The sequence below is a fragment of the Nerophis ophidion genome, linkage group LG23, assembly GCF_033978795.1.
Source record: "Nerophis ophidion isolate RoL-2023_Sa linkage group LG23, RoL_Noph_v1.0, whole genome shotgun sequence".
In the NCBI taxonomy this organism is placed as follows: Eukaryota; Metazoa; Chordata; class Actinopteri; order Syngnathiformes; family Syngnathidae; genus Nerophis; species Nerophis ophidion.
The window spans coordinates 4,498,670-4,766,169 of NC_084633.1; the positions used below are offsets into that span (position 1 = coordinate 4,498,670).

A 267,500-nucleotide genomic window follows, 5' to 3' on the forward strand; every position below is an offset into this window, starting at 1 on the left:
GATATAGAAAATGACTATATGGTGATACGCGAGTATACGTTCTCACGCAGTTGCTTTTAGCTGCTGGCATTACACTACCTCACTCTTTCTTGTCTCTCCTTCTCACAGACAGCAAGCGCACCTTCTTACATACGTCACATACTGTCACGTCATACGTCACATACGTATACGCCCTCGCGGAGTAGAGAGGTAGCAGCATGAGTAATGTTAGCTATGATGCTAGCAGAGCTGTGCGAGTGGTAATACAAGAGAAAGAAGGTGCGAATGAAGGAAAAAAATTAATTCCCCAAAAAAACAGCAGGGGGTCCATCGTCTGGCGGTGGTTTGGCTTCAAGTGGGAATATGTCGAACATACAGCCGTAATTTGTCAAGTGTGGGACAAAAGCGTTGCTATAAAAAGTAGCATTACTGCTATTATGTAGCATCATTTGAAAAGTCACCCACTAGAGAATGAAGTGTGACTACTCCGCATGTCAACATCTCCATTCGGTGCCAAATGCCCACACCATCAAAATGCTGTGGGCTAGGGCTGGGCAATATGGCCTTTTTTTAATATTGCGATATTTTTAGGCCATATTGCAATATACGATATATATTTCTGTATTTTGCCTTAGCCTTAAATGAACACTTGATGCATATAATCACAGCAGTATGATGATTATATGTGTCTACATTAAAACATTTTTGTTCATACTGCATTAATATCTGCTCATTTTAAACTTTCATGCAGAGAAGGAAATCACGATTTAGTCAATTTACCAAAACTGTTTTTATTAAAGTTATTAGCAGGTGACTTTTCAAATGATGCTACATATTAGCAGTATTGCTACTTTTGGTAGCCCCACACTTGACAAATTACGGTTGTTTGTTCAACATATTCCCGCTTGAAGCCAAACCACCGCCAGACGATGGACCCTGTGCTGTTTTTCCTGGGAATTAATTCTTCCTTCATTTTTTACCATATTCGCACTTTCTTTCTCTCGTATTACCACTCGACTGGGATGAGAATCAGCACCTCCGAGTCCGCTAGCATCACAGCTAACGTTAGCCACGCTGCTACCTCTCTGCTGGGCGACTGCGTATACGTATGTGACGTATGACGTGACAGTATGTGACGTGTGTAAGTTTGTGCGCTTGCTGTCTGTGAGGAGACACAAAGAGTGGGAAGGGCCTGTAGTTTAATGCCCGCAGCTAAAAACAACGGCGTGAGAACGTATACTCAAATATTACGATAGTCATTTTCTATATCGCACATAGACAAACCCACGATATATCACGTATATCGATATATCGCCCAGCCCTAGTGTGGGCCACCAGCAAACATTTCCAGATCAACACTGTAATGGGTTTTTTAGTTGTGATTTCCTTCTCTGCATGAAAGTTTAAAATGAGCATATATTAATGCAGTATGAACAAGAATGTTTAATGTAGACACATGGAATCGTCATACTGGTGTGGTTATATGTATCAAGTGTTAATTCAAGGCCAAGGCAAAATATCGAGAGCTATAAATATATTGCGACATTAAAAAAAGGCCATATCTCCCAGCCCTAATTTCATATCACAAATATTGTGACCAAAATGATCACGGTTATAGCAGTATTGTTGAATGTCCTAAATATTACTCGAATCTCATCCACCGTAATAAAAACGATCCTAAATTTTTGTTTAGTACGGTAGCATCGCTAACCCAACAAGGGACCCCTTCCAGTAGCTCAACCCACTCAGCTGATGACTTTATGCAATTCTTTAGTAAGAAAATTGAAGTCATTAGAAAGGAGATTAAAGACAATGCGTCCCAGCTACAACGGGGTTCTATTAACACTGACACGATGGTATATACGGCGGATACTGCCCTCCAAAATAGTTTCTCTCGTTTTGAGGAAATAACATTAGAGGAATTGTTACAACGTGTAAATGGAATAAAACAAACAACATGTTTACTTGACCCTCTTCCTGGGAAACTGATCAAGGAGCTCTTTGTATTATTAGGTCCATCAGTGCTAAATATTATAAACTTATCACTCTCCTCGGGCACTGTTCCCCTAGCATTCAAAAAAGCGGTTATTCATCCTCTTCTTAAAAGACCTAACGTCGATCCTGACCTCATGGTAAACTACCGACCGGTGTCTCACCTTCCCTTTATTTCAAAAATCCTCGTAAACATTGTTGCGGAGCAGTTAAATGAACACTTAGCGTCTAACAATCTATGTGAAACCTTTCAATCCGGTTTCAGGGCAAATCACTCCACGGAGACAGCCCTCGCAAAAATGACTAATGATCTATTGCTAACGATGGATTCTGATGCGTCATCTATGTTGCTGCTCCTCGATCTTAGCGCTGCTTTCGATACTGTCGATCATAATATTTTATTAGAACGTATCAAAACACGAATTGGTATGTCAGACTTAGCCCTGTCTTGGTTTAACTCTTATCTTACTGATAGGATGCAGTGTGTCTCCCATAACAATGTGACCTCGGACTACGTTAAGGTAACGTGTGGAGTTCCCCAGAGTTCAGTCCTTGGCCCTGCACTCTTCAGCATCTACATGCTGCCGCTAGGTGACATCATACGCAAATACGGTGTTAGCTTTCACTGTTATGCTGATGACACCCAACTCTACATGCCCCTAAAGCTGACCAACACGCCGGATTGTAGTCAGCTGGAGGCGTGTCTTAATGAAATTAAACAATGGATGTCCGCTAACTTCTTACAACTCAACGCCAAAAAACGGAAATGCTGATTATCGGTCCTGCTAGACACCGAACTCTATTTAATAATACAACTCTAACATTTGACAACCAAACAATTAAACAAGGCGACACGGTAAAGAATCTGGGTATTATCTTCGACCCAACTCTCTCCTTTGAGGCACACATTAAAAGCGTTACTAAAACGCCCTTCTTTCATCTCCGTAATATCGCTAAAATTCGCTCCATTCTGTCCACTAAAGACGCTGAGATCATTATCCATGCGTTTGTTACGTCTCGTCTCGATTACTGTAACGTATTATTTTCGGGTCTCCCCATGTCTAGCATTAAAAGATTACAGTTGGTACAAAATGCGGCTGCTAGACTTTTGACAAGAACAAGAAAGTTTGATCACATTACGCCTGTACTGGCTCACCTGCACTGGCTTCCTGTGCACTTAAGATGTGACTTTAAGGTTTTACTACTTACGTATAAAATACTACACGGTCTAGCTCCATCCTATCTTGCCGATTGTATTGTACCATATGTCCCGGCAAGAAATCTGCGTTCAAAGGACTCCGGCTTATTAGTGATTCCCAAAGCCCAAAAAAAGTCTGCGGGCTATAGAGCGTTTTCTGTTCGGGCTCCAGTACTCTGGAATGCCCTCCCGGTAACAGTTCGAGAGGCCACCTCAGTAGAAGCATTTAAGTCTCACCTTAAAACTCATTTGTATACTCTAGCCTTTAAATAGACTCCCTTTTTAGACCAGTTGATCTGCCGTTTCTTTTCTTTTTCTTCTATGTCCCACTCTCCCTTGTGGAGGGGGTCCGGTCCGATCCGGTGGCCATGTACTGCTTGCCTGTGTATCGGCTGGGGACATCTCTGCGCTGCTGATCCGCATCCGCTTGGGATGGTTTCCTGCTGGCTCCGCTATGAACGGGACTCTCGCTGCTGTGTTGGATCCGCTTTAGACTGGACTCTCGCGACTGTGTTGGATCCATTATGGATTGAACTTTCACAGTATCATGTTAGACCCGCTCGACATCCATTGCTTTCCTCCTCTCCAAGGTTCTCATAGTCATCATTGTCACCGACGTCCCACTGGGTCATTATTGTCACCGATGTCCCACTGGGTGTGAGTTTTCTTTGCCCTTATGTGGGCCTACCGAGGATGTCGTAGTGGTTTGTGCAGCCCTTTGAGACACCAGTGATTTAGGGCTATATAAGTAAACATTGATTGATTGATTGATTGATTGATTTTGCACACTCTGACAAAGTTTGTTTAATAACAAAAATGTATAGACACACTGTTTGAAAGCCCACTATTTTGCATGTTTTGCTTCACTGGTAGTGTTCTTGCATTCCATTCTGTTCAGCGGACTTTGAACGCACCTTAGTAACACCTCTGTCTGGTGTTCCTCGGAGTAGATCACGCTTTATAAGAGAGCCTAGCTTTTGCTTTTAATGTACACAATTGAATATCTTAGTTGCTCAGACAGCAATGTGTTTTTATAAGTTTAGATTGGGTTATGTGTTTTTTAAATCTGCGTTTAAATTTTTTATTTTTGTGTCTATCACTTCCCTGTTATTTTTTAAATTAAATATCAATAAAAACATGATCCAAACAAAATTTGTGGAACACTCGTCTCAGCCGCAGTTACTCGCTGCTCCTCTTGCCTAAATACCACACTGAATTTGCAGGACAGGGAGACAATCAGGAGCACCAAAACATGCTCGCGAGTTAGCTAACCATCCAGCTAGCTTACATGTTGTCTACTCCATTTGCTCTCCGAGCCACAACCTTGACGGATGTCTACTTTGCTGCTAAGCATATTTGGATGATTATAAATTGAACATTGTTAGTTCCTAACCACTTGTAGTCGTAGTGTTTTCGTTCCATCCCTACTTGATGTATATTTCTTTCAACGCGTACTTTTCTTTCTTTTGCTCATGTGAAAGTTGTGGTTTGAATGAGTCATCCGTTATAAACGTGGAGAAAGGTTCTTTCTTCTCCGTTTTGGACATGTTGAATAGTGCTAAAGTAACTATGTGATGTAAATTGTCGTTAAAGCATCTCTGGAAAACATAATTCTACCATCTAAATTGGTGTTAGAAATCCCACAATTTTGCATTTTTGTCTTCATTCTTAACTGATTGTTTTCTCAAGCCGTGATTTTGATCTGACATCGAAACACACATTAACCTTCTCAGACGCTGTCACAGATAAACACGTATTTCTCCATTCTTCTTTCACCTCAACCTTGTTGTCACTGTCTCAATTTCAACTCACCGCACAGTTGCAGACATATTATCAGCAAGTTTTTTTTTTATTTGGACCACAGCCCAGTTTATATGTTGCATGCCGATATAATTATTGGTAGAAATACCAATAGCGGTTAGGGTTACGCAATATAGACGATAAACAATAATAATTGTAAAAATGTGGCAGATTTTTAATACAATCGTTATATCGTGATAATGCATGTTGTAGCTGACAGAGACAGAAGAACGACGTGTCATCGATGCAACGTAGCGAGCTGGCGGCTAATGTCCATCCACAATGCAAGGGAACCTCTAAGTCAGTAACCCTCTATGGCAGCAAAAAAACTGTTTCTTACAAGTATCATCATTGCAGGATGAGGATGAATGGATGGAGTATAGCCAAACTAAACACCATATGAGGATAAGCAAACCACTATTTTTGTGTTATCCAAAAAACTTTAGTCGTTTTTGGTATTGTTTACAAACTCGGGAAATAAGTTCTTGGACTCAGGAGGGTTTTCACGGCAAAAAACAAAATACTTAAAGCCAATATAGGGAAATGTATTTAATTTATATTGTTACATTGCCGTCCTGTGTTTTTGTTTGATTATATTGATAATAAATTGTGAAAATTCTCATTTAATGATCTTGAAAACTGTAATTATCAGGATTGTATGACCTATAGTGTAACCTAACTCTAACCCTGTCACTATTTGGTATTGGATCGACACCCAAATTTGTAGTATTACCCAAAATTACTATAAAACAGAAGAACAATATGTGCTTATTACTTTTCAAAAGAAGTGTAGATAGAGCTATGTCACATCAAAAAATAACAAATTATTAACAGTAAATGAGCAAGTAGATTAATAACCGCTACAACAACAAAAAAAACACAACCAGAAAAGTATACTCCTTGCATTCAGCAGCCACATTAGGAACCTTTGTAACCCATTTTGAAATTGTTGTATTATCATTTATCCACCAAATAATATATTGTGATATACTGCTGTTATTGTTATCACTGGAGGCTTCAATATAAATAGCTATATATATTTTAGGCCACATCGCGTAATACTGATATGATTCAATCTCACATTTTTTTAGACCAATATCTGTGACATCCTCACAAAAAAGCCAAAGAAAAAGCAAAATACCCTCACATGTATGATATATTTGACAGTGTAAATTGTTCGGCATTATTTACTACACTCTTCCTGATGTGGTAAATAATATTAAACTTGACATATGTGTCATTGCAGTTAGAAGCTGCAATCGTCCTGCCAATGACATAAATGGAGACTTGAAAATGTTTGCCATTCACTTAAATTTGTCGTTGAAATGCAAATCCGTGTAGCACATTCTGTGTTATGTGTTTTATGTTGCACGATTGCACCAAGAAAATTTTGTAGTTTGTGAAACCGTTCTCAAACAATGGCAACAAAACTATTCTGATTCTAATTCTGATTCTGATTCTGATTCTGATAGTTCGGCTCAGCTCAACACAAGGTGCCCTTGGAAAAAAAATATTTATCTGGCTGAGTTCTCCCATAAGGCTCTCACTGAGGTCGACTGCCTCATGCTACTCCAACTGTAGTATGTGGTTCTGGTTAAAATGGTTGGAAGGGCTTCAGCATTATTGTGATTACACTTATATGAAACAGACCTTCTTCAGCATGGAAACATCAGTAGGCATTGAATGTATACTGTACACACGCACAGGTTACAAGCAGTAATAACCGCTGAAACAAAAAAAAACACAACCAGAAAAGTATACTCCTTGCATTCAGCAGCCACATTAGGAACCTTTGTAACCCATTTTGAAATTGTTGTATTATCATTTATCCGCCAAATAATATATTGTGATATACTGCTGTTATTGTTATCACTGGAGGCTTCAATATAAATAGCTATATATATTTTAGGCCACATCGCGTAATACTGATATGATTCAATCTCACATTTTTTTAGACCAATATCTGTGACATCCTCACAAAAAAGCCAAAGAAAAAGCAAAATACCCTCACATGTATGATATATTTGACAGTGTAAATTGTTCGGCATTATTTACTACACTCTTCCTGATGTGGTAAATAATATTAAACTTGACATATGTGTCATTGCAGTTAGAAGCTGCAATCGTCCTGCCAATGACATAAATGGAGACTTGAAAATGTTTGCCATTCACTTAAATTTGTCGTTGAAATGCAAATCCTTGTAGCACATTCTGTGTTATGTGTTTTATGTTGCACGATTGCACCAAGAAAATTTTGTAGTTTGTGAAACCGTTCTCAAACAATGGCAACAAAACTATTCTGATTCTGATTCTGATTCTGATTCTGATTCTGATTCTGATTCTGATTGTGATTCTGATAGTTCGGCTCAGCTCAACACAAGGTGCCCTTGGAAAAAAAATATTTATCCGGCTGAGTTCTCCCATAAGGCTCTCACTGAGGTGGACTGCCTCATGCTACTCCAACTGTAGTATGTGGTTCTGGTTAAAATGGTTGGAAGGGCTTCAGCATTATTGTGATTACACTTATATGAAACAGACCTTCTTCAGCATGGAAACATCAGTAGGCATTGAATGTATACTGTACACACGCACAGGTTACAAAGCAGTACCAGCATGTATTGATTGCCTTTGTTTCTTATCACCTTCATAGTTATGGTTACTATGGAGACTGACAGTTCTCATTCATTTTTACAGGTGATGCCTTCCCCACAGGATCCAATCCCTTCCTGTCAGGTTATCAGGGCCCCTCCCCCTTGAACTCTGAACCTGCGTACAGATCAGCCAATCCTAGTGGTATGCAGATGGCTCAACTCTGGGCATCTCACGCGCACGAAGGTAAATACATACTAACTTCATCAATCTCCACCATAAAAGACACAAAATACTTTTAGTATTCATGAGTGTCCTGACACCGCGCTCCTCCAGTCTTTTACACCCCAGAGGTTTTATTCTTCTCTATTTCATCCCTTTTTCCACTGGGATCATTTTCCAATTGTGGTCGCTTTGCTGGTAGCTGTGCTCCTAGTTCTGTCCTAAATGTGTCTCACTTTCTGTGTCCTCCAGTCAGCCAAGTCTCACTTTCACCTACCTTGTCTCGCTTTTAATGTGTTTTCCTCGCTTGTTCTTTTTTTAAAGCGCTCCTGCCCAACATGCGCTTTATCTCCCTCTCCTGTCCCAGTTTTCAAAATTTCTCTCATCTGACCTAGCTTTTCAACACACATGCATGTATGTGTGTGGCGGTATGGGTGTCTTTGTCTCCTTCTAGGACAGGGATGTCAAAGTCAAATACATCAGAGGGCCAAAAAAACAATTTTGCTACAAGCCGAGGGCCGTAATGGTATAATGTTTACTAAAATATATTAAAATGATCGCACATTGTACTGTATTTTATTTAATGATTACATGAATAATCCAACATTATTGTATGAATCTGTCACTAATTTCAAGTGAAAACATTTTTCAGACGAAAACAAACTTCCTTCAAAGCAGTGGCCTGCGGGCCATAGATAATTTATTCGTGGGCCGGATAACTCGCGGGCCTTGACTTTGACATATGGGACGTCATCCTCTGTCCTCCCCTTTTTGACTTTGTCGAGTGAGTGAGTGAGTGAGTGAGTGAGATTGTTCTTGTATTTCTTCTTGAGACATCCAGAAGGAACAGTACCTTCCATATGATGACCAGTGAAAATGTTAGGACCAAAATCATGGTCCCAAAACCATTGCATCTAACAGAGAATGTCTCATTTGCACCCCAGGTGGTGAAATCTGTCAAAATATGGGTGGTCCCAAAAAGGAGGGATTTTTCAAATTGACTGTGTCGGTTTTAAAAGTGCTCCCCCTTTGGTTAACATATGAAACAACAAGTGTGTGTAAAAATTCAAAGTGCTCCCCCTCAGGCTAACATATGTGATAAGTGTGTGTAAGAAGTTAAATTTATAAAAAAAATATGTATATAGAGACATACTGTAATAACTTTAAGTAAATAATGAAGATAAAAAACCAATAAAAAATGTTTTTTAAATGAACTAAAAGCAGTCTTTTCCTCACAATGTGTCGACTTTTTCCTTATAAAATTGGGAAAAATCTCTTAATCTTTCTGTTTCTGTAATATTGCAATATTGTCTTATAAAATTATCACTCTTTAATGCAAAATGGTGACATTTGTCATATGAAACAACTCTGACTTTTATCACAATATTGGCAATTTTTTTGGTGTTCTTGTAAAATAGTGACATTTTTTGAGTAAAATGATGACTTGTCATAATTTTGCCAAGTGAAATTCCAATTATTATAATATTGCCATCATTTTAAAGTTTTCTTATAAAATTGTGACTTTCGTCGAGTAAAATTATGACTCTTTTCTTTTAAAATTGCTACTGTTATTGAGTAAATTCCAACTCTTATTATAATACTGCCAAAATTTTTAATTTTTCTTGTGAAATTGTGACCTTTTTCTTGTGAAATTCAAACTATTTTTCACAACAAGCTTTTTTATGTTTGCATCGTATGTATATATTAGTAATGTTGTAAATACAAATCTTTATATATATCTAAAAATGGGGGTCTGAAAGAGGTGGACATTTTTTGGAGATCTCTAGAAAGTAACAAATATAAGAGTGGGCGTTCGTGTGTGCGTGCGCGTGCGTGTGTGTGCTTGTGCGTGCGTGCACCTGATACCCTAAATGAAAATTAAGTGGCTAACTTTTTCAGTGTCAAGAATCGCCATATGCATACGGGCTGCAAGGGGCAGAGCGGTCAGCTCTTTTCACCAGCTGCGGGCAATTGTACAACATGTACATAAACTGTTGTAAGACTCCTGAGAGTTAATGTTACCGTACTAAAGTAGAATTATCCAAAAACAGTGATTGATAACTGCCCTTTGATAAATGGAAAGACTAGTGTTAGCTTGTTAGCTAACTTTAACGCTTACACGAAAAGAAGCGAAATTAACATATTTTCCCATTAAGAGACGTCATACCCCACTTTAAGCTTTTATAAACACATTACTGTCCAAACTACTAAGCTGCAGCATTCATATTGGACATAAAGAACGCGCTGTCTTTGCACAAAGTGATCAATATGTAGTCGACAGTTTCAAGTTGAAACAGATGGATGTCCATTCAACAGGAAATGAACTCAAACTGACACCTAATCCGCATTTATTAAAAAACATTTTTAAAATGTTTACAAATCGAAATGGATGAAGATAACATACAAATAAAAATAATATGGTTCCTATAAAAACCAGAACAACATTTGATGTTTTCTCTGCCAAGAAAGTACTGTATATTGTCCATAACCTACTCAGTGGCCTAGTGGTTAGAGTGTCCCCCTGAGATTGGTAGGTTTTGAGTCCAAACCCCGGCCGAGTCATACCAAAGACTATAAAAGTGGGACTCATTATCTCCCTGCTTGGCAGTCAGCATCAAGGGTTGGAATTGGTGGTTATATCACCATAAAATGATTCGCGGGTGCGGCACCGCTGCTGCCCACTGCTGCCCACTGCTCCTCACTTCCAAGGGGGTGATCAAGGGGATGGGTCAAATGCAGAGGACACATTTCACCACACCTAGTGTGTGTCTGTGACAATCATTGGTACTTTAACTTTAACTAATTTCCTACCGCTTGTCCCAACTTAAAAAAATAAATGATAAATGGGTGGTACTTGTATAGCGCTTTTCTACCTTCAAGGTACTCAAAGCGCTTTGACAGTATTTCCACATTTACCCATTCACATACACATTCACACACTGATGGAGGGAGCTGCCATTCAAGGCGCTAACCAGCACCCATCAGGAGCAAGGGTGAAGTGTTTTGCTCAGGACACAACGGACGTGACGAGTTGGTACTAGGTGGGGATTGAACCAGGGACCCTCGAGTTGCACACAGCCACTCTGCCACTGCGCCAGACTTTAGTGTGTGTGCCATCACTTTTTGAGCACATTCGACAATACCATGATAACAATGGTAACTTGGTAACTCTGGTTATTTTGGTCACAACAACTTTATTTAGCCATTTTGTTTATTGTTTTGGTTGTATATATTTAAGTGGTCCCAAGCTTCAGTTTTTTCACTTCAACCAATGTGCAGTAAAGGACATTGTCATGTGAGCATCCACAGAAATTTAATAGATTACCAAACAATGATTATTTGTACCGGGCATCACGGTGGAAGAGGGGTTAGTGCCTCTGCCTCACAATACGAAAGTCCTGCAGTCCTGGGTTCAATCCCAGGCTTGGGATCTTTCTGTGTGGAGTTTGCATGTTCTCCCCGTGAATACTTGGGTTTCCTCCGGGTACTCCGGCTTCCTCCCACTTCCAAAGACATGCACCTGGGGATAGGTTGATTGATACACAAAAAAATTGGCCCAAGTGTGTGAATGTGAGTGTGAATGTTGTCTGTCTATCTGTGTTGGCTCTGTGATGAGGTGGCGACTTGTCCAGGGTGTACACCGCCTTCCGCCCAATTGTAGCTGAGATAGGCGCCAGCGGCCCCTGCTACCCCAAAAGGGAATAAGCGGTAGAAAAATGGATGGATGGATGGATTATTTGTACCTCACAGAAAAAGTGTGAGGTACAAAAACCCTGACTGACTTGATATTCAGGAGACAACAATAATTTTTACCCACCATTTAGCCTATATTAAGGCACCTTGATCTTTTGCCAGTGCAGCTTAAATCCTCCTGCCGATTTATTAAGCCATAGACTCAGATATGAATAGAATCCTTCACAATTTCTTAATGCCTGATGTCTGCCTGTGGGAGCAGTTAAGTTAGAAAAAACTAAGTGTTTCCGGGCAGCTGTTAAGAGGCAGATTTTGGTTATGCTCTAGACACACCAAGGCTTCTCAGGAGCTCTGTATGAAAGCTGCGCAAGATCAATAGTAGTTGTTTGCAATGTTTGAAAGAAGCATGCATTTATCCTGTTTATATTTCTACCTTTTGTGCAGTCCCCCATCCACTGACACCCCCACTGCTCGCCTCTCAATTTCTTACTCGTATACCATAGACAGATTTATTTGTCAGTTCTGCGCTTTAGCGTTTCACGCTGCAATGGCTGCACCGTTTTTCGAGATGCTTGGGCACGGTGTTCTCGGGCTTGTGGGAATTTTTAGTGACACCTTAGGAAATACAAGCGGAGAAATAAAAGACAGCGCTTCTTTTCTATATTAAGGTCAGGTCTCTAAGAGCAACAGCTGACTGTCAGGCAGACTTGTGCCCACTGCTGACCCTATGAATGAAACAACTGAGCGCATGTGAGGTGGAGGTGACCCTCAGAACATTTTCAAAGAAAAGTGTGTGCGGAGTCTGACACGGGATTTGCCAGATCCTGTCATGCTTAAATAGTCCGCTTAGATAAACATTCTCACTCTGACCCACTTTTCTTTCATTTTATTCCTGTGCACAACTTCAATGGATGTAAAACGCAAATAATCCAAATGGGAATTAGTTTTTTCAGAGGAAAAATATCACATTAATATTTAGAGTTATGGATAAACCAATATCATTCCTTTGAACTTTTATGGAAATGTGTGGTAAGATGTATGTGATGGAGACTATCATTAGACTTGGGTCATTAGGGAAAACAACAGCTTGCTGCTCTAATAGGCTACATCGCATTAACTAATTTGCTGTATGTTGCATTGCTTTATGAAAGTAGCAATTAAATGGATTAATTTGCAGTATGTTGATTTCCTCAGATAGATGTAATGTTCTATAATTACTTCAACTAAAATGACTAAGAGGAACTGCTGCTAACTTTCCCATTTCCCATTCTTGAATAACCTTTTTAAGTAATTTCTCATTAAGGAACTCAAATATGAAATACTTCATCAGAAGTTTACTGTATGGTTAATGATTTACTGTATGGTTAATGATTTTAATCCATCCTTACATCCATCCATTCATCCATCCATTTTGGATGGATAATTATTTTAATCTATATTTAAAATAGTACTGTCAAATAATTAATTAAAACAAATCTCATTAACTCTCTGGAGTTTGAATTACTCAAGAGTAATCACAGGTAATTACTTACTTACATATTTGAAATGTGCTTTATAAAAGACCCCAGTATTTGTACACAAATGCAATTTCATTCTCAGAATGTCATCCAGCAACATTTTCAAAAGTTTTAATTGAATATACGTCATTTATTTGCAGGGAACTTGGTAAAAGTTGTATCTGTTTTGGAGTGAAACTTGTTAGCAAGCACACCAGTCAGAAGTCTCCTCACTCATTTATGTACGTATGTACGTATTGCTCTGATCACTGGCCTTTAGCAGTTAAGGTAAAAAAGCTTAAACGGCCAAAGTAAATGGCATAATTTGAAGTGTGTACATAGTTATTAATGCAATGTTTTTTGTGATTATTCAGATGAGGTAACTTGTTCGTTTTGACAGGCCTAATTTAAAACACTTCTTTGCAGTCCAGATAATATGTATTGAGCATACTTTCGTGGAAATATTGTGTGAAATTTGCTCCACAGTCAATTTTATAACTAATTTTTTTAAGTTTGTCTGCAAGATGTTTGTGTGGAGGCTTTCCCAGATTGCAAATGAAACCACGCCCCACCCTTTCCCAAAGTTTTAATTACTGTATTTTTCGGACGATAAGGCACCCTTAAAATCCCTTAATTTTCTCAAAACTCGACATTGCGCCTTATAACCGGTGCGCCTAATATACGGAATCATTTTGGTTGTGCTTACTGACCTCAAAGCTATATTATTTGGTACATAGTGAAATGATAAGGAGGGCAAAGTAGATGTCAGTGACACAGGAGATATATGTTTGTTATATTGGGGACGGCGTGGCGCAGTGGCAGAGTGGCCTTGCGCAACCCGAGGGTCCCTGGTTCAATCCCCCCACCTAGTACCAACCTCGTCACGTCCGTTGTGTCCTGAGCAAGACACTTCACCCTTGCTCTTGATGGGTGCTGGTTAGCACCTTCCATGGCAGCTCCATCCATCATTGTGTGAATGTGTGTGTGAATGGGTAAATGTGGAAGTAGTGTCAAAGCGCTTTGAGTACCTTGAAGGTAGAAAAGCGCTATACAAGTACAACCCATTTATATGTTCCATTGTAAAATATAGAACATGGGTAGGGAACCTATGGCTCTAGAGCCAGATGTGGCTCTTTTGATGACTGCACCTGGCTCTCAGATAAATCTTATCTGACATTGCTTAACACGATAAGTAATGAAAAACTCCGCTGGTAATCACAGTGTTAAAAATAACGTTCAAAATATAAAACATTGTCATGCATTTTAAACCATCCATCCGATATCTACCGCACCTGTTCAAGAAGTCGCATTAATGGTAAGAAGTATTTTATTTATTGTAGCTTAGCTTCAGAATAACAATGTTATTAAAACAAATAAGAGACTTATTATCCTCTAAAAATGTTGGTCTTACTTAAAAATGGACGCATTTAGTTGTATTCAGTGTTAAAAAAAATTATATATATACTGTATATATATATATATATATATATGTAGGTGTGGGAAAATAATCACAAGACTACTTTTTTTCTCACACCTACATATTGCGCTCTACCACGGTATCGAGCACTATTCTCTGGATAATCCAATCAAGACATATATATATATATATATATATATATATATATATATATGTATATATATATATATATATATATATATATATATATATATATATATATATATGTATGTATATGTATGTATGTATGTATGGCTCTCACGGAAATACTTTTAAAATATTTGGCTTGTATGCCTCTCTCAGCCAAAAAGGTTCCCGACCCCTGATATAGAACATTACACACAATGCTCAAAAATCGATCAAAATGTTTTAGTACGACTTTGGTAAGCTATGAAGCCGCAGCGCTTGAGGGATTGTACTGTGCTTTAACATAGTTTTATTATGGTGTGTGTGTGTGTGTATAAGGTAAGACATATTATCTGGCATTCTGAGTACATGCTGTATTTGGGATTCTTTTCTTTTCTTTTCTTTTTTTTTTCTTTTTCATGAAAAAGGGAGGTTTTTGTCACGAAAAAGGGAGTTTTATTGGGTTGGTGCACTAATTGTAAGTGTATCTTGTGTTTTTTATGTTGATTTAATAATAAAAAAAATCATTTTATTTTTTTTCGCGGCCCGGTACCAATCGAGGGGCTGCTGCGCGGTGGTTGGGGACCACTGGTTTACATTATTTACCCAAGGAAAGTTAGTTATTAGAGAGTTCCGGTCTGACTTTTTTCCTGGGACACATTTCCGGCGTTATTGCACTAGTGAGCCACGATGGAGATGCTGCTCCGTTATTGAGTGAAGTCAAGTCAGAATGTCTTTAAAACGGTTAGATCCAGATTTTGAAACGTCTTCCACTCCCGTCCTTGCGCGCTACACTGCTACAACACAGACGACGGTGAAAGACGCTGTCGAAGGTGAGCCAAGTAAATAAGACCGCCCACAAAGCAGTGCAGCCTGAAGCGACTGTCAGAAAGCGGCTTGAAGATGATCTGTAAAACATAATCTATGAAAAATTTTGACCAAAGAACCACCATTACATGTTATGTAGACCACAAAGAGGGGTTTTCACTTTGGAAAAAAAAAAGATAATACGACCACTTTAATGCGCCCTATAATCCGGTGTGCCTTTTGTATGAAAATAGACCTGACTAGACCTGCTCATCGACAGCGCGCCTTATAATCCGGTGCGCCCTATGGTCCAGAAAATACGGTAATTATTTAAAATATTCCACTGTTAAGTATTAATCTTAAAGACAAATATCTTTGCTTTTTTTCCAGTCAGGGTTGAAAATAAACTTGATTAACAGATTCACAGTATTAACTTGGCAATAAAAGCACTGCATCAAAAAATCTGCATGTACCTGCATTTAAGTCACTGTATGTTGCACATCTGTCTTATTATGCCAGGGTTTCCGTGGGCCATTAAAAAGCGTTTAGTCATTAAAAGGATTTTGCGAAAATTAAGGACTTTAATGCCATTTGAAAGCGTTAAATCCGATGTCCAGAGGCATTAAAATGTTTTGATAATTGGGGCGGAGTGGCCCAGTGGGTAGAGTGGCCTTCCAGAAATTTGAGGGTTCCTGGTTCAATTCCAGTTCCTGTCATCCTTGTCACTGCGCCCACTTTGTTGCCAATGCCACTCACACCGGTATAAATGAAGCTTACCACCACCATAATCTATGTAAAGGTTTTACTATAAAGTGCTTTTGAGACATTAGTGAAAAAGCTTTTTATCAGTATCATCCATTTCATAATTTCATAATACAATTGTAGGCCTAGGCTGATAGTCAACGAGTCAGTAATTGGAATGGTAAATGAAAATGAACTTAATAACTTTGTCGTCATTTATAATTGCTATGTCTTAGTATATGGCTTTGAGAGGTCAGCAACTGAGCATGTATATTCAAACGTAGAAATACAAATGTATTAACAAAGAGCCTCTTGTCAGTCATCCACAATCTTTGTTTCAGTACGCACAGGCACACATTTTCTGCGTGTTCTAGTAGTAGCAACACTCAATTTAATGTTGGAGCTGAAACTAATCATTTTCAAAAAACGGTCACTTTTAAAGTACACATTTTAATGTGCCTTACAATAAGAAGGTCCTGGGTTCGATCCCCGGGCTCAGGGTCTTTCTGTGTGGAGTTTACATGTTCTCCGTGACTGAGTGGGTTCCCTCCAGGTACTCCAGCTTCCTCCTACCTCCAAATACATTCAATTGGGGATAGGTTGATTGGTAACACTAAAGTGGCCCTAATGTCTGAATGTGAGTGTGAATGTTGTCTTTCCAACTGTGTTGGCCCTGCGATTAGGTGGCAACTTGTCCAAGGTGTACCTCTCCTTCTGCCTGAATGCAGTGGAGATAAGCTCCAGCCACCTCCGCGACCCCGAGAGGGACAAGCGGTAAAAAATGGATGGATGGAATAATTGTTATTTCAATATTGATAAAAGTAGTTCTGGTTATTATTTTGGCCAAAACGGTACAGCCCTAAGCTATTCTAAACATTAACCCTCTTCAGTGTCTGTATGGCATCAAGGACATGATCATTAAAATAAATGACTGTCATGATCTTCAGTGTGTTGTGTTTGTGTCTCTAGGCTACCCCCTTCATGGGAGCCTGTACTCCAGCCCCTACCTGTCATTGGGACATTTGGACCCTCCAGCCATCTCCCAAAATCACCTCTATGACGCTCATAAAGGTCAGTCGCTACCTCCCCGCCCCCCTTGTGTAAATATGGCTGCCAGTTTTGCATTTTCTTCTTGAAGTAATTATGTTAGTACTTATGTCTGATTTTGTGTATTTTCAGAGAGCTTTTTCCTGCCAGCTGCTATTAGTCAGTCATCCCTCCACCCTCCATCTGCTCCCCCAAGGACAATGTCCAGCTCGACACTGCCCCAAAAGGCAACCCGAGACCGGTCGTACAGGGGAGACAGAGACAGGGACAGGGACAGAGAGCGATCAAGAGAGGAGCTGCGACCGCATGGCATGGTGGACCTCACACTGGACGGCAGGAGTGAGGAAGACCGACGTATGCGTGTTGGGGAGCGAGAGAAAGAGAGTGAAAGGGAGACGGAGCGAGATGGTTGGTCGTTGCCTCCACACCACCATCAACAGAAATCCCACTCTCAGCCCTCCACAGTGGAGCCCAGGTCTAGGCCGTCACCTACGCTGTCCTCCTTCCCCCCAGGTGGGGGCGGAGGCGGAGGCATGGCCCGGCTCCTCGGACAAGAATCGGACAGAGGGAGTCGGGAGGGGGCCCACCATCACTCACAAAACGGAAACTCTAATAACTCAAACTTGCTGACGTCCTCTCAGTCAGAACGACAAAGGAAGAATAACTCCACATCAGCGGGGATGCTCCCCCTCTCCTACACCCTCCCTCCCTCCGTTGCTGCTTTGCCCCACCCCCACACGCCCAGAGAGTCCATGAGAGAGCAAAGAGTCAGCGCACCGACATATGTGCCTTCTGTGGAGGTTTATGACGAGCGGGTCGGGCCGATCCAGATCGCATCGAAGGCCCGTGACAACAAGCACGGCGACAAACACAGAGATCAGGAGAGTGACAAAGAGCTGGAACGGGAAGGCTACAGACTTCCTGAGAGGAGCCTGTTAGAACATCCCCGTCTAGCCCAGTCTGGCGACTCAAGCAATCATCGAGAGGAAGGCTCTGTAATCTGTTCCAACGGTTCTATCGGCAAACAAGGCTTGGAGTCGTCTCACTCGTCCAATCAATCAAGGTTTAGCCCGGAGGCTCGGGACCTGTCCAAGCACTCAAGTCGTTTGGGTCTAGAGCGGGCTGGGGCGGAGCGAAATTGGAATTCCATCAGTCCGTTGGCCAAATATGCTACCAGTCACATGGCCGCCCTCGCTGCCCAACACGGACACACACTCCCTTCCACACAGGGTCAGACGACACACACACACATTTCCCATTCCCCACATCCAACCAATCGACCCACCAGTAATTCTCACTCACACAGACATTCCCCTCAAACACACCCCACCGAACATGGACAGAGCCGCAAGTGTGAGGAAGGAAGTCAGAGGCTCTACCTGGACCCGTCAGCCCTCTACCGACCTGGAGTGTCCAGTGGGGGAGCTGCTGAGGCGGCTTCTGGTCCCCCAGAGATTTCAGCCATGCAGAGTCTCATTAAATACAGTGGGAATTTTGCTGCTGAGGGTACCTCCTCTTGCTCCTCCTCATCGTCGAGGCACACAGCAGACACCCGAGGCCCCTTCGGAGGTTTGGCTAGCATCGGGACGGAAGAGCGGGAAAGAGAACGAGAACGGTTATCTCTAGGATCAAGCGGTACTGGGTCGCTGAGGGTCCCCCCCCAGCTGAAAAGGGAGCAAGACCGGCCCGATAGCGCCCGCTCCTTCGGCAGGGAGGCAGAGGGAGAGGTGCGCCACCCACCAGTTGGCATTGCTGTTGCCGTGGCCCGACAGAGAGACAGCAGCAACAGTAAACCGACCAGCGGACCCTCAGACAATCAGAGACCCCTGATGCCAACGGCTATTAAAGGTAATTTGGCTGTAATAAACTGAACACATATTTATTTTGTGTGCTGCATGTACAGTCCTCTTAAAAACTCAACTGAAACCCCTCAAACGTGTGCTCTTTTTTCATTTGTTTTGGAAGTGAATCACTTCAGAAAATCACAAATGGATTTATATTTTCAAGTGTCTGGCAGGGAAAAGTATGCGCCTTACCGATATATTCCATACTAAACTTTCTTTTACCTTTTACTTTCAAATCACACACTTGACCGCAGCTCCCTCCCAGTGTTACTGCAGGGAGCCCGGATCTATTTCGTGAAATGAACCAGGAGCAAATCATTCCTCATTTTGATTTCTATGAATTATGAATGATTCATTTTACTTTGGCTCCTAGTCAGCTCTGTTTGACTTGAAGGCATTCATGCATATAATGTGATTGGAATGGTTTTTGCCCAGATTGCTAATTTCATTCACTCATCTGATGCATTTTGTTTTTGGGCTCTTTTCGGCATTGCTCCTTCTCCATCCTTCTATCTTTTATCTTCTCCTGTTTTTATCCCTTGCTCTCTTTTCTATCTGTCACAGCTCCAAGTTTTTTTCATCTTCTACCTTTTCTTTTCATTTCCTTCAATGTGTCTCCTTCTGAGAGGTTATTTGGCAAAGCACTCCCTCCTTGTCCCACGTCAGGGCCCCCTTTCTCCCTTTTTGCTCTTTTCTGCAGCTTGTAGGCTTTCTCCAGTTCCCAACAACCCCTCCACCCACTCTGCATTAAACATGGCATTACAGAGTGCAGCTAAAAGCTACAAATAAACATTGGATGACAAAAAGAGCATTGGTTGGTTGCTAAGCAATGATCGGCCTTGAGAGTGATGGACTTTGTTAATGTGTATGTGAAAGACTGAGTTTTTGTGAGGTACCCGAGATGACTCATTGAGTGTTTATTAGCATTTGATTGTGCATGCACGTCAATGCCTGTAAGGGGCTTTGTTTTACCCCTCACTGGGGTAGAGTGATTGCCCGAAGAGCCAGCCTAAAAGAAGCTCTGAACAAACAGCTGAGGATTTACTCTGAAAATACAAACAGAAGGGGGCGTGGATGCAGGGATGAGGAGAGAGGCGAGTTAAGAGGGAGAGATATAGGCGAGGTGGGCAGATGAACAGGGATCAATATGTTGATAGATGTGAAGAAAGAGTTGTGGTGGGTTGTAAAAAAGTGTAGAAGAAGTATTAGAGTAGATAGGGGTGCACAAAGTAGAAAAGGTGGTGGCTAAAGAAAGAGTTGTGGTGGGTTGTAAAAAAGTGTAGAAGAAGTATTAGAGTAGATGGGGGTGCACAAAGTAGAAAAGGTGGTGGCTAATTGCTGGCGTTGCGATGCACACATGAGGATAGAATGTGGGCCAGGCTCCCTGTAACCCTGGTAACGGTAGTGAAATCTTTGCTGCGGAGCATGTCAGGGTTGGTTTAAGTCTCTTGTCCCCTGACAGGCCACACACACACACACACACACACACACACACACACACACACACACACACACACACACACACACACACACACACACACACCGCATTCTACTAAACAGTTCAGCACAGTTGTCAAACCTGTCTCTCTCTTCATCTTGGTGCTGTAGGGACCTTCAGTCGGGTGAAAAGGGTGATGGGTTTGGAGGAAAGTGCAAGGAGATCCTCATGTTTATTTGTTGTTCTTTTGACAGAGTGAGGGGCATTGCCCGTTGGATTACTGTCGCTTTAGCAGCTTGAGTTCAAAGTTTATTGTGCATAGGGCATTCAGGCAGTGGCCACAAAGACCCAGCTCAAAGAGAGAACATTGACAGTATTTTGTAATACAAACCCCGTTTCCATATGAGTTGGGAAATTATGTTAGATGTAAATATAAACGAAATACAATAATTTGCAAATCCTTTTCAACCCATATTCAGTTGAATATGCTACAAAGACAACATATTTGATGTTCAAACTGATAAACATTTTTTTTTTGCAAATAATCATTAACTTTAGAATTTGATGCCAGCAACACGCGACAATGAAGTTGGGAAAGGTTGCAATAAATACTGATAAAGTTGAGGAATGCTCATTAAACACTTATATAGAACATCCCACAGGTGTGCAGGCTAATTGGGAACAGTTGGGTGCCATGATTGGGTATAGAAGCAGCTTCCATGAAATGCTAAGTAATTCACAAACAAGGATGGTTTGAGGGTCACCACTTTGTAAGCAAATTGTTGAACAGTTTTAGAACAACATTTCTCAACAAGCTATTGCAAGGAATTTAGGGATTTTACCATCTACGGTCCGTAAAACCATCAAAAAGTTCAGAGAATCTGGAGAAATCACTGCACGTAAACGATGATATTACGGACTTTTGATCCCTCAGGCGGTACTGCATCAAAAACCGACATTAGTGTGTAAAGGATATCCCCACATGGGCTCATGAACACTTCATAAAGCCACTGTCAGTAACTACAGTTGGTCGCTACATCTGTAAGTGCAAGTTAAAATTCTACTATGCAAAGCCAATTCCATTTACAGTATCAACAATATCCTGAAACGCCGCCGGCTTACCTGGGCCCGAGCTCACCTAAAATGGACTGATGCAAAGTGGAAAGGTGTTCTGTGGTCTGACGAGTCCACATTTCAAATTATATTTGGAAACAGAGGACGTGGTGTCGTCCAGAACAAAGAGGTAAATAACCATTCGGTTTGTTATAGGCGCAAAGTTCAAAAGCCAGCATCTGTGATGGTATGGGGGTGTATTAGTGCCCAAGGCATGGGTAACTTACACATTTGTGAAGGCACCATTAATACTGAATGATCCATACAGGTTTTGGAGCAACATATGTTGTCATCCAAGCAATGTTATCATCGACGCCCCTGCTTATTTCAGCAAAACAAGTGTTACAACAGCGTGGCTTCGTAAAAAAAGAGTGCGGGTACTTTCCTGGCCCGCCTGCAGTCCAGACCTGTCTCCCATCGAAAATGTGTGGCGGATTACGAAGCGTAAAATACAACAGCGGAGACCCCGGACTGTTGAACAACTGAAGTTCTACTTAAAACAAGAATGGGAAAGAATTCCACTTTCAAAGCTTCAACAATTAGTTTACTCAGTTCCCAAACGTTTATTGAGTGTTGTTAAAAGAAAAGATGATGTAACACAGTGGTAAACACACCCTTTCCCAACTACTTTGGCACGTTTTGCAGCCATGAAATTGTAAGTTAATTATTATTTGCAAAAAAAAATAAAGTTTATGAGTTTGAACCTCAAATATATTGTCTTTGTAGTGCATTCAATTGAATATGGGTTGAAAAGGATTTGCAAATCATTGTATCCCGTTTATATTTACATCTAACAAAATTTCCCAACTCGTATGGAAACTGGGTTTGTACATTTATAACATACAAAAGAGCTTTCAACTGAATAGGATCGGTAAGTTCTTTTAAATTGACCAATTAAGCGTATTTGCAATTACTCTACCAGGAATGTTCATCTAAATTGTTTTGGGGGCCACATTTTCAGACAGCTAAGTACCAATAGGCCTACTTTTTGCCTTCAGTATTAGTCTTATTTTGTGTATTCCAGAGAACCAGTAAACGTTTGATTTTGGTATATTTATTTTGTCAGCATTACAAGAGAGGTCCGCTGTTTTTAAGGACCTTCCGCAAAAAAGCTAGTCAAAGATCATGTCTATGACAGGACGAAAGTTTTTAAGAATCGGCTACAAAAATATGAGACTCTTAACAATTTTTTTTTAACTGAAATCGTAGGCCACCCATTAAATAGCCTAAATGATTGAAAAAAGAGAGAACCTTAAATATAGCTAAAAAAAGTTAAAAAATGACGACTGACTGCATCTGAAGTAAATAAGCAACAGCAGCACCTTAGTTGTTTGAATCAAAAATGTGTAATCGCCTCATGATCCAGCATCTCAAGGCACTGAAGGGTTGACTTGAGGAACACCTCAGTGATGTAAATCACAAATTTGGGCCCCAGTGTTCTATGCAAGGTTAAAATGTCAATGCAAGGATCTGCCAATCTGTTTACAGCGGTCCAATTTCCTACTGCACATTATTATCATCGTACAGTTCTACAGAATTGATCTGTGGGATTTTTTTTTGCATCCAGAAAAACGTGAGGTCATAGGTCACAATGTCTGTTTTATCATACTTCTCCAAGCAAACCTTAATGAACTTGCTTTGTGTACAGTCATGGTTTTCATTAACTGTTCCCACAAAGCTATTACCACAAAGCATAGCCTGATGTACGTTGTTCAATTAATGCATTGGTAAATGAAAGTGTTTCCCAGGATGTTTTTTCTAATATATAATGTTACTAAGTACTGTATATATCATAGCTCGACTCCAAAGTGCATGAAATGTGAAATGAGCCTTGACTGCTGGGCAGTATCTATGATAAATGGTGCGCTGGAGCAGAGACAGCAGGAAGCTACAAGATGACTAACACTGTACAGGCTGCCAGGTCGAACATTGCGATGTCTGTAATGATCGTTCAGATTCAGGTCAGCAAAATGACCTGGCGTTGATTAGCCTTTCATGCACATCACCTTGCCCTCTATTTGAGATCCACGTTGGCTTATTATGCACACGTTAAAGTCATGCATTACCAATCATCGTTTAGTGTCTTGCACATGGCTGTTTCCTTAACGTACCAAGTTACATTTAGATATGTGATTGTCTTCTTGACCAGAGATATCTTTAACCGCCCCTACTCCCTTATATGTGACCTGTCTCTTCTTTGTCGTCAACCTAGATGAAGAACGAAGTGAAGAACGTGCTCGTCATCATGAGGACAGGATGCTCGCTGGCCGATTGGAACGTGATGACAAAGTGATCAGGTGTGAAAGACATACAACAGGGGCGGAATGACCCGTCTTTAACACAAACGACGTACAAAAATAGGATTAAAAATGCTAGACAATGTGTGCAGCTATGGACAAACACTTTCAATAATGTTTACTTGCAGAGACCCCAAAGATCTGGCAGATTTTGCGCAATTGCACCCTCCCCTGCTTTCTAGCGGCTTGACACCCAGTATGATGACAACCAGCCTCATGACCCCCAACCTTATGGTGACTGGCGGGGCGGGGCGATGGCATCCTGACCCTTCAACTTTGACCTCTCACCCCTGGCTGCCTCGCCCTGGAGCCCCTTCAGTCTGGCTCTCCAGTTCACCATACAGTATGTGCAAAACACACATTATATGCGTTATTGATTGTAATAATCACCCTTAACTGGTCAAACACAGAACATTTTTACTACCGGTAGTTATTATGTGGGGATTTAGCATAGAATTTTTATATTTTATATAGGAAGGTTTTGATTAGGATTTATACTGCCAATTCCAATACAGATCACCCATTATTTAGATCGGCCGATAAAAATACCGATACTCATCACATAAATGTGTTCATTTTTCAATTTATACATGGTGGAGTTCGAGTGCTGTTGACTGGTTAACAATATCACAATTATTCAACGAGTTCCTTATTCTCTTTTATTACATACAATTAATCAAAACAAATTTAATAATGCACATTCACTAAACAAAATCAAAAACTACTACTATTACTCATTGAAATAATTTTTGCCCTCAAACTCTTGTCACAGGTACTTTGTAAATATTAGTAAAAAACAAATCTTTTGAGAAGATAGAAATTTGACATAATCATTCTAGTATTAATCATATACAGGAATTACTTTTGGAGTTGACGCCACCAATTTATGGATTGATCCGCTTTTTGTAAGTGTCGTGTACTGACTGGCACAATGCTGACACACCAATAGTTGTTATTTTATCCTCTTTCTAGGCTCTTATTATTTTTCTTGTTGATTTCCTGGTATTAGCTGTTTACTTTCTCCTGCCACACTGTTCTATTTACACTTCTAAAAGTTTACTAAGCACTTATTTCTTCTGTTGTCTCTAGCTTGCTTAGTGGTTAGGTTAGCTATTTGCTTGACTGCTTTGGGCTTACTTTCGGCGTGTAACATGTTTAGCTTCGTCCTCCAGCAATAATGCTACACGATAATGCAGTTTATTTGCAGTAATGGGGGTGATTAATATCAACTTAGTCCAGCGGCTCCACACTTTACATGGAAATACACAATTAGCTGCTAGCTTGTCAGTTGGAGGACTAAAAAGAAATACATTATCAGCTAGAGGGCACCGGCGTTTGTGATTGGCATTGAAAGGCATTATTCGGCATTGGCGATCACCTACTTTTTCAACAAAATCAGCCCATACTGATCGATTGGCACATCAGTGACTTTTTAATGCACCTTAGCCACATGGCCAGATGTGAACAGGTGCAAAAGTGGACCTTTCTAATACAGTCTCTGTGTTAAATTGACCACTGTTGCCCTTTTCTGCTGGGATATTTGCCGCCCCTCTTTGACATCTGAGTTATTCAACCTGGTGCTAAAGACAGTCAAACTCACTACAGCACTAGCACACGGTATGCTTGAAAAATTCTACATGTGGCTGCTCAGCCATCTTGGATTGGCGTTGTAAGCGAGGGAGGTGGCAGCTTTTTCTCAAGTGGGTTGGTGCACTAGCAGGAGCCTCCATAGGGTCAAGTACTGCAGACATTCCTGAACTTTGCAGGACGTTCCAGACCTACGCCTCCTCATTCCCAACCCAGAAATAACCGCGTCAACACTTGCACATTTTTATGGAATTGCACGTTAACTGTACACGCAAGCACACATAAGCAGATCCCTGAAGGCCAGCCCTGTTTAGACACTTGAGGAAGGAAACAAAACCAAAATCCTTTTAAAAGCAGCTAAATTCAGTGTTTGGCCGCTGATTAAACTCCCATTATACGCTGAAAGTGGGTATAAATACTGGGTGAATAAACATGCTGTACAAATGTTAGTTTTGAGCTTTGTTAAGAAAACTTGCTTTCCCTTTGCTCCCTCCTGCTCCCTCTCAGGCTTGAGCTCTTCCTCACTTCACCAAACACTTTCCCCAGGCTATCCACCATCTCTGGGCGGCTCCCTACCCCCTTCCTACCAGTTTGTCAGAGACTCGCAGACTGGAAAGCTTGTGGTCATCCCGACAGAACACCTGCCACACTATGGTATAAAATCCTTTCTCATCTTCTGTGTGTGTTTGAGCCTTCTCTATATGTATGCTCATCCTTGTTATTTTTCTCTTTCACTGTGTGCAGGAGGTGATGCACTGGAGCGTGGGGCCCCTGTGTGGCCTGGGGTGTACGGTTCAAGCACCTCCTTACAGCATGCAGCCCAGCTTCAGCTCCTTTCCCAGCAGCAGATGCTCCGACAACAAGAGCTGCTTATGATCCAGCAGCACACGGCACAAGTTCTTGAGCTGCAGAGGAACGCACAGCTTGTTGTAAGTGCTCTTTGGTGACAATTGGCCAATCATATATGTCAGGTGTCCAAAGTGCAACCCAGGGGCCATTTGTGGCCTGCAGCAAAATGTTTACCGGCCCACAGCACATTCTAAAAATATTACTATTCTTTTTTTGGGGGAAAATATTGCATATTCTGTGTGTTTGCCATAAGGTAACAAAGATTTCTTTGACAAAAAGGGCGTTGAACGAACAAACAAAAAACATTAAAAAAAATAAAAATGTATAATCGACGGATAGATTTGAAGTTCATCAAGAAATTTGTTTTGAAAGTAAAAAAAAAAGGGGACTCATTTTGAACACTTTTTTTGAGTGGGGCTTTTTTGGATTCCTGTTCATTTTAGTGTGTTCTTTTTTTTGTTGTTGATAGTTTCATTGCTCAAAAATTAATATTGAATGAAAATTAATTTGATGAATTAATGACATATTGAAGCCTTCAATTATTTTACATCAAATGTAAGGGCTGGATAATTAATCAAATTTTAATTTCAATTTCGAATGAAATGAAAACTATCAAAATGACCCCCACATGCTTTAATCTTTTAAGGTGCAGCCCTCTATGGAAAAAGTTTTGGGAAAAAGTTTGGACAGCTCTGCTATACTTGAATAGAAGAACATGGAGAACAAGAAATGTTTGTGTTGTGAAGATAAAGATGCTTCATGCAGGAGTTTACTGTCATATGCAAAAGCGAAACGGAAAATGGTCCAGAAAAATCTCTTGCATATAAAAAGTTCAGCTGTCTTGGGATTTATAGTACACAAAGCACAATAATATTGAAGTTCTCTTTCAACATGATGAGTAGTGTACTTTTTGTGCTTTTTAGGAACATTTAAAGGCCAGTGAGCACCGGCCAGACACGGATGACAAATCAGACAAGAGAAACTCTGACTCCAAACTCCGTCCTCCCTCCACATCTTCCCCGTCTCGCTCACCCGTCCCGCAGCCTCGCAAGTTTCGCCCTCCGTCTCGCTCACCGACCCCCTCCACGTCCTCCATCACACCGCTACGCTCGCCCTTGACCAACCTCATATCAGAGGAAGGTAGGCAGAGGGTGTCGTCTCACCCGCCCACACCCCTGCCTCACGCGCCTTCACCCCGGTCAGCCTCGCCGCCTCCGTCCTCACCGCGGCGACCTAAACATGCCGAGTCTGCCGAGGGCGGGCAGGCGGAAAGGCGGGAGCGTGGAGATGGACATAAGCCTTCTTATCAAGGCGTCTACCCAGGTGAGTCAGTTTTAAGTTTTAAAGTGGAAGAACTTACGAGCATATAGCCTTCCTTTATCTACCTTTTTCCTATTTGTTGCAGACCTCCCGCCTGGTTACCCTTACCAATCCATTACTGCTCCTTTTGGTGCACCTTACCCCGCTTATCACAACCCAGCACCAACAACAGCAAACACTGAAGTCCTTCCACACTGCCACTCTCACTCTTTGGACTTGCGCACCACTTCGCCATCAAACCGCATCCACTCAAGGCTGCTAGACATCAAACCCCAAAAACTGGTGACAAAGAATGAGTCATTCCTGAAACAGGAACCTATTGAGGAAAAGCATCAAACGGACATGACAACAGAAGCCCTGCCTCCTCTACTGCGTAGCTGCAGCCCTGTTGGAGCCCGTCAGGATAGAGTGAGCGAAGGGGTTTCCTTGAAGCTGCAATCTATACCTCATCAGGTGGCCAGTCCACCACCTCAACAAAACAAGGGTCTGGATGACGCCATGACAAAAGAAACAGGACAAATCAAAACAGAGGCGTGTCAGGAGGCATGTTCTTCTTCACTCATTGGAGCTGAGCCCGACGCTGTGCCACACCCGCGCCTAGATTGTACACAATTCCCATCACCCATCACGGCGGATCTAGAAGAACCCGGCAAGCCAAACACAAGTGTTGTGTGTGAATTTCATCAACCAGCCACCCCAAAGACCTTGCAACACACTCCAAATGTCACAGACGCTCCCGACACGTCCGACTTGCTACTACCACTGGCGAGTAGTTGTGATGATCCCATGGCAGGGATGCTCGCTCTCCTCACAGCCAGCGAGATGGCTCAGGCAAGCTCCCTCTGTCAGACGGCATCAATGCTTAACCCAGGAACTGAAAGCTCTGCAGACTGTAGCACGGCAGGTCCTCTGGAGATGGTGGCGCTCGAGGGCATGGCCCTGCTCAGCCAAATGGCCCAGCGAGAGATGGAGAACATCAGCAAGGAGAAGGGTGAGGAGTATTTCAGAAAGCAGATAAGAGGACAATATTTGTGAAGAAATAAAATGAAAATGAATACTCTATTTGCGGCCCTTATTAAATTAGGGATTGATTGAACTACCATTACTGCTCTTCCTTATCTTCAGTTTTTTTCCATTCAGATATGGCGATGGAGGGTCTGAACTGTCTTCTGGAGGCGAGCAGGCAGATTTTACTGGAGGCAATAGAGAAACAATCCCACATTGATCTGCCCCGAACTCTCGATCCCAACAAGAAGTACAGCTGGAGGCAGAGGAAGGAGGAACCGGTGAGCAGAAGAGAAATACGCGTGCTAGGAAAAAAAACCAATGTGGAACGTTGCAACTTAAAGGGATGATAAAATGTGTCTTTTTTTTAACTTATAAATGTTATTACAATGTTAGACACTCATCAAGCTCTCAGCCAGAGGTCTCTGACAAATAAAATACAGGTACTTTCATATAATCTTTGCATGCACATAATAACAACAATATGCCACATGCAGTGATATTAATGCTGTTAAAAGCAGTTTTTTATGCAGGGTCTGACTCAATCGGTGAGGGTGCAGGTGTACATAATGTCGTATCCGGGTGAATTAATATAATGTTTACAAAGCTTATTTTTTCACCATGTGCAGGTATATGTATATAACTGCACATTTAAAAAAACACATTATGATACTTTTGGAGAGGGTGGGTTGTGGTTTCATTTGAAATCGGAGAATGATTCCAAAATCGAACATCTGGCATAGAGGCTGAAAAAACATGTTATGAAAGCGACTCTGGAGCAAAATTTACACCAAAGCATGTCTAATAGTATTATCTAGACCAGTAATTCTCAAACTGTGGTACGTGGCCTCCATTTAATGTTGAGCCAAATAATCCCTTGATTAAAGTACACTGTTTTATTTTCCTATGTTACTGTTCAAACTGTAATGTTACAGTGGTCAAAAATTGTATTAAACTTTTGCCTTTTTTTTAACAAACACTTAGGCCTACTATGCTAGTGAATTTTAATGTTAGTCCTTAAGGTGGTACTTGGAGAATAATGTTTTTCCTGAGGTGATACTTAGTGAAAAAAGTTTGAGAACCACTGATCTAGGCCATAAGTTAAAGTTTTAAAATCATCCTAGCCCCCCACCTTGATGCTTTAAACCAGGGGTGTCAAACGTACGGCCCGCGGGCCAGATCAGGCCCGCGATCAGGTTTGATCCGGCCCGCGGGTTGGCTAAGTATAAAAATGAGCCGACATTTTTGAATGAAAGAAACCGCTCTGCTTAATGTGGCCACTAGATGTCGCAATAGCAATTCTGTCTTTGTAGATGATGATATAAAAGTTAGAGTACCAATGATTGTCACACACACACTAGGTGTAGTGAAATTTGTCCTCTGCATTTGACCCATCCTCTTTTTCACCCCCTGGGAGGTGAGGGGAGCAGTGGGCAGCAGGGGTGCCGCACCCGGGAATGATTTTTGGTGATTTGACCCCCAATTCCAACCCCTTGATGCTGAGTGCCAAGCAGGGAGGTAATGGCTCCCATTTTTTTTTAGTCTTTGGTATGACTCGGCCGGGGTTTGAACTCACAACCTACTGATCCAAGGGCAGACACTCTACACATGTAAAAAAAAAAAAAAAACACGTTAGAACACCAGATAAAAAAAAATAGCAAACTACATCAATAACATCTTGTAATTAGATTTTGATATTATTTTTGTATTATGATAAGATTGAAAATTAACACCAATTAGTTGACTGATGAACATTGTCACATAATTTATTCAGAAAGTATGAATAACGACAAATAAAGATAGAATAATTCTATCCGCAACATGTACTGTAAGTGTAAAAAAACATTATTTGTACATTTTCAGAATGTGCTTTTTATATTTTTAAACAAAGAAAACAATCGGAAGTAGTCTTTATTTTTAAGTTATCGTGCCGTGATATTACCAGTCCGGCCCACTTTGGTGTAGATTTTGCTCCATGAGGCCCCCGTTCTACAATGAGTTTGACACCCCCTGCTCTAAACGTATTTTTGACTCCTTTCCCTGCAGCTTTATCGCAAAATGTCTATGGACGAGTTGGACGCGGTGGAGGTGGAATACCGCTTTTGCCTGGCTGAGCTGCAGAAAACGTACAAGGAGAAGCAGAGGGAGATGAGCAAGCTGCAGCGGCGCAGAGACAAACAGTGCGTGTGCACACACACACACACTCACTTACACACTAACACTGCCACATCACTATGCACATCTGTAACCCTCTTGTTATGCCAGTGAGCGGCAGGATGATGAGAGAAGAAGTCTAACTCGGCGAGGCAGAGGTCGACCCAGAAAGAGGAAACACTTGGCCACACCCCCTAAACTAGACAGCAGGCTTGGAAAGTAAGTGTGTCCCACTTAGATGGAAATCTATAAATCACAATTTGGCAGATTTCATGAAGTACTTATATTCTCTTGTGTCAGGGTGGGTAGGATAGTGCAATACTCAGAGGACTCTGAAACTGGGGAAGGACACAGAAAGAAGTTCCGCTTGTCGAGAGAGGACGAGGAGACGGAGATAGGAAGTTCAGCGGTGAAGGTGAAAAAGAAGAAAAAGAAGAAGAGCTGGAGCGACCAAGAGCCATCCAGCAGTCATGCTTTCGAGGTAAACACTCATAAAATGTATTATTATTTTCCCCAGCTGGTTTCTTCCTCTGCTCTGATTGATCGTGTGCGTCTTTGCCGTTCTAAGGGACTGAAGGTGAAACGCGGCCATGTGTGCGAGCAGGAGCAGCTGGCCTCGGACCTCAACAGAGCGCTCTCGCTGTCGCAGCTCGACTCTCTCCGTGCATCTCGCAAACTCACTTCTGGCTACAAAGGAGCGCGGCCCAGGGGACAGTCCACAGACAGCCAGGGCAAGGAGCGAGCCATCCACTCTTCATCGTCTAAAGGCAAACACAAGGCGGCGATGAAGGCCTCAGAGGCCGTGCGGAAGGTGAAAGGTCTCAAGAAGAGCGCTTTGTTCTCCCCTGTGAGATCAGAGATCAGCAGCTGCTCTAACAGTAAGTCTTTCTTTTTAGAATGTTGCACTAATGTCGATTCACAACACCTTTTGTCATTCAAGTAGCAAACAAATATGAATGATGCACAGTACAATGTGAAATGCTCAAATCAAAGGCCTTGTTCACGCTGCAGGTCAATTCCGATTTTTTGGCCAATATGTGACCTGTATCAGGTTTTTTCATGTCCTTGTGAACAATGCTATTCTGAATTTTTCACATCCCACTCAGGCCTCTTTCGTATGTGGAAATAAATCGGATAGAGATGCGATACTTCTCAATGTGAACGCTCCCACGCTCAGGTCGCATTTATCTGACCAGAACGTCGTCGAAAAGCGAAAAGAGTTATAATTATTCTCCAAAATACACGATTACAAAATTAATAGTTGACAGCGGAGAAGAAAACAGGTGAAAATAAAAGGTTCTAGGAAGTCACGTAAAGGTTTTACCACTCCTGTGTCCGACCCGCTCTTCAAGCAGACATCGAAGCAAAATATCCCGTAAAACTGTGCGAAACAAAATACTTACTTTTTTCTTAATCTTCTACTCCCAATAATTCAGCTCAAAACATTTTGACTTTAATTGCACAAAATCCTTGAAAATGCCACAAATGCGCCAATACTGAGAATGATGAGAGTGGAAGCCATATTTACTTCAACATACAAGTTTAGTTGGTTCTATAGCGTCACTCTTAACTCAAAACTTAAAATAATTGAAATTGGTGCTTGTGCCACACTCCCAAATAAACCGCACAATTTTAAGGGATGATTACTTTCTTTAATTTAATAATTATATTGTACTTCTCAGCACTGTCCTTCACACTCACTCATTTATTCCCCTTGGTTAGAAAAAAAATTCTCGATCTCTTGCTTCACGGTGGCAGAGGGGTTAGTGCGTCTGCCTCACAATACGAAGGTCCTACAGTCCTGGGTTCAAATCCGGGCTCGGGATCTTTCTGTGTGGAGTTTGCATGTTCTCCCCGTGAATGCGTGGGTTCCCTACGGGTACTCCGGCTTCCTCCCACTTCCAAAGACATGCACCTGGGGATAGCTTGATTGGCAACACTAAATCGGCCCTAGTGTGTGAATGTGAGTGTGAATGTTGTCTGTCTATCTGTGTTGGCCCTGCGATGAGGTGGCAACTTGTCCAGGGTGTACCCCGCCTTCCGCCCGATTGTAGCTGAGATAGGCGCTAGCGCCCTCCGCGACCCCAAAAGGGAATAAGCGGTAGAAAATGGATGGATGGATCTCTTGCTATAAGCTAATGTTAGCAAGTCTTACGCAGTTCACTTTGGCTTTCGCTAAGCCAACTATTAGTAAGGACATTTATACGTCAAATGTTTGCTTTAAACTTAAAGCACAGCAATTAGCCAAGAGTCAGCTCCACCATTGTACTCACATTTGGCCAAGGTTTGCACTTTTTTTTGTTTGAGATTCTATCATTGCCATTAAAAATTATTCTAAATGCTAAATTCCATCATGTTGACTTTACAGAATGTTGTAGCTGTGGATTCCTCACAGTTTTGTTTAATGTTAAGTCAAGTGTGAATCTTGCGTGTTTTTTGATAAATCATTAACATCCCTTTTTTTGCACCAGACTCTGACTCAGAGGGTCACAATTCTGCAAGAGGGGGCTGGCCCTCTCTGTCAGGGACACGTCCCCACGGCAACCTGACCCAGAAGAGACCCACTGTGTTGTCGCCAACCTCTGTGCCGCCCAGTGCCAAGTCCCAGAAGAAGAAGAAGAAACACAAGCACTTATCCCTGCTGCTGGAAGAAGCGGGCCTCAGCTCCTCCGACGACTCATTTGATCAAGGTTACTGACCCAGTCTTAGAAGTCAGACAATACCTCGTTTTTTAGCCATGTCACAGATTGTGTCTTTGTTTGCCTTTTGCTAAGGCAGCTGTTTTCTGACTGTGCTTTACCTTGACCATCCCTACCTCTACTCTCTTTTGCTGCTGGCTTACCTGCAACGTTGCCTATACTCTGTTTCTTTGTTTTAAGGAAAAAAAAAAGTTTACAAATTTCTATGGTGTTTTTTTATTGCCTGGATTGCAAAGCATTTTTGTAGAGTTTGTACATTTGAAAAATTGTTACTTGTGCGAGATTTTCTTTTTCATAAAGTTGTATTACAGTTTGGTACCTACAAAGCTTTATTAAAGGTTTGGATTTGATTAGTACAGAAAGCGAAAACGCTGTGGTCTTTGTGTCAGCTCCATTTGTCTTGTCTGCCTCTGTCCAGCTGCATCTTCACGTCCTTTTTAGAGCCCTGTTTGTTCAATATCCCTTTGCATGAAAAATACTCCATTTTAGCTTGAAAATTGTTGCAAAAAGGGTGCAATTTGTTACTTTAATGTCTATTATACTAATCTACTCTTCACCACCAATTAGACATTGGGGATATTTGGACAAAAGAGCTTGTCTGTTTATACTAAACCTTCCAATAACACTTTGTCATTTACTTTGCTCTGTCAAACACTTTGTTCTGTGGGCGAGCTTTCTCCCTCACCCCTGCACCAACCTGTCCTACCCATGACTGTCTCTCTGCCCGTTTCATGTGCTTGTGCTGCTGCTGCGACATTACAGAAGCTTGGCAAGGACTTGCTTAGCCTTAAGCCTGTAACGCTTCCTCAGCCACCGCTAGTCTACGCTGTGGCTAAAGCGTTGCTTAAGGTAGACGTGCTAAGGCCCGGCTTCGCTATGGCTAGGCTTCACTCCCGCCGCCGCCCTGCCCTGCCCTGCCCCGCCCTGCCTGAGGCCACACCCCTGTCACCTGCTCTGTAAGTAGGAACGTGCCCCTCCTTTTTATTTTTTTCCGCTAACATGGACCATGCTGCATTTGAAATCCATTAACAGAATTGAACATTTCTTCTGATTATTTCTATTTATGATTTTTCTTTTTAATGCACTTTTTACCTTGAGAGCTATGGATACACCTTTGATGCCCATTTTTGGCTGGGATGAAGGATGTTGCCATGGTTACTCAAATTTCCTATTAAAAATGAAAGCAAAGGGGCCTCACAGGGATGTCCTCTCAGTGCCTGCCTTGTCCTTTGTCCGCCTGCTGTCGTTAACACACACTGGACTTACAGTACCGCGATCGCACCGCATAAAGTTAAAATGTTTCTCCTTCTTCATACAGCTAATTTAATTATAATTGAGCATTACGTTTAATAATTTTTATCACCCACTGACTGACCAAATTACATGATATATTTCCTTGCATTGGACCTTGGTGCTCTTTGTACTGTGCCTCCACCGTCAGTGTTAACACTCTAACCCCTGAGGAGACCCTCCTATTCATCTGTTGAACCTAACTGCTAACAGCCGGCACCACATTGCTAACCAGAAATATGCATCAATGTTTTTATGTATGTCTGCTTTTATTGTTTTCTGCTGTCAAAGGAAGGAGTGGATTATTATGTGTTTTATATTCCCTGAAGGGATTTTCAATTATGGACAATGATATATGTCAGAGGTCACATGGTATTTGCAACTGTGTGGGTGTAACTCTAGTGTGCTTCATGGCTGTGTAGTGTAATATAGTGTTTAGAATTTGGAATACACATCAAAAAAAGGCTTTAGGATAGTGTTGCTCTCTTTACACTGTGTGTTCAAATAGCTTGTGTGTCGTTTCAAACAGATTCAGCTTTTGGCTATGGATTCCTATCTTATAAGTAGTGTCATATTTATTTCCCCCCAACCCTTTTATCTCTTGTGTGCACTGTGAATTGATAGAATCGGACCCAAACTGTCATGTCACTGAAGTAAATGTTGTTGTTTTTTCCTAAAACAGAAACTTCAGAAGATGATTACGACGATAAAGAGGAGTCTGATTCGATAGACTGTGAGGAGAGCGGCCTGGGTCTGTTGGCCAGGTTCGCGGCCAGCGCCCTCCCCGTCAGGTCCGCCCCCTTGACCCTTCTTCCTGATGGCAAACATCGCAGCCGGCAAAGCACTCTGGGTAAAACACTTTGTTTTTGTTGACCCAGTCGAAATGAAAAGGGCTCCTTGCTGTTCCTCATTATGTCAACAATTTGCCTGAAGGTTCCTCTGATTGTGCTTTTTTGCGGTTGAGCAGGTTTATCCGCCTGAGTGTTTTTTTTTTTTTACATCACTGTGGTTTGAGAGTGTTCTTCAGTATTCATTCATTTCTAATTGTCACATTGCGGTGAATGCATTAATTCACTCTTGAAATATAAATAAGTTTTAATCAATAGTCCTATTTATAGGGAAGCAAACACAAGCATGACCGGTCACAACAATAAATCCAATGCAAGACCTAAGTAAAACTATTTTTTTTTAACAAAAATCATGATGCTCTAACTCAGGGATGTCAAACTCATTTTAGATCGGGGGCCACATGGAGAAAAATGTACTCCAAAGTGGGCCGGACTGGTAAAATCACAGCACGACAACTTAAAAATAAAGACAATTTCAGATTGTTTTCTTCGTTTAAAAACTGTACAAATCATATTTTTTTATTTTTTTTTGCGGTTAATAGTATATATACTTTTATTTGTTGTTATTTATATTTTCTGAATAAATGATGTGATAATGTTCATCAGACAATTCATTGGTGTTCATTTTCAATCTATCAAGTTAAAAAAATGTATATCAAAATCAAATTACAGTATGTTATTTATGTAGTTTGATCATTTTCCCCGACTGATGTACTAACATGTGGTTTATTTTGTACATACATGTAGCATCATCTACAAAGATACAAAGAATGTATTTCGCGACATCCTATGGACACATTCAGAACAGCTGTATCTTTCATTCAAAAATTTCAGGTAAATTTTTATACTTAGCAAACACATCCCGCGAGTCGGATAAAACCTGTTCACGGCCTGATCCGGCCCTCGGGCCGTCCTGTTGACACCCTTGCTTTAACTACAACCACAACATATCTGTGAATATTCTCTCTCCTCCAGGTTATTGTATTCATAGAGCATTGAATCGATTGTAACTGGACTGTTCTGATTGTGGTAGAAGACATTTGGCCTCTCGTTCGAGCAAGCTTCATTGCTTCTTGCTCAAAGACGAGGTAGGACTGCTCTTGTCTGAGGGGATGGCGCAGGACAACCAGATTTTGTCTGTGGCTCCATTTTGGTCTTTATTATTACTTTTGTAACACGTTAGGAGTTTATAGAGCTGCAGCCTAGTGGGTATTGTAATACAGTCGCCACATCGCAGTTTGAAGTTTGCGACTTGAAAAGGGGACTGTATGTGTCTTATTTGATGTCTAGAAGGCGTTTTTAATGTTGCAAAACATATTTAGAAAGTCTTAAACAGATTTAGTATGCTCTAGCTATGAAAATATTCATTTTAAAACTAATTGGAAAACCTATTTACAACAGCCAGGCCCTGAACAAATTAACAGCTATAAACCAGGGTTTACTCGATTAATCTTGGCGACCAGCAGTAAATTTGGCTGTGGGAGCATAAAATACACAAATGCAGTTCAAGCACATTTATAATTAGATATTAAGAAATGTTATTTTACAGTTATGTAAAAATCTGTACTTACTATAAATGATCATGTACGAACAATAAAGAAAAGGACTAAATTGACAACTCCATTTCAGGTCAATCCAATATGATTAATATTCATGTGCTTGTATTCCAGATAGTATCCAAAATTTATATGAAAAGGTTAAAAAAATGGTTAATAGGTCCAACGGGAAAAAAAAGTGGTTGATACATAGCAGCGAAGCAAATTCAAAACTGCTATGCAGCTTTGGCTTTAATTAAAAAAGTAAACAAAACACAATACAAAGGAATTATCTATGAAAAAATGTTCTCTAGACTTAATAATTTATATGAGAAAAATTAGGCTGCAATATCAACTATAATAGTACAATTGTTATTTATATGGGCTTTTGAATAGATTCTAAACCCAACACAATTATTACAAATTACCTGTTGATGCAAATTTAGCAGAGACAAAGTATAATTGTATCCAACAGGCATTTTAATCAAAGTAGAGGAAGCAAACGCTTGCAGAGCATTACGCCCATGTTGATGATGAGCTACTGAAGTGACCTGTCGCCATAAACATGTGCCCCCTGAATGGTTGTAACCCTAAACAACTGCATAGTGTTCCTCCATACCATCTACACCACAGGTGTCAAATTCAATGCCCGGGGGCCAGATGTGGCCCGCCAATTAATTTTATTTGGCCCACCAAAGCCTGCAAATGTGTATCAATAAAGCACTAACTTTTCTTACTAGATGTGTTCTTTCTTTAAAAATATATGTTAACTTATATATTGTCTAAAAATATATGATCAAACCATTTTTAAAATAGAAATAAATATTAATGATTTCTAAGCAAGTCAACCATCAGACTGTGCAATGTAAAAATAGCAATAGATTTCATGGTAAAATAGCGAAATTTACTGTGGTTTTTACAACAATTTTGGGACTCATTACTTCCCTGCTTGGCACTCAGCATAAGGGTTGGAATTGGGGGTTAAATCACCAAAAATGATTCCCGGGCGCGGCCACCGCTGCTGCCCACTGTTCTCCTCACCTCCCAGGGGGTGACCAAGGGTGATGGGTCAAATGCAGATAATAATTTTGCCACAACTAGTGTGCGTGTGACTATCATTGGTACTTCAACTTTAACTTTAACTTAAATGGAAAAAAAAAATGTAATTTTTTTTTTAACTGTAATAAACTGTGGTGCCGTTTTGGCATTTATAGTAATACACCAAAAAATCTACAGTTGTTGATTTGCGGCAAAAAAATTAACAAACTGGCAGCTCAGGTGTCAAAATGTTACTGTAAAATTGCATTTTTTTTATTTACAGTAAAATACAAATGTACATTTTTCAGTAAAATTCTGGCAACTGAGCTGCTTTTTTTTTTACCATAAAAACAGCAGTACTGTTTTTCCATTTACAGTAATATAATCTAAATTACCATATATTTTTTTTACATTTTAGTTGGGAAAAAAATCGACTCATAAAATGCATTAAAAAATTCTGTAATAATAGTATTCACCGTTAGAAACGACCCTTTTGGGCCAAACATTACTGCGATGTGGCCTTCAGTGAAAACGACTTTGACACCTCTGATCTACACGAAAGGAGATTAAAAACACATAAGTCCCATAAAACTGAGCATCATTATCTTTGTAAAGGCAAAATGTATGTAATGTTGTGGCCACTTGGTGGATGTTTACGAGAGCACCCTTGTTTTTATGCAAGTGTGCATAGTTTGCTATATCTGAAATAAGAAGCCCCTGTCTTCTTCCGTCAGGTTCATCCGAATGCGAGTGGTCCGACTCCGGCTCCGACTTGCGCTTGAGAAAGTTCCCCTCTCTGCTGCACGGCAAACGCTCTGCGCCAGAACTCCCGCTGTTGCCCCCGGCGACCCGCCGTCTTGACCAGAGCAGCCCGACCAAGCGAGATGACGCGCTGCCCATCAAGCGCAAGCATCTTCCTACCAAACCGTGCCCCTCGCTCCAGTCGCCGCGGCGCTTCAGCTTCGACCTGGCGACCGCTTCCGGCTTCGGGGGCTTCAGCGAGGACGAGGCCTGGAACCGGCGACGCAGTGAGAGGATCTTCCTCCACGATGCCACCGCCTCGGCCAACCAGATGTCGGTGTCAAACTCAGCTTCCGCCAGTCAGAACTCCGCCCAGCCTCTCATCTCGAAGCCCGCTTCTCGACCCAAACAGTCTCCGCCCATCAGAGAGGGAAAAGATGCAGTGAAAGTATGTCAATTATTCAGTCCTTCCCCACACTTTTTTGTCTAGTGTGTGTGGCACAGTGCCAGCAGGGTTTTGCAGCACTTCAGTCATAGCAACACTCCCCTGCTGTTTTAAATGTTGCTGACAAGAAAGGACAAGTGCACTCTCTGTGTGCAAGTCACACGGTTAAATCAGGGAACATCCGAAACCATGGCTTGCGAGGCAAGTGCGGCCCGCCGTTGTGTAAATTTTGCCCTGCTATAGACATCATGTGTAATCCTAATTATCTGACCAAATAATTGCTGCAAATTTGTGGACATTGTGATTAATTCAGGTTAATGCCCATGAATTGTACATTGAAGTGCTCTCAGCACAGCATTTTTTTTAATATATGTATATATGACCCAATGCAAGCAAACTTTCCTACTCATGGCGCACAAAAAGTCAACACACATGGTCACACATAACACAACCAGCTCACTGAACTTTGTGGATACTATAAAAAAAATGCAATGCATGATGGGAAAATCGCAAAACACTTCCTCCACGCTTATCCATGTCTGGCGCATTTTAACTGCTTGATATTTCCGATTGATTACAAAACTTTAAGAATGTCGTCATGGAAGTTAACAAGGTAGGAGTCAAATTTGGACATACTCTTAATATATGTGTACGTATATATATATATATATATATATATATATATATATATATATATATATATATATATATTTTTTTTTTTTTTTTTTTTTTTCTTCCATGCAGTCAGTTTTCGGCCCCTGGCCAAATTTTTTCAACCCAATGCGGCCCCCAGTTCAAAAAGTTTGAGCACCCCTGAGATAAATGGATCACGTTGTCATCATTGTAACCGTGTGTTTATCCTCATTTGTATGAAGCAGAAAAAGAGGGCCAAGGACTCCTCGTCGTCCTCTTTGCCTGTGAGCCCGGCCTCTTTGGGCAGTCCGATGAGAGACGTCGCCGTGGCTCTAAGCCTCAGCCCGGCGCGGAAGAGCCAACCCAAAGCCAAGACCAAAGCCCGGGAGGTCAGTTGGATAACGGATTAGCAGTGTAAACAAATGGCTATTCTGGAAAAAATCAGGCATTTTTCATGTGCACAACCATAATCACCGACTGCCCACTAAATCTCAATTACACACTCCAGTCTTAGTGATTGTTGTTTTTTTTCCTCACACATTTTTGGTCCCAATATTCACACATCCAACCAAAGACAACAATACGCCCGATGATTTTATTCTTCTAAGATTGTCTTAAAAAGGGTCGTCTTGTAGTCTGAGGTGTGTTAAGAGAGAATTTGCTCGATATTCGGCTCCAAAACAGGTCGGAGCTGACCATCTTAAATTTGAAACCCGTTTCATATTTACGAGTCATTGCTCTGTGAATTGTGATGTGGCACCGAAAATAGCCAATCAGGAAGCTAAAAAAAGCATAACAGCTACTTTATTGAGAATGTACTCACCTCTCACTCGCTCACTAAATCATAAAGTCCATAATTTTTCCAGTGTTTTATTTTTTCAGTTAGGGATTTTCTTTCAAAACGAATCCCACTGTCACCATCATGCCCTCCTTTACTTGTCTGTTTTTGCAGTTGTTGCTATGGTGATTAGTGATTATGAAGCTTCTTCTTTGATTTTGTTAATTCACTAGCGGTGGGTGATACTGCGAATTTTGGTATCGATTAGATACCAGGTAAATACAGGTCTAGTATCACCGAAACTGACGGACACTTTTTGATTTGAAATGTCATGGTCCTTGAATAATTTTGTGAATTTGCCTCTATTTAGTTGATTATGAGATCTCAGGGAAAAAATGTTCAGCAAATACAAATATTTTTATAACTGCATACAATTCAAAATAATGTAATTGTATATAAATGATCCCTTCTCAATAAAACTACACCAAACTGTTTTGAGAAAAAAGTAACACAAATATTACTTTGAAATTGTAATGAAACAACACTAAAATGACAAATTTTATGTGCAGATATTTGTGAAAAATAATATTGATTGCACTGACAGTCGCATAAACTCTGACAAAAAAAGGAGTAATTTGCTGAATAAAAGAAACAAAGGTACAACAAAAGTATCAATCCCATCACGCTAGTATCAATTTGATACCAGTACCAACCTTGTTATTGATACTATTCATATTAATATCCATACGCCCACCCCTTTAGACCATGTTTGTTCATGTAAGATTTCAGACTTGGAGGACCTGAGGCTGTCTCTGTGGTAGAACGGAATCGTCAAGTTTGTGCTGTGCTGTGTTGAAATTAAAGTAGCACACCACATACATAAAGATCAAAGCTGCTCAATACCTGATATTTTCAGCTTTATGTGTGGGGTTTGTAACTGTTAAAAAACTCTCAAATGTCTGTACCAGCCTTTACCAGAATGGTGTGAAGGAAAACCATCCGAAAAGTCTAATAACTCTCTGCAAAGTTAGTGTTTCAGTCGGATACACTCACAAGATGATATTTTTGTTGTATATAGTTGTAGTTTGCACTGGTCAAACCAACGCGTTCAAAGAATAAAAAGGATTAGAAGCTGACAAAGAGGACTTTGCGTGCCTTTTGCAGCCGTCCAGGGGTGCCGTGAGTCGGCTGATGGAGAGCATGGCGGCAGATGAAGACTTTGAGCCCAATCAGGACAGCAGCTTCAGCGAAGACGAGCTCCTTCCACAACGCCGTAACAGCCTGTCAGAGAAGTCCTCAGCGCCAGGTCAGTGTTTACACATCTGGTCCAAGAACACGCACAGGTGTGTGTTCATGTGTCCTATTTGTTGTTTGATGTGTGCAGCTCCAGTGCAGTGTGTGTTGGACAAGGACTCTCTGGTGGATGGACTCAGGGTTCTGATCCCAATGGACGACCAACTTTTATACGCAGGACACGTCAACACAGTGCACTCACCTGATATGTGAGTACCGGTATATATTTTTAAATGACTACATTTTGACAGACAGCGGGCCCCTTTAGAAGTCAAATATAATATTCTTGTATCAGTGTGTGAATGCTCTAAGGATATGTTTTTCTATACCATTTATCACCCATTTAAGCCATTCCACCATCAAAATGTTCAGCTCATTCAAGCCACACAGGCTGTCAATCCACATTTTTCTGGGAATATTTTCCTTTTGAAAAAAAAGTTCCACAATTCCCACATTTCTCAACCAATTCAAACCATTCCACTCATCCTGGACATTCAAACAATTTCTCCCTAAATTTCCAGTTTTGTATTATTTTCCATAACCCTGATTCACAATTAAAAAGTGTTACTACTTCCAAATTTCTCGCTCGATCCAAACCATTCCAACACCAACCCATGCAGCTCATTCAGAACATTAATATTATTTATCACCTTACAAAAATTACCACTGTTCTCGAAATGATGCGTTCCCAGAAAAGTATTCCCACATTTCTCAACCACTTCAGCATGCTACCTTTTAATTCATTTATTTATTATTTTTAGTTTTAACAATTTCAACTTACATTTAACATTCCAAGATTCATACTATGTTTCAGTACAACTTCCGCTTTTCAGTATTTCAGTACATTCATTCCTTATTTTGCCCGGGTGTTGATTCAATTTAAACTCTTCAACGTTTAAACCATTTCCACATTGATTCTACTAATTTCAACATTTATTCAACATCTCACCAGTATTTCAGTTCAGCTTCAGTATTTGTGCATTTGCGTGAAATTTCTACAGAAATTGCTTCATCTAGTTCAGTGGTGTCCAAATGGTTATCTTCCCAAGAGCACCTGCATCGCTGCCTAGTGCAACTCAAGGTTTGTTGGCCCACAACATGCTGTTGGAAACAAATGGGTAAAGAGAAAAAACAAGAAAATGAGCGAAAATACATAATTTAATTAGAAAAAAGCTGAAAATTTGAAAAGGGTAAGTAAGCGGGAGATATGTAAAAAAAAAAATGCTACTAACAGACATTATATATCAAAACTTAGTTCCAGCTTTGTATTATAAGTGACAAGTAAGTGTATATTAAAAAAAAAACCTGAGCTGCTGTCGGCAAATGACCCCCGACCGCACTTTGGACACCCCTGAATTAAATACCAACATGCACTTTGTCAACTATAACACAAATCTAACACTGAGTTTTGTCTTTGAAAACAGACACGTTTTTAAACTTTTTTTTTTAACAAAATCAAAATGGAACACGCATCGTTTACGCGGCCCGTGGTCGAAAAGTTTGGACACCCCTGATCTAGTTATTGGATGATATTTTTCTTGGGAGTTTGTCAAAGATACGTTGTGTGAGCATTAAGAGGGCTTCCTGGTGATTTTTGTTTGTTGTGCTCCTACAGAACAAGTCTAGTTGTTTCCTCTCTTTTGTCTGCACTAAACCCATTTAATTTACATGCATTTACACATTTAATGGCCACCTAAATAACTGGAGGAAAGTCAAGAATATTTGACAAACCATAAAAAAACTCCCATTAGGCTGTTCAAATCCAATATTACTAAATTAGGATCAAACCTGACTATCAAAGTCCCTTTAAAGCAGGATTATCATTCATGTGAGTGCATGAAATTATTTTTTAAAACCATCTCAAATCAGATCTAAGTGTGTGTAATAAGTGATGCATGTGGTTTGTGTGAAAGCTTTACAATTTGTTGAGTGTTTTTTCTGGTATTTCAGTGAAACCTCTAGTAAAATGAATGTATGCTAAATTTAGAAGAAAAAAAAACTTTTTTGCAGCAGTTTTGTTGAAGAGAAGTTACAGTTAACAAGTAAGATTCAAACAAATGATGCAAGATTGTGTCCGCGAAAGAAATCAACGAATGAAAAGTGGATTTGGCTGTCACATTTTGCATGCTGCGCTCTAACCCTCCCATAATTCCTTGCTGCAGATACAGCGTGGTGGTGGAAGGCGAGAGGGGAAACCGGCCACACATCTACTGCTTGGAGCAACTGCTGCAGGAGGCTGTGAGTAAACTGCGTGTCACTCATGTAAGAATGGCGGGGGTTAAATGCACCGCATCGCTCTCTCTCTCCTATTTCTGGTGACACTTGAGAGAGGAGCCGCTCGGAGCTGAAAGTGAAACATGAAACATGCATGAAACAAAGTAGGTCATACGTCATGTGGCGGTCACATGCACAAAGCCTCCCCTGAGATCTCACTGTCTTTTTCTCTGCAGTCTTGATAAAATAACTAAAAAGATATCAGATGATGTTTTATGGTCTGGCCTCGCCCAATTTACAAAATACTTAGCGTATGCTAGCCGTGCTCATGATATGCTGACATTCAACTGTCCTTTTATTCTTCTGTATGTTCAGATCATCGACGTGAAGCCTCCTTCGGTGCGCTATCTCCCCGAGGGCACCCGCATCGCTGCCTACTGGAGTCAGCAGTACCGCTGCCTTTATCCTGGCACGGTTGTCAACGGTACAAGAGAACACACACACACAGAGCTTAGATGCCATGAGTCATAGTCAGTTTACAATTTAATTGTAGCTGGCAGCACAAATGTAAAAAGTCTCAATTAGGTCCCTTCATTCAGCAGAGTGTTGTTCTCAGACATGCAATGAATTAATAGTCAATCCTTGTTTATCACGGTTAATTGGGATCAAACATGAAACAAATCTTTGGCGAAATAGGAATATTATTAATAAATCAAATATTTTCATAGTTGGAGCATAAAAAAATGTTTACTTTCTCTTCCTCAATATTCTTTTTATTCATGAAATAAAACCCATATGGTCACCTTAACACTCGTTTCACCCAATACATTGGCGTTCTATTGTAGATTACAGTACTCACCGGTAGCCCGGAGGATCCACCAAGCGTCATTGCTATGGCCGTCACCCGGCCACTACAACACAGCCATGACGTGGAAATACTTTGTCACATCCTGGGTAATTCCTCCAAGTTAGAACTGAGATTCCATGTGCTGAAACCACGGGCGTGTGTTGTTCTGCAGAAACTTGGTCAACTTCACAGTCACAGATTTGCTGTTAGCACTAATTGCATATGTGCGTTTTCATTCCACATCGCTGTTTTTGGTGTTGAAGACAAAGTGCATTAGAGGTGGCCTGACAGCTTCTGTTAGCTGGTAGCAGTCTTGTTAGCCTTAAGAATCCAATGTTACGGCCAGCTCTTGTCTTTTGAGACGGCTCGTGTCAAAGTCTAACCAATGTGGAGATGTGTTATTGATGAGGCAGGAGTTGGAGGATGAAGTGCACTAAAAGGTTGTTCTGACAAAAATTGGTCAATTTAAGATTGTCACAGTGAAGATACAATAGTGCCAGGATTAGCCGTTGTGTTGTTGTTAGCAGTGTTCACCCTTAACCCAAAAACGGAGGTCCCGCTTGGTAAATATTTGTTGATCGCCGCAAATACTAATAGAAATCAAGACATATACTGCACTGTAACAAGTAAAAGACATGTGAATTGTCCGCAAAAACACGGAAATATGCTTTTTAAAACGTTAATTTTTGCGTGAAGATATTACTTCCAATTTTTTTTTTAAATATAAAAAAATTGGATTATAACAACATTTGTTGAAACCTCAGTCGCAGGTAGTCGCAGTTATTTTTACCTAAACTCCGCACTGAGTTGCATGATAAGGGGCGCCGAAACAAGCTCGCTACTTAGCATAATCGAACTCGCTTACTTGCTGTCGCCTGTTTTCTCGCTCTGAGCCACAATATTGTTGGCTTTGTACTTTGCTGCTAAACATATTTGGATGATTACAATCCAAACACTGTGAGTTCCAAGCCAGTTGTAGTTTTAGAGTATTTATTAGTAGCCAGCGAGAAGGTATATTTTTGACGAGATGGGTCGTAAACAGAGGTCACTTTGAGTTCTTCGCATGCATGATATAGAATTTTACATTACATTTTCAATGACATTAATGTTAGTAAATTTAGCTACAAAAAAAATTCGGTGGTGCATTACATGAGACATGTAGGTGTCAAAACGACAGCCAAAAGAGGTTGGTATATAATATTAAGTCTACAGGTAAAATGTAGTGAAGAAATGCACCTAATTTCAGGAAATGTAGTCTTGATTTTCAAAATTTTCTTTTTGGGGGTTTGCGTGGCAGCACTTTGTGCTGATAGAAATTTTCCTCTCTTTTTTCAGTTTTCCTCTTTTTTTCTCAAAGGATGCTCACATGCTTGCATATTGTTTAATCCATAAATACAACTTAATTTAGCATCTAATTTAGGACAAAAACATATAGAATATGATAAAAAACATAAAAGAATTAAAGAACAAAAATCTGCAATGTTGTGGTTAAAAGGGAACTGTGAATGTTGTCTGTCTATCTGTGTTGGACCTGCGATGATGTGGTGACTTGTCCTGGGTGTACCCCACCTACCGCCCGAATGTAGCTGAGATAGGGTCCAGCGACCACGAAAAAGACAAGCAGTAGAAAATAGATGGATAGATGTACTTTTTTGGGGAATTTCGCCTATTGTTTACAATCATTATGAAAGACACGAGGAGGGATGGATTTTTTTTTTAATGCATTCCAAATATTGAATAAATCCAGCACCCCCCGCTACCCCAAAAGGGACAAGCTGTAGAAAATGGGTGAATGGATAGATCAAAAGTCTGCTTACAGTGAGGTCTATGACAGCTGGGCAAGTCTAAATCAAAAGTTTTATATACATGATGTAAGTATATATGTAATGTAGTAACAGGCACCTTTCTAATAAAATTGAATATGTACGTATTTTGACCTTTTTACGCATACGCGTCACATTAGTATAAAAAGCGCATCGCGTTTGCTTTTTTTTCCTTCATCACTGATTATTACTCACTGCAGACTTCATGAAAGCCAACAAAGATGATAACACATCACTTACTGTACAATGTCTGCTGTCTGCTGGGCTGTCCATACATTCTCATTTAGATAAAGAATGTTTAATAATCCTCACAAAGAACCTGGGTGGAGGGGGCGGTGGTTCGGGACAGAGCGTCGTTTCGTTTCATTCTGGCCATTTTGTGGTCCTAAATTGCTGTCAAAGTGTACCAATTCGTCTGAATACCTACTCAGACTTCATCTGTCCAGGTGAGATGCATGATTAATGATCTAGAAGAAACTTACAGGAAGCGAAGACGCAGCAGACCACTCGATGTAGATAAAGAGACACACAGAAGTTATCACAGCACCGCCATTATTAGTTTGTCTGTGTTAGCGCTCATAAAAACAGTATCACTAATACATGGTTAATATTCAAGTCACGAAATGTAAATTAAGTATTGTTGCCGCTTTTTGAATGTTTTTGGAGTTTTATTTCCGTTTATTTGATATTTAAAATGCTTTTATTTTTTAATCCATCTGTCGTCATGTCTTTCATAATGATTGTAAACACAAGGCAAAAAAGTGTAGTTCCCCTTTAAGGCTGAGTATCATGGCCAGAGTCTTTTGCAGGGACTCACTTGCAGTAGACTCATTTGCTCAAGCCACATTGTTGTTTATATTTCAGGGAGCTACACACCTTATTAGCTCCACTCAGTCTGCTTTGGATTTTGCATTTATCCCCCCTTTTTTTTTCTTCGTTGTTTTAAAATTCCAGTTTAAAACGACATTTATTGTTTTAACCAAGCATTACAGGGCATGCTTCTGAGTCTAATACAGAACGGAAACTTCTTGTGAATTTCATTTTAAATGGGTCTATGAGCATGTATCAGTAAAAACAATATCATTCACAATGTATCTGAACAAATCACATCAAGGTTTTTCAACAGCTAATTTGCAATTCCCCAAACAGGAAGTTCAGACATCGATGAGAATGACGACCTCATTACAGTGGAGTTTGATGATGGCGACACAGGGCGCATTCCACTCTCCCACATCCGACTTCTGCCTCCAGATTACAAGATCCACTGTGAGCATTACACACACACGCGCACGCACACACTGTTCCATTTTCTTTGCTTCCTCATTCGAACAAAGAGCAGAAACAAGAAAAAATAAATGCCCACAGTTGACAAAGAGGATATTTGCAGACACAATTGTACTTTTGGGGGTTTTGCTTGACGTTTGTCACAGTACTTTGCAGTATTACACCCTGTGTTCTTTTTTCAAAATATATTTGGCAATAAATATATTCTTACAACACATCTTACCCTTTTGTCCACACAAAAACTATTTTAATTCACAATCAATTTGAATTTATTTTAGTTTTGTAGAAAAAGTGTGATGTTAATAAGTAATTCCACTTCTTTAACACTTGTCAGACTTCTGAAAGTTGGGGGTTATAGCGCCACCTGTTGCCTTGGCATGAGCTGCAAATACATTTTAGAGGACGACACAAACATGCGGACAAAGCCTTAATATTACAGATATTAAAGCCTATTTTTTTGTACACTGTATTTACTCGTGATAGGTAAATGACGCCTCGGTGAGTGTATAGCTAACTCACTAGCTGTATTGACTTAGTTGCTGTTTCATAATGGTAATCTGCCATCTACTGGATAAAAAAGTCACAACACTTGACCTGCATATAAAATTACAAGTGAGAAAATGTAATTGTTTGAGTTGTTGTTGTTGTTGTTTTTAGAAGCAGAAGCTCGATCATAATGTCCTGTTGATTTCACTACTAGAGTCATGTTTGTTGGCTGTGTGCCCCTGAGCAGGCGCTGAACCCTCACCTGCGCTGCTGGTGGCCAGCTGCTCTAGAAGAAGAGTGCGCAAATGCAGCAAGGAGGGCAAAGAGGCGGGACCAAAGACGGATGAAAGCGCTCCAAAGGCAAAAGGAAAACCTGGTCGCAAACCCAAACCCAAACCAGGTGAGATGACTTTGTCTGATGGATATGAACACAAAATAGTTGTCGCTGTTACCTGCTGTTACTTATTTGTACATAAGCCTAAGTAAATTTCCTCTCTATTTGGAACAACAGCAAATTCTTTAACACAATGCAGTATTTCCTACTGGAGGTCAAATATGAATAGCTTCAAATAAATCTGTCACTTGGCGTAATAACTGCAGCCATCACTTTTCCCTTTATTTGCCACTCTGCCCTTTTCCCAGTATTTCCACGGGAACTGTAAACCATCATTGCTTTTCAAAAAATGCATAACATCGTAAAAAAAGAGATGGATTTCGCATTATTTGGCTGAGCGCTTATGACGCATGAGCAATGTTTCTCCCTTTTATTGCCTTCATTATCCGTTTAAGACCAATGCAAGCATCATTTGCATTCAGGAATAAAGCAAAGCTCTAAAAGGAGCTAAAGTAGAACATGCCTATGTCATCTTTTATCAACAAAATATGTAAGGTCTCAGAGGAAATCTAATCATGCTTGATCAATACTGTCATCCTTTGTATTTGTTTGAAACATATTTTGGTTGTTGTTACTCTGGATCTAATTATGACAAGATGCAAGACTAAGCAGTTTTTCAAAATTGCTGGTTTGTTTCACCGCTAAAGTCCGCTGAAGCTGCACAATGAAAGTTGGAGACTATCCTGTGTTAAACCAGTGTGGGTTTCTGCTGGTGTTTTTTTTAAATGGAAAATACATTAGTGGAGACCCAACAGAGTATGGTTACATAGCAGGAAACACTGCATTAATAGTCGTCTGGGTGTTTTTTTGCGTCACATTTTGTGTGTAACCATACTTTTTAATATGTGCCAAATAGAATATCTTCCTTTAATGTAGCCTGTAATTATTTTTTTTTTCAGTTCAGTGCAATTCAAAAGGCAAATTATCAGTTTAAGTTAAGCATAATTTAATAGTAGTTCATTTGTAGTCTTCTATTGTTTTCATGTTGTTGATGTCCATTGCCCATCTTTTTTTCTTATTCCAAAGAAAAAAATGTCACACTTTATAATAATTAAAAACTAAAGCATTAGTAAATACTGAATTAGTCATTAATATCTGACATGAATACTCATTAAATATGCGGTTTATGACCATGTTATTTTGTTCTTGATTTTCAGCATTAATACAATGTGAAAAATATTTTTAAAATTTCTCACATATCTCATCCGATTCAAACCATTCCAATAATCAATTGCCAGCATGCTAGCATTAGCATGCTATTTTTATTATCTATTTTTACAGGTATACACTTAGTCTTGTATGTTGGTACTTGAGGCAGGCTAACCTCACGATAGCTTTTATTTTGGTGCTTGATGCATGTTTACAGTCATCAAGCTAACCTACACCTCAGAGTCCCGTATTTCCGTACTTGACACACGCTAATGTTTGCTAGATTTTTTCAATCAAATTTTACAGGAATACACCAGAATCATTTATTTTGGTACTTGACACATGTTCACTGTTAGCATATTTGTTTTTTTAATGTCTAATTTTACTGGTATGCACCTCAGAATCATTAATTTTGGTACTTAGCATTTCAGTTCTGCTTCGGCTTTTTATCATCTCAATTTCTACTGAAATGTGTTTTTCTAATTAACATTTTATAGATGCATTTTTACACTTCATAAATGATTGAGTCAGCATTTCTACATTATTATCTAATTTACAATGCTTTGTTAGATTATTAAAAAGGTTATGTAAACATTTATTCTCTTTACATGCTTATTTATACATGTAGTTACACAGTTTAAACTGCATACTAATGAGAATTCATGCAAGAAACATGCTTTATTAATGCTTGATGATGTGTCTCTATTATAAAGTGTTACTGGGAATAATTATCAGAAAATATGGTTTGTATCATTGTGTCTTTCCTATATTATATCACATATGCAGTATACTTTTCATTATAAATCAATCATTTGCAATGCGATATCATTCTGACTGTTGCTAGGCAGAAGTCTTGGCCGACAAGCTGTTTGTAAGAGACTCACAGCAAGGAAGTGACTACAAATATTGGAGACATGAATGAACACATTTTGATTCTGATTCTTGGGGTGATGATTTAATTCAACACAATTCTTGATTCACACCAATCTCGCAATATGTTATTTGGTATAAAAAAAAAGACAATAATACCTTTTCAAAGCAAGTTACAGGTTACAAAAGCCCCTCTTGGCTGCTGACGTATACAAACAGTGATTAAGCACCTCCATCCATCCATTTTCTACTGCTTATTCCCTTTGGCATCGCGGGGGGCGCTGGAGCCTATCTCAGCTAGAATCGGGCGGAAAGCGGGGTACACCCTGGACAAGTCGCACCGTCATCGCTGGGCCAACACAGATAGACAGACAACATTCACACTCACATTCACACACAAGGTACCATTTAGTGTTGCCAATCAACCTATCCCCAGGTGCATGTTTTTGGAGGTGGGAGGAAGCCGGAGTACCCAGAGGGAACCCACGCATTCATGGGGAGAACATGCAAACTCCACACAGAAAGATCCCGTGCCCGGGGTTGAACCCAGGACTACTCAGGACCTTCGTATTGTGAGGCAGACGCACTAACCCCTCTTCCACCGTGAAAACCCTGTTAGAACTAAATTGATATAAAATATATATTTTTAAATGAATACATGTATTCATTGTTGTTAGTAGTGGTGTTGAGTGAAATCATCATCCCTCATAAGGATTGGGAGACAATTTTATTCGGACAATTAAATCGCTACTCTCCATTAAATATAAAGTACATGGTACAGGTAGTGCCATTAGTGTTAAACTTTTATTTTTTTCTCTCTTCAGAAACCTCCTTAAACTCTGATATCAAAGACAAAATAGAGTCACCGTCTTCCAGCCAGCCTCCAGACAAAGCCCAGGATGCCAGCAAACAATCACAAGAGAGGACGTCCTCTGTCCAGAAGGCTGCCCAGGAGAAACCTCGGCCTGCATCACGGCCTGCAGTGGTGACCCATGCAAAACTCAAGACCTCCATCACGTCCCCTTCAAGCAGCCCCACCCTTCCTGCACCTTTACCCAGAAAGCCCAGCTCTGCTCCCGCAACTAAAGCTCAAGCTAAGCTCTCTTCTTCTATCTATCCTTCCACCTATGGAAAGGTTCTGACCGTGGACCTGTACAGCGAGCCCAATCTAACATCATATAACGGCCAGCGTAGGGACCGAGACATCAGACCCATGTCCAGACCCAGTATGGCTCCATCATCTAGTACACCAAAGCCTAGTGGGTCCTCAACTCCAAGGCCCGCCTCTACTCTAGCATCCAAAACCAAGTCTGACCATCACAGCATCTCCAGACCCATCGGTTCTGTCCTCCTCCCCAGTCCAGTGCCAAGGACTTCTCTGACTTCAAGACCTTCATCAGCGTCCACAAGTCCCTCAGGACACAAAAGGAAGATGTCCTCGAACCAGCTGTCCACCATCTCCAGGCTCAAGTCCACTTCCAGGCAGGGGGACATGGTGGTAAAACGGAAGCCCGTGTCTGCAGAGCCCCTTGTGAAGCTCGACCACGAGGGCGTGACCTCGCCGAAAACCAAGAAAACTAAGGCTCTGATGTTGCTGGAAAGCCGAGGAGTGCATCGCGATCACAGCCCTGTAACTTGTGCCGATCCGAAAATGCTGAAGGCCAAACCCAGACATCCGGAGCGGGAGAAAGAGTCCAACTATGGTGCACAAATGCTGGCTATAGAGATAGCTGAGAGTCGCGGTAGAGGACAGGAAATTAGGGAGGAGAAAAAGGAGGCTAAAAGAGAAGAGGACATGAGACAGGAGAGGAAGATGAAGGAGGAGTCTCAAAGTAGCAGCAGCAGCAGCAGCTCCGAGTCCGAGGAGGAAAGTGGCAAAGAAAAGATGACTCAAAAGAAGAAATGTACCTCCAGTTGCTCCTCCTCCTCTTCGTCCTGCTCTGGATCATCCTCCTCCTCATCATCCTCCTCCTCGTCCTCATCTTCGTCCTCCTCGTCAACGGACGACTCCTCCTGCAGCTCCGACGAAGAGCGGACCCCCACCCCTCCTCCAGTCCCCGTTTCTCCCACGCCTGCAGCCGAGGACAAGGTGAAAGAGGAGATGCAAGAAGACGACGTGAAGGAGGAGGTGGATATCAAAGAGGAGGAGGTGGAGGAAGAAGAAGAGGAGGAGTCATCTCCCGTTTCACGCTCCCCCTCACCATCTCCGACTGCTGCCGCTCCGGTTAAGCCGGCCAAACCTGCCACCGGTAAGGGCTCGGGGCAAAGGGGGCGTCCTCCTAAACCGAAGCCTAGTGGAGGAGAAGGCAAAGTGGGCAGGCCCAAGCGCCGAGAGGGGGTCCACCTCCCCACCACCAAGGAGTTGGCCAAACGACAGAGGCTTCCCAGTGTGGAGAACAGACCCAAGATTTCTGCTTTCCTTCCAGCCAGGCAGCTCTGGAAGTGGTTTGGGAAACCCACTCAGGTGAGCGCTCATGGTGTCTTTTGAGAAACATTATTATTCATAATTATTTCCTCATTCCACTCTGATCATCTCTCCTTCAGAGACGGGGAATGAAGGGCAAGGCCAAGAAGCTCTTCTACAAGGCCATCGTGCGCGGCCGGGAGATGATCCGCATCGGCGACTGCGCTGTCTTCCTGTCCGCTGGAAGGCCCAACCTGCCCTTCATTGGACGCATCCAGAGCATGTGGGAGTCCTGGGGCAGCAACATGGTGGTCAGGGTCAACTGGTTCTACCATCCAGAGGAGACCAACCCTGGCAAGAAACTCACAGACAAGAAGGTAGCGAGCTAAAGCAGGTCATACTACAAAGTAGGGTATGCGATACAGACGATATTAGGGGTGTCCCGATCAATAGTGAAATCAGCTATTTGTCTGATATCGTTTACTTGTGCAAAGCTGGACAGCCATTAACATCTAAACGTCCTCTAATAAGCACACATGGTTGGTCTTTTCTTGTGTTTTATTGAAAGGATTTACAAAGGGTAAACATTATAAGCCAGACCTGGGCAAATTAAGGCTGGAGTGCCACTTGCGGCCCGTGAAGCTTTTCAATCTGACCCGCCGGACATTCCTAAATCATTTTGTTTAGATGTTCAAGATGTAAAGTGTAGCTGCCATTATGATGTGCTCTCATCTTTTCTAATGACCCCAAGTCTTCAACTATACTAAGTCTTTACATGCTTGGAATCTGCATCCTATACTAGTTACTATGCTCATCTAATTAGTTACTATGCTCATCTAATTAGTTACTATGCTCATCTAATTAGTTACCATGCTCATCTAATTAGTTACTATGCTCATCTAATTAGTTACAATGCTCATGTAATTAGTTACTATGCTCATCTAATTAGTTACAATGCTCATGTAATTAGTTACTATGGTCATGTAATTAGATACTATGGTCTTAGAATTAGTTACTATGGTAATGTAAGTCACAGCAGCTCAGACGAGGCACCAAGCAGTGTGGATGGGTGGTGTTTCCACAGAGTCTGAAATGTGGGTGTCAGGGACAGACGTGGAAGGAGATGTTTACAACAAAGTTCTACAGCTTAGTGGTATTTCACATATATCAGATTCTAGTTGGGTTTTTTGTTTTTTACCCTTGGCGTTCATATTTTGCTGTTTGATGCATTTTTGTTGATTGTAAAATATGTGGATGGAGAGAGGGTGTGTGACGTTCATATGTTGTCAATATTCAGTGTTTTATCCTTCATAGTTAACATTGTAACATTCTTTATTTTCATGTACATTCCGGGTGTCTCATTCAGTAGAAAAGTGTGAAATTCCATTGTATTTTTAAAGGCCGTCTGTCAAAACGTTTTTAGCATTCAGACATTATTGTGAGGTTTTGTATTAGTGTTCCTAAAAATAATACTGGCCCACAGACACATTTTGTTCTGTAAATTTGGCCCCCAGAGTCAAAATAATTGCCCAGGCCTGTTATAAGCTATAGGCAACTAGAGGCTACTGTAGTGCGAGTTTCCTTAATTGAACAATATTGCAGTCTAAAACAACATTTGTTACTACCAGTGGAGGGCGGGCCGTGCGCTTCCCAACGAGGCCTTCATTGACGTCTGACTTAAAAAAATGGAGAAATACTATACACAAACACATTTGCGCACTACTGCGAGAGTCACCTCAATAGTGTACAAAACAGGAACATTTTCGGCGCATCAAGCAAACCCTTTCACTAGACAGCTTAGCCAGCTTCCAGGGTCCGCGGACCTTGTCTCACAAGATGTACTTTCTCTTTAAATATTCTTCTTGAAAATGGCCTTGCAAAATGTATCTCCCACCTAATCAACATTTTGCTCTCCTTCATTGCGGGTTAAAAAAAGTACCAGTGATTTCTTTGCTGGCTCCGGTGCCACTTCCCGCTTTCACAGATAACAACTTGTGATTGGATACTCACTTGGGAGTGATAGGTGAGTGTCCAATCACAGTTCTGTTTGACAAAAGGCTACCTAGATGGGCTATTGTCAAAAATGTGTGATCTGACTGGCTATCGCAACTGTTAATCATCTAAATGTCCTGTGTTCGTTTACGCTGCACAACCGCCGCTAATGTTGATTCAGAAGGCCTCCAGCAGAATTCATCCAGCGCTGGCAACAAGCTCACTGAATTCTGATTGGATAAAAGCTCTAACATAAAAAAATAGCAACAATGAAGCCTAATATGACATGAAGAGATTATGATGAATACTTTTTTATATTTATGGAAAGTAAATTAAAAATAAATTAACTTTTATTTATTTAAGATCATGATTAAAAAAAGAAACAAATAACAAATATTTATAGTTGCATATTTACTGGCAGGTACAATGTCTTCAAGGCAGAAGAGTATTAAAAAGTATCCAGTAACAAACGTATCCGAATCTTTCAACTTCCGGCGTCATCCCCTTAATCTAATGAATTATTGTGACCACTCGATGTTGCCAAAACACAAATTAACATTCTACTTCCAAAACATAAGCTCAGTGTTTTTCATACCTACCCTTATTCTCTGTGAAATTTCACTCGATCCAATCCTTTTTTTAATATTACACACTACAAAACTTTTTTGTTATTTGTGGGTGTACTGTACCCCTCAGTGTCACCTCAGTTATTTTTGTACTATTGACTTTATTTTTGCTGTATTGTTACATCGCCATCTTGACTTTTTGTCTGACAATTGTAAGAACCAGTATCAGCATTGGTATGACCAATACTGCCCCTGCAACTACTTAGTATTCTATCAATACCCACATTTGTAGTATCACCTAAAACTAATGTAAAGTATCAAACAGCAGAGGAATGAGTGCTTATAACATTTTTCACATAAGTGTAAATAGAACCACGTTAAAACAGAAAGTAAACAGCTATTAACTAGATTTATAATAGTTTTGAGAAAATATTACAACTGAAAACAGCCAAATAAGGACACTTTGCACCCCATTTTGAAATAGTTCTATTATTTATATACCACGTAATATATTGTGCTATATATTTTTGTCACAGGAGGCTGCAATATATATCATAATATAGATTTTTAGTCATATCGCCCATCCCTACTGTGAATGTATGACGAGATTGGACAACATTGCTCTGACCTAAAACATTTTTAATTTTTTTTGTAGCGTGTGTGCACGTCAATCTTTTTTCTAACTGTGAAATTTCTTCTTCTGCAGAATTGGGATCAAATATGTGGACAGTCCATACCTGCTGCTCTGCACTCTTCTATACAAAGAAAAGACTTCATGGAGGTGAGAAATTTAGTTTTACATATATGTAAATATTATTTTTGTTAGGGAATACCAAAAAAAAAAAAAAAAAGGGAATACCCCTCCTCTCTGAGCTGCCACCTTATCGTGGTAGAGGAGTTTGCGTGTCCCAATGATCCTAGGAGCAATGTTGTCCGGGGGCTTTATGCCCCCTGGTAGGGTCTCCCAAGGAAAACAGGTTCTAGGTGAGGGATCAGACAAAGAGCAGCTCGAAGACCTCTATGAAGAAGACAAAACATGGACCCAGATTTCCCTCGCCCGGACGCGGGTCACCGGGGCCCCCTTCTGGAGCCAGGCCCGGAGGTGGGGCACGATGGCGAGCGCCTGGTGGCCGGGCCTGTTCCCATGGGGTCCGGCCGGGCACAGCCCGAAGAGGCAACTTGGGTCACCCCTCCAATGGGCTCACCACCCATAGCAGGGGCCATAGAGGTCGGGTGCAATGTGAGCTGGGCGGCAGCCGAAGGCAGGGCACTTGGCGGTCCGATCCTCGGCTACAGAAGCTAGCTCTTGGGACGTGGAACGTCACCTCACTGGGGGGGAAAGAGCCTGAGCTAGTGCGCGAAGTGGAGAAGTTCCGGCTGGATATAGTCGGACTCACTTCGACGCACAGCAAGGGCTCTGGAACCACTTCTCTCGAGAGGGACTGGACCCTGTTCCACTCTGGCGTTGCCGACAGTGAGAGGCGACGGGCTGGGGTGGCAATTCTGGTTGCCCCCCGGCTTAAAGCCTGCACGTTGGAGTTCAACCCAGTGGACGAAAGGGTAGCCTCCCTCCGCCTTCGGGTGGGGGGACGGGTCCTGACTGTTGTTTGTGCTTACGCACCAAACAGCAGTTCAGAGTACCCACCCTTTTTGGGTACACTCGAGGGAGTACTGGAAAGTGCTCCCCCGGGTGATTCCCTTGTCCTACTGGGGGACTTCAACGCTCATGTTGGCAACGACAGTGAAACCTGGAGAGGCGTGATTGGGAAGAATGGCCGCCCGGATCTGAACCCGAGTGGTGTTTTGTTATTGGACTTTTGTGCTCGTCACAGTTTGTCCATTACAAACACCATGTTCAAACATAAGGGTGTCCATATGTGCACTTGGCACCAGGACACCCTAGGCCGCAGTTCCATGATCGACTTTGTAGTTGTGTCATCGGATTTGCGGCCTTATGTTTTGGACACTCGGGTGAAGAGAGGGGCGGCGCTTTCTACCGATCATCACCTGGTGGTGAGTTGGCTACGATGGTGGGGGAGGATGCCGGACAGACCTGGCAGGCCCAAACGTATTGTGAGGGTCTGCTGGGAACGTCTGGCAGAGTCTCCTGTCAGAGAAAGTTTCAATTCCCACCTCCGGAAGAACTTCGAACATGTCACGAGGGAGGTGCTGGACATTGAGTCCGAGTGGAGCATGTTCCGCACCTCTATTGTCGAGGCGGCTGATCGGAGCTGTGGCCGCAAGGTAGTTGGTGCCTGTCGAGGCGGCAATCTTAAAACCCCTTGGTGGACACCAGCGGTGAGGGATGCCGTCAAGCTGAAGAAGAAGTCCTTCCGGGTCCTTTTGGCTCATAGGACTCCGGAGGCAGTGGACAGGTACCGACAGGCCAAGCAGTGTGCGGCTTCAGCGGTCGCTGTGGCAAAAACTCGGACATGGGAGGAGTTCGGGGAAGCCATGGAAACCGACTTCCGGACGGCTTCGAAGCGATTCTGGACCACCGTCCGCCGCCTTAGGAAGAGGAAGCAGTGCACTATCCACACCGTGTATGGTGCGGATGGTGTTCTGCTGACCTCAAATGCGGATGTTGTGGATAGGTGGAAGGAATACTTCGAAGACCTCCTCAATCCCACCAGCACGTCTTCCTATGAGGAAGCAGTGCCTGGGGAATCTGTGGTGGACTTTCCTATTTCTGGAGCTGAGGTAGTTAAAAAGCTCCTCGGTGGCAAGGCCCCGGGGGTGGACGAGATCCGCCCGGAGTTCCTTAAGGCTCTGGATGCTGTGGGGCTGTCTTGGTTGACAAGACTCTGCAGCATCGCGTGGACATCGGGGGCGGTACCTCTGGATTGGCAGACCGGGGTGGTGGTTCCTCTATGCCGGATAGTCGAACCTCGGATTCAGGAGGAACAGTGTGGTTTTTGTCCTGGTCGTGGAACTGTGGACGAAAACCAGGGGCGGTTTAGCTCGGTTGGTAGAGTGGCCATGCCAGCAACTTGAGGGTTGCAGGTTCGATTCCCGCTTCCGCCATCCTATTCACTGCCATTGTGTCCTTGGGCAAGACACTTTACCCACCTGCTTCCAGGGCCACCCACACTGGTTTGAATGTAACTTAGATATTGGGTTTCACTATGTAAAGCGCTTTGAGTCACTTGAGAAAAAATGCGCTATATAAATATAATTCACTTCACTTATACTCTCCGCAGGGTTCTTGAGGGTGCATGGGAGTTTGCCCAACCAGTCTACCTGTGCTTTGTGGACTTGGAGAAGTCATTCGACCGTGTCCCTCGGGAAGTCCTGTGGGGAGTGCTCAGAGAGTATGGGGTATCGGACTGTCTTATTGTGGCGGTCCGCTCCCTGTACGATCAGTGCCAGAGCTTGGTCCGCATTGCCGGCAGTAAGTCGAACACATTTCCAGTGAGGGTTGGACTCCGCCAAGGCTGTCCTTTGTCACCGATTCTGTTCATAACTTTAAAGGACAGAATTTCTAGGGTCAGTCAAGGCGTTGAAAGGGTTCCGGGTTGGTGACCGCAGGATTAGGTCTCTGCTTTTTGCAGATGATGTGGTCCTGATGGCTTCATCTGACCGGGATCTTCAGCTCTCGCTGGATCGGTTTGCAGCCGAGTGTGAAGCGACCGGAATGAGAATCAGCACCTCCAAGTCCAAGTCCATGGTTCTCGACCGGAAAAGGGTGGAATGCCATCTCCGGGTTGGGGAGGAGACACTGCCCCAAGTGGAGGAGTTCAAGTACCTAGGAGTCTTGTTCACGAGTGAGGGAAGCGTGGATCGTGAGATCGACAGGCGGATCGGTGCGGCGTCTTCAGTAATGCGAACGTTGTACCGATCCCTTGTGGTGAAGAAGGAGCTGAGCCGGAAGGCAAAGCTCTCAATTTACCGGTCGATCTACGTTCCCATCCTCACCTATGGTCATGAGCTTTGGGTCATGACCGAAAGGATAAGATCATGGGTACAAGCGGCCGAAATGAGTTTCCTCCGCCGTGTGGCGGGGCTCTCCCTTAGAGATAGGGTGAGAAGCTCTGCCATCCGGGAGGAACTCAAAGTAAAGCCGCTGCTCCTTCACATCGAGAGGAGCCAGATGAGGTGGTTCGGGCATCTGGTCAGGATGCCACCCGAACGCCTCCCTAGGGAGGTGTTTAGGGCAGGTCCAACCGGTAGGAGGCCACGGGGAAGACCCAGGACACGTTGGGAAGACTATGTCTCCCGGCTGGCCTGGGAACGCCTCGGGATCCCCCGGGAAGAGCTAGCTGAAGTGGCTGGGGAAAGGGAAGTCTGGGTTTCCCTGCTTAGGTTGTTGCCCCCGCGACCCGACCTCGGATAAGCGGAAGAAGATGGATGGATGGATGGATGGAATACCCAGAGGTATCTTGTCTGATTTGCATAATTGGCCATGTTAATTTTTCAGACTCATTGGGAGTGACAAAAGGTGGGCAATAAAACCAATATATTTGGAAATATAAATAAATATTCTCTTCGTCGCTTCTTTTGAAGTCTATTGAGAATAGCGATACATGTTCTCATAAGAATATCCAGAAAAAGTGGCTAGATTTGTTGCAAGTCGCTTTTTTAGTGAAGTGAAGTGATTTATATTTATATAGCACTTTTTCTCTAGTGACTCAAAGCGCTTTACATAGTGAAAATCAATATCTAAGTTACATTTAAACCAGTGTGGGTGGCACTGGGAGCAGGTGGGTAAATTGTCTTGCCCAAGGACACAACGGTAGTGACTAGGATGGCGGGAGCGGGGATCGAACCTCCAACCCTCAAGTTGCTGGCACGGCCACTCTACCAACCGAGCTATACCGCCCCAATTATTTTAGAATAAGAGCGTCTAGAAGAGTCTGAATCCTTGATGACAAAGTAGCAAAGTTGGCAAAACTAATCCTTCCTGCTAAATCTTCTTACTCTCTGGCAGACCAAGTGTGTTAAAAAGTGACCTTGTTATGCTTGCCTCCACCTATGGTAAAGAATAGTAACCACAAACTGCATTCACCGAATGAACGAGGGCGTACCTGTAGTGCCAAGTCTATTTGTGTCAGGCTGCCACAGAGAAATTAGTTTGTGCGAGCGCAAACAGATTATGCACAAAATTTGACGGTTGAATTCAATGCCTGCCCTTAAGTCACGTCTCGCACTTGGAGAAAGAGTAAGACACATCGCTAAACAGTTTCCCCTTGAGCTAAAAAGACGCACGCATGCACAGTCTGCGCTTCAGCGCAAGATTAATCTGAGCATGATCCTAAACAGAGTCCGCGCAGGAGCTTTAAACAGAGTTCACACACAAGCTCATGTGTGTGAACTTAGATAGTTCACTCAAAATTGATGGTTGAATTCAATGCTTGTCCCTAAGTGCCAGAGAAAGAGTAAGACACATCGCAAGCCACACTGGTTTCACTTGTGTCAAAAGATGCATGCATGCACAGAGTCCGCGCATGAGCGCAAAAAAAGTCAGCGCAGGAGTCCAAACACAGTGAGCGCCAGCGGAGTTTGTGCATGAGCGCTAGCAGTTTGCACACGAGTGCAAACATAGTACGTGCAAAATTTGACGGTTAAATTTAATGCCTGCCCCTTAGTTCTAAAAGGAGGGAACGTCGCATGCTTAGAGAAAGAGTAAAACACATCGTGAGCCAAAAAGTTTTCACGCGAGCCAAAAAGATGCATGCATGCACCAAGTCCGCGCATGAGCGCAGACCGAGTCCATGGCCGTGCAAAATAAGCATGGTTTTTATGCGCGAGAAATTTGGTTCTGTTTTGATGTCATACTATCAATATCTTTGATCAAGTAACAGTTAAATAGGAATATGGCATGCTTCAATGGCTGCATGGGCACCTTTGTGTCTATGTTCAGGCCTCAAACTTTTACTTGTCAAGGCAAGTGTTGCCTTAAAGGAGGGCTAAGCAAGTTGGAAGGGCACAAGGCAAACATTATTTTATTTTGAGGCAGGGAATCCAAAGCATGCATGTGTATGTATATGTATATGTATTTATGTATATTTATTTGTATATATGTATATATCTGTATATATGTTTATATACAGTATCCATTCATCCATTTTCTACCGATTATTCCCATTGGGGTCACGGGGGGCGCTGGTGCCTATCTCAGCTACAAGCTACAAGTCGCTACCTCATCGCAGGGCTATATAAACAGTATATATGTGTATGTATGTATGTATGTATTTATATATATATATATATATATATATATATATGTGAGTGTGTGTGTGTACATATATACATGTATGTATATATGTATTTATATGTATGTATATATATATATGTATGTATATAAACTGTAGATATATAAACACATATACAAGTATATGATATACAACTAATCAAACGTCAATAAATTGAAATAGACTATCATATAGTGTATGACATCCATCCATTTTCTACCGCTTATTCCCTTTGGGATCGCGGGGAGCGCTGGTGCCTATCTCAGCTACAATCGGGCGGAAGGCGGTGTACACCCTGGACAAGTCGCCACCTCATCGCAGGGCCAACACATATAGACGGACAACAATCACACTCACATTCACACACTAGGGCCAATTTAGTGTTGCCAATCAACCTATAGTGTATGACCTACCTTGAAGTAAACTTTAGTTAAGTTGTGTATAAATTAATATATAAAACGCCATGCAATATTCATTCCATTATTGCTTACATCATCGACTTATGTTCATCGTTTTCGAAAAAGTAAAAAAAATCCTCGTGTGCTACACACGGCATTTTGAGAGCTGCTTGACCTAAATTCACCAAACACCCGGACGTCCTTACAGACCCTGATATAACTAGTGTATCTCTCAGAAAATCTTGGAACTACTCGGCTGTTCTCGTTGTCGGTAAACCTTTGACACTCGCTTCCAAAAGGGCTGCGCCTGTGTTGTTTATACCCATTAAAGACCTACTGAAACCCACTGCTACCGACCACGCAGTCTGGTAGTTTATATATCAATGATGAAATATTAACATTGCAACACATGCCAATACGGCCTTTTTAGTTTACTAAATTGCAATTTTAAATTTCTCGCGGAGTTTCCTGTTGAAAACAACGCGGAATGATGATGCTTATGATGCACGTGTTTGTGACATTATTGGTTGAAGGGGACATATTAGCCAGCACCACTCACAGCTAAAAGTTGTCTCTTTTCAATGCGCAATTACACAGTATTTTGGACAACTGTGTTGCTGAATCTTTTGCAATTTTTTCAATTAATAATGGAGAAGTCAAAGTAGAAAGATGGAGGTGGGAAGCTTTAGCCTTTAGCCACACAAACACACGGTGTTTCCTTGTTTAAAATTCCTGGAGGTGAAGCTTTACTATGGATCAGAGCGGTCAAGCGAACATGGTTCCCGACCACTTGTCAACCGGCAGGTTTCGGTGAGAAAATTGTGGTAAAAAGTCGCCTCTTACCGGAGATCTGCAGAGCATGTACCGTCCATGCAGATGCCGTGACTTCCCTCAGACACTGGCGTCAAGACACCCGTGGACACACCCCTTCCGACTATCAGGTACTATTTAACTCACTAAAACACTAGCAACACAATAGAAAGATAAGGGATTTCCCAGAATTATCCTAGTAAATGTGTTTAAAAACACCTGTATCGCTCCCAATGCAATCGTCTTTTTTTTAAAGTTTTATTTTTTTTTTCTAATCCTTCACTATCAATATCGTCATCCACGAATTTTTCGTCCTTGCTCAAATTAATGGAGAAATTGTCGCTTTCTCGGTCCGAATAGCTCTTGATGCTGGAGCCTCACGTTATAAACAATGTGAGGATGTGAGGAGCCCTCACACCGGTGACATCATCGTCTGCTACTTCCGGTAAGGGCAGGGCTTTCTTATTAGCGACCAAAAGTTGCGAACTTTATCGTGGATGTTCTCTACTAAATCCTTTCAGCAAAAATATGGCAATATCGCGAAATGATCAAGTATGACACATAGAATGGGCCTGCTATCCCCGTTTCAATAAGAAAATCTCATTTCAGTAGGCCTTTAACATTAATTATGCCAGTCTGTAACATTTGTAAAGAAAAGGAGTCACCTTGGGGTGTTTTTATCAATTTATTCAACGAAACAATTACGTTACAATTGTCCATTGAAGTAAAAAGTCAAGGGCGGTCACGGCATGTTCTTGCAGTCGATGCTGGTCAATTTTTTCAGGGGTGGTTAAATCCGAACCCTTCATGTTTGTACCCACTTCTTCTATTACTGAACAATTTGCATTGACATTTAGTAATGATCTGTGTGTGTGTTTGTGCGTGCGTGTGTGTAGCGCGCCTTGTACCAGTCGTCCCACAGCGACGAGAACGACGTGCAAACCGTCAGTCACAAATGTCTGGTGGTGGGCGTGGAGGAATACGAGCAGATGACCCACACGCGCCGCTACGCTGAGAGCGAGGACCTGTACTACCTGGCCGGCACCTACGAGCCCACCACCGGCATGATCTTCAACACGGATGGCGTCCCCCTCATCTGCTAAGAAAAACAAACCCCACAAAGGAGCAACCAAAATGTGAGACGACTAGCAGTCAAAATCCACTTCCTTCAAGGTTCATTAGCGAGGAGACGCTCTTCTAGGGGATAGTAGTACATAGTAGTACATGGAACATTTGCACACACACACATTGGACTGCTATGTAAATACACGTGAACAGAAAGCTATATAGAGGCAAATATGAGTGTTTTATTTTCATGTCATAGATACGTCCGAGTACAGTCGAGAAGCTTTAACGAAATGTGAACGGACGACACAGGCGGCGAGAGACTATTGTGATGTTCCGATGTTGCCGTGGTGATGATGTTACAAGTGCCGTCGGGGTCATTTCATTCGGTGTACATTTATCTTCTAGAGAACAGCAGGAGCGACAGACACAAAACAAAGGAAGCGATGCACAGGACGACAAACAAAACAGTAGACTCCCTCCAATTTTCTGTCCAACAGAAAGCACTTAAAAACCTAAATATATATATAAATATATATTATATATACAACACTTTGATTTAACCCCTCAGCTCCCCTTGACAATCTATACTCAGGCAGGTTCAACTGTCTGCAACTCCCTCAGACACTCAGGCTGAACAGAGAGAGGAAGTCGTCTTGTACTTTTTGAAGCACTTGTACGTTCTTAAAGGAACAAATCCACTCTGAGATTGTTGTGTACGACAACAATTCTATCACTAAAATTGAGTAATCCAGGAAAAGTTATGCATAGATATAAACTCAGAGTGTATTTTTCCTATTTCCCCCCCAGGTTGTGAACACATCATCATCCCGTCCTGCGCCATTTTTCATGCATCCATCATGTGGCTCAGTGTAGTCTCTCACACAAGAGTGCCCTTTGAATGACTTTCACAGGGGAGGGGGAAGGGTCTTCTATATCTTCCTGGAGTTGTTATGATAGCCCCCCCTCCCCGAGCTACAAATACGTCCCTATTTTCAGGCTTTTTAGTCACTCCACCTCCGTTGACTTGTGCCTATTTTGACCGTTTCTAGGTTTCAACTGTTGAATGTTGCGCTGACGGCGCCTTATAAGTTGTTGTTTTTTGCCAAATCTTGATGCTCCTCCCACCATTTTGGCCTGCATTCTAGTATAGTGTGACTCTCACACTGAAAATGATCTTGTTGATATTCAATAGGTTTTTTTAAATATGTTCTGCTTTGCTTTTTGGTCACATTTGATCGCCTCTAATCTCCTCTAAAGTCACGGGTACAGTCGAGATTTGTGTAAAAGTAGAATTGATCATATGCTGCTAGTTTGTGTGAGTATTTTCGGTCTGACAAGGTACAATGAGACTCAAACGCACACTTTGTAGTGAAGGTCACACTAAATGAAAAACCTAACAAGTGCCCGCTAAGAATGTTTTATTTACCCCCGTTTCCTGCTGAAGCACTTTTTTTACACACCATTTGTAAGCTGTCAAGCTGTGTTTCCATCCAAAGCCCAGCCTTACAGGGTCCAACATGTCCTCATCTTATTTGCTGTCACATGCTATTATTTTCATTATTATTATTATCAACCTTTTGTTTTCCTTTGCTGTGACATATCTTTTTTTTTTTTTTTTTACATCTTTGTATACATTTTTGCATGTCTTATTTTTCTTGCTTCCCCCCTCTCTGAACAATCGTCCACGCCTGCTGACAGGCACTGGGAGCTAGCTGCTAGAGAGAGAAAGAGCGAGCGAGCATAGGAGAGAATGGGAGAGAGAGAGAGAGAGAGGTGGACTGGAGGCTGGTTCTTCGTCTGCTGTTCCTTCAGTATAGTAATCGTCCTGTTGCAAAAGATTATTTTGAAAATGGATAGAAAAAAAAAATCTAAGTTTTGTAAATGATTCTTCACTGTCTGGTGGAGAGAGAGTAAAGATTATCAGAATATACTTTGTACACATGTCTAATCTTGTAAAAAACAACAACAAATAATGGTAAAGAATATGTTTTAAATCAGAAACCAGATATATTCTGTTAGACTATACTGTATGTGTTTTGTTTTTTTTACAGACAACAACCACGTTACCAATGTTTCTTTTTAATGGTTTTAGTAACTCAGTATTTTATAGGTAATAAATGATGGAACTGTACTAGTACTAAGTTTCAATGTGTTTTGATTTTTTTATCTTACCAAAGTGCAAACAAAGACAAGTCAGCATCTTCTCAAGGCACAGTAATAGAGGAATAAAAGTTAGGTACACTTTACAGTAGCCCGTGTACAGCTTTTATAGCAGTATAGTATCTATAGTATAGTATCTATAGTCAATTATTGTCTAAATCAGGGGTCCCCAAACTACGGCCCGCCAACGTCCAAAATCTGACCCACGGAAAGTCCCAAGTTAAAATTGTATTTTATTTATTTGAATTATTATTTTTTTAAATCTGTACCTTCTAATCCATTTCTTACCACTTGTTACTCTCCGTGTCTCCTTGTCGCTCAGGCTAAGTATATTGTCTAAAAATTTATTTTCCCATCGATAACGTGACATCATCACGATCTGATTATATATATATGTATATATATATATATATATATACACACATACACATACATACATACATACATATATATATATATACACACACACTTTTTTTTACATATACACATGTATATATATATACGTGTGTGTGTGTGTATATATATATATATATATATACACACATTAATATATATATATACACATATATATATACACACACGTGTGTATATATATATATATATATATACATGTGTGTATATACATATACATACATATATATGTACATGTATACACGTGTGTGTATATATATACATCATATATGATATATATATATCATATATTTGATATATATATTATACATGATGTGTATATATATCATATATATATATGATATATATTTCATATATATATATGTATATATATTATATATATATATATAATATATATATATATATACACATAAATATATGTGTATATACAGTGGGGCAAAAAAGTATTTAGTCAGCCACCGATTGTGCAAGTTCTCCCACTTAAAATGATGACAGAGGTCTGTAATTTTCATCATAGGTACACTTCAACTGTGAGAGACAGAATGTGAAAAAAAAAATCCAGAAATTCGCATTGTATGAATTTTTAATAATTTATCTGTAAATTATGGTGGACAATAAGTGTTTGGTCACCCATTCAAAGCTCTCACTGATGGAAGGAGGTTTTGGCTCAAAATCTCATGATACATGGCCCCATTCATTCTTTCCTTAACACGCATCAATGGTTCTGTCCCCTTGGCAGAAAAACAGCCCCAAAGCATGATGTTTCCACCCCCATGCTTCACAGTATGTTTGGTGTTCTTGGAATGCAACTCAGTAGTCTTCCTCCACACACGACGAGTTGAGTTTGTACTAAAATGGATACTGTACAGACCTCTGTCATCATTTTAAGTGGGAGAACTTGCACAATCGGTGTCTGACTAAATGTTTTTTGCCCTACTGTATATATATATATATATACATACATACATACATACACACACACACACATAGTCCCAAGTCAAAAAGTTTGGGGACCCCCGGTTTGAATGCATGGATTGACTCATTTTCAGTGGCTAGTGGCTCTACAAACTGTACACCATTGCTATTTAGTGTCCTCCTCGAATTCCAATCAAAACGAAGAAGACATTTTTTAAGAATATTCCTAAAAAAAAACACAATAGCAGATTATTGCATTGAAATTTTAACTTTGCAAGCAAACCTAGAACACAAGTCCAAACTTGTGATTTCAATAACTGAAGTGTTCAGTTGGTTTATTTATTTCAAACATGCATAAGATACAATGTAATGCATCACATATTTCCAGTTGTTTCAATACAGCACTTCCAAAAAGGAGTCGGAAGAAGCAGAGCTTATTTAATTCTACCCCTTTTCATATCTTAGCAATTTGATCTAATTTCCTTGTTCTCTTGAGGCGTTCCTCAAGGCTCACCTTTAAGTCCTCTCCTTTTTGACAGCGACACTTTTCTTTTGTTTTTAAGTTACGTAATTAAGATTTTGTTGTAGCTTGTTTACTTCAGATGCAGTCATCTCAGTAGTCAACTTCTTAAATGATCAGAATCAACTTTATTGGCCAAATATGTTTAACACACAAGGAGTTTGACTCGATGTACTCTGTACTGTACAATAAAAGCAATACATTAAGTAAAACATCAACAAGTGCGCTAATAGCTATAATATGTGCAAGGCTAATAAAAAGGGAACAGAGCAACATGTTGATGAAGTGAACACGAGTTTAGTACATTTACTGTCACAAATGACTTCCAGGGTTATTTTACAGCAACAGGTCTGACACTGACTGTTCAGAGTGATAGCCTGGGAGAATAAATTGTTCTTGTGGCGGGTTGTTTGACGTGCAGTGATTTGTAACACCTGCCGGAGGGGAGAAGTTTGATACAGATGGAATTTATGGCTCTTTAAAGGGAGCCGGATTTTGAGGAGGCGTTCCTTTGAAAGAGCCGTTCAAAAGACATGCTCGTTCTTACATGTTCTTTAAGAAACTCGTTTTCATTAAAGAAATGTACTCATGGCAGTAATAAGATAAACGTTTGGTCAACAATTTAAAATGTACACACGGAATATTTTTTTAAATAATGACAAAAAGAAAATCGTATTTGGCTTTTCCTAAACATTCCACAAGATGGCGCCCTTTCTCCATCTTTGACAGTACTGTGTCCGCTTTCCCTTGATTGTCGTCACCCTCGCTGCAGTGCCCCCAAAAGCTAAGTTTCTATTGACTTTAGTTTATTTTGTTTACTTTCCCAATTGCTAATATGTATTTCAGATCCAAAGTACAGTGACTGAAAGGTTCCAGTAGTGAAACTCTTCTCCTATGTTAACTGCCGGCATGAGTGCGTGCGCATTTCACGTGAGCCTTCTGTGGACGACAAGCTCGGTGATGTCATTTATCCTCCAATAAATAAAGCTGAGCTTGATTCTGATTCTGAGAGGGCAGCGTGGGCAACTCGTGGGCAAAGAACGGTTCCCAAACGAACAATTTACAACTGCGACTCGGTTCTCATCGTTCGCTTCAAAGAGTCGTTCAAAAGACTCGACTCGTTCGCGAACGTCACATTCTTCAAAACCTGTCATTATGACGAACTAATAGACCAACATCATATGTCGACTGTGGAGGACGCTGGTACATATAAGAATACTGTGGTGATGCTGTAGAGCAGGGGTCACCAACCTTTTTGAATCCAAGAGCTACTTCTTGGGTACTGATTAATGCAAAGGGCTACCAGTTGGATTTGGATAAATTGCCAGAAATAGCCAATTTGCTCAATTTACCTTTAATGAATAGATCTATATATATATTTAAATAATGGGTATTTCTGTGTCATTCTTTCGTACATTTTTTTCTTTTACGGAAGGTTTTTTGTAGAGAATAAATGATGAAAAAAACACTAAATTGAACAGTTTAAAAAAGGAGAATACACGAAAAAAATGAAAATTAAATTTTTAAACATATTTTATCTTCAATTACGACTTTAAAATTCAACAGAAAAAAATGAATAGGAAAAACTAGCTAATTCGAATCTTTAAAAAAAATAAAATCATTTATGGAACACCATTAGTAATTTTTCCTGATTAAGATTAATTTTACAATTTTTGTGACATGTTTTAAATAGGTTAAAAACCTATTTGCTTTTTGTTAGATTATATAACAAATTGGACCAAGCTATATTTCTAACAAAGACAAATCATTATTTATTCTAGATTTTCCAGAACAAAAATTTTAAAAGAAATTCAAAAGACTTTGAAATAAGATTTAAATTTGATTCTACGGATTTTCTAGATTTGCCAGAATAATTTTTTTGACTTTTAATCATAATAAGTCTGAAGAAATATTTCACAAATATTCTTCGTCGAAAAAACAGAAGCTAAAATTAAGAATTAAATTAAAATGTATGTATTCTTTACAATAAAAAAGAATACTTGAACATTGATTTAAATTGTCAGGAAAGAAGAGGAAGGAATTTAAAATGCAAAAAGGTATGTGTTTAAAAATCCTAAAATAATTTTTAAGGTTGTATTTTTTCTCTAAAATTGTCTTTCTGAAAGTCATAAGAAGCAAAGTAAAAAAAAATAAATGAATTTATTCAAACAAGTGAAGACCAAGTCTTTAAAATATTTTCTTGGATTTTCAAATTGTATTTGAGTTTTGTCGCTCTTAGAATTAAAAATGTCGAGCAAAGCCAGACTAGCTTGCTAGTAAATAAACAAAATTAAAAAAATAGAGGCAGCTCACTGGTAAGTGCTGCTATTTGAGCTATTTTAACAACAGGCCAGCGGGCGACTCATCTGGTCCTTACGGGCTACCTGGTGCCCACGGGCGCCACGTTGATGACCCCTGCTATAGAGCAATATTAAAAAGCCACAAAGAGAATATAGCTTTCTGGACAAGTGGCCCCCTTAAATAATTTAGTTTACTATCCCTGTTGTACACTGACTACTCTATTACGTCATTATTTTGTTGGTTTTCTTAATGACAGACAAATGTAAGTTTCAACAGAAATATAATATCAAGTGACACAAAAGGGCCAAATATATAGTTGGGTGACTATGACTTATGGGGGTATTTTAAAAGATGTCAGTGGATGATGGCAAAATGTAAGCATTTGCTGATCCTCAGTCTGCGTATTTGTCCTTTTTGGACACTAACCACACCAGTTGTATTTATGAAACCCATGACAAAACAATGTCAATTTTCAGTGAATGTATGGCACACTCACTGGCTGTATTGACACTGTGTCATTTTGACGGGTTACAAAAAGTTATGACATTTGACCTGCAAATAAAACCAATAGTTGGCAAAAATAATTGTATTTTCTTTAAACCAACAGGAATATTAAACATGCAGCTCTGGTCAATGATCCAGATAGAAAATATCACTCAATCATCAATCAATGTTTATTTATATAGCCCTAAATCACAAGTGTCTCAGAGGGCTGCACAAGCCACAACGACATCCTCTGTTCAGATCCCACATCAGGGCAAGGAAAAACTCAATGAGAAACCTGCCTCTAGGGCAGTGGTTCTTAACCTTGTTGGAGGTTCCGAACCCCACCAGTTTCATACGCTCATTCCTGAACCCTTCTTTTGTGAAAAATAAAAAAAAACATTTTCAAATTCAAGCCAAAGTTAGATGGGGTTTTTTTTTCATGGTGTACAAAATGAACTGTGCATGAACATCACCTTGTTCAAAGAACAAAACCAACAGTGCATGAACTCACAACAAATTAAACACCTGCAAATCAGTGTGACTTCTGCTGTTGCCGTATCCACAATACGCCAATATGGAGAAGTTTTTATTTACACGATGAGTCCATACTTGACAACCCTCCCGATTTTTACGGGAGAATCCTGAATTTCAGTGCCCCTCCCGAAATTCCCCCGGGGCAACCATTCTCCTTTAGCGTCCTCTACAACCTGTCGTCACATCCGATTTTCCTCCATACAAACGGCGTGTCGGCGTATTCAAGCCATACTTGGTCAACAGCCATACAGGTCACACTGAGGGTGGCCATTTAAACAACTTTTACACTGTTGCAAATACGCACCACACTGTGAACCCACACCAAACAAGAATGGCAAACACATTTCGGGAGAACATCCTCATCGCAACACAACAGAACAAATACCCAGGATCCCTTGCAGCACTAACTCTTCCGGGATCTACAACATACACCCCTGCTACCACCAAACCCCGCCCACCTCCACCACGCCCCCTTCCCCCCCTTCCCATCTCCCGAATTCAGAGGTTTCAAGGTTGGCAAGTATGGATGAGTCGGGTGTGTCTTGACTGGCTCCGCCGAACCCCTGATGCCGACTCACCGAACCCCCAGGGTTCGATCGAACCCAGGTTAAGAACCACTGCTCTAGGGCGACCGGTGCAAGGGACGTCAAGTGGGTCTATCACAGGGGTCTCAAACTCAATTTGCCTGGGGGCCACTGGATGCAGAGCCTGGGTGAGGCTGGGCTGCAAGAAAAGATTTCTTAAAAAAAATATTTTTAAATGTCTTTATTTTCATTTTCAACACAAAATAAAATCAAAATATAAATGAACAAAATGAGACTTGAGAAATGTGAGGCAATGCAAATTAAATAATAAAAAAAACAAATAACGGTTTGAATTGGTCCAGTTTATCAGGGAGTTTTATTACTGATGAACAGATGTCGTGGTGTGACTGCAGCCAGGCACGTAAGAAAACCCTTGTCTCCATGGCACGTCTCTGTCGCTTTCACTAATTTTCCGCTTTTCCACTAACACAGGGGTAGGCAACCCAAAACGTTGAAAGAGCCATTTTGTACCCAAATAACACAACGCTCTCAAGCGCCATTCATATAAAACTCACGGGCCGCACTAACATTGTACTTTCATATTAAAGTGGGGGCCGCAAAATAACATCTCGCGGGCCGCAATTGGCCTGCGGGCCGCTTGTCTGAGACCCCTGGTCTATCATAATATTGTGAAAGTCCAGTCCATAGTGGATCTAAAATAATAGTGAGTGGGGCCAGCAGGAGACATCCTGAGTGGAGACAGGTCAGCAATAGGACAACAAAATTCTGGCGCTGGAATCCAAAAATTCCCAGACTTTTTAATTTTTCCTTTGCAGCATTTAACACATGCGCTTTCTGCTAAAACGCAGTTTGGCGCTTTGCCGTGAAAGGACACAGCAGCTCTATTAGTCACATGTGTTTTTCATAAAGGCCTACTGAAATGAGATTTTCTTATTTAAACGGGGATAGCAGGTCCATTCTATGTGTCATACTTGATCATTTTGCGATATTGCCATATTTTTGCTAAAAGGATTTAGTAGAGAACATCGACAATAAAGTTTGCAACTTTAGGTCGCTAATAAAAAAGCCTTGCCTGTACCGGAAGTAGCGGACGATGTGCGCGTGACGTCACGGGTTGTAGAGCTCCTCACATCCTCTCATTGTTTACAATCATAGCCAGCAGCAGCGAGAGCTATACGGGCCGAGAAAGCGACAATTTCCCCGTTAATTTGAGCGAGGGTGAAAGATTTGTGGATAAGGAAATTTAGAGTGAAGGCCTAGAAAAAAAAGAAAGAAAAAAAGGCGAGGGCAGTGAGAGCGATTCAGATGTTTTTAGACACATTTACTGGGATAATTCTGGGAAATCCCTTATCTGCCTATTGTGTTGCTAGTGTTTTAGTGAGTTAAATAGTACCTGATAGTCGGAGGGGTGTGGCCACGAGTGTGTTGACGCCAGTCTCTGAGAGAAGTCACGGCAACTGCAGGAGGACGCTGGCTCCGCTGATCTCCGGTAAGAGGCGACTCATTTCCACAATTTTCTCACCAAAAACTGCCGGTTGACATGTGGTCGGGATCCATGTTCGCTTGACCGCTCTGATCCATAGAAAGCTTCACCTCCGGGAATTTTAAACAAGGAAACACAAACACTGGCTGTGTTTTTGTGGCTAAAAGCTTCCCACCTCCATCTTTCTACTTTGACTTCTCCATTATTAATTGAACAAATTTCAAAAGATTCAGCAACACAGATGTCCAAAATACTGTGTAATTGCGCGATGAAAAGAGATGACTTTTAGCCGTAAGTGGCGCTGGGCTAATATGTCCCGTCCAACCAATAACGTCACAAACACGCGTCATCATTCCGCAACATTTTCAACAGGAAACTCCGCGAGAAATTTAAAATTGCAATTTAGTAAACTAAATTGGCCATATTGGCATGTGTTGCAATGTTAATATTTCATCATTGATATATAAACTATCAGACTGCGTGGTCGGTAGTAGTGGGTTTCAGTAGGCCTTTAAAGTGACACACGCATTGAGGGACACGGTATCACTCCTTGTGTCTCATGATGCATCGATGACTCCGTATCACTTGACCCATTCCTACTGTACATCGAAATAAGGACAACATTCAACATTGATTGGCAACACTAAATGGTCCCTAGTGTGTGAATGTGAGTGTGAATGTTGTCTATCTGTGTTGGCCCTGTGATGAGGTGGCAACTTGTCCAGGGTGTACGCCGCCTTCCGCCTGAATGCAGCTGCGATAGACTCCAGTACCCCCCGCGACCGTAAAAGGGACAACTGGTAGAAAATGGATGCATGGATGGATTCAACATTTTCTTTAGCATGAACACTATTTTGGTTGTTTGGGCCCATAACCCTGAAGGGGGGTTGAGTGTTCAAGCCACTTATAAAAATCCAACCTTAGCAATATCAAAACGCCACGAAGAAAGTCCGACATCGTCTGAAGATGTTTCTACTCAATACAGAACGGGCTGCGTTTAGGTTATCGTTTTGTTTCCCTCACTTGTCCGTTTGGAGCGGACGGCCCCTTTAATCACCAGTAGACTCCATTTTGGCAGCCTTGTAATGAAACTGCTGCTTGTGATAAAATGGAGGGAAGTTCAGCTTCCTACTGTTGAGATGCACTGTTGACCGCAGGAGGCACCTTCTTCACCGCTGACCGGTCATGCTGTGCGTGTGCGTGCGTGTGTGTGTGTGTGTGTGTCTTTTTTTGAATTCCACAGTGTCTGTTGGTAATGAAGTATTTGCTGACCTGTGTGTGTGTGTGTGTGTGTGTGTGTGTGTGTGTGTGTGTGTGTGTGTGTGTGTGTGTGTGTGTGTGTGTGTGTGTGTGTGTGTGTGTGTGTGTGTGTGTGTGTGTGTGTGTGTGTGTGTGTGTGTGTGTGTGTGTGTGTGTGTGGTTTGATACAGTTCCTGTTTAGTGGAGAGAGCCTCAGTCAGGGTTTCGGCCTCCTCAGTGTCTCCCAAAGGAACAACATCAGCATGACATCAGCACTTGCTCAAATTATCCTCTCTCTCTTTCTAACACACACACACATGCACATTCTTGTATTTGTTACCTTCTTGAGGCCTCCGAAAAATGCCTACCTCTCTAGGACCACCCTTTCTAGATGGATGTAAAGATTTTGTATTTGCAACAGTATTAAGGGACAGCTTGGCGAAGTCGGTAGAGTGGCTTTGCCAGCAATCTGAGGGTTACTGGTTCAATCCCCACCTTCTACCATCCTAGTCACGTCCGTTGTGTCCTTGGGCAAGACACTTCACCCTTGCTCCTAATGGTTTCTGGTGCGCGCCTTGCATGGCAGCTCTCACCGTCAGTGTGAATGGGTGTGTGAATGAGTGAATGTGGAAATACTGTCGGAGCGCTTTGGGCTCCTTAAAAAGGGGTAGAAAAGCGCTATACAAGTACAACCCATTTACCAATATTATTATATACATACCATGCAAATATAAAAAAGCTTGTTGTGAAAAATGAGTTGGAATTTCACAAGAAAAAGGTTACAATTTCACAAGAAAAACTTTGAATTTTGCCAGTATAATAGTAAAAGTCGTAATTTTACTCGACGCAAGTCAAGATTTTACAAGGAAAAACAGAACATTTGTGCAATATCATGACAACAGTTGGGATTTTACTCAATAACAGACGCAATTTTACAGGAAAAGCTAAAGATTTTGGCAATTTTAATGTAAAGAGTCGCAATTTTACTCGAAAAAAGTCCCAATTTTATAAGAAAACTTTAACTTTTTGGCAATATTATACAGTAATAATAATCGGAATTTTACTATGCAAAATGATGGCAAAAGTCATAATTTTACTCAAAAAAATGACACCATTTTACAAGGACAACAACAAAATTGCCAATATTGTGATAAGTCAGAATTTTATGTCAAATGTCACCATTTTGCCTTAAAAAGCAGTCATTTTATGTAAAAAAAAAGTCGTAATTTTACATAAAAAATACATGATTTTGCATAAAAAAGTCATAATTTTACATAAAATATTACAGATATAGAAAGAGTATGAGAAATTCTTCCGCCCTGCAATGAGGTGGTGACTTGTTCAGGGTGTAAACCCGCCTTCCGCCCGATTGTAGCTGAGATAGGCACCAGCGCCCCCCGCAACCCCAAAGGGAATAAGCGGCAGAAATGGATGGATGGATGGAGAAATTCTTCCCAATTTTATAAGAAAAAAGTCGACACATTGTGAGAAAAAGACTGCTTTTAGTTATATATTTTTTTTAAATTGGTTTTTAATCTTCATTATTTACTTCAAGTTATTACAGTATGTCTCCATATACATTTTTTTATTTATTTTCTTTTATTAATTTTGGCCAAAGGAGGCACATTTCAACTTCTTGCACACACTTATTACATATGTTGGCCAGAGGGGACGCACTTCATATTTTAGGACCCACGTGTTATTACATATGTTGACCAGAGGGGGAACACTTTTAACACCGACACACAGTCAATTTGAAAAATCCCTCCTTTTGGGGACCACTCTAATTTTGATAGATTTCACCACCAGGGGGTGCAAATGAGACATTCTCTGTTAGATGCAATGGTTTTCCGTATTGGGACCATGATTTATGTCCTAACTTGTTCACACCTCCTCATATGGAAGCTACTTTTCCTTGTTGATGTCTCAAGAAGGGTAGAAATAAAAGAACACGCACGCACACACACACACACACTCCAGTGGGTGTGTCTGCAAGAAGGATTCTGATTGGCTAACGTGACCTGAACAGTGGCCTTCAATTGGCTGAGGCGCCGTTGCAGTTTCCTTTATGAGAAGTGTGTAAGTGTGTTTCTTTTTTCCCTCTCAATGCTGTTTTCTGCACTACTTCTGTGCTTGTGCGCGCTCCCAGGAGACATGTATCTGAGTGAGGGGGCGTTGAAAAGAAGCAGCGCTAACAAGAAGTGTTGACAAAGCTTTATACCTTCTCTGACTTTCACAAAGTCAGAGCTGCGCTCGTCCTTCAAACTGTTCTGTCGAAGCGCAAAGAGAGAGGGGGATGAAGGTGATAGATTCTCGCCTGTCAAGACACTTTGACTTGTCATTCCTCCCTTTTCTCTTTTACAGACTGACATTGGCGAGTTTAGAAAAGGAAGAAACCCCTAGTTAGCAAGCAAGTTGGAAGAGATTAGTGTGAAAAACTAACAGGTGCTAATTAGCTAGCCAGCATTCCTCTTTGCAATGCCACATAATGCCTCATGAAGCATTTTTGCATTTTCTTCTACTAAATATATAATGCTTTCTCTTATATATATATATATATATATATATATATATATATATATATATATATATATATATATATATATATATATTAGGGCTGGGCAACGATTAAAATTTTTAATCAAAGTTAATCGCACTAGTTTTCTGATTAATCGCGATTAACTGCATTGTATACGCAAAGCCCAATCATGAATTCAAAAGTAGTGTGTAGTGCACCTTTATTGGAATATTCTCCCACATGAACAAAAGCACCAAAACATTTTTTGTGCAAACACAATTTAAATCAGTCCTTGTTAAACAGTAGCAGTTAAATACCATATTTTATGAAAATCAACTCAAAAAATGTGAATACAAACATTTAAGCTTATTACTACCACTGCCAGGGTATTTAAGTTATCCTGTTTGTTATGGAAAATAAATATAATCTACATACAAATCTCTGAGCCACAATCATAACATCTGAACAGGCAATTTCTGAGGTAACAGCAGAAACATTTTTTTTTATCAGGGATCTTATGTTTAAAAAAACTATATTATAGGTAGTGGGCTGTTTTAGGGAATTTTTGATCAAATTATCCGTAGTAGCAATATTAATAATGTTGTGTTTATTCTGCATAGTGCACTTAAAATAATTATGACCATATCTAGGAATTGATATGATGGGAATTTTCCGATTGTTTGCTTGGTGCTTTGATAAACTGAACGCATCATATACATGGTACTATATTGTGACGTTATGAGCCAGGGAATAAAAGAACTACCCTACCCAGCATGCAACAGGAGTGACGAGCATGCGCGGTAGCCCGGTATAGGTTGTGTCGCCATGACGGCATCGTGTATGTTGTGATATGCACTCTCTGAAAGCAAACGTTAAGAACTCAGCCAACACTCCTCGTCTGCATTATTGATAAATAGACAGACAACACATATACTCCGCTGCTTCACAGGCCGCTGGATGTAGCCGGCAAAGTATTCCCATTCCGATCTAGCAAGCACGCGTCATTCAGTCCAAAACGGCCTGATCTATCCACATCCAGAATTGTCTGGCGGTCGTAAGTGATCCCGGAGTGACCACGCTGTAAGCCAGCCATGAAATTTGCAGAATTGTCCGGTATTTTTGCCAAATGTTCCATCTTTACCAAGAGCCCCTCGACGCCGGGCGACGCCATCTTGTTAAGAAAAGGCGTTAACAAAATAAAAGCATGTAAACAACATACGCAAATGTGCGATAAAATAATTGTCGGCGTTAATAGATTGATCAGTTAACTCATAATTAACACACTAATTTGCCCACCCCTAATATATATATATAGATATATATATATCTATGTCTATATATATATATATATATATATATATATATATATATATATATATATAGAGAGAGAGAGAGAGAGAGAGAGTACTTTATTTATTCCTTCAGGAGAGTTCCTTAAGGAGAATTTAAATTCCAGCAGCAGTGTACAGAGATGAGATCAATTTAAAAAGTAAAGTAAATAATCGGGGTATAAATGGAAACAAATAGAGAAATATTACAATAAAAATAAAAAGCAACAATGGGACTAAAAATATAACAGTAAAATAAGAATATAACAATGAAACTAGGTAGTAGTGACCATGTTATGAAAAAAATTAATATATATATATGTGTAAATGTATATATATATATATACATATATATATATACATATATATGTATGTATCTGTGTATATATATTTGTATGTATATATATGTATATATATTTGTGAATATATAAATAAATAAATGATAAATGGGTTGTACTTGTATAGTGCTTTTCTACCTTGAAGGTACTCAAAGCGCTTTGACACTACTTCCACATTTACCCATTCACACACACATTCACACACTGATGGAGGGAGCTGCCATGCAAGGCGCCAACCAGAACCCATCAGGAGCAAGGGTGAAGTGTCTTGCTCAGGACACAACGGACGTGACGAGGTTGGTACTAGGTGGGATTTGAACCCGGGACCCTCGGGTTGCGCACGGCCACTCTCCCACTGCGCCACGCCGTCCCTATATATGTGTATATATGTATTAATATATGTGTATATATATGTATGTATACATATATGTATATATACATATGTATACATGTGTATATATGTATTTACATATGTATATATATGTATATACATGTATATATGTGTATATGTATATAAATGTATATATGTGTATATATATTTATATGTATATGTGTACATATATGTATATGTGTATATGTATATATGTATGTATACATATATGTATATATACATACGTATACATGTGTATATATGTATATACATATGTATATATATATGTACTGTATATACATGTATATGTGTGTATATGTATATACATGTATATATGTATATAAATGTATATGTGTATATGTTAAGGGTGTAACGGTACGTGTATTTGTATTGAACCGTTTCGGTACGGGGGTTTCGGTTCGGTACGAGGGTGTATCGAACGAGTTTGTAAACTAAAGTCTTAGCAAGCTGCTTTGCAGCGGCCTCTGAGCAGTGAGCACCCGGCATTTTCCCGCCCACACAACCATCTGATTGGTTACATACAAAGCCTATCAGCAGTGCATAATCAGAGCGATGTAACAGCCAATCAGCAGTGCGTATTCAGAGCGATGTAACAGCCAATCAGCAGTGCGTATTCACAGCGATGTAACAGCCAATCAGCAGTGCGTATTCAGAGCGCATGCTGTCTGTGCTCCGGCGTCGAGAAGAGCAGATATGTGTTTAGCAGGTGAGCAGTTGACATCGTACACTCCCCAAATTATAAAAGACACTTCCCAGTCCCAACTATTACAAACATCACTATGAGCCCGTTAACCTTCTAGAAACTTAAACTGCAGCTCAGCTCGCTCATCGTTGAGGTGAAGGCTAATTAGCTTTTAGCGTTACGTTAGCTCATTTTGCTGTGTGTGTGTGTGTGTGCGTGCGCGTGTGTTTGTGTGAGTGTGCATGTGTGTGTGTGTGTGTATAATAAAAGTCAACTACAGGCTTCCCAAATGCTGTAATAAATTAAGCATGATGAGTTGACTTGAAACTGTTTAATGTTGCACTTTTTATATGTTGAAGAAAGGTTTTGTCATTTTATTTAATCAAAGCAACAACTTGAGGCAGTTTAATGTGGATTAACGTGGGTAGAATTATTGTAGTGTCCCCAATGTTAAAAGGATAAAGCCATTGTTTACAAATTTGCTAAATAAATAACCAAAACATTTATATTTTGTTGTTTTCTTACTGTACTGAAAATGAACCGAACCGTGACCTCTAAACCGAGGTACGTACCAAACCGAAATTTTTGTGTACCGTTACACCCCTAGTATATGTATATATGTATATGTATATATGTGTATAGAAATGTATATATGTATAGAAATATGTATATATATATGCATATATGTATATATGTATAGAAATGTATATATATCTGCATATATGTATATAAATGTATCTATGTATATATATGTATATATGTATCTATGTGTATATATGTATATATATGTATACATATATGTATATATGTATGTATATATATAGTGTGTGTGTATGTATATATATATATATATATATATATATATATATATATATATATATTTCCAAGCCTGAAAGGCTGCCCTCTTTTTCGCTGTCATCCTACATATTACCGTGTCGTTCTCGTCAAACCAGTCCTGGTGAACATGCTTCTGGAAACCAATTGTATTGCTACAGGCTTCAAGAATAACAGTTTTGAGAGTAAGCCAGTGCTCCTCTTTGATGTCTGGGTACTGGTCTTTGCAGATCTTACTTTTGAGTTTGGTATCTAGCGTCTTCTGTTTAGCAAGATTCTTTAGACAGGCGACGTTCAATTTACGCCTACAAAACCTGCGTGTGAGATTCGGTCTGCCGGCGATGTTTATGTTCATTATAGATTGGGTTAGCCGGTGGTCCAAACAACAATCATCTGCACGAGTCACAATCACGTAGTCAATCACATGCCAATGTTTCAAACCGTGATGCATCCAAGATGTTTTAATTTTCTTGTTCTGTGGAAACAGGGTGTTGGTAATAATAATCCCTAGCTCTTTGCACTTTGTCAGAAGCATCAAGCCATTTGGATTCATGTTGCCAGTCCACATTTCACGATTTCTTCCGACTCGTGCATTGAAATATCCAAGCAACACTAATTTGTGTTCCTTGGGGACTCTTGCAAATAGACAGTCTAAATCTTTCACAAGATCTTCGGCATCCAGTGTAGGAGCGTAAGCACGGATGACGGTCGTGGTCTAGAACAAACATGAGACATTTGTTAACGGCCACTGGGGAAACCGACATACTTTCCAGAAGGTTGTTCCTGATGGCAAAACCAACTCTATGAAATATTTTCTCCTGGCTGCCCATGCCTTTCCAAAAGAAAATGTATCCCTCATCTGCTCTTCTTGTTTCTGCAAGAGCAGCCTTGTCAATGATGTGTTGTACCAATTTGTATGTAATGATGGCAGTACGTCGTTCTGGTCTTTTACTGTCCTTATTATCCTAATGTTCCAAGTTCCAAAGATTAAGTGTTTATGTTTCAGTTTTCGACCACATTAAAGGTGATTCTGCTGACTGCGGTAAGCCAGCCTGAATTTTGTGAGATGGCTATGTTTTGGACACATTTTCTACCCCCCTCACAAGCTACGTGGGGTAAGCTGAGTGATTACTTAAAGGCCTACTGAAACCGACTACTACCGACCACGCAGTCTGATAGTTTATATATCAATGATGAAATATTAACATTGCAAAACATGCCAATACGGCCAGTTTAGTTTACTAAATTGCAATTTTAAATTTCCGGCGAAGTGTCCTGTTGAAAACGTCGCAGAATGATGACGCTTATGTTGACGCGTGCTTGTAAAGTTATTGGTTGTAGCGGACATTTTATCCCAGAACCACTCACGGCTAAAAGTCGTCCGATTTGATCGCATAATTACACACTATTCTGGACATCTGTGTTGCTGAATCTTTTGCAATTCGTTCAATTAATAATAGATACTACAAAGAAGAATGCATTTGGTGGAAAGCGGTGGATTTCGGCCGGCTGTAGCAACACAAACACAGCCGGTGTTTGTTTGTTGTGAAGCTTTAATATGGAACGGAGCGGTCAAGCGAACATGTTTCTCTACCACATGTCAACCGGCAGGTTTCGGTGAGAAAATTGTGGTGATAAGTCGGCTCTTACCGGAGACATGAACGGAGCTTGCGTCCTCCTGCAGCTGTCAAAGAGGCAGCTGCGACTTTCTTGGCTCCTCCATGGCTTCCATCAGAGACACTGGCGGTCACCACAACCCTCCGACTTTCAGGTATGACTTTATAATCTCACTAAAACACTAGTAACACAATAATCAGACAAGGGATTTTCCAGAATTATCCTAGTAAATGTGTCTAATAACATCTGAATCGCCCCCACTGCCCTGGTCTTTTTCTTCTTCTTCTTCTAGTCCTTCACTCTCACTATCTTCATCCACAAATCTTGCATCCTCGCTCCAATTAATGGGGAAATTTTCGCTTTCTCGGTCAGAATAGCTCTTGCTGCTGGTGACTATGATTATAAACAATGTGAGGATGTGAGGAGCCCTCACACCGGTGACATCACGCACACATCAGCTTCTACTTCCGGTACAGGCAAGGCTTTTTTATTCGCGACCAAAAGTTGCGAACTTCATCGTCCATGTTCTCTACTAAATCCTTTCACCAAAAATATGTCAATATTGCGAAATGATCAAGTATGACACATAGAATGGACCTGCTATCCCCGTTCAAATAAGAAAATCTCATTTCAGTAGGCCTTTAAGAAGGCTGCTTAGTTGTGAATATAGCTGCCGAAATGCTCAACTATCTCTAAACCAAATTATATATTTACTGTCCAACATGCCAATTTGCTATAAGATTTCACACCCGCCGCAACTTCTTGATGACTGCAGGACTTAATAATAATAATAATAGGATACAGCCCGTGCATGAATCTTTTAAAATGGGGAGACTCCTGCAAGACAGCCACCACACAGTGCTTGGAAAAAAATATGACTCATAACCAATGGCAAAGAAAGCTGAGACTTTTGGGGATCTCCATTTTGCTGGAACCCTCGTCTGCCTTCACAGCCAATAGAGTTGCTGCCCATCTACTGCCTCTTCCGCCGTTGGGGGTTTTGAACCAGAACTAAAGCCTGTTGGCTCCTGAACTGCCAGTTTCCAGAACTGGCGCAAGCTGGGCTGTATCCCCAGCCATGGAGGCTAAAGGGTGTACTAAAACTTGCCCAAGGTGAACACCCAGGCTTGTGGAGGGAAGGAGATGCCTAACTTCTTGACCTGCACCAAGCAAGGTCCTGCCACTGCCCTAATATATACATATATATACATATGTATATATGTATACACAATATATACATATACTATACAAACGAGATATATATATATGTATATATATATATATATATATATATATATATATATATATATATATATATATATATTCACATACATATATACATATGTATATAATTATACAGTGTATATATACTGTATATCTGATATATTAATACATATACAGAATATTTATGTTAGGTCAAGAAAAAACACAGACTATTTCATTCCTACAAGCCTGTTTTGCAGGTTTCTCTGCTCTTCAGGGGCAGAACTCCAGCTTATTAGTGATTCCCAAAGCCCCAAAAAAGTCTGTGGGTTTTAGAGTGTTTTCTATTCGGGCTCCTGTACTCTGGAATGCCCTCCCGGTAACAGTTAGAGATGCTACGTCAGTAGAAGCATTTAAGTCCCATCTTAAAACTCATTTGTATGCTCTAGCCTTTAAACAGACGCCCCTATAAGACCAGTTGATCTGCCAATTTTTTCTGCTCTGCCCCCCCTCTCCCTTGTGGAAGGGGTGGTAGGGCATGGGTCAAATGCTGGCTGTCCAGAGTCCGGACTCGGGGTGGACCACTTGCCTGTGGATCGGTTGGTGACATCGCTGCTGACCTGTCTCCGCTAGGGATGGTCTCCTGCTAGTCCAACTATGGACTGGACTTTCACTGTTATGTTAAGTCCACTATGGACTGGACTTTCACAATATAATGCTACACCCACTCGACGTCCATTGCACCGGTCTCGCCTAGAGGGTGGGTCACCCACATCTGCGGTCCTCTCCAATGTTTCTCATTGTCATTCCACTGGGTTGAGCTTTTTCTTGCCCTGATGTGGGTTTTGAACCAAGGATGCAGTTGTGGCTTGTGCAGTTCTTTGAGACACTTGTGATTTAGGGCTATATGAATAAACATTGATTGACTGTGTAACTGTATAATGGATAAACCACAGAAACCTCGACTATATACAGAATATTCACATAGACATATATAAATATACATAAGAAAATGATTTCTATTAGCGTGAGTTAGCAGCATCAATTATTCATGTTGACACATTAACAAATGAAACATCCTGTGTATCCATGTTTATTAGTCTGTAACACTTCAAACAAATAAGTGTTCATACGACTGTAGCTTTTAACGCCACAGTGGATGTTCTCTGCAAATGCATAGTCACCTCATTTATACAGTATGTACGTATACGGATGCATCTGATGCAGTTTGTTGCATATGCAATATGATGTTCTGAACAGTGACAATAAAGTTGACTTCCATCCAAGTAAAAGTTATCCCTGGCCAGTCAGACTCTCTTCCATCGTCTCCGTGTCCTCCTCCTCTTCCATATCCGCCGCCGTGCACATTTCTGCGGGCTTTTCGGCGTCCTGTTGCGCTCTCAGCACACTGGCCGTGGCCAAGTTGTAGATGTCACTTGAGGATTTGATCATGCGGATGAGCATGAGGCCCCGGTGCAGGCGCAGTCCTCCTTTCTGGCTGCGGGACGTATAAAGTTTCCCCAAAGATGTGTAGAAGATCCTCATTGCCTGGCTGCTCACCTCCATATCTACTAATATACAACAAAGAATGTTTTAATACATATGTTTCTATATCATATGAGTATATTTTCTGCGATGAGGTGGCGACTTGTCCAGGGTGTACACCACCTTCCGCCTGATTATAGTTGATAGGCACCAGCGCCCCCCGCGACCCCAAAAGGAATAAGCGGTAAAAAATGGATGGATGGATGAGTATGGTTCCAATCATGCCCCTCTGTGCATACTGATAAGGGAATTTAGTGCTTAGTTTAGTTTGTAAGTGTATTTAAAGGCCTACTGAAACCCACTACTACCCACCACGCAGTCTGATAGTTTATATATCAATGATGAAATATTAATATTGTAACACATGCCAATACGGCCTTTTTAGTTTACTAAATTGCAATTTTAAATTTCCCGCGAAGTGTCGTGTTGAAAACGTCGCGTAATGATGACGCGTGCGTTTGACGTCTCGGGTTGTAGCGGACATTATTTTCCAGCCTGATCCATGCTATAAGTAGTCTGCTTTAATCACATAATTACACAGTATTCTGGACATCTGTGTTGCTGAATCTTTTGCAATTTGTTCAATTAATAATGGAGAAGTCAAAGTAGAAAGATGGAGGTGGGAAGCTTTTAGCCTTTAGCCACAAAAACACAGCCGGTGTCTCCTTGTTTAAAATTCCCGAAGATGAAGCTTTACTATGGATCAGAGCGGTCAAGCAAACATGTATCCCGACTACATGTCAACCGGCAGTTTTCGGTGAGAAAATTGTGGTAATAAGTCGCCTCTTACCGGAGACATCAGCGGAGCTTCCGTCCTACTGCAGCTGCCGTGACTTCCCTCAGAGACTCTGGCGTCAACACACCCGTGGCCACCCTCCTCCGACTTTCAGGTACTATTTCATCTCACCAAAACACTAGCAACACAATAGCAGATAAGGGATTTTCCAGAATTATCCTAGTAAATGTTTCTAAAAACATCTGAATCGCTCCCACTGCAGTCACCTTTTTTTTTTCTTCTAGTCCTTCACTCTAAATTTCCTCATCCACGAATCTTTCATCCTCGCTCATATTGATGGGGAAATTGTCACTTTCTCGGTCCGAATAGCTCTAGCTGCTGCTGACTATATTTGTAAACAATGTGAGGATGTGAGGGGCCCTACAACCTGTGACGTCACGCACACATCGTCTGCTACTTCCGGTACAGGCAAGGCTTTTTTATGAGCGACCAAAAGTTGCGAACTTTATCGTCGATGTTCTCTACTAAATCCTTTCAGCACAAATATGGCAATATCGCGAAATGATCAAGTATGACTCATAGAATGGACCTGCTATCCCCGTTTAAATAAGAACATCTAATTTCAGTAGGCCTTTAATGCGCAAAGTTCCCTCATTTAGTAATATCCCATCTGCATGTTTATCACATTTTTGATGTTGTGCCTTTGATGTGCTTATCTGGTGATGTCATAACCCTCCTGCCATTTATTTTATAACAATTACATCTTACCAGTCTCCTTATTGTCTATATTTCCCACACACAAAAAAAGTATAAATAGTAAATAGTTCACTTTGGAGACCTGCTGCAGATATGGGTATGGCCTGGTGCGAGATTTACACTATAAAAAATATAAACAGTAGATATTTTTTTAATCAAAAACAAAAATATTTTTGCGTCATCAGGATGCTATTTTTTGTATTTCAATGCTAATGCTATCATGCTAACGACTTTTATGGTGGCGAGCTACTCGTGTTTGCAGTGTGCTTTAAATATGTCACATTTTTAAATACTCTCTTCAACATACCTTAATTGGCTTGATGAGCTGTTTGGTTAATTTGTGAATTATACAGTAAGATTTAAAGTGATTTGCTTGTTATGAAACCGTTCTTTCACATTGCAGACTTGTCAAATCGTGTCAGTGACGTCACAGAAAGTATATCGCTCACGCCTGTGACGTCACACAGGCACCCGTTTACGTGTCCGGTGTCAAAACAGTTAATGTCTTTAAAAGTCACCAAAATACTTTAATGTAGGCATCCCTGTGCGTTTTATGTTGTGTTTCGTAAAGATTATTACTGATTAGTTCTCGTTTACCTTGGATGAGGTAAATTGTGACAGAATCATGATGGCTTTCGATTTATCCACTGGTCAAACATGCAAAAATACTAAATTTCCTGAATACGCTGTTGTACAAAAAATATTACATGATTTTGTAAACTTTATTATGAACGTTGTGTCAGCAGTCATCGCCATGGAAACACTTGAGAAGAAAGTCTTCTTCAGCTCTGTACTGCCATCCTCAGGTCAAGACTGGCCATTGCAAAACACAGCACATTTAAGGTGCGTCGCCGTTAACACTTGAAGTTCGATACTCTGGACAGAAAAACAAAAAATAGTTGCTAGTTAAGTGCGTTTCAGTTAGAATGCACGCGTGTATTTTTGCTAACAGACCAAATAATGCTTAGTAAAGTATTTAAAGTAGGCTGACCATATTCTGAAATCACAAAATGAGGACACATATGCATCTGAGGATGTATCTTACAATCATTTAAATAAAGCCTTTTTTCTCCTCTGTTGACAGCAGTGTTGGCGATAGGGATTTTCAAAATGGGGTCCCACAGTAAATTTTTGTAAGTTTTGAAAACAAATGATAAACATATGCATTGTCTTGTTATATCTCACATTCTATGTTGTGTTTTGGAATAAGGTTTTGATACACGTTACTTAAAGGCCTTCTGAAACCCACTACTACCCACCACGCAGTCTGATAGTTTATATATCAATGATGAAACATTAACATTGCAACACATGCCAATAGGGCCTTTTTAGTTTACTAAATTCCATCCATTTTCTACCGCTTATTCCCTTTCGGGGTCGCGGGGGGCGCTGGCGCCTATCTCAGCTACAATCGGGCGGAAGGCCGGGTACACCCTGGACAAGTCGCCACCTCATCGCAGAGCCAACACAGATGGACAGACGACATTCACACTCACATTCACACACTAGGGCCAATTTAGTGTTGCCAATCAACCTATCCCCAGGTGCATGTCTTTGGAATTTCCCGGGAGTTTTTTCTTGAAAACGTCGCGTAATGATGACGTGTACGCGTGACGTCTCGGGCTGTTAGGAAATATGAGCGCTGCGCACACACACAGCTAAAAGTCATCTGCTTTAACGGCATAATTAAACAGTATTTTGGAGATCTGAGTTGTTGAATCTTTTGCAATTTGTTCAATTAATATTGGAGAAGTCACAGTAGAAAGATGGAGTTGGGAAGCTTAAGCCTTTAGCCACACAAACACACGGTGATTCCGTGTTTAAAATTCGCGGAGGTGAAACTTTACTATGGACCAGAGCGCGGTCAAGTGAACATGGATCCCGACCGAATGTCAACCAGCAGGTTTCGGTGAGAAAATTGTGGTAAAAAGTCGCTTCTTACTGGATATCAGCTGAGCTTGCCCCGTCCATAAAGCTGCCGTCGACTTTGCTGAGACATTAGCGTCAAGACACCCGTGGACAAACCCCTCCGACTATCAGGTACTGTTAAACTCACTAAAACACTAGCAACACAATAGAAAGATAAGGGATTTCCCAGAATTATCCTGGTAAATGTGTCTAAAAACATCTGAATGCATCCCAATGCAATCGCGTTTTTAAAAAAAACTTTTTTAATTTTTTTTTTTTTTTTCTAGTCGGTCGCTATCAATATCCTCAAACACGAATCTTTCATCCTCGTTCAAATTAATGGGGAAATTGTCGTTCTCTCGGTCCGAATAGCTGTTTTTGTTGGAGGCTCCCATTAAAAACAATGTGAATATGTGAGGAGCCATCAACATGTGACGTCATCGTCTGCGACTTCCGGTAAAGGCAAGGCTTTTCTCTTAGCACCTAAAGTTGCGAAATTTATCGTGGATGTTCTCTATTAAATCCTTTCAGCAAAAATATAGCAATATCGCGAGATGATCAAGTATGACACATAGAATGGACCTGATATCCCCGTTTAAATAAGAAAATCTAATTTCAGTAGGCCTTTAATTCAATTAAAAAAAAAATTATATAAAAAAAGACAAAACGCATATGTAAATGTATTCAGTTACAAACATTCATTCAGTTTCTTCTTTCCTTCATGGATCTAAACTTTACCGCTGCTGGTAGTTTGTTCTATGTTTTTATTCAATAAGTTGTAGGTGTATTTATTTCAGTATGCAAGGTTAAAAAGTGAAACAAGTGTTTTGCTTCGGTCATGAAATGATGATAATGGTGTGCCAGGGCAGACATGTATTTTATATTTACCGCTTCAATCTCTGGAGTCTTCCTCAACTTCAGATCTATTCCTCATTTCAAAATGTTTTAGTTTTTTTCATGTTGTTTTTTTGTTTGTTTGTTTTGTGCTCTTTTTTGTCAAACAAAACAGTTTTTTATGGCAAACACACAAAATATGCAAAATCTTCCGCCAAAAGTATTTTTCAAAGTGGAATATTTGATGTGACGTAATCAGGGTTGAGTTGGGGGCATTGGGTAGGGTGTAGCGGGTAAGCGTAACAGTGTTAAAGTTTTTTATACGGCCACCCTTAGTGTGACCTGTATGGCTGTTGACCAAGAATGCCTTGATTAACACTCAATTAACTACCTCTGTCTCTCGCTCTTTTATCTCTGCCCCTCCCTCACGAATGTTGCTGCGTGCCCACACCTCCCAATTTGTTTTGATTTGAACTCCTCTTAACCCTGTCGGTACATTGAAAATACATGCAACCCTGACAAAAAACGCCGGACATTTGAGGCATTTGAGAAACCCCGCCCGGACACCCCGGACAGTCCCGCAAAAGAGGACATGTCCGGGGAAAAGAGGACGTATGGTCAGTCTAATTTAAAGTAACTTGGACTGTGACGTAATCATTCCACGACATAACCCACGTGACCAAAACTCTTGACTTCCTGGTTTGCTAAACATACAAATAAAACGCCAGGTATGTTTGATATTACTATACAATTATGTAGCGCTCTCTGCCTCCTTAAGTCAATATGAACTGTAAAACACTGTACCCACATACTGCAGCAAACGGGATCAATGTCACTCCTGAGCTAAATTATATCTAATATAGCAGTCCAGTGAACGCATCTCATCATCCATTCCTCCATCCATTCATCCATTTTTCTACCCCTTGTCCAATTTGGGTTCGCGGGGGGTCGCTGGGGCCTATCTCGGCTGCATTCAGGCGGTAGGCGGTGTAAACCCTGGACAAGTCGCCACCTCATCACAGGGCCCATCTCATCATTCTCCCATAAATTGGCCTATCCCCGAAAATACTCAAAAGGGGTCCCCAAAAACTGAATAAAAAACACAACACAATCTCCATAAAAAAACTTTAATATTTTATATATATATATATATATATATATATATATATATATATATATATCCATCTTCTTCCGCTTATCCGAGGTCGGGTCACGGGGGCAGCAGCCTAAGCAGGGAAGCCCAGACTTGCCTCTCCCCAGCTACTTTGTCCAGCTCTTCCCGGGGGATCCCCAGGCGTTCCCAGGCCAGCCAGTAGGCATAGTCTTCCCAACATGTCCAGGGTCTTCCCCGTGGCCTCCTACCGGTTGGACGTGCCTTAAACACCTCCCTAGGGTGGCGTTCGGGTGGCATCCGGACCAGATGCCCGAATAACCTCATCTGGCTCCTCTCGATGTGGAGGAGCAGCGTCTTTACTTTGAGTTCTTCCCGGATGGCAGAGCTTCTCACCCTATCTCTAAGGGAGAGCCCCGCCACCCGGCAGAGGAAACTCATTTCGGCCGCTTGTACCCGTGATCTTATCTTTTCGGTCATAACCCAAAGCTCATGACCATTGGTGAGGATGGGAACGTAGATCGACCGGTAAATTGAGAGCTTTGCCTTTTGGCTCAGCTCCTTCTTCACCACAACTGATCGATACAGCCTCCGCATTACTGAAGATGCCGCACCGATCCGCCTGTCGATCTCACAAACCACTAGTCTTCCCTCACTCGTGAACAAGACTCCTAGGTACTTGAACTCCTCCACTTGGGGCACTCCACCCTTTTCCGGGCGAGAACCATGGACTCGGACTTGGAGATGCTGATTCTCATCCCAGTCGCTTCACACTCGGCTGGGAATCGATCCAGTGAGAGCTGGAGATCCTGGCCAGATGAAGCCATAAGGACCACATCACCTGCAAAAATCAGAGACCTAATCCTGCGGTCACCAAACCGGATCCCCTCAACGCCCTGACTGCGCCTAGAAACTCTGTCCATAAAAGTTATGAACAGAGTCGGTGACAAACGGCAGCCTTGGTGGAGTCCAACCCTCGCTGGAAACATGTCCGACTTAATGCTGGCAATGCAGACCAAGCTCTGGCACTGATCATACAGGGAGCGGATCGTCACAATTTGCCCGGTCTGTCAGGCATCCTCCCCCACCATCCCAGCCAGGTAGGGATGATGTATGTGTATGTATATATATATATATATATATATATATATATGTATATATATATATATATATATATTTTAGGGGTGTGGGAAAAAAATCGATTCGAATTTGAATCGCGATTCTCACTTTGTGCGTTTCAGAATCGATTCTCATGTTTAAAAAAAATGGATGCTTTTTTTTTTTTTTAAATCAATCCAACAAAACAATACTCAGCAATACCATAACAATGCAATCCAATTCCAAAACCAAACCTGACCCAGCAACACTCAACACTGCAATAAACAGAGCAATTGAGGAGACTCATTAACTTGACAACACACTGTGTCCAATGTTTTCACAAAAATAAAATAGGTCATAGTTTTGGTTCGTTTAATAGTTAAAACAAATTTAAATTATTGCAATCAGTTGATAAAACATTGTGCTTTAAAATTATAAAAGCTTTTTAAAAAAATATATACTACTCTGTTAGCATGCCAGCAGACTGGGGTAGATCCTGCTGAAATCCTATGTATTAAATGAATACAGAATCGTTTTGAATCGGAAAAATATCGTTTTGAATCGAGAATCGCGTTGAATCGAAAAAAATTGATTTATAATCGAACCACAACCCCAAGTTTCGATATTGAATCGATCGAATCGTGGGACACCCAAAGATTCGCAGCCCTAATATTTATTATATAAATATACATATATATATATACATATATATATATATACATATATACACACACACACACACATATATATATATATATATATATATATATATATATATATATATATATATATACACATAGGGCTTCACGGGGGGAGAGGGGTTAGTGCGTCTGCCTCACAATACGGAGGTCGTGCAGTCCTCTGGGTTCAATCCCAGGCTCGGGATCTTTCTGTGTGGAGTTTGCATGTTCTCCCCGTGAATGCGTGGGTTCCCTCCGGGTACTCCGGCTTCCTCCCACTTCCAAAGACATGCACCTGGGGATAGGTTGATTGGCAACACTAAATTGGCCCTAGTGTGTGAATGTGAGTGTGAATGTTGTCTGTCTATCTGTGTTGGCCCTGTGATGAGGTGGCGACTTTTCCAGGGTGTACCCCGCCTTTCGCCCGATTGTAGCTGAGATAGGTGCCAGCTACCCAAAAAGGGAATAAGCGGTAGAAAATGGATGGATGGATGGATATATATATATATATATATATATATATGTGTGTGTGTGTGTGTGTGTGTCTGTATATATCCATACATCCATCCATTTCCTACCGCTTATTCCCTAGGGGGTCGCTGGAGCCTATTTCAGCTACAATCGGGTGGAATGCGGGTGATGAGGTTGCGACTTGTCCAGGGTGTACACCGCCTTCCGCCTAAATGCAGCTGAGATAGGTTACAGCACCCCATTTGACCCCAAAAGGGACAAGCTGTAGAAAATGGATGGATGGATGGAAATGTGTGTGTGCGCGTGCGTGCGGGCATGTGTGTGTGTAATGGCTTCTACGGTCCTTCATTATGTATAAACTGCACTTATGTCCTACTGCCCCACGACAATATTTCGAAAATCAATCAAACCCAGCAGAAGTCTCGATCATCTTTATAATGACACAGAAATGCAACAAACAAAGTCAATCATGAATTATATTTCCTTCCAGCAATGGTTATACATTCATTCTTCCATCAGTGAATAAGACATACTTTTTGGCACTATAGTAGTTTTCAAACTCCAAATAAACAAGCAAAACAAGAGCATTTGAATTTGTGTACCACTCAGCACCGAATTTCACTTCCATTAACAGCCGCGAGAGGGAGCCAAAGAGGACACGCTACATTACAATACAAAGAACACTGATTAATTATTACAACTTAATAATGAAGCAATAATATCATGAACATATTTACTTCAAAATGCAACAGTTGAGCACACAAATAGGACAATTAAACCGACAGACGTCGCGTTTTTGGGGAGTAAATTGTCACTTTGTAACTTGTACTGTTCAGACTTGAACAGGTTTTTTTTTTTTAGAGTCATATATTAAACTGCGGCCTTGTACTATCATGAATAGCACTTTGACGGTACTTTTCATCCCACATTGTGTGTCTCAAGAAACACTCAAAATAATTCAACCCTTATTGCAAAATTGATGTATGTGCAACGTTCCTAAACTTGTAGTAATTTGCAGTAACCCAAACCAAAACAAAACAGATTAACACTTCAGGTTGAATCATTTCAAATGCGACCGTATGTTCTCTTTCCACTTTGTATTTAGGGCACGTCTTAATCTTGCAGCCATACTCATAAATTTGACTTATTTTAATTGCAGCTGCTTACACACAGAATAATTTCACAGTGAAAAACTCCTGAAGAGTTCAAGGAAAAGTTCACCACATCCCAACATTTGAGGAGTAGAGGGATATGCTCCATTATTTCCTTAAAAACGCTGCATCCTGCTGTGAGTGTTACTTGTTTTTTTGGTTGTTTTTTTTTTACTGTATTTTACCACATTCAAAAGTTGGTCATGTTAGCGTTGAGTGTGGAGAAGCCTGCTCCTGGAGGAGCGGTGAAGCTGTACGCTGCGTATGCCACAGCAGAGCCAACCATCAAGCCTGTCATGTAGGACACGGTCATCACGTTCCCTGCGGAAAGAAGCCATGAAAAACTGACTTTAATTTCTGCGATTATTCAACTTTTAAATTAATAACAAAAAAAATCACATTAGAGGTGTCCCGAGTCAACTTTTTCACTCCCAGTAACGAAACCGGAGCCTTGCTTACCGATATTATTGATGTCAGCAGTAATTATGGCACATACCTCTACTATTTTGTAACATGCACTGTTAGAAAAGGTTTGCTTAAGTGAAATTATTCAGGGAACAATATATAGATAGATAAGATAGTACTTTCTTTCCTTCAGGAGAGTTGCCTCAGGAAAATAAAATGGTAGGTAAGAAAAATGGTGCGGAATTTCCAAGTGGGAATTTTTAATTGGAACACCCCACCAGGTGGGGTTTTCGACTGAAAAATCGGAGCATTGAGCATTCTGTTGGATTCAAAGATGGCTGCTTTAGATGTAAACAATAGGCGCTTCAGTTATTAGCACGTCGGGTTAGTTTTTCACGGTGGCAGAGGGGTTGGTGCGTCTGTCTCACAATACAATGGTCCTGAGTAGTCAAGGTTCAATCCCGGGCTTGGGATCTTTCTGTGTGGAGTTTGCATGTTCTCCTCGTGAAGGCGTGGGTTCCCTTCGGGTTCTCCGGCTTCCTCCCACTTCCAAAGACATGCACCTGGGGATAGGTTGATTGGCAACACTAAATTGGCCCTAGTGTGTGAATGTGATGTCTGTCTATCTGTGTTGGCCCTGTGATGAGGTGGTTACTTGTCCAGGGTGTACGCCGCCTTCCGCCCGATTGTAGCTGAGATAGGCACCAGCGCCCCCCGCTAACCCAAAGGGAATAAGCGGTAGAAAATGAATGGATGGATGGATGGATGGATGGGTTAGTTTTTGTTGCACTGAATCGGCCATATACGATGTATTGTTGGACGTTACTTGTTGTTTAGATTTTTTTTTTTTTCATGTGGTATGTACATTCTACATCGCTAGCAATAGCATCTGTGTTTCCTTGCCATCCATCGTGTTTGAAGTTTGCAGAAGGAGTGCATATTTTCCCGTAAAGTGTTTATGCTCAGACAAATCAAGTGCAAAAATAGCTCTCGTTGGTGTGGCCATTTTGATTTCCGGCATCATAACTGGAGCGCTCACAACTCTGTTGTGACGTCATTCCCAGCTCCGACTTCCAAATTCCGAGGTAAATGGAATGCACCAAAACACTGACCTTATGACAGATTTCTGCTTTTGAAGTGGAACGTTGATTTTTTTTTGTGTGGTAATAATTTATTAAAATTAAGTGCATGATGCAGGAAGTTGAATTATGCGGACACGTTTGTTACTGGATACTTTCCAATAGGCTTTTGCCTTGGAGACCTTGTATGTGTAAGTAATATGCAACCAAATGTTAAGTTAAGTTAAAAAGTCAAAGTACCAATGATTGTCACACACACACTAAGTGTGGCGAAATTATTCTCTGCATTTGTTGTGAACCTTGTTCACCCCCTGGGAGGTGAGGGGAGCAGAGAGCATCAGCGGTGCCGCGCCCGGGAATCATTTTTGGTGATTTAACCCCCAATTCCAACCCTTAATGGTGAGTTCCAAGCAGGGAGGTAATGGGTCCCATTTTTATAGTCTTTGGTATGACTCAGCCGGGATTTTAACTCACGACCTACCGATCTCAGGGCGGACACTCTAACCACCAGGCCACTGAGTAGGTACTAGGCCACTGAGTTGACTTGTTTATATTGACTATTGCGGCGTCTTAGACTGCAATGGATTGAACTTTCACAGTATCATGTTAGACCCGCTCGACATCCATTGCTTTCCTCCTCTCCAAGGTTCTCATAGTCATCATTGTCACCGACGTCCCACTGGGTGTGAGTTTTCCTTGCCCTTATGTGGGCCTACCGAGGATGTCGTAGTGGTTTGTGCAGCCCTTTGAGACACTAGGGATTTAGGGCTATATAAGTAAACATTGATTGATTGATTGAATATTGTTCAATCCAGGGCGTTTAGTATGTATGTCTAGTTTATGTGTTATTGTGTGCTTAGCTGTTGCGTAGCTGCTAGCTCCTATTACCTCCATGTGCCTTACCATGTTTTGAAAAGGATTTGACAAAAAATTACTGGAGGACATTTAGATGCAGGCCGATATCATCCGATACTTGGTTTGTTATCGGACCGATACTCGATATTAGTTTTGACTGGAACACCCCAAACAAATATGTATAAAAAACAACGTTTTACCTGCCAGCTCCCTCTGTTCGGGCGCCACTTTGCCAGCAGCTTGTATCATGGGCACGGAACCAAAGTAGCCGTTGGTAACGCCCATGAATAAGGAGAAGAGACATGGCCAGGCAGGGTGGGCCAGGGTGGGTCTGCGCGCAGGGTACACGCACATGATAAAGAGAGGGATGAAGACTACTCTAAGGCAGGAGAAGAAGAGCAGACGACCTCCGGACCAGTCGTATGGCAGCGCAGCCAGGATCTGAGCAACAAGCAAGAGCATATTTTATTATTAGTCAATCATCTGGTTGTGGTCTTTTATTGAGTGTAACAGCTAAAATGGACGCCACAGCAAAAAATGGCATAAGGCATCTGTGCGCTTTGTAGGCACCTGAACATGCAAAAGGGTTTCCTTGGTTTGTTAGTGCATGCTGATTTTAGAAATAATGCACACTTCACTGTACGTTGCTGAATAAACATGTTGTAATTCCATGAGTGTTTGGTTTCAGCAGCGGAGAGTTTTTGGAACTCTACACCAGTGGTTCTCAACCTTTTTTCAGTGATGTACCCACTGTGAACATTTTTTTAATTCAAGTACCCCCTAATCAGAGCAAAGCATTTTTGGTTGAAAAAAAGAGATAAAGAAGTAAAATACAGCACTATGTCATCATTTTCTGATATATTAAATTGTATAACAGTGCAAAGTATTGCTCATTTGTAGTGGTCTTTCTTGAACTATTTGGAAAAAAAGATATAAAAATAACTAAACACTAGTTGAAAAGTAAACAAGTGATTCAATTATAAAAAAAGATTTCCAGACATAAAAGTAATCAACTTAAAGTGTCCTCTTTGGGGATTGTAATAGAGATCCATCTGGATTCATGAACTTAATTTTAAACATTACTTCACAAAAAAAGAAATCTTTAACATCAATATTTATGGAACATGTGTTGCGATCTCAGATCTTCACGTTTATTTTTCCATCTTTGTTTCATTCTCTTCTGACCCACTTACTTCCTGTTTAGTCCGTTACCATGGTTTTACATTGATTTCACCTGCTCCTCGTTTTCTACACACACCTGGTTCTCCTTGATTTCTCCCTATATAAGCTTTCCTCTTTTCTTTGTTCAGTCTGGGTCCATAAATTTGCCTTCTAGCAACAGTATTGACTGACTTCATGTAAGTATATTCTTGCTAGCTTTTCACGCTAAACCTTTGTTTTATTCCAGCTCTCACGCTGATGAATTGTTTTTCCTTTTTTGTGTGCCTTTGTGCCAGTCATAGTTTTTATGTTTTCTATTCCTAGCTTTTATGCTAGCCCCCTTGGTTTATTTTGTCTGTTAGCTCCAGTATTTTTGTTCGTAGCCTGCTTTTGTTAAGTTTAATAAATCATTTAAACTTACTACTGCTGTGTTCTTGTCGACGCATCCACGGAGAGACAAACATTACTATGCCAATCAGTCATTACAACATGTCCACAAAACAATTTAGCTGTCAACACTGAATATTGCATTGTTGCATTTCTTTTCACAGTTTATGAACCTACATTCATATTTTGTTGAAGTATTTTTCAATAAATATATTTATAAAGGATTTTTGAATTGTTGCTATTTTTAGATTATTAAAAAAAAAAATCTCACGTACCCCTTGGCATACCTTCAATTCAGGGGTAGGGAACTTATGGCTCTAGAGCCAGATGTGGCTCTTTTGATGACTGCATCTGGCTCCTAGCTGACATTGCTTGAATGAATAATTCCGCTGGTAATCACAATGTTAAAAATAAAATTCAAAATATAAACTAAAGACGCCGAGATCATTATCCATGCGTTTGTTACGTCTCGCCTCGATTACTGTAACGTATTATTTTCGGGTCTCCCCATGTCTAGCATTAAAAGATTACAGTTGGTACAAAATGCGGCTGCTAGACTTTTGACAAGAACAAGAAAGTTTGATCACATTACGCCTGTACTGGCTCACCTGCACTGGCTTCCTGTGCACTTAAGATGTGACTTTAAGGTTTTACTACTTCCGTATAAAATACTACACGGTCTAGCTCCATCCTATCTTGCCGATTGTATTGTACCATATGTCCCGGCAAGAAATCTGCGTTCAAAGGACTCCGGCTTATTAGTGATTCTCAAAGCCCAAAAAAAGTCTGCGGGCTATAGAGCGTTTTCCGTTCGGGCTCCAGTACTCTGGAATGCCCTCCCTGTAACAGTTCGAGATGCCACCTAAGTAGAAGCATTTAAGTCTCACCTTAAAACTCATTTGTATACTCTAGCTTTTAAATAAACTCCCTTTTTAGACCAGTTGATCTGCCGTTTCTTTTCTTTTTCTCCTATGTCCCACTCTCCCTTGTGGAGGGGGTCCGGTCCGATCCAGTGGCCATGTACTGCTTGCCTGTGTATCGGCTGGGGACATCTCTGTGCTGCTGATCCGCCTCCGCTTGGGATGTTTTCCTGCTGGCTCCGCTGTGAACGGGACTCTTGCTTCTGTGTTGGATCCAGTTTGAACTGGACTCTCGCGACTGTGTTGGATCCATTATGGATTGAACTTTCACAGTATCATGTTAGACCCGCTCGACATCCATTGCTTTCCTCCTCTCCAAGGTTCTCATAGTCATCATTATCACCGACGTCCCACTGGGTGTGAGTTTTCCTTGCCCTTATGTGGGCCTACCGAGGATGTCGTAGTGATTTGTGTTGTGGTTTGTGCAGCCCTTTGAGACACTAGTGATTTAGGGCTATATAAGTAAACATTGATTGATTGATTGATATAAAACATTCTCATGCATTTTAATCCATTCATTTAAATTTTTACTGCATACCTTTGGTAAGTGCCGGAGTGAGAAGAGGTTTTAAAATAATTAGCGCATGCTTACTTCTACCGCATGCCTTTGGTAAGCGCAGGAGTGAGAAGAGCTTTTAAATTAATTAGCGCCCCGGCGGCGATTCAAGGAAATATGGTAGATTGAACAAAACAAGATCAATTCAAATACAAAAATAAATAGGCTCCACAACACTTTGGTCCACTGGTTATTGTGTTAGGTGCTCTATAAACAAAGTTAGATTGGATAAAATAGGATACATTCAAGGCAAGGCTCCTCTCACCTTGCCAACAAAGTCTGCCATGTTGAATGTGGCCATGATGAGGATGGGGAGCCACTCCCCCAATGTGGGGTTTCTCATCTCAGACTCCAAGCCAGGAAACAAGCACAGAGTGATGCTGTAGGTCACTGCTATGGACAGCATGTAGGTCCAGATGACACGTGACACCACATAACGGTGCACAATCATGTCTGTTTGGAGAAGACATACATGAACAAAGTGTGAGTGGAACTAGAAAGATACAAAAAATTAATTTTTTTTAAAAGTGATAGCATACCTCTCACACCGGGCCAAGATCTCTTGATTTTGGCTTTTGGAGCATCAAAACGTACATATGTTCCACCCACATAGTCCTCGCCGCCCTCTTCTGCCGAGGGAGGCCCACTGCCACCATTCCCCTGAGGAAATGTCAAAGCAACATAATAATTTGTGCAAATAGATAAATATGATCAGGTTCTTGAGCGTGACAGAAAATAACCGAGAACTGCAGCAATAAAGAAACCATATCCATGAATATATTATCTTACAAAGGTCTTTTTCTTCATTAAAATGTTGGCTGCATCACCTTATTATATCATATTGAGGATGACTACGAGTGACGGCAGGTGGATATTTCATAACGTTATACACCCCCCCCACAAACACACAAACACATTAGTTGATTAAAGGGGTCTAGTGTGCCAGAAGGAAGCACTCTTCCTGATTATAACCATAATGTGAAGGGCTGCATTGGTTTCCCCTGGCAACCAACACAAAGCGGTTCGTGAATCATCCCTCCAAAGCAACACACACCAAAACCACACACACACATTCAGTAGTGGGACGTCCCTCTCACACAAGAGGACAAACGCACGATAAAAAGAGAACAGCCTTAGGTAATGTGTGGCACACACACACACACACACACACACGCACACACACACACACACACACACACACACACACACACAACTTGACCATCAATGTACCCGTACTTGCTTCATATAGCGACGTGCTAGCTAGAAAGTACAAAATAAATGCACCGATTTGAAAGCAATTCCTCCTCCAAGGTGTGTATAGAAAGTCTTCCATGAGAAATGGAAGATTGGTACAACTGCAGAACGATGTACTTTTGTCCATATCCTGTACATACTAGGATGACAGGGGATGCAAAACAATAACAGTGCAATACGTTTTCATAACATGGTCACTACTGCCTAGTTTCTCTTGTTATATTCTTATTTTACTGTTATATTTTTAATCCCATTGTTGCTTTTTACTTTTATTCTTATTGTAATATTTCTCTATTTTGTTTCCATTTAAACCCCTATTATTTACTTTTTACTTTTTTAAATTGATCTCAACTCTGTACACTGCTGCTGGAATTTTAATTTTCCCGAAGGAACTCTCCTGAAGGAATCAAAAAAGTACTATCTATCTATCTATCTATCTATCTATCTATCTATTGGAACCCTCCATTTACAAAGCCCTCTTTGTAGGACTTTTCGATATACCTCAAACAGGATAAAATAATGTTTTGGTGTACGATTTTAGTCGTCCTGTACAAACGTTTCATTCATCCATTGTATGCCCAGTCATTTCTTCCCCAGCAGCACATCCTTTTTGGGCGGGCTGATCACTCGCCGGTGCTCATTCAGTCAGCACAGTAGGTCTGTCGTTCGCTACTGTGTTACTTTGCGTGCTTTTTTAATGTTGTTTTTTTTTTACCCCTTTTACAATTTCTTTCTAGTTTTGAAACATTCAAGAAATATCCACAGCGTTTCCCTCCTCCCTTCCGCTGCACACCATGAAGATTAACCAACAAGGTAGACTGGATTTGTATTCCTAATCATTGTAGCAACCTGGCTGTTGGACTTATATAGTTCTGTGATTTCAAACTGTGAGTGCACCACAAGGCTAGTGACAGTGTGTGCGTGTGTCCCCAGGGCATCTACAAATGAGGACAGTTCCGAGTGTTGTCCCAATACTAATATTTTGGTACCGGTACCAAAATGTATTTCGGTACTTTGATACTTTTCTAAACAACGGGGACCACAAAAAATTGCATTATTTGCTTTATTTGAACAAAAAATCTTATGGTACATTAAACATATGTTTGTTATTGCAATTTTGTCCTTGAATAAAATAGTGAACGTACAAGACAACTTGTCTTTTAGTAGTAAGTAAGCAAACAAAGTCGTAGAAATTTAAAGGCCTACTGAAACCCACTACAACCGACCACGCAGTCTGATAGTTTATATATCAATGATGAAATATTAACATTGCAACACATGCCAATACGGCCTTTTTAGTTTACTAAATTGTAATTTTAAATTTCCCGCGAGTTTCTTGTTGAAAACGTTGCGGAATGATGACGCATACGGGTGACGTCACAGACTGTAAAGAAATATTAGCGCTGCACGACACACAGCTAAAAGTCGTCTCTATTCATGGTGTAATTACACAGTATTTTGGACATCTGTGTTGCTGAATCTTTTGCAATTTGTTAATTTAATAATGGAGACTATAAAGAAAAATGCTGTTGGTGGAAAGCGGTGGATTGCAGCTGTCTTTAGCACCGAGATACAGCCGGTGTTTCTTTGTTTGTTGTGAAGCAGCGAACATGTTTTCTCTGCGTCAACCAGCACATTTTTGGATGGGGAAATTGTGATATATATCTTACCGAAGACATCAGTGGATTATTCGTCGTCCCGCAGCAGCTGTGAGCTTCTCGGCTTCTCTCTGAGACAATGTGTGTTCACCGCAGCCATACGACCTCGAGGTATGTCTTTAAAATCTTTACTTTACAATCTTTAAAATCTCACTAAAACACTATTAAAACAATAAGCAGATAAGGGATCTTCCAGAATTATCCTAGTAAATGTGTCTAATTACATCTGAAATGCTCACGCTGCCGTCGCCCGGAGCCGTTGCTTTTTTTTTCCCTTTTCTATTCCTTTACTATCAATATCCTAATTCACAAATATTTCATCCTCGCTCAAATTAATGGGGAAATTGTCGCTTTCTCGGTCCGAATTGCTCTTACTGCTGGTGGCTCCCATTATAAACAATGTGAATATGTGTGGAGCCCTGCAACTCGTGACGTCACGCACACATACTTCCGGTAAAGGCAGGGCTTTTCTATTAGCGACCAAAAGTTGCGAACTTTATCGTCGATGTTCTCTACTAAATCCTTTCAGCAAAAATATGGCAATATCACAAAATGATCAAATATGACACATAGAATGGACCTGCTATTCCAGTTTAAATAAGAAAATCTCATTTCAGTAGGCCTTTAATTATTAATCTACTTGTTCATTTATTGTTGATATCTGCTTACTTTCTCTTTATTTTGTTCTATCTACACATCTGTTAAAATGTAATAGTCACTTATTCTTCTGTTGTTTGGATGCTTTACATTAGTTTTGAGTGATACCACATATTTAGGTATCAATCCGATACCAAGTAGATACAGGATCATACATTGGTCATATTCGAAGTCCTCACGTGTCTAGGGACATATTTCCTGAGTTTATAAACATAAAATACATTTTTAAAAAACAAAGATTTTGTGATGCTAAAAAATAGACGTAATCATAGTAGTATCGACTAGATACGCTTCTGTACTTGGTATCATTACAGTGGACGTTAGGTGTAGATCCACCAATGGCATTTGTTTACATTTTGACGCTGATGTAGTGTGTAGTGAAGCATATTTAGTTATTCCTCGCCCTGCAGGGATGATACTTGTAAGAAACGTACTTTATTTGTTACCATGAAGGCGAGGATTAGTGATTTAGAAGTAGCTAAAACACTGCCGACTGCGTCTGGTCTTTAGCCGCTAGCTTGCTTGCTGTCTTAAATCACCTCTTCCTGAAGGTGTTTCAGTGTTATAGCTTCACCTTTGTCGGTAGTTTTTAAGCCATACACACACATATATATATATATATATATAGATATATATATATATATATATATATATATATATATATATACACACACATATATATATATACACATATATATATTGGGGCTGCAACTAACGATTAATTTGATAATCGATTAATCTGTAGATTATTACTTCGATTAATCGATTAATAATCGGATAAAAGAGACAAACTACATTTCTAATGCTTTACCATTCAGCTATCCTTGGATGTCTTAAAGATAGATTTCGGGCCCCAATGACATATTTTTTTGCGAATCTGTCTCAGTAAACAATGAGATAAAATATTTACTCTTGCCGCTGGAGCTTTCATAGTTACCAATGGACCTGGGTGGGATTTGAACCCAGACCCCTTTGATTTGTAGATAGCTGCTTGAACTACTCAGCTACCCTTGTACTTCATACAGACAAATTTCGGGCCCCAATGACATATATAATTGTGAACCTGTCTTGGTAATCTATGATATAAAATACTACCTCATCCGGCTGGAGCTTTCCTAGTTATGGATGGTCATGACTGGGATTTGAACCCTGTACCTTTTGATTGGGAGGTAGCTGCTTCCACTACTTAGCTATCCTTGGCCCACTGAAAGTGAGATTTCAGGCCCCAATAACATATTTAATTCCGAACCGTTCACGGTAAACTATGATATAAAACTGTGACTGGAGATTTCCAAGTTACCGATGGATGGACCTGACCGATGAACTCCCTTCCCTTTGATTGGAAGATAGCTGCTTTAACCACTCGGCTTGAGAACCGGTTACACTAAACCACAAGGATAGTGAAACAAAACACTTACTCTTTACCAGAGGTGGGTAGTAACGCGCTACATTTACTCCGTTACATTTACTTGAGTAACTTTTGGGATAAATTTTACTTCTATGAGTAGTTTTTATGCAACATACTTTACTTTATCTTGAGTATATTTATAGAGAAGAAACGCTACTTTTCCTCCGTTCCATTTATCTACATTCAGCTCGTTACTCGCTACTTTTTTTAATCGATCTATTAATGTTTGTTTTGGTTAATGACAGAGCTTCAAAGTCGAATCCACGCATGCCTGCGTTTCACCAATCACATGCAGTCACTGGTGACGTTGGACCAATCAAACAGAGCCAGGCGGTCACATGACCCAACTTAAACAAGTTGAAAAACGTATTGGGGTGTTACCATTTAGTGGTCAATTGTACGGAATATGTACTGTACTGTGCAATCTAATAATAAAAGTTTCAATCAATCAATCAATCAAAAGTGTAAAGGAAAAAAGACACTTTTTATTTCAACGGTACTTCCCGTCAAAAGCCTAAAGACTGATCGCACAGTTCCTGTCTTCACAATAAAAGTGCCGCTCCATCGCGCCTGCGCTAACAAAATAAGAGTCTCCGAAAGCCAGCACTAACAAGCCAGCAAGCTACGGAGTTTGCTGCCAATGTATTTCTTGTAAAGTGTATAAAAACAAATATGGAAGCTGGACAGATGAGATGCCAAAAACCAACGACTTTCATGTGGTATTAGACAGAAAAGAGGAACTTTTTTTCTCCTCCATTTGAAAACGTGGACGTCTGATTCCAATCAATGCAAGTCATCAGAATCAGGTAATACACCAACTTATATTCTTGTCTTCATGAAATATAGGAATCTATATGTTAAACATGCATGTATATTCATTAAAACACCTTCAACATGTGAACAAAAACGGCAAAATAAATAAATATAAATTATATCCTGTATATATAAATGTATGTATATATATATATATATATATATATATATATATATATATATATATATATATATATAAATGTATGTATGTATGTATGTATATATATATATATATATATATATATATATATAATATGTGTGTGTATAAATGATTTGTGTGTTTAAATATGATATGTGTGTGTATAAATGATATGTGTGTGTATGTATATATGAGGTAGATCACCTCGACTTGGTCATTTACTAAGTAATTGATAAACGTTGAAAAACTTATTGGGGTGTTACAATTTAGTGGTCAATTGTACGGAATATGTACTGTACTGTACAATCTACTAATACAAGTTTTAATCAATCAATCAATCAATCAATCAAATCAATGAATGCCTACTGAGGCTATGGTGGCTGAATGTGCCATTTTTTAAAATCTTATATTAATGTACTATTATTTAATATATATTATTGTTTTAGTTGCTTAAGAGATATTCCTGGCTCTGAATTTGCTCATTGCTATTTTTATGTTTTTGTGCATTATTTGTTGCCGTAATCAGGTTACTCATCAGTTACTCAGTACTTGAGTAGTTTTTTCACAACATACTTTTTACTTTTACTCAAGTAAATATTTGGGTGACTACTCCTTACTTTTACTTGAGTAATAAATCTCTAAAGTAACAGTACTCTTACTTGAGTACAATTTATGGCTACCCTACCCACCTCTGATAATGCGTCCGTTCTCCCTTTTTTGTCTACACACTGTCTGCTTGCAAGTACTCCGTGATTGTGCGCTGGCGAACATGCTCGTCTGCTCGTATAGTACCGAATATGATTCATTAGTGCCGCGGTACTATACCAATACCGGCATACCGTACAACCTTAAAAACTTTAACTACTCCTGTGAACTTTTTTACGATCCATCACCTTTTATCTTTGTTTGATATACAGTACTGGTTTGCCCAGGAGTGTCCAAACTTCAGCAGGCGGGCTAAGTGCAACCCGCCGGCATCTTCAGTTTGGCCCCCGCAAGATAACATGAATTGATTAGGCAACCTGGCCTGCTGGGTGTTTTCAAAATCATTTTAAATATCTGGCGATCTGATTGCTGCATATTTGCCGCCATTTCGTAGACAACATGTGTAAATCAGGTCGATAACCATGAATTATGTTTTGATATAATTCAAGGGGTGGCATGGATTGGTTGGCAAGGCGGCTGTGCCGCAAACTTGAGGGTTCCAGGTTTCGATCCCTGCTTCCACCATTCACAGTAAGTCACTGCTGATGTGTCCTTGGGCAAGACATTTTACCCACTGGCTCCCATTACCCCCCACTCAGATTTTAAAGTGTAGTTAATTGGTTTCACTAAATAAAGCGCTTTGATTCGGAAGAAAAAAGCACTATACATATAATTCACTTCATTAGACAGTACATTGAGCACAACATTTACTTATATGACCCAAACTAAATATTCCCTACGAATGGCGCAAAAAAAAAAAAATGCAACCAACACAAAAAGTCAACAGATATGGTCATCCATAACACAACCTGCTCACTGAACTTTGTGTATATTTAAAAAAATGTCCCTGCACCAAACTTTTTCAAGCTATTACAATGCAGGATGAAAAAAATGCAAAACACTCTCCAGCGCATTTTAGCTGCTTGATATATCTGATTGATTACAAAACTTTAAGGCTGTCTTCATGGAAGTTGGACTTTCGCATACTCTTAAATATCCAATTATATCCATTAAACTAAAATAATATGTACACATCGACTCCTGGCCATTTTGATTGATTGATTGATACTTTTATTAGTAGATTGCACAGTTCAGTACATATTCCGTACAATTGACCACTAAATGGTAACACCCGAATAAGTTTTCCAACTTGTTTAAGTCGGGGTCCACGTTAATCAATTCATGGTAAATTTCTTTAGCCCAATGCGGCCCCCTAGTCAAAATCTTTGTACACCCCGGTATAGTGCTTTATATTTTGCTCAAACTTTTATTAAAATATGGACTTATGTCAGGTCTGGAACCAATTATTCACGGTTGCATTGTTTCTTATGGAGATTGGAGATTTGCTTCAATATATTTTCTATTAACGAACCAATTAAGTTCATTATTCGAGGATTCACTGTATTTAAGAAATGTGTGCAGAAGGCTACAGACAACTTACAAATTTCACGTCCTCCGCAGTGACGTCGTGGTGGACCATGTACCCGCCTCCGTTGCCGCGGGGGTCGTGCCCCTTGTCTTGACCTTTGCCCTGAGCGTGGCTGGTGTAGTGGCGGATGAACCGGGAGCGCCGCACGAGCAGGTGGAGCAGGAAGCACAGCATTTCCATCCCGATGGAGATGAGGAAGAAGATGAGCGTGTTCCTGCGCTCGTCTGGGATCAGCAGCTTGGTGAAGATGCGGGACAAGGAGATAATGACGCCTGCCGTGCCTGGAAGTGTGGTGAAGGTAAAGGAGGAGGATGAGGAGGAGCTTGTATGTGAATGCAGCAGACATTATTTTTGTACTTACTCTCTCCAGTCATCACACCCTGTGTGTACCTCTTGGGAAGCATCCCCATGTAACCATAAAAACTGGACTGCTGCACTGGAAGTACAACAGCGTAACAATTAGTGATGTGCGGATCAATACTGAAATATCGATACCACCTATACCAGACCTATATGCTCTAATATCAATCATCAAATCAAAATATTAATACTTTTGATACTTTAGTTCAGGGGTGTTCCAACTTTTTTTTTGAAAAATCTAAATATGCGACGGCCATATTAATATACTTTTATTTAAAAAAATGCTAAAACAGATATGTCAACTATGTATTATAGGTGACTAAGGTATATACCTTAGTCACCTTAGTTAAATATATACAAAGTATATTGTTAGTAGTAGTTGGAACATTTCAGCTTTTTATCATTGCATACAAATTTTTTGTTCCTTTTTCTCATCTAAAATATAATAAAAATAATACAATTGTATCATCAAAAATTCTGCAGGTTCGAAAATATTACTGCTCAGTTACACATTTAACAGAGTGTAAGTGTTAATTAAGGTTGTTGTAATTTTTGAATGTATTCATAAGTGAGTATTTTATTTTTTATTGAATCAGCTAAACTTTGGTTATGTTATGTTTTAAGTATATATATATATATATATATATATATATATATACACACACACACACATATATATATATATATATATATATATATATATATATATATATATATATATATATATATACACAGTGGGGCAAAAAGTATTTAGTCAGCCACCGATTGTGCAAGTTCTCCCACTTAAAATGATGACAGAGGTCTGTAATTTTCATCATAGGTACACTTCAACTGTGAGAAACAGAATGTGAAAAAAAAATCCAGGAATTCACATTGTAAGAATTTTTAAGAATTTATTTGTAAATTATGGTGGAAAATAAGTATTTGGTCAACCATTCAAAGCTCTCACTGATGGAAGAAGGTTTTGTCTCAAAATCTCACGATACATGGCCCCATTCATTCTTTCCTTAACACTGATCAGTCGCCCTGTCCCCTTAGCAGAAAAACAGCCCCAAAGCATGATGTTTCCACCCCCATGCTTCACAGTAGGTGTGGTGTTCTTGGGATGCAACTATGTATTCTTCTTCCTCCAAACATCACAAGTTGAGTTTATACCAAAATGGATACATGGATGATACCGCAGAGGATTGGGAGAATGTCATGTGGTCAGATGAAACCAAAACTATGAATGAACTCATGTGGAGTTATGTACTTAACAAAACAATGGTGAGATAACTCAACACATGTTTTATATTCTAGTTTCTTCAAAATAGCCACCCTTTTCTCTGATTACTCTTTCGCACACTCTTGGCATTCTCTCGATGAGCTTTGAGAGGTAGTCACCTAAAATGGTTTTCATTTCACATGCGTCATAGTTTTGATGCCTTCAGTGACAATCTACAATGTAAATAGTCTTGAAAAAAAAGAAAATGCATTGAAATGAGAAGGTGTGTCCAAACTTTTGGCCCGTACTGTATATATCCTAGTTTAGTAGTAAGATGGATGGAATAATGATTGGATGAAGGGTAGATAATCTTATTGGACAGAATGACAGACAGATGTACAGAGGATGGATGGATACCAGGCGAACGGGCGGCGAGCTGGATGAGTTACCTATCTAGAAATATTTCTTACCTGTGCATCCAAAGGCGACGATTCCCACTGAGACCAGGTTGATGATGTAAGCCTGACTGGTGGTGAACTTGGCCAACCACACATCAAATATGCTGACAAACACCAGTGGCCCCAATGCTAAAATGTAGCCTGCACACACATGTACACGAGACATACAGTAGATTACACATACATTATGCATGCATTATATATAATGTACATTATACATACATGAGACATACATTAGACATACATTATTTTTGTAACTCATGACCAAGCCAGTCTTGGCATGTTTTTACAAGCAAATGCAGCTTTGTCAGAACATTTGATGGATGGAATCCGGTGACGCGGGGGAGGGAGGTGAGGCAGAGCCTAATCACAAAATAAATATTTGTCCATTTAACAGTGTTATAAATGTATTTTCTCCATAATTAGTTAATTGATTAAGTAAAAATTGTTGAATTAGCACATTTCCTTATTAAAAAAAACACAGGGCAGAAACCTGAGATGAAGCTAAATGTGTACTCTTTCATAAGCAGTTTAGTGATGGTTAAAACGATACCAAAGCATCAATGCATCATAAAAAAAGGAGTGATACTGCGTCCGTCGATGTGTGTGTCACGTTAAGAAAAAAACACACGGTCGATACAGCTGCTGTCTCATTTGACTATGAAGCGGCAAACTGTGTGGAAGTCCTTTCGGCTAAAAAGTGACCAGCTCGTATTACTAAATGAAGTTGGAAGAGTGGCGTGTCGCGTTTGACATCCATCTATTGTTACCATCATCAAATGGAATTAAGAAAAGGAAAACAAATCATAGTCTGCGATCATTTTCTTTATAGCACCAAATAAATTGAATGTTATTCTCGCCCTATTTACTATTTGGCTCAGTGACACGAGTTTCGCGTTTCATATTCCTTTTTATGGGGCTATTTGGCAAAAAAACCCTAAAACAATTACATTTGCTAACCATCCATCCATTTACTACCGCTTGTCGCGGGGAGTGCTGCAGCCTATCTCGAACTGCATTCTGGCGGAAGGCAGGGTACACCCTTGACACGTCGCCACCTCATCACAGGGCCAACACACATAGACAGACAACATTCACACTCACATTCACACACTAGGGCCAATTTTTGTGTTGCCAATCAACCTATCCCCAGGTGCATGTTTTTGGCGATGGAAGGAAGCCGGAGTACCCGGAGGGAACCCACGCAAACTCCACACAGAAAGATCCCGAGCCCGGGATTAAACTCAGGACTACTCAGGACCTTCGTATTGTGAGGCATATGCACCAACCTCTGTACCACCGTGCTGCCCTAACTATTCATTTTATTTGCAGATCAATGTAGAGACTTTTTTAAATCCAGCTAGTGAGTGTGCCATACACTCGCTGAGGTGTCATTTACCCATCACTTGGATGACATGTAGGGATGGCTACCTTTCAGATTCGAACCGATACTGTACTAATTCCCAGTACCTGCAAATCAATACATTTCGTTAATTTTTTTGTGTTAATAAATGTTATTTGTTTGATAATTTAAAACATTTTTTTCAACGTAACATTTAAAATTAAACTTATAATGATGACTAACTGTGCTGTCCAGTGTTCATAGCTAGGAAAAAATATTAACTAGAATTTGCGCAATTCCGGCAGTTGTGAATGTCACCGCGACACTCGTGAGTTGAACTGAAATGGTAACTGTTAGCATGCATCAGGTACCAAGTGTAACGACTCAAAGAAGTAATTCTGCGAAAATGGCAAAAAAGTTAGTGTACTAATGCTAGCATGCTAAAGTTAACATGCGAACAGTTAGCATGTGTCACATACCAAGTTACATGACTTTGGGGTAAACGGTTATAAAATTATCGATAAAAGTTAGCACGCTCTTAGTTAGCATGTGTCACATACCAAGTTATAGGACTCTGGGTAAACGGTTGAAAAATTAGCTTAACGAGTTAGCATGCTAACATTTAGCACAGGGGTCACCAACACGGTGCCCGCGGGCACCAAGTAGCTCATAAGGACCAGATGAGTCGCCCACTGGCCTGTTCTAAAAATAGCTCAAATAGCAGCACTTACCAGTGAGCTGCCTCTATTTTTAAAATTTTATTTATTTACTAGCAAGCTGGTCTCGCTGTGCTCGACATTTTTAAGTCTAAGAGAAACAAAACTCAAATAGAATTTGAAAATCCAAGAAAATATTTTAAAGACTTCATTTATTTTTTTACTTTGCTTCTTGTAACTTTCAGAAAGACAATTTTAGAGAAAAAATACACCCTTAAAAAGGATTTTAGGATTTTTAAACACATATATATTTTTAACTTTTTAAATTCCTTCCTCTTCTTTCCTGACAATTTAAATCAATGTTCAAGTTTTTTTTTTATTGTAAAGAATAACAAATACATATTAATTTAATTCTTCATTTTAGTTTCGGTTTTTTCGACGAAGAATATTTGTGAAATATTTCTTCAAACTTATTATGATTAAAATTCTAAACAATTATTCTGGCAAATCTAGAAAATCTGTAGAATCAAATTTAAATCTTATTTCAAAGTCTTTCGAATTTCTTTTAAAATTTTTGTTCTGGAAAATCTAGAGGAAATAATGATTTGTCTTTGTTGGAAATATAGCTTGGTCCAATTTGTTGTATATTGTAACAAAGTGTACATCACATTTTTAACCCATTTAAAACATGTCATCAAAATTCTAAAAATGAATCTTGATCATTAAAAATTACTAATGATGTTCCATAAATTATTTATTTATTTTTTTCAAAAGATTCGAATTAGCTAGTTTTTCTCTTCATTTTTTTTCGGTTGAATTTTGAATTTAAAAGAGTCGAAATTGAAGATAAACTATGTTTCCAAATTTTATTTTCATTTTTTTCGTGTTTTCTCCTCTTTCAAACGGTTCAATTAAGTGGTTTTTTTCCATCATTTATTCTGTACAAAAAACCTTCCGTAAAAGGAAAAAAAATGTACGACAGAATGACAGACAGAAATACCCATTTTTTAATATATACATAGATTTATTTATTAAAGGTAAATTGAGCAAATTGGCTATTTCTGGCAATTTATTTAAGTGTGTATCAAACTGGTAGCCCTTCGCATTAATCATTACCCAAGAAGTAGCTCTTGGTTTCAAAAAGGTTGGTGACCCCTGATTTAACATGTGCCACATACCAAATTATAAATATTGTACTTATTGCTTTTTGATTGTAACATGTATCTTTGTTGTAGTTTTTATTAACAAATTTGGAGGTGTTGAAATCGCCATGTAAAATTGCTCGTGCTAATTTAGTAGCATGTATACGGCAGATTCAACTGAGCTTGCGCATTTTGGCAAAGTAGACCCTTACTTTATATGTTGATGTGTTTTAGCAGGCATACTTGCTTTGAATGCCTGATACTTGCTGCTAAACTGCAGAGAAATGTACGGCGAGGCACACAGTTCCATGGCTCACCATGAGGGCGGCGTAGGTGAGCTGGCAGGTGCTTGCTGCTGCTGTCTTTCTACAGAGACACTTCGGCAACGAAAATATAATAAAAAGAACCTTTTCAAATATACAAGTAAAACGTGATATAGGAAATACATAACCTTCTCTTCTTTAAGTCCATTCTATGTGTCATACTTGATAATTTCGCAATATTGCCATATTTTTGCTGAAAGGATTTAGTAGAGAACATCGACGATAAAGTTCGCAACTTTTGGTCTCTAATAGAAAAGCCCTGTCTTTACCGGAAGTATGTCCGCGTGACGTCATGAGTTGCAGGGCTCCACACATATTCACATTGTTTATAATGGGAGCCACCAGCAGTAAGCGCAATTCGGACCGAGAAAGCGACCATTCCCCAATTAATTTGAGCGAGGATGAAAGATTTGTGAATTAGGATATTGATAGTGAAGAACTAGGGAAAAAAAAAAAAAAAAAAAAAAAAAAGCGACGGCTCCGGGCGGCGGCAGTGTGAGCGTTTCAGATGTAATTAGACACATTTACTAGGATTATTCTGTAAGATCCCTTATCTGCTTATTGTTTTAATAGTGTTTTAGTGAGATTTTAAAGATTGTACAGACATACCCCGAGGTCAGATGGCTGCGGTGAACACGCAGTGTCTCAGAGAGAAGCCGAGGAGCCAAACTCACAGCTGCCTTTTTTGACAGATGTTGCAGGACGACGAATAATCCACTGATGTCTCCAGTAAGATATATATCACAATTTCCCCATCCAAAAACATGCTGGTTGACGTAGAGAAAACATGTTCACTTGACCGCTCTGCTTCACAACAAACAAAGAAACACCGGCGGTGTCTCGGTGCTAAAGACAGCTGCAATCCACCGCTTTCCACCAACAGCATTGTTCTATTATTAAATGAACAAATTGCAAAAGATTCAGCACCACAGATGTCCAAAATACTGTGTAATTATGCCATTAAAGCAGACGACTTTTAGCCGCTAGTGGTGCAGCACTAATATTTCCTGACAGTCCGTGACGTCAGGCGTATGCGTCATCATTCTGCGACGTTTTCAACAAGAAACTCGCAGGAAATTTAAAATGGCAATTTAGTAAACTAAAAAAGGCCGTATTGGCATGTTGCAATGTTAATATTTCATCATTGATATATAAACTATCAGACTGCGTGGTCGGTAGTAGTGGGTTTCAGTAGGCTTTTAAAGTTAAAAGTACCAATGATTGTCACACACACAAGGTGTGGTGAGATTATCCTCTGCATATGACCCATCACCCTCACCCCGTGGGATGTGAAGGGAGCAGTGAGCAGCAGCGGTGGTCACGCCCGGGAATAATTTTTGGTGACTTAACCCCCCAATTTCAACCCTTTGATGTTGAGTGCCAAGCAGGGTGGTAATATTTGGTACGACTCGGCGGGGATTGTTAAATAACAACCTACCGATCTCAGGGCGGACACTCTAACCACTAGGCCACTGAGCAGATAGATACTGTAGCTTCAGGTCCAGATGTCAAACAAAGATCATCCAGAGAGTGGATTTTTTTTTTGCCCCCAGGATAAATGGAAACGTAAAGGGTAGCAGCGGTTGGATTTTAGGAGGAAGTGTAAACTCATTAATGACATCTGGTAAGAACCCCCACTGGTAGGAGTAGAGATCCAATTTAGCAAAGTGACAACGCTGTGTTGTCTGCATTTGTACAAACAAACTGGGTGTTTGTCAAAACTAGCCGGCCCCAAGGCAAGAACAACAAAGTGTAAGTGTCTTCGTGTAAACGTTTTTTAAGGACAGTTGTGTTACGCTTGTGTGGCATTGTAATGCCGGATTCGGTCCTCCGTGGATGCGTCAGCAAGAACACAGCAAAAAGGTAAGAACTAAGGGATTTATTAAACAAAAGGAGCTATGAACAAAAATACTGATACAAATAGAAAAGGCAAATAAAAGCGCTAGCATGGAAAGCTAGGACAAACAAACCGAAGCACAAGGGCACCAAAAGGAAATACAAAACAACTAGCGTGAAAGCTAGGAATAAAAATAAAGCTTAGCGTGAGAGCTAGCGAAAACGAGAGTGAGAGACAAGTCGTAAACAGATGTATGTGAACAAAACTAAGATCCGACAATCAGTGAACAGAAAACGCTGGCTTATAAACAGGTGGTGATTAGTAAAGACAGGTGTGCTGGAAAAGAGAGTAGCAGCTGAAACTAATGAGTGACCATGGAAACGAACGAAACAGGAACTGATATAAAAATGGAACAAAAATAACAATACGGTGATGATCCGACCATCGGATCACAACAGTATCCCCCCCCAAAAGAGACAGATACCAGATGTCCAAAAAAAAAATACAACAAAGAATGCAAAGAAAAACTAGAACCCCCTCCCCACAACAAGAAAATCCGCAGAAGAAGGGAGGGCGGAGGGTCACCAGGTCGCGTGTCCCCGAATCCACCGAGGAATAGCAATGTGGCGGCGGCGGATGGAACGCCGCTGCCGAAAAAGTTTTGGCGGCCGACCTTGAAAAGGCCACATCAGTGGCCGCCTTGCAGGATGAGGTGCACGGCGAGGCGGACGACCTCGCAGAGGCCACACCTGTGGCAGACGTGGAGGAGGCTTGGCAGCAGCAGACGAAGGTGCGGGGGCTGCAGCCGAAGCAGGTGCAGAGGCCGGCGGAGGAGCAGGCGCAGGCTTCAGCCGAGGAGCAGGCGCAGAGGCCGGCGGAGGAGCAGGCGCAGGCTTCAGCCGAGGAGCAGGCGCAGGCTTCAGCCGAGGAGCAGGCGCTGGCTTCAGCCGAGGAGCAGGCGCTGGCTTCAGCCGAGGAGCAGGCGCTGGCTTCAGCCGAGGAGCAGGCGCTGGCTTCAGCCGAGGAGCAGGCGCTGGCTTCAGCCGAGGAGCAGGCGCTGGCTTCAGCCGAGGAGCAGGCGCTGGCTTCAGCCGAGGAGGAGGCGTTGGCTTCAGCCGAGGAGGAGGCGTTGGCTGTAGCCGAGGTGCAGGTGCTGCAGCCGAAGAAGGCGGCGTCGTGGAGTATGGCGTAGTCGTCGCCGTCGTGGAGGTCGGCGTAGTCGTCGCCGTCGTGGAAGAAGGCGTAGTAGTCGGCGTCGTGGAAGAAGGCGTAGTAGTCGGCGTGGAAACCGCAGTTGTCGACGCAGGTGTTGGAGTGGGTTCCAACTTAAGAGCTGGTGCGAACTCCAGCTTTGGAGCTGGTGCTGGAGTGGGCTCCAGCTCTGGAGCTGGTGATAGAGTGTGCTCCAGCTTTGGAGCTAATGCTGGACTGGGTTCCAGCTTTAAGGCTGGTGCTGGAGTGGGTTCCAGCTTAGGAACAGGTGCTGGTGCGAGGACCAGGAAAGAGTCGATTGCTGGCGTGAGAACCAGACTAGGATTCGGTGCTGGTGTGTGAACCAGGCGAGAGACCGAAGCTGGTGTGGGAACAAGGTTAGGAACCTCTTCTGGTGTGAAAACCAGGCGAGAGTCTACTTTTGGTGTAAAAACCAGGTTAGGGACAGTGCCGAACATCGGTGGTGGAGGACGTGCTGGAGGTAATGACCTCGCAAGTCTGAACACCGGTGGAGGAGGTCTACTTGGTCGTTGTGATTTGACCGGGGGAAACACAGGTGGAGGAGGTCTACAAGGCCGTTGAGACTTGGCCGGGGGAAAAACAGGTGGAGGAGGTCTACAAGGCCGTTGAGACTTGGCCGGGGGAAACACAGGTGGAGGAGGTCTACGAGGAAGAGCTAAGCGGAATACAGGTGGCGGCGGCCTAGGAGGAGCTAGCGGTTTAACGGGCCGAAAAACAGGTAAGGGTGGCCTCATAGGAGGTTGCGGTTTGACAGTTTTAAGAAATGGTAGCGTCTGCGCTACCTCCGCAACACAGCTATAGGCCATAGCCCCCCCCTCCAGACGGGAATCCCAGACCCGTTCCCTGTGGTCAGGGACTGACCATAAGGGAGGGTGGTGGGAGGTTTGGAGGCGGGCAGACTCCTCCCCTCTATATTGTCCAGAGTGTCCCTTTGAAAAGGGAGAAAAAACCTTGGACTTGGGCTGGGAATGAGGTTTTACAGGTGGAGTTGAAAAAGCAGATGGTTGGGATTTACCAGAATAATAAAAAGCAAAAATGTCCTGGAAATTCTGTATTTTATTATTAATGTTATTGTCATTTGAAAATGGATGAGAAAGAGAATCTTCCAAAAAAAATTCCTCATTGATGATGTCATCAACGGAGGACGGGTTTGCGTTACCGGGAGGCGTCGACGAAATGACGTCATCTGCGCGGGACACAAGTTGAGAATTTGCCCAGTCGGTAAAACTGTTAGCAAAGTGTGTTATTGGGTCCCCAAACAATGGTGTAGGGGTTTTGTATGCGGACTGTAGGTTGCTGTGTTTATGAGGAGGGAGGCATGGAGTGGGAAAGTCACTGTCACGGGACGAAGCCATCGTTCGCGGCTTCCGCCTACGCGGACGAGCGCGAGCGCTGCGGGAGGGAAACTCACCGGACCGGGAAACATCGATGGGGATCAGGGTTCCATCCGGACCCCACATGATACTTTCATCCGGGTTGCATCGGAGAGTCTCTGCCTCCATCGCCCGAAACATAATCCATGTACCTTCATCGAAGGCGTCCTCGTGGTTGCCAGACGCGAAGGAACCATTCTTTGGTCGGATCTTACTGTTACGCTTGTGTGGCATTGTAATGCCGGATTCGGTCCTCCGTGGATGCGTCAGCAAGAACACAGCAAAAAGGTAAGAACTAAGGGATTTATTAAACAAAAGGAGCTATGAACAAAAATACTGATACAAATAGAAAAGGCAAATAAAAGCGCTAGCATGGAAAGCTAGGACAAACAAACCGAAGCACAAGGGCACCAAAAGGAAATACAAAACAACTAGCGTGAAAGCTAGGAATAAAAATAAAGCTTAGCGTGAGAGCTAGCGAAAACGAGAGTGAGAGACAAGTCGTAAACAGATGTATGTGAACAAAACTAAGATCCGACAATCAGTGAACAGAAAACGCTGGCTTATAAACAGGTGGTGATTAGTAAAGACAGGTGTGCTGGAAAAGAGAGTAGCAGCTGAAACTAATGAGTGACCATGGAAACGAACGAAACAGGAACTGATATAAAAATGGAACAAAAATAACAATACGGTGATGATCCGACCATCGGATCACAACAAGTTGTCCGAGAAGAGAAAAAGATTTTCATTTGGCTAACATCTCCACTAGGTTTCCTGCAGTACCTGGAATTGTGAGGACTCGCTCGATCAAATAAAAGCCTTTTGGTCAAACGCTTCCTCACCAGCGTCATATTTGGTCCATTCACACCACCAAGTCGTCCTCAGGATGACAAGACCAGCAATATACAACATGGGAAAGAAGAGTTGTGTCCATGCCGGGTTCTGTGCAACTCACCCACAGTGATTCTGGTGTGCATGCTGAGTCTCTCCACCAGCACGTTGTTCAGGATGACAGCAAGCAGAGCTACCAGGATGTACGTCAGACTCATGTCGAACACGATGGACGTCCCTGGAAGATGCAGCATTTACACCCATGGTAGACATCACATTTAGGTGCACATTTATACCTTTAAACTTGTGGTGAAGGTAGTCCACGTCTGTGATGAAGCTGTTGTAGGGCAACAGGAAACCAACCCCCGCCAATAGCATGGCGAAGTAGATGCCATGGTAACGGTCGTCAGGGAGCGGCTCCTCAAAGTCTGAGCGGGAAGGTAGGAAATGAAAAGCATATGAAATCACAGGCAGGCAATAGATCTTCAAAAATGTCCCATATCATATACACAATGTCATAGATTCTACACCAAAAAATCTGGTTATTATTCCGCCGCAAAGGTTTCCCAGAGGCCACAGTTTTTATCCGATCATGAGCTCCCCCCAAAATTGGAAAAAAATATCCCAGATCACCCAGAATTATCGGGTCACTTTTCCCTTTTGAAAATTAATAGGCCATTTTTCGAACTTGCACAATTCCCGCATTTCTCAACTGATTTGAACTGTTCCACCATCCACACACTCCACTCACCTTGGAAAATATAACTACAATGTTTCAAGTTGAAAAAAATTGCAAAAATTCCCATAATACCCAATTTTCCAAAGCCCTATTTTCACCTCTTGCTGTGAAGATTCTTCAGACTGCATTTTTCAACCGTTTTGGACCATTTCACCGACAAAACATTCTTTTTAGTTTGGACAACATCCCGCTTTTTTTGTACAAATTCCCGCTTTACCCGAAATTCCAAGAATTCCAAATTACCCATTCCCAATTCAAACTGTTACTACGTCAACATTTTTTTAACCTGTTCCAAAAATTCTAACACCAACCCATTCATATCATCTAGGACACTTGAGCTAGAATTAATATTTTATAAAATTCCCGGTTTTCCCGAAACTCAAGGAATTCCAAAATACCCATTCTCAATTCAAACTGTTACTACATCAACATTTTTCAACCTGTTCCAAAAATTCTAACACCAACCCATTCATTTAATCTACGACAACTGTGCTAGAATGAATATTTTCAAAAATTCCCGGGTTTTCCCAAAATTCCCAAATTTACAGAAAATTCCCGTTCAAATGAATGGACATGTTCATAGTTCCACAATGCCCTAAACTCTCTAAATATTGCCCGATTTTCCGGCAATTATCTTCCCGTTGAGAATGAATGTGAACTATTCAATCTACTGTACTGCATATCGCACATTTCTGATCCTATTTGTACCATTCCTCCATGCACACACTCCACTCTCCATGGACATTCAAGCCATCATGTCTCCCATTTCCGAAAATTCCCTGATTACCCGGAATTACCAGGAATCTTCCCCCATTGAAAATGAATGGGCAATATACAAACCTCTCCATATCCCACATTGCTCAACCGATTCAAACCTTTCCAAAAATCCACACATTTCACACACCCTGTACATTCAAGCAATTCAGTTTTGCTTACGCATAACGGCGGTTCGGCGGCTTGCGCATTTACACGCAATTCCAACCGGAATTGCAAATTTTAGTTATTAATATAATAACTCATCTGCTAATGCTGGATACTTCATACAGTAGTTGCATATGCACACATGTTGTCAACATTACGTAATAATCATTAAATGTAAACAATCATCGCAGGATGAGCAGGGATCTTCTCCAAGACTGTCAGCTTGAACGTAAACATGATTAACACAAAAATCCATCACCATACAGAACCCCGCTGTGATTTTTTTTTTCTTTTACTATATATAAATGTTCCCCTCTGGCAGTCATGTTTAGAAGAGCCAGAGTGTTACGGTTGATTGCGTCTTTTGGCTCGGAATTCTGACTTCTCCCTGGCAGGCTGGTGTGAGTGGGGACGCTCTATTCCATCCGTGATTGACAGTTGAGAGGTGGGGGGGCAGAGAACAAGGCTAATAGAGGTTATCTGATTAGTGCAGACTCTGCAAGCTGAATAATGTTATGGTAACAAGGTTGTTGACACACACTGACACACAATGACAGTGTAGTAGAAATGACAACGGAAAGGGATCGCATTAATTTTTCACCCATATGGGTGTGACTTCCCTGGATTAATTACTGGCCTTTTCTCTCCTCCCTCGTAAGTATTAATAAAACATATTTTTTATATGAAGGCACATACAACAATTTACACTGTATTTTTTGTTTCGCGTTGACAGTATTACACTGTAAATGTATATTCCACAACAAGTAATTTATTTCACATTAAAATACTGCACTCATAGTAATATCACAATAAACTATTGTAAATCCAAATTCATCTGTCTTTTAAAGGGACACTGCACTTTTTTGGAATCATGCCTGTTCCGTTTTCTCCACGGAAAGAGCAACCAAGTGTGCACAGATTATTACTCAAGATTTTAATTTCCCCTTTGAAGGGGTTCCAGAGACTACGTTACACATTCTTGTACCGTAAGTGGCGGTATGCTGTTAAACTGAGAGTAATTAAAAATAGTATTACAATTGTGAAGTTACAGCATTTAGTTGTAATTTTATTGTAATTAACTGTAAATCACAGCGCCGGAGTTACAGTAAATTGCTGTAAAGATATTTCACAGCCGATTACTGGAAACGTTACTGTAAAACTAATGCAATTATTGGCTGGTAAATTGCTGTGAATTTACAGTTGAGACCACAGGCTTAAACAGGTCTGAGGTGTTTATAAAACAGTTGTAATTACAAAGCAACTACTGATATATTTTGGCATTAAAGTTAAAAAAATATATATCAGGTTTCTTACGGCCACAGCCACTAAGAATACTATTGAATTGAATAATAATTATTAAAACATTTTTCGTAAGTAATCACTGTATGATTATTATATTCAATAAATAATCAGTCCCTTCCGAAATTTATGATTTACGCAAATTATGTACGACCTTCAAATTCCAGGAATTTACCCACACATTTTGGCCGATCAGCATCATTTTTAGCAGTTGAATTTGACTGTAAAATAAGTCCAATTTGGCTTTCTTTTTTTTTGCAGAAAAGTCAATTCTCATCCCAAATAAAAATTTGCTTTGGTACAAAACCAGCATCCTCAAACACAAAATGGCTGCCAGCAAGACACAAAATTGCTCTTTGTAGTGGTGGTCGTGACCCCAAAAAACAGGAAACAGCGGGCAATGTGCAGGTAAAATGCAAACAGTGCATGGAGGAAAAACATGCACTGAAAAAACAGAAGATCTGTGCATGAAAAAAAAGTTGACAGGGAGCTGACAACAAACAAAACTAGTTTACGCAAAAATGCCACAAACCGATAAAGTTTCACTGAACACCAGGGGCCGTATTTATCAAGCTTCTTAGAATTACTCCTAAGAAGTCTGCTAAGAGTTGACTTATGAGTAAAGAAATTTTTCGCTGAAAGCTGCACTTAAAAGTTAGTTATCAAGCGTCTTACTCACACTTTCAGCGAAGTGTAGGACTGAATCTTAAGTGTCACACTCAGAGCTAAATTACGACATTACTATGTGCCGTAAACGGAATTTTAGGTGACGTCATTTCTATGTCCATAGAAATGACCAATCACGGAAGGGAATCCCTTGTCTAAGAATAAAGAAATATCTTAGAAATATTTAAGTGGACAATGGGAGTGTATATTTTGACAATAAACTACAAAATAATACAAAACAAACAAACAAACAATGTTGGTAATTAATCAAAAATAAATGTTTCCTTTTCTTTCCAATTTATTAATTAGGCAACTAATTTGAAACTGGTGTGGGTGGCTCTATATACAGTGAGGCAAAAAAGTATTTAGTCAGCCACCGATTGTGCAAGTTCTTCCACTTAAAATGATGACAGAGGTCTGTAATTTTCATCATAGGTACACTTCAACTGTGAGAGACAGAATGTGGAAAAAAAATCCAGGAATTCACATTGTAGGAATTTTAAAGAATTTATTTGTAAATTATGGTGGAAAATAAGTATTTGGTCACTTCAAACAAGGAAGCACTCTGGCTCTCACAGACCTGTAACTTCTTCTTTAAGAAGCTCTTCTGTCCTCCACTCGTTACCTGTATTAATGGAACCTTTTTGAACTCGTTATCTGTATAAAAGACACCTGTCCGCAGCCTCAAACAGTCAGACTCCAAACTCCACTATGGCCAAGACCAAAGAGCTGTCAAAGGACACCAGGAAAAGAATTGTGGACCTGCACCAGACTGGGAAGAGTGAATCTACAATAGGCAAGCAGCTTGGTGTGAAAAAAATTAACTGTGGGAGCAATTATCAGAAAATGGAAGACATACAAGACCACTGATAATCTCCCTCGATCTGGGGCTCCACGCAAGATCTCGTCCCGTGGGGTCAAAAAGATCATGAGAACGGTGAGCAAAATTCCCAGAAGCACACAGGAGGACCTGGTGAATGACCTGCAGAGAGCTGGGACCAAAGTAACAAAGGTTACCAGCAGTAACACACTATGCCAACAGGGAATCAAATCCTGGAGTGACAGACATGTCCCCCTGCTTAAGCCAGTGCATGTCCCGGCTTGTCTGAAGTTTGCCAGAGAGCACATGGATGATACAGCAGAGGATTGGGAGAATGTCATGTGGTCAGATGAAACCAAAATAGAACTTTTTGATGTAAACTCAACTGTTTGGAGGAAGAAGAATACTGAGTTGTATCCAAAGAACACCATAACTACTGTGAAGCATGGGGGTGGAAACATCATGCTTTGGGGCTGTTTTTCTGCTAAGGGGACAGGACGATTGATCCGTGTTAAGGAAAGAATGAATGGGGCCATGTATTGGGAGATTTTGAGCCAAAACCTCCTATCAGTGAGAGCTTTGAATGGTTGACCAAATACCTTTTTTCCACCATAATTTACAAATAAATTCGTTAAAATTTTTTCAATGTGAATTCCTAGATTTTTTTTCACATTCTGTCTCTCACAGTTGAAGTGTACCTATGACGAAAATTACAGACCTCTGTCAACTTGCACAATCGGTGGCTGACTAAATACTTTTTTGCCCCACTGTATACTCCAAGATTTTGCAGTCTGCATCGAACACTACTTGCGTGTTGATGCTGTGGTACGGCTTCCTATTTACACTTGGAGCGATGATCCTTACATGTGTACCATCGATTGCCCCGACCACTCCGGGGAAGCCAGCTACCTGCATGAATGCAGTTGGCTTCTGCTGAATTATCCGGGGTGTAGTTGGAAATTCAATGAAATGCCTGACGATGTGAGGAGCAGTAAGGGCCATTATTGTTTCCAAAAGAATTCTGCTTACTGATGGTTGTGATGGCCCTAAATCATCACTGTTACACTGTTGCATTTTCCCAGTGGCGAGATATCCAAGCATTGTGATGACCTTTAGTTCTGCTGTGAAAGCTCAGCTGCCTGATGTTGCTGATGAGATGACACCCCTTATTAAATCTCTAACAAAAATAATACCTGCTCTGTCTAAACGATACCGTTTGATCAGCTGCTCGTCATCAAACAAAGCCAGGACATCCTTCCGCTCCCTGATCATTCGCGCACGTCTCTCTCGCCTCAGTGCCATTCCCCGCTGGCAACTCCTAACCACTTAGGACACCTCTGAAGGTCGCTTAAATATCATGCAGCGTAGGAGTGATTCTAAGACTTAAGAAAGTTGATAAATAGCTTTTATTCTTAAGTTTGAGAGTGGGACTAAATTTAGCAAATTCTCAGGACTCAAGTGTAAAATGGCACTCTAAGGCGCTTGATAAATACGGCCCCAGGACCCCAAACATTTGGAATGATCCCACAACCAACAAAGAAAAGAGACTTCCTACACCAGGTGACACAATCAACGCAAACAAGCTGCACCTGAGGAGCGAAGTGCTCCTAAAGACAATAAAGCTGTGGTAAACAGAATACAAACACAACAGGAAGTGGAACCAAAATAAGAGTGTAAAACAGGAAGTGAATCCAAAAACGCAGGAAACACACCCGAAACTAAAACAAACAATGGCCTAGTGGAATAGGTCATAAAAGTTTGTACACAGAGACATTGTTCTCACCAAGCTACTTCTCTTTGTTTTTAATTTTCTGCTGGATTTACTCTCTTTTTTATGCTGGGCTGCCACATATATATTTTAAATTGCTATATCTAGTCTATTTATACCTGCATTGTCCTTTCCATCCTTACACTTTCCATCATTGTAACTGAGCTACTGTGTTGAACAATTTCCCTTGTGGATCATTAAACTTTGTCTAAGTCTAAGTCTAGTTTGGAGCGATTGAAAAGTTTGTAAATCTCACAAATGGAGGGTCACTGTACTTTATGTTCACTACCAATGTTTCTTAACCACTCAGTGCCCTAGTGCAGTGGTTCTCAAATGGGGGTACGCGTACCCCTGGGGGTACTTGAGGGTATGCCAAGAGGTACGAGAGATTTTTTTATAAATAGCAACAATTCAAAAATCCTCTATAAATATATTTATTGAATAATACTTCAACAAAATATAAATGCAAGTTTATAAACTGTGAAAAGAAATGCAACAATGCAATATTCAGTGTTGACAGCTAGATTTTTTGTGGACATGTTCCATAAATATTGATGTTAAAGATTTAATTTTTTGTGAAGAAATGTTTAGAATGAAGTTGATAAATCCAGATGGATCTCTATTACAATCCCCAAAGAGGGCACTTTAAGTTGATGATTACTGTATTTCCTTGAATTGCTGCAAGGCATACAGTATGCGCCTGCCTTGAAACTCGCTCTGCAAAATAATTAGCGCATGCTTAGTATTACCGCCGGGTCAAACTCGTGACGTCACAAGTGACACTTCCACTGTCATCATTTTCAAAGTGGAGGAGGCTGATTTCAATACCGGGAATTTGAAATCGCATAAAGGGAAGAGCTATTCAGTAGGATTTAAGGTCAAAGCTACATCACACTCAAATTTTTACCGCATGCCTTTGGTAAGCGCAAGAGTGAGAAGAGGTTTTAAAATAATTAGCGCATGCTTACTTTTACCGCATGCCTTTGGTAAGCGCAGGAGTGAGAAGAGGTTTTAAATTAATTAGCGCCCCGGCGGCAATTCAAGGAAATATGGTACTTCTATGTGTAGAAATCTTTATTTATAATTGAATCACTTGTTTATTTTTCAACAAGTTTTTAGTTATTTTTATATATTTTTTTCCAAATAGTTCAAGAAAGACCACTACAAATGAGCAATATTTTGCACTGTTATACAATTTAATTAATCAGAAACTGATGACATAGTGCTGTATTTTACTTCTTTATCTCCTTTTTTTTTAACCAAAAATGCTTTGCTCTGATTTGGGGGTACTTGAATTAAAAAAATGTTCACAGGGGGTACATCACTGAAAAAAGGTTGAGAACCACTGGCCTAGTGGTTAGAGTGTTCGCCCTGAGATCGGTAGGTTGTGAGTTCAAACACCGGCCGAGTCATACCAAAGACTATACAAATGGAGCCCATTGCCTCCCTGCTTGGCACTCAGCATCAAGGTTTGGATTTAGGGGTTAAATCACCATATATGACTCCGGGGCGCGGCACCGCGGTTGCCCACTCCTCCCCTCACTTCCCAGAGGGTGATCAAGGGGATGGGTCAAATGCAGAGGACAAATTTCACCACACCTAGGGTGTGTGTGACAATCATTGGTACTTTAACTTAAACTGCTGTACCACTAAACAAGGAGTTTAGTACAGGAGCACCATTTTGGGGGGGTTACTTGACGTTTTCTTTCTCCGGTGTGTTTTGTTTACAAATGTGATGCTCATGTTGCTAGAAAGTATTCTGGTTTGATTGCTTGTTTTTTTTTGGTTTGATTTCTTACTATAGATCTGAGAGTGTGTACGCAGTCACAAAGTAGCTCACCAGTCTCCGACAGCGCCAGGACGCCTCTCTCCGGCACGTCTTTGCTGATCTCCTCCTCCTCCAGCTGGTAGGAGTCAAAACTGTAGCTCTGCACCACGCCGCTCTCCCGTCCCTCCCTCCATCCTTCTCTGCCCGCATCCCTCCATCCGCCTCTTATTCCGTCCCTCCACACGTCCCTCTCCTCAGGCGTCTGCGCCGGGGTGGGCCTGCGGCGCTCTGGCCCCACCGAGTCCATCTCTGCAGCCGAGTCCAACGCTCGCTAGACACCAGTGGGAGCATGCATTTTGCACATAATCCCAGAGTCACACCCTTTTCCAGTCGGGGGTGATGGAGGCAGATATTTGGGAGAGCTTTAGATGATGGAGGAACTGCAAGGGGAAGGGAGGGGAACAGAATAAAAGAATAACAATACAATATCAGACAAGTCAAGGTTAGACGGCTCGTGGAAGTGTGTGTGTGTGTGTGTGTGTGTGTGTGTGTGTGTGTGTGTGTGTGGGTGTGTGTGTGTGTGTGTGTGTGTGTGTGTGTGTGTGTGTGTGTGTGTGTGTGTGTGTGTGTGTGTGAGAGAAGAATATTAACTGGGAAAATGACAAAATATGCATGAGTGTGTGGCAGGCCAACTGAAGGGAATGTGAGCCAAAATGTCGCTCTGCAAGGCATTGAAGCAACAAAAGGGAAACACAAATAGTCATATAAATTGAACATCCGGCTAAAATAATCTGAAAAGGGATGTGATGTTTTTGCACCTTTTTATGGAAGCGTGCACATATAGGCAACCTGGAGACCAGGGGTGGGCATTACGTCGATCGCGAGCTAACGGTCGATCGCGGAGGGCGTGTCAGTCAATCCCAAGCCAGGCATTAAAAAAATAGACATAAAAATGAGCAATCATCAATTTTCACCAAGACTTCACTTTCGTCAGTTGTTTGACATTTTCGGCACACGAGGATCTTGTGAGATGACGCTAGCTGCTGCGAGCTCATTATTAAGAAAAAAATCACTGACAGGACGGAGAGAAACACTTTTTATTTCAACAGACTCTTGGGCCGTACCTGCTGTCAAAACTCTAAAGACAGACTGCACAGTTCCTGTCTTCACCATAAAAGACCTGCTTCATCCTGCCTGTGCCAACAAAATAAGAGTCTCCGAAAGCTAGCGTGCACAAGCTAGCAAGCTACAGAGTTTGATGCCAATGTATTTCTTATAAAGTTGTTGCACCTTTCCTACTTCCGGCGCCTAGACCTTAGTCAAGGAGCGCAGGGGAAACACTTCTCCAGGGCTGATGGATTCTCAGGGAAACACCCTTCACTTTACCCGGAAGTGAGTCTTCACAATTCCGGACTCCAGGGCAAAATGACGAGTCCAGCGATTAGTTGCAAATCGTGGCTTTTTATTTACGTCTTGCACACAGTCAAAATCCCACACAAAAACACTAGCCACTCCCCCGCCCTCAGCGACCGCTCTCTCTCCTCTCTCACCCACACACTCACTGACGTCACTCACCTGCTGTCACATATTAAAGGGCCACACACACATATGCAACTCTCATGACAAAGTGTTTAAAAACGAGTATGCAAGTTGGACAAATGAGATGCCAAATCCAACCACTTTCATGTGGTATTGGACAGAAAGGAGCACTTTTTTTCTCCTCCATTTGAAAATGCGGACGTTATCATCACCACTGTCTGATTCCAATCAATGTAAGTCATCATAATCAGGTAATACACCAACTTATATTCTTGTCTTCATGAAAGAAAGGAGTCTATGTGTGTTTAACATGCTTGTATTATCATCAAACACCATTAACTTGTTAACAAAAATGTCTCTTTCATAAATAAATAAATATAAATTATAAATATGAACGAGGTAGATCTCCTTGACTTGGTCAATTGAAAAGTAGCTCGCCTGCAGAAAAAGTGTGAGCACCCCTGCTCTAGACATTTAAACCATGAACACAGTTAAAAGTGTACACCCCAGCAGCTGTACTTCAAAAGAAGCCTTTCATTGGCTCCATTCAAAAGTATTAACACGACACATACTCCTCTTTGTCATGCACGTCAACAACCAGCAAATAGTAAAGTCTGCACCTTGACATCAGTGCTAGTCCACTAAATTCACTGTTAGTATTCTTTGTATGCCTATGCAAAGCTCTTGCACACTTTCAATAATAATAATATTGTCCTAAATTAGATCAAAAAGCCACAAATTAAAACGTAAGCGATATATTTTGCACCAGACCAAAATTCTGCTTGAAGAACCAGCATCCACTGCAGTTGTGTTTTGCAGAACTCTGATAAAAGATATATATACACACTAGGAACGCTCTGCTTTTTTAAGGAACCTCCAAGATCCAGGGTCCTCTACAGCAGGGGTCACCAACACGGTGCCCATGGGCACCAGCTAGCCCGCAAGGACCAGATGAGTAGCCCGCTGCCCTGTTCTAAAAATAGCTCAAATAGCAGCACTTACCAGTGAGCTGCCTCTATTTTTTAAAATTTGATTTATTTACTAGCAAGCTGGTCTCGCTTTGCTCGACATTTTTAATTCTAAGAGAGACAAAAATCAAATAGAATTTGAAAATCCAAGAAAATATTTTAAAGACTTGGTCTTCACTTGTTTAAATAGATGTGTTTATTTTTTTACTTTACTTCTTATAACTTTCAGAAAGACAATTTTAGAGAAAAAATACAACCTTGAAAATGATTTTAGGATTTTTTAAAACATTAACCTTTTTACCCGTTAAATTCCTTCCTCTTCTTTCCTGACAATTTAAATCAATGTTCAAGTAATTTTTTATTTATTTATTGTAAAGAATAAAAAATATGCATTTTAGCTTCTGTTTTTTCGACCAAGAATAATTGTGAAATATATCTTCAAATTTATTATGATTGAAATTCAAAAAAATTAGTCTGGCCAATCTAGAAAATCTTTAGAATCAAATTTAAATCTTATTTCAAAGTCTTTTGAATTTCTTTTAAAAATTTTGTTCTGGAAAAATCTAGAAGAAATAATGATTTGTCTTTGTTAGAAATATAGCTTGGTCCAATTTGTTATATATTCTAACAAAATGCAGATTGGATTTTAACATATTTAAAACATGTCATCAAAATACTAAAATTAATCTTAATCAGGAAAAATTACTAATGATCCATAAATATTTTTTTGAATTTTTTCAAGCTAGTTTTTCTCTTCTTTTTTTCGGTTGAATTTTGAATTTTAAAGAATCGAAATTGAAGATAAACCATGTTTCAAAATTTAATTTTCATTTTTTTCCTGTTTTCTCCTCTTATAAACCGTTCAATTAAGTGTTTTTTTCATCATTTATTCTCTACAAAAAACCTTCCGTAAAAGGAAGAAAAATGTACGATGGAATGACAGACAGAAATACCCATTTTTTTATATATACCGGTATATAGATTTATTTATTAAAGGTAAATTGAGCAAATTTGCTATTTCTGGCAATTTTTTTTAAGTGTGTATCAAACTGGTAGCCCTTCGCATTAATCAGTACCCAAGAAGTAGCTCTTGGTTTCAAAATGTTGGTGACCCCTGCTCTACAGTATATCAGTCATTCCCAACCACTGTGCTGCGGAATATTATCAGATTTCACTTGATTGGTAGGAAAATTACAATTTATTTACGACAAATAATGTATCTTTACGCTGGTATACCGGCCGTGCTTGATTTACGACACTGTAATGGTACGGCGTTTCATGTTATGGCGTTTCATATTATGGTGTTTCATGTAACAGTGTTTGACATTACGGCATTCCGGGCTACGACGTTTCGTGTTATGACGTTTCTTGTTATGACGTTTCTTGTTATGACGTTTTGTGTTATGATGTTTCATGTTACGGCGTTTCGTGTTATGGCATTTCGTGTTATGGTGTATAGTGCTCAGGTGTTTCATGCACCACGTTTCATGTCACGCTGTATCGTGTTATGCCTTATAGTGTTACAGAGATTCATGTTACAACTTTGGACGTTACAGCATTTCGTGTTACGGCATTTCGTGTTTACGGCATTTCATGTTATGGAATTTCGTGTTATAGCGTATCATGCTCAAGCGTTTCATGCATCCCGTTTCATGTTGTATTGTTTTATGCCTTATAATGTTACGGAGTTTAATGTTAAGCTATGTCATGTTACATAGTTTCACATCACAACGTTTAGTGTTAAAGCGTTTTGCGTTACGGTGTTTTGTCTTACAGCGTTTCGAGTTATGGCGTTTCATGTACCGATGTATCGTGTTATGCCTTATAGCAGGGGTCGCCAAGCCGAAGATCACGAAATTGTATCTGAGGAGAAAAAAAAGTATTATTATGACATTAGTGACACCCCCACTTGAAGAGTGGCTAACAGACCCGCCAACGGGCACACATTTTAACCCCTTAACACACCCGCACACCTCTGCCACTCTCTCGTCACCTTCTCATCCTGCTGCTCTCGACACCGTGGTCACACCCTCTGAGCACGGCTGAAAACTTCACCCACTTGTCTCACATACTGTACATGCATGGCATGATGTGCACAAAAAACATCGAGCTGCAACAATGCATTAAGGCTGACTATTGCAATGCATCTGACATATTCCCGCATCCTCCTGCATGTGAGGACTTGCATTTTGAGGACGAACACTAGAAAGGTGCCCACACTTTCTGGGCAGCAATCATTGTCTTGCTGAAATAAGCAAGGGTGTCCATGAAAACATTGGTTGGATGGCAACATATATTGCTCAAAAACCTGTACGTACCTTTCAGCATTAATGGTGACTTCATAGATGCTGGCTTTTGAACTTTGTGCCTAAAACAATCCGGATGATTATTTTCCTCTATGTTCCAGAGGACACGACGTCCACAGTTTCCAAACCAATTTGAAATGTGGACCACACAACACTTTTCCACTTTTCATCAGTCCATCTTACGTTTGTAGATGAGCTTGGGCCCAGCGAAGCCAGCGTCGTTTCTGGGTGTTGTACATAAATGGCTTTCGCTTTGTATAGTAGAGTTTTAACTTGCACTTACAGATTTAGCGATGAACTGTAGTTACTGACAGTGTTTTTTTTTTTAGTGTTCCTGAGCCCATGTGGTGATATCCTTTACACGCCGATGTCACTTTTTGATGCAGTACCGCATGTGGGATCGAAAGTATGTAAAATCATCGCTTATGTGAAGTGATTTCGCCAGATTGTCTAAATTTTTTGATGATATAACGGACCAAAACTGGTGAAATCCCTAAATTCCTTGCAATAGCTCATTGAAAAATATTGTTCTTAAACTGTTGAACAATTTGCTCATGCATTTGTTCACAAAGTGGTGACCCTCACCCCATCCTTGTTTGTGAATGACTGACCATTTCATGGAAGCTGCTTTTAACCCAATCTTGGCACCCACCTGTTCCCAATTAATCCATTCACCTGTGGGATGTTCCAAATAAGTGTTTGATGAGCATTCCTCAACTTTCTCAGTCTTTTTGCCACTTGTGTCAGCTTTTTTGAAACATGTTGCAGGCATCAAATTCCAAAATGAGCTAAAATTTGCAAAAAATAACATTTTCCAGCAAATACAATGATTTGCAAATCATTCTATTCTGTTTTTATTTATGATGTACATAAAGTGCCAACTTAACTGGTTTTGGGTTTTGTAAGTCCTACAATTATAAAGGCTAAGCCTAATCGGCTCAATAAAGGTTGGGAATCACTGCTCTGTAAGACAGGAACAGCAATTCAAGCTTTCATTATTATTGACTATTTCAAGTGCATTAAAGTGCCTGTTTTGTTGCGATCTGCGCTTCGTGTCGGTGGGGTGACCCCAGGATGCAATGACATAGAGGCAGTTGATGTGAATAAAGACAAATGAGGTGCTCAAAAGTAACGGCACAATATACAAAAAGACAAAAACTACATAGGTGCTTAATAATTCACTAAGAATATGGAGGAAAAAAAGTCCAAGTAGTACCGAAATTCAAAAATACAAAAAAATAAAGCTGTGCAGGATTCAGAAAAAAAAAACCCTCCCGTTTTTCTCAGGAGAAAGCAACAACTAGAAAACAGCAGTGTCTGCAGAAAAAGAAGCGATGACCTGATAACCAACTTCTTCCTTCTTCTTCCTCGTTTTGTTTTATGGAGGTTGTAAACTGGGAATTGAAAGTGAATGTAGGCTTAAAGGGGAACTGCACTTTTTGGGGAATTTGGGGATTTTTTTTTTTTTTAAAAGATTTTGAAGATGATAAAACAACACCTGAAAGATGACTGCAAGTATATATATAATGTAGTAACAGACACGTTCATATCAATATGTACTATGTTCAAAATTTACCGTATTTTGATAATTTTCTGAAAGGATTTCTTTCATGTATTTTCTGACTTCTGGCAACAACTTGTGTTCCTACTTCCGGAAAGAAAGTGAAGTGAAGTGAATTATATTTATATAGCGCTTTTTCTCTGGTGACTCAAAGCGCTTTACATAGTGAAACCCAATACCTAATTTTTACATTTAAACTCGTGTGGGTGCAATGGGAGCAGGTGGGTAAACTGTCGTGCCCAAGGACACAACGGCAGTGACTAGGATGGCGGAAGCGGGGATCAAACCTGCAATCCTCTAGTTGCTGGCACGGTTGCTCTACCAACCGAGCTATACAGCCAGGCGTGTGTGTGTTCTAATCACGACAAACTTGGTAAAAGACAATGAAGACGACTATTTTTTTTCCAAATGAGGACTTACAACCTTATACTTTTGAAGCAAAATATACCGCTGCTTATGGAAGTGAGCACAAAGGAAGAATGAGACGTTGGAGCAGACGGAAGCCGGCAGAGGGGGATAAAAGCGATTTTGACGCTATAATTATGGAACTTGAAGCCACGCTATTTCTTCATAGATGGATTGCTTACCCAAAATCAACCAGAAAAGTCCTACTGAAACAGACGAACAACTTTCCATCGAGTGAGTCATTTTAATACTGATCATGATTCCCGCACCACATCATGCTTGTTAGTACAACTACAGTACATAGGCTGTCTGGCTAGCTCAGCTGTGTACAAACAAAACACGAAATGTGGGCTAATACTTTACAGATACTATAATATGATTGGCCTTCACGGTGGCAGAGGGGTTAGTGCGTCTGCCTCACAATACGAAGGTCCTGCAGTCCTGGGTTCAAATCCAGGCTCGGGATCTTTCTGTGTGGAGTTTGCATGTTCTCCCCGTGAATGCGTGGGTTCCCTCCGGGTACTCCGGCTTCCTCCCACTTCCAAAGACATGCACCTGGGGATAGGTTGATTGGCAACACTAAATTGGCCCTAGTGTGTGAATGTGAGTGTGAATGTTGTCTGTCTATCCGTGTTGGCCCTGCGATGAGGTGGCGACTTGTCCAGGGTGTACCCCGCCTTCCGCCCGATTGTAGCTGAGATAGGCGCCAGCGCCCCCCGCAACCCCGAAAGGGAATAAGCGGTAGAAAATGGATGGATGGATGGATAATATGATTGTTCATATTTTTCAGTCAGTACAGATTTTTGTCTTATCGCAGTATTGTGCATTACAAACTCATTTATTCACAGCTTATTTCTTGCCTTAGTTAGCTTTTACGGCTAACACCGTAGCAAGCCAATGTGTTACTACGCTAGAAAAATAGTTCCTCAGTGTTGGCTCTTATAGCAACAATTTTGCTGCAGTTTTTTTTTATTATACAGGTTACGGAATGTAAATGAATTATTGTTGATGTTTTTTGAATGCAATTTAAAGTGATTTAGTGGTAGAATTGATTGCTCCCAATAGCTGCATTGCAGGCCATCTAGAACGAGTCAATTTTTACATGATAGAAAGCAACAACAAAAAAAGTAATTTTGTCTTCTTGTCTCTCATGATTGTGAATGATAGGTAAAATTCCAAAAATGTGCAGTTCCCCTTTAATGGGTCACAAACTAAATTTTGAAATTATACATTGATTCAAATTCCTATTAATATACAGTATACACCTGCATATCAACATATATCAATACTAATAATTATCATAACCAACAATAAATATTCTATATTCTATTAATGATCTTGATTTCCTTCAAGAACTCAAACAGATATTTTGTAACTGTGTGATCTGATGTTTTACTTAAAAAAATACTTGAGTCCAAACGTTTATTCATTGTCTTCTATTGTTTTCTTTATTCTTTTTCTTTCTCTATCATGTTTAATGCAATGAAACATGACAATTTCTACTGGATTACTACATTTGTCACATTTCCCAGTCTTGTCTTAGCCTATTGAGAACAGTGTTTTATATAACCTAGTATGTCCTCACCTCAAATGAGTGATGATTGTTTCCTCCTTTCTTCATCTACGACCCCGACGTCCCGAGCCAACTTGAGGATTGATAGTAAAATATACTCTTTTCTTATCTTCATGACTCCACCGGTCTCGCTACATCCTCATAATTTTTTTCCTAATTAATGAATTGAGTTCTGATTTACTAACTTGACAATGGACGGTTATGCTTACAATCGTTATTGCTTGCTTGGCATATTTGTCTGCTAATTCATTTACCATCACTCCTACATGAGCTGGGACGCAAACACATTTGACATATGTTCCCATGTTATGAATATTTAACGGCATTTCTAAAATATCATACATCAAATAATTTCTTCCACTCGCGTCACCTGTTTTTATAATTTTAACAGCAGATAATGAGTCTGTCCATGTTATTACTCTTAATGGTTTAACTTGTTCCACTCACTGCAGTGCCATTTTAATTGCCATGAGTTCAGCGGAAAAGACAGAAAGATGGTCAGTTATTCCTGCTTTCCCAGGTCCTGGTTGTTTAGAACCATCCATATAAATCTTTACGTATTGTGAGAATGACATATTTTTAAATGCCCTTTCTTAATCCATAGTCATGTTTAAAGCAGCTAGAATGTTGGGTCAAATGTTGTGCGTCTTATATTGCTTTTATCTTATTTCCGCTAGTAAACTCTTTGTTTTGTTTTAAGGGCCCTTGTTTGTCGGCTCACTGTTTTAGGCTAGTTTCTTATCTGTTTTGAAGAAGCAGCTGTGCTACTTTCCGGGCGAGAAGGGCTGTTTGCGCTCTACACAAGCTGACTCTTTTTGTTTGGATTTAGACCTCTTCTTGCTGATGCTATTGTCACATTGTAAGGGCTGGTCTCCTAAAACTTTAGAAAAACTTGGACAAGTTTCTGTCTCTGTATCCTTAAAATCTATCTGCATATATCTTAGCTAATTATCCAAAATCACCCTTGTGCATTTTGATCTTTTCATACAATGTAGTGTCAGTGTCTTGGCTTGGTAACATTCAGGCAAATGAATGACAGACGGACTGATCGAAAGATTTGAAAAAAACATTTTTTTTACTTGCGCTTGCATGTTTTCAACAGAATGATCTCTCATACTTTTGGTCTGTTTCTACGTTTGAATAACAATATTTTCGGTTGGGTGATTATCTCTTTGCCCCTGTGACTGTACAAAGTATGGCAATGATATTTAGAGTCTTCTCAGCTCAGGAGACAATTTACCATCTTCAACCTTGAGTGCACACACCGGGGTGGTTCTCATGGGCCCTGAACGAATCCTTAATGCTTTATTCCGAACAACATCAAACTTTTTAAACTAGGTCTTCGCTGCTGACCCATAAGCTACGTATCCATAATCAATGACTGATCCTATCATGCTAATATACAATCTTTTCATAGACTCAAAGTCTGCTCCCCATTTCTTGCTACTGAAGTGAATAAATCAACTCATGTTCTACCTATGGTGAATGTTTATATTCACCTTGGAGAAAGCAAACCACCAAGTTTAAGTAAATAGTGGTATTTCAGTTTGAGCATATAATATGATAAGGCCCCTTAGTTTGGCATTCGCAGGTGCATTGGATCACTTCTTGTAGGAAACAGGCCCTAATTGGGACTTTGTAATGCAAAAGTGATAACCACATCCTTGAGAAAAGACTACCTGTGTCGCTCAACGCCAACATTTGAGTTATGACTTAAAGCAGATGTTTTCCAGTCACTACACACGAACATCTCCTTACATGTTCAGGTTGTGCTGTCCTGACTTAAGCACACACACAGACAAAGAAAGAAGGCATAAAAGACTGGTGGCTTGGCTTCTCCAGTTAGGAGTGCCTCATATTCTTGACCTGACCTCCTCGCTTGTAATAAAGCATATTTTGGTTCAGTAAAGCGTCTCCGACGTCTCTGTTGGTCCAGCCACACCGCCGTGTCACCCCTTCTGTCCGGACGAGGATAACAAGACCAGAAATACACTTCACTACTCAAACATCGAATCACCTTAGTAACTTTATCACACTTATTAACTATTTTCAATATGCATTTGCCATGTCAGCCTTGTGTCAAACCACATCCCTAAAAATGTCATACATTTGATATTTTCTAGCTCTTCACCAGACATTGTTAACGTGTACCTATCATATATTTTCTTATTGGAAAAAATAATAATTTTGGCTTTTCCAGCTAAGAATGTAATTCCCCATATGCCAGCCTATGTGTCTACACTGTTGATGGCCTTTCGTAAACTTTGTACTGCATGTTCAATATTCTGCCTCTTTTCCAAAACGCACCGTCATCAGCAAGTAATGATTTTCATATTCTGTAATCCACTCCATCATACATATCATTTGTCATAATACCAAATAAAATGGGACTAATCACACTTCCTTGAGGAACCCTATGGTCCACAATCATGCTTGTATTTCCCTGTTACTGAAGAACTTCTTGATCCACTCATACATCCTTCCTTTGATTCCAAACTTTCGTATTTTAATTATTACACGGTCTCTCCATAAAATATCATAAGCTTCTTCCATGTCAAAAAACACAGCTGCTACATTTTCTTTACAAATTTGGGTATAAATCCGATACCAAGTCGTTACTTTTCAGAGGCGGTATAGTACCGTATACGATTCATTAGTATCACGGTACTTTACTAGTACCGGTATACCTTACAACCCTACAAGGGACTGCAGATGGAAATGAGCTATTTAGCTATGATCTGGTGCAGAACATATCAGTCTTTGTGCATTGTCCCTTCAACTAAAGACTAAATGAAACTAAAATAAGAGCGTCTAACAGGAAGTAAACCCCAAAACACCCAAAAACTTAACAAGACATGACCTCAAATTGACAGGTCCTGACATGTTTAATTAACTAGCTAACTTTTGAACGTGCTGCAAGCATTATCTCACGCCCTCTTCCTGCTTCGAGCGTGTAAGCTACGCACAACCTAAGATACACACAATTCATCCATCTATTTCCTACCACTTGTCGTTCTCCAGGGCGCGGTGGGTGTTGTAGCCCATCCCAGCTGCCATGAATGCAAATAGTTTTTGTTTTAAAACTAAATTTTGAGCCAGTGACATTACCAATATTTTAACCAATTTATGTATAATTTCATTGCATTTCAAGATTTCTTACAAATACAAACATCTTGTTGAAGGGGCTAAGTTTTCAAAATGTTATAAGCATTATATCCTGCTCTTTTTTGGCTTTGAGCATGTAAACTACGCTCCCTTCTAACAAACACATACATTAGTTATGTACAAATTATTATATGCGGTCGGCAAATAGTGATATGATTTGGCAAAGTTAAGTTATGCAGGAAGAAATGCATCTGAAAAGTAAAATAATAAATGACAGGCCCTTCAAATTTGACTGGAAATAGATTCCTAGCCTCTTCCTTCAATGATACAAAGTAAAAATTCTGCAGACATTCACAAAGACCCCTGGACGTGCAGTGTAAGTACTGGGCTTGTAAACACAGGTACTACATTTAAATCCCGGTTGGACAAGAAATATATGACCTAAATATAAGTTTATGTTTTAAAGGGGACCTATTATGAAACCCCAACTTTTCTTAACTTTTGCTACCTGTTTTTATAAATGTGGGATTTGTCTAAGTCTCGAAAATGTGAAATCCAACCATGGAGGCAATGGCGGAGCTATTTATGAAACAATCTTGCCTTCTTTTATACTTTACTTCCTCCAAAACAGCTCTAAGGAATTTGTTCATTTTGTGACATTTTTACCAAGTGTGATGTCAGCAAATATCCCATACATGGTAGAGATTTACCTGAAAAACTTTACGCTAGTTCGCCATTGTAGTCCGACGCTGTAGCCAATAGGTTCCTTATTTTTCACTATCCTCTTGTTGTGGGTCAGACTTGCTCCTACGTGCACAGGCCTCTTCTGATGTTGTCATTTCAAATACAAATGAGCATATTCTAACTTATATCTGTCAATAGACTCCACTTGGGAGCACTAAAAACTAAAACGTCTTTGACGGGGTGAAGACCCAGTCGAAGTGGACGCACAGAAATAAGACCGCCTACAAAACGGAGCAAGCTGAAGAGATGTCAGAAAGCGGCTTGAAAATGGTCAACAGAAAACCACAAAGTGTTTTATGTCCCCTCTAAATTTTCTGTTTTGCACAAAAAAAATATCCATGAACAATGTATTTCCCAACAATTAGTTTTAGCAAAAAAAACTTGCATCAATTAAATCCAACTTTGATTAAACAATTATTTAAATTCTTTCATATGAATAAAAAAAGTGTAAGATGTTTACAGATGCATTACATTGTAAATTGACGCCTTCTGCAGAAATTTTGGAATTCCACCAAGTTATCAAAAAATTAAGCAGACTTTTAGGGATAGTTTTGTCTTTGCATCAGTAATAGCTTGTAGAATGATTTTATTGGAGTGGAAATCATAGTTTTTCCCCCTGGCCTCCCTATACCTTAAAGTCCTACTGAAACCCACTACAACCGACCACGCAGTCTGATAGTTTAAATATCAATCATAAAATCTTTACATTGCAACACATGCCAATATGGCCGGTTTAGTTGACAAAATTGCAATTTTAAATTTCGCTCCGAAGTATCCTGCTGAAACGTCGCGGTATGATGAAATTTACATTCCTGGAAGATGACGGTGATGCTTTACTATGGAACAGAGCGGTCAAACGAACACGGTTGGATTGGACCACACACACAAAGTACAGTGTGTTATGCAGCGATCATTTCGAAAGATCGTGTTTCGAAGAGGGTCCCTTGCGAAGGGCAGAGATGGGCATCGCCACCACCCGTCGACTGGTGCTGAAGAAAAGTGCGGGGCCGACCTTCGGATTGTACAGGTACAACCATATAATCTCACTAAAACACTAGTAACACAATAAGCAGATAAGGAATTTTCCAGAATTATCCTAGTAAATGTGTCTAATAACATCTGAATCGCTCCCACTGTATAGTTTTTTTTTTCTAGTCCTTCACTCTCACTTTCCTCATCCACAAATCTTTCATCCTCGCTCAAATTTATGGGGAAATCATCTCTTTCTCGGTTCGAATCGCTCTCGCTGCTGGCGGCCATGATTGTAAACAATGTGTGGATGTGAGGAACTCCACAACCCGTCACGTCACGCGCATATTGTCTGCTACTTCCGGTACAGGCAAGACTTTTTTATCCACATCAAAAGTTGCGAACTTTATCGTCGATGTTCTCTACTAAATCCTTTCAGCAAAAATATGGCGATATCACGAAATAATCAAGTATGACATATATAATGGACCTGCTATCCCCGTTTAAATAAGAAAATATCATTTCAGTAGGCCTTTAAGGGCCTCATGTTTTTCTTAAATTTAGAGAAAATGTAATATAATCTGAGGGTTACACCAAAACTATTTGATTTGACCTGGGGCTGTATGATTAGTTACTTAGCTAAATTAAAGACACTATAGGATACACACACACTAGGTGTGGTGAGATCATCCTCTGCATTTGACCCATCACTTTCACCCCATGGGAGGTGAGGGGAGCACTGAGCAGCAGCGGTGGCCACGCCCAGGAATCATTTTAGGTGATATAACCCCCAATTCAAACCCTTGATGCTTAGTGCCAAGGAGGAAGGTAATGGTCCCATTTTTATAGTCTTTGGTATGACTCGGCCAGGGTTTGAACTCACGACTTACCGATCTAAGGGCGGACACGATCATTGGTACTTAAAAATAAATGTGACACTCACTGTTGAAAATGAATTTTTTCACTTATCTCAACTCTTCTTTCTTTGTTGTTGTTGTTTTTATTCAGTGACACTTCTCTGTATGTTTGTGTTTTTGTTTTCGTTGTTATCTTTTTTTTCCCTTTTAGTCAGTTATTGTGATTCTCTATCTGCTTGTGGTGAAGAGGAAGGCAGTACATTGCTACCCACTGTGCCTGAAACGTAGGACGTGGGGTGGAAGGGAGTGGTATTATTTTGCCTTTATTATTTTTCTGTATTTTTTTTTTTTTGTAATTTTTTTTTTACGGGTGGCAGAGGGGGGAACATTTTTTATTTTCTCAGCACCTATTATGATTTCCCTATCAAATGAATAAATAAATATTATAAAAAATAATATTAATTTAAAAAGTGTGACATTTTGAGGGAAAGGGGAGGCTCAAACTAAATTCTTCTTAGGGCCCCAATTCAACCCTGACTAATAACGTTAGCTAGCATTGAATGTATATTCTATCATAACAACAACATTACTGCAACTGTTTATTCCTTCTCTGGGACTGTACGTGTGTACCAGACACCATCCCACGGACCAAGGCGTAGTTTTCATTAAATATAACTAGTAACTATAAAGATATATGTTCTGTTAAAGCACTAATAGCTAACCGGTGGTGTTCTTGTTCTATTTTTTGGTTTGCGCGGTCATATTATTTAGGTTAAAAAGCTCATGTTGAGCGGGGTGTCATTCAGTTACCGACCTGGTGAGGGCGCGCAATGTTTTTTTTCGCGTCAATGAAAAGGCTGTGGTGACATTTAATTGTAGTGCAATCAAGGCTTGTTTTTATTTAATGTTGCATATGCAGCAGGTGTTTCTGACGCTTTTTTTGCGCAACCACTAAAATAAATACATCCTGTGCATGCATTTATACATTCAACGGTGTCATATTTTGCTATTTTTACACACAAAAAACCAAACATTTACAACAAGAAATCAAATGCCGACGTCTGGATAGAGTCTGCTCTTTTTCCGACAAAAACGACGAATCTGCTTTCTCCCTGTCTTCAATTAGTCTCCCCTCAGTCCAATATGCATTCATGTTTATGAAAAACAAATTGAAAACGACAACAACAACAACAGGTTACCTTCGATCCCCCCTCTCTGTCCGCTGCTTCTCCGCGGACCTGCTGACTCCTCAGTCGGTCTCCATCCAGACAAACCGTCGCTCCTCCTGACGCAGCATCCAGCAGCTGTGAGAGAGAGAGAGAGAGAGAGAGAGAGAGAGAGAGAGAGAGAGAGAGAGAGAGAGAGAGAGAGAGAGAGAGATAGAGAGAGAGAGAGAGAGCGAGAGCGAGAGCGAGAGCGAGAGATTGGATTTGCAAACAAACAAAACATGGTTTTTAAGCTGCTGATTTTTTTGCTATTTTTCTGATCATAACAAAGTTTCCCCAATGGATCATTCACAATTGTTAGAGCAGAAAGAAGAAATGAATAACCCTATTACAATATAACAACACTTGTTGGAATGGCATCAAAGACAATGTTAAATTGTTTGGGAGTCCCAGGGACCTTAAAATGGTTGACAAATTCTTGGTAATTAAAAAGTTTACCTTCCTTATAGAAAAGCTGACTCGTCAAAATAATACCATTCTTAAATCAATTGTTGAGGAAAAGTGATTTATTTTTGTAACATATATCTCTATTGTTCCAAATGAAGTATTTCGTAGGTGAGAAATTGCGCTGATAGAGAAGAGACCATGCCAGAAGGGCTTGTTTATGGAAGTTTGAAAGAGGGACAGGAATCATATCAATGTTGTAGTTATTCAATAACAAAAATGTTAGGCCTCCAAGATTAGAAAATACATAATGAGAAATAAAGTTGCAAATTGAGGTGGGATCTTTCAAATAGTGTCTTATTCAATCAATCTTGAAGGTGTTTAGTGTAGTGAAATCGAGAAAATTTAGACCACCCTGACTGTAACTGTTTAGTAAAACAGATTTCTTAGTATAATAAATTGTGTTTTTCCAAATAAAGTCAAAAGTATTTTGTCAATAGTTTTACAATTGTTTTTTGTTTACATCTAAACAAATAGCTTCATATGTAAGCCTAGACCAGGGGTCGGCAACCCAAAACGTTGAAAGAGCCATATTGGCCAAAAAAATAATAATAATAATAATTAAAAAAAAGCCGTATATAAGTGTTATAATGAAGGCAGCACATGATGTGTCTATATTAGCTATAATAGCCTACTATCAAAATTACTATGCGTCGCAGGGTGTAGCAGATCTTCGTTGAGAGAAATGTTGAAATTCAATATTTATTCTACACATTTTTACCACATTAGAAAACATTAGTAAATCAGAGGCTACTCAGAAGGTGAGATAACTCTTCGAAAAATGACTGGCTTTTAATGGCCAAAGGTATAGATTTGTGTGTCCAAGTTAAAAAAAAACGGCAGGCTGTGTTCTTTTAATATATTTATTACAGTCTTTGGCAAGTTAGGTAATATTTGCTGTGTTCTGGAACAACATAGCACACAAACAACTATCAGAAATGCAGCCAATATTACATACAGATAATGTGTCATGAAACATGCAAAATTTAATTATATACAGAGGATAAAAGTAAAGGATATTAAATAAGCTCAAATATACCCACAAACGAGGTGTAATTAAGTTGAAGTTAAAGTACCAATGATTGTCACACACACTCTAGGTGTGGCGAAATCATTCTCTGCATTTGACCCATCACCCTTGATTGATAATGATGCAATATGTAAATACAGCTAGCCCAAATAGCATGTTATCATTGATTAACTTGCAGTCATGCACTGACCAAATGTTCCTGATTAGCACTCCAACAATTCAATAACATCAACAAAGCTCACCTTTGTGCATTCACACACAGGATAAAACTTTTGGTGGACAAAATGAGACAAAGAAGGAGTGGAGGATTTTACATGTAAACAAACTGTTGCATCACAGTCCAAAATATGGTGAGTTCGAGGACCGCTGCAATTAGTAGGACAAAACGATGTTCACCAAATACTGTCATCAGTGAAGCATACACACAAACATATCAAACAGAGGGCTTTCTAACGATTGGGAAAGTTTGTGTCATGTTTGTCCTCAAACACAAAACATACTAATACAAAAAAACAAAAATTCTGCCATCTTTTTCCATTTTCAATCCTTTTTAAAAAATGCGCCAGGGAGCCACTAGAGTGGTACTAGAGATACATTCTGCTTTGGAGAGTAATGTTTAGCCTTTAAAGGATACATCCTTCTGCAGCCTTTGGTTGAATATTTTCTTGTTTTTTTCTACATTTCGAGTAAAGTTTAAACCGATCTAGAACTCTGATATTAAGTAATAATTATTCCTTTGTAATTAATACTCTCCTTAATTGGAATTTTACATATAGACAGCATTTCACATCTTTTCACAGCCATTAGTTCACACTTATTCACATTTAAACGGAGTCCAGAATCCAAAGAGTATATACGATTCACATCCAAGGCATGAGGAATTTGAGAAGAGTCCTTCAAAAAGAGTGTTGTGTCGTCAGCCTGTTTGCTGATAGTTATTTCTCTGTCTAATATGGAGATCCCTTTTAAATGACTTGTTTTTATATGAACAGATAACAAATGGGTGGGTAACAAAAATAGATATGGAGAAATAGGACAACCTTGCCGTACCCCACGTTTTAATTCGATCCTTGGAGATGTACCAGTTTTTAACTTTATTGAGCTATTACCATTGCAGTACAAAGTCTTAATTGTTTTGCAGAAAAAATTGCCAAAGCCAAATTTGTCAAGTGTCATGAAGATTATTTCATGTTCAATTGAATCAAAGTCTTTTTAGAAGTCCAAAAAAGGTAGGTCATTATTAATGACCTCTGGGTAATCCAGTATGTCAAGTACAAGTCTGATAATATTCAAGGTGTCTCCCACTCATAAATCCTGAATGTCTCTCGTCAATGATATTATTCAGAACCATTTTTAAACGTTTAGCAAAAAAAAATCTTACGGTAAATAATCTTATAGTCATTGTTTAGAAGGCTAATTGGACGCCAATTATTAATGACTAGTAAATCTTTGTATGGTTTGGGTATAAGGGTAATGAGGCCTTGTGTCAAAGTTGGAGGAAGGACACTTTTATCAATACTTTCACAGAATACTTCTAGTAAGAAGGGGGCTTGCTCCTCTGAAAATATTTTTTAGAATTCAGATGTAATACCATCCACTCCTGGAGATGTGTTATATTTTAAGCTATTAATGGTTTCCACTACCTCCTTGAGACAGATTGGACGGTCACAGAATTCTTGGTCAGCTGTGCTGATTGATATAGTATCAGTTAAGGCATCCTGGACTTGCAATTTTCTTTTACGACGGAGCTTCTGTGATGTAACGTTTTATGAGTGGTGGGCTGTGCTTTTCCCACCTAGGACTTCAGTGTTGTCCAACGTCAATGATTACCTCTCAAAATACCATAATTGATGTCACCACAGTTAAGGCATCCTGGACTTGCAATTTTCTTTTACGACGGAGCTTCTGTGATGTGACGTTCTGTGAGTGGCGGGCGGTGCGTTTCCCAGCTAGGCCTTCATTACCCAAACCTCTCAAAATACCATCATTAATGTCACCACATGACCACTGCTGGAGAAATACTATACAGGAACACATTTAAGCACTACTGTGCATTGAATCACTACCAACAGTGTACAAAACGGGTTATTTTCTGGCACATTTAAAAATCAATACCCCTCATCAGCAATTAAAATATATCTTATGTGGTACTGTCAAAGTAAAAATTGCAAAAATCTTTTTAAACGTGAAAAAATAAAGAAATAAAATATCCAATCTCACAATTTGTAGAACCCATTCGAGCTTCCGGGGTTGGCTGACAGCGTCTTGCTGAATTAGATTCTTACCTTGCGCAACTCAAAACTAACGTTGGAACAACATGCTTTTTGACGACGATTAATCCATGTCGGGTTCTGAAGTTAATTTGACCATTTCATTTTGATCATTTTCCAACCAATATTTTACAACACAAATACAACATTGAAACACCATGCTTTTTGACAACGTTTGTTCAATGTCAGGCGGTGACGGTGATTTGACCATTGTCATTTCCCAACCAACAACGCGGATCCTGTGAGGCTTGTGCGGCATAGCGATGCCGGATTTGTTCCGCCGAAGATGCTTCGGGCAAAAACACAGCGTAAGGTAAGAAATAAGTATTTATTAAAGTAATAAAACAGGCTAGAACAAAACACTGGTGCTAATAGAAAGGCAAACAAATGGTGCTAGCATGGAACGTAGGAATATGAATAGAAAAACTAAATTTGGCACAAAGGCACAAAAAGGGAAACAAAATGACTAGCATGAAAGCTAGGAATGAAATAAACTGCAGCGTGAGAGCTAGAGAGTAATAGAATGAAACACAAGACATCAACTGTTGCATGAGAGCAAATTAGAGTCCGAGAATGAGTGAACAGAAAAGGCTGGCTTATATAGGAAGGTGTTTAGTAAAACAGGTGTGCGGGAACCGAGAGTTGCAGGTGGAACTAATATGTAACCATGGTGACGACTAAACAGGAACTAAGCAGTCAAACGACAGAGAGTGATACAAAAAGGAATCAAAACTACAAAATTGACCAATCCAAGCAGCAGATCGCAACAAATCCAACATTAAACACCAACGTTGTCTCAATTTGCAAATACAACTATTTTGCAACGTTGTTTCAAAGTCCCTTTTAAAGGACATGTATGTATAATCAACGTTGTATCTATGTCTTGTGCCTGGTGGGTGTGCTCAATTTCTAACACAAACAAATGAAATACAGAAATAAATACTCAATAAAGTTCTCGAGAACAAATGGTTGTTTATGCTGTAAGTTATTTTTATTAGCTTTTATGTGTTCTCGCCAAGTAGTATCAACTTTAAGTTCTTTGTAAATGTTGTTTGTATAGAAATTGAACAATTTTGGCCGCAGTGTGGATCCCTGCGGTACGCTACAAGATATATTTGGAGCTGTAGACATATATTCGCCGAGCTTCACGTATCGCTTCCTGTTGTTTTGGTTGCTTTCTTCCCAGCTCAAGACCAACCCTCTGATGCGATACTGTAATAATTTATTGATTGAGATATTATAAATAATTGTGTCAAATGCAATGTATGAAATGGATGGATGGATGCATTTATAAAGTCCATAAACACTGCAGCGTCATACTGTGTATCACATTTTGCATTAGTCATTGCCTCTGTTATTTGTATAAATGCCATCGATGTTGAGATATTAGCTCTTCCGTATTGGTTCCACTTTTTATTAGAATTTGTCCAATCTAATGATAAACAATTAAAAAAATATAAATAAAAAATAGATAAATGATTCAATTATATGCTAATAAAATAAACTTTATTGTCGATAATAAAAATACATTATAGGTATGTTCTATATACCTGGAAGACGGTCAAGCACCCACAAAAAAATATATATATATATATTAAATTAAATTAACTTAAATTAAATATAAGTTGTTTAATGCTTGCTTCTTTGACTGTGAGCATTATTGAGCAATATCAAATAAGAAATGGATGGTGAGATGAAACAAAGGTGAAGAAAAAAAGGAGCAGCAGTACTTTATAGTCAACCAGGTGAAGAAGACGAAGATGAAAGGGAAGAGAACAGGTGCAGATGTAGAGAAATGAGTGATTAGGACAGAGGCAGATGGAGGAGGAGTGGGCGAGAATACCGGTTTTGCAGATTTAAGGATGAAAGATTGAAGAAGATGGAGAGAATGAAAGAGGGATGGGTATATGTCGGTTTGGCAGTTTTATCTTGTGGGATATTTCATCTTATGTTGTTTGACCTTTGTCCAGTTTGTGGTTGTTTTGTTGTATTTTTTTTTATGGTAAAATGAGAGGTTACTGTGTTTCCAGAAAGAAATGGACTGTAGCGATAACAGATCTTTGTCGCATCTGTTGGTTCCGGGCTTTTAAGTCCAACATTCTTAATGCCAAGCATTAGGAATGTTGTACATACTTGATATGCTGACACATCATGTCATAAAATAGCAAATTCCTTTCTTTCTTTTTGCTTCATCAGGTCACAACAAACTTTGTCAGGATGGCGGTGCTTTCCAAGCTGTACACTGACTACTCTAAATGATATCTATTTCTATAGTGTTGTCCCTTGACGAGATATTAAATGGTTGCTGAAAAGTTAATGCTATTATTCAAATATATGCTCCACACTTCCTGAGGTCCCCCATGTGGTGTTCTAATTGCTTTCCCTTTCATATATCACTCTAGGGACGGTTATCTTTGTGTGTGTGTGTGTGTGTGTCTGTGTGTGTGTGTGTGTGTGTGTGTGTGTGTCTTACACCCCGCAACACATGCTTGGACACACACACATGTAAGAAAGTGCAGCTCAGGGAATCAATGCTCATGTCCTCCCTCCCTCCCTCGCTCTCATTATCCTTGTCTCCATCTTGCCGCCGTTGTTTATTAAAGGTTGCTAAGCAACAAGCAGCTCCATTACAAAATTCAATTACGCAGTACTGCTTGCGTGCGTCTGTGTGCACTGTCGTCGTCTGACATCAGCTGCAGTATTTCACAGCAAAGCAAAAGACCTTTTCAGTGTGGCAACCACAACGCTCATGTGTGTTTTTTAAGCTGTCTGCCATACAATATGCTTAATAACTCATGCAATACTTATAAAACGCCAATAGGTGACAATATTGCTTCGTAAGCACTTTCCATTAGTCCTGTACTTCAGTTTTGGTTCGAAATCCAATACGTAATCAGACGTAACTGCGTGGGTTCCTTCCGGGTACACCGGTTTCCTACCACTGACAAAAACATGCACCTGAGGATAGGTTGATTGGCAACACTAAATTGGCCTTAGTGTGTGAATGTGAGTGTGAATATTGTCTGTCTATCTGTGTTGGCCCTGTGATGAGATGGCGACTTGTCCAGACTGTACACCGCCTTCCACCATTGTAGCTGAGATAGGCTCCAGCTCCCCCTGTGACCCCAAAGGGGGTAAGCGGTACAAAATGGATGGATGGATATGTATATATATATATATATATATATATATATATATATATATATATATATATATACACATATATATATATATATATATATATATATATATATATATATATATATATATATATATATATATATATATATATATATATATGGTAATAACATGTTTTAGTCTTGACTATATCTCAGAAAGGGGTACAAAGAAAAGACACTCACAAGGCAAAGGCACAAACTTGGCGCAGGGAACAAAGTTAACACTTTAACGTAAACTATGAACATAAAACAAACAACACTTACTGTGGCCAGAAAAGAGCAGCATGAAAAAATTCCATGAGCAGAGCAGAAACAGAGTAATGTTGCCAGGACGACTGACTAAAAAAACAGGCTTGAATATTAGTCTCTTGATTGGAACAGGTGCGTGCATAAGGCAGGTGAAACTAATGAGTAGTCATGGAAACTAAAACAAACAAGGGTGCACAAAAAACAGGAACTAATAGAGTCCAAAACTAGCAGAAAATAACAACACATAATCCAGACCACAGAACATGACATATGTACTGTGTATATATATATATATATATATATATATATGTATGTATATATATATATAAACATATACATATACACATACATATATATATGTACATATATATATTTTTTTATATTTTATATATATTTTTTTATTTATATACAGTATATGTAAATATTTGTACAATGAGTAATATATATATATAAATATATAAATATATATATATGTATATATATATATATATATATATATATATATATATGTATATATATATATATATATATATATATATATATATATATATATATATGTACATATATATATTAGGGGTGTGGGAAAAAATCGATTCGAATACGAATCGAATACGTTGTGCGATTCAGAATCGATTCTAAATTTTTTTAAATCGATTTCTTTTTTTATCAATTCAACAAACCACTACACAGCAATACCATAACAATGCAATCCAATTCCAAAACCAAACCTGACCCAGCAACACTCAGAACTGCAATAAACAGAGAGGAGACACAAACATGACACAAAACAAACCAAAAGTAGTGAAACAAAAATGAATATAATCAACAACAGTATCAATATTAGTTATAATTTCAGCATAGCAGTGATTAAAAATCCCTCATTTACATTATCATTAGACATTTATAAAAATAAAAAAAAGAACAATAGTGTCACAGTGGTTTACACTTGCATCTCATCTCATAAGCTTGACAACACATTGTGTCCAATGTTTTCACAAAGAAAAAATAAGTCATATTTGTGGTTTGTTTAATAGTTTAAAAAAAATTACATTATTGCAATCAGTTGATAAAACATGGACCTTTACAATTAAAAAAGCTTAAAAAAAAAAAATCTACTACTCTGTTAGCATGTCAGCAGACTGGAGTAGATCCTGCTGAAATCCTATGTATTGAATGAATACAGAATCGTTTTGAATCGAAAAAATATCGTTTTTGAATCGAGAATCGCGTTGAATCGAAAAAATCGATATATTATCGAATCGCGACCCCGTATTGAATCGAATCGTGGGACACCCAAAGATTCTTAGCCCTAATATATATATAATATATATATATATATATATATATATATATATATATATATATATATATATATATAATATTTATTAGGGGTGGGCAAATTAATGCGTTAATTATGAGTTAACTCATCAATCTATTAACGCCGACAATTATTTTATCGCACATTTGCGTATGTTGTTTACATGCTTTTATTTTGTTAACGCCTTCTCTTATAAAGATGGCGTCGCCCAGCGTCGCGGGGCTCTTGGTAAAGATGGAACATTTGGCAAAAATACCGGACAATTCTGCAAATTTCATGGCTGGCTTACAGCGTGGTAACTCCGGGATCACTTACGACCGCCAGACAATTCTGGATGTGGATAGATCGGGCCGTTTTGGACTGAATGACGCGTGCTTGTTAGACCGGGTAGCTAGCATGGGAATACTTTGCCGGCTACATCCAGCGGCCTGTGAAGCAGCGGAGTATATGTGTTGTCTGTCTATTTATCAATAATGCAGACGAGGAGTGTTGGCTTAGTTCTTAACTTTTACTTTCAGAGCGTGCATATCACAACATACAAGATGCCGTCATGGCGACACAACCTATACCGGGCTACCGCGCATGCTCGTCACTCCTGTTGCATGCTGGGTAGGGTAGTTCTTTTATTCCCTGGCTCATAACATCACAATATAGTACCATGTATATGCGTTCAGTTTATCAAAGCACCAAGCAAACAATCGGAAAATTCCCATCATATCAATTCCTAGATATGGTCATAATTATTTTAAGTGCACTACGCAGAATAAACGCAACATTATTAATATTGCTACTACGGATAATTTGATCAAAAATTCCCTAAAACAGCCCACTACCTATAATATAGGTTTTTTAAACATAAGATCCCTGATAAAAAAAAATGTTTCTGCTGTTACCTCAGAAATTGCCTGTTCAGATGTTATGATTGTGGCTCAGAGATTTGTATGTAGATTATATTTGGTTTCCATAACAAACAGGATAACTTAAATACCCTGGCAGTGGTAGTAATAAGCTTAAATGTTTGTATTTACATTTTTTGAGTTGATTTTAATAAAATATGCTATTTAACTGCTACTGTTGAACAAGGACTGATTTAAATTGTGTTTGCACAACAAATGTTTTGGCGCTTTTGTTCATGTGGGGGAATATTCCAATAAAGGTGCACTACACACTACTTTTGAATTCATTATTGGGCTTTGCGTATACAATGCAGTTAATCGCGATTAATCAGAGAAATAGTGCGATTAACTTCGATTAAAATTTTTAATTGTTGCCCAGCCCTAATATATATATATATATATATATATATATATATATATATATATATATATATATATATATATATATATATATATATATTGTACAAATTGCCCCTCTGGGGGAAACCATAACTGCAATGTGGCCCTTAATGAAAAGCAGTTTGACACCCCTGCTCTAAACTGTCTTTACCTCTGGAGAACGAGGAGTAGCTTTGTATGCAAAACACAAAGCAAGAGAAAGCAAGAGGAGACAGGAAGCCCTGCTTACTGCTTAGCAACTGCGACTCAATACATTACCGCCTTTGTCAGCTGTAACGATCTGTCACTTACTTTCTGATAGTTTTTCGTGTTTTGTACTTTGTTTCCTGTTCAGTGCTCTTATTTTGTCATACTTCCTGTTTACTCCGCTGAGCACTGTTTTTGTCACACTCGCCGTTGATTGGCAGCGGTCCTCAGCTGCGGTCAATCAACATAGGTCTATTTATGTTTCACTCGAGCACTCCTCAGTGCTCGAAGTTAAACCTATGTTGGGAACATCTCCATGCAAGACTGCTTTCTGTTTATATCTTTTACTTTGATGAAATTAAAATCATCTTACCTGCTTTCTGCTCTCCTGGATTTTTGCATACTTGAGGTCACACAACTGCAGCCATGCGACATCCCAACAGTAACTTCGAGCCAGAAAATTGTGACCTCGCGAGAATCCCTGTCGGCAATCCTCAGCCGACGTTCTGGACCGCACAATTCCTGGAGGACTTGAAGGCCAGGTTTGTGCGGTCCCAGCCTACAGACGCGGACCCTCTCCCCGCGGCAACGCCACCGGCTTCGGCTCTCCGACCGGCGCGTCCCCCGCCGCCATCTTTCCTCTCGGCTCAACGGCTGGCTACGGCTCTCCGACCAGCACGTCCGCCACTTCCTGCATGCCTCGCGGCTCCCGCGGCAACGCTACCGGCTACGGCTCTCCGACCGGCGCGTCCTCCGCCGCCATCCTTCCTCTCGGCAACGCTGCCGGCTACGGCTCACCGACCGGCGCGCCCGCCTCCTCCTTCACGTCTCGCGGCTCCTGCGGCTCCGTCGCCGACTGCGGCTCTCCGACCGGCACGTCCGCCGCCGCCATCCTTCCCGTCGTCTGCTGAGCTGCTTCTCCCTGCTCCTACGCAGCTTCCAGCGGCTGCTCCCCGGCTGCTCTTTTTGCCAGCTCCCGCTCTCTTTTTTGATTCGCCGAGAGCTCCAGTGGAGCCCACAGTGAGGTCGCTTTTGTCCTCCTGCTGGGACTCGGCACGGGACGTGTCTTCGTCCCTCCTCCTGGTCCCCTCCCGCCCGTCCCTGGTTTTCGCACCGGGGGACTCCGACGAGCAGGCACGTTTTCCCGCATGTGTGAACGGTGTCTGGCAGCCACCTAGTGGAGGGGGGCCCACTATACACTGCGGTGCAGCCAGGCACACACCGCTGTCATCCCCGCCAGCGTCTCCTTCCACGGAGACATCTACGTCCCTGGCGGGCTTTCGCCTAGCCCCAACGCCGGCTCCACGCCGAGCCCCAACGCCGGCTCCACGCCGAGCCCCAACGCCGGCTCCACGCCGAGCCCCAACGCCGGCTCCACGCCGAGCCCCAACGCCGGCTCCACGCCGAGCCCCAACGCCGGCTCCACGCCGAGCCCCAACGCCGGCCTCACGCCGAGCCCCAACGCCGCCAAGAGCAGCACCACGCCGGGCTTCGTCACCGCCGGCATGGCATCCGCTATTCCTCGGCCAGCATTTGCTGCTCCTCGCCCGGCGTCATCTGCCGCTTTCACGCCGCCGATGACATCTGCAACAATCACGCCTCCGATGACGCCTGCCGCTTCAACACCGCCGATGACGTCTGTTGCTTCCACGCCGCCGATGACGTCTGCCGCTTTCACGCCGCCGATGACGTCTGCCGCGTTCACGCCGCCGATGACGTCTGCCGCTTTCACGCCGCCGATGACGTCTGCCGCTTTCACGCCGCCGATGACGTCTGCCGCTTTCACGCCGCCGATGACGTCTGCCGCTTTCACGCCGCCGATGACGTCTGCCGCTTTCACGCCGCCGATGACGTCTGCCGCGTTCACGCCGCCGATGACGTCTGCCGCTTTCACGCCGCCGATGACGTCTGCCGCTTCCACGCCGCCGATGACGTCTGCCGCTTCCACGCCGCCGATGACGTCTGCCGCTTCCACGCCGCCGATGACGTCTGCCGCTTCCACGCCGCCGATGACGTCTGCCGCTTCCACGCCGCCGATGACGTCTGCCGCTTCCACGCCGCCGATGACGTCTGCCGCTTCCACGCCGCCGATGACGTCTGCCGCTTCCACGCCGCCGATGACGTCTGCCGCTTCCACGCCGCCGATGACGTCTGCCGCTTCCACGCCGCCGATGACGTCTGCCGCTTCCACGCCGGCACCAACATCGGCTCCTCAGCCGCCTCCTGCAGAGGTATCTGTTTTGGCTGCAGCCCCCGCCGCTTTGTCTGATGTCTCCGGGCCTGCTTCAGCGCGCCCGCCTCCACGTCAGCCGCGGATGTGGCCGTGCCCTGGGCGTCCTCCTCGCGGGATGCACTCGTCTCTTTTTCGGCCAATGATGTGGCTGTTCCGTGGCCGCCCGCCCCGCCAGTTCCAGCGGCGCTCTACGCGCCGTCGCCACCTGACTTTCCCTCGCTGGCTGCGGGGACACGAGGTTTGGCGACCTTCCACCAAATCCTCCTTCCATCCTCCCTTACTTTGTGGACATTTTTTTCCATTTTTCTTTTCCAGGGAACATCTGGTATCTGTTCCTTGAGGGGGAGGTCCTGTAACGATCTGTCACTTACTTTCTGATAGTTTTTCGTGTTTTGTACTTTGTTTCCTGTTCAGTGCTCTTATTTTGTCATACTTCCTGTTTACTCCGCTGAGCACTGTTTTTGTCACACTCGCCGTTGATTGGCAGCGGTCCTCAGCTGCGGTCAATCAACATAGGTCTATTTATGTTTCACTCGAGCACTCCTCAGTGCTCGAAGTTAAACCTATGTTGGGAACATCTCCATGCAAGACTGCTTTCTGTTTATATCTTTTACTTTGATGAAATTAAAATCATCTTACCTGCTTTCTGCTCTCCTGGATTTTTGCATACTTGAGGTCACACAACTGCAGCCATGCGACATCCCAACATCAGCAGCCAAAAGGGGAGCATTCATAAACTGTTTTGACATGGTTCTATTATCATTTAATTATATATATACACACATATATATATATATATATATATACACACATATATATATATATGTATATATATATATATACATATATATATATATATATATATATATATAGTGAAGAAAATAAGTATTTGGACACCCTGCTATTTTGCAAGTTCTCCCCCTTAGAAATGATGGAGGGGTCTGAAATTTTCACGGTTATCTCTCACTGTATGAGAGATAACCTAAAAAGAAAAATCCAGAAATCACAATCTATGATTTTTAACAATTTATTTGTGTGATACAGCTGAAAATAAGTATTTGAACACCAACATTAATATTTGGTACAGTAGCCTTTGTTCGCAATTACAGAGGTCAAACGTTTCCTGTAGTTCTTCACCAGGTTTGCACAGACTGCAGGAGGGATTTTGGCCCACTCCTACACACAGATCTTCTCTAGATCAGTCAGGTTTCTGGGCTGTCATTGAGTAAAACAGACTTTCAGCTTCCTCCAAAGATTTTCAATTGGATTTAGGTCCGGAGACTGCTTAGGCCACTCCCGAACCTTGATATGGTTCTTACGAAGACACTTCTTGGTTTTCCTGGCTGTGTGCTTTGGGTCATTGTCATGTTGGAGGATCCAGCCACGACTCATCTTCAATTATCTGACTGAGGGAAGGAGGTTTTTGGCCAAAATCTCACAATACATGGCTGCAGTCATCCTCTCCTTAATACAGTACAGTCGTCCTGTCCTAGGAGCAGAAAAACACCCCCCAAAGCATGATGTTACAACCCCCATGCTTCACAGTAGGGATGATGTTCTTGTGATGGTACGCATCATTCTTCCTCTAAACACGCATAGTGGAATTACGACCAAAAAGGTCAATTTTGGTCTCATCTGTCCACAAAACTTTCTCCCATGACTCCTCTGGATATTCCAAATGGTCATTGGCAAACTTAAGACGGGCCTTAACATGTGCTGGTTTAAGCAGGGGAACCTTCCGTGCAATGCATGATTTCAAACCATGACGTCTTAGCGTATTACCAACAGTGACCATTCAAACAGTGGTCCCAGCTCTTTTCAGGTCATTGACCAAGTCCTGCCGTGTAGTCCTGGGCTGGTTTCTCACCTTTCTTAGCATCATTGAGACCCCACAAGGTGATATCTTGCATGGGGCTCCATTCTGATTGAAATTGACCGTCATGTTTAGCTTCTTCCATTTTCTAATGATTGCTCCAACAGTGGACCTTTTTTCACCAAGCTGCTTGGTAATTTCTCCACAGCCCTTTCCATCCTTGTGGAGTTGTACAATTTTGTCTCTGGTGTCTTTGGACAGCTCTTTGCTCTTAGCCATGCTGAATGTTTGGGTCTTACTGATTGTATTGGTTGGACAGGTGTCATTATGCAGCTATATATATATATATATATATATATATATATATATATATATATATATATATATATATATATATATATATATATATATATATATAGACTACTTCATTTCTACAGAACTGTTTATGAGGGGTTCCCTCAATTGTTTGTTTTGGACTCTTCCGGTTCTTAGTTTGCACTTCCTTATTTATCTTGTTACCATAGTTTCAGATTTTTTTCCACCTGCTGTTGTTTTTGACGCGCACCTGTGGTTTCTGATTGCTGCCCCTATTTAAGCCTGCCTTCTCGCTTTGTTCTATCTTGATCCTTTGTTTGCGGTAAGCAACACTCACGTTGGCATTTCCTAAATCTTGTCTCTATGCTAAGGAGCTCCTTAGCTTGCCGTGCGCTCGGCACGTCATTTTTGGACTCTGTTTTCCGTGCTAAGTTTTAGCTTAGCTTTCTGTACTTAGCACGCATTTTCTTTTGTTTGTTTTTGTACCAGTGTTATCCTTTTTTTATATTAAACCAAGCTCTTACCTGCTATTCCTGTCCCTTCTGGTCCATTTGCATCTTGGGGTGCACAAAACGCGCATCCAACATGCGCCAACAACGTGACACTATCACAGTATGGATTTTAGGCCATTTAAACAATGTGTTAAAAGATTATTCATTAGTGCCAGCTACTATATAGTCTGTTATTTGAGAAACTCTTGACACGTAAAGACACGATACAAACTCACTCAGCACTCAGCATCAAGGGGTTGGAATTGGGGGTAAAATCACCAAAAATTATTCTTGAGCGCGGCCATCGCTGCTGCTCAGTGCTCCCCTCACCTCCCAGGAGGTGAACATGGGGACTGGTCAAATGCAGAGGATAATTTCACCACACTTAGTGTGTGTGTGACTATCGTTGGGACTTTAACTTCCTCAGGCTTTTTTCAAAGAGAAAAACATAGATTAAAAATATAGCTTAAAAAGTTAGCATGCTAACATAGGCATGTTGCAAACAGCTAACATGTGTCAAGTACCAGATTATATAACTCTGAGGTTTACGGCTTCAAAATAAGCTAAAAAAAAAAAAAAGGTAACATGTTAATGTTAGCATGTTAAACATTATACATGTAGACATTAACAGCCTACTTGTGTGACGTTCACAGGTGTTGTCACAGATTGCGTACACAATTATGTTATTGTTCCAATATTTTGCATTGCCTTTTGAAATGTGTTCTGAAATTAGAACTATTGGGACGTCAACCATCATCATCATCATGAAATGTTCAACTTTGTAGACCCCATCATGTTGTGTGTTGGCAAGACTCACACACGTGCAAGTGTGTAGCCTCAATTAGTCAAGCTGCCACTTGCACACATTCCATTGTAAGTGGGATTTAGTGGACGAGGCCATTATCGCGATTCGGAGTCAGATGGTCCACACAGAGCTCCCCCGCCCCCAACCCCTTCCATATCTTGATGTCACTCCTATATTTCCTCAGGGTCAGTGACCGCCTCACAGCAGCGGGTGCCCCTGGTGTTCTGCACAGCTCTAATGAGATTGTTGTAGCAACAGGAGATGACACTATTAAGAAAACATCTCCTGCTGCATGGCTGACATGTTCCACACTGACAAAATAAAAGAAAATGCAATGAAGATGAAGATGGATGTTTAAAGGTCAGACATATTCAAGAGCCCCCTCCTCTTCGGGCTCTTCCCATTCCTCCATGGACCCATCTTCCATCCCTGTCACCTCTTCTCTCAAATGTCCGAATGCTTCTCTCCACCTCAATCAGCTTCAAAGAGCTGTCTCTGTGGCAGACCTCCAGGGCACCTGCCTCTTCGAGCGGAATCAAATCAACCATTTCAAACTGCTTTTCTATGTGTGTGTGTGTGTGTGTGTGTGTGTGTGTGTGTGTGTGTGTATGGACTGCTGTGAAGTGCATTAAGTCCCAAGGCAAAGCTACAGCAAGCAAGCCAAACAAAAGCAATGAACAAGCGAGTGACTCTGGATAAAGTGATGATGTTACTGCTAACCAATATTACTAATAGTTATTATATTACCGTTGTATTGGAAATATTGTAATAAAATCGTTAAACAAAACTGTCTTCTTTAGATTTATTCGAGAATGTTGAGCATGTCAAAAGGCACAGGTCACATTCATGGCAAAGTATGTATGGAGTGCGCAATAGGAAGAGAGATGCTTTATTTTTTATACGCTGAATACAGGGTGGGAGAGGGAGAGTAGGCTCAGTTTGGAGGGGGTTGAGAGCATATGGCTCAACAGAGTGGAAAGTGCCCACACTGGGAACAATGGTGCATTGATAAATGAGCAACGTTAAAGGAAAATAATTACTTTCAGTGTGTCAATGCAGGCAAGGTCACACACAGCCCAGAATGTGCTTTCCGCACAGCACTGTTACAATTTACACAAAGGTACATAAATGTAACAACAGTCAACACTATGAACTCTACTATTTATACATCTTCATTTTCTATTATTATCATAACATTAGTATATTTTGAGCACAGGAAGTGAACAAATTATTAGTAATTGTTGTGATATGGACAATTTTGTGTGTAACATGTTTGTGTGTAACATGTTTAGCCTTGTCCTCCAGTGATAAAGGTACATGGCAATGATACTTAAGATACATTTGTACTATACATGCATTGTATATGCCATAATGAAGGTGATCTTTATCAGTTTGGAGAATGGCTACTCACTGTGTATGGCGACACATAATTAGCTGCTCGCTTGTCAGCTGTGTGACAAAAAAAATAGAGTGTCAGTCGGAAGAGATTGCCGTTTGTGATCGCCATTAATCGACAAATGTGATCTTACTTTTTCATGAAACTGATAGTGATCGATCCGCACATTGCTACTAAAAACTGTAGCTTCCTCTTAAGTTATTATTCACTATTGTTTTTGTTAACATTATTTCACACAATGTGTTTTTAAAGGTTTTACTTCTAATAATTGATGCATACATTGTTTGTATTTAATATTAATAAGATATTTATATTTATTATATTTGTAGGACAAAAATAAAAAATATAAAATAAATACACTTAATTTAGGTGATTCAGGTAATTTCCTCAGTAGTTACCAGATATTTAAAAAAAACTAGAAAACAACATTTATTTTGGAGGTTTGAATTTAATAGACATTATCTTTTTAATAGATATTTTGTATGCAGTGCTGTCTTATGTGAGACCTTTTCACGTTTTGTGTGTTTACGACACTATTTACTCAACTTTTTGATCTTTTTTTTTTAAAAAGACCATCAAAAGTACATGTAGCCCAAAGTGTAAGAAAGGAGAGGCACTGTGCAGTCAAATTGTCAAGATAAAGTAGATTTACTTAAGCAGGACACCTATAAGTCTTCCATCTAATTAAAGTATGCTGTCAAATCACTCTAATGAATGCAATAGGTTGCAGCACAGCCTTGGATAAAGGCCAAGACTACTACTATGCACAGTGTGTGTGTATCTGTAGTGTGCGTGCGTGCTGTAGTATTGCTACCCTTCTTGAGACGTCAACGAGGAAAAGTACCTTCCATCGGAGGACCGGTGAACAAGTTAGGACCGATATCATGATGCCATTACAGAAAACCATTACATCTAATAGAGAGCCAAATACAAGAGTCTGTGAACATTGCTCCAAAGTCGGGATATTTTGTTGATGTAATGTGCATACAAAAGTAAACATTGACAGGTGAAAAGGCAGCAATATATGATAAAACAAGATGGCAGCTAAAGAAGGACTTGCCTATTCATCCCCGAAAAAACCTGCCAGGTGAACAGCTGATTTTATGACTTCCGATGCTGATGAAAGACAACCCGCGTCCCATATGTGACCGTAGGATGAACAAATACACCACGGTACTAAGACTATAGAGGCCATTAACAGTTAGCTTCTACGGCTGGGTTGCCCAAAGTGGGGCACAGGGGCCATCTGTGGTCTGTGACTCTTTTATTATCGGCCTCAAGCACATAAAAAACATTTTGGATCTCATTTGCACCCCTGGTGGTGAAAAATATCAAAATTAGGGTGGTCCTAAAAAGGAGGGATTTTTCAAATTGACTTTGTGTCAGTTTTAAAAGTGCTCCCACTCTGGTCAACAAATGAAATACCAAGTGTGTGTGAGCATTTTAAGTGCTCCACCTCTGGCCAACATATGTAATAACAAGTGTGTGTAAGAAATTGAAATATGCCCCCTTTAGCCAAAATTAATAAGAAAAATAAAAGAAAATAATATGTATATAGAGACATACTGTAATAATCAATCTTGAAGTTAATAATGATGATTAAAAAACAATTACAAACATCCATCCATCCATCTATTTTCTACCGCTTATTCCCTTTGTGGTCGCGGGGGACGCTGGTGCCTATCTCAGCTACAATCGGGCGGAAGGCGGCGTACACCCTGGACAAGTTGCCACCTCATCAAATAATTAAAACTTACCTTTTTTATATTTGCATAGTATGTATATATTATTATTGTTGTAAATACAATTTTTTATATATCTAGAAAGGGTGGTCCTAAAGGGGTAGGCATATTCCGAAGGTCTCAAGAAGGTAAAAATACAAGACTGTGTGTGTGTGTGCCCATGTATGTCTGTCAATCCTTACTTAATGGGGACATCACTATGTTTACACGGTCACCTTAAGGGGACCTCTGACAGCATGGGGACAAAAAAACAGGTCCCCTAAAGGTAAACCTTTTTAAATGAGAGTCAGATCCATTCTGAACCATGTTAACTCTTTTTACCCAGGGTCCCCCAGTAAGAATGATCAGCACATTACTTCATCAATCCAGAGATTTAAAAACGTGTATGAGCTAACTGGGCCGTGGCCATTTTGCCTATTTTTTTGTATGCCTCCACAACCTGTAGAAAGTGTGGTCCCCACAAGTGATGGTCAAAAATTATGTCCCCATTCCAAATGATAACCAGTATGTGTGTGTGTGTGTGTATGTGTGTGTGTGTGTGTGTGTGTGTGTGTGTGTGTGTGTGTGTGTGTGTGTGTGTGTGTGTGTGTGTGTGTGTGTGTGTGTGTGTGTGTGTATTGATCTACACTTTGTCTTCCATCCCTTCCACTCACACACAGTAACCAGAATTGGATTTGTTCTATATCTGCAGATACAATAGTGCTGCAGGCTGCTGTGATGTTCACCGATTCACTACTTTCACACACAAAAAAATACTCTTTTAGTTTCTGGAAATCTCAATTTTAAAGTACAGCAGTTTGACTCAATCTCCAGATCACAAGAGAGAAAACCAAAAGGAAAAATATTGGATTGAACGAAAAAGCTGAAAATAGCCATTGCCACTTTATATTGCATGGAAAATGTCAGCGAATCCTAATTGATTAATTGTATTTTAAAGTAATCAGTTCAAACATGAAACATACTATGCATCTAAAATCACATACTGTATGTTACATTCAATACAGGGGTGTCCAAAGTGCGGCCCGCAGGCCATTTGCGGCCCGCAGCTAATCGTTTACCGGCCCACCACATTCTGCAAAATTTGCTAAATTGATAGTATTGCAAAAATTTTAAAAAACAATATAAAAAAGTGGAATGAGGTGAAATCCAATGAGAAAAAGTGGCAATGTTGACACAAAGCTGACATGCAGGCTTTTTTTTTTGCCCTTTTGTCTTTATTTTCTTTTTTTTCCATTGCTCCAAAAAAAAAGGACAAAAAAATCTATGTTATAATGAATTATTACTTAAAAATTATCACTTTAAAATGTTTTATGTGGAAAAAATATTGCATATGTTGTGTGATTGCAATACAAAAACATCAAAGTTTTTACAAAAGAGCATGAAACAAACAAAATAATAGTTCAAACTTAAAATCGACAGATATATCGGAAGTTGATCTTGAAATTTAAGTGTTAAAAGTAAAAAAAACTAATAAAAATGTATCACTTTATGAGTGGGGAACCTTTCTGATCTCAAATATATTTAGTAGGATTTTATCTATCTATCTATCCATCTATCTATCTATCTATCTATCTATCTATCTATCCATCTATCTATCTATCTATCTATCTATCTATCTATCTATCTATCTATCTATCTATCTATCTATCTATCTATCTATCTATCCATCCATCCATCCATCCATCCATCCATCCATCCATCCATCCATCCATCCATCCATCCATCCATCCATCCATCCATCCATCCATCCATCCATCCATCCATCCATCCATCCATCCATCCATCCATCCATCCATCCATCCATCCATCCATCCATCCATCCATCCATCCATCCATCCATCCATCCATCCATCCATCCATCCATCCATCCATCCATCCATCCATCCATCCATCCATCCATCCATCCATCCATCCATCCATCCATCCATCCATCCATCCATCCATCCATCCATCCATCCATCCATCCATCCATCCATCCATCCATCTATCTATCTATCTATCTATCTATCTATCTATCTATCTATCTATCTATCTATCTATCTATCTATCTATCTATCTATCTATCTATCTATCTATCTATCCATCTAAATACTGCATATTTTAGTTTTACTATAAAAAACAAAGTTGTCTTTGACAGAAAAGGCTTAAAGACCTACTGAAATGAGATTTTCTTATTTAAACGGGGATAGCAAGTCCATTCTATGTGTCATACTTGATCATTTTGCGATATTACCATATTTTTGCTGAAAGGATTTAATAGAGAACATCCACGATAACGTTCGCAACTTTCGGTGCTAAGACAAAAGCCCTGCCTCTACCGGAAGTCGCAGACGATGACGTCACATGTTTTATGGCTCCTCACATATTCACATTGATTTTAATGGGAGCCTCCAACAAAAAGTGCTATTCGGACCGAGAAAACTACAATTTCCCCATTAATTTGAGCGAGGATGAAAGATTTGTGTTTAAAGATATTGATAGCGACGGACTAGGAAAAAAAAAAAAAAACGCGATTGCATTGGGACGGATTCCGATGTTTTTAGACACATTTAGTAGGATAATTCTGGGAAATCCCTTATTTTTCTATTGTGTTGCTAGTGTTTTAGTGAGTTAAATAGTACCTGATAGTCGTAGGTGTACGTTCACGGGTGTCTTGACGCGCAGTGTCTCAGGGGAATCGACGGCAGCTATGGACGGGGCAAGCTCAGCATTTCTCCGGTAAGAAGCGACTTTTTAACCACAGTTTTCTCACCAAAACCTGCTGATTGACATTCCGTCGTGTTTCATGTTCGCTTGACCGTGCTCTGATCCATAGTAAAGTTTCACCTCCAGGAATTTTAAACAAGGACTCACCGTGTGTTTGTGTGGCTAAAGGCTAAAGCTTCCCAACTCCATCTTGCTACTTTGACTTCTCCAATATTAATTGAACAAATTGCAAAAGATTCAGCAACACAGTTCTCCAAAATACTGTGTAATTATGCCGTTAAAACAGACGACATTTAGCTGTGTGTGTGCGTAACGCTCATACTTCCTAAAAACCCGTGACGTCTTGCGTACATGTCATCATTACACGACGTTTTCAAGACAAAACTCCTGGGAAATTTAAAATTGCAATTTAGTAAACTAAAAAGGCAGTATTGGCATGTGTTGCAATATTAATATTTCATCATTGATATATAAACTATCAGACTGCGTGGTGGGTAGGAGTGGGTTTCAGTAGGCCTTTAAAACCTTATTTGTTTTACTTTATATCAACCTCAAGTTGATATAGAGATTTACTGTAAGTATTAAATAAATAAATAAAATAATAATGACTTATTTTTAACATTTTAGTGACTAAGACCCTCTATGCTCCTCAGGAGCCCCAAGGATTTTTAAAAAAAACCATATATTTTGTTATGGTTTGAAAATGAAAAATATCAAAATGGCCCCCGCACACTTAAATTTTTCCGTGTGCCGCCCTCTGTGGAAAACGTTTGGACACCCCTGGATGGAAATTGCCTTATATTGCTGCCCTCTAGTGTACAGACTATAAAACTACACTCAATCCCATAATGCTCCGCGGCGTGTTCCTTGCTTCACTTCACGCCACCGGTCAAGATGGCGGACAGACCAGGTAATGTGTCGTGCCCTCTACATAAATACTCACTTTTGTATCATTTATCGGTGCTTTAATAATGATAGACGTGTGGTATGTACACATTTGGTGTCTTTAATCTGTTTAATTGATCGTGAATTAGCTACTTTTGACTTACTTCATCCAAAGGCCTACGAGTCACGTCAAGGACTTTGCTTGTCATTGCTTATTTTGTTGCAGTATAATATTACCGCTTTAAATAAAACGTTGTGCAAAATAATTAAATTTCAGACATAGGTATTGTTTTGATATCTTGCTATTGCATGTTTTACATTAAGGAAATTGCCTGCTAGTGGCTAGCTTGCTAGCTTGTATTTTTACACTCTCATTAACGAATTATACATTTAGGCTTTAATGTAGCTTGTGCACTTCTTACACTGTATTTAACTTGATTTAGTGTAGTAGAATGCAACAGGCTAATGTTAGGACTACTAAAAATAGATATTAAATGTCGCTGTTAAACTCACCTGTAACTGAAAAATCAATCAAAGTGTATTTATATAGCCCTAAAGCACAAGTGTCTCAAAGGGCTGCAGTAGCCACATAGACATCACGGTAAGGGAAAAACTCAACCCAATGGGCTACAATGAGAAACCTTGGAGGGGACTGCAGATGTAAAAAAAAAAAAAAAAAATCAATTTCTTGATCATTGATTTATTTAAGGCCTACTGAAATGAGATTTTTCTTAATCAAACAGGGACAGCAGGTCCATTCTATGTGTCATACTTGATCATTTCGCGATATTGCCATATGTTTGCTGAAAGGATTTAGTAGAGAACATCGACAATAAAGTTTGCAACTTTTGGTCGCTAATAAAAAAGCCTTGCCTTTACCGGAAGTAGCAGACGATGTGCGCGTGACATCACTGGTTGTAGGGCTCCTCAAATCCTCACATTGTTTAAAAGTTGAGCCACCAGCAGTAAGAACTATTCGGATCGAGAAAGCGACGATTTCCCCATTAATTTGAGCGAGGATGAAAGATTTGTGGATGAGGAAAGTTAGAGTGAAGCACACAAAAAAAAGGCGGCGGCAGTGGGAGCGTTTCAGATGTAATTAGACACATTTACTAGGATAATTCTGGAAAATCCCTTATGTGATTATTGTGTTAATAGCATTTTAGTGAGATTATGAAGTCATACCTGAAAGTCGGAGGGCCGCGGTGAACGCCCGTGTCTCTGAGAGGAGCCAAGATCACAGCTGCCTTTTTGAGCTGCAGGATGAGGTCGCTTAATCCACTCAAGTTTCCGTTAAGAGCCGACTTAATATCACAATTTTCCCATCCAAAAACTTGCTGGTTGACGTAGAGAAACATGTTCGCTTGATCGCTCTGTGTAAAAGCTTCACAACAAACAAAGAAACACCGGCTGTGTTTCGGTTGCTAAAGGCAGCTTCAATCCACCGCTTTCCACCAACAGCATTATTATTTGACGTCTCCATTATTATTTGAACAAATTACAAAAGATTCAGCAGCACAGCTGTCCAAAATACTGTGTAATTGCGCGATGAAAAGAGACGACTTTAAGCCGTAAGTGGTGCTGGGCTAATATGTCCGTTACAACCCTAGACGTCACAAACACGCGTCATCATTCCGCGATGTTTTCAACAAGAAACTCCGCGGGAAATTTAAAATTGTAATTTATTGAACTAAACCGGCCGTATTGGCATGTGTTGCAATGTTAATATTTCATCATTGATATATAAATTATCAGACTGCGTGGTCGGTAGTAGTGGGTTTCAGTAGGCCTTTAAATGTCGCTGTTAAACTCACCTGTAACTGAAAAATCAATGAACCAAAGTTTATTCATATAGCCCTAAAGCACAAGTGTCTCAAAGGGCTGCACTAGCCACAAAGACATCCTTGGTTCAGATCCCACATCAAGGTGAGGGAAAAACTCAACCCAATGGGCTACAATGAGAAACCTTGGAGGGGACTGCAGATGGATGGATGGATGGATGAAATGAGATTTTCTCATTTAAACGGGGATAGCAGGTCCATTCTATGTGTCCTACTTGATCATTTCGCGATGTTGCCATATTTTTGCTGAAAGGATTTAGTAGAGAACATCGACGATAAAGGTCGCAACTTTCGGTCGCTAATAAAAAAAGCCTTGCCTGTACCGGAAGTAGCAGACAATGTGCGTGTGACGTCACCGGTGTGAGGGCTCCTCACATTATTTATAGTCATAGCCACCAGCAGCGAGAGTGATTCCGACCGAGAAAGCGACGGTTTCCCCATTAATTTGAGCGAGGATGAAAGATTTGTGGATGAGGAAAGTTAGTGAAGCACTAGAAAAAGAAAAGGCGATTGCTCCAGACGGCTCCAGGCGGCAGCAGTTGGAGCGATTCAAATGATATTTGACACATTTACTAGGATAATTCTAGAAAATCCCTTATCTGCTTATTGTGTTAATAGTGTTTTAGTGAGATTATAAAGTCATACCTGAAAGTCGGAGGGCTGCGGAGAAGCCAATGGAGGAGCCAAGATCACAGCTGCCTTTTTGACAGCTGCAGGAGGAGGTCGCACAATCCGCTGAAGTCTCCGGTAAGAGCCGACCTAATATCACAATTGGTTGACATGTGGTAGAGAAACATGTTCGCTTGACCGCTCTGTGTTAAAGCTTCACAACAAACAAACACCGGCTGTGTTTCGGTGCTAAAGGCAGCTGCAATCCACTGCTTTCCACCAACAGCATTCTTTTTTATAGTCTCCATTATTAATTGAACACATTGCATAATATTCAGCAACACAGATGTCCAAATTACTGTGTAGTTATGCGATTAAAAGAGACGACTTTTAGCCGTAAGTGGTGCTGGGCTAATATGTCCACTACAACCCGAGACGTCACAAACACGCGTCATCATTCCACGACGTTTTCAGCAAGAATCTCCGCTGGAAATTTAAAATTGTAATTTAGTAAACTAAACCGGCCGTATTGGCATGTGTTGCAATGTTAAGATTTCATCATTGATATATAAACTATCAGACTGCGTGGTCCGTAGTAGTGGGTTTCAGTAGGCCTTTAATCATGTTAAGATTTGAGATTTGTGTTGATATGCATCATTTAATTGATTATGCAATGGGTTCTACCTCCTAACAGTTGCTGTTGCTGAGAAGCGTCTGATGGAAGTGAAACTGGGCGAGTTGGGAAGCTGGCTGGGATCACGAGACTTTACTCCCAATGGAATCATCAGCGCCATTCGCAGGGGTGAGGAATCCCTGTTGTAATATTTGGCGTATTGTTTTGTGCTTAATATGTCCATTGTTTGCTATGTCATCAGGCCGTGACAGATACTACAACAAGTACTTTCATGTGAAGAAGGGAGGCATTGGTGGCATTTCCATGATGCTCGCTGCCTATGTGACCATCAGCTATATTTGGGAATATGATCACATCAGTAAGAAATCCTCCCTCTTGATCTTACAGGATAGTATTAGGCCCTTTTCCACCTCTGGTTCCTGTGATCTGTAGGTTCCCTTCAGAAGTGAGTGATGTGTGTTTCCACCGCATTTTACAGTTCAGGGTAGTTTATACAAATCAGGCTGATACCATATAAATAAACAGTCAATATTAGATCAAAGTTCTTTAACTAAAAAGTAAGTAAATGAAATAAAAATCAATTATATACGAAACAATATGATTTATAAAATAAGTCTACTGAATTGTTCATAAAAAGTCAGACTTTAGTCCGCAATGTCCAACAGTCAGAAAGTTGTCCTTTCGGTAAATGATTGATTTGTGAGGGTCAAGTGGTTCCTTGTAGTCCATTTCACCTTTAAATATTATATGAATAATAAATGTCAGTGTTTATCTCAAGCTGACAACACACATCAGCATCAGCGTTAGCATTCTGTTCACTTGGGTTAAGGCTAGTAACTGCACTAAAGGAGTGTCACTTGACTACTTATACCAGGGGTGTCCAAACTTTTTCCACTAAGGGCCGCACATGGAAAAATTAAAGCATGCGGGGGCGATTTTGATATTTTTCATTTTCAAATAACAAAATATATGGATTTTTAAAATTTATTTTACCTTTAAGGGTCCCGGGGAACATAAAGGGTCTCAGTTATTAAAATGTTAAAATTAAGTCAAATTTTTATTTTTTATTTAATGCTTACAGTAAATCTCTATATCAACTTTAAAAGAAATAATGTTTTATGGCTTTTCTGTCAAAAACATCTTTTTTTAATAGTAAAACTGAAATATGCAGTATTTAGTAATTAGAGCCCTAAAAGATCAATAATGCAGGACACCATTGATTTTCATTCTTTAATATTTTGGAGTAATCACAGTGAAAAGATAAATAAAATACCACTAAATGTATTTGGGATCCAAAAGGTGCCCCACTCAAAGTGATACATTTTTATTGTTTTTTTTTTTTTATACTTTCAACACTAAAGATATATCTGTCGATTTTATGTTTTAATTATGTTTGTTTATGCTCTTTAGTCAAAATTTTGTTTTTATATGGCAACTGCACAATATATCAATCAATCAATGATTATTTATATAGCCCTAAATCACTAGTGTCTCAAAGGGCTGCACAAACCACAACGACATCCTCGGTAGATGCAATATTACCACATAAAACATTTTAAAGTGACATTTTTTAACAAATTAGAGCTTTGAAAATAATTCATTACAACATGGATTTTTTTTGTCTTTTTTTTTTTTGAGCAATGGCACAAAAAAAAAAAAATTGATTGAAACTTGTAATTAGATCGCACAGTACAGTACATATTCCGTACAAATGACCACTAAATGGTAACACCCGAATAAGTTTTCCAACTTGTTTAAGTCGGGGTCCACGTAAATCAATCAATGGTAAAGATGTTTTTTACATGGTAAAATAAAGACAAACGAAAAAAAAACAGCCTGCATGGCAGCTTTGTGTCAACATTGGAACTTTTTCTTGTTAGATTTCACCTCATTCCAATACTTTTGTCTTTATTTTTGCAATAGCATTTCCAGAATGTGTGGCGGGCCGGTAAACAATTAGCTGCGCTCCCCAAATGGCCCCCGGGCCGCACTATGGACATCCCTGACTTATACGATATGTATTAAAGTAAATAGTTATATTTGATTTATTTACCTTTGTTCCACTTGTGTGCACTGCCTTTTTTTTTTACGTTTATCCAATGAAGTCTGTAGTAAGCATGAGGTCGCTGCTTCGATCCTGGCTTCATACCCTTCTGTAAATGTTTAAGAGTCCGTCCACTTCTCGTGACAAAATGTTTGTCAAAAGTAAAACAAACTCCATATAGTTGAAAGACTACGGTTGAGTAAAAACACTAATTCCACTGATTAGCATTTTTAGCACACAGATGCTCCACAAACGTTCCTGCATTTTGAAAGCTCCTTTTCTTATTTCTCTCGAGTGTCAAGTTTGTTGTAATAGAAATGAAGAAATAAAAAAGTCGCCGCATATTTTTCAATGGCGGTCGTGAGTTTGAAAATAAACTTTAAGAACGACTCCAATTGTGTTCAATCAATCAGCGTTCGACAGCACAGCCCGCCCCCATAAAGGTTCCTGGTTGTTGGAAAAGTCCCACCAAGGAACTCCGAAAAGAACTAAATGTATCTGTGTAGTTTTTTATGGAAACGGGATCTTAAGTTTTCTAAAAAAATTCCTGCGGTGGAAAAGGGCCTATTGTTTTAGTGCGTGACTTGAAGTGTTTTTCATGTCAACATGCTTTGCTTGTCTTCCCTTCTAGAACATGATCGTTGGAGGAAGTACCACTAACCAACAGCCATCCGACCCTACGGATGGACTCTTTAGCTCCTCCAACTCTTTCCTTTCTCAGCTTGAGTTCAATCTGTGACCAATAAACTATAACAGTTATTGTGACATTTGTGTTGTGTGGTAATTAGTACAAATCTGTCTCATTTTAGAATGGAACATTTATTTACACACTAGGAGAATGTCCGGACATCATGGCATCAGTTGTGGTGTTTGAACTATACACTTTGTATCATGATTAGTTTAGGCAGTGAGCTACTTCCAGAGTTTAAACTGTTCACAAAATGTGGATCAAGGCTAATGCAAATACAGCTAATAGAAGAAAATATCATCTCAGCGCCATACTAAAGATGTCCAATCATCTGAGAAAAAGTGATATCTGCGTATAAATTTGGTAGAAAATTCCACTGGGATATCCCACGTGATGAGTGACCATAACATCTTGAGCACAATGTCTGAAGGCCAAGACAGAAGTGTCTCCGCGTGTATGAAGATGGCACACGTGGCTTTTGTCAGTCTTTCACTTGGGACTTCAGCCTCACTTGCAGGTCTTCTTCACTGCAGCTCAAAGGTCACTGTCCACTCAGGAACGCAAGATGGCCTTTATTGCACTTGTTGGCATAGTGGCCCTTTTCTCCACACTGCAAACACACAGAGAAATCAAATAGACCAGTGTCTGTTTTTTTTTATAATTGTACTATATGAAACCACAGGGAGAAGCGTAGAAGGTCATTAGATGAGTCACCTTATAGCAGGTGACCTGGTCCAGCGGCCGTGGACCTCTGCCAGAAATTTGATTGTTGTGTTGATTCCCACCCATGGAGAAGTGGTTATGTGAACGGTGGCCTTGGCTGGCAAACTGAGCTGAAGAAAGTGACGAGCGGCCCATGGATAACCCCATCTACAGGAAGAGAGCAGGAAGCAAATATTTCACATGAGCGTTGTGGATATTGGACTTTGAAGTGAAACTTCATAAATACCCTAATTTGACATTTTAAAATTGGGTGGAGTCTACCCTTAAATGTGGGCGTCCACCGTCAATTCTGGTTTGCATATTCTCCCATCAACTTAAGTACTTCTGCTTTTACGAGCCTCTGAGCCTGGAGTAAGTCCAGCGCCATGGAAGGTGAGCCATTATATTACAGGTGAAGTTTGGATGCAGAGTGTACACCACACATTAAAACGATAAAAGGAACTTGCAGAAAACTCAAATCTATTCAGATCGCTTCAATTGAGACACCTGAAAACATCCATCGATATGAGGATAAGTAGACCATAATGCCACTGAATTAACAATCATAAATATAATTGTACGTCGTTGTTTTGTTTGTGTGTGGCGACAGCGAACTGCTGTTTGGGACAATCCTGGTACTAACGGATGTTCAGTGCGTGCAATTTCATCTGGACTGTGTGACTATTTAATAGAAAACACATTCATAATGTAGCCTCCTCCATCAAATGATTTTTTTGACATCCATTTTGGGGTCACTGGAGCCTATCTCAGCTGCATTCGGGCGGAAGGTGGTTTACACCCTGGACAAGTCGCCACCTCATCACAGGGTCAACACAGATAGACAACATTCACACACTAGGGTCAATTTAGTGTTGCCAATCAACCTATCCCCAGGTGCATATATTTGGAGGTGGGAGGAAGCCGGAGTACCCGTAGAGCAGTAATGTCAAAATGTCAGCTGTCACTCTCCGACTAGCGCACACACACACAAACACACAGTTGTCCTTGCAAGCCACTTTTTACAAGCTCTTATCATGACAAGTGACATCAGGATGCTTATAATAAGAGGTGAATAACGTTTCATCTACGGAAGCCTGGAAGATGCGTGGCTCAGTCGTTAGAGCAGCTGTGCCGGCAACCTGAAAGTTCCCGGTTTAATCCCCGCTAGTCACTGTCGTGTCCTTGGGCTAGATACTTTACCCACCTGCTCCCAGTGCCACCTACACTGGTTTAAATGTAACATAGATATTGGGTTTCACTAGAGCTTTGAGTCACTTGAGAAAAGTGCTATATAAATATAATTCACTTCACTATGTATTGCTATGTACATGCACTTTCTCCAGACTTTAATCCCATTGACAAGAGTTCCCAAGTAGAGGCCCGTAACTCTGTACCCAAGAACCTCAATAATCTGAGGGCAGAAGAGCAAGATGTCATGCCTCCGCAGACAAAATGTTGGACTAAATTTAGTCAAACGGTTGTCTCTATCAGAGGCACACAGGCATGGAACACACGAGCAGCTCCTATTAGAAACTGTGCCAGCTACCCAACCTTCAAAAAACCCCACTAAATCAGTGGTTAAAAAAAAAACCTATACCCATGTGTAATATGCACACTTAGTTGTTGTATGTAGGGCTGGGCGATATACCGAAACACTCGATATATCGCGGGTTTGTCTCTCTGCGATATAGAAAATGACTAAATCGTGATATTCGAGTGTACGTTCTCACACAGTTGCTTTTAGCTGCGGGCATTAAACTGCATGCATTCCTTCCTCTTTCTTGTTTCTCCTTCCAACAGACACTTAAAACAAGCGCACCTTCTTACATATGTCACGCATGCAACGTCACACGCCCTCCCCGAGCAGAGAGATAGCGGCATGGGTAACATTAGCTGTGATGCTAAAGGTGTGTTGCGAGTGGTAATACGAGAGAGAGAAGGTGCAAATCTGGTAACAAAAAGAGGAAGAATTCATTCCCAAGAAACACAGCACAGGGTTCATCGTCTGGCGGTGGTTTGGCTTCAAGCGGGAACATGTTGGAACATTTATACGGCAGAAGCGTTGCTACCAAAAGTAGCAGCACTGCAAATTTGTAGCATCATTTTAAAAGTCACCCGCTAGAGGATGAAGAGTGTTTGAAACTGCATGTCAACATCTCCGTTCGGTGCTACACCCACAAAACGTCGAAGCAACAATTTACACATCAACACCGTAGGACATATACTATTTGATATGCAGATCATTTTTATGTGACACCTATTGAAATATATTTTGTGACATCATGCACAACTGCACTTCATTTGTTTTTAACCATTGTAGTGGCGTTCTGTACAAAAAGTGCACTTTAATTTAGTGTTTTTTTGATATGTCATCTTAGTGAAATCATGCACAGAAAATGCACTCATAGCTTGTTTTAAAATGTCTCTGACAATCTTGCACTTTCTGTTTTGAAATGACATGAATGTTTGTGCCACTGCCTAATAACTGTTTATTAAAATACAGCTTTGGTCAATTGACTGAGTTGGGATTTCCCTCTCTGCATGAAAGTTTAAAATGAGCATATATCAATGCAGTATGAAGAAGAATGTTTTAATGTAGACACATAGAGTCATCATACTGCTGTGAATATATGTATCAAGAGTTCATTCAAGGCTAAGGCAAAATATCGAGATATATATCGTGTATCGCGATATGGCCTAAAAATATCGAGATATTTAAAAAAGCCGTATCCCCCAGCCCTAGTTGTATGTTGACTTGTTTTTATTGTTAATATTTATTGTAAGTTATCTTTTAATGTATTTATGATGTTGTCTGTAAATGTACGTCTGTTTTAATGGTGCCTGCCTTAGGAGAACAGATTCGATTTAGCTATTGTAGTTAATTCTAGTGTATTCACTGCGAGGCTTTTGCTCATGTGTTGATCAATATGCATTGTCCTAATAAGTTATTCAATTCAATAATTTGATTAATGCTTGACAAGTTATCGAATTACTGCCATTTTTTGTTGTGGTATATTCACCACTTTTGCTTCCTGAAATAAATCAAGATGAGGAAATCCCCCTGACATGCTTCTATATAAATGCCTTACGGTCATGATGTAATATTACTACAGCGTGAATTTTTTCCACAAATCCCAAACTTGTTTTAACCATTTGTGTGTGATCAGAATACCAATATCCCTTTCATCTTGTGTTTGTGTTTGAGCAGGTCTCACCTTTGACTGACTCTGAATTTGTTGCTGCAGAGGAGGCTGCTCAGTCATTGGTAATTCAAAACGAGGGCTGAAGAGAAACAAGATGACATTACAGCCTAAAAAACTGCATTTTAACATCCAGGGTATACATTCTTATGCTGAAAGCAAACAAGAACATACTGCATAAATTTGCAAGATTTTCCCTCTGGACAGAAGCCAACCAGGTAGTTAACGCAAATCACTCTTCTTGTGTGTCTGTGTCTGCAGTCAGGGCCTGAAACAGAAAGGATTAAAAAAAAGTAATTGCATTAATATGTTCATTGCTGAAGAGCATTTCCTTAATTACACAAAAGTTTGGTCTTGTCGGGGATCAGGCAGTCCATTGGACAGTAAGAATGCAGCAGAAATGCAGTAATACTTTGAAAAATACACAGGACAACGTGTGTATGTGTAGTTTAAGAATTATGGCCAGCACTAGCATTGAAGTTGAAAGACAACATTCTGAAGAAACAACAACTTCATTCAATTTATCGGATATAGCATGTACTAAAAACCTCTACGGACACTTTTTGTTCAAATTATATTTGAGTTTGTGGATGAAAACTTTCTGTTCCGGAAACAATCCTTTACTTGTCCTTGTGTTGGCCCACATTATTGTACACTAACGCTAATCCAACTGCACTTTGATATATACAATAATTAAAATAAGTTTTTTAAATTAAAAAAAATAAAATAAAATTGGGGGCACCACTTGCTATTTGCTAAACCCCTGGTGTGAAGCACTGGTGTCCAAGAGTGATCAACAAATAAGAGGGTATTAAACGTTTAAAAGTAGGAGTGTAATGATTCGTTTTAACATTGATTTGATTCAGAATTTGTGTTTGCCAATATGATTCAGGGATGTTTTTTGTTTTTTTTGACTGAAACAATTCAGTGAGTTGAAATCAATTCAGTAACGTCTTAGCAAAAACAAAACAAAAAACAACCACTGTGACTGTGAAATTAATAATTAGATACTGGACACTGCAGGTGAAGTTTCTTATAATCCTGTTATTTCTTGAAAGGGAAAACCACAGTGAACAACATTTTAACAGGAGAAATTTCTGCTAAATAGTTAAATCCGCCATGTCCATTTTCCATGCTGTCTTTGCCGATGAAGTACAGCATCCCAGGTGTGCGGGAAGCAAATATGCCCCCTCATCCCTGTTGATGGTGTTGGCCCCTACTTCCTAATTTCCATAGCCTCCTTGATCCATCTTTACTATTTCCATCTTTCTGAAAAAATAAATTTTCCTTGGCTACGAGTTGCTGTGTTGTAACTTAATGTTGTCGCGTTCCAGAAGTCGGTGCGTCACGGTAACTTGCGCCTCTGTCACTCCAGTTTTGTCGGTCGTGTTTTTTGTGGCTTAAAAGTTGTGATGCCGCTTTATATTATTGTTTTGTCATTTGTCTTTGCTGTGGTCTGGGCAATCGTGCTGTAGCTGAAAGTTTGTGTTGTTATTATTGATATTGTCTTGTGGCGTTTGCATTTGTTATGACCTTTCTCCACCACCGTAGCTATCCGCCACTTTTGTTATGATGACGCCACAGACAGGCACAGACTTAACATTTAAAGTCCTTATTATTAAAAGCACTAAACTTCATATAAAGTCAGCCATTCCTAAATCCAATGTTTTCCTTTTTCTAATAATCAATCGATTCCCTTTTAAAACTAACTTCGATCCATACCTAACTTCCGAAATGCAAACTTGCCAAGCACAGATCGATGTAGTTGAATATAAATCGATATATCGTTGCACCTTGTTAATTTGAAAGAAAAGTCTCATAGTATTCAATGCACCAAATATGTTTACTGCATAATGTGTTTTTTGCTGACAAGCAAAATGAAGAACTTTTTAGAGGAAAACAGATTTGTGCACCAAAAAATATAACAAAACTGAACCCAAAACCGAAGTAGGGTTACTTGTAGATGTCAAAGAGCCTACCGTGTTTGCAGAAGCCTCTGTCATACCAGGGACAGTCCTTGATCTTCGACTCAGGATCAATGTGCAGGAAGGGACATTCCTTGTTGCTACACTCACCTACGGGACACAAAACAGATAATATAAAATCAAACATCAAAAAAGTACTCTTTTGCAACTATGTCCAGGTTTTGCAAACGCACCAAATTTAGAGTAGAAGTAGCATTCAGGCATCTTAGTCATGTCATATTCGTGAAGGAACTCGCACTGGTCTCCTTTCTTGCAAAGACCTCTGAGCCAATGTTTGCACACCACTGTCTTCTCTCCACTGATATGCCGAAAAGGACACATCCCACCTGCAAATGAAGTGTAAACAAAAACAAAGGATATTTGCATGTGGTGAATATCTGTCTTCAGAAAACCAGGGAAGTTCGCGAACGACACTACGGTGGTCGGACTCATCTCAAAGGGGGACTAGGCAGCCTACAGAGAGGAGGTCTGGAAGGTAGCAGACTGGTGTTCAGATAAGTACCTTGCTCTGAACACCAAAAAAAACAAAGAGATCATCGTCGACTTTAGGAAACACAGCACTAACCTAGTCCCCCTCTACATTGAGGGTGAGTGTGTGGAGAGGGGCCACACCTTCCAGTCTCTTGGCATCCTTATCTCTGACAACATCTCTTGGTCAGATAACCCTACTATCATCACACAGAAGCCTCAGCAGCGGCTGCACTTACTGAGAGTCCTCAAGAAGTAGAACCTGGACTCCAACCTGCTGCTGACCTTCTACCGCTCATCCATTGAGAGCCTGCTGACATACTGCATCACAGCATGGAATGGCAGCTGCACCGCTGCAGACAGGAAGAGGCTCCAGAGAGTGGTAAAGGCAGCACAGCGGATCATCGGCTGCCCTCCCTGATAGACATTTACACCTCCCGCTGCCTCAGCAGAGCTACCAAATTTATCAAGGACAGCTCCCACCCTGGCTTTGACCTGTTTGACCTGCTGCCCTCAGGAAGGCGTTACAGCAGGGGTGTCAAACGTACGGTACAGGTTTTATCCTGCTGTACATGATGGTACATATGTACAAAATAAATCACGTTACTCCATCAATCGAGGAAAATCATCAAACTACATACATGGCATACTGTAATTTGATTTTGATATTTTTTTATCTTGATAGATTGAAAATGAACACCATTCAGTTGACGGATGAACATTATCACATCATTCATTCAGAAAATATAAATAACGAAAAATAAAGATAAAATACTATTAACCGCAACATGTAAGTGTAAAAAAACAACAACATTATGATTTGTACATTTTCAGAATGTGCTTCTTCTATTTTTAAACACAGAAAACAATCTGAAAGTGTCTTTATTTTTAAGTTATCGTGCAGGGATTTTACCAGTCCGGCCCACTTGGGAGTACATTTTTCTCCATGGGGCCCCCGATCTAAAATGAGTTTGACACCCCTGCTCTACAGCGTCATCAGGTTTAAGACAAAAAGACTCAATAACATTTTTTTTCCCTAAAGCCATAACCACGGTGAACTCCCATAGGCACTGATTTTATAGTTTATAACAGGGGTGTCAAACTAATTTTAGTTCAGGGGCCGAATAGAGGGAAACCTATTACCAAGTGGGCCGGAATGGTAAAATCCTGTCATGATAACTTAAAAATAAAGTTAACTCTGTGTTGTTTTCTTCGATTTACTTTGGCCAAAAATAGAACAAGCACATTCTGAAAACGTACAAATCCAGGATAATACTCTGGACAAACACTTCAAGTTTGTTGAAAATTCTGAGGAAGTTGGTGCAGCTACAAAAAAACGAGCTTAGACTTTGTCTCAGTATATATACAAAGCTAGGATTAAACTTTAAATCACAGTCTTTCACGGATTTAACAAAAACACATGTAAACTCTTCTAGGTATTTTTTGTCATATCCACGTCTCAATCCAGTGCTAACTCAACTAACCGTAAGAAACGGAGGTAAAAAGTATTCTAAATGGTTAAGTTTTCTCGTTTTTGACAGAGACATTATGGGGGAGTAAAAAATAATGATGTGTTTGAAGTAGAAGAAATAAAAGCAGGGATTTTTTTTTATTTTAATTTCGGTCGCGGGACGAAAAAGCCGCCACGCTTCACTTTGTATTTCTTGCTAGTACTAACAGAAATGTTATTGTGACATCCAGTGGACACATTTAGAACAGCAGTTTCTTTCTTTCAATATGCTCTAAAGGCCTACTGAAATGAGATGTTCTTATCTAAACGGGGATAGCAGGTCCATTCTATGTGTCATACTTGATCATTTTGCGATATTGCCATATTTTTGCTGAAAGGATTTAGTAGAGAACATCCACGATAGAGTTTGCAACTTTCGGTGCTAACAGAAAAGCCCTGCCTCTACCGGAAGTCGCAGACGATGACGTCACATGTTGATGGCTCCTCCCATATTCACATTGATTTTAATGGGAGCCTCCAACAAAAAGTGCTATTCGGACCGAGAAAACCACAATTTCCCCATTAATTTGAGCGAGGATGAAAGATTCGTGTTTGAGGATATTGATAACGACGGACTAGAAAAAAAAAATAATAATAAAAACAAGTTAAAAAAAATAACGCGATTGCATTGGGACGGATTCTGATGTTTTTAGACACATTTACTAGGATGACTCTGGGAAATCCCTTATCTTTCTATTGTGTTGCTAGTGTTTTAGTGAATTAAATAGTACCTGATAGTCGGAGCTGTGTCTCCATGGGTGTCTTGACACCAGTGTCTCAGGGGAGTCGACGGCAGCTATGGACGGCACAAGCTCAGCTTTTCTCCAGTAAGAAGCGACTTTTTACCACAATTTTCTCACCAAACCCTGCTGGTTGACATTCCGTCGTGATTCATGTTCGCTTGACCGCGCTCTGATCCATAGTAAAGTTTCACCTTCAGGAATTTTAAACAAGGAATCACCGTGTGTTTGTGTGGCTAAAGGCTAAAGCTTCCCAACTCCATCTTTCTACTGTGACTTCTCCAATATTAATTGAACAAATTGCAAAAGATTCAGCAACACAGATCTCCAAAATAATGTGTAATTATGCTGTTAAAGCAGACGACTTTTAGCTGTGTGTGTGCGCAGCGCTCATACTTCCTAAAAACCTGTGACGTCTTGCGAACACGTCATCATTACACGACGTTTCCAAGACGAAACTCCCGGGAAATTTAAAATTGTAATTTAGTAAACTAAAAAGGCTGTATTGGCATGTGTTCATCATTGATGTATAAACTATCGGACTGCGGTGTGGGTAGTAGGGGGTTTCAGTAGGCCTTTAATACTTTGCAAACTTATCACGCGGGCCGGATAAATCCTGTTCGCGGGCCTGACCCGGCCCACGGGATGTACGTTTGACACCCCTGGTTTAGAAGCTCTCTGTGTGCAATTTTTAATTTTCACCCACAGTCTGAATTATTTTGTATATATGTATATAATATAATATTTAAACAACACATTCAGAACATTCGTTCTCAGGACTGAACTATGCACCTTACCTCCTTTTGCACTATTTTTCTTTTTCTTTCCTTCCTATGTTTTGCATATTTGTAGACCCTCGATCGCACTGACACTGGGGTTGCTTTTAATCGCATTGTACCTGTGCATAGTGACAATAAAAGGCATTCTATTCTATTCTAAATGTGACTCGTGGTGTGTTTGTGTTTACCTTTCAGGCACTCTTCTCTCATGAAGAACTCGCACACAGCGGAGCCGGATTCTGAGGGGGAATCATAGTTCAAGTCTTCATACAAAACAGAAGCAGCAGTCTTCTTGGGGTCTGCACGTAGTTGGCGCCCCCATCGTCACCTGCTGCTAGGTAGCAGTTAGCATGAGAGCACTTACTGTCCATGCCGGGGAACGGCAGAGGCTGAGCCCCCAGCTGCTGCTCCACGGCAATCTCCAGGTCAAACTTGATATGGTCCACGTTAGCCAGTAAGTCCTGCATGTTTGCTTCTGTCCTGTGCCGCTAGCGAACTAAATGCTAAGCTAGCTAACTACTATTGAGCTAATTAGTCGGTCATTTCTTCAACAGCCACCGACCAAAGCTAGCCAGGCTAGCCCTTAGGCTAAAGACACCACGTAAATAACAGTAAAACGACTTTTGTGTTATGTGAAACAAAACAGCCGGAATGGTTTAGAAGTTAGTTTTTTTTTGTCACGGAACGTTTCTCTACGCTGTTGCTAGTTGAGACACACGAGAGGCGCGCACAATAACCTTTGACCGAAGCGACGTAATTTCCGTTTCCTCGGAGGGAGCGTTTCCCTTGAAGTTGATGTCTGGTTCAAACACTGATGACATCTGTTAAACAGACAAGAAGCAAGGAATCATGCAGAGACAGAGTTAAATTTTGCTCGAGGAGACACATTATTGGGCTGTACTCTAGTTAAAGATCCGAACCACGCTCTAGAGCAGTGGTTCTCAACCTTTTTTCAGTGATGTACCCCCTGTGAACATTTTTTTCATTCAAGTACCCCCTAATCAGAGCAAAGCATTTTTGGTTGAAAAAAAGAGATAAAGAAGTAAAATACAGCACCGTGTCTTCAGTTTCTTATTTCTTAAATTGTCCAACAGTGCAAAATATTGCTCATTTGTAGTGGTCTTTCTTGAACTATTTGGAAAAAAAAGATATAAAAATAACTAAAAGCTTGTTGAAAAATAAACCAGTGATTCAATTATAAATAAAAAAAATCTACACATAGAAGTAATCATTAACTTAAAGTGCCCTCTTTAGGGATTGTAATAGAGATCCTTCTGGATTCATGAACTTAATTCTAAACATTTCTTCACAAAAAAAGAAATCTTTAACATCAATATTTATGGCAGATGTCCACAAAAAATCTAGCTGTCAACACTGAATATTGTATTGTTGCATTTACAATATTTTCACAGTTTATGAACTCACAGTCATATTTTGTTAAAGTATTATTCAATAAATAAAGGATTTTTGAATTGTTATTTTTTTAATATTTTTAAATAAAATCTCACGTACCCTTTGGCATACCTTCAAGTACCCCCAGGGGTATGCGTACCCCCATTTGAGAACCACTGCTCTATAGTCCAGCCCACATGCTCCAGCATTTATTTGGGAGGTCCCTGGTTACATCACTGAAGCAGCCCCAGTCAGACACAATATATGATTATTCAGAAATGCAAATGTGCTGACACTCGTGATATCGCCCTGTCTCTGCTTTGTCTGCACGTCACGGTACTCGATGCTCGGCCTTTGCCGTCAGCAGACTGAGTCTGGACACAACACTGATACGAGACGACTCGCAATCTTTTGGATTGCCAGCTGTCCCTTTGCACAGATAGAAAAGTACAACTTCAGCGCATTTAATAATAACTATAACATGCAGCCTTTAAGCATAAGAGTTGTGTGATAACTTACATAATCATCCTAACAGTTGATAGTTTGTAAACAAACGCAACATACATTTGTTTTGGCAGAGGTCGGATGGATGGGATGGATGGATGGCTGAAAGATAATTGCATGGAGATGTCCCCATTTACTGTAGGAGAGATTGAATATGGTATATTTATGAAAGATAACAACATAGAAATGATTAGTAATATTACGATGTTGCAAGAAAAATATTTTGTTCGTGAAAGTCGATTTCTGAAAGTAAAACCCAAATTTTCCCATCGGATTTCAAATTATTCATAAAATATTGGAAAAACGGTTAAAAAATAAAAAGTAAACTAATTATTGTCTTCATTGGAGTAATTGAAGATGTTTTAGATAAGCCCATTTTTTTGTATTTTTTATTCTGTTTTTTATTTTTTGTTGTTTTTAAAAAATGCCAATTTTAATTGTGCATTCCACAACTGAAAGTGTCTTAGCTATATTTTTTTTATTTTAATTATGATTTGATTTTACATTTACATTTAAATTCTAATTATCTTTATGATTATCTTGTAGTTATCTGTAAAGCATTTTAAATTATGCGTTATGCATTGTGCTATATAAATAAACTTGCTTTGCTTTTCCTTATATGGCAACAAATCAAATTAAAGTATAAAATTATTTTTTTTAATATAGCACATTTTCCTCGACACCTTTTGTGCATTAATGTTATTTTCCATTCATAGTCCTTCCTCAGTGAGACCCATTAAAATTAGTCGAATACTATTTACCCAAAATAATTCCACACTACACAAAATGCAGAGAATAAAACCAACAATGAGTATCAGAAACACATGTCACAAATAATTACATTTATGGATTTGGTGAAATTTAAAACTGCAAATGCAATAAACTGTAATATTTTAAAGCTACAAAGAACCTGCTCTTTCCAAATATACAAACATAAGACAGAGATGGAAAATATAATTTGTGTTTTTGGTATTCTACTTCCTGTTCTATAGTAATTGCTGATAATTATGGAGAAACGCCAAATTGGATTTCATTGTTTTTGACTGTGCAGCACGGTGGTATAGGGGTTTGTGCATCTGCCTCACAATACGAAGGTCCTGAGCAGTCCTGGATTCCATCCCGGGCTCGGAATCTTTCTGTGTGGAGTTTGCATATTCTCCCCGTGACTGCGTGGGTTCCCTCCGGGGTACTCCGGCTTCCTCCCACCTCCAAAAACATGCACCTGGGGATAAGTTGATTGGCAACACTAAATTGGCCCTAGTGTGTGAATGTGAGTGTGAATGTTGTCTGTCTATCTGTGTTGGCCCTGCGATGAGGTGGCGACTTGTCAAGGATGTACCCCGCCTTCCGCCCAAATGCAGCTGAGATAGGCGCCAGCGACCCCCCGCCACCCCAAAAGGGACAAGCGGTAGAAAATGGATGGATGGATGTTCTTGACTGTAACAGAGAAAACAATATTTGCTATTCTATTACAGTAAAAAACACCTGCTTACTTATTGAATAATTACCATTTATCTTCATTAGTTTAGTTTTTTTCCCTCCATTTTTATCATTCCAGTTGCTTCTGCTGCTACAATTACGGATTTCACAAAGCAAGTTAGTTTTAGTTGAAAACATTTTTGTTTGAAAAAAAATGCCAAGCACTGTAACTTTTTTTATATCTTAGTTTTCAACAATATGTGAAAGGCTCATGCAAATAAATGCAACACAGAAGGTAGCGGCAATGGAGTAGAGATACACAGGAGATGTATTTACTGTTGTAAGAATCGTTTCTCACCTGACTGAGTAAAATAAAGGTCAATATACGGAATTTAAAACATATTTGTGGATTTTAAACCCCAGTCAGTGACACAAATTCAACTGAAAAAGTGTACATTCTAAAGACTGGTGCACCAATTGTTAGTAATTACTGTTCACAAGCTAGTGTCCTCCCGCTCCCAATAAAATATCTTTGGGCAAAGGGAATTCTGCAGTGAAATTTACACACATAGGCAACTGGTCTTTATCCAATCATATTGATTTTATTGGCAAATAAGCTGTATTTGAAATACATCCCACATATACCCTGTGTCAAATGTACTGTACTGTATGACACTTCATCAAGAAAAGGATTGTCATATTTTACAGTGTAGATTTGGACATTTCACTGAAACTTAAAGCTTAAATGTGGACAAAGCTGCAGTAGAGGAAAGCACAAAAAAAAACATGAAAGCTTGCTTTGACTGAAAAATCAATCAAGGTGATAACCGTCTTATTTGAAGGGGTTGAACCGCATCACAAATGAATGATGGAGGTCATCATTACATGTAACTTTTGCGATAATTATTTGTCCCACCATCCATATCTGGATACTATAGTCTTCTACAGCTCAGGGAGGCCAGGCATTGGAAAATGACTTGCGAAAGCCTCCACTTCTGTCTTGATCTCTGCTACACGCTGCTGGAACTTCTCTTCCTTGGCCAAGGCCTGGATGAATTCCTTCAGAGGAGCTTTGGGATCCAGACTTCTCTGCACCTCCAAGGTCAACTCAATGCCTGGTGGATATAAAGAAAAATCCTTATTTTTTTTCCCTCAAACCCACCTTGTAGTGGTTTGTTGTGCAGAATGCTACCTCTGTGAATAAACTCTGCCACCTTCCTAAAGTCATCTTCCACCAAGCCTCTGGAGGTCAGAGCTGGAGAGCCAAATCTCAGTCCACTGGGGCGCAAAGCACTCTTGTCCCCTGAAAAAAAAGACATTGGTATAGTTTGCATTACTGCTCATACAGTGTAACCAAAAAAACAATACCTGGGCAGGTGTTTTTATTGCAAGCAATGGCACAGGCTTCCAGAACCTTCTCTGCTCGTCCTCCGTCAGTTCCTTTGCTGCGCAGGTCCAACAAGATCAAATGATTGTCAGAACCACCTTAATGGACAAATATGAAAAGTAAGGATGATTAGTGAAGATTAGGGATGGGAATTGAAAACCGGTTCTTGTTCAGAACCGGGTTCCAGTGTATAAAATCCTCGGAATCACTTGCCATTTTTTCAAACGGCTCTCTTATCGATTCTTTCGGGTGGTGGTGATGTCATGCGACATGCGTAGTGACGTCAGATGGCAAAATGGCAGAGTCCGGGCACAACAAACGCTTTAAAGTTGACTACATTTTACAAAAGAAGCAAGCAACAGCACTACTTGTAATAATTATAAGGCTGCTAGTTCATAAAGAGGACATGCGAGCAATATGCTGAAACATTTGAACACACATGCGATTATTAAAAATGAAATAGTCTGTCTATCTGTGTTGGCCCTGCGATGAGGTGGCGACTTGTCCAGGGTGTACCCTGCCTTCCGCCCGATTGTAGCTGAGATAGGCGCCAGCGCCCCCCGCGACCCCGAAAGCGAATAAGCGGTAGAAAATGGATGGATGGATAGAATACTTTTTGAATGGCTCCGATGTCATCCCAGCAGCACTAACGCTAGCAAGTCATCTGAATACAAGAAGTACTAACTAACACTTCCTATCATGTTAGAGCTGTTATTTGTTAAATTCAAATGAATGTCTTCTGATTTAAATGAACATGACGAGTGGCAGATTGTGACTGCACTTTCACACCTGCCTATGAGCGTTGTTTTATCAATTGAGGACTATGTAAGTTGAGTTTTGGCCACCATTCGTGGTCGGAACTTTGATTGTTCCTCATGTATATCGTTTGTGGACGCTTCACTAGCTGTACGTTCTTAAGGGTAACTCTTTGCTGTTCTCCAGCATTTTGCTATGTTTTGTAACCTGATCAGTTTAGTTTCGTTTGGCATAGCCTTCTCTATGCACAGCCTTTCCCAGCGGCTATCGCCTTTTGCTTTTTAGTCAATATATTTATACCTGCACGCTGCCTCCTCGGCAATGATCGCTGTCATGCAACCCATGCGTCACAAATAAATCACGATATGTATCGTTATCGCAGGAGGCTGAAATTTATATTGTTATACAGATTTTAGGCCATATCGCTCATCCTTACTATTACGCATTCTCAGAATTACTAGTGTTAGAAAAGGGGCACATTCATCCTTACCAGTGACAATCTTGTAGCCATGCTCAATTAAAGCGTTGGACATAGCTTTGCAGTTGACAAGAACCTGCAACTGGTAAGCTTTGAACTCGGGTGTCATGGCTTGTTTGAGAGCGACAGTGACACCTGAGGACATAAAAAGCAGAGGAAAAAAACTGAAGCATTTGGCATTGAACAGAAAGAAACACTGTATGTCAGATTATGAGGAGGACCTGCAATGGCGTGATTGTGTGGCCCGCCTTGAAGCCCTGGAAACACCGCTTGATTGATTAAAGACTCAAGATTGTACATGGTCTCCTTGCCCTTAGCGTCCACACTCCGCACACCTGGGGGAGAGCAGAGAGAGGATTATAACGAATGCTTGACCGCTACACTGAGCGAATTTACCTTTCTTGAAGAATATCAGTCCGGCTCGGCAGCCACGCAGCGTCTTGTGGGTTGTCGTGGAAACGATGTCACAGCAGTCAAAGGGCGAAGGCACGACTCCGGCAGCCACCAGTCCACTGATGTGCGCCATGTCTCCCATCAGAAACGCGCCATTCTCATTGGCAATCTGCCTCATGCGGGCGTAGTCAATGTTGCGGGAATAGCAGCTGGTTCCTGTCCAAATTAGAAATACTTTTTTCATCTTTATATTCCTAAATAACACATATGACACTAAAATGGCCAACCATCCAGACAACAATAGGATATGTGATTTCTTGTAGTCGACAGTGAATTAGACTTAATTCAATGTGATTTTCCTTGAATTTACACCTGATATTAGCAAGAGAACCATAGTGCGTGCATGTGCTACATCAGGGGTGTCCAAAGAGTGGCCTGGGAGCCATTTGCATCCCAAAACTCGAGTTATGTTAGCCCGCAGCATATTTTTGAAATAAAACAACAAAAAAACAAGAACAATGCAAGGAAAGAGCAAAAAGACATATTTTTTTGAGAAAAGGCTAAAATGTTAATATCAGATATCAGCAAAAAAACTAGTATCGGATTGCATCGTCTTGCATCTAAAATGTCCAATATAAACGCTCTGATACAAGCATTCTTGCAACGTGTTCAACAGCCAATTAACATCCAGATGTCCTCCCATAAGCCCACAAGTTGGGTCTTGTATTTTAGTGAAGTCATTTACAAAAGGTAAACAATGTAGGCTATAGGCTACTAAGGAGCTAGCAGCTCTACAACAGCTAAGCACACAAGCTAAACATATGTAGTCAGTGTCCTTAATTAAAAAATATTGCAGTCTAAAATGCCATATTTTTCAATACAAACCAGTATCAAATGATATTAAATTACAGATAAAAAGTCTCCACAGGCATGTGATTTGAACTTAATGAAAAAACTGAAAAAAAGCCAGGGGTCTAGGGGTCCCTGGTGGGGGGATAAGGGGGGCAGTTTGCATTTTCCTTTTAGTTTCTGCTTTAGTGGATTCTGCCTTGGATTTTATAGCCAATTTTTGTCTCTTTGACTCCCTCTCCACTTCTAACTGCTCCAAATGCAAAATTTTACAAAGTGTACAAATAATGTTTATTTTATTAGCTAACTTCCTTTATCTGTATAGTTTTTTGTGATTTATAGCATGAAATAACAAATATCTAGCAGTCATGTTTTTTATGTTTCAAAAGGATTCAACTATTTAATGTCAAAATATAAACAGTAGAAATAATGAACAAAATGTCAGCTACTGTCTTGTTGTAAAACACCAATTAAAATTAAATGTAGCATTTAGACAGGCTATACTGTACCAAAAGTCATCAAATGTCTGCCACAATCATGTGTGTTCTACTTTTCTTAAATGTGTATTCCACGTCTTCCACGTCAGGAAGACATGTTGGGCATTATTTTATCCAGACACATACATTTGTCCAAATATGGTCAAGTAAACACATTGCGGGTTTCCTGGACATCTCCTACTTCGCTAAAACCAAACTATAAAAAGGAGAATCCCTCTGCCATCTTCCACTAGTTTCTTTAATATGTAAATTGCCGGCTTGAATATTCCCTCTTTTCTTCTCAGACTCTCTCGTCGTCATTTGGGATGTGCGCGTCTGTTGTGATTTCCCTTCCTGGTTCCATGACCCACCCTATTTTGCCTCTGATTGGCCTGTCCCTAATGTTTTGCCCTAATCTTAACCAATCGTGACTCATCATAGTAAACCAATTATCCGATCATAGATTTTCTTATACATAAAAAAAAAATCAACCAATCATTATTGATATTTCCCATATATTTTGTCCACTGCCCGTGGAGTTGCTTTGCTATGTAGCTTCAAGTTTTAAGTTAGTAATTTTTAATGGAAAACCGTTGTTTTTGTTACTACTCATCCGTACTCCATCCATCCATCTATTTTCTGACGCTTATTCCCTTTGGGGTCGCTGGAGGGTATCTCAGCTACAATCGGGCGGAAGGCGGGGTACACCCTGGACAAGTTGCAACCTCATCGCAGTCATCCGTACTCATCACGGGAAAACCAGAGATGTAGGCAGGTATGGCAAAGAAACCGATCAAGATTTAACACACATTGTTGGTCGAAAAAAACGAATACAAAAAGGAAACATTTTTCATATTTTTACAGAGATAAAAAAGACGTATTTCCGACTATAGACGGAAAAATCACATGCCTGTCTCCAAGACAGAAGTGTATTGGAAAGTATTCTGCATCAAACGTGTTGGCATCATTCAACTTAAGGCATCATGAGCTTAACCTAATAAATTGTTGTGGCCACTTGGTGTCATCTAAAAAATAATTACTACTCCACTTCAACTTAAAGACAGCATAAGTCCATTTCAGACTGGTAATATGTAAAAAGTGTGTGTTTTTCATCACTACAGTTGTGCCAGGTTTTCTAACATTCAACAGTATGAAAAATATGTATAATTTGTGCCGATATTGTAACTGAGCAATACTAGGATCTGCTAATACTCAAGGCTCCAATATATAACTTATAATGTCACCCATAACACAAAGCTGAAATAAAACTCTGTCTTTAAGTGTATATAATTTCTGTTTTTGCAGAAAAAAAATACCAAAATGATGGGAAAAGTTTGGACACTCGTGTGCTAAATGACCTGCAATGATGAGTTTGGGGTGGAAGAGGCGTGCGTTTTCTTGCAGTCGGTCGTAGTCGATGTAACCAGTTTCTGGATTCACCTGAAAGTAAAACAGTATTTGAAGGAATTATAATGATGTATGGGAACAGAATCATGCAAGCGTGTGGTCACCTTATATGGCATGGACTCAAAGAAGATGGATGTTGCAGAAATTTTCTTTTTCTCTGTCATGAAGCCGTGTGTTAAATGACCTCCATCCGGCAGGTCCAGGCCCATGATTCGACCATGAGGCTCCACGATGGCAGTGTAGATTGCAAAGTTGGCCGGAGAACCTGCATTAAGAACAAAAAGGTGTGTTTCTCTAACTCCATTTGAGATGAAAAACCATATTGGTTACCGGAATAAGGCTGCACGTTCACGCCCCATTTCTCAGAGTCCAGACCATAGGCCTCTAGCGCCCTTTTCTGGCAGAGCCTCTCCAGCTCATCAACGTGCTCAGTACCGCCATAGTACCTACATTTGGAGACCATTCAGAATACCACACATTTTTTTAATTAATAGAAAATCATCCTGATCTGATGCAGACCTCCATTATGATTTGTTTACTATTCCACAAGCTTTGTTCATTTATATACCTCTGACCAGGATATCCTTCGGAGTACTTGTTGTTCATACAAGAACCAAGAGCCTCGAGAACAGCTCTGCTGGTGAAGTTCTCTGAAGCTATCAGTTCCAGTCCAAATGTCTGCCTGAGCTTCTCTTTTTTGATAATGGAGAACACCTGACACACACAATAACAACCTGACAGATTATGTGGCAATTTTATGGCCAATACAGTAATATATAGTATAATAATATAAAGAACATAATGTCATGGCTGTCTTGAGTTTCCACAATTTCTACAACTCTTTTTTTTTGCGATTGAGTGATTGGAGCACATACTTGTTGGCCACAAAAAACGCCTTATTGCAGTGAAACTTGTCAAGGGACATGTAACTAAATACTAACATTGCTGTATGTATACTTTTGACCCAGCAGATTTGGTCACATTTTCAGGAGACTCATGATACATTCATAAAAGAACCAGACTTCATGAATGTTTTTTTGTGACAAACAAGTATGTGTGCCAATCACTCTATCACAAAAAAATAACAGTTTTAGATATTATTGGAAACTCGAGACAGCCATGACATTATGTTCTGTACAAGTGTATGTAAACTTTTGACCACGACAGTCATACATATACATATATATACTGTATATATATATATATATATATATATATATATATATATATATATATATATATATATATACATACATACATACATGTGTGTATATACATATATATATATATATATATATACACACACATACACACGTATATAGAAATATGCATACAGTCGTCCCTCTCCACATCGAGCTTAAAATATTGCAGCTTCACCATTTTGCCATATTTTTTTATAGTAATGATCTTTTTTTATACAAAATGTTTGACCTAAAATAAGCATTTTCAATCAAAGATGACTAAATGAATTAAAGTTATAAATACTACAATACGATTGGCCATCATAGGAGACGAAAGAAATCAGAACACACCGTTCAGTATCATGACCACTGATTGGTTCAGCCTCCGGATACATTACTACATTGGATTAAAAGAGTGTAAAAGTGCTTAAAGGCTGTCAATTCATGTCTAGAGGGCTCTCATAATGTTGAAAATGTAATTAGAAGGTCATAAACAGCTTTTCTATGTTTTAGCTATGAAAATATTAAATTTGATGCCTACTTTGCTGAAATCTCTTTAGCGTGGTCATCCATCCATCCATCCATTTTCTACCGCTTATTCCCTTTTGGGGTCGCGGGGGGCGCTGGCGCCTATCTCAGCTACAATCGGGCGGAAGGCGGGGTACACCCTGGACAAGTCGCCACCTCATCGCACGTGGTCATGTACGCAACCAATTAATAGTGATAAACGAGGGACGACTGTGGTCATGGTCTGGTGTTGCAAGAGTGCTGCAGTTTGTTAAGAGAAAGAGGAATTTCAACATGTACGATGACATTCTACAGCAGGGCATGATGCCCTCGACAACAATGGTGCTCAGAAAAAATATTGACACTTTGGACATGTTCATTGTGAGGATGAGCACTCACTTGTGTTGTTTGCTATTGTTTGCAGGGAAAAACATTTATACAAAAAAAACTTTCCTTCCAACTGCCAGCATCACTTAAGCTAAAAAGAGATACTGTATATTTTTACATTTTGTGTTCATGTTTAATTGTTTGATTCATCATCTCTCCTATTGTTCTGTCTTGTCATTTTGTCAAAAATTAACTTCTGTTTTGTAACAGACAATAAAGGTTATCTATCTATTTAATTTGACTGAATTTTGCTATTGCTGAGGATAGTAAATCTGTACAGCTTTCAAAATTATAGATTGGCTACACTTAAGTTATTTACAAGTAAGTTGCACTTCTATTATCCCTTGAGAAAATATAAAATGGCTGTTGAAATGTTTGTTGTGAGATACTGTAGTGTACAGCAACACAAATAGATAAAACTAACCTCAGAATCATTGACAGCCAGCGGCTCCAACATCATCTTGTTGTGAGACTCCCATGTTTCCTTGGTGACATGTTGTCCATTTGTTAAAGACATGGCTTTTGAAGACCTAAACAAGAAAATAACTGTTACATTTTTTATTTTTGAGATTGATCCATTACATGTGTTTAGAATCGGGCGATATAAATTATACAGTATGTGATAGGCGATAACAACGATGTACCGTAATTTGCGGACTGCTGTATAAGCCGTTACTTTGAACCTGCGCTTTATACGAAGCTGTTGCTACTTCATGGATTTTTCCGCGTTCTTAAACTTCTCAGTGGCCTAGTGGTTAGAGCAGGGGTCACCAACGCGGTGCCCGCGGGCACCAGGTCGCCCGCAAGGACCAGATGAGTCGCCCGCTGGCCTGTTCTAAAAATAGCTCTAATAGCAGCACTTACCACCTTCTATTTTTTAAATCGTATTTACTTACTAGCAAGCTGGTCTCACTTTGCTCGACATTTTTATTCTAAGAGAGACAAAACTCAAAGAGAATTTGAAAATCCCAAAAAATATTTTAAAGACTTGGTCTTCACTGGTTTAAATAAATTCATTTATTTTTTTTACTTTGCTTCTCATAACTTTCAGAAAAATAATTTTAGAGAAAAAATACAACCTTAAAAAGTATTTAAAAATGTTTAAACACGTATACCTTTTTTTTTTATTGTAAACAATTATAAGTATATTTTTTAATGTAATTGTTCATTTTAGTTTATACAAACTTATTATAATTAAAATTCCCCAAAAAATTTCTGGCAAATCTAGAAAATCTGTAGATTCAAATTTAAATCTTATTTCAAAGTCTTTTGAATTTCTTTTAAAAATTTTGTTCGGGAAAATCTGGAAGAAATAATGATTTGTCTTTGTTAGAAATATAGCTTGGTCCAATTTGTTATGTATTATAACAAAGTGCAGATTTGATTTTAACCTATTTAAAACATGTCATCAAAATTCTAAAATAATCTTGATCAGGAAAAATTACTAATGATGTTCCATAAATTATTTTATCTTTTTCAAAAAGATTCGAATTAGCTAGTTTTTCTATTCATTTTTCTCGGTTGGATTTTGAATTTTAAAGAGTCGAAATTGAAGATAAACTATGTTTCCAAATTTTATTTTCATTTTTTTCGTCTATTCTCCTCTTTTAAACCGTTCAATTAAGTGTTTTTTTCATTATTTATTCTTTACAAAAAACCTTCCGTAAAAGGAAAAAAAATGTACGACGGAATGACAGACAGAAATACCCATTTTTTTATATACCGGTATATAGATTTTTTTATTAAAGGTAAATTGAGCAAATTGGCTATTTCTGGCAATTTATTTAAGTGTGTATCAACCTGGTAGCCCTTCGCATTAATCAGTACCCAAGAAATAGCACTTGGTTTCAAAAGGTTGGTGACCCCTGGGTTATAGTGTCTGCCCTGAGATCGGTAGGTTGGGAGTTCAAACTGGCCGAGTCATACCAAAGAGTATAAAAATGGGACCCATTACCTCCCTTCTTGGCACTGAGCATCAAGAGGTTGGAATTGGGGGTTAAATCACCACAAATGATTCCCGGGCGCGGCACCGCTGCTGCCCACTGCTCTCCTCACCTCCCAGGGTGTGAACAAGGTAATGGGTCAAATGCATAGGACAAATTTCGCCACACTTAGTGTGTGTGTGTGACAATCATTGGTACTTTAACATGCTGCCAATAAATTCAGCCTTGTCACATCAGACCAAAGAAATTGCAGAAAGGTTCAGGGTGGACCAACGAAATTGTTCACAATAAATCCGATGCATTCACATAATCATTCAGTCAGCCATTTAGCGCATTATGGACTGTACTTCATCATGGAGAAGAAAAAACAAAATGCACACAAAGCAGCCCCGAAGACAATTGAGCCATCGAAAAGGGAATTGAACGGAAATTCCCCACTAAATACAGGCCCCAAAAGTGTTACAGGCATGGTCTTTTGTTAAATTTGTGAATGAACGCAAGCGCCTGTGCAAACTTATATACAGACTTGTGCGGCCAATCCATCCATCCATTTTCTACCGCTTATTCCCTTTTGGGGTCGCGGGGGGCGCTGGCGCCTATCTCAGCTACAATCGGGCGGAAGGCGGGGTACACCCTGGACAAGTCGCCACCTCATCGCAGGGCCAACACAGATAGACAGGCAACAATCACACTCACATTCACACAATAGGGCCAATTTAGTGTTGCCAATCAACCTATCCCTAGGTGCATGTCTTTGGAAGTGGGAGGAAGCCGGAGTACCCGGAGGGAACCCACGCATTCACGGGGAGGACATGCAAACTCCGCACAGAAAGATCCCGAGCCTGGATTTGAACCCAGGACTGCAGGACCTTCGTATTGTGAGGCAGACGTACTAACCCCTCTTCCACCGTGAAGCCCCTTGTGCAGCCAAAATATGATAAAAAAAAATAATAAGTGGGAGTGCGCTCTATAGTCCAGAAATGACTGTAAATCTGTCATTCAACAGAGATTTGAATGGCAATACTGCATCTTGATGATGAAATCCTACCGCAATCCACAAATTTAAAGAGACAAACTGCCACAAGCTGCAAAGTCGCATTAATATAACTGGAGGAGTTGGAGAAAACTGCACTGTAACAGACACTTTTTGGACTTAATTCATACTTAAGCCACCCGACTATCAGCAGAAAACGATACAGATTGCGCGAGGCAACTATCACAACCAATTAGTTTGACAACATCAAACATTAATTGTGTCATTTCAGCAAAACACTAAATGTAATGCACTGTTTACAGTCAATGGCATGACACTGTTGGAAAGGAACCTTTAAAATTGGAATACATTCCCTGCATCAGAAGTATGTGCCCCTTACGGTGCAGAATGCTGGAAAATGTCAGTAAGTGACATTTGCCAACTGTCAGTTTTCCACACGGAGTCCAAGAAGAATCCGTCTGTTTTTTTAACGCAATATCGAATGAAGATTTATTGGCAGGATGTCAGCAAAACAGCACGGATGGCACTGAGACAAATTGGCACTGGAGCTGGATTTGGGGATGTTTTGAGAAGATAGCCAGACAGCATCATAAGAGTGGCCCTTTACTGGAAACCAGAAGGTAAAAGGAAAAGAGTGTGACACGAGAACACCTGGCATCCCACAGTATAGAAGGAAAAGATTTCAACGAACCTGACAAAAACCGATCCAGAAAACAGCCTAGAATCGACCACAGTGGAGAGTGTTGCCCTACATGGCAGGAGGCGAAATGGACACTAAGTACAGATGTGACGTTCTCAAGCGAGCAGTTTTTTGAGCATCTCTTTTAAGTGAACGATGAGAACCGATTCGCATCATATTAATACAAATTGCCCAGGGTTGTGCACGCTAGCCGACTGGACTAGAAAATAGGTTGGGGTCAAAAGAAAAGCGTTTGATTCCTTTTTGTGGTTCTTTGTTCTGCTGTGGATATGTAAAGTACCTCACGCGTAATCACCAGGTAAGGTAGTACAATTTTGCATTCGCATTTTTACCTTGTCCAAATTTCTATTTAGGTGAGGGGACATTTTAAATAGCAATCTAAGGGTCAATGCTTATAGGATTGGATATTGGATATGGCACAACCTTATGGAATGTTTACAATGGCAACAAAGGCCAAATTAAAATATTATTAATGTTTCACTATAATTCACACTAATAGATTATAAATTGTTTGTAATTATCCATCCATCCATTTTCTACCGCTTATTCCCTTTGTGGTCACGGGGGGCGCTGGTGTCTATCTCAGCTACAATCGGGCAAGTCGCCATTCCTGACTACCTTTAAAGAGCCATAAATCCCATCTCTAGCAGTAAATAAGTATTATTGTTTTTGCAAAATGCAGTAATATATATGCAAAAAGGATTTTAGGCCATATTCAATCAATCAATCAGTTATATTGCCCACCTCGATATGTTGATAATCCTCTTAAGTTCCTTCTTTATGCATACCAGCAAACTGATTCACATATTCCACATTCCTAAAAAAAAATATTAAGGCTCGATCTCCTGAGGTCTTGTCACATTGTGCATGTGAAAATGTTCAAATCAAGAGACATCAGTTTGTCAATTTGCTATGAACTGATCATTACTGGTTAAGAGGTGCTGAAAAAAATTGATTAACACCCGAATCCTGATTTTCATTTATTCTGACTCAAAATTGATTTGTACACTTCCGAAAAATCCTTAAAAGAATTTTAGAAATACATTTTTAGGCCATCCCCAGCTTGCCTTCTACACATACAGTATGTCATATGTCAAGGGACTTTTGTAACCTGTAACCATTTGTTTTGAAAAAGTTTTATTATAATTTCTATACCTATGCGACAATAGGTTTGAATCGAAAATCGTGTTGAATAGATAATCGATTCTGAATCAAATCATCACCACAAGCACTAAAATCAAATTGTGATTGAGTTTCAGGATACACATCCCTAAAAATACAGTGATATTCTAAGAGAATGTCCATTCATCCATCCATCCGTTTTCTACCGCTTATTCCCTTTCGGGGTCGCGGGGGGCGCTGGCGCCTATCTCAGCTACAATCGGGCGGAAGGCAGGGTACACCCTGGACAAGTCGCTACCTCATCGCAGGTCCATTCTTGTTTGTTAAACCAAGGGTGTACAGTGGGGCAAAAAAGTATTTAGTCAGCCACCGATTGTGCAAGTTCTCCCCCTTAAAATGATTACAGAGGTCTGTAATTTTCATCATAGATACACTTCAACTGTGAGAGACAGAATGTGAAAAAAAAATCTTGGAATTTCCATTGTAGGAATTTTAAAGAATTTATTTGTAAATTATGGTGGAAAATAAGTATTTGGTCAATAACAAAAATTAAACTCAATACTTTGTAATATAACCTTTGTTGGCAATAACAGAGGTCAAACAGTTACTATAACTCTTCACCAGGTTTGCACACACATTCTTCTATGCAGATCTTCTCGAGAGAAGTGATGTTTTGGGCCTGTCGCCGAGCAACACGGATTTTCAACTCCCTCCACAGATTTTCTACGGGGTTGAGGTCTGGAGACTGGCTAGGCCACTCCAGGACTTTCCAATGCTTCTTACAGAGCCACTCCTTCGTTGCCTGGGCGGTGTGTTTGGGATCATTGTCATGCTGGAAGACCCAGCCACGTTTCATCTTCAAAGCTCTCACTGATGGAAGGAGGTTTTGGCTCAAAATCTCAAGATACATGGCCCCATTCATTCTTTCCTTAACACGGATCAGTCGTCCTGTCCCCTTAGCAGAAAAACAGCCCCAAAGCATGATTTTTCCACCCCCATGCTTCACAGTAGGTGTGGTGTTCTTGGGATGCAACTCAGTATTTTTCTTCCTCCAAACACGACGAGATGAGTTTCAACCAAAAAGTTCTATTTTGGTTTCATCTGACCACATGGCATTCTCCCAATCCTCTGCTGTATCATCCATGTGCTCTCTGGCAAACTTCAGACGGGCCTGGACATGCACTGGCTTCCAGGGGGACACGTCTGGCACTGCAGGATTTGATTCCCTGTCGGCGTAGTGTGTTACTGATGGTAACCTTTGTTACTTTGGTCCAAGCTCTCTACAGGTCATTCACCACGTCCCCCCGTGTGGTTCTGGGATTTTTGCTCACCGTTCTCATGATCATTTTGACCCCACGGGATGAGATCTTGCATGGAGTCCCAGATCGAGGGAGATTATCAGTGGTCTTGTATGTCTTCCATTTTCTGATAATTGCTCCCACAGTTGATTTTTTCACACCAAGCTGCTTGCCTATTGTAGATTCACTCTTCCCAGTCTGGTGCAGGTCTACAATTCTTTTCCTGGTGTCCTTTGACAGCTCTTTGGTCTTGGCCATAGTGGAGTTTGGAGTCTGACTGTTTGAGGCTGTGGACAGGTGTCTTTTATACAGATGACGAGTTCAAACAGGTTCCATTGATACAGGTAACGAGTGGAGGACAGAAGAGCTTCTTAAAGAAGAAGTTACAGGTCTGTGAGAGCCAGAGATCTTCCTTGTTTGAAGTGACCAAATACTTATTTTCCACCATGATTTACAAATAAATTCTTTAAAATTCATACAATGTGAATTCCTGGATTTTTTTTTTCACATTCTGTCTTTCACAGTTGAAAATTACAGACCTCTGTCATCATTTTAAGTGGGAGAACTTGCACAATCGGTGGCTGACTAAATACTTTTATTGCCCCACTGTAACTATGTTTGATCCATCCATCCCTTTCCTACCTTTCGGGGTTGCTGGAAACATTTTACCTCGTACATTTAAAATCAGCAGAAATCCTGTTGAAATTGTGATTTACTTTGGGGCTTCCCCAAATAAACTTTGGACATTTACGTGCACAAAGCAAATGGGCGAGCAAACATAACACATATTTAACAGTGTTGCGTAATCAATCTGGACTCACGGTCACATTCCTAAAAGAGAAAAATTCCATTCTGTGTTCGACTGACCTAAACAAATGTCTTCTCGTCAAAAACCTTTAGTGAAAAGTAGCAGTGTTTTGATTAAATTGTAGAATGTAATAAAACGTGGTATTCTGTTCATTTTAGCAAGTTGATTTAACAAACTTTCGGTTTTGGAACAGTGCTAGTACAATACTGCCTTAAGACATGTGGTTCATATGCAAAAAAAAAAAAAAATGTACTCTGTATTTTCCAGTAAGTTTTGACAGGATTGCAATAAAAAGTTGGACTTTTAAAAATTGTTCTGCTACTACAATGTTTTACATTGTTTTGTTTTATAACTCACCCGCGGTGCAGGAAGAGAAGCTGCAGTCCTTTTCTAAAACTTGACCGTAAACACGAGGAAGGGGGAGTGACAAAGGATGAAGTCCGCCAAAGTTTCAACCAATCAGATGAAACGATACTTGTCTTCTTCGTTTACTATTTCATCAGCTTGTATATTAGAGCGCTCCTGTTTGGCAGGAAAAGGGCCTACTTCTGCATAACTGCAGTATATTGCACAATACAAACATAATTTTCGACAGCAGTGTAAATACCCAATAGATAAATATGTCACAACAGTTGAATACAATGTATAATGTTCAGTTTTGATTGACATTGTCAGAGAATGAGAGATATTAATTCAACAAAATGTTTAATATAGTGGGGGCTTAATGGTGGAAGAGGGGTTAGTGCGTCTGCCTCACAATCAAAGGTCCTGACTAGTCAGGGTTCAATCCTAAGCTCGGGATCCTTCTGTGTGGAGTTTGCATGTCCTCCCCCGGAATGCGTGGGCTCCCTCCAGGTACTCCGGCTTCCTAGTTCTCACTAAATAGTCCCTAGTGTGTGAATGTGAGTGTGAATGTTGTCTGTCTATCTGTGTTGGCCCTGGCGACTTGTCCAGGGTGTATCCTGCTTTCCGCCCATTTGTAGCTGAGATAGGCACCAACGCCCCCCACGACCCCAAAGGGAATAAGTGGTAGAAATGTATGGATGGGGGGTTTAATATAGTGGTAGTTTGCTGTGGGTTGAAATGCACTCCCTCTAACATTTAATTTTATACTGTGTTTCTATTTTTGTAGGTTAAACTTTTTTAATTATAATGGACAAGGTAGCAACTTGTCCAGGGTGTACCCCGCCTTCCGCCTGACTGTAGCTGAGATAGGCACCAGCGCCCCTCGAGAAAAGGGATGGATGGATGGTTGTTATATATACATTCTTTACTCTTATCAACTCAATATGTTTAATTTAAAACATATATTACTACAGTTTTTAATTGAGTAGTCTATATGGGTTTGATATTATTAAACTTTAGTAGTGGTTTAAAACTGCACTAGTCCAAGAAGCTAAATAGGGTCAGTGTTACAACATAACAGTAATAATGAACATATTTCTACATAAATGCTAAATTCCAAAAGCTATCACAAGGGGTATCCATCCATCCGTCCATTTTCTACCGCTTATTCCCTTCGGAGTCACGGGGGGCGCTGGAGCCTATCTCAGCTACATTCGTGCGGAAGGTGGAGTACACCCTGGACAAGTCGCCACCTCATCGCAGGGCTATCACATGGGGTACTACCTATTTATCATATTCACAATTATTGTATTTATGTGAGTCTTAAGTTTGTAGGTTCTTGCTGATTCTTCCCACATTCCACAAACATGCATGTTAAATGTTAAATGTGTTATACTGTTGTAACGCGTTTCTACCTACTCAAAGCGCTTTCACACCATTTCCACATTCACCCATTCACACACTAATGGCGGGAGCTCACATGCAAGGCCCTAACCACGACCCTTTAGGAGCAACTGTGAATGACACAATGGGCGTGACGAGGATGACGGAAGCTGGGATCGAACCTGGAACCCTCAAGTTGCTGGCACAGCCATCCCCATTGGGAATTTGGGTTACATGAACACCCTAAATTGTCCATATAGGTTTGTCCTGTAATTTTACTGGTGATCAGCCCAAAGTGTACTCCATGTCTTGCCAAAAGTCAACTAGAATAGGGTAAAAATCATCTATATGGATGGTATTCATGCAAATCTTTTTTTAATTGTATTTATAATTTTTTTTATCTTGCTATTAGCATTACTCATTTATATGTTTTTAGTCAGGACAAGACAAAGGCACTCTCTGGAAACTTGGTTTCTCAATAACAAACAAGCAAAGTAAAATACCCAGTTGTTGTATTGACTTCATGTCCGCTTAATCCAAATGAATGTATTAATAAAATGTTTCTTCAGGTTTATCATATTATTCAGAAACCTTTTCACGACTGTTATATACAGTGTAAGACCAAAAAAGAAACATAGTGCCAAAGCTTATAAAGCAGAGAAGACATTGTACAATAACTATGTCAGCATTAACATTGTGTACAATATAATAGTCTCATTCCAATTTGTATGCAAATATTGTGTTATTCCGAGCTGCAGCTTTACTTCCTAGAACCAATGCAAAGATTATTCCATGCCAAAAAAAACACTGTCTGTCCAGTCAAACACTCTTTATAGCACATCTTTTAAAAAATAGTGAATTTTTATATTGCATAAGTCCATAGAGGTGGGAAAATGGTTCCGATAAATACTCTATCATTTTAGCGAGAGGGAGTTTAATCCCTTAGCTGCCGCCGCTGCTGCTTCTTTCGCTTCTTTCGCTGCAAGAAGAAAATAAACAAACAATTAGGAGGGATTACAATTTTGTATTTCGGTTCACATCCACTATAAGCAACAAACCTTTTTTCTCCTCTTCTTTCTTTTTCGCCGCATCCTCTCTCTGTTTCCTGATAATGGCGAGGCGGGCGAGATCAGCTTTGGCCTGGTCTGTTTTTCCCGCTAAATGCATCTTCATGTAGCGCTCTTTTGCTTTCAGCTTCTCAATCTCCTCTCTGTGTGCACACAGGTGTGTGATTTAAGTCAGGGGTTCTTAACATTTTTTACCTCCATTCCCAACTTTTCCACCTCTTAGGGGTCAAAGGCCTACTCAGTTCCTCCTGATTTATTAAGACGGAATTAGTAACCTTACTCTTGATTTTAATCCTATTCAATAATTATATCTAACCTACTTACCGTTCAACAGAATAAACCTGGTCAAATGATTTAAAAGCAAGTATTGATCACAAATATTATTATGAAGGCTTAAGTCAGGTTGATTATGAAAATTAGTATTAATCAAACATAAAGCAAAAGACGGGACTCCTGAAAACTGATTAAATAAATCAACCCAAAAAATATTCAGTGCTAAATTAATACATTCTAACTAAATTAATAATGAATAATAATGTTAATGTTTCTTAAATAGTCTGTCAATAAAATGTAAGTACAAATGAAAATACAGCTCCACCATTTTAGTCAATACTTTTTGCGCTTAAGAAACTTCTCTACGACTTTAACTCTAATGAGGGGTGGAAAAGTGTACTACAACTGAGTACCGCTGCAGCCCATATTGAACACGGCTGAGAAACAGACACATATTTCTTAGCAGCCCTCTTGGGAGCCCTACGGTTAAGAAACCCTGGTCTAAGTAAATATTTGTTTTTTTCCTACTAAAAAAAACCCACTTAACATAGTTCAAGTACTTTGCTGTATTATGACTTAAGCTAATTTACAGCACAAGGCAGGGGATCCACATTACTTGATATCCTTATCTTTGTTTTGCTGAATCACATGCTAAAACCAATGCAATGTAGGTGAAACTAAAAGATGTCATTATGGAGACTCATTTGAACTGGTGTGTGTGGGAAACACACGGCACATACCTCTCTCTCCTCGACAACTGCTTGGGCTCATCTAGTTCGATGTGCGTCACTTTCTTGGACTTCTGAGCGACTCTGTTGGGGTTGTCAATTTCTATCAAGCCCTCCACGCCTGTCTTCTTTCTCTGTAAACAGAAGCTGAGATCAAAATGAAAATACCAAAACTTTTGCAATCCATGGTCATGTCAGTCATCAACAGTGTTGGGGCCATGACTTTAAAAAAGTTAATTAGTTATTGTTACCGGTTACTTTTCAAAAAAAGTAGTGGCATTTGTGACATCAATACTTCTAATCACATGAATTTAAAGTGCATAACGTAAGATATGTGACTTTGAGTGTACACCTATAAGAGGCGGGGCATGTTGATTGACATGTGATGTCAGTGTTCACTGGGTGTTACCTCTACTTAATAAAGCAATCGAAAGCGTATCAGTGGCCGAATCTCTTCTTGATCACAATAATAAAGCATTACATTTCACTGCACGTTACCGAAACGCAGTTGTAACTTGGCCTGTCTTCGAATAAAAATTTTCATAGGCGTTTGTTGGATTTTGTCCTTTGTCAATGATCAGTTGAATCTTTTGCGTTTTTTGTATTGAAATAGAAGTAGACAGATGATAGATCACTAGATGTATGTAGAGTCACAGGGATGTGCTCCAGCATTTAAAGGGGAATGCACCTTTTTTGGAATGATGCCTATCTTTCATAATCATTATGAGAGACATGACAATGGATTATATTTTTTATTTATTTGCATGTTAAATAAATGCGATCAAATGTTCCTTTACAATGTAGCCTATAAAGCCCTCAAAAAACATCTAAACACCTCTATTAGGGTTTAATATATGATGTAAGTATGTAGTAACCGGCACATTTATAATAATATTTAACATTTAGTTATTTTGATCATTTTAAGCATATGCAGCGCATTCATTTCAAAAACATATTGCAAGCGTGTTTTTTCTTCTTCTTTTGTGATTACTGCTCACTGCAGACTTTATGAGAGCCAACAAACATAATAAAACATCACTTCATGTTCAAGGTCTAATGTCATTAGACTGCTAGGATGCTCATATAAATCCACTTAAATGAAGAATGTCTCATAATCCTCACGAAAGAAACAGGGCGAAGGGGGTTGGGGGACCAAACGTCTTTTTGTGTCTTTTTCTCCAGTTCCAGGGCCTAAATGGCTGTCAAAGAGTACAAACTTGTCGGATTACCTTCTCAGACTTCTCCTGTCCAGTTGAAATGCATGATTTATGATTTACAATAAACTTGCAGGGACCAAGGGAACGAGAAAGCAGCCGACCAATCGATGATGTAAACATACGGACACACTGTAGTGATCATGGCACGACTATGAATAGTTTGTCTGTGTTAACGTTCATAATATCACCAGTACTTGGTTAATATTCAAGTCACAAAATGTAAACGGAGTAGTGTTGGCGCTTTTTGAATGGTTATTTTTTTAATTTTAAGGGTGAAATAAAAGACCTCATTGCCTCCGCAGTAAGCAGACATTTATTTACGTTTATTTGATAGTTAGAATGCATTAAAAAAATCCATCCGTCGTTATGTCTTTCATGACAATAGAAAAAAAATTCCAAAAAAGTACAGTTCCCCTTTAAACGTGAATACTCCAATGTTTATTAAAAGGTACTTAAGACTAACAGTCTTTCACTACAGTAAACAACACAAAGATTTAATTTGTGACTTTTTCCACCACAAAAAAGGGGTTCAACAAAAAAGTTTGTGGAGTCCTCAGCTCTGGCGCTGCGCCAAAAAACACCCAACAAGTAAAAGTCTAAAGGAACTTTCTGTATTTTCCTCAACAAAGGAGCAACACTTTCGGGGTGAGGCTGTGCGTCTTGGCACTCGTGATGGCCGGTTATAATTACTGGGGCCGACGGCAGTATTTCAGCCAGCCAGAGGCCTGACATCGTAGCTTCTATAACATTCCCCATACGGAAACATTCTCCCAAGACCATTACCAAAATATTTTAGTGTGCAGACAAACAGTTTTTATATAGTAAAAGAAGTGGGAGGCCATAACGCGCCAGCTGGTTTTAGTGACATTACGTCACACCAGGGAGCAGAAAACGCTCTGAGGAAGTCTAAAGTGAAAAATGAAACAAAGATTATTGTTATAATATGACATGATAATATAATAAGACATGTTTGTCCTTGTAACACACCCTAGTGACCGCTGGGGCCCCAGCAGATTTTAATTCGGTTCCCTCCCATAGTGATCTGACTGCGAGGTTGATAGCCGAATCAGACTACTCCGAACAGAATCGTCAAATCTTCAACTATTCGAAGACAGCCATTTTTGTAAAGTTTGAAGTAATTATTACCCGAAAACAGTAACTGTTACTGTGCAATGCCTTTGTTTTTGACACTGGTCATCAATAAGTACAGGGTAGAATTCTGTGTGAAGTTGAACAACACCTGAGAGCTTTCATTGTCACTGTCATCTGAACCTGAGGCTTGTAATTTCTCATCTGGTGTTTCCGTCTGAGCTGCACCCCCATTTTCTTCTTCATCCTGAAACACACATCAGCCACACTACAAAGTCCAAGACAACTTCATGGTGTACAATACAGTTAATACAGTAAATATATAACAAATTCAATAAAAAGCACTGTTGTATACAGAGGCATTTCATTATGGAATACTCTTCAGTTAACCCTTGTGTAATGTTCATATTATTGTTACTCAGCCAGCGTTTGTGGGTCTGATGGACCCGTTGCATGTTGTGGCTTTTAATGCCTCACAATCAAACCATTTTATGTTAAAATACTGAACATATGTTTACCTTATCCCAATAAACATCTGTTCAGTATTTTAACATAAAAGTTTTTCCTGTGTGTGTGTTTAGTATTTCCTGTTTTTTGTTCCTGTCAGCGCTCTTATTTTGTCTGTTTCCTGTTTTTTCCCCCAGTGCGCTGTTTTCCCTCAGTTGCGGCTGATTGGCACCTGGCCACACCTGGTGTCAATCAGCCCTGTTTTTGTCCTCCAGTCAGTTGCTGGATTATTGTCATGTCGATGTCGCTCTTGTCGTTGCTACCTGTCGTGTCGTATCTTTGCAACGTAGCGGTAAGCTATATTTCGTTAGATGTTTGTAGCTTACTGTTTTTTGTTCCCTGCTTCCAATTTGTCTTTATACAACACGTAACGACTTCTGGTTCTGTTTATGCTAGCCTCCATGCTAAACCCAATTAGTTTTTGCTATCTCTCTTTGTTTGTTATCCAACTCATGCGCACTTTTTGTTGTACCCCTTTGGTTTGTTCTTGTTCTATTATTTTAATTAAATAATGTTTTCCTGTTCAATGCCTGCCTCCATTTCTGCATTTTGGGGTTCATCACAAATGCTCTCTGACAAAAGTTAAGTTTCTGCATCCCACAGGGATTCTTCTTTTGTAATTCTACACCTGCGGTTCCCACACAAGGTTGCAACATTGTTCGTCAAAACTGTCTGCTCTCATTTTCTCGCACATTTGACCCACTGATCTGTGTACCTACACTCTGTCCTCCTCCTGTCTAGGCCTGATGTGTGTCATTAAATATGTATTCTGATATGTTCTTCACAAAAAAATAGTCAAAGTCAGTGAGTCTCAGTTTCAAAATTAATCAATTGTATCATTTTTATTTTAATAAAAAATTACAACAGTTCCCACAGACCTGAACACCACACTGGGGTTTTCAATACTACGACTATTCCTTGGGGGAAAAAAGCATTTAAGAAACATTTAAGGTCCCTTTTTAGACTTAAGAGTTAATCTTTCATGTTATCAGTTTAAAAACTTTTTTTTTCTCTTTCCCTTTTCCCTTTCTTTTATTGTAACTGTTTGTGCATATGTTCTGTAACTGGATCTGTGTACTGTTATTTATTTATTTTTTGAATTTTCGTATTCTTTTCCTTTTTCCTTTATTTTATTGTAACTGGATCTGCGCATGTTCTGTAACTGTTTATGTGTACTGTTATTTTATTTGATAAATTTAAGACATTTATTTTTATTTTACCTTTCTTTTATTTGTAATTGGATTTGTGTACGTTTTGTAACTGGATCTGTGTGATTTTATTTTACTTCAAACTTTTGAAAAGGACCCCAGGAAGACTATAGCCTGGTGTTTGTGCGTCGGCTAATGAGGATCCCCAAAAAACAATAAACAAGATATCATTACGGTCATATCAGGTATTTAGATCTATCCATCCATCCATCTTCTTCCGCTTATCCGAGGTCCGGTCGCAGGGGCAGCAGCCTAAGCAGGGAAGCCCAGACTTCCCTTTCCCCAGCCACTTCGTCCAGCTCAGCCACTTCGTCCAGCTCTTCCCGGGGGATCCTGAGGCGTTCCCAGGCCAGCTGGGAGACATAGTCTTTCCAACGTGTCCAGGGTCTTCCCCGTGGCCTCCTACCGGTTGGACGTACCCTAAACACCTCCTTAGGGAGGCGTTCGGGTGGTATCCTGACCACCCGAACCACTTCATCTGGCTTCTCTCGATGTGGAGGAGCAGCGTCTTTACTTTGAGCTCCTCTTGGATGGCAGAGCTTCTCACCCTATCTCTAAGGGAGAGCCCCGCCACCCGGCGGAGGAAACTCATTTCGGCCGCTGGTACCCGTGATCTTGTCCTTTCGGTCATGACCCAGTATTTAGATCTCAATATGTTAAATGGAATATTTGGGTATGGTAACTAGCTACCTATGATTTATCATTGAAGTTTATTACTATTCACACTTTTGGCAAGCCACTCTTCAAATTAAATATCGACCTTTTTTCTCTCCTTCTCTGCCTTCATCTGGGCGTCGATCTCCTCAGGACTAGTGTAAGTCCGCATGCGACCCTTGTGGCCACCTTTCTTACCTGCAACCAAGATGACAGGCATGTGTACCAACCATGTTTACTATTTACTAAATTCTAAGCAATAAAAGACATATATCCAAAGCAAATTTGTAGCTACAGATTATATCGGTGTATAATTGTATTTACCACCTAGCAAACCAAAACCAAAGTTGATTCCAATCCGCATTTTTTTTCTCAGGCATGATCGTACCTTATTTAGAGAAGCTAACATGACAACAACATGTGAATTCACCAACCAATTTAAATTATCTATATTTTTTCTTACCTCCTTTGGGCATTTTGAGACACGACGACTTTATTGCAAATGTCTTGCAAAGAATAAAAATGATACCAATGACATTAAGGCCGGGGTGACAGCTGTCTAAACTAAGAGATGAGCAACACAATACAGCAGCGAGTTTAGCCCGAGCATTTGCCTGTACAAAAATCCACAATGTAGAAAATGTTCAGTCTTTTCTCACTATACGTTCCTCATAATACTTGTTTACCACAATTACACACTTTTTAATCTACATACTATACGCTGTACAAGCTTAAAGCGTAGTATGTTAATTATGTAATACATTCTCCTAATTGTTCAACGTAATGCAATATCACTTCAAACCAACTGCTAATACAATATCCACAAACCAACAAAGATTTGTGCTTGCAAATATATCAATACGGATTATTTAAAATATGGCGTAAGCAACAACAAAATAAACATTTGACAAGGTGACGTCATGTGAAAGTCGATGCCCCAATGGACCCCTGTGAGGTCATATTTAGTGGCCCGGGACTGAACGCGAATCCGACGAAAACATAGCCTGCTTTTGTTGTTCTCTTCACGACAAATTACAGGAAAATGCCGAAAGTTAAGAGAAGCCGAAAGCCACCACCAGATGGCTGGGAACTTATCGAGCCAACTTTGGATGAGCTGGATCAGAAAATGAGAGAAGGTAGGCCGAAAGAAGTTAATTTAATCAGGCTGTATGTGTGGTCGTCGCGCCTCAGCCGCTGCGCGTTTATAACATTAAAATAATTCGCGTAGCGGCCACTCTTTGCTTTATTGTATTCGATTATATTTAATTGTATATTGGTGGGTTTTTACAATGATAACATTTTGTTGTACAAAACACAATTTGATACGTTTGATTGATACTTGTATTAGTAGATTGAACAATACAGTACATATTCTGTACAATTGACCACAAATGGTAACACCCGAATAAGTTTTTCAACTTGTTTAAGTCGGGGTCCACGTAAATCAATCAATGGTAAACGGTCACGTCTATTATCTACATTCAATCAATCAATCAATGTTTATTTATATAGCCCTAAATCTTTAGTGTCTCAAAGGGCTGCACAAACCACAACGATATCCTCAGTAGAGCCCACATAAGGGCAAGGAAAACTCACCCCAGTGTGGAGTCGGTGACAAGGACAATGATGACTATGAAAAACCTTGGAGAGGACCGCATATGTGGGCAACCACCCCACCCCCCTAGGGGTCCGAAAGCAATGGATGTCGAGCGGGTCTAACATGATACTGTGAAAGTTCAATCCATATTGGATCCAACACAACCGTGAGAGTCCAGTCCAAAGTGGATCCGAGACAGTAGCCAGAGTCCCGTCCATAGTGGAGCCAACAGGAAACCATCCCAAGCGGAGGCGGATCAGCAGCGCAGAGATGTCCTTAGCCGATACACAGGCAAGCGGTCCATCCTGGGTCCCGACTCTGGACAGCCAGTACTTCATCCATGGCCACCGGACCGGACCCCCTCCACAAGGGAGAGTGGGACAGAGGAGAAAAAGAAAAGAAACGGCAGATCAACTGGTCTAAAAAGGGGGTCTATATAAAGGCTAGAGCAGGGGTAGGGAACCTGTGGCTCTTTTGATGACTGCATCTGGCTCTCAGATAAATCTTAGCTGACATTGCTTAACACGATAAGTAATGAATAATTCCGCTGGTAATCACGATGTTAAAAATAATGTTCAAAATATAAAACATTCTCATGCATTTTAATCCATCCATCCATTTCAACCGCACCTGTTCAAAAAATAACAATGTTATTAAAAATAATTAGAGACATATTATACTCTAAAAAATGTGGTTTTACTTAAAAAATGCACGCATTTATTTGTATTCAATGTTAAAAAATATTATATAGCTCTCACGGAAATACATTTTAAAATATTTGGCTTTCATGGCTCGCTCATCAAAAAGGTTCCCGACCGCTGGGCTAGAGTATACAAATGAGTTTTAGGGTGAGACTTAAAGGCCTACTGAAAAGAGATTTTCTTATTTAAACGGGGATAGCAGTTCCATTCTATGTGTCATACTTGATCATTTCGCGATATTGCCATATTTTTGCTGAAAGGATTTACTAGAGAACATCGACGATAAAGTTCGCAACTTTTGGTCGCTAATAAAAAAGCCTTGCCTTTACCGGAAGTCGCAGACGATGATGTCGCCCGTGTGAGGGCTCCTCACATCCTCACATTGTTTATAATGGGAGCCTCCAACAAAAAGAGCTATTCAGACCGAGAAAACTACAATTACCCCATTAATTTGAGCGAGGATGAACGATTCGTGGCTAAGGATATTGATAGCGAAGGACTAGAAGAAGAAAAAGGCGATTGCATTGTGAGCGATTGAGAAGTTTTTAGACACATTTACTAGGATAATTCTGGGAAATCCCTTATCTTTCTATTGTGTTGCTAGTGTTTTAGTGAGATTATATAGTACCTGATAGTCGGAGGGGTGTGTCCACGGGTGTTTTGACCCCAGTCTCTGAGGAAATAAGTCACGGCAGCAGCAGCACGACAGAAGTTCCGCTGATCTCCGGTAAGAGGCAGCATTTTACCACAATTTTCTCACCGAAACCTGCCGGTTGACAATCGGTCGGGATCCATGTTGGCTTGACCGCTCTGATCCATAGTAAAGTTTCACCTCTGGGAATTTTAAACTAGGAAACACAGTTTGTTTGTGTGGCTAAAGGCTAAAGCTTCCCACCTCCATCTTTCTACCTTGACTTCTCCATTATTAATTGAACAAATTGCAAAAGATTCAGCAACACAGATGTCCAAAAAACTGTGTAATTGCGCGATGAAAACAGACGACTTTTAGCCGCTAGTGGTGTTGCGCTACTATGTCCCCTCCAACTCGAGACGTCACGCGGACACGTCATCATTCCGTGACGTTTTCAACAACAAACTCCGCGGGAAATTTAAAATTGTAATTTAGTAAACTAAACCGGACGTATTGGCATGTGTTGCAATGTTAATATTTCATCATTGATATATAAACTATCAGACTGCGTGGTCGGTCGGTAGTAGTGGGTTTCAGTAGGCCTTTAAATGCTTCTACTGAGGTGGCATCTCGAACTGTTACCGGGAGGGCATTCCTCAAGTTTAGTCGCGTTGAAGTGTTGTCCTTCAGATGTGAACTTTTTCTGCGGCTTGTATCATCCTTGACAATGACCTTGTGATTTATGTTTCTGATTAACAACAAAGTGATTTTACAGGTTTTTTGTTATTCTATTTTCAGCTGAAACTGACCCTCATGAGGGAAAGCGGAAGGTGGAAGCTCTCTGGCCAATTTTCAGGCTGCACCATCAACGGAGCAGATATATTTACGACCTCTTCTTTAAAAGAAAAGCCATCAGCAGAGGTAAAAACATCACTATTTATCCGACTAATTGTCTACTTTTTCCTAAATTACCAGCCTTAAACATTTTATTTCCCCGTCAGGCTTAGTTTAAATTCAAATTACAGCCTTTGTTTTGTTCCTTACGTTTCTGCATGCAACAATGCCATTTTTTAATTTTTAAAATACAAACAAAAAGGACATTTAAAGAACAAAGGTTTTTTTTTGGTGTTGAAGAGCAATGACTACATCTAAAACAAACAACAAAATTAAAAATCCCCATCAAACACGAACAGACGAACAGACCCAAACTGATGTTTTTTCGTATGTTGACACTGAAAGTTTTTATTTTAGAATTAAAAGTGGGACTAATTCATTCGATATATGTGCCTGTGATTCTACATAGAAATTATTTCTGACCAAACACAAAGCATAAGTCAGTCCCACTTATACTTAAATCTATACGCTCTTATCAACACAAACTAAAAAACGGACAAAAATGTATATTTTTTCAAATTCTGACAGTAGAGCCGAATTTAGCGATTTAAAGACAGGACCGCGGACTGGACTGTAGGAAAATGTATTGTAACATAGAGTTGTATGGCGTGTGTGATCAAATCCTTTTTGCCTGCACTTTTGTGTGATATGTGCATCGAGATTTATGTAAATTTCAGTTGTGCAATGTTTAAAATAATTTCTGTGTAGGGTTCCAAAGAGATTTTAGCCAGACACAAATGTAGGCCTGGGCAATATATAGAATTTATCGACAAAATAGAATTTTTTTGTTGCAGATGATTTAAAAAAAAAAAAATTCTCATCTTTCTCTGGTATACTGTTTTCCCCCAAGAGCTTTGGTATTTTTCCACCGTTCTCCCCATTTCCTTAGGGGAGATTCACACACCTAGCATGGCTGACGCTAACGAGTGCGAAACGTTTTTTATAAAGAAAAGTGTTGTCTGTAGTTAGGTTTTGTAGCAACAAGCGTGGACGCTGCAAAGTTTGAAAAAAAACGCAGCCGCACCAAAAACCATCTGAAACTGAAGCTTCTAGTCGAGTGCGGGAAATGCAACTCTTAACAAGGCGAACAAGACCGCAACAACAAACAAACAAAATCCAGCTAGAAAACAGCTCATTGTGGTTGCATTATTTACACAAGGTACCATGTGTGATGAGAAATAAGCTCAATGCACAGAGCGATCACTAAAGCAGTTGCTTTGCACACCACCGAGATGGGGGCACATACCATGAAATAGCCTTCATTTATCCACCTACTGATAACCCAAGTCTTTTTCAATGTTTTACTGATTGATTTGCATACAATGTACAAAACCGCATTTTTATATACAGAAGTATTGTATTTATAACATAAGTTTTACATTTGGTATTTAGTAATCTCCATGTTTAGAGAATATTACTGGTATTTATTTGCATGCAACGTAGAATGCAACATTTTTGTTAACAAAAGTTTTTTATTCAAGACAGAAGTATTGCCTACCAGAGGAAATTCTTAATTTAGTTCTTTGAAAATTATTCCATAAAAAGTAAAATGCATATCTCTTCTTTAAAGAATAACATTATATTGTACATAATATAATTTTGCTAAGATTGAGATGTATTGTTTCAGTGTCATTTCAAACCATTAGTTTTTGATCAAATAAAAGAAAAAATAGTTTTCATTAATCTCCGTCATTTGTATAATTTGGTTTCTTTAAAAGGTGGGGGCTAAATCGTGAATCAAAAATTTTGTGATAAAATCAGAGATTTTATTTTAAGGCCATAAAGCCCAGACCTAGTAATTCTTCCCTCTTTTACTTTGGTATCTAAAACTTCCGGTGTCAGAATATTGAGAACACAGCCATTTTGATCAGTTTTTCCATTTGTTTACTTCAGATTAAAATTGTAGTTACATGAAATATAGAATGAAGATCAAACTGTTTTGCAGATGTTATTGCTCTTTGACACCAAAATGCTAATTTTTTTTTGTATGTGTATTTGGAAATAGAACTCCAACCAGAATTTTTTTGTCTTACAATTTTCATTCACAAAACTAAAATTGAATGACCACAAAATGCATTGACCAAAGCAGATGCCTAGCAATTTTCTCTCTTTCTGTATGCGTCTTGGCAGAGCTGTATGAGTATTGCATTAAGGAAGGGTACGCGGACAAGAACCTGATAGCCAAGTGGAAGAAACAGGGCTACGAGAACTTGTGCTGCTTGCGTTGCATCCAAACCAGAGACACCAACTTTGGAACCAACTGCATTTGCAGAGTCCCAAAGAGCAAGCTGGAAGTTGTAAGTTTTTAATGGAAGTCACAATTTCCACATCCTTAGATCCACACTGCATTTACAAACATTTTGATTTGCAACTGTAAGCCTTTACTCACTTTTGTGTGTGTCTCTCTGTAGGGAAGGATCATCGAATGCACACACTGTGGATGCAGAGGATGTTCTGGATAATTGCTTATTTCATGCTGAACACCACCTCTTGCTCACACAACTGCTTCAGAAACATTTTTATTTTTCAGCATCATTCCCAGCATTCTTTACAGGGCTCTGTATTCTCTACCAGAATAGGCCAAGAATGGCCTTACTGTATTCAATGTTATTACTCTATTCTGTGTTTTTAATGTCCTAGTAAAACCATTTCTTTTCTGAATCTCTAAGAAGGAAGTTGTCTAAATTAAACAAGGTGCGGAAAATAATTTTCAGTTCGCTTTTTTTGTTTTATTCAAAGTTGGCTAGTAACTTAAAAACATTTAGTTTTTAAAACATTTTGTTGCATTAGTTTCAATAAAAAAAATTTAATTGACTTTCTGTCTTTTACTTTCCAAGTCACTATCGTACTGCACTGGGAGGCAGGAGAGACAGCATTACTCACCATGATGAGCAATTGATAAACTAATAGGTTTTTTAACAGTTTTTTCTGCATGATTACAAACGTTTTTTAACATTTCTTCAGTAATAATACCCAAAATTACATGAAGTTACCGCTATAAGCTTTTCTAGCTGCTTAGTGTGCAAATGAACCTACCAGTCTCGTGTACTGCGCCTCGTCCTGAGTACACTGGATGAATGCAGGGTAGAATTTCCAGTATTTCCTTTTTTTAATGCACAAACAAACTAAAGACAATTTCAATGCCATTTTTAAAAGTCTATATTTTTGCTGAAACATTTTTTACACCATGACTTTCTATACTGTGGAATTTACAGCCTGTCTTATATATTCAATGTGTGACATCATTCTTTTCTAATCAGACCATAAATACAGAACAGTCTTTTTGAGATGCTATAGTACTCTTGAGTCATCATGAAAAGGGGTCAAGAAAAGGGGAGCTAAGCTGGTGTATGTTGCAACTTGCCATGGGTGTGAATCTTTGGGCATGATTTGATTCAGAATCGATTCACCATTCAAATCAGTACATTTTTTAAAATAGCATCGGGTGCCAGTTCTGATTAACTACATTCCTCCATAAAATAGACATACCACTCTGATAGATTTTCATAATACTTTAACAAAATGCTATCCAAACATTAAAGTTAAATACAAAAAAGGCAGCAAGAGAAGTATCCCACATTTCTCTAATGTAAATCTGTACAGCAGATATTGCATCTAAATCAACAAAATGATTTGCCTGTGTGGCAAGATAGGGAAAAAAAAGTTTTTTTTTTTAACTCTATTTCATCATTTGTTTTTTTGACACCTAATGCAAACATTTTTTAGCAACAAGTCTGATGCAATATTGTTTTAATGAACTTCTGGCTGCAGTCATGTTTTTCTAAACTCCCTGTTGTTTATCATGAACATGTCACACTCGCCTTTTCTGCAGCCACTGGAGGAAATGAGCGGTTTTCTGCAATGATCATGTATTATTCATCAAAAGCTTGCACATTCGTCATCGCGCAGAGAGAAAAAAAGCAAGTGACACAAGCACTGCAGTCTGTTGGAGCACTTCATGTTTAATGATGATCTGTCAGTTTTGTCGTTCCAGTATCACAGTGAGCTTTATTATGAACAATATGACTCAAAATTAACTCCAAACACAAGTGCAAAAAGTTGGAATAATTTAATGAGAAAAATAAAAATTACCTAAAAGCACAGAGTAAAAAAGAAAAAAAGTACAACACAATGTGATGTAGACAAAACTGCCAACTCACAAGGACATCGACCATGTGCACAAACAAATATGCAACTTAAGGACACCAAGTGTTTGCATGTTACGCAAACTGTGGTATGGCTTAATCAGATTACATTCACTTTTTTTTTTGCATTAGAGGGACACTTGGTAAAAAGTCTTTAATAGAGTCTCATGCAGCAAAAAGAGGGGTCAAGTAAAGTAAAATTCCTCCAAACTGAAATGTGACAAACACATTTTGACCTTCCACCTCATGCACAGTTACATACCTGGGTACTGAACTACAGCAATGTCACAGAGTCAGCAACAAAAAAAGTATTTGAAAGAAAGAATGTTTACACACACTCCGCCCTTCCTCACCTAGACAAACTTCCGCGTTTTGTCCGCATCGACCCTTTCATTTATGACAAAACAGCATTACCTACATAATAATTCACCCCGGCACAAGACGGTCTCATGCTGACGCCACAACACTCGCACCTTTAAGACAACAGTGAAGTTCAACACAATAAGGTTAAATAGCTTTAAAGACTTCAAAGTCACAGACCACAAAAACGCACATGAACTAATCTTATCAGCAGGTTTACCATTGCTGCTGCAGGCCCAAACGTCCTATATTTCTCATGACATGCAATATTATGTGAAGATGACAGCATCAAATTCAACGAGGCTCAAAAGTTTCAGGGAATGTTTACTCCATGCACTAAAGAGCCAAATCTAGTCCAGGGTGGGGGGATATAAACTGATATCCATGTGTTCCTGCAGGAATGTGGATTAAATAACCCATTTGCACAAGAACAAGGAAGAAAATAAGACTGTGTGGTTGACATAACTTGCAAATGCAAGTTGGTCTTAGACTTTCAACAGTGTCGGATTACTATTATAGAAATCAGGGGCCCAAATCTAACAAAAAAATGACCGCATTAATCATGCATCAACGCAGATTAATCACCCAATTTATTTTGACAGCACATGCACCTTTACCTAACAGCAGATGGTTACCTGAAAGGTTGTAATACGGTCAATGCATACGATGTATGACTGAGGATACTGCGATTGTTGTGCCGTGTGACAAATTTTGCTTCAAACAGTTACCAAGTTTTGAGCAAATAATTCTTGTATATTAAGTAAATCGTAAAAAAAAAGTTAATGTATGACATTCTGACAATAAAATTGCATTTGTGTCAAAACATTAGGGTATTTTTTTAAAGGTAATTTAAATTATGCAAGCAATTAATTTACCATGCTTTTCGCAAATTAAAAGTGATTAATCTGAATTAAAAAATGAATCATTTCACAGTGGTAATAAAAATATATAAATATACGGTGCATAAACATGGTACGTGTCTGGGATCCTGCAATGTAACTAAGATTTACCTTTGCTATGCTTTTTTTTGTTAGTGTCCACATGCTTGGGGGCCCTCTGTCTTTGACATTCACAAGTACGTCTCTTTGTTCCATACTAGCAAATGAGAGCAGAAATAAAACACTAAGGCAGATATGCGATAGATAACAGGATAAAACCAGTGTCGTTAAATTAAAATGACTGTATGAAAAGCAGTCTGTTAAAAAACAAAAGGGTGCGTGTGTGTGTAGGCTCCCTGGTAAAATATTAGATTTTGTATAAAACGCTGGTGGTGTAGTTAAAACTAAAAGAAGGTGCTGCCACGCTATGTCCGTCAACAGCGTGCAGGTAGTGCTGAGTGATTAACTGGCTGAGGTAGAGCACTATCCGGCTGTCGTCCTCCCCCAGCCCTAGCTGCTCCTGTAGGAAGCCGCGGCGTCTGCCCTCCACGCCGTTCGCCCCTTCGGTGGCGTTAACCGGCAGATGCAGGTGGTGGGTGAAGGTGAACAGGAAGGCCTTGGCCGCTAAATGGCACAGTGTGCTCTGCAGATGAAGAAAGTAGGTGGAGCCGCGGCGGACGTAGGTGCGGTGGTCAGCTATGTTGGCGAGGAATTTGCCGCGATAAGGCGGACAGCGCAGGGTCTTCTGGTCGGTGTCCAGGATGGCGATGTAGCGACTGTAGCGGGACAGTGAGTAAAGCATGCTGGAACCCACAGGGGAGGCCACTCTGAGAGAAGGGAAGAGACTTGTTCAGTCATAGCTAGGATAGGATAGACTATTTATCCCGCAATGGCGAGATTCTGTGGTTGCGGTGCAGATTTTTCGCACAGTAACAAAAGTAAAATGTAATTAAAAAAAACAATAAAACGCTAAAACTACACTTTTTATGTTGAAAAAAACTAAAAAGTGTGAATATTGTAGTAGCAGGTGTATTTAAATCATGCAGTAACTAGCGGTGTCCCGATCCGATATTGATGCGATATCAGCAACAACAAATAAAATATTGGATGATATCGGATTGCATGTCAAATCTCCGATATATGTCCTTAAATAACCACACACAAGGTTGGTCTTTTCTTGTATTTTAGTAAAGTCATTTACAAAAAGGTACATATGGTAGGTTATAGAGTTCTCAACCTTTTTTCAGTGATGTATCCCCTGTGAACATTATTTTAATTCAACTACCCCCTAATCAGAGCAAAGCATTTTTGGTTGAAAAAAAGAAATGAAGAAGTAAAATACAGCACTATGTAATCAGTTTCTGATTCATTAAATTGTATAACAGTGCAAAATATTGCTCATTTGTAGTGATTTTTCTTGAACTATTTGGAAAAAAAGATAGAAAAATAACTAAAAACTTGTTGAAAAATAAAGAAGTGATTCAATTATAAATAAAGATTTCTACATATGGAAGTAATCATCAACTTAAAGTGCCCTCTTTGGGGATTGTAATAGAGATCCATCTGGATTCATGTACTTAATTCTAAACATTTTCTTCAAAAAAAGAAATCTTTAACATCAATATTTATGGAACATGTCCACAAAAAATATAGCTGTCAACACTGAATATTGCATTGTTGCATTTCTTTTCACAGTTTATGAACTTACATTCATATTTTGTTGAAGTATTATTCAATAAATATATTTATAAAAGGATTTTTGAATTGTTGCTATTTTTAGAATATTTTTAAAAAATCTCACGTACCCCTTGGCATACCTTCAAGTACCCCCAGGGGTACACGTACCCCCATTTGAGAACCACTGTTATAGAGTACAAGGAGCTGGCAGCTATACAACAGCTAAACACACAAGCAATACGTACAAAATATTACACACCACACCTGTTGATATATACAAACCCCGTTTCCATATGAGTTGGGAAATTGTGTTAGATGTAAATATAAACGGAATACAATGATTTGCAAATCCATTTTAACCCATATTCAATTGAATGCACTACAAAGACAAGATATTTGATGTTCAAACTCAAACTTTTTTTTTTTTGCAAATAATAATTAACTTAGAATTTCGTGGCTGCAACATGTGCCAAAGTAGTTGAGAAAAGACATGTTCACCACTGTGTTTCATCACTTTTCTTTTAACAACACTCAATAAACGTTTGGGAACTGAGGAAAAAAATTGTAGAAGCTTTGAAAGTGGAATTCTTTCCCGTTCTTGTTTTATGTAGAGCTTAAGTCGTTCAACAGTCCGGGGTCTCCGCTGTCGTATTATACGCCTCATAATGCGCCACACATTTTCGATGGGAGACCGGTCTGGACTGCAGGCGGGCCAGAAAAAGTACCCACACTCTTTTTTTACGAAACCACGATGTTGTAACACTTGTCTTGCTGAAATAAGCAGAGGCGTCCATGATAACGTTGCTTGGATGACAAAATATGTTGTTCCAAAACCTGTATGGACCTTTCAGCATTAATGGTGCCTTCACAGATGTGTGAGTAACCCATGCCTTGGGCACTAATACACCCCCATACCATCACAGATGCTGGCTTTTGAACTTTGCGCCTATAACAATCCGAATGGTTATTTTCCTCTTTGTTCTGGAGGACACCACGTCCTCTGTTTCCAGATAAAATTTGAAATGTGGACTGGTCAGACCACAGAACACCTTTCCACTTTGCATCAATCCATCTTAGATAAGCTCAGGCCCAGCCAAGCCGGTGGCGTTTCAGGATATTGTTGATAAATGGGTTTGGCTTTGTATAGTAGAGTTTTAACTTGCACTTACAGATGAAGCGACCAACTGTAGTAACTGACAGTGGTTTTATGAAGTGTTCCTGAGCCCATGTGGTGATATCCTTTACACACTGATGTCAGGTTTTTGATGCAGTTCCGCCTGAGGGATCAAAAGTCCGTAATATCATCGCTTGCGTGCAGTGATTTCTCCAGATTCTCTGAACTTTTTGATGATTTTACGGACCGCAGATGGTAAAATCCCTAAATCCCTTGCAATAGCTCGTTGAGAAATGTTGTTCTAAAACATTTCGACAATTTGCTTACAAAGTGCTGACCCTCACCCCATCCTTGTTCGTGAATTACTTACCATTTCATGTAAGCTGCTTTTATACCCAATCATGGCACCCAACTGTTCCCAATTGGCCTGCAATTGGGAACAGTTAAGTGTTTGATGAGCATTCCTCAACTTTATCAGTATTTATTGCCACCTTTCCCAACTTCTTTGTCACATGTTGCTGGCATCAAATTCTAAAATTAATGATTATTTGCAACAACAAAAAAAGTTTATCAGTTTGAACATCAAATATGTTCTCTTTGTAGCATATACAACTGAATATGGGTTGAAAATGATTTGCAAATCATTGTATTCCGTTTATATTTACATCTAACAGTTTCCCAACTCATATGGAAACGGGGTTTGTACAAGTATCAAATAAATTATAGTTGCAGATTACTTAAACATACAAAATCTTCAAGGCAGAAGCCTATTAGAAAGTATCCAGTAACACACATGTCCACCTCATTCAACTTCCTGCTTCATGCCCTTAATTTAATGAATTATTCCTCCCACTCGGGGTCAACAAAACACAAATTAACTTAAAAGTCCAATATACAAACATAAATCTGGCAAAAGGTTAGTGTTTTTCCCACTAACCATTGTTCTTTGAGTAATTTCAATTGGTTTTACTTTTTGTAACATTCTACACGATTGGTGCAAATTAATATTGGTATCGGCCACCACTCAAGGCTCCAAAATCGGAATTGTATGAAAAGTGAAAAAGTGGTATCGAGACACCGCTACTAAAGCTATCACATTCGTCTTAAATTAGTATTTTTTCCACTGGATTGTTTTTGCTGCAACACAGTCATATTTCCTCACATCATCCATAAATGTTTACGTTTCACTTACCCTATTCTTTGTTCTTTTAATGTATTATCATTTACATGAATGCACCACTTTATTATTATTTTTCAATACATTTTGATCACAATGTGTTTAAAATAAATGAAAACCATTTTGGTATTTATTTAGTCAATAATAATGTCAAAAGTGAAATATCAGCATCTTTAAAGGCCTACTGAAATTCACTACTACTTACCACGCAGTCTTATAGTTTATATATCAATGATGAAATATTAACATTGCAACACATGCCAATACGGCCTTTTTAGTTTACTAAATTAAAATTTTTAATTTCTCGGGAGTTTCGTCTTCGAAACGTCGTGTAATGATGAGATGTACGCAAGATGTCACGGGTTTTAGGCATAATTATACAGTTTTTGGACATCTGTGTTGCTGAATCTTTTGCAATTTGTTCAAATAATATTGGAGAAGTCACAGTAGAAAGATGGAGTTGGGAAGCTTTAGCCTTTAGCCACACAAACACACGGTGATTCCTTGTTTAAAATTCCTGGAGGTGAAACTTTCCTATGGATCACAGCGCGGTCAAGAGAACATGGATCCCGACCACATGTCAACCAGCAGGTTTCGGTGAGAAAATTGTGGTTAAAAAGTCAGTTCTTACCGGAGAAAAGCTGAGCTTGTGCCGCCCATAGCTGCCGTCGACTCCCCTGAGATACCGCGCGTCAAGACACCCGTGGACGTACACCCTTTAGACTATCAGGTAATATTAAACTCACTAAAACACTAGCAACACAATAGAAAGATAAGGGATTTCCCAAAATTAACCTAGTAAATGTGTCTAAAAACATCGGAATCCGTCCCAATGCAATCGCGTTTCTTTCCTTTTTTTTTATAGTCCGTCGCTATCAATATCCTCAAACACGAATCTTTCATCCTCGCTCGAATTAATGGGGAAAATGTCGTTTTCGCGGTTCGAATAGCACTTTTTGTTGGAGGTTCCCATTAAAAACAATGTGAATATGTGAGGAGCCATCAAACATGTGACGTCATCGTCTGCGACTTCTGGTAGAGGCAGGGCATTTCTCTTAGCACCGAAAGTTGCGAACTTTATCGTGGATGTTCTCTAAATCCTTTCAGCAAAAATATGGCAATATCGCAAAATGATCAAGTATGACACATAGAATGGACCTGCTATCCCCGTTTAAATAAGAAAATCTCATTTCAGTAGGCCTTTAACCTTCACGTTTTAGTGCATCCAAGTCTACTTCATCTACACATTTTATTTAGGTTTTCTTAGATGTAAATGCAAGATGGATGTTACCTTTGCAATCCAATAAGTTTCCATCGATGCAGGTCCGTAAGGGTGAAAGGGCAGCACAGCCAGGTTTGGATTCTCTCTCCACACTTCCCAGGAGAAGGTACAAACACGGCCAGAGCGGAAACCAGCCGGCGGACTCTCGCCTCGTCCACTCCGAGCACCACCAGGGTCCTGCCACTCAGCAGACACCACAGAGCTTGCACAGCAAAAGGGTACTGGCGCACGAATCTCAAGGCCCCTTGCCCGGCCTTCTTCTTTTGACGCAGGCTCAGCACCCCGCCGCTGCCCACGGGTGAGGCCGTCCAATCCGAACCGGTCGACGCACTCATGGTACAATCAGACCCATCCTCAGCTGACGTACGGGACGCTGAATCTCCCAGGAGTCCTGCAGTATGGTTCTCAGCGCTAGGAGATCCCACAGCATAGTCATTTTGGAGTGGAAGCAAGGCCTGGGGCTCCTGGTTGACCACAAGGGTTTGAGGATTTTTCAGGTGGGCGCTGAGGCAGGGCACAACATCAGGGGGGCTATCGAGAAAACCTTCATGCGCCATACAGCATGCAGCGTCTATCGGAACCAACAACTCAGAATCCATCTTGCATCCCTCCAAAGCCTTGCGTTTCCCTTCCCCATCGTTGTGATCCTCCTCAATTGCAGCTTCCACCCATCCATTGCTGCTCTCCCGATCTATATCACTTTTATTTTCACAGTCTGGGGTCAAGTCAAACTCAGGATCCAGAACTTCTAGCAGGCTGCTCCGGTTTCCTTTAGCTTTCTCTGAGCTATCTTGGGTTTTTAGAGTCTGGTCAGTATGGCTTGTTTGAGGTTTTGGAAGTTCTGGTCCTACGACAATAGGCGGTGGATTTACGAGTGCCGAGGTATCCACAGCATGGTTCATAGCACAGAATGGTCTTATAGTTGACTGTCCATCCTGACTCTCAAAATTGTCTTCAGAGGGTTCCTCCTCAAACAGAAAGTTGATCTCTCTCTGCTTCCTCCTCATAGCTCGATCCAAGCGACGTGTGTGCAGATAGCACAGGTCACCTCGGAAACTCCTCTCCGTCTCTTTCAGGAGCTCCACGGTGGCCTCGAAGAAGGTGTCATCACAAAGCTCTTGGAGGGTTTTGAGGCGCTTGTCGAAACACTTGGCAGACTTGGCTTTGATCAGTTGGGGCGTGTAGGACGGCCTGCGTTTCACAGGCTCATTTTCGTCTTTATCGCCCATTTCCCCTTCATGACCGTTATGTCCACAAACATCCTCCTCTCTAATCTCCTCTCCGTCGGTGGAACTGAAACGGTTTGCTAAAGTGCCCAAGAGCTCCTCGCACTCGCTCATACACTTCTGACAAGCGACAGCGTGAGGGTCCCGGCGTGGACGGTGTGGGTACGAGCTAATCTGCCTCAAAAGGTCTCTGTGTTCGTACATGCTCTTTTCAACGTTGGCAAGTTCATTGGCCTTTTCCACAGCATGAGCTGAATACATGCACTGGGGCCCCGCCTCTCTCTGAAGGCCTTCCTCCCTCTGCAGCACAGCGTGAGTGTACCTAGGAGGGAAAAACATTGTTGCCAATTAGAGAAGGGCAATATGGCTTAAAATCAATATTGCAATACATTGGTGTATTGCAGCCTCTAACAATATTATTTGATGTATAAATGATGACAGAATAATTTCAAAACTGGTACAAAGTCCCCTAATTTGGCTGCTCCTAACATATTTCATCATTTCCAGATTGTGATGACTCTTCTTCGGCATTGTAATGCCGGTGTGGTTTTCCCGTGGATGCGTCGAAGCAGAACACAGCATAGGTAAGATAAAGGGTATTTAATAACAAAAGTCTATGAACAAAAATACTGGTGTAAAGAGAAAGAGTAAACAAAACATTTAGCATGAAAGCTAGACAATAAAGTGGCTTGGCGTGAGAGCTAGCGAGAAAATACATACGAATGATGAGAGTCGTCACTGATGCGCGTGGGCAAATTAGGATCCGAGAATGAGTGAACAGAAAAGGTGAGCTTAAATAGGAGGGTGATAATTATTAGCAGGTGTGCGGGGCGAGACAGAGAATGAAAAAAACAAACACGTGAAGATCTGAGCAGCAGATCGCAACAGTATTCCCCCCCAACAAAAGACAGATACCAGATGTCTTAAAAAACAAACAAAAACTTGAACCCCCTCCCCAAAACCAGAAAAGTTCACAAACGAAGGGAGGGCGGAGGGAGGCCACGGTGGAGGGTCGCCAGATCGCATGTCCCCGAATCCACCGAGGACACATCATGTGGCGGCGGCGGGTGGAACGCTGCTGCCGAAAAAGTTTTGGCGGGCGACCTCGAAAAGGCCACATTAGTGGCCGCATCGCAGGATGAGGTGCCCGGCGAGGCGGACGACCCGGGCACGGCCACATCCGTGGCCGACATGGAGGAGGGAGTGTCTGGCGAGGAGGATGACCTCGCAGAGGCCACGCCCGTGATCGACGTGGTGGACGACGCCTCAGCACCGAAATCCCAGCAGGCTTGGAAGCAGCAGACGAGGGTGCGGGGACTGCAGCCAAAGCAGGCCCGAGTGCAGCTGGCGAGGATGATGCGGGTGCTGCAGCCGCAGGAGTCGTCGGAGGCGGCCTGGGAGCCGCAGGAGTCGTCGGAGGCGGCCTGGGAGCCGCAGGAGTCGTCGGAGGCGGCCTGGGAGCCGCAGGAGTCGTCGGAGGCGGCCTGGGAGCCGCAGGAGTCGTCGGAGGCGGCCTGGGAGCCGCAGGAGTCGTCGGAGGCGGCCTGGGAGCCGCAGGAGTCGTCGGAGGCGGCCTGGGAGCCGCAGGAGTCGTCGGAGGCGGCCTGGGAGCCGCAGGAGTCGTCGGAGGCGGCCTGGGAGCCGCAGGAGTCGTCGGAGGCGGCCTGGGAGCCGCAGGAGTCGTCGGAGGCGGCCTGGGAGCCGCAGGAGTCGTCGGAGGCGGCCTGGGAGCCGCAGGAGTCGTCGGAGGCGGCCTGGGAGCCGCAGGAGTCATCAGCGTAGAAGCAAACGGCGACGTCGTAGAGGCAGGCGTATTAGTCGTCGGCAGTGCTTGGCGGCGTGGAGCTGGTACCGGCGCTTGGCGGCGTGGAGCTGGTACCGGCGCTTGGCGGCGTGGAGCTGGTACTGGAGTAGGCTCCAGCCCTGTCGACACAGTTGTAGGCTCCAGCCCTGTTGTCGACGTTGGTGTGGGCTCCAGCCCCGTCGTCGACACTGGTGCTGGAGTAGGCTCCAGCTCTGGAGCTGGTACTGGAGTGGGCTCCAGCTTTGGAGCTGTTGCTGGAGTGAGATCCAGGCTAAAGTCTGTAACTGGTATGAGAACCAGTTCTGGGTCGGAGGCTGGTGTGAGAACCAGGTGGGAGTCTAGTGCTGGTTTGAGAACCAGGCTAGAGTTCAAAACTGGTGTGAGAACCAGACTAGAGTTCAAAACTGGTGTGAGAACCAGGCCCGAAAAAGCTGCTGGTGTGTGAACCAGGCGAGAGTCGAATTCTGGCGTGAAAACCAGGTTAGTGTCATGTGCTGGTGTGAGAACCAGACTGGGAGCAGGTGTCGGCTTCAGCCGAGGAGCAGGTGTCGGCTTCAGCCGAGGAGCAGGTGTCGGCTTCAGCCGAGGAGCAGGCACAGGGGTCTGCCGAGGAGAACTAGGGGACTGGCTGTGAGCAGGACTAGGACTATGATGAGTGATAAGACAAACACTAGGACTCGGGCAAGGACTTGAGAGAGGACCAGGACTTACAATCACACTAGTGCTTTGAGAAGGGCTTGGGCAACGACCAGGACTTACAGTCATACCAGGGCTTGGGCAAGAACTAGGACGAACGGTCAAACTAGGGCTTGGGCAAGGACTGGGACTAACAATCAAACTGGTGCTCGGGCAAGGACTAGGACAAAGACTAGGACTTACAGTAACACTGGGGCTCGGACAAGAACTTGGGTAAGGACTAGGGTTCGGACGGAACACAGGTGGAGGAGGTCTACAAGGCCGTTGAGACTTGGCCGGGGAAAAAACAGGTGGAGGAGGTCTACAAGGCCGTTGAGACTTGGCCGGGGGAAAAACAGGTGGAGGAGGTCTACAAGGCCGTTGAGACTTGGCCAGGGGAAAAACAGGTGGAGGGCTAGGAGGCTTAGTAGTTTTAAGAAGAGGTAGCGTCTGCCCTACCTCCGCAACACAGCTATAGGCCGTAGCCCCCCCCTCCAGACGGGAATCCCAGACCCGTTCCCTGTGGTCAGGGACTGACCATAAGGGAGGGTGGTGGGAGGTTTGGAGGCAGGCAGACCCCTCCCCTCTATATTGTCCAGAGTGTCCCTTTGAAAAGGGGGAAAAAACCTTGGACTTGGGCAGAGAATGAGGTTTAAACGGTGGGTTAGAAGAAAAACTAGGTGACTGAGGTTGACTAGAATAATAAGAAAAAATATCCTGATACTTTTGTATCTTATTATTAATGTTATTGTCATTTGAAAATGGCTGAGAAAACGAATCTTCCCCAAAAAATTCCTTGTTGATGACGTCATCATCGGAAGACGGGTTTGCGTTACCGGGGGGCGTCGACGAAATGACGTCATCTGCGCGGGACACAAGTTGGGAATTTGCCCAGTCGGTAAAACTGTTAGCAAAGTGTGTTATTGGGTCCCCAAACAATGGTGTAGGGGTTTTGTGTGCTGACTGTAGGTTGCTGTGTTCGTGAGGAGGGAGACATGGAGTGGGCAAGTCACTGTCGCCCGACGAAGCCATACTTCGCGGCTTCCGCCTACGCGGACGAGCGCGAGCGCTGCGGGAGGGAAACTCACCGCTCCCGGAAGCATCGATCGGAACCAGTTTTCCCTCCAGGTCCCACATCATGCTTTCGTCTGGATTGCATCGGAGAGTTTCAGCCTCCATCGCTCGGAATACCCTCCATGTGCCTTCGTCGAAGGTCTCCTCGTGGTTGCCAGACGCGGAAAAACTTTTTAATGCTCGGATCCTACTGTGATGACTCTTCTTCGGCATTGTAATGCCGGTGTGGTTTTCCCGTGGATGCGTCGAAGCAGAACACAGCATAGGTAAGATAAAGGGTATTTAATAACAAAAGTCTATGAACAAAAATACTGGTGTAAAGAGAAAGAGTAAACAAAACATTTAGCATGAAAGCTAGACAATAAAGTGGCTTGGCGTGAGAGCTAGCGAGAAAATACATACGAATGATGAGAGTCGTCACTGATGCGCGTGGGCAAATTAGGATCCGAGAATGAGTGAACAGAAAAGGTGAGCTTAAATAGGAGGGTGATAATTATTAGCAGGTGTGCGGGGCGAGACAGAGAATGAAAAAAACAAACACGTGAAGATCTGAGCAGCAGATCGCAACACAGATATTATTTTCTCAAAACTATTAAGCTACTCGCTAATCTATTCTACTATCTACACTTCTGTTCAAATATAATAAGTACTTATTTTTCTGTTGTTTGGATATTTTACATTACTTTTGGATTATACACATTTGAGTATCAATCCAATAACACGTAGTCACAGGGCAGTATTGGTCATGCCAATGCTCATGCTTAAAATTTTGAGGATCATTAATTGATACATTTAATGATCCGACAAAAACACAAGATAGGGGTGTAACAATATTGATTATTATTGAAAGTAATTTCCTTTTATTTAATTTTGTTACATAAAAAATGCATGATAAAATCAATAGTGCAAAATAACTAAAATGCATAAACTACTATTGGCTGTTATTTCCTAAATTTGTTAAATATAAAAAAAACAACAATAAATATGTGATAATAATACATTTTAATCAATTCTTTTGACTGATGAGAATCGATTAGCATTTGCCAGCCATTTTTTTTTGAGAGACATTTTTTATAAGTAGATAGTTAGATAGTACCTTATTGATTCCTTCAGGAGAGTTCCCTCAGGAAAATTATGCAGATAAAGCATTGACACGACTAGGTGACTAGACTAAAAAAAGAGTCAGAGTCAAAGGAAACCTAACAGCATTTCAATTAGTTTTTGTGGTAAGTAGATATGTAAAGTAGTTCAAGTGTACACACACCTGGTAGGGTAGTACCATGTTGTATTCACACTGTTACCATTTCATAATTTGTATTCTAGTTTTGCTTTTGTTTTTTTGCAAATATTGTACTTTTTGTATACAAATTATTCTTACTTTATTTTTAGTGTATTGTTATTGTTTTCTGTATTGTTAAAATGCTCGTATGCTACAAAGTTTTTTTTTTAAGTGTGGGAAACCTAAAAATGGTGATGTCAATGTGAAAGCATGGAGATATGGCGCCACTTTATGGAATGTTTATATTGTCAACACAACAAAAATACTACTACCGGTGTATACACCAATAAAGCAATACTGTTGTAAATTAAGATTATTTTAAACCACATTTTATAACTGCTAAAATTGATTGTTTATTTCATGAAAAAACACTTTAGAAAAGAACTATCAAAATGAACCAGTCTTTTGAACGGCTATTACCTGTAAATTTGAATCAGAGTTTTTAACCTGATTGTTATTATGCATTACAAACATTTGAATGATTCCCTGTGACACTCTCTACATTGTGGCTATTTATAACATGTTTTTATTTTCTTATTAAATTACATTTGTATTAAAATGCAACATGTATTTCCATCGATCCATTCTCTACCGCTTGTCCCTTTTAGGATCGCAGGTGGTGCTGGAGCCTATCTCAGCTGCATTCGGGCAGAAGGTGGGGTACAACCTCGACAAGTCGCCACCTCATCGGAGGGCCAACACAAATAGACAGACAACATTCACATTCACACTCTAGGGCCAATTTAGTGTTGCCAATCAACCTATCCCCAGGTGTATGTCTTTGGAGGTGGGAGCAAGCCGAAGTACCCGGAGGGAACCCACGCAGTTACGGGGAGAACATGCAAACTCCACACAGAAAGATCCCGAACCCAGGACCTTTGTATTGTGAGGCACATGCATTAACCTCTGTTCCACAGTGCTGCCTGCAACATGTATTTAATAATCAATATTTTCATTATAGTTGTGTAATATAGACAATATAAATTACTGGTATATAAATTTGGCTGACGATGGGCCTTTTTATACTACTGCAATATTGTGATAATGCATGTTGATGACACATTTCTAGCTGTGTCTGCAAATTTGCCAGGCCCAAACGAATGAACGTGTCCCCTTGCTAGCGCCTAATGTCCCTCCACAGTGCAAAGCCCCTTCTGAGTCAGTAATCCACACCACCATGGCAGCAAATAAACTATATTTCTTACAAGTACCATTATCACTGGAGGGCGAGGAATAGTTAGACATGCTACACTATACATTGCCACCATCCTAAGCTAGAGCTCTTGAACATAAACAAAAGTGGGCGGATCGATACAAATATTGACACTGACGATACCATGTATAGTAACAGTCCACATTGCAGTGATTAGATTAATATTTATTATATTCACAATTTTTTTTTTTTGCTTATTACATTTCAACAGGGGTGTAAATAGAACCATGTTACAACTTAGACTAACCAACTATTAAAGGGGCTATTTGCAACATTTACACAAATACCTAGAGGGCGCCGAATTGCCAATGTAACACAGTACAATCCTGCCCTTTTATGTATTGTCGTACGTATGGACGTAATTATGTACATATGTAACAAATGCACGCGCATTAACTTTGGGTGTTAGCTAATAATATCAATTTGGATAGCTAGCGTTAGCTGTCATTGAATATATATTATATCATAACAAAAACCTGACTGCAAATTGTCTGTTGCTTCTCTTAGACTGCTTTTGGGATGGTTTCTTATGGCTCTGTCACGCCAAATTTCTTCCCCCTAGAAGAAACTACTTGAAGGACCCCAATGAGGGTGGAAGGACCTTAAAGCAGCCCACACAGCTGCCTGTTTTAAAAGCATTATAATTGGCTGATTGTCATAGGTGAAAAATAACGGTGAGGAAAAAATATTAACATTTCAGCATGCTAACCTTTCAAGCTATTTTTGTTACGCTAATTTTGCAGCTGTAACCCTCAATGGTGAGGAAAAAATATTAGCATTTCAGCATGCTAACCTTTCAAGCTATTTTTGTTTCGCTAATTTTGCAGCTGTAACCCTTAACAGGGAGGAAAAAATATTATCATTCCAGCATGCTAACCTTTCAAGCTATTTTTGCTTTGCTAATTTTGCAGCTGTAACCCTTAAAAGTCATATAACTTGGTATTGTCACGACCTCATTGGGGTCCTTCAGGCATTGGAGGGGCTGTCACGCCAAATTTCTTCTGGGGGAAGGTTTTTGTAGGGGGGAAGAAATTTGGCGTGACAGCTCCACTATGGACGGGACTCTCGCTACTATATTGGATCCACTATGGACTGGACTCTCACCGTTATGTTGGATCCACTATGGACTGGACTTTTACGATATCCTGTTAAACCCGCTCGACATCCATTGCTTTCAGTTTCCCCTGGAGGGGGGGGGGGGGTGTTGCCCACATATGCGGTCCTCTCCAAGGTTTCTCAGTCACTGTCACCAACGTCCCACTGGGGTGAGTTTTTCCTTGCCCTTATGTGGGCTCTGTATCGAGGATGTCGTTGTGGTTTGTGCAGCCCTTTGAGACACTTGTGATTTAGGGCTATATAGATGAACATTGATTGATTGATTTTGTATGTGTGCATGCACTCCCTATGCGTATGTGTTGATGAGACTGGGTGAGACACCAATCATTTTATTCGGGCAGGTAAAAATGTTTTATTTGATAAACTTTATAATTGTGAAAAACATAGACAATGGTCAAACAAATGTGTTCTGTTAAACCACTAATGAAAACAACACAAGCTAGCCAGTGGTGTTCTTATTATATATTTTGCTTTGAGTATTGTTAAACAGCACCTTTAGCAGTAAATTAGCAAGTTTATTAATAGCAGTTTTGCCAAAATAATAAAACCAGAAATGACACACTATGTTGCCGCATAAGTATATGTAAGTAGTTAGTATATGAAATAGTTCTATTAACATTTATACACCAAATAATATATAGTGATCGCAGGAGGCTGCAACATATATAACAGAATGCTTGGCACTCAGCATCAAGGGTTGGAATTGGGGGGTTAAATCACCAAAATAATTCCTGAGCGCGGCCACCGCTGCTGCTCACTGCTCCCCTCACCTCCCAGTAGGTGGAACAAGGGGATGAGTCAAATGCTGAGGGTAATTTCACCACACCTAGTGCGTGTGTGACTCCATCCATCCATCCATTTTTTACCGCTTGTCCCTTATGGGGTCGCGGGGGGTGCTGGAGTCTATCTCAGCTGCATTCGGGCGGAAGGCGGCGTACACCCTGGACAAGTCGCCCCCTCATTGCAGGGCCAACACAGATAGACAGACAACATTCACACACAAGGGCCAATTTAGTGTTGCCCATCAACCTATCCCCAGGTGCAGGCCTATCAGTGGTAATTTGCACGTTATTGCGTGTGAAATGCGCCACAAAAGGAAATGTCATGTATAGAAAGGAACTTACTCCAAGTCTCGAAGCTTCCTCTGTAGTTCTTTGGCAAAGGCTCTACGGTTCCCTGCCTTCAAACACTCGGAGGCCTTTGAGAAGCAGGCAGACATCTCCTGGAACTGCAACATGATTTTCTTCTCGTCTGCGGAAACGTACGCCATGCAGAAAGGTCGCACGAAGCCCCTCGCCTCCAGGTCATACAGCGTCAGGTGATGGACGTAGGCGAAAGCCCCTTCCTTCGAATCGCCCAGTACCACCCTTGAGTCCTCCACAAAGCTGAGTCGAGGGTATCCACTGCCAGGTGGATGCCCCACGAACGAAGCCTGGTAGTCCACCGACATGATTCGCAGGGAGAAGTAGTTGAGATCGAAGGTGCCACAGACTTTGGGGTCATCTGGGATGGTGAGGAGAGGCTGGGGGCCGACCTGCTCGGAGAACTCCGAAATGAGGATGAAGTCTTTGGTGAACTTGGCGTAGGACGTTGTAGCCCAAGGGTTGGAACCTGCCAGTGGATGGAGGGGGATGGAGAACTCTTCTGGAATAGCCCACGGGTCAGGATTGTTCTGTCCATCATCATCCTCTTTAGTGAAAGCCACCACATCAGGTGAACCTATCATAGTGTTGCTGTTGAGCAAGGCATGAGAGACACACACTCACTGCTCAGTTAGAAAAAAGGCAAGACAACGTAAAGCCACATTGATCAATGTGCTCTCGCTGTCCACGCACCGACTAATAAAAATATGTAAAATGACGTTCCGGTGTATAATAGATAATGGCATGGGGTATCCAATCCATAACTTTCCATGCATACAAGCAAGCGTCCTGCTAACGAAGGCATTTACCTAGCACCATTCACAGCATCCGGCCAGCATCCGATCAGCTATGTTGAGAAACGATACTTTTGGAAAAAAAATCCCGCGGTTCTGTTCGTCTTCTCATCGTGAGCTCGGACCCATCACTCTGGCTTGTTTGCTTCACACATGCGCGCAACACCTCAAAGAGCATCAGTGACATAATTATCACACTGTGAGACCGACGCCATGTTTACCCAGCTGCTCGGAGTCAGATCACGTGACTCAGCAAACCAATCCGCTGCAAGGATTCTACACTGACACAAAAGCGACCTTTTTTTTTTACTGATTTGGTTGATTTAACGCTATTTAAGATAAAAGTGCCACAATGAAAACACTTTTGATTATTAGTTTATTTTTTCTTCAATATCTGTTCTTTCATTTGAGTATTTACGACGGAGGTCTCAAACACGCGGCCCGTGGGCCAATTGCGGCCCGCGAGACGTTATTCTGCGGCCTGCACCTTGATGTGAAAATTTAATGTTGGTCCGGCCCGAGAGTTTTATATTAATGGCGCTTTATAGTGTCATACTTTTGTACCCTCGATTTTTCCAGGAGACTCCCGATTTTCAGTGCCCCTCCAGGAGTAATCATCCCCCCGAATTTCACCCATTCAACAATATTAAGGGGTCATCGTGGAGGCACTGCCTTTAGCGTCCTCTACAACCTGTTCAAACAGCGTGCCAGTCCAGCCTCATGATGTAATTAGCTTTTGTAAACACAGTATGCGACTGCAAGACATATTTGATCAACAACCACACAGGTCACACTGAGGGTGGCCGTATAAACAACTTTGACACTGTTACAAATATGTGCCACACTGTGAACCCACACCAAACAAGAATGACAAACACATTTTGGGAGAACATCTGCACCGTAACACAATATAAACACAACAAAACAAATACCCAGAATCCCATGCAGCCCTAACTCTTCCAGGCTACAATATACACCCCCGTCCCCTCCAACCCCGCCCCCTATTGTAGCCCGGAAGACTTAGGGCTACATTGGATTCTGGGTATTTGTTCTGTTGTGTTACGGTGCAGATGTTCTCCCAAAATGTGTTTGTCAATCTTGTTTGGTGTGGGTTCACAGTGTGGCGCATATTTGTAACAGTGTTAAAGTTGTTTATACGGCCACCCTCAGTGTGACCTGTGTGGCTGTTGATCAAGTATGTCTTGCAGTCACTTCCGTGGGTCTGCAGAAGCCTCATATAATATGTGACTGGGCCGGCACGCTGTTTGTATGGTGGAAAAGCGGACGAGACGGCAGGTTGTAGAGGACTTTAAAGGCAGTACCATCACGGCACGCCCTTAATATTGTTATCCGGGGGAAAACCGGTAGAATGATATTCGGGTGTATACCGGAAAGATCGCGAGAGTTGGCAAGTATGTTGCTAGGGTGGGAAAGCCATTCAAAAAAGGTGAATTTATTAAAAAGTGCATGTTATATTTTTTTAGGAAATCTCTTCTTGCGGCCCAGCCTCACCCAGTTTCTGCATCGAGTGGCCCCAAGGTCAATTGAGTCTGAGACCCCTGATTTACGACCATATCCAAACTTTACGACATCACGACAAAGTACGGCAGTGTTTGACGGGCGGGCGCGGAATTTGTAAACAAGATTCGTTTCAAGTAGTCGGACTTTCGGAGAAATAACACATGAAGTCTTTGTCTGGGTTCTGTTAACTGGCTCGCGGCTTGTTTATTTAATCGACAGGGGTGTTGCGAAGCTCAACAAAAGGTGACATGGTTTCCTTTTGGACACTTCGGTTGTAGCTAGCACTTTTAGCTACCATGCTAACAGCGGAAGAAGTGCAGAAGAGGCTGCTATATGTGGGTAGAGGTTAGGCATGCAAGTATTGAGCCTCCTCACTAAATATCTGCTTCGACTGGGACGACAGAGAGCAGGTGTCCAGCAGAGGTGTTGTTCTGCGGGGCAGAGCTCAGCTGCCACGGTAGACATGAACCGGAGCAGGGGTCAGATCAAGCGGGTGCTATGCGTGGCCGAGAAGAACGATGCAGCTAAAGGCATCTCTGACATCATGTCCAATGGAACTTTCAGGAGGGTCAGTCAAGTCTTCTTGGTGACGTTGTCTTTCAATTGTAGATAATACAGTATTCTGTACAGTAAATAGTAGGTGTGTGGGAAAAAAAATCGATTCGAATACGAATTGCAATTCCACGTTGTGCGATTCAGAATTGATTCTCTTTTTTTATCGTTCTTTTTTTTTTTAATCAATCCAACAAAACTATACACATCAATACCTTAACAATGCAATCCAATTACAAAACCAAACCTGACCCAGCAACACTCAGAACTGCAATAAACAGAGCAACGCGCTATATAAATATAATTCACTTCACTTCACTAACTGAAAGGAGACACAAACACGACACAGAACAAATCAAGAGTAGTGAAACAAAAATGAATATTATCAACAACAGTATCAATATTAGTTATAATTTCAGAATAGCAGTGATAAAGACTAAAAACAGCTTTTACCCAAGAGCCATAGTAGCATTAAACAGGCACTGAGTGAGCACTATATGTCCATCATGTCCTCATGTGTCATGTTTTTAATTTTTTTATATTTTTTCGGAGTATAATGTGCAATAATGTTATACAGTATGTATGTTTGTATATATATTCATATACATGCATTTATGCATCTGTGTAGAAATATATACATATATATATATATAGATACATCTCTCAATTCTATCTTTTTTTTTTACTATTTATATTACCATATTGTTTTGGGCAGCATAGCGTAGTGGGTAGAGCGGCCGTGCCAGAAAGCTGAGGGTTGCAGGTTCGCTTCCCACCTATTGACATCCAAATCGCTGCCGTTGTGTCCTTGGGCAGGACACTTCACCCTTGCCCCCGGTGCCGCTCACACTGGTGAATGAATGATGAATGAATGATTGGTGGTCGGAGAGGCCGTAGGCGCAAACTGGCTGCCACGCTTCCGTCAGTCTACCCCAGGGCAGCTGTGGCTACAGATGTAGCCTACCACCACCAGGTGTGAATGAATGATGGGTTACCGCTTTGAGTATCTAACAATAGAAAAGCGCAATGTTAATCGAATCCATTATTATTATTATTATTGTATATGAACCTTAGGGGATCTGCTCCAATTTCGTTGTTTTTTGAACCTGTTCACTGCAATAATGATAATAAAACTCTATTCTATTCTATTCTATTCTATTAAAAATCCCTCATTGCATTATCATTAGACATTTGTAAAAAAAAAAGAACAATAGTGTCACAGTGGCTTACACTTGCATCGCATCTCATAAGCTTGACAACACACTGTGTCCAATGTTTTCACAAAGATAAAATAAGTCGTATTTTTGGTTCGTTTAATAGTTAAAACAAATTTACATTATTGCAATCATTTGATAAAACATTGTCCTTTACAATTATAAAAGCTTTTTAAAAAAAATGTAATACTCTGCTAGCATGTCAGCAGACTGGGGTAGATCCTGCTGAAATCCTCTGTATTGAATGAATACAGAATCGTTTTGAATCGGAAAAATATCGTTTTTGAATCGAGAATTGCGTTGAATCGAAAAAATCGATATAGAATCGAATCGCGATCCCATCCATCCATCTTCTTCCGCTTATCCGAGGTCGGGTCGCGGGGCAGCAGCCTAATCAGGGAAGCCCAGACTTCCCTCTCCCCAGCCACTTCGTCCAGTTTCTTCCCGGAGGATCCCGAGGCCTTCCCAAGCCAGCCGGGAAACATAGTCTTCCCAACGTGTCCTGGGTCTTCCCCGTGGCCTCCTACCGGTTGGACGTGCCCTAAACACCTCCGTAGGGAGGCGTTCGGGTGGCATCCTGACCAGATGCGTTGATTCAAAAAAATCGATATATAATCGAATCGCGACCCCCAAGAATCGATATTGAATTGAATCGTGGGACACCCAAAGATTCGCAGCCCTAGTAAATAGTGAATCGCACTGGACAAAGTGTTAGCATTAGCGTCCACCCGCTTCCCAGAATAACGAGACAACTGAGCTAATATAAGATCTATATTTTTGAATTTGTAAGACTTTACAGATGTACTTGTTATGCCTGTATTTGCCCCATGTTTTGTTTCAGCTATAATTAATGGTTATATTTTCTATTCTAGAGGGAAGGACTGTCCAAGTTTAATAAGATCTATGAGTATGAATACAATCTTTTTGGTCAGGTATGTACACAAAGTGAAATAGACAATTTCTTCCAAAGCAATGTGTTTTCATGGTTTCTCTTTGTTTTTGTCTGTATGTCCTCATCTGCAGAATGTGACAATAACAATGACATCAGTGTCAGGCCATCTGCTGGGTTTTGAATTTCGAGCCCCATTCCAGAAATGGTAAGTTAAAAAAGCAGATACGGTAAACACCATTTATATGCTACAGCCGGGGTCGGGAACCTTTTTGGCTGAGAGAGCCATACAAGCCAAATATTTTAAAAAGTATTTCCGTGAGAGACATATAATTTTTTTTTAAGACTTAATATAGGGCTGGGTGATATTGCCTTTTTTTAATATCGCGATATTTTTAGACCATATCACGATATATATTACGATATTTTGCCTTGGCCTTGAAGGAACCTTAGATGCATATAATCACAGCAGTATGATGATTTTATGTGTATACATTAAAACATTCTTCATCATACTGCATTCATATATGCTTTCATACAGAGAGGGAAATCACAACTATGTCAATTGACCAAAAGTTTTTTTATTAAAATTATTAAGTAATGGCACAAACATTCAAGTCATTTCCAAAACATAAAGTGCAAGATTGTCAGAGACATTTTAAGTGTCAAATAAAAATTAGCTGCATAATAGGAAATCAAGTAGTATGATATTCTCTTCATTCTCTAGCGAGTGACTTTTCAAATGATGCTACATATTGGCAGTAATGCTACTTTTTATATCAACGCTTGTGCTGCATGCTTGACTTATTACGATTGTCTGTTCGACGTAGTCCCACTTGAAGCCGAACCACCGCCAGATGATGGAAACCCTGCTTTTTTTATTGGGAATTAAGTCTTCCTTCATTTGTTACCAGATCCGCACCTTCTTTCTCTCGTACGGCTACGTTAGCAGCTGACGTAGCCCAGTCTGCGACCTCTCCGCTCTTTGAGGGGGGACACGTATGTGACGTATGACGTGACCGTATGTGACGTATGTAAGAATGTGCGCCTGCTTGTCTGTGAGAAGGAAAGAGTGGGAAGAGCCTGAAGTGTAATGCTCGCAGCTAAAAGCAACTGCGTGAGAACGTATACTCGAATATTACGATATAGTCATTTTCTCTATCGCACAGAGACAAACCCGCGATACTGTATATATCGCCCAGCCCTAACTGAATACAACTAAATGCGTGCATTTTTTAATAAGACCAACATTTTTAGAGTACAATAAGTCTCTTATTCTTTTTAATAACACTGTTATTCTGAAGATAACCAACAATAAACAACATACTTCTTACCATTAATGCGACTTCTTGAACAGGTGCGGTAGAAACCGGGTGGATGGATTGTAATGCATGAGAATGTTATATATTTGAACGTTATTTTTGACACTGTGATTACCAGCGGAATTATTCCTTACTTACCGTGTTAAGCAATGTCAGCTAAGATTTATCTGAGAGCCAGGTGCAGTCATCAAAAGAGTCACATTTGGCTGTAGAGCCATAGGTTCCCTACCCCTGTGCTACAGTATACACTGATAGCAACATTTTCTATTTGAAGGCACAGCTGCAATCCTGTGCTGTTGTTTGAGGCTGATGTTGAAAAGTACTGTCCAGATGGCATGATAAATATTAAGGTGTGTCTTCTTACTTTTCCAATGATTCACAAAAAGATAATACTTTGTATTTAGATCCATTATGAAATCTTTCACTCCCTTGGTTTCTGTTTGTGAGCAACTCTCCTTTTGCTGTCTTGTCTCTGCAGCGCACACTAGAGAAAGAGGTGAGACAGTGCCAGGCCTTAATTATCTGGACTGACTGTGACCGAGAGGGAGAGAATATTGGCTTTGAAATAATCAACGTTTGTAAAGCAGGTACTGTATAAATAAAGGTTTAATTCATGTGACACACAACCCTATTATGGTGACAGTAAAACACCGGAAAGGGTCCAGCTTTCCATATGCACGTAGCCCTCATAAGTGTACTAATATATTTTCAGTGAAGCAAAATTTGCAACTGTTCCGGGCGAAGTTTTCTGAAATCACCCCCAATTCCATTCGTCGAGCTTGTGAGACCCTTTCTGACCCAGACATTAACATTAGTGATGCTGTTGATGTCCGCCAGGAGCTTGATCTGCGGATAGGTGAGCAGGGGCACTTTAGGATTAACTATTACTAAATGTGATCACTGTGATGATATCACATGTCAATCAATCAAATTTTGGTTTTAATATGTATTTTGTTCTTTAGGCGCATCCTTCACCCGATTCCAGACCCTTCGCCTGCAAAAGATCTTCCCGCAGTCTCTGGCCAATCAGCTCATCTCTTATGGCAGCTGTCAGTTTCCCACGCTGGGCTTTGTGGTGGAACGTTTCAAGGCCATCCAGGCTTTCATTCCTGAGACTTTCTATAAGATTAAAGGTGCATTGCATATGGACACACACAGATTCTGGTGTGAAGAATGTTTTAAACTCATTTGTATGACTCTGCTTTATTGTTACAGTGCTGCACGTGGTGGAGGAGGACACTGTTGAGTTTGGATGGAAAAGAAACCGTCTCTTCAACCACACAGCTTGCTTAGTGCTCTACCAGATCTGCATGGAGGTATGCCATTTATTTTTCTATTTACGTGTGTTCTACTTTTGCAGAAAGCAGGGGTCGGCAACCCAAAATGTTGAAAATGCCATATTGGACCAAAAAAACAAAAACAAATCTGTCTGGAGTCGCAAAAAATTAAAAGCCATATTACATACAGATAATGTGTCATGAGATAGAAATTCCATTATGAGGACTTAAAGGAAACTAAATGAGCTCAAATATAGCTACAAATGAGGCACCGTAAGGCAATATGTATATATAGCTAGCCTAAATAGCATGTTAGCATCGATTAGCTCACAGTCATGCAGTGACCTAATATGTCCTATTAGCACACTCCAAAACTCATCTTTGTGCATTAACACAAAACGTTAAAAGTTTGGACAAAATGAGACAGAAAAAGAAGTGGCATAAATCACGTCTGAGAAAGTCGGAGAAAGTTATGCATTTAAACAAACCACGTTGAGTTCAATGACCGCCAAAATTAGTAGGACAAAACGGCGCTCGCCAAATACTCGAATCAGTGAAGCATGTTTAAAATGAACAGTGTGCATTATAGCAATTAGGGAAGTTTGTGTCATGTTTGTCCTACAGAAACCAAATTAAAACAAAAAAAAAATTTTTCCCCCTCATCATTTCCATTTTTCATATATTTTTGAAAAAGCTCCAGAGAACCACTAGGGTGGCGCTAGAGCCGCATGCGGCTCCGGAGCCGCGGGTTGCCTACCCCTGCATTGAAGGGTTTAGATGAAGCAATTTGTATATTTAATACCAATATCCACTGCATGTCAGGTCAAAGTAATTTTTTTTTAAATTTGATTATAAGTCTATATAATGTCAGTAGCCAGCATTGCTAACAGATCAGATGTGTCGCCCAAATCCGTGACTGTTTGTGAAGAACACTTACTGTACACTTGATGTTTGCCAAATTACTCAGAGCTGAGGAAAAAAACATCATCAAAGCTGCTTGTTACAGTATTTCACACTGCAACCACATGGATCAGATGCTCACAATAGAACACACATGCACGCATTAATTGATTGATTGAAACTTTTATTAGTAGATTGTACCGTACAGTACATATTCCGTACAATTGACCACTAAATGGTAACACCAGAATAAGTTTTTCAACTTGTTTAAGTCGGGGTCCAAGTACCGGTAAATCAATTCATGGCACGCACACACACTGTGCACTGCACAATTTGTTGTACTTAACAATGTTGTTACGTTAACTTAAAACCACATACTGACTGTCAATAATATGAATCAGTTGGAAACCTTTCCTATCTTTTGATTCATTAAAATGTGCTGCCACATCAAAATACACCCAGTAACTCAGTTAGGTGCAATGAATCAATATACAGTTGTAGCTAATGATTAATAAAACAATTACCAGAGCTTATTACAACCTAGAAGTAATATTGTTCAAAACAATTTTTACAGTTGAAAGTTATTATTTTGTTGGTACAATCAATCTATTAATTATGAAATAGAAGTGAAATAGCAGTGAAATAGATTATAGAAAAAACATTTACAATGTTCATTTGAAACAAATACAATTTTATCTTGTTATGGTGATTATTTCAGGGCTGTATCAAACCACTATGGCACCATTTTGTGTGTGTTTGTGTGTGTGTGTGTGTGTGTGTGTGTGTCCGCTCTTCGTAAGTGCGTACATTGTTTGCATTCTTTTCTCTTACTGCAGCTCACAAACACTACTGCACATTTGGATGTGCCATCCTATCTATACAAATATATATATGAAAATAAAAATAAAAATCGGTTCAATTTGTTTTCATTGATGTAGTTTGCAGTGGTGTAGCGCTGCACTGTGAGCTGTTTGTTATATTCGGGTTACCTTATTACGGTACATGTCAAGCAATAAGTGATGCTGTGTAGTGAACAACATAATTACTAATCTAATTGTGGACTGATCGTGAGAGCGCAAACCCCAAAATATGTGTTTAACATATTCCTAGGATCCCACAGCAACAGTCACATCAATAACCAGTAAGCCCAAGAGCAAATGGAGGCCGCTGCCTTTGGACACAGTGGTAAAGTCTAGCATCCAAACCCTTGCTTGCTGATCTTGATATCAGCAGCAGTATCCGTATGACTTTTCTCCTCGTGTCCTGCGTCAGGAACTGGAAAAACTGGCATCTCGGAAGCTGCGAATAAGTGCTAAAGAGACCATGAAATTAGCAGAAAAACTTTACACACAAGGGTGAGTAAAGTATCTTTTTGTGTCTTTCCTTGTATTTCCACTTTAACTTTACACCTAACATTGTAAAAACTTTTCTGGTGTAAGTTTTTAATAACTCTTAAGGAGGAGTGCAACACCGCATTCTTTTTCTGCATAGGTATATCAGCTACCCTCGTACGGAAACAAACATTTTCCCAGCATCTCTTGCTCTAGCCCCGCTGGTGGAGCAGCACGTGCCAAGCCCTGACTGGGGCTCGTTTGCCCAAAGGGTGCTCGACCAGCCTGGGGGCCCCAACCCACGACAGGGCAAAAACTCCGACCAAGCACATCCCCCTATACACCCCACTAAATACACACACACACTGCAGGTAGGTACGATCCGTGTTTCTAAACAATTAAAATCACATATTACAGACCTGGGCAGTTTTAACACACATGTTTCTGCTGTGTTTAGGGCAACGAAGGACGTGTGTATGAGTTCATTGTCCGGCACTTCCTGGCTTGTGTATCCCAGGATGCTCTGGGGCAGGAAACCATTGTAGACATAGACATTGCTCAGGAGAAGTTTTTCACTTCCGGACTCATGATTATCGCGAGGAATTACCTCGATGTTTATCCTTATGACAAGTGGAGCGCAAAGGTAAAGAGGTGTGTGTGTGTGTGTGTGTGTGTGACACTGAGGGGGGTTACATATAACAGACAAATGCAAGATATTGAACAGTAGGTGTTACTGTTTGTTTACATGCTAGGTGATTCCAGTGTATGACCAAGGATTTCAGTTCCAGCCCTCTGCTATAGAAATGGTGGATGGTCAAACGAGTCCTCCACAGCTGCTCTCTGAAGCTGACCTCATATCATTGATGGAGAAGCACGGCATTGGTACAACAACACACACACTTGGCGGCTATTTGTTGTCAGAAGAACTAACAAAAAATACATACATTTGGCAGTAAAAGCCGTCCTTGTCATTTTGCTTTCATTTTTATCACTGTTGATTCAAAATGCAGTGGTTGAATTTTCATTTATATTCGCAAAAATTCTAGTATGGAGAAATGGCTACTTAGGCACGGTGGCTGTCAAATTTGTATTACTTCTTATTTGATACAGTTTATCTTGAGGAATAAAGTGAAATGAAGTACATAAAAAAACAACGGCCCTAGATCTTGTGCTTGATAACAGCATGAGGAATAGTTTCGTCTTTGTTCAATGGTATTTTATAAATTGTATGATAGTCATTTGTAGTAGTACTTTATTTTGGACATGTTAAAAACAAAGCAAAGTAAATAATAGTTAGCAGGCAATAATCTCAATAAAATTACAGTAAATTACAGAAATAAAAACATACTTCTAAATGGGTTATACTTGTATAGCGCTTTTCTACCTTCAAGGTACTCAAAGCGCTTTGACACGATATCCACATTCACCCATTCCCGCAAAGATGGCGACCCATCAGGAGCAAGGGTGAAGTGTCTCGCTCAAGGACACAACGGACGTGGCTAGGTTGGTAGAAGCTGGGGATCGAGCCAACAACCGGAGGGTTGCTGGCATTGCCACTCTCTCAACCGCGCCACGCCGTCCTTCTCAATGAAAAAACACAAAACAATTTTCATATGCAAAAAGGAATGGAAAGAAGTAAACTTATTTACTCTCACGGTCCACCACTTATTTATAAATCAAATAGTTAGAGTTCTTATTATTATTAATTACATACAATGATTAATTTACTCATCTTATTGCAACATATTATCAATTATCCTTTACTCACTTTTTTTGGGCACATACATACATTACCTATAGGCACATGTATAAAAGTACAGTACTAAGTGATGGTAACACCAATCAATAACATGTAAAAAAAAATAATAGTTGGAAAAATAATAATAATAGAAACCCTAATTCTTGAATGTATTAACATTCATGTCTTTTTATTGCTTTTTAAAATGAAATAAGGTTGGAAATTGTTTTAAACACGCATTCAAACTGTTCTATAACTTAACCCCACATATTAAAACATAAAACGTCTTTGTGTTGTGCGTACATTCGGCATTTTGCAAAAGTTAATATGGTGATTAGCACAAATAAATATGTGGATATTTTCTGCACCGATGCCGTATTTTGTGGTGAAAATTTGAGTGTTAAATTAATAAGAAACTTAAAATTGCCATTTTTTTTTTTTACTGGACATTAGTTTTTACAAGTGTGTGAAATGACATATCTGTGATGTTTGGCCAGATTACAGAGGTAACTCGGTTTTTGTTGGTTATTAGTTCCAAAAGGTGTGCGACCAATCCGAAATGAGTATTTTTTCCCCAATAAAATTGCAGTTTTTGTTTATAATAATAGTACGGAATGATATGCCGGTTGACTGGTTTGTATAGGGCTGAAGTTATCGAATATTTTAGTAATCACATCTTACATCGATTATTTTGTCCTGTTAATCAAGTAATCGGATATAACACACTTTATTGCCTCAATGCACATTTTTATGAAAAATAGTACAAACAAAGATTTGTCCTTTTTTTCTACTAAATGCACACCATTAATATAGAAATTGCACTTTTAACATATGTGCATTTATTGAATAGTTTTTTTTTTTAATTTACAATGTTCGCTGCCACACAGATCACGACACTCACACACCACCTCATGTATCTCGTGTGCCGGTTGTGCGGAAACAATGTCCTCATATTTTAAGTTCCAGGCACTCCATGCGGTCTGGATTTTCTCCATTTTAATGAGTTGCAGTCATTTAAGGATTCATTAAAGCAACAAATTGTAGACCACAGCTTTTTTCTAATCAAACTAATCGATTCATTGTTGCAGCCCTAGTTTGTTAAATGCAATGTTTGGTTGTACGATGTCAAGATGCTAAACCAAAACAATCGCAAAGCTTTGTTTAAAGATTTTTGTAGGGAACCGATATATACAGGGGGTCATACAAAAACCAAGGTACTGCTGTACTTAATAGCAAGTATAACCTTTGGCAGAAATCAACCATGAATTTCTCAAATGAAATCTTTTTGAATGCCCAGCAATAAAAGGTGACTTGAACCATTTATATAAGTCAACCAATTAGTCCAAATTGTGTTAAACAGGTACAGATGCAACACATGCTGATCACATAGAGACCATAAAGAGTCGCATGTACGTGGGCCTTACAGCTGACCAAAGGTTTCTACCTGGGGAGCTTGGCATGGGACTGGTGGAGGGTATGTACACAACCTACACTGCAGACTAAAGGCTTTAGACGTATTTAAAACTGAAAAGGTGCCTGCTGCCTGTTTGTTTAGGTTACAACGCCATGGGCTATGAGATGTCAAAACCCCACCTGCGGGCTGAATTGGAGGCGGACCTCAAGCTGGTATCAGATGGAAGGAAGGACAAATGGAGCGTGTTACAGCACCACATTCAGAAATATAAAGCTGTCTTCATTGAGTCCGTCAGGAAGGCAAAGAAGTTAGTTGTGTATTATTTATGGAGTAGAATTACTCCCTGCTGCTTGCAGCCGAAAGTGTCCAAATGTTCAAAATGTCCCTCATCAGGTTAGATGAAGCACTGTCGTCATATTTGGGGCCTGCTCAGGAGATCCCTGAAGATGAGCAGCAAGACCTGGAGATCCCAGTGCCTGTCAGAAAGTGCCCACATTGTGGACGAGACATGGTGCTGAAGAGGAAGAGGGAAGGAAACAGGTATCGATCATTCTTAAATTATTAAGAATATTTTCTTACACCTGGAAAGCCCACTGATGGTCTTATTTCAACTAGTGACGTGCCAAATTTTCAGATGCCAAAAATGCAACTTTGGGCCATCTTCGGCTTTTATCACCAAAACAAAACTGTCAAAACCGGATGTTGTGATGACATAAGCAGGAAGCTCACGCTTGTTTGGGGGGAGGCAAAATGTCTGCAGTGTGGGCTTATATATAGTAGTACCTCAACTTACAAGCTTAATTTGTTCTGTGATGGAGCTCTTAACTTAAAACACTTGTATCGCAAATCGACTTCTCATTGAATTAATTAAAATAAATGTAATCGGTGCTTCCACCACACCCAGAACAATGCAATTTTAACATGTGACATAGAATAGGATATACTTTATTCAAATTTTGTGGTCCATAGAAAGTAAGGTGAAAAAAAAAAGGAAACATCAAATTACACAAAATATATAAAAACATTAAAGAGTACATAGCTGTTGCAACCAGCTGCCACTTCAGCAGGGCCATTTCTACATAGAGGTAAAAAAGTAAAACAATCAAATAACAAAAAAATTAGCAATAAATAAAACATCTTGTGTACATAGGATTGCACCATGGATCGACAAAACTAAAACATGCTTTTCAAAAAGAACACATTTTATGATAACACCTTTTGTAAACAAATTATACAATAAAATTTACTACAAACAACTACAGTATTTTTTTTACCAAGTAATGTAATAATGTACAGCATTTACCTTTAAAAGGGGATTTCTTTCTAGCTTTATCTGAGTCCATTACAACATTAGAAACTTCTCCATATTTTCATGGATAGATGTCTGTCGTCAAGATATTTTAACATTCTTGGTTGGCGTCAGACTCATTCTGCTTCATTATGGTTTAGACTAGCAGTGCTGCACTTGAATTGCATCGCCAATTTGGCAACACGCTCTGTCATGTTTTTTATTACCGGGTATTATTTTTTTTTAATTCAATAAATACCATCCGCTTCTTCTAAGCACTGTCCTCCACACTTACTCTCTTCCTTCCTAATGGTAGGAAAACAATGTTATGTCCACCTCTAGATATAAGCTAATGTTAACGAGTAAGAGCAGATGTTTTGGTAAGATCTTATGGCGTTCACTGTGACATTTGCTCTTTTTGTGACAGTAACTGTAATTGTAACTCAAATTTTTGCTTTGAACTTAAAGCAACGATTGGCCAAGAGACAGCTGTCATCTCTAAACACTCTTAGGGTGGGACCTCTTAAGTTGAGGTACCTCTGTACTTTAATATATCAGAAAAAAAACTGTGAGCAGAACCTTGCAAGACGTGCAATATTAAGAGGGGGAATATCTGCGTAGACATCAGACTTAATCCCGTAGAATCCAAACAGGAGTATGTGAACCACACCACACAGAAAAGGAAAATACCGCCGTATGTGTTGACTGCATCTGTGGCGCCATTTAATATTTTTGTTGTACAATATTATTTTTTATATTATATTGTTGTAATACCAGTGGTAAATATGTTCATGATTTTATAATTGTTTTATTCTTTAAAAAAAAAAATGTTAATTTGTTCAAATGCAATGCCTCAATTTTCTTGAGGTTAGTACGTAGTCATAGCCATAAATGCAGTGGTAATAGTATTTGGCATTACTATTTCGGGTTTACGGCCAGGAATTTTCATTTCGGTGCATTCCTAATTGAACGTAAGTAAACTTGTGCTCAAAATCAGTAATATTTTCCTTCCCTCCATGGCTCTGTCCCTTTTTTGTAGCAAGTACCTGTCCTGTGTGGGCTTCCCAGCCTGCAAAACAGCTGTATGGTTTCCTGACACGGTGCTGGAGGTCAGCAGGGACGATAGCATTTGTTCCACCTGCCAGCCGCGGCCTGTTCATATGTGAGTCTTTCACACAGTCGAATGCCCAACAAGTTTGCACTTTATATTGAAACATTCAACTCAAACTAGAAATTGGACTTCAAAGATGAATGCTGGGTGATATCACAGAGTTAAAATACCACAGTGCGGCATATCTCGGTTGGTAGAGTGGCCGTGCCAGCAACTTGAGGGTTCTAGGTTGGATTCCTGCTTCCGCCATCCTAGTCACTGCTGTTGTGTCCTTGGGCAAGACACTTTACCCACCTGCTCCCACACTGGTTTAAATGTAACTTAGATATTGGGTTTCACTAAGTATAGTCACTAGAGAAAAGCGCTATATAAATATAATTATAAAAACAAAAACAAAAAACAGTGTATTAGAGACTACGCTTTTTGGCTAGTCCATCCACAGCATAGCAAATCATAGCAACTCCAGGAAAACTATAAAAGTATGCCCCCTAAGGGTGGTGAGTCATATATGGAAGTTGTTACTGCAGTTGCTTTTATGGATAGTTGCCATTGCTTCACTGTTTTATGATAATCGCAGAATAATAATGTGTGTATTTTAGAGTCACGGCACACACACAGTTAACTCCATCGCAGAAGCCTAAAACAACAAGCAACATAGTTCTCATGGTACTCTTTGTACAAGTCTTTCAAGGAGTGTGAAACTCTTATGATAGGCAATTGTGTCAGTTCCTACTGTGTCTGAAGGTGAAATTATTTAAAGCTGAAGTTGACAGTCGGCTGAGAAACAATCACCGCTAAATAATGGGCAACCATGTTTTTTAAAAAAAAAACAGGCTTACACAGGTTTCTTATTTTACAAAGAGCAAGGTCATATAGGCTTTTTGCTGAAAATCTTATTATGCAAAAAATTCATTTTCACCGTAGCTACTCATTATGCGACATGGCAATTACACACATTATCGTGCAGGTGTATTCAATATTATGGCTTTGTAAGTTTAAGTAAATGTATAGAGTTTGAAAAAAACCCTTATACAAATTCTGTCTGCATCAGTGGGTGTGAGCCCTGTGACCACATGCCAGAGCACAATCCAAATATAGGGCACATTTGGCAAGCAGCAAGCCAGGGTGCTCCACACTAGCATCTGTTGCCACAGCAACTAATCAGATGTACCACTCTCAAAGCTTAACTACAGCGCTTGGCTGAATAACGGGTTATTTTCATCCAGCAGTTTGTGCATGTTCTACCACTTATGGAACAATAGGAATGTTTTATGTCTGTGACACTTTTCTGGTCACCATGGCAACTTTAGATTTTAGACACTCATTTCAAAACGTTTGTCATTTGATTTTTTTTTCAACATCCATCCGTCCATCCATCTCTGTACCACTTATCTTTACCAGGGTCATTGTTAAGTTGGCGCCTATACCAGCCCTAGACTAGTCGCCAGCCAATTCCAGGGCTCAGATAGACAATCATTCACACTGACATTTATACTTATTGTCAATAAATTGGCCCTAGTGTGTGAATGTGAGTGTGAATGTTGTCTGTCTATCTGTGTTGGCCCTGCGATAAGGTGGCGACTTGTCCAGGGTGTACCCCACCTACCGCCCGAATGCAGCTGATATAGGCTCCAGCGACCCCCCGCGACCTCAAAAGGGATAAGCGGTAAAAAATGGATGAATAGACAATTTAGTCTCGAATTAGTCGAACCTCGGATTCAGGAGGAACAGTGTGGTTTTCGTCCTGGTCGTGGAACTGTGGACCAGCTCTATACTCTCGGCAGGGTTCTTGAGGGTGCATGGGAGTTTGCCCAACCAGTCTACATGTGCTTTGTGGACTTGGAGAAGGCATTCGACCGTGTCCCTCGGGAAGTCCTGTGGGGAGTGCTCAGAGAGTATGGGGTATCGGACTGTCTTATTGTGGCAGTCCGCTCCCTGTATGATCAGTGTCAGAGCTTGGTCCGCATTGCTGGCAGTAAGTCGAACACATTTCCAGTGAGGGTTGGACTCCGCCAAGGCTGTCCTTTGTCACCGATTCTGTTCATAACTTTTATGGACAGAATTTCTAGGCGCAGCCAAGGCGTTGAGGGGTTCCGGTTTGGTGGCCACGGGATTAGGTCTCTGCTTTTTGCAGATGATGTAGTCCTGATGGCTTCATCTGGCCGGGATCTTCAGCTCTCACTGGATCGGTTCGCAGCCGAGTGTGAAGCGACCGGAATGAGAATCAGCACCTCCAAGTCCGAGTCCATGGTTCTCGCCCGGAAAAGGGTGGAGTGCCATCTCCGGGTTGGGGAGGAGACCCTGCCCCAAGTGGAGGAGTTCAAGTACCTAGGAGTCTTGTTCACGAGTGGGGGAAGAGTGGATCGTGAGATCGACAGGCGGATCGGTGCGGCGTCTTCAGTAATGCGGACGTTGTATCGATCCGTTGTGGTGAAGAAGGAGCTGAGCCGGAAGGCAAAGCTCTCAATTTACCGGGCGATCTACGTTCCCATCCTCACCTATGGTCATGAGCTTTGGGTCATGACCGAAAGGATAAGATCACGGGTACAAGCGGCCGAAATGAGTTTCCTCCGCCGGGTGGCGGGGCTCTCCCTTAGAGATAGGGTGAGAAGCTCTGCCATCCGGGAGGAACTCAAAGTAAAGCCGCTGCTCCTCCACATCGAGAGGAGCCAGATGAAGTGGTTCGGGCATCTGGTCAGGATGCCACCCGAACGCCTCCCTAGGGATGTGTTTAGGGCACGTCCAGCTGGTAGGAGGCCACGGGGAAGACCCAGGACACGTTGGGAAGACTATGTCTCCCGGCTGGCCTGGGAACGCCTCGGGATCCCCCGGGAAGAGCTAGACGAAGTGGCTGGAGATAGGGAAGTCTGGACTTCCCTGCTTAGGCTGCTGCCCCCGCGACCCGACCTCGGATAAGCGGAAGATGATGGATGGATGGATGGATAGTCTCCAATTAACCTAACATGCATATTTTTTGTAAATGTGTTAGGAAGTCCGAGTACCTTGAGAAAATGTAAGCTCTTGGCCATACATGTAAAGAACAAAATCTGTATCAAATAATTATCAAAGCTTGAATATCATATGAATTTATTTAAGTTGGTCATATACAGTACAATCGTCGTTCCTTTATTACGGTTAATTGCTTCTGCACATGACCGTGATAAATTAATTTCCGCCAAGTAGATATAATTAATTATAAATCAGATATTTTCATAGAGCATTAAAAACAGTTTGTGACCTTCTCAATACCTTTTTCAAAATTTTGGGACTCTTCTGGATATTAAATGACACCCTTTAGTAATCTTTATGCTCTTTTAGCCCAATATAATATTGGTGTCTGAGGGTGAGCTAAACAATGGCCACAATACTAAACAACAAACTTGGATTGGTATGGCCAATACTACTGTAGTATTGATATTTTTAGTTTATTTAGCCATTTTTATGGTTTTAAATGCTCAATTTTGGACCAGAAAATTGAAGAATATGCCTTAGAATTTTTTCAAATATACCTAAACTATCTGCGGTGTGTACTCTGACTTTGGATGCTTTATTAGGCACCGTTAGACCAGGGGTGTCCAACCTACGGCCTGTCAGCGTCTTCAATTTTGCCCGCAAGACCACATGAGTCCAAAAAGCAAAATGGCCAGGAGCAGTGTGTTCATATCATATATTAATAGCAAGCGGTCTGATAACTGTCTTTATGTCGCCATCTAGTGGCCAACGATATTAACTCGACCAATAATTGTGCTTGCAAAGAATTGAAGCACAGCATTTAGTTATTTGACCGAATCCAAATAACCTTCCCTAGTCATGGTGCATTTGTGCATTTATTGTTACTTTGGATGCAGTCCACTTTCTGCCCCCGGCCAAATTTTCTTAGCCCATTACTGCCGCACAGTCTACTTTTCCTGCAATAATAATGCCCAATTCTGAAAATATTCTGAGAGGTGAAGATTAGTCTAAGGTAATTCATTGGGGTTGTAGTTTTCAGTGTGTTTCTATTTTGTTATTTGTCATCTGTGTGTTCTTCAGGTTAAAGTTAAGGTTCCGCAGGGGAAGCCTGCCCGCCATGATGCCCTTAGAGTTTGTTGGCTGTATCGGTGGATGTGATGAGACTCTCAGAGAGGTGCTGGACTTAAAATACTTGATGTCAGGAGCAGGGGGAAGAGGTGAAGATCCCCGACCAGGTACCTCAAGAACATCATCAGCCCGAGCGCCAATTTCAAACCCCAGACCTTCTGCTCCACCTTCTGCCCTCTCTTGGCCCCCCCAGCCTCGGCCACCACCAGGGGGCAGTAGCATTAGCGCACAAAACAACAATGATGTCATTGTGTGTAACTGTGGGCAAGATGCAATCCTGCTGACTGTGCGCAAAGACGGGCCAAACCAAGGTCGCCAGTTTTACAAGTGCAATTCAGGAACTTGTAATTTCTTCCTTTGGGCTGATGAACCAAGCCACCAGGGGACTCAGCACAGTCGAGGGCCACCGCCGCCACCTCCGCCGAGGATCTCCCAGCCTCCACGACCATCTTTGGGGTTCAGGAACGCCGCGTGGGGAGATGGTGGCGGCCGGCCCGAGGGGGGGTCAGTAGGGGTCATGTGTAACTGTAACGAGGCAGCAGTGAAGCGCACCGTGATGAAAGACGGACCGAACAAGGGACGGACGTTTCATGTTTGTGGGAAACCCAGAGAGCAGCAGTGTAACTTCTTCCAGTGGGCTGATGAAAACTCTCCACCACAAGGCAAGACGCACATACGCAGTAGATGAATGTGTAGTTATATTTAACTTTAAAAACTCAGAATAACAAAATAAGATCCTGTTCTGCAAATAGGACACAAAAAAATGTAATAGATATTTACAATTACAGTCAATCTTTTAAAACGACTTTCACTTGATACAGTCCCTCGCCACCTTAAATATTGCAGTTTCACTGTTTTGCGTATTTAAAATTATTGAAAAAAACATATTCTAAAACTTTTTTGTCCTAAATTAAGCATTTTCAAGCATAAACATAGCTAAATGAAGTAAAATGTCAATACTACAGTAGTATTGGCCACTAGATGAGACCAAACCAATCAAATAACGCTGTTCAGAATCAGGGCCACTGATTGGCTGAGTCTCAGGCAGCATTACTTTATTGGATTAACAGATTGTAAAGGTGACTAAAGGGTGGTATTTTATGTCTAAAGGACTCTCATAAAATTTAAATAATTAGTTAGAAGGTAGTACGCTGTTTTCTAATACTTTTGCTCTGAAAATATTTGTTTTTTAATTAATATTCCTGGGAGGTCGTGAGTTCAAACCCTGGCTGAGTCATGCCAAAGACTGCAAAAATGGGACCCATTGCCTCCCTGCTTGGCACTCAGCATCAAGGGTTGGAATTGGGGTTCAATTCACCAAATGATTCCCGAGCGCAGCCACTGCTCCCCTCACCTCCCAGGGAGTGAACATGGGGATGGGTCAAATGCAGAGGACAATTTCACCCCACCCAGTGTGTGTGTGTGTGTCAATCATTGGGACTTTAACTTGAACTTAATCGTGGTCATGTCAGGTCCGGAACTAATTTACAGTGATAAACGAAAGATTGCTGTATAATACATGTGAATCCTATCTCGATATTTGTAATGTAACAAAAACTATTATGATTCACACAACATAACTTTTTTTTTTTTTACATACTCTTATCTAACATCAATGGCAACAACACACACCAGAAAAGAGTAAAGGTGTAAAAACTTTCCGCAGGCTTTGAATGGGAAACAATACTACCATGTGGTTGACAAATACACAAACTGAATAGTAATCAATAGTTCAATTTCATAGCTTAAGATTAAATATGCTATAGTTTGGTAAGATAAAAGTGGTGTCATTTTTATTCAGTTAAGTTTTTTCTTGCCCTGATGTGGGATCTGAGCCGAGGATGTCCGTATGGCTTGTGCAGCTCTTTGAGACATTTGTGATTAAGGGCTGTATAAGTAAACTTTAATTGATTGATTGATGTAGCTTTGCATTTTAGTCTGAATTGAAGACACACACAAAGTATAAAAAAATATATGAAAAGTAAATCTTGAAAATTGTACTTATATTTGAGTGTTATAAAAAAACAACTGAATGGTACAAAATTTCCGTAGGAGTTAATAAAGTTAATCAGCTTGTTCTTCAGAGCATGATGCACACCAATGGATCAGAATTAGCTTCACAAACTTGTTCCTCTTTGGTGCAAAAGTGCAACGTAAACTGGCAAAATACATGTGAACAAAGAGCATCTTGCTATGTTAGTAGCGTAGCTTCAGTTTCAGTGCACATTCCTGCGACCTGTGGATACGTGCATTGGAATAACTTATCTCAGAAAATGTTAGTGTCACAATGCCTGGAGTGGAGACACATCCTTACTTAACCATGACAACAACACACAATCCCACCTGCTAAGGAATCGTTCAGTGTTTTGACCTCTCTTCCTCTCCATCAGGTGGCGTTGGAGGCGGCGGATTTAACGGGCCAAAGAAGGGAAGAAAGATAACAGGGGACAAACCCCCTGCTCCCAAGAAACCTCGTTCCTGCGGCATCTGCCACATACCAGGTCACACACGAGTCACCTGTCCTCAGCGGTGACAGCAGCGACCCCCTCTCGATTCCAAGTCTCCATCTTTCACACAGAATGAAATCCTGACATAAACCCTTACCTGCCTTTACACAGTTATTCTAATAACATACGGTCAAGGATCAAGTTTTTTTTCTGCACATTACACTGGGGCCCGAGAAAGAGCCCTTTGAGGGAAGGAGCCAGTTTTAAATCTGCACGTAGCTACTGCAGCTAAAGGATTGGCAAGAGTTAACAGCTGCCCATGGCGCCAATGAAACATCCATTCATTGCCTTTCTCTTTATTCGTCATTTTGCATGCAGCCACTACAAGAACGACACTCTGGTTTGAGCAGAGTTGTCTTTCGTTTTACAGGAAAATGCATGTCATTTTCTCTACATTTTGACATTTCTGTCTTTTTTTTAAACAAATATTTGTGAAAGTTAACTTTGCAGTGAATGGGGGATATTACTGTTAAAGGGTTATTCATCTCAAAATAATTCAACTTTTAATATGATAAACTGATAATAAATGTGTATATTTTAGAGCATTACATTGTTCCATTGACTTTTTTACTCTGCTTTTTTTATTATCAGGGACAAATAACAACTTCGCTTTAGGTTTCACTTTTAATGATGTTCATATTCTCAGGAAATTGTTCAGTTTTTGTTTCATCCTGACTCATACACTGTATTGCCAAAAGTATTTGGCCACCAGCCTTGACTGACATATGAACTTGACGTGCTATCCCATTCCTAACCCACGGGGTTCAATATTATGTCGGTCCACCTTTTGTCGCTATTACAGTTTCAACTCTTCTGGCAAGGCTGTCCACAAGGTTGCTGAGTGTGTTTATAGGAATGTTTGGCCAATCTTTCAAAAGCGCATTGGTGAGGTCATGCACTGATGTTGGTCGAAAAGGCCTGCTTCTCAGTCTCTGTTGTAATTCATCCCAAAGCTGTTCTATTGGGTTCAGGTCAAGACTCTGTGCAGGCCAGTCAAGTTAATCCACACCAGACTGTCATTCATGTATTTATGGACCTTGCTTTGTGCACTTGTGCACAGTCATGTTGGAAGAGGAAGGGGCCCACTCCAAACTGTTCCCACAAGTTTGGGAGCGTGGAATTGTCCAAAATGTTTTGGTATCCTGGAGCATTCAAAGTTCCTTTCACTCCAACTACGGGGCCAATCCCAACTCCTCCACTACACCAAATGTCACACTGCAAAAAGCAGTCCGAAATGTAGCGTTCTCCTGGCAACCTCCAAACCCAGACTTGTCCATCAGATTGCCAGATGGAAAGGCGTGATTCATCACTCCAGAGAAGGCAGTGGTGACGTGCTTTACACCACTGCTTCCCACTCTTTACATTGGACTTGGTGATATATGACTTAGCTAAAGCTGCTCGGCCATGGAAACCCATTCCATTAACCTCTCTGCGTACTGTTTGTGGGCTAATTGGAAGGTCATATGAAGTTTGGAGCTCTGTAGCAACTGACTGTGCAGAAAGTTGGCGAACTCTTTGCCCTATGCGCTTCAACATCCGCTGACCCTTCTCTGTCACTTTACGTGGCCTACTCCTTTGTGGCTAAGTTGCTGTTTGTTCCCAAACTCTTCCATTTTCTTATAGAGTTGACTTTGGAATATTTAGGAGCGAGGAAATTTCACCACTGGATTTGTTGCACAGGTGGCACCCTATGACCGTTCCACGCTGGAAGTCACCGAGCTCCTGAGAGCGGCCCATTCTTTCACAAATGTTTGTAGAAAGTCTCCATGCCAAAGCGCTTGATTTTATAAACCTGTGGCCGGGCCACGTAATTAGGACACCTGATTCTGATCATTTGGATGGGTGGCCAACTACTTTTGTCAATATAGTGTAAGTCCTATATGAAGCCATCTTAGAATGCAGACTAACCACAGAAAGTAACATTTTATAACTCAAACGGTGTCGATTCTCAGCCATTCAGGTCATGGTAATTAGCAAATGTTAATTACTAGCAACTACTCTTTTTTTTCTTCTTCTTACCTTTTATCCATTAGGCTTTGTCGGTTATATTTTTTATTTGTGGATTTTCCCTAATTTATGTCTTTGGTGGGTGTGGTCACGACCGAATTGTTGTTGTCGCGGCCTGGTGGATATCCCCGTCTTCAAAGGAATGTCCCTTCTTTTAAGAGGAAACTAAACTGCTGACTCTGGGCCTGATGAGACTTCCCTCCTCTTTACACAGCCAGACCTTTAGCCCTAGCAACAATTGTGACCACCTCCACCAGAACCATTTAGAACTGAAGAAACTGTTTGGAAGAAAGGTGAAATGGAAGGCCGCCCTTCCATATGCGCAGATGTGCGGGATGGAGGGCCCTGTTTGGCATGAATAATTGCATGTAAAATGTCAATGAAAGAGCAACAGGGCACTTGATTTACTGCAAACTCATTCCGAGCCTCTTCCTGCTCTGTCACTGGTAAACATATAACGGAAAATTTCAATATACATTCACAAAGTCCTTAATTTGTTTTAGTCAAAACTCATAACTTAATTAGAAACATAAGTGTTAATATTTTAAAATATTTTTAAACCGTGTTGGATTTGGCTAAACTAAGGTCAAATCTTAAGAATGCTTTCATAAATCAAGGTTGAAAAAACGACTAGTCATGCAGTCTGATGTCAAAGTGTGTAATTGAGTGGTAGTGATCAATGCATGCTTCTTGTCACATAACTTTTGTGCACTCTCTTTTCCCAAATGTGTTTGTTGTTCGATGCCTGGGGCTACAGGTTTGAGGGGTGTTTAATGAGAAACGCATGGATTCCCGGTATGTGACCTTTAAAAAAAAAAAAAAAAAAAAATTTGACATATTCCAGGGTTGCAATGCTGATCTTCCTTTACTGGCACGTTAGGTGAGTCACGCGTGAGTCATCACGAGTGGGCGCTAATGGTCCTGCAGTCTTGTTTTTGTGCTCCTAAATACACTAACGCACATACATTCACACGCACACACAAACACACACACACACACACACACAGTGTCGGTATCCGGGCAGATAGCAAGTCATGTGATACTTGTGCCTTTTTTTTTTTTTTTTTTTTTTTTTCTTTATAGTAATAACCTCTTTCTTACGGGAAGTGGCAGACTGCTTCCTCGCAAATGTTCCCTGCAGGAGGAGGAGGAAGAGGAGCTCATAAAGGCGCTAAAGCGTGATGACATCACCAAGTCAGTAACGTCACTTCACAAGCTTGCACAAGTAAAAGAATAAGGAGGTCTTAATAGGCAATCATAAAAAACTACTTAAACGTGTCATTAATTATAATTGGAATCAAATAAGATAAACCTTTATTTATCCCACAAGGGGGAAATTGATGGCGTTACGGAAGCAAATGGCATTGATTGCAAACAAAGTAAACTACTAACACAAATTTGGAATATACTAGAAAAGGACATCAGCTAAGAGTTGCGATTTTAGCAAACATTTGTAGTCAGCATTTCCATTATAGCACAGACATTCACAGAATACACAAAGTGTAACAGTGATATGATGAACAAAGTATAACATTAATATAGCATTATTTTTATTGCACAAGGTCCGATTGAATTGACCAGTTGTGTGTTTGTGATCTACTGGGAACAGGTTTGGTTGAACAGCCTGACTGCAGTAGGAAGGAAGTAAAATGTTTTCATTAAATACATAATTCTGTTACCAAATAAATATGTTATTAATTATATTTGAATACATACATGTATTATTGAATGTGTCAATTATAATTGGAATTAAATACATACAAACCCTGCGATTTGTCCAGGGTGTACGCCGCCTTCCGCCTGATTGTAGCTGAGATAGGCACCAGTGCCACCCGCGACCCCAAAGGGAATAAGCGGTAGAAAATGGATGGATGGATACATACAAACCCCGTTTCCATATGAGATGGGAAATTGTGTTAGATGTAAATATAAACGGAATACAATCATTTGCAAATCATTTTCAACCCATATTCAGTTGAATATGCTACAAAGACAACATATTTGATGTTAAAACTGATAAATATTTGTTTTTACAAATAATCAACTTTAGAATTTGATGCCAGCAACACGTGACAAAGAAGTTGGGAAAGGTGGCAATGAATAATGATAAAGTTGAGGAATGCTCATCAAACATTTATTTGGAACATCCCACTGGTGTGCAGGCCAATTGGGAACAGGTGGGTGCCATGATTGGATATAAAAGCAGCTTCCATGAAATGCTAAGTCATTCACAAACAAGGATGGGGCGAGGGTTACCAATTTGTAAGCAAAATGTTGAACAGTTTTAGAACAACATTTCTCAACGAGCTATTGCAAAGAATTTTGGGATTTTACCATCTACAGTCTGTAAAATCATCAAAAGGTTCAGAGAATCTGGAGAAATTACTGCACGTAAGCGATGATATCACGGACCTTTGATCCCCAGGCGGTACTGTTTAAAAAACCGACATCAGTGTGTAAAAGATATCACAACATGGGCTCAGGAAAACTTTATAAAACCCCTGTCAGTAATTACAGTTGGTCGCTACATCTGTAAGTGCAAGTTAAAACTCTACTATGAAACATCACAACACCCAGGAACGCCGCCGGCTGTGCTGGGCCCGAGCTCATCTAAGATGGACTGATGCAAAGTGGAAAAGTGTTCTGTGGTCTGACGAGTCAACATTTCAAATAATATTTGGAAACTGTGGACGTGGTGTCCTCCAGAACAAAGAGGAAAATAACCATCCGGATTGTTATTAGCGAAAAGTTCAAAAGCCAGCATCTGTGATGGTATGGGGGTGTATTAGTGCCCAAGGCATGGATAACTTAAACATCTGTGAAGGCACCATTAATGCTGAATGGTCCAAGCAACGGTATCATGGACGCCCCTGCTTATTTCAGTAAAACAATGCCAAGCCATGTGTTACAACAGCGTGGCTTCATAGTAAAAGAGTTCGGGTACTTTCCTGGCCCGCCTGCAGTCCAGACATCTCTCCCATCGAAAATGTGTGGCGCATTATGAAGCGTAAAATACGGCAACAAGACCCCAGACTGTTGAACAACTTAAGCTGTACATCAAGCAAGAATGGTAAAGAATTCCACTTTCAAAGCTTCAACAATTAGTTTCCTCAGTTGTCAAATGTTTATCGAGTGTTGTTAAAAGAAAAGGTGATGTAACACAGTGGTGAACATGCTCTTTCCCAACTACTTTGGCATGTGTTCCAGCCATGAAATTCTAAGTTAATTATTATTTGCAAAAAAAAAAAAAGTTTATGAGTTTGAACATCAAATATCTTGTCTTTGTAGTGCATTCAACTGAATATGGGTTGAAATGCAATTTTCCAATTCATATGGAAACGGGGTTTGTTCATGTTATTAAATGTGTCAATTATAATTGGAATTAAACACATACACGTGTTATTAAGCAAGGTGGAAGAGGGGTTAGTGCGTCTGCCTCACAATACGAAGGTCTTGAGTAGTCCTGGGTTCAATCCCGCGCTCGGGAACTTTCTGTGTGGAATTTGCATGTTCTCCCCATGACTGTGTAGGTTCCCTCCGGGTACTCCGGCTTCCTCCCACCTCCAAAGACATGCACCTGCGGATGGGTTGATTTGCAACACTAAATTGGCCCTAGTGTGGGAATGTGAGTGTGAATGTTGTCCGTCTATTTAATTATAAGTGGAATTAAATAAATAAATGTGTTATTACACTTGTCATTGATTTATTTATTTAATGTAAAAGCACATTTCATTATTTAATTAATTTCATGTTTAATGTATTCATTGATGTCATGTGTTAATTATTAATTTAATTATTTGAATAATTATTTATTAATTATTTCCTGAACCTGTGTGGCAGTGCTTAATGAATTTATTTTATCCGTCAAGTAAATCATGAACTAATTATTTAAATATAGAAATAATTAATTAAATCATGAAATTACTAAATCAGTAGTTAATTAAATGATGAAATATTAATTACATGTGCTTTTACAATAAATAAACAAATGACACATTTCATACCACATATTTTATCCTAATTATAATCAATGACCAATTTAGGTAATATTTATAGATGTATTTATTAAATTTTGCCTTATTTGACCCTCCTATAGAAGAGACTTTGTCAAGTTTGGAAAATGTAGCTAGAATAAAGTATAGTTCATACATACTGTTCCTCCTTCAAGGCTGAACACTCCATCCATGTATACTTTTTCTTTCAATTGCTGCTTTTAGTTCATGCTTTTATGAAATATTACAGGAAAAAGTATGCCACAATGTTATGTAAATTTGCGTAGCTGGTGCTAATCCTGCTAACAAACGGGCAAACTAAAAACATACCATGGCGTTTAACCGCTGGTGGAGATCAAATTTACATATGGCCTCTATATAGTGCTAGCATAGGCTCCAGCTTCCCCTTAACCCTAGTGAGGATAAGTGGGAATGAACGCGGATGGAGGACCTTTATACAGTGCATTCAAAGCGTATTGACAATCCTGCACTATTTCCAAATGTTTTGTTATAATACCTTTTAGTATGTATTAAAAGAGTAAGAAATTACATTAACATAACTAAGCCTAACAATAGCATAACATGTGGAACACAATACAGAGGACACATTGTTTAATAGCAGTATATAACACGGAATGTCATTTTACTACTAGAGCACAATTCCTTTAGAAAAATGTGACGTTTACAGCACATTTACTTGCATAGTAATTGCACACACTAATAACTAAGCACACTTACAATAAACAAATTCACATGATTTGTATGTAATCAAGCAAGCGCTTCTACCCCTCAGTCGCTTTGCGCAAAACTGTGAAAATGTGTCAAAAATGCACCCCTACTGTGCTGCCTGTGCTATATTTTGCCTGACAAATACAGCACACAGAGCTGTTATTAAATCTCAAAATCTGACCCCGTATGTTGGATTGACTTGAAATTTCTCACACAGCTCTGCAAAATACCCACTGTAATATTATGGTGTTTAGCTGAATCACAACAACATTTTGTACATACATACCTGAGATTGTTTGATGAAAAAAAATGGCTGCCATCAAAGAAAACATCTTTGCATGGGTTAGGAGTGGGACTTAGCAACTACTTGTCAATAAGTAATGATTATAATACCTGATATATATTTTTATTACATGTATGGTTAACCCGTGTTCTACAGCCCTTTCCTTAAAGCTGGGTCCTACGAATGAGAGCATCGAGGTGTCAACTCCAAACTCTTATTGAAAAATGATCCTTATATGGGACAAGAACACACATGTCGTTCTGGATAGTGAAAAACTTCATCAACTCTGACTAAAAAGAGCTCTAAAAAAATAAAACATGCAGACACTCTATTGTAAGAGCTAACACAGAGGAACTACTTTTTTGGCGTCGTTAGGCATCATCTTGCTCACGCTGCTCCTTCGACCACTAGCAAGTAGCCAGCTACTAGCTATCTTCAGCTGCTAATAATGTTGGTTGTGACATGCTATGAAATGAAGAAGAATGATTTTACCTTTGTATTAGGAAAATGTTCAATCCAGATTATAAATCATGCATCTGCCCTGTATAGTGGAAGATTGTGGCACTATGCCGGGAAGTTGGTTAAACTTTGAAAATTCACATGCTACTTACTGAATATATGACTCTTAACAAATGCAACATAGCATAAAACCATCGCAACATTGCTCGGACAATTTTTTTATCGGAGGAGTGAGTGATAATGCTTAACAAGGAGAGCAGAGGTGCTGAAAGATACAACCATCCCAGTAAGAGTGGGCATTTTAAGTCACTGATTTACGTTTTTATTTGAAAACATTGGTGCTACATGATAACACTCCAAGGCTCTCACAAAGTCTGCCATTAGTGGTAGCAAACACAGAAAATGCTCTCCTCGTTACTGGCGGACGTAACTTTTATTTCCAGGCACTCTGTCAAACCAATGCACCCAGGAAAGAAGTTACAGTAATGCTTAAAATGACACAGTGTGAACACTACATGTTAGGATAAATGTGCGTGTTACTACCTTACATATTGTACAGGCCAGAAGTTTGGACACACCTTCTCATTCTGGACCCTAGGAAGAATAGTCTCCACTGCAGTGTAGACTAATGGGGATCCTTAATAAACTAAACTAAATTCACAACACAACTGATGGTCCCAACCCCATCGATAAAGCAAGAAATTCCACTAATCAACCCTGATAAGGCACACCTGTGAAGTAAAAACCATTTCAGGTGACTACCTCTTGAAGCTCATCGAGAGAATGCAGAGTGTGCAAAGCAGTAATCAGAGTAATGGGTGGCTATTTTGAAGAAAATAGAATATAAAACATGTTCACCTTTTTTGTTAAGTACACAACTCTACATGTGTTCATTTATAGTTTTGATGCCTTCAGTGATAATCTACGATGTCAATAGTGATGAACATAAAGAAAACGCATTGAATAAGGAGGTTTGTCCAAACTTTTGACCTGTACTGTATATACTTACAGCATGTACAGTCATGGTCAAAAGTTTACATACACTTGTAAAGAACATAATGTCATGGCTGTCTTGAGTTTCCAATATTTTTTACAACTCTTATTTTTTTGTGATAGAGTGATTGGAGCTCATGCTTGTTTGTCACAAAAAACATTTATGAAGTTCAGATCTTTTATAAATTTATTACGGGTCTACTTAAATTGTGACCGAATCTGCTGGGTCAAAAGTATACATACAGCAATGTTAATATTTGGTTACATGTCCCTTGGCAAGTTTCACTGCAATAAGGTGCTTTTGGTAGCCATCCACAAGCTTCTGGCAAGCTTCCGGTTGAATTTTTGCCCACTCCTCTTGACAACATTGGTGCAGTTCAGCTAAATTTGTTGGTTTTCTGACATCGACCCAGCACATTTGGTCACATTTTCTGTAAACCCATAATAAATTCATAAAAGAACCTAACTTTATGAATGTTTTTATCGACCAACAAGTATGTCCTCCAATCATTCTATCACACAAAAATAAGAGTTGTAGAAATTATTGGAAACTCAAGACAGCCGTGACCTTATGTTCTTTACAAGTGTATATAAACTTTTGACCACAACTGTATATAAAACTTTGTCAGAAGGTTTCGCATGGTTTTTAGAGGATTTTATGGGCGGAATAGTAGCTTTTTTATTTTTCGTTTTTCACAATTTAAACACAGAAAATAGAAAGGCGTGGATGATGGGCCGAGTCCAAAAAGGGGGCAGTGAGTGAGGTTCACCAATGTACACTCGCACAGCCACACCGGCTGGCCCCTATTACATTTGTTAGCATGTTTTCCATAGCGTTTTGGCCGCAACCCATAGTGGACACCACAAATGTCAATTTTATGTTCTAAAACAGTGATTCTAAAACTGTCGTACTTGTACCACTGGTGGTACACAGACTCCATGTAGTGGTACACCAAATAATTTCTTGATTAAAGTAAAGTACAGTGTTTTAATTTTTCTATAATCAAACACAGTGTTACTGTTCAAAATGGCCAAACACATTAAATAGACTGGTTTATAGAACCTCTGCCTTGTTTTTAATGAACACTCAGGCCTACTACACGACTGCATTTTAATATTGGTTATTATTAGGGGTGTGGGAAAAAATTGATTGAAATACGAATCGAATCGCATACGTTGTGCGATTCAGAATTGATTGTCATTTTTTTATTTATTTTTTTTAAATTATAATTTATTTATTTATTTATTTTTTTATCAATCGAACAAAACAATACACAGCAATACCATAACAATGCAATCCAATTCCAAAACCAAACCTGACCCAGCAACACTCATAACTGCAATAGACAGAGCAATTGAGTGAAGACACAAACACGACACAGAACAAACCAAAAGTAGTGAAACAAAAATGAATATTATCAACAACAGTATCAATATTAGTTACAATTTCAGCATAGCAGTGATTAAAAATCCCTCATTGATATTATCATTAGACAGTTATAAAAATAACAAAAAAGAATAGTGTCACAGTGGCTTACACTTGCATTGCACCTCATAAACTTGACAACACACTGTGTCCAATGTTTTCACAAAGATAAAATAAGTCATATTTTTGGTTCGTTTAATAGTTAAAACAAATTTACATTATTGCAATCAGTTGATAAAACATTGTCCTTTACAATTATAAAAGTTTTTTTTTTTTAAATCTACTACTCTGCTAGCATGTCAGCAGACTGGGGTAGATCCTGCTGAAATCTTATGTATTGTATCCTTTTGAAATGGAAAAATATGGTTTTTGAATCGAGAATTGAGTTGAATTGAAAAAATCGATATATTATCGAATCGTGACCCCCATCAATCGATATTGAATCGAATCGTCGGACACCCAAAGATTCGCAGCCCTAGATATTATGGTGGTACTTGGAGAGACACTTTTTTTGAGGGGTATTTGGTGAAAAAAGTTTGAGAACCACTGATCTAAAACATTGAAGTTTGAGTTTTATTAACATTTTGAATTTGCTATAGAAGGGATGTTTAGTAGAATGATCAATGCATTGCTGCCTTTTTCTTGTCCATGATCCCACTTCTGATCGTCTTCTCAAAAAAGTCCCAGAAACCAGTCAGTGTATATACTTTCTGCTACTGATCACCTCGATAATGTTGTTCATGTTTATTCTTATATCTGATTTCCACACTTGCTGCACTTTTAGGTCGGAGGTCACAGATCCCCGTTCATCCCTTGAGCTGCTTATCAACCATTCCTGCTGTCTCATCACCATCCTCATCATCATCATCATCCAGCTTTTCAGTCGTTGCTGTAGAAACAGTTGCCGTGGCGACGGGTGCCCGTAAGTGATGCAAGCATTCCAGGTACAGGAAGCCCATGACAGAAGACCATGTGCGTAAGTTTTACCGTACATGAGGACAACATTGGAGTGGTAGCATTCATCACGAGGGTGGGTGTGGGTGATCACGTACAAAATGGTGTGGAAGTGTAGAGGTGGTGTTTAACAATCCCTCATCAGTGAGCGCTCTGTAGATATGTTGCTTAGCATTAAGATGTAAGAGTATGACTTTTTCTCTTTACTGCTATATTTGGATCAAATATGGCCGCAGGGGTGAACAGTTTCACCAGCGTGAGTACACAGCGTAGCTTTTGATTTCAATTGCAGATTCTGCACTTTGTTGGCGAACAAGTGGGACTCCCTCCACGTTTCAGCCTTTGCCTGCAAATTAAACACCTCATTCATGCTAAAAAGAAAACTAACTTGATAAATGATATTTGATGAAAGACTAATTATGTTGTTTTGTAAAAAAAATGTTCCCTATGTATGCATCTTTATGCTAAGATAACTGGCATCCGTTGCATTTTGTTTGGCTTTTTTGTCTTGCCCACACAGAGGAGTACTGTAATAACCACATAATCAGCACTTTCTGCTATGATACACTTAGCAATGCAATTAAGTCCTACATAAGCCTTATTTTTATAAATTATGTTATTAATTGTATTTTTGTTATGATTATTAAGTCAAGCAAGAGGTATAAAACACCACTAGGTGACAGTATGGCTCTACAAACATCTTCCTGTTCCCTCTTCATTTAGGTGTCTTCAAAAAAATATTACTTTGTTTCAGTTTTATTATACACTAGATAACTTCTCTTTATAGTTTAATGACAGTTTAAAACATTGCATCCACAGTTTACAAATATTGCCTATTTTATTATTTTCTAAGGGGGAGATATATTTTGAAAGAGAAAAACCTAAAAATCATAATGGAACAGATTGAACATTAGAGATAGATGGGCGAATACTGTTAATTTTCAGTTAGTAGGATGGACGGATATAATAAAGAATATTTGGAAACAAAAAGATAGCATGCAAAACCAATATAAAAGTAACACATTTGGAACTTTTTTTTTTGCAGATTTTGATTTAAGCATATTCTACACATTTTTGCCTTAAATTAAGCATTTTCAAACATAAAAAATAATAAATGCACAAAATATATTGGTACTACAGAATTATTGGTCAATAAATGATACCGTGGCTCCTAAAGTCAGTACAGTATGTCTTCTTTCCTGTTATTGTCTACTATATTGGATTACACAAGTGTAAAAGTGACTGAAAGGTGTTAGTTCATGTCAATCAGGCTCTCATTAAGTTAAAAAATATATTTAGAAGGTAGGAGACAATTTTTTTATGCAGCGGCGGCGATGACCAAGAAGAACACGGAGTTGGAATACACATATGTACATATTTATATACATATTTATATAATATTTACACATTTATATAATGTGTAACTACAAGCTTCATTCACAGACAGAGTCCCATTGCTTTTATGAGCGGTCGAGCAAGTCAAAAGCCACAAAAAAAAAAGAAAATGGTATTTTTTATTTTTTTATTTTTTTATTTTTTAATTGTGGCGGCCGTAATTCTTTCGTGGCGGGCCGCCACAAATAAATGAATGTGTGGGAAACACTGCTATATGTATATATATATATATATATATATATATATATATATATATATATATATATATGTATATATATATATATATATATATATATATATATATATATATATATATATATATATATATATATATATATATATATATATATATATATATACAGTCAAGAAAATAAGTATTTGAACACCCTGCTATTTTGCAAGTTCTCCCACTTAGAAATCATGGAGGGGTCTGAAATTTTCACTGTAGGTGCATGTCCACTGTATGAGAGATAATCTAAAAAGAAAAATCCAGAAATCAAAATCTATGATTTTTTAACCATTTATTCCTGTGATACCACTGAAAATAAGTATTTGAACACCTGTCCATCAGCTAGAATTCTGACCCTCAAAGACCTGTTAGTCCGCCTTTAAAAGTCCTCCTCCACTCCACAGTATTATCCTGAATCAGATGCACCGGTGTGAGGCCGTTAGCTGAATAAAGACACCTGTCCACCCCATACAGTCAGTAAGACCCAAACATTCAGCATGGCTAAGAGCAAAGAGCTGTCCAAAGACACCAGAGACAAAATTGTACAACTCCACAAGGATGGAAAGGCTACGGAGAAATGGCCAAGCAGCTTGGTGAAAAAAGGTCCACTGTTTGAGCAATCATTAGAAAATGGAAGAAGCTAAACATGATGGTCAATCTCAATCAGAGTGGAGCCCCATGCAAGATATCACCTCCTGGGGTCTCAATGATGCTAAGAAAGGTGAGGAATCAGCCCAGGACTACACGGCAGGACTTGGTCAATGACCTGAAAAGAGCTGGGACCACTGTTTGCATGGTCACTGTTGGTAATACACTAAGACGTCATGGTTTGAAATCATGCATGGCACGGAAGGTTCCCCTGCTTAAACCAGCACATGTTAAGGCCCATCTTAAGTTTGCCAATGACCATTTGGAATATCCAGAGGGAGGCATGGGAGAAAGTTTTGTGGACACATGAGACCAAAATTGACCTTTTTGGTCATAATTCCACTATGCGTGTTTGGAGGAAGAAGAATGATGCATACCATCCCAAGAACACCATCCCTACTGTGAAGCATGGGGGCGGTAGCATCATGCTTTGGGGGTGTTTTTCTGCTCATGGGACAGGACGACTGTACTGTATTTAGGAGAGGATGACTGCAGCCATGTATTGTGAGATTTTGGCCAAAAACCTCCTTCCCTCAGTCAGATCATTGAAGATGAGTCGTGGCTGGATCTTCCAACATGACAATGACCCAAAGCACACAGACAGGAAAACCAAGAAGCGGCTTCGTAAGAACCATATCAAGGTTCGGGAGTGGCCTAGCCAGTCTCCAGACCTAAATCAAATTGAACATCTTTGGATGGAGCTGAAAGTCTGGGTTACTCAGCGACAGCCCGGAAACCTGACTGATCTAGAGAAGATCTGTGTGGAGGAATGGGCGAAAATCCCTCCTGCAGTCTGTGCAAACCTGGTGAAGAACAACAGGAAACGTTTGACGTCTGTAATTGCAAACAAAGGCTACTCTAACAAATATTATTGTTGGTGTTCAAATACTTATTTTCAGCTTTGTCACACAAATAAATTGTTTAAAAAATCCTAGATTGTGATTTCTGGATTTTCCTTCTTAGGTTGTCTCTCATACAGTGGACATGCACCTACCATGAACCTTTCAGACCCCTCCATGATTTCTAAGTGGGAGAACTTGCAAAATAGCAGGGTGTTCAAATACATATTTTCTTCACTGTATATATATATATATATATATATATATATATATATATATATATATATATATATATATATATATATATATATATATATATATATATATATATATATATATATATATAAGGCTTCGCGGTGGAACAGGGGTTAGTGCGTCTGCCTCACAATACGAAGTTCCTGCAGTCCTGGGTTCAAATCCAGGCTCGGGATCTTTCTGTGTGAAGTTTGCATGTTCTCCCCGTGAATGCGTGGGTTCCCTCCGGGCACTCCGGCTTCCTCCCACCTCCAAAAACATGCACCTGGGGATAGGTTGATTGGCAACACTAAAAATTGGCCCTAGTGTGTGAATGTTGTCTGTCTATCTGTGTTGGCCCTGCGATGAGGTGGCGACTCGTCCAGGTTGTACCCCGGCTTCCGCCCGATTGTAGCTGAGATAGGCGCCAGCGCCCCCCGCGACCCCAAAAGGGAATAAGCGGTAGAAAATGGATGAATATATATATATATATATATATATATATATATACATATACCATCGCAATGGTAATACGATAGACCTAGTGCTTGTCAGGGGTATCACCGTTTCCAAAGTTTTGATACTCCCGTATCCTAAAGTAGTGTCCGATCATTACCTTATAAAATTCGAGGTTCAGACTCATGTTCGGCAAGCTAATAATAATAATAACTGCTATAGCAGCGGCAACATTAATACTGCCACAACGACAACTCTTGCTGCCCTCGGTAATGGCATCATTCCCAAAGTATGTGGGCTCTATTGATAACCTCACTAACAACTTTAACGACGCCCTGCACGAAACCATTGATAGTATAGCATATGCGGTCCTCTCCAAGGTTTCTCATAGTCATCGTTGTCACCGACGTCACACTGGGTGTGAGTTTTCCTTGCCCTTATGTGGGCCCTACCGAGGATGTCGTAGTGGTTTGTGTTGTGGTTTGTGCAGCCCTTTGAAACACAAAGGCTATATAAAATAATCATTGATTGATTGATTAATGTATATATATGTATATTTATATATATACATATACATGTATATATACATATGTGTGTATATAAGTATATACATACATATATATGTATATATATCTATATATAACTATATGTGTATATATATGTATGTGTATATATATATACATATATGTCCATCCATCCATTTTCTACCGCTTATTCCCTTTTGGGGTCGCTGGCGCTTATCTCAGCTACAATCGGGCGGAAGGCGGTGTACACCCTGGACAAGTCGCCACCTCATCGCAGGGCCAACACAGATAGACAGACAACATTCACACTCACATTCACACACTAGGGCCAATTTTAGTGTTGCCAATCAACCTATCCCCAGGTGCATGTCTTTGGAAATGGGAGGAAGCCGGAGTACCCGGAGGGAACCCACGCATTCACGGGGAGAACACAGAAAGATTGAACCCAGGACTGCAGGACCTTTGTATTGTGAGGCAGACACACTAACCCCCCTTCCACCGTGAAGCCTATACATATATATGTATATATACCCATTTATGTATATATACATTAATGTTTATGTATACATATGTATATATACATAAATGTGTATATATATGTATATATACACATTTAT

At 40.3% G+C, this 267,500-nt stretch overlaps 9 protein-coding genes across 16 annotated transcripts in view; 4 read left to right on the forward strand and 5 right to left on the reverse strand.

The window, feature by feature from the left end:
* tnrc18 (trinucleotide repeat containing 18) overlaps nucleotides 1-66,686 on the forward strand; it is a 96,533-nt gene extending 29,847 nt beyond the window's left edge. For 2 of the 4 annotated variants that reach the window (XM_061884802.1, XM_061884801.1), the window contains exons 3-30: nucleotides 7,664-7,804; nucleotides 17,069-17,170; nucleotides 17,279-18,994; nucleotides 23,754-23,838; nucleotides 23,967-24,181; nucleotides 25,933-26,079; nucleotides 26,170-26,354; nucleotides 27,198-27,597; nucleotides 27,680-28,585; nucleotides 28,735-28,880; nucleotides 30,646-30,779; nucleotides 30,865-30,972; nucleotides 31,054-31,234; nucleotides 31,322-31,631; nucleotides 33,225-33,443; nucleotides 35,425-35,592; nucleotides 38,898-39,352; nucleotides 40,225-40,371; nucleotides 41,925-42,066; nucleotides 42,145-42,262; nucleotides 44,216-44,291; nucleotides 44,643-44,751; nucleotides 48,087-48,203; nucleotides 48,955-49,107; nucleotides 51,945-53,584; nucleotides 53,665-53,901; nucleotides 56,789-56,863; nucleotides 64,378-66,686. In XM_061884802.1, coding sequence (XP_061740786.1) covers nucleotides 7,664-7,804; nucleotides 17,069-17,170; nucleotides 17,279-18,994; nucleotides 23,754-23,838; nucleotides 23,967-24,181; nucleotides 25,933-26,079; nucleotides 26,170-26,354; nucleotides 27,198-27,597; nucleotides 27,680-28,585; nucleotides 28,735-28,880; nucleotides 30,646-30,779; nucleotides 30,865-30,972; nucleotides 31,054-31,234; nucleotides 31,322-31,631; nucleotides 33,225-33,443; nucleotides 35,425-35,592; nucleotides 38,898-39,352; nucleotides 40,225-40,371; nucleotides 41,925-42,066; nucleotides 42,145-42,262; nucleotides 44,216-44,291; nucleotides 44,643-44,751; nucleotides 48,087-48,203; nucleotides 48,955-49,107; nucleotides 51,945-53,584; nucleotides 53,665-53,901; nucleotides 56,789-56,863; nucleotides 64,378-64,584 — 8,639 coding nt within the window. In that variant the 3' untranslated portion in view covers nucleotides 64,585-66,686. The remainder of the gene's footprint in view (nucleotides 1-7,663; nucleotides 7,805-17,068; nucleotides 17,171-17,278; nucleotides 18,995-23,753; nucleotides 23,839-23,966; nucleotides 24,182-25,932; nucleotides 26,080-26,169; nucleotides 26,355-27,197; nucleotides 27,598-27,679; nucleotides 28,586-28,734; nucleotides 28,881-30,645; nucleotides 30,780-30,864; nucleotides 30,973-31,053; nucleotides 31,235-31,321; nucleotides 31,632-33,224; nucleotides 33,444-35,424; nucleotides 35,593-38,897; nucleotides 39,353-40,224; nucleotides 40,372-41,924; nucleotides 42,067-42,144; nucleotides 42,263-44,215; nucleotides 44,292-44,642; nucleotides 44,752-48,086; nucleotides 48,204-48,954; nucleotides 49,108-51,944; nucleotides 53,585-53,664; nucleotides 53,902-56,788; nucleotides 56,864-64,377) is intronic. The other 2 variants (XM_061884803.1, XM_061884804.1) reach the window with 2 other exon arrangements.
* Nucleotides 66,687-93,609: 26,923 nt separating this feature from the next.
* Nucleotides 93,610-149,036, reverse strand: slc29a4a (solute carrier family 29 member 4a). The gene is made up of 12 exons (XM_061884971.1): nucleotides 148,951-149,036; nucleotides 141,737-141,841; nucleotides 126,583-126,950; nucleotides 118,826-118,957; nucleotides 118,654-118,767; nucleotides 109,805-109,933; nucleotides 108,132-108,206; nucleotides 107,783-108,051; nucleotides 100,247-100,367; nucleotides 99,973-100,160; nucleotides 96,884-97,124; nucleotides 93,610-94,665 (listed from the first exon to the last, which is right to left on the reverse strand). The coding sequence occupies exons 3-12, from the start codon at nucleotides 126,815-126,817 to the stop codon at nucleotides 94,535-94,537; spliced, it is 1,635 nt and encodes a 544-aa protein (XP_061740955.1). The 5' UTR covers nucleotides 126,818-126,950; nucleotides 141,737-141,841; nucleotides 148,951-149,036; the 3' UTR covers nucleotides 93,610-94,534.
* On the forward strand, nucleotides 133,349-170,013 carry atp5mf (ATP synthase membrane subunit f). 3 transcript variants are annotated; one of them, XM_061884973.1, is made up of 4 exons: nucleotides 133,349-133,523; nucleotides 167,265-167,372; nucleotides 167,446-167,562; nucleotides 169,880-170,013. In XM_061884973.1, exons 1-4 carry the CDS (start codon nucleotides 133,364-133,366, stop codon nucleotides 169,906-169,908), a joined length of 414 nt encoding a protein of 137 aa, XP_061740957.1. In that variant the 5' UTR covers nucleotides 133,349-133,363; the 3' UTR covers nucleotides 169,909-170,013. The 3 variants fall into 3 exon arrangements, with proteins under 3 accessions (XP_061740957.1, XP_061740958.1, XP_061740959.1); XM_061884974.1 differs by lacking the exon at nucleotides 133,349-133,523 and adding an exon at nucleotides 164,048-164,145; XM_061884975.1 differs by lacking the exon at nucleotides 133,349-133,523 and adding an exon at nucleotides 166,656-166,708.
* Nucleotides 170,014-170,048: 35 nt separating this feature from the next.
* Nucleotides 170,049-180,100, reverse strand: cpsf4 (cleavage and polyadenylation specific factor 4). Its single transcript, XM_061884972.1, has 8 exons — nucleotides 179,685-180,100; nucleotides 179,509-179,559; nucleotides 175,997-176,149; nucleotides 175,818-175,913; nucleotides 174,013-174,106; nucleotides 173,854-173,920; nucleotides 170,651-170,806; nucleotides 170,049-170,546 (listed from the first exon to the last, which is right to left on the reverse strand). The coding sequence occupies exons 1-8, from the start codon at nucleotides 179,785-179,787 to the stop codon at nucleotides 170,478-170,480; spliced, it is 789 nt and encodes a 262-aa protein (XP_061740956.1). The 5' UTR covers nucleotides 179,788-180,100; the 3' UTR covers nucleotides 170,049-170,477.
* A 3,115-nt stretch (nucleotides 180,101-183,215) lies between these two features.
* On the reverse strand, nucleotides 183,216-197,803 carry shmt1 (serine hydroxymethyltransferase 1 (soluble)). 2 transcript variants are annotated; one of them, XM_061884166.1, is made up of 12 exons: nucleotides 197,679-197,803; nucleotides 190,881-190,986; nucleotides 188,950-189,095; nucleotides 188,712-188,827; nucleotides 188,486-188,646; nucleotides 188,333-188,414; nucleotides 185,653-185,865; nucleotides 185,478-185,591; nucleotides 185,269-185,391; nucleotides 184,004-184,120; nucleotides 183,828-183,938; nucleotides 183,216-183,750 (listed from the first exon to the last, which is right to left on the reverse strand). In XM_061884166.1, the coding sequence occupies exons 2-12, from the start codon at nucleotides 190,971-190,973 to the stop codon at nucleotides 183,578-183,580; spliced, it is 1,449 nt and encodes a 482-aa protein (XP_061740150.1). In that variant the 5' UTR covers nucleotides 190,974-190,986; nucleotides 197,679-197,803; the 3' UTR covers nucleotides 183,216-183,577. The 2 variants fall into 2 exon arrangements, with proteins under 2 accessions (XP_061740150.1, XP_061740151.1); XM_061884167.1 differs by lacking the exon at nucleotides 197,679-197,803 and adding an exon at nucleotides 194,085-194,109.
* Nucleotides 197,804-199,863: 2,060 nt separating this feature from the next.
* On the reverse strand, nucleotides 199,864-206,418 carry pdap1b (pdgfa associated protein 1b). Of its 2 annotated transcripts, XM_061885000.1 has the most exons (6): nucleotides 206,256-206,418; nucleotides 205,899-205,990; nucleotides 203,575-203,670; nucleotides 201,130-201,251; nucleotides 200,108-200,259; nucleotides 199,864-200,028 (listed from the first exon to the last, which is right to left on the reverse strand). In XM_061885000.1, exons 1-6 carry the CDS (start codon nucleotides 206,266-206,268, stop codon nucleotides 199,964-199,966), a joined length of 540 nt encoding a protein of 179 aa, XP_061740984.1. In that variant the 5' UTR covers nucleotides 206,269-206,418; the 3' UTR covers nucleotides 199,864-199,963. The 2 variants fall into 2 exon arrangements, with proteins under 2 accessions (XP_061740984.1, XP_061740982.1); XM_061884998.1 differs by lacking the exon at nucleotides 206,256-206,418 and having other exon boundaries at nucleotides 205,899-206,027.
* A 316-nt stretch (nucleotides 206,419-206,734) lies between these two features.
* On the forward strand, nucleotides 206,735-212,429 carry bud31 (BUD31 homolog). Its single transcript, XM_061885001.1, has 4 exons — nucleotides 206,735-206,928; nucleotides 209,520-209,642; nucleotides 211,746-211,912; nucleotides 212,027-212,429. The coding sequence occupies exons 1-4, from the start codon at nucleotides 206,835-206,837 to the stop codon at nucleotides 212,075-212,077; spliced, it is 435 nt and encodes a 144-aa protein (XP_061740985.1). The 5' UTR covers nucleotides 206,735-206,834; the 3' UTR covers nucleotides 212,078-212,429.
* Nucleotides 212,430-213,552: 1,123 nt separating this feature from the next.
* On the reverse strand, nucleotides 213,553-230,793 carry smcr8a (Smith-Magenis syndrome chromosome region, candidate 8a). The gene is made up of 4 exons (XM_061884997.1): nucleotides 230,587-230,793; nucleotides 229,760-230,368; nucleotides 220,258-221,796; nucleotides 213,553-215,825 (listed from the first exon to the last, which is right to left on the reverse strand). The coding sequence occupies exons 2-4, from the start codon at nucleotides 230,359-230,361 to the stop codon at nucleotides 215,366-215,368; spliced, it is 2,601 nt and encodes an 866-aa protein (XP_061740981.1). The 5' UTR covers nucleotides 230,362-230,368; nucleotides 230,587-230,793; the 3' UTR covers nucleotides 213,553-215,365.
* A 1,351-nt stretch (nucleotides 230,794-232,144) lies between these two features.
* On the forward strand, nucleotides 232,145-252,263 carry top3a (DNA topoisomerase III alpha). The gene is made up of 19 exons (XM_061884260.1): nucleotides 232,145-232,660; nucleotides 234,731-234,790; nucleotides 234,882-234,955; nucleotides 236,344-236,419; nucleotides 236,548-236,656; nucleotides 236,782-236,925; nucleotides 237,032-237,202; nucleotides 237,285-237,385; nucleotides 239,357-239,431; nucleotides 239,519-239,601; nucleotides 239,738-239,948; nucleotides 240,035-240,220; nucleotides 240,330-240,459; nucleotides 242,676-242,789; nucleotides 242,871-243,036; nucleotides 243,123-243,269; nucleotides 245,057-245,179; nucleotides 249,161-249,870; nucleotides 251,599-252,263. The coding sequence occupies exons 1-19, from the start codon at nucleotides 232,445-232,447 to the stop codon at nucleotides 251,739-251,741; spliced, it is 3,039 nt and encodes a 1,012-aa protein (XP_061740244.1). The 5' UTR covers nucleotides 232,145-232,444; the 3' UTR covers nucleotides 251,742-252,263.
* The last annotated feature ends 15,237 nt before the right edge of the window (nucleotides 252,264-267,500 follow it).

Coding starts and splice junctions, on each gene's coding strand:
- slc29a4a (XM_061884971.1), bottom strand. CDS start 126,817: ATGGACTCGGTGGGGCCAGAGCGCCGCAGGCCCACCCCGGCGCAGACG. Junction 118,768..118,825: donor CCTTCACCACAAGTTTAAAG/GTATAAATGTGC, acceptor TGCATCTTCCAG/GGACGTCCATCGTGTTCGAC. Junction 109,934..118,653: donor GCACACCAGAATCACTGTGG/GTGAGTTGCACA, acceptor ATGTGTGTGCAG/GCTACATTTTAGCATTGGGG.
- atp5mf (XM_061884973.1), top strand. CDS start 133,364: ATGAGACGTTGGAGCAGACGGAAGCCGGCAGAGGGGGATAAAAGCGAT. Junction 167,373..167,445: donor CATCAGCGCCATTCGCAGGG/GTGAGGAATCCC, acceptor CTATGTCATCAG/GCCGTGACAGATACTACAAC. Junction 167,563..169,879: donor TTGGGAATATGATCACATCA/GTAAGAAATCCT, acceptor CTTCCCTTCTAG/AACATGATCGTTGGAGGAAG.
- cpsf4 (XM_061884972.1), bottom strand. CDS start 179,787: ATGCAGGACTTACTGGCTAACGTGGACCATATCAAGTTTGACCTGGAG. Junction 179,560..179,684: donor GCCGTTCCCCGGCATGGACA/GTAAGTGCTCTC, acceptor ATTCCCCCTCAG/AATCCGGCTCCGCTGTGTGC. Junction 175,914..175,996: donor CTACTTCTACTCTAAATTTG/GTGCGTTTGCAA, acceptor TGTGTCCCGTAG/GTGAGTGTAGCAACAAGGAA.
- shmt1 (XM_061884166.1), bottom strand. CDS start 190,973: ATGTCTTTAACAAATGGACAACATGTCACCAAGGAAACATGGGAGTCT. Junction 189,096..190,880: donor TGGCTGTCAATGATTCTGAG/GTTAGTTTTATC, acceptor TGTGTGTGTCAG/GTGTTCTCCATTATCAAAAA. Junction 188,415..188,485: donor TTGAGTCCATGCCATATAAG/GTGACCACACGC, acceptor TTTTACTTTCAG/GTGAATCCAGAAACTGGTTA.
- pdap1b (XM_061884998.1), bottom strand. CDS start 206,012: ATGCCTGTCATCTTGGTTGCAGGTAAGAAAGGTGGCCACAAGGGTCGC. Junction 203,671..205,898: donor CAGAGAAGGAGAGAAAAAAG/GTCGATATTTAA, acceptor TGTGTGTTTCAG/GATGAAGAAGAAAATGGGGG. Junction 200,260..201,129: donor CAGTTGTCGAGGAGAGAGAG/GTATGTGCCGTG, acceptor GTGTGCACACAG/AGAGGAGATTGAGAAGCTGA.
- bud31 (XM_061885001.1), top strand. CDS start 206,835: ATGCCGAAAGTTAAGAGAAGCCGAAAGCCACCACCAGATGGCTGGGAA. Junction 206,929..209,519: donor GGATCAGAAAATGAGAGAAG/GTAGGCCGAAAG, acceptor TTCTATTTTCAG/CTGAAACTGACCCTCATGAG. Junction 209,643..211,745: donor AAGAAAAGCCATCAGCAGAG/GTAAAAACATCA, acceptor GCGTCTTGGCAG/AGCTGTATGAGTATTGCATT.
- smcr8a (XM_061884997.1), bottom strand. CDS start 230,361: ATGATAGGTTCACCTGATGTGGTGGCTTTCACTAAAGAGGATGATGAT. Junction 221,797..229,759: donor AGGAAGCTTCGAGACTTGGA/GTAAGTTCCTTT, acceptor TTTCCCTCCTAG/GTACACTCACGCTGTGCTGC. Junction 215,826..220,257: donor AAACTTATTGGATTGCAAAG/GTAACATCCATC, acceptor CCCTTCTCTCAG/AGTGGCCTCCCCTGTGGGTT.
- top3a (XM_061884260.1), top strand. CDS start 232,445: ATGCAAGTATTGAGCCTCCTCACTAAATATCTGCTTCGACTGGGACGA. Junction 239,602..239,737: donor GAAAAACTTTACACACAAGG/GTGAGTAAAGTA, acceptor TTTTCTGCATAG/GTATATCAGCTACCCTCGTA. Junction 249,871..251,598: donor TGAAAACTCTCCACCACAAG/GCAAGACGCACA, acceptor CCTCTCCATCAG/GTGGCGTTGGAGGCGGCGGA.